The sequence below is a fragment of the Saccopteryx bilineata genome, chromosome 2, assembly GCF_036850765.1.
Source record: "Saccopteryx bilineata isolate mSacBil1 chromosome 2, mSacBil1_pri_phased_curated, whole genome shotgun sequence".
Taxonomy (NCBI): domain Eukaryota; kingdom Metazoa; phylum Chordata; class Mammalia; order Chiroptera; family Emballonuridae; genus Saccopteryx; species Saccopteryx bilineata.
Window position 1 is genome coordinate 6,683,583 of NC_089491.1, and position 243,793 is coordinate 6,927,375.

The 243,793-nt window shown below is 53.7% G+C and overlaps 2 protein-coding genes, 1 long non-coding RNA gene and 1 pseudogene across 3 annotated transcripts; 2 read left to right on the forward strand and 2 right to left on the reverse strand.

Moving 5' to 3' along the window:
* Window positions 1–35,839: 35,839 nt before the first annotated feature.
* LOC136322138 (heterogeneous nuclear ribonucleoprotein D-like pseudogene) lies at window positions 35,840–36,420 on the forward strand (annotated as a pseudogene).
* Window positions 36,421–122,076: 85,656 nt separating this feature from the next.
* LOC136323937 (uncharacterized) lies at window positions 122,077–138,849 on the reverse strand. Its single transcript, XR_010729029.1, has 3 exons — window positions 138,822–138,849; window positions 130,291–130,420; window positions 122,077–126,987 (listed from the first exon to the last, which is right to left on the reverse strand). It is a non-coding gene; the product is annotated as an uncharacterized lncRNA (long non-coding RNA).
* A 1,862-nt stretch (window positions 138,850–140,711) lies between these two features.
* Window positions 140,712–240,921, reverse strand: LOC136322139 (uncharacterized). Its single transcript, XM_066254294.1, has 8 exons — window positions 240,785–240,921; window positions 226,863–227,035; window positions 225,847–225,995; window positions 175,025–175,058; window positions 165,726–165,781; window positions 165,155–165,328; window positions 163,446–163,536; window positions 140,712–140,830 (listed from the first exon to the last, which is right to left on the reverse strand). The coding sequence occupies exons 1-8, from the start codon at window positions 240,919–240,921 to the stop codon at window positions 140,712–140,714; spliced, it is 933 nt and encodes a 310-aa protein (XP_066110391.1).
* Window positions 240,922–241,208: 287 nt separating this feature from the next.
* IER5L (immediate early response 5 like) lies at window positions 241,209–243,470 on the forward strand. Its single transcript, XM_066255980.1, has one exon. It carries the CDS (start codon window positions 241,399–241,401, stop codon window positions 242,611–242,613), a length of 1,215 nt encoding a protein of 404 aa, XP_066112077.1. The 5' UTR covers window positions 241,209–241,398; the 3' UTR covers window positions 242,614–243,470.
* The last annotated feature ends 323 nt before the right edge of the window (window positions 243,471–243,793 follow it).

The window sequence follows — 243,793 nt, forward strand, 5'->3', positions numbered from 1 at the left end:
TGCATCGATGGCCTGGATGAGGACTGAAGGTGAGCATCTGCCTCCCATCTCCAGCTGGGCCCTGAGGGTTCGAGGCAGCCCCTGGCCAGGAGCAGGAGCAGAATCAGAATGGCTCTGCAGAGGGAGGAGTGTCCGGAGACAGGACAAATCTGCAGGGGTGGAAAAGCCACTTGGCAGTGGCCTCCTTCTGGGAAGGCCTCCTCCTAGCCTCCCTGCCTCCAGGTTTCCCATCTTATCCATCCTGCAAAGGCTCCAGATTACTTTCCCTAATTAATCCTCCTACCTGAGTGTCCCAACTTCGTGGTTCCCTGTACCTTGCTTCTGAAGGCGATTCAGTCCCTGGCACTCTTCTTCCCCCGGGAGACCCTGGCTGCCCTCACCTCCGAGCCTCTGTCCCCACTGGTTCCCATGTCTGGCACTGAAGACAAATGTGTAGGCCAGCTCCCAACATCAAGGGGGCAAGCTTGCTTGCTTTCTTTTCCTTCCTTCCTTCCTTCCTTCCTTCCTTCCTTCCTTCCTTCCTTCCTTCCTTCCTTCCTTCCTCTCTCTCTTTCTTCTTTTGTGAGAGAGACTGATAGGGACAGACAGACAGGAAGGGAGAGAAATGAGTTGCTTCACTTTAGTTGTTCATTGACCACCTCTCATATGTACCTTGACCAGGGGTGGTGGGGAGGGGGCTCAAACCAGGAACCCTGGGCTTCAAGCTGGGGTCATGTCTTTGATCCCATGTTCAAGCTGGCGACTCTGCACTCAAGCTGGTGAGCTCGTGCTCAAGCCGGCGACCTCTGGGTTTCGAACCTTGGTCCTCAGTGTCCTAGGCAGACACTCTATCCATTGTGCCACCATCTGGTCAGGCGAGGCAATCTTTCTAGAACTGCTCAGGGCCTCTCGGATCCACGCAGCTTGCCCGTGCCACATCCTCCTGGTCTTCCCGGCCCTGCTTGTCTGATGCCTGTAGCAGTGTCCTAACTGGCCTCCCTGCTGTGGGAGAAGTCCCAGCTCCCAGCTGACCTGGCCATCCAGGCTCTTCCTGATCAGCAAGGCTGCAGCCTCTCTGTTCCCCTAACTCCCTCCGTTACCCCTCAGCTGTTCAGCCTGACAAAGCTGCTTAGGGTTCTGTGGTCCTCTGAGATTACCCTCTCACTTGAGGACCTTCTTACATGTGGTTCCCTCAGCCCAGAACACCCTTCCCTCTCCTCTTGGCTTGGCTGACTCTCACTCATCATCCAGGACACAGTGTTGACTGGACCTCCTACAGAAAGACTTCTTGGACTTAGGGCCCCTCCCCTTGACTCCCAGAGGCCCTGGGGCCCTGGCCTCACCATAGTTCCCCCTCCAGATTGAAACTGGCTGGCATGCCAGTCCTCTCTAGGCTATGGTCTCGCGAGAACAGAACCCCACGCTGGCCTCTCTCTCTCCTGGACTGGTGGGGCCTGTGTGCCCAGGAGGTCTTCAAGAAAGCCCAGAGGGGGAATAGGTATGGCAAAGGTATGGCAACATTTACTGAGCTTCTACTCCACGCCAAGCCCTTTGACACCATTAGGTCACCATCTGGCCACACCCACCAGCCCTGGGCTATCTTTTTAAAATCTGTATAATGGATATAATCTTCAATCCTACCTAACAGTGTTGTGAGGATAAAGGAAACAGTTCGTGCACATGCTCATCTCAGCCCTAGGTATTCAGTAAGCATTTAATTGTTGTATTATTGGTAATTATTGGGGTTCTAGAGCCAGCCTCTGTGGCTTCAAATCTAGGCTCCTCTTTGGGCAAATTACTTTACCTCTCTGGGCCTCAGTTTCCTCATCTGTCAAATGGGACAAATTATAGGCTTTCTCTCTCCCTCCCTCTGTCCCTCCTAGGAATGCTGGGACGATTAAATAAATGAATATGCAGATAATTTGCACAGTGGTTGGAGCTGGAAAAGGGTTGAGCGAACACTGGATGTTATCATTATTGTCTCAGGATCAGCCCAAGGGCCTCAATTCTGACACCGGTGGGGAGACCCCAGCTTCGGGGGAACCTCGCAGAGTTGGTTATTCAAGTTGGGGTAGGAACGGCTCTTGGAACTTGGGAAAAGTGACCTTCTACCTCTGTATCTCCTGAAAGCCCCCCATCTGTGCCTGATAGTCACAGTCAGCAGGAAGTTCTTCCTTGTACCTGTCCTAAGTCCCTTCTAGGCTGATTTCTCGGGGTTCCCATCCAGGCCCAGACGGAGAGAAGCACAGAGCTGCCAGGCTCAGCCAGGATCCAGTAAGGTGACCAGTCTCCGGCTCCAGGGGTGGAGGGGCTGCTGGAGTCAGTCTCTGAGCCAGAGCCATATGCACAAACACCTCTGTCCCCTGCACTTCAGGCTCCGGGGATGGACTAGGCTGAGTGTGCGTCTAAGGGTGGGAGGGGGAGCAGGAGGGAGAGATGTGAGGGTCTGAGCAGGAGGGAGGCAGAACCAGGGACAGGCAGCCAGGGGAAAGGGTTGTGGGTAAGGGGGGGCGTGGGGCAGGGCCACGGGGCTGGGAAAGAGCCTGGGGAGGCCGGTGAGCACCGGAGAAAGGGGCCTCATACCAGACACTGTCTAGACGCAGCAATTATTGTCAGCTCAGAACACCCAGGCTCTGCCGGCTCAGCTGAAAGGGAGCTTAACAAAGAGCTGAGAGAGGAAGAAAGCGGGCAGCACAGTGCCCCGAGCCGGCTCGCCGCTTGTGGGGCTCTTTCTCTGCCCGGCGACCCCCCTTTGTGCTCCACAGAGATGCCCCATCGGGCCAGGGTCATGTGTGGGTTTGGGGCAAAGAGTAGGGTGTCCTGTGGGGGGCGTGCGTTTTGCATTTTGCACTTGTGGTTCATGATGTAGTGGCAGAGGAAACCGAGGCGAGAGCCGACTTGAGAACTGGCACCTGGGCCCCCTCCACCCCCTCCTGCTGTGTAGCGCTAGCCAGTTATCAACAGCGCTGAGCCTTGGTTTTCTCAGCTGCAAAATAGGCACAATAGCATCGCCCAACCCAGAGTGAGACTGCAAGTCTACCGCTCCTCAGCCCTGGAGGGCTGCAGCCCACGACACTCATACTGCTGGGGAAACTCCTGCTGGGGAACTTTGGGGTCCCAGGCCCCTGACACATGCGGTCATACACATCGCCCCTCTAGCCTTGGGGTGCAGGCACTGGTGCTGAGCCTCAGCTCCACCTGGCCCCAGCCACCTGTTTGCTGAGCACCTCACTGTGTCCAGCGCTGGGAAGTACCCTCCTGTTCCCACTCTGGCAGCTCAGCATTGATTACAGGCTGCATTCTGACCCCTTCGCCTGGAGTACGGCCCAGCATGACCAGACTCAGCCCCTTTCCAGAAGATTCCCTGGTGCCACGGTGGTGGTGGTTCCCTTTGCGCTTCTCCTCTCTTGCTTAATAAGCTGTTCTCTCTGCCTGCCCTGCCTACTCCCTCCCATGCCCCAATACAAATTCCTGACCTGCCAACCTGCTTCAGGGAACAGCACCAGCCTCCCTCGTAGCACAAGCCAGAGCCTGGAACCTCCCTGGTACCTCCTGAGCCTCCTTCACCCCTCCACGCCACGACCCACAAACTCCTGTCCTCTGTACCCCTCAAATCGTGCCCAAGGCCAGCCTCCCCCCCCCCCCCCCCCCCGTCTCAGAGGCTACAGCCCTGGGCCAGGCTGTCTTCAGTCTCCCAGGACCTCAGTACCGCTTCCCTGCATCCACTCTTGTTCCCTACAGTCCCAGTGAGCTCTGCAGAGCCGAGCTCCCTCTCTGCTCTATAAACTCCTCCAAAGCTTCCAGCTGCCTCCAGGACAAGGGCCAGTCTTGGGTACACTGGTCCTCTCAGGTCTGTGCCTCGGGACCCTGTCCACACTGTCCCTGCCCCTTCAACAGTCACTTTACCTAGACAGCCATCCTGGTCTTCAGGCACCCCTCCCCAGCGAGCCCCCCTATAACCCCTGCAGAGGTCAGGTCCCTGGGGCCAGCCTTCCCAGCCCCCGCAATGTCCCCTCCCAGCCTGACGCCCACTCATCATTATTTCATGCATTATTCATAGTGTTTTGTGCAGCCGCTGCTTCCCCTGCAGGACTGAGAGCCCCATGTGGGCCCAGCTGTGTCTGTCTTGTCATTGGGTCCCCAGTACCCTCTCTTGGGCCCCCTCTCAGGTTTGCTTTTCCAGCCTGGCTCCACCCTAAGGCAGGAGAAAGGGAGCCCTAGGTCACTTCTGCCCTCCCATCCAGGAACCCACCCCCACAGAGGTCATGAGGTTTCCAGGATAGTCTGCCTTGCCCCTTCCCCAGGGGTTGCCACGTGGGCAAGGACATGTCTGTGTGCTGCCCGTTAGCTGGACAGCACCCAGAGTGCAGGGCTGTGGCAGCCTCGTGCCCTCCGCCCCCCACTGCCCTCACCCTCCAAGCCCCAGTGTCCTGCAGAGCCTTGGGTTGGAGGTGTCCAGCAGGGCACAGTTCTTAGCCCCAGTACAAGAAGGCCCAGTGGGCAGGCTGGGGTGGGTCCAGCAGGAGATCCAAGAAGGGGTGCAGAGAGGAGCTGAGGAGGGTGGCAGTGGCCCCTCCACAGCCAGTCCCCTCCCAGAGACCCCTGCCAGCTGCCTTCCCCCACTCCAACTGGCCTTGCCTTTCCCTTCCCTCCCCTCCCCTCCATTGTGCCTGAGTGCCTCTCTCCTCTCCTCCCCTCGCCCTCCCCCCTCCAGTCTCCTCTGCTCTCCTTCCCTTTCCCTCCCCTCTCTGCACTCCCCTCCCCCTCTTCTCCTCTCCTCCATTCTCTCCCCCCCTTCTCTGCTCTCCTTTCCTCCCTTCTCTCCTCTCCTCTTTTCTCTGAGTCCTTCTCCCTCGCCTCCTTCCTTTCTTCTTCCTGGGTTAAAAATAATCAACTTTCTGGGAAGCAGCAGCTCCTGCTGAGCCGCCCTCCCCACACTCGGGAGCCCCTGAGAATAGCTTTCTGCGGTTCTCAACTCGAGCCCCTCCTCTCCCCTCCGCCTCCTCCCCGCGAGCTGACTAATAAGCCGGCCGCGGCTGCAGAGCTAGCTCGGCTGGAAAGGCATTAAACCGCTTCGTGAACAGACTGCGGGACCGGCGCGCAGCTCCTTGTAGGTCAGCCCGGAGCGGGCCGGGGCCCGGGCAGCCCTGGACGCTTCCAGGCCCGAAGCTTGAGCCTTTCGTGTCAGACGCTCAATCTGTATTGATGGTTGGATGAACTCTGCCCAGATGCTTATGCAGCTAACTTGGGGCTTGGTGGCAGCGAAAGGACATCTGGGGGAGCAATCAGGCGCTCACACGCAAGGCAGAGGGAGAGGCTGATGGGTCGCGGCCTGGTGGAGGGTGTGACCGGGCCAGAAAGCCTCCCTCCGCAGGGTCCTGAGGACACCTTGCCCACTTCACCTCACCCCTAGGAGCGTTGGGCACCGCCGTAACTCGTAGGTCAAAGGCAGGGAGGGACCTAAAGCTGTCCCAGGACCCAAGGACGTCCACCGCCGGGCTAGCATTTAGTGAACATCACCTCCCGTCTTGCAAAAAGGAAACTGACGCCCAAGAGGCGGCAGGACTTCTCCGGGTTCCTGCCGCAAACCTTAAGAAGGGACCCAGGGCTGCTCGAAACCTTCACATCCCGCACGGGGGTGGCTCTACAGGTGTAAGGGGACGTAAAGGTCAAAGGTGAAGAGTTGGTTGAGCGAAAAGAAACGCGAGGGCGGCAGGGGTCCGCGGGCTCCGCCCACTCCGCGCGTTCCCGGCATTACCTCATCGCGACGCACGCCCATTGGTTGGTTCCTTCGGAGACCGGCCCAGTGCGGCGGAGCTGTTAACCCTTTCGGCCCCGCGAGTTCGGCCCCAGTGGTGCCACCTGTCTCGGCGCCCCACGTGGCCCAAAGGCTACGGAGACCCGGGAAACGAAGCGTGGGGGTAGGCCCGCGACCGGAGATCCCAGTGGTCTGGGAACTAGATCAGACAGCCTGGCTTGAGCCTCGCACACGCTACAGGCTGTGTGACCTTGGGCAACCTGCTTCACCTCGCTGAGCCTTCTTCCCTTGTTCTCTTAGCTGTAAAATGAAGTGAATGATATAATTCCTGCCCTCCCCGATTCCTTCCCCGAGCATTTGCCAAGTCCCCGCACACGTGGGCTCCCGTTCCACATTGCCTGTTCACTGAAAGAGGAACAGTTACGATTATGGGTTTTCAGAAGAGGAGACCAGCTCAGAGCAGCGAAGTCACCTCCCAAGGTCACACAGCAAGAAAGTCACAGAGGTGGCATTTAACCCCAAGTCTGCATCCCAGCCAGGACTCTTACTCAGTGCAAGATACTCCTTCTGCTGGGAGCTGCTGCTTCTAGGAGCTCCTGGTCCTTCCCAGGGGACAGGACTCACATCCCCTGTCAGTCAGACCACCAGTGCACCACTGTGACCAAATAACACCTGGGACAGGCTGGACAGCCACAGCCTCCAGGGAAGGAAGGCTTCTTGGAGGAGGAGGGGCTGCAGTTGAACATTCAAAGAGGGAGGCAGGAGGACCCTGAGACAAAGACAGAGGGACGGACACAGTGAGGGCGCATGAGTGGGGTCCGGAAGCTCTGAAGAAAGCCTGCAGGATCCCCTGGGGTCAACCTGCTGGTCAAGGGTCAGCCACTGAAGCCAGTCCGGGCTCTGGAAGGCTGCTCCTCCGGGTAGCACTGGGGGCAGAAGCACAAGTGGGGCCCACACACCTCACGTCTCAGTATTTACAAGTTATAAATCAAACTAAAAAACTGTTAAATAAAATATGTTCTGTCCTCTGTCCTTGACAAATAGAGCTTCCTAAGGACAAATACACCTGGAAGGCTGGCTGGGTTTGTGTTTAGAAGTCTGGGTTCTGTACTGGAAGTGGCAGCACGGGCAGAGGTGACCCTGCCCGGTGGCTCTGACACGGCACTCCTCTCTTTCTGCCCAGCTTTCATCCTTTTCCATGAGGGTTTTGTGTGCTCTGATGAGGACACTCCAGCCTGTGTGCATAAACTCTGTCCATACCCACTGCAAACAGCCACCTCTTGGCCACCCCTAGGGCTTAGGTGTGCCCAAACGGGCAGCTCAGACCACCCTCAGGAGGAAGGACCCAGGAAATAGATGGGGGCCATTGGCAGGGAATTCAATTCCAGGGTCCCCTGTGTGCAGATCATGGCTCTAGCTGGGCATGTCTCCTTAGTCGCAAGGATTCCTGGCCCCATAAAAAAGGACACTGAGGGAAGGGCCAGAGCTTGCCCTCTAAAGCCTGGGACTCGGGTCCAAAGGTGTTGCCGCAACTGGAGTGGCTCAAGATGAATGTAAGACACCCCCCTTCTTCCTCCTGGTCATCACTTCCAGCCCTGTATTCGAACCCCGGTCGAATCTTAGGTGCCATCCCGAACTCCTCCCCTCCAACCCAAGCCTAATACTCATCGAGACTCTGCTCACTGCCCTTGCCACTCTCCAGACCGGACTTTCAAATCCCACTCTCTGCCCACCTTCCTGTCCAATTTGCCCTCCATGTTGGCCAGACAGATCTTTCCAAAATACAGGCAAAACTGCTTCCTTTCCTCTCTACCATGTCTGGCTCTCTGGGCTCTCGATGGAGCTAGCATTCCCAAGCTCCAGATGTCTGGCTCCACTCAGCCTCTCCTCCCCTCCCATCACGTCTGGTTCTGAGCTCCAGCCCTGTGCACCTCTCCTCAAACCCGGACATCTGCATGTCCTCTCTGCTCCAGTGTTTGTATGCATGTTCTTCCCTCTGCCTAGAACAGTGCTTTCTGCTCTTCATTTTGCCAGTTTCAGCTGAAGTGTCTCCTCCCCAGGGGACCCTCGCTGAACCCCTGGACCAGCAGAAACCACATGGTGATGAGCTATTAGCCCTGGAGTTACCTGTTTCAGCTGTGTTTCCCACCTGGACTGTGAGTGCCTGGGGGGCAGTCTCACTCAGTCTTGTTTGCTGCTCCATCTTCAGTGTTGGCAGAGTGCCCCGCCAAAAGCAGGTGACACTAAAGGTCCAATGGACAGATGGGTCTGCGCTGGACCAGAAATCAGGAGACAGAATGATGGCTAATATCTATTGCGTGCTTTCTGTGGACAGGGCCCTCTTTCTAAGCGTAGCATGTGTAGTCATTCACTGATTTCTCACAAACACCTTTGAAATAGGACCTATTATCTTCTCCTCTCTACAAGATGGGGACACTGAGGCACAGAAGGGTTCAGAGACAGAGGCTCACAGCTGCAACCAACATAAAAGATTTAAACCCCAGGCAGTTCCAAACACCATGATGGAGGCAAGAAGCAAGATTAGAGGCTGTGATCCCAGAGGAGGGGCACTAATGCAACCTTGGTGTGTGCTGTGTGGTCTCTGGGTGAATGTGTGTGTGTGTGTGTGTGTGTGTGTGTGCATACTGTGTGGTCAGGTATATAAAATGTTTGTATTTGTATTTTATATTGAAGGGTCAGTGTGATATATGTGGGTATGTGTGCCTGCAGTCTATGGCATGTGGAGTACATGAGTGTGCACATGTGTGTGCAGGTGCCTTTGTGTTGGCGAAGTGTGTAATCGGGTGTGTTTCTGCCTATGTGTGTTGTGATCTATGTGATGTAGGGAAGTGAATGCTGGTGTGTGTGTGTGTGTGTGTGTGTTGTGGGGTAGTGGTAACTGGGACACCCCCCAGGGGAAGAGCTAAGGAGAGATGGAGGTGTGTTAGCCGGGAAAATGGGAGAGGAGAGAGAGTGCTGTGGTCAGAGGGGAGGGAACAGCCCTTGCAAAGGCCTGGAGGCAAGAAGATGCAGCCTGGAGCACTAAAGGACTTGAAAGAATTCCAGGAAGACTGGAGGACAGGGAGGGAGAGGCAGGGATGTAGGGGTGCAGCACAGGCCTTTCTCTGTTAGCTGAAAGATGTGTGTGTTGGGTGAGGGGCACAGAGGAGCTGAACTGCACTAACCAGGGTGGCAGGGGCAGTCCCTGACCTAGGGGACTAGGACTCCAGACCTGAGCCTAGACCTTGCTCGGCCCCTGAGAACAGTAGCTGAAAGGTTCTTAGTTTCACATGTATGAACTGGGTCCTGAGCTACGTGCCGAAGGCCCAAGAAAGAGGCTAAGAATTATCGATGTTTTTGGTGCCTTTTCTCTGGGATGCTCTGGCGAAGGCCTGGACAAGCATTCGCTAACAAGTTCTTCTAGCACCCCAAAAGGCCAGAGGCTCTGAATATGGCAGGCCCTGGGACAGTGCTCAGCTGGGGACAGGCCTGGGGACACAGAAGGGGTAAGGGGGCGGGGAGCAGGAGGCAAGATGTGAGACCAGGTGATGGAACTTCAATGTGAAAACATTTGCAGCATAGCCTGACCAGGAGGTGGCGCAGTGGATAGAGCGTTGGACTGGGATGCGGAAGGACCCAGGTTCGAGACCCGAGGTTGCCAGCTTGAGCGCGGGCTCATCTGGCTTGAGCAAAGAGCTCACCAGCTTGGACCCAAGGTCGCTGGCTCCAGCAGGGGGTTACTCGGTCTGCTGAAGGTCCGCGGTCAAGGCACATGTGAGAAAGCAATCAATGAACAACTAAGAAGTCGCAACGCGCAACGAGAAACTGATGATTGATGCTTCTCATCTCTCTCCGTTCCTGTCTGTCTGTCCCTGTCTATCTCTGCCTCTGTAAAAAAAAAAAAAAAAAAAAAAAAATAATAATAATAATAATAAATAAATAAATAAAACATTTGCAGCATAGTCTTCACACTGCAACGTGTCTTCTCTCATTTGGTCCTCTATCCTCAGTAACACATGGTTGTTACACTGGATTGTCTTCTGCTTTAGAGAGGGGAACACAGCCAGGGTACCTATGGCCTGGCCACAACTCAAACCCAGGAGGTCCTGCTTGGTAATACTCCACCCCCTTGTACGACCTGGTGCGGTGAAGTGCCCTACAGGTGTCCTGGCACAGGGGTAAGTGTGTGGCACCCAGAAGGAGCTTGGAACTGGAGGCCCAGCTCTGCTGCCCACTTGCTGTGTGACCTTGGGCTAGTCCCTTCCCATCGCTGGGCCTTGGTTTACCCAGCCGCACAGTGAATTCACTTAGGGAGTCTGAAATGCTTTTTTCTGCTATGCGGCAGATAAGGAAGCTGAAATTCAGAGTTTAAAGGATTTTACTAAGGTCAAGTAATCCGCATCAGGTGACTTGGGATTTCAACTCGGAACCTCAGGGTGTGCCCTGCACCGCGACCTACTCCCCAGCCCCCAGGAGCGACGTCCTGTCTCCAGCGGCCCGCAGCGCCGGGCAGACGCGCCCCACGCGGTTCCTGGCCCCGCCAGCTTGACGTCAGGCCGGGCCAGCGGGGCCTAGCTCTGCACAAACAGACGGCGCGGGCCGGGCCGGGCCGGGGGCGGCGATGACTCAGGGCCCCGAGACGGGCCGGGAAGCGGAAAGTTTTGTGCAGATGACATCAGCGGGCCGCGAGGGCGGGAGGGGGCCGGCTCCGGGAAACGGCGGCCTGGCGGGCGGCCCGGCCTCGGGCAGGGCGCAGAGGGGGCGGCCACGGGCAGGGTCTGGAACGCCGGCAGGCCACGCTCGACCGCGCCAGAAAATGCCCCCGCCCAGCCCCCAGCCCCGCGTCGGGGCCCGGGAGCCGGATCCGCGTTCGCGGGGAGGAGTGGGCTCTACCCGCCCGCGAAGACGCCCAGCTCCCCAGCGCTCCGGAGGCGCCGCATCCATCCTGCTGCGTCCCTGCATTTTAATTACCGCCACATTAATATTCATGACTGGGACTCGAGGGGACCGCGTGCTGTCATTTCCCTCGCCCGCGCCCCCCCCAGCACCCCTCTTCCTGGGCTGAGTGGTGGATTTTCCCTCCTCTTGCTCTCAGCCCCTCCCGTGCTAACAGTTGGTGCACAGCAGATCTGGGGTGCATGAGTGTGAGCATGCGTATGAGCAGGTGTGGGTGCGTGGGTAGGGGTGACGGTGCCAGTAGAGGGACCAGGACACAGGATTAGGGGCTGAGTGTGAGTGTGGGGTGTGCCTGTGGGTCTGTGTGTAAACAAGCGTGCATGGTGGGTGTCTGTGTGCCTGTATCTGTGACTATTTGCCTGTATCTGTTTGTGTGAATGTGTATGCCTGTGTAGCATGTGCCTGTGTGCACACATCTGTCCCTGTGTGAGTGGGGTCTGTGTGCACCCTGTATGTGTGTGTACGTATGTACGCATATGTGTGCCAGTGTGTCTCTAGGCCAGCGGTTCTCAACCTGTGGGTTGCGACCCCGGCAGGGGTCGAACGACCAAAACACAGGGGTCGCCTAAAGCCATCGGAAAATACATATTTATTATACAATACATTTCCGATGGCTTTAGGCGACCCCTGTGTTTGGGTCGTTCAACCCCCGCTGGGGTCGCGACCCACAGGTTGAGAACCGTTGCTCTAGGCAACCAATCCCAGGAACTGGGTGCAGGTCTGGCGGAGGCGGGTCTGGTGGATGGCACAGTGGTACCCAAGCTCAGGGCCTGGCTGGTCACCTCTCCCCCCCTCCCTGTCTCCTATGCTGTTGTTTATAACAATGGCAGACGGAACATGCTGAGTTGGCACCTGGCGTGTGACCTTCCCAGCAAACCTGTGCAGCACGTGGTGCTACCAATCTCTTTTGTAGACGGGGAAACTGAGGCAACTGGTCCTGTTAGTGAGGGGTGGAACTGGAGTCCAGAAGTGTCTGAGTCCAAAACCCTGGCTTTAACAACTGCACCATGCTTCCCCCTGTGGAACTGTAGGTGTGTGTGGGGGCAGGCAATGCCCATGCCCAGGCATCAGAGGGGTGTTTCACCAGGAACATGGCTCCCAGTCTCTTTCCCTCCCAGTGGAGTCACTTTGCTGTGGCTCTTGCCTCCTCCACACCCAAAGCCTGTCCTCAGCCACCCTGCACACCGGGGGTACAAGGGAGGCCAGAGGTCTTGCTTCACAAAAGGCGCGGGCGGACTGACTTAAGGCTCCTGGTCTTCCTCCCTGGGCTGGGGTCAGGCAACCCCTCATTCATTCCTCTGTTCATCCAGCACATGCTTAAGTGCCTACTATGTGCTGGCACTGGGGAGTCTCTGAGTTTACAAGGCGCTCACACCACCTATTCCCAATTGAGGTCATCTCCACCCAGGGTTCTAAAAGGGTCCTTTTGTCTTTTTAATCTCTGTGTGTGCGTACTCACTAGGGGTAGGTGTCGAGGGGCACCTGTGCACAAAGACGGCTTGCCCCCCACAGCCTTGCCACAGAGGTCCAGGGCAGGTAGGCGCTGCGGGTGGGGCAGGGCAGAAAACAGCTGTGTCTTCGAACTGGTGAAGAACAAGCCAGGTAGTGCTAAGCAGCTTGGATCTTTGCTTTTCTCTCCTTCTGGAATTTGTCTTCCTCCAGCCAACTAATCCCAGGGGCTGGTTGAGCCAAGGCCATGTCCCTCTCAGGTCCGTCCTGCCCCAGGCCTGCCCAGAACAAACTAAGTGTTCCCTCCTTTCAGCCCACACCGGGACTGGGCTGGAACTCACGTCCCAGCCACGGCCCCTCCCCCAGCCCTTTCTCCTCCCGCTCCCAGGGGAGCTCCGCAGGCATTCTGCTAAAGGACAGGAGGTGCAGTCCAGGGCGCTCTGGAGAGGAAGTAATAGTGCCACTGGGTTTCACAGATCAAGTAGGAGTTTGCCATGTGGATAGCGGGAGAAGGGAGGAGAGGCATCCAGGCGGAGGGAGGAGACTGCGGTCCCTCTTCCAGAAAACGAAGGTGTGAGATCAGGGACACTGGCAGACTGATATTGTGCAGAACCTGAGGCAGTACAGACCTGCGGTAAAGTCTCTCAGGTGCCCCAACCCTGCGCATAAATCCCACTGCCCTCTCAGGGTGAGAGCTTGGGCAGGCCACTAAACCCCCATTCCCCACCTGTCAAATGCAGAAGGCAATGCTTTTTTTTTTTTTGCTAGATTATGTTCAGATTAAAAGACACTGTCCATAAAGCACCTAGTACAGTGCCTGGTACTCCTATATGGAACAACAGTCTGTCCCCAAGGGCATAAGGAGGCCTCTGGGATAACTACCCCCAATTTTATTGGTCCAGAATGGGATTTAAAGATCTGTGTCCCACAATCTAGCCAGTGGGGAGGTTAGTGAGGAAAGACTTCTGAGAGGACAGGCTAAAACCATCACCTGTCAGAGAGAGCTAAGGCTCTAGGTAAGAAGAGGGTCTCAAAGACCCCCTAACCCCACTGGCTGCAGGATCACTGGTCACTCAAACAGCAGGAGAGCCAGCAGGCAGAGAGGAACTGGCCCACCAATCCTGCTCATTCTCACCACAGCTTCCCCCAGCTCTCTGCCTCCTGAGCCCCCACTTTCTTTTGAAAATTTCTTTTTTTTATGTACAAAGCAAAGAAAAAATTGTTTTAAAAGGAAGCACTATAAAAGTTCACGCAATGCCTCCTGACTCTCTCCTTTCAGTGTGTGTGTGTGTTTACAAGACAATTCTCTGCTTATATAACTTTCTAAACCTCCCATAGGATAATGTCCACCTCTGCTCAAAGACCTTCGATGGCTCCCTCTTTCTAGAGCAAAGGTAGCTTTCTAAGGCCTTGATGGTCCAGCCTAGCCTCAGCAACCCCACTCCTGCCTCTCTCCCCATCACCATCCACACCCCACACATGTTACATCTTCTCCTGCTGCCATGGCTCTTCCCAGGCTGTGCCAACCTCCAGGAGTAGCCCTGTGTCCTCCACTAAAATTCCTTTTCATTGCTAAGACCCTCCTGCCCTGTTCCCTGGTCTGTGTGCCCCCTGCCCCAGCTCCAGCCCACCCTATCCACCACACTGAACCCCAACCCCTCTCCTGGTGCCCCCATGTCATTGCTAATGTTTTACAATAGTATTTTTAACGTATTTCTTCCTTTAAAAAAAAATGACTGATTTTTAGAGAGAGACAGGCAGGCAGACAGAAACATCAGTCTGGGGGACTGACCGTCAACCTTTGCATATCAGGATAACGCTCTAACCAACTGAGCTATCCAGCCAGGGCACATCTAACTTTCATGAGGGTCTCACTGAAGTCCAGTGTTCTTGCCTGGCCATGTGTTCCTATTTGTGGCAATCTACCTTGATGTCTTACACATAGTAGGTGCTTGAAGTGTTTTATTTTTTAAAACATTGAACTTGCTTTTTCTTTAGGGATTCATGCTCTAAGCCAGCAATCAGAGTTTGAATCCTGACTCTCATTTCCTAGTTACGTGTCCTTAAGAAAGTGAACTGACCTCTCTGGGCATCAGTTACTTCACCTGGAAAATCAAGTTAATAATAAAACCTCCCTCCAAGAGTAACAGTGAGATAAGTGTATGTCAAACAGCCAGCAGCAGTCTGCAGGGGAGCTGAAGATGGTCTACTCACACATTAGTGTTACTGTTTGTGTTCTTCGTCTCAGATTTGTCCAAGGTCTCCTGTCCAGTTAGAAGCAGTGCTGGGACTTGACCCCCATCCCTTCCCCCTCCAGTGCTCCTTCCTTCTCCCTGCTGAGTGAGCGTCACAGACCAGACGTGCAGATAAGGCACAGGCCCAGAGTTGTTCACCCAGAGTCCCACAGCCCCGAGATGGAAGCAAGGGTCAGCCTGTCTGCCAGTCTCCAGGCGGGTTCTCCAGGCGGCTCAGGACAGCAACCCCACCATCCAGCCCCAGTGAAACCTACCATCCTAACTGGGGCCTCTGCTCCTCCTGGTGGCTCAGGATTCAGCTAAGTGGGCCCCTCAGAGGCCTGGTGACCCTCACAATTGGGACAGTCACTAAAGCAAAAAGCCCCCACTTATGAAGTGTGAGAAGCTGTGCTAAGCGCTCACAGTGACCGTTATCCCATCTTTGAGGTGCTCACTCAGACTCTTGGGGTACAGGGCTTACGACAGGAGCAGAGCCAGCACCCCCCGCACCCCCCATTGATCACCAGGGACAAGGGCTGTGCTGGAACGGCTCTGGGGCTGGACCTGGAAGCCAGGTGCTCCCCAGGGATGGGGGTGCTCATGGGTTCCCCGCAACATATGGGGGTGCCTCCCCAGCCCTGGCACCACAGAGCCAGCTCAACTTCATCTCTGAGCCGCACCCAAACTCTTCCTGGCTTTGCCAGGGAGACTGGAAATTTCTGCTCAGCAGCTTTCTGGGGTGATTTCAACACGGCTCAGCGGGGGATGGGGGCGGAGCCAGGCAGCTGAACAGGCTCTGCATTCTCACGGCTCAGCATTCTGCTCAGGGGGCCCCAGGAGTCCCTCAGAAATAATAATAATAAACAACCAGCTCCAACAACAGTGACGCGCATTGAGGACTTGGTGTGCGCTAGGCCCTGTGCTAAATCAAGATTAGCACGGCCTCACGGAACCTTCCAGCACCCGGTGAGGCCGGCACTGTTACTCACCCAGCCCATAGCAGAGCGACAGGCTCAGAGTGGTGAAGGTAGCCCACCCCAGGTCACGCAGCCAGGAGTCAGGCGTGACGCTGAGAGCCCAGCAGATCCAGGTCACTAACTGGCCGAGAGCCGGCTGGGCTGGAAGAGGCTGGGGGGTGGTTGGGCTGTGGGGAGATCTGGGATACTGAGGTACCAGAAATTCTGCAGTCCAAGGGAAGGCACGTTTAGAACTGGGGTCTCCGTTCGCATCTAGAAGTGTCTTCCTGGGGTACACTGAATCCCCATGGAGACCTCAAGAGGTCTGGAAATTTCTCTCTACTACTGGTCGGGGTAAGCCAGTAATTCCAGACCCCTCCCACCCCTGCCTGGCTCCAGCCTTCTGTCTGGCTCTGCGCGGTCAGAGGGACAGGCATGTTCACTGCTCTCCCGAGGTTCCTGGCAAAGGGCCCCTGTCAAACTCAGCCAGTGGCTAAGGTGCCCCTGCCGTGTGCCTGGCTCTGAGCTCCCAGGGCTGTCACCAGGCCCAAAGGAACAACTGGGGGAGGGAGTGTGCATGGGGAGCATCAGGCAAAAGAGTGGAGAGGGAATCAGACACCCTGGGCAGGAAGCTGAGCTACCAGTAGCCGTGGCGACCCTCACTGGGCTCAGGACTCCCACCTGTTAAATGGACATAGCGATCCCTTCACTCCAGAGAAGTTGAAGTTTCTGTGAGCACCTGGAAACAGCGCAGAGGGGCAAGGGGACCACCTCAGGCCTTGCTTCCCGCTCCCCAAGGTCTCTCCACCCCCAGCCGGGCGCCGTTCTCCCACCCTGGATCCGGCCCGCCGCCCGCCGAGGGCGATGCGTGCAGGGCGCGGCAGCGGCGCGGGCCCAGGCGCCCAGTTCAGCGGAAAGGAATGTCTTGCTCGACGGGGGAGGCCGCAGCCCCCGAAGCGGTGTAAAGCCCGCCGCCCTCCCCGGGCCTCATTTATTGCGGATCTAAAGCCGGCTCATTCCGCCAGCCCAGCCGCTCGCCGGGTCCGGGGCCTGACTCACCCCGCCGCCTCCCGCCCTCCGCTCCCCACCGGAGGCCAGACCCTCTCCAGTGTTCGCCCAAAGTTGGGGAGCGTCTCCAAGAGGGGGTACACCGCCCCCCCGCGGATCCCCTAGCCCCAGCCCCACGCGGTGGCGGAGCGCCCTCCCCTCCCGTCCTCTCCCTCCGCGCACCGCCCGCCCGCTCGCTCCCGCCCCTCCCCCCTCCATAACTCAAAAGCTTGTCAAGCTGGTTCCAGACTCCTGGCGCCGGGCTCCGCTCCAGGAAAGAAAAAAAGGAAAAAGAAAAAGGGAAAAAGCCGGCGCGAGGGAACGGGAGGGCGAGAGAAAGGCCCACGGAGCGAAACTGTGCGCCACTTGCGCGCAAAGCACAGCCGTCCTCGTCCCCCCATCCTCGCTCCCTAACCTTAATGGGGAACCCCTGCACCTTAGGGGGCAGAGGGCGCGCGCAAAACAGATCCATTATTTATAGTCGAGTCAATTATTCAGCTGCCCGGAGAAGAGGCGGGGGCGGGGAAGGCCGGGGAGGGGAAGGCGACTGCGGAGACCTCCCCGCCCGAGGTCGCCGCTCTCCTGCAGCGCCTCGGGGGTCGTGAGGCGTCCCCACGCCGGGGTCCTGTTGTGAGAAAGCTGCCTCGAGGTGGGCTCTGGGAGGAGCGCGGGGGAACCTACGGAAGCGGGAGAGACGGCTCAGAAACCTCCAATTAGACAGGGGAGGGGATGCGGAGGGCGGGCGGCCGGGTTGGAAGAGAGCTGCCCGGGGGTGGCGGAGGGCGTGGGAAGAGCCTGGCCCGTGAATTCTTTCCTTCCTTACTTCATTCATTCCCGTGTTTATTATGAGCCCACTACGCGCCACTGTGCCCACAGCAGATGGGCGGTAGCGGGAGAGAGTTAAGAGCAGGAATGTGGAATTAGAGCTGGGTCCAAATTCCGGTTTGTTTTGCTTTCTCCCCTGCTGTGTGCACGGACTTGCCTTCTCTGAGCTTCCACTTCCTTCTCTGCAGGATGGAGATGAGCTGAGAGGACTTTATGGAGGTGGATGTGAGGATTCCAAGAAATGGGCAAGGCCTGGCATAGAGTGGGGGGTGGCAGGTGGGTCCTCTCCTCACGTTGAAGAGAACATGTCCTGGCCCCAGTATCCACGCCACCCTCTTAAACTGCGGGTCCTGGATTACTTGTATCCTTCCTGGATTTAGATATTTGAAGGTCATTATCAAAGCAAGTCAACCCCAATACCATACTTCTGCCCAGGGCCCTCACTTCTGGCTGGCTTCTCACCAGCCTGGCCCTTCACTTTATATATATATATATATATTTTTATTTTTTTTTTCTTTTTTAAAAGATTTTATTGATTTTAGAGGGGGGGGGGGCAGGAAACATCAACTCATAGTAGTTGCTTCTTATGTGTATCTTGACCGGGCAAGCCCGGGATTTTGAACCAGTGCAGTGACCTCGGCGTTCCAGGTCAACGCTTTATCCACTGCGCCACCACAGGTCAGGCCCATCTAATCCTCTTGCTTCCCACCTTTCCTCCCTCCACTCCAGCCTGTTCCCTACCCCATGCCCTCCATTCTCCTTTTTCCAGGCTCCTCCTTGCTTCCTGTCTGGGCTAGAGATTAGGAGCCCTGAGGCCATGGGGACTGGAGCTGTCAGAATAGGAGGGGGGGGCAGCCCTCAGGAGATCCTGGCCCTCCCCAGATAAACTTCTCCACTGCCCAGGGTGCCCGTATGTTCTTCCAAGGCTCCGAAGCTGAGGAGGTCTCTGTTTTCAGACACAGGTGTGCCCCGGGGTTCAGTCTTCTCACCAGATCTTTGCACCAGCTGCATTAGGTGGGCCTGGGCCGACCCAGGTTGGGGGGCGCTGAAGTTCTCACAGTCTGGAGAACCCTCTTTAAGAAAAATCACACGAAGTTATGAAAGCACAGTTAATCCCAGGGCCTTGCCAAGAGTGCCTGGGAGTACAGCTGCATTAGTTTTTTGGTAGATCACCTCTGTAGGTGGGTGACAAAATTGTCCTCCCTTTGCAGAGGTGGAAGCAAAGCGTAGGAAAGGGATGTCACCGGCCCAAGGTTACACAGCTAGAAAGGACACAGCTCAGATGGTGGCTAGGTCTCACTCTCTAGGCAGCACCCTGAACTTCCTCAGTGCCCATATCCCCAACTTCCTCATCTATTCCATATCTCATCTCACCTGCCCCCACCCTGGCTCCAGTCCAGCCTGTACCCCCCCCCCCCAACCAGGCCTTCACGCCCCAAGGTTCGAGCCTAGGAGATGGTCTGTCTTGTGGAAGGTGTCTTCTGACCTTTTAATCCCACAGCTGTACCTGCTCAGTCCGAATCTCTAGCCCCTCAGCTGACCCTGAGGGGTTGCCCCTGTTAGATGTGCACTCCCTGGGGGCGGGGCAGCTCCAGCTACTTTGGCAGAGCACCCGAGCCCTCAGCACGTGCAGGCAGCGCAGGCACGGGCAGTCAGTGCCAAAGCATTAACATCCACTCTCAGCTTGGCGGGTGGCAGTGGTGGCCGTGGCCAGGAGAGAGATGGTTAAACTGCAGACCCTTGGGCCTCTCTAAGCCCACCAAGTCAGGCTCTCCGAGCAGAGGGCCTTTCTGACTGCGTTTTGTAACTCCCCTGGGTGCGTATCAAGCTCAATCCTCTTGAGATTTACTGACCCAGCAGCCCAAAAGGGCCAGAACTATGTCTAGACCAAGCCCCTCTCACAAATGGAAAGCATCTCCTCCCAGTTCTGGCAGATATTACCAATGCCCCAAGCTCATTTTCCAGCTGAGAGCTAACTGTTTCTAGCACTTATTAAAGACCTACTGTGTGCCTTGAACGCAGAGAGGCTTCAGATTGTTGACCTTAGTGAACACTCACAAAAACCCTGAGAAGCAGAGCTGATTATTGTCCCCATTTTACAGACAGAGAACTGAGGCCTAGGGAAGCAAAGTGACTTGCAGAGGGCTGAGGCACGGGGAATGAGGAGGCTGGAAGAGGAAGGCGCTCTGCAGCTCCACTGACAGGAGTGTGGCTTGACCTCAGGGCTGTAACTTACAAGGGTCTCTTGAGAACATCCAGAGATGAGAGTTTATACATCAGCTTGCGCATGGCTTGGAAAAATCGAACACATTACAGTCACTGCGGAGACCTCAAGCTAAGATGTGCAACAAAATCAGGCAACGGACTCCCCCAAAATCTAATCAAGTAGGCCTCTCCTCCCTGGTATCTTTGGAGTCAGGAACAAATGATGTGTTTTGTAGAAGGATTTGATATATTTGCTCCGGGCGAATCTTTGCCTTTTCTCTGCCTGTAGTTCTGGTACAAGATGGAAGGGGCCAGGCTACCGAGAGGAGAGAGACAGGTCTGGCGGCAGGCAGGCACTGCAGGCCAGGGCGGCTCCCCGGCTTACGGCAGGGCTGTGTCACTGTGCTTTTCCTGAGCCAGTGCTCTGTGCAAACACAGCCTACCTCCTTCCTCTCCCAGGAGCGTGATCAGGGCACCGGGGAGAGTTGAGGTGGGAGGCACTCATTTAGTGGCCACTGCTTTCCGTGCCTAAGGGGCTCGCTGAGGCAGAGGGTGTGGACTTGTTCTGGGAGGACCCAGAAGGCAGACCCAGGGGAGGCCACCCAGAGAGATTCAGTTTGGTCTCACAAGATAAACTGTCTTATAGCCAGGGTGGCCTAGTAGGTAGCAAGTGCCCCGTGGGGAGGTATTCAAGGACAGGCAGTGTGAGTGTGAGTGTCTGTGTGTGCATGCAAATGTGTGTACAGAGCCATGACTAAGGAGAAGGATTGCCGAGGCAACGTTGAGAGCCTTTTCAAAGTTGAAACTTGAGAATTTCTCTTCCAAACTTAACTGGCCAGCCCAATGAGGACCAATAGGAAAAATTAACAGAGAGGGAAGGTGGCAGGTGAAGGTGCCCAGACTGAGAGCCCACTGACCCTGGAGAGGCACCCAGGGGCACTGAACCAAGCCCCCAGCCCTTGGCCTTTCAATAGAACTGCCATTTCTTGACATTCAAATCTGTTTCTTTCTCTTGTAGTCATCTGTAAATACCCATTACCCCTTCATTATTATGATTAATAATGATATGACTGGTAACTGACAATCAATAACCATAATTCCCAGAGCATGGACTAAGCACTTACAGAGACAGGCTCTATTCTAAGCACTTTATATGTATAAACGTATGTAATTAACACAACAGTCCTATGAGCGCTGTTCTTAGTCTTACTACCCTTCCGTTTTACAGATGAGGCCACTGAGGCTCAGAGAGCTGCCATGCAAAGCACCAGGACGCCCGACCCGGCTCAGGAAGGAGCTGGCAAATATGGGCAGAGGCCCCAGGAGAACCTGCCCCTCATCACGAGGCAGGTTTTGGCCTCAACAGTTGGACCCTGGGCACTCCCAGCTCTAGGTGTACAGGGCAGCAGAGCCCAGAATAGGAGTGGGAATAGGGAGAGGGGACCATTTTCTCTGACTCCCTTGTGTTATCCCAGGGAAATGGGTGTCAGAGAGGGGAGAAGCGGTCTCAGGGTCATCAGCCAGTCCAGTGGCACCGGGTCTCCTGAGTCCTCCAAGGGCTTCTCCTGCTGCACTCCCACATCTCACTCCCCTTTAAAAATAATACTTTAAAAATTATTAGCAGTAGCCCTGACCTGTGGTGGCACAGGGGATAGAGTGTCGACCTGGAAATGCTGAGGTTGCCAGTTTGAAACCCACAGCTTGCCCAGTCAAGGCACATATGAGAAGCAATCAATGAACAACTACAGTGAAGCAACTATGATCTCTTTCTCTCTCTGTCTCTCTCTCTTTTTCTCCCTTCTCTCTCTCCCTCTCTAAAATCAATAAATGAAATATTTTAAAAATTATTAGTGGTAGCCTATTACTATGAAAACATTATTAAAGGAGCAAGGGGACTGGTCAAGTGTTGAGCAGTTATCGAGTGCCAGGTAATGTGTGAAGAGATTGTTTCCTCGCCTGTAAAATGGGGACGATAATGATGCCTGCCCTTGCTGAACGCACAGGAAGTGGCCAAGGTTAAGGTGATAGTAGATATGAAGTGACCCTTTACAAACTGGAAGACATCGTCAATGCAGTCATCTCTGAGTGGTAGGCATAGGAACTAGAAGTTAGTGCTGCGGTTCCTACAGGTTAAAACAAGTGCCTGCAGGGCCCAGAAGCCATCAGTTCTTTCAGAGGTAGGTCTTCCCTAGGAGACACCAGGCTACTATTCACTTATTCATCCATCCGCCCCCAAACCATATCCTGAGCATCTGCTGAGTACATGCAGCGGCGTGTTCAGCCCAGCAGCTCTGAGCGCCGGCCCTGGATCAACTGCTCCCAGACCTGAGTTGAAGTCTTGGCTGCACCACCTCCCAGCTAACCATAGACTTCCTTCTCGGGGCCTCAATGTCTCTATAGGAGACAGCCTAGCTACTCTAGCAGCACTCAAGGAACAGCAGTTGGAGGAGAGAGGAGCTGGACTCTTCTTTGGGAGCCAGTCCAGGGCCTGGGCTCCTTGTGTCTTTCCCAGCCCATGGGGGAGTGCTTCCATTCACAAGACCTAAGATGGACACCACCACTCCTCACCCATTCTTTCCCATGTGTTTTGGGGAACCAGAAAGGTGGAAACCACCCCTTCCTTTTCAGGGCAAACTAGAAAATGCATAGATTACCTCTCTTGTGTCCCATTGGTCAGAACCGATCCCATGACCACACCTAGCCGCAAGGGAGACTGGGAAATGTAGTATTTTTTTGCCTAGCAGTGGTGTGGCTTATTAAAACTCAGGCACGGGATAGGGTATTCTATTACTAAAGGGGAAATGGCAGAACGCATACTGGACAATAGCCAACAGCCTGTGCCACGAAGGATTCAGGGAGCTGCTTTGGGGAGGCCCTCGGCGCAGGACACATGGCTGGTGCTCAGGAAGTATGCGCTGTTACCGTTGTTCTCACAAGTGAGTCCTTTACACTTTCCCCAGGGATACAGGGACCTGCTGAGGCCCGAGCCCTGGGCCTACATGGCTGCTTTGTGGGGACCTCCATCCCATGCCCTGCATCCTGTGGGTGATTGGGAGAAGCAAGAGAGACAGCAACTCCCGGCCCAACCCCTCAGGGCCCACACCCCAGGCTCAGGGGAATCTTGAGAAAACAGGACAGCAGCTTTGCTTTCAGGGCCTGGGGTCCATATGGAGAAAAGAGTGTTGTTGAGGGCCTTGCAATCCCCCCCCCCCCTCCACACACACACACACACACAGCTGCCTCCATGGAACATGGCAACCTCGGCTGCCCCGGGCAGGAGGCCGGGCCCACCTTGCAGCACCTGGGTGCTCACACGCTGGGCAGGAGACAGAGAGGCATCTTTGTTCCTCCTAATGCAGCACCAGCTGATTTGAGCTCAGAAATGTCCCCTCCCTAGATATTCCTGGATCCAAAGCCCTTTTCGGCCTGATGGTGACAGAAGAAGAAGGAACATGATCTCCACTGGGCACCATGTCCCCGCGAGTCCAGCTCAGTCCCAGCCACTGAGTATGAGGGTCTCTTCTCCTGCAACACTGGGCTCAGGGTCAGGAGCTGAGACGCCCAGGTCAGAAAGATCCTGGCTCTGCCTCTTCGCAGCTGTGTGAGCTGATCTCGCCAATTATAACGGGGATGACAAAGGCATCTGTATCTCCATCTTATTTTAAAGACATATAAAATAATCCATGCAAGGTGCTTGTGGAAAGAAAGGACTCGATGAACACTGCCTGCTCAGATCAGAATTAGGACTTATTTTCTTTCATTCCTTCCGCAGTCCTTGACTGTCTGCTACCTGTCCACACCTCCCTTTCAGTGACGCCTGCCTCCCATCCTGCAGTCTGCACACTAAGCCTTTTCTGAGGTCCCCAGACTGGGCAGGTCCCCTGCATACACTAGCGGTGCTCTCCAGCTTTCTCCTTCCTAGCACTTTCCATAATGAATTAATTATTTGGGTGGAGCGCTGCCCTCCAGATGAGGAGTCCCGTGGCAGCAGGCACTGTGACGCTCTCATTCATTGCAGTTGCTCCAGCATCCAGCACAGGGTGTGACACAGTGAGGATTCTAGTAATTGTGGAGCAAAGGAGTAGGTAAATGAATGAATGGATGGATAAGTGATCAGGTATTTTGCCATCGGCCTGAGAATGTGTGTTTAAGAGCAGAGTTAACGGGCTTGGAAAGACTCTGATCTGAATCTCAGTCCTCTCATTAACTTGCTAGGTGACAAGGAGCAAGACCCTTCTTATTCTTGAGCCTCGGTTTCCTCACCTGTGAAATAAGGCTACCGACGCCTTTGTAGAGCGTGACGAGGAGTCACTCAGACACTGGGGAAATGAGGCAGAGATACTGAACACCTAGCATGAAGTAATCGCTCAGTTAAGTGCCAGTTATGATAATAGTCAGAGTTATTGTTCATATTCTCCTTGAAACAGTGAGGAAGCTTTGCTCCGCACTTTAATGCCAAAACTCCCTGGATTGACCCATTCTTCTTGACCACTGGAAAGGTCAGGACGAGCTGATGAAAGCATTCATTCACTCATTCATTCATGCACACAGTGGATCAACACACATTTTTTTTTAATTATTTTTATTTATTTATTCATTTTAGAGGGGAGAGAGAGAGAGAGAGGGAGAGAAGGGGGAGGAGCAGGAAGCCTCAACTCCCATACGTGCCTTGACCAGGCAAGCCCAGGGTTTCGAACCGGCAACCTCAGCATTTCCAGGTCGAGTGAGGCTTTATCTACTACGCCACCACAGGCCAGGCTCAACACACATTTTTGAGGTGTCCTTTGGGTGTCGGGCTCAGGGCTGTGTGCTGGAGTTGGGGGCAGAAAGGAGGGTCCTGCTCCCAGAATAAAACCATCAAGCCCACCCTCAGTGAAAGGAACTGGCTGAGACCCTCTGCCCGCATACTGTCACCCCCACCCCCCAGGGCGTGTCCATCTGTGTCCTTTTCCTGTGCCTCTTTCATCACTGCCTGGTGGGGGCTCTGGGCCCCCACCCCACCGACAGCCATTTCCTGCCCTTCTGTCATCTGCTTCCTTTTGTCAAGAGACTTTTGGAAGCCTCTGAACCGTTGGCAACCCCGGCAACCTCCTCAGCTGGGCCGGGCCTGGCCTCTGACCCTGCTGGACCTGGGTCCAAAGCGGGCTGCTCTTGGGATGCTGCTCTGGGAGGCAGATGCTTCTGTCCTCATTCATCCATTCATCCATTCATTCACTCACTCACTCACAGATTTCAGGCCCGTGCTGGGCCCACACAGTGAACAAGGCAGTCCAAGTCCTGCCCTCACGGAGCTCCCTGACTGAGAGCTGGCTCACAGCAAGGGGGTTCTCCCCAGAAACTGCACAGCAGGAGCGATCCGAGGATCCAGCTCCACATCTGATAGAAGGGGCCGTGGGAGAGGGCTGGACTCGACACTCTCAAAGGTCTTCCAAGCTTGAAGACTGTCAGAGGTCAAGGGAGCACCCCGGCCTTTCTAGAATGGCCTTTCTGACACAGGAAGAGGCCCCTGGGTGGGCAGAGACACACTTCACCTTGCAGGGCATCCACGCCTGCTCAGGGCAGGAGCTTGGCTGCTGCTTTGGGAGGCTGCCATTTACCGAGTACTTACCACGCGTGGTAAAGCATGGCAGGCTGAGCTGTTGACGCCGGGCACCAGTCTGCTGACCCCTCACTCCGGCCCTACGAGGTAGGCACAATTATTCTCCCCGTTTCACAGATGAGAACATGGAGAGATGAAGGAGTTTGCCCAGAGCACCGCAGCTTGTAGGTGGCAGAGCTGGATTTTGAACTCTGTTTGCCTGACTTTAGCCCCAACACTGTTCTGTCCCTAGGTCAATAAACAGGAGGAGGGCTCTGGCCTCAGGACCTTGTGCTCCCCTCTGCTGCCCTTGCTGTGTTCTGGCCTCAGTGGGTCCAGCTGGGTGGTGGCATGACTCACCTTCCTCCCCGGGAGGGTGGAAACCGGCCAGGAAAGGAGAGAGCGGAGGCCCACCTTCCAGGAGACAGCCTTCAGAGGACAGCAGCAGGATTCTGGGCTCTGCCCGCTCTGTGCCCCGCCCAGTGTCCGAGGGCCCCTGGGGCCCTTTCCTTCCCGAGCACAGAGGCAGCCAACCGTCCATCCATGCACTGGTTCAGTCACTCAGCCACTCGCTCACTGACCCAGGCACAATGTGGGCCACAGAACACACAGGTGAGCAGAGGAGGCCCAGCGCCTGCCCTCAGGCGCTTCCGGAAGGGGAGCCTGAGACAGAGTGAGCCCGTGGGCAGGGCCGTTCAGGGTTAGTGAACACTTGGAAGACTGTGGGGAATAGGGCGTGGGCTGGGGGCCTCCCAGAGGAACTGACATCTGAGCTGAGACCCCCAAGGGTCAAGAAAAAGAGCCCCAGGAGGGCTGGGGAAAGGCATTTTCTTTATTTTTTTAAAGATGTATTTTTAATAAATCACTCGTTCATGATGTGTTGTTTTTTTTTCTGACAGAGACAGAGAGAGAGTCAGAGAGAGGGACAGATAGGGACAGACAGGCAGGAAGGGAGAGAGATGAGAAGCATCAATTCTTTGTTGCAGAACCTTAGTTGTTCATTGATTGCTTTCTCATAATGTACCTTGACAGAGGGAGGGGGGACTACAACAGATCAAGGGACCCCTTGCTCAAGCCAGTGACCTTGGGCTCAAGCCAGTGATCTTGGGCTTCAAGCCAGCGACCTTTGGACTCAAGCCAGCAACTATGGGGTCATGTCTAGGATCCCAGACTCAAGCCAGCAACCCTGCGCTCAAGCTGGTGAGCCCGCGCTGAAGCCAGCAACCTCAAGGTTTCAAACCTGGGTCCTCCGAGTCCCAGTCTTACGTTCTATCCATTGAGCCACCTCCTAGTCAGGTAGGAAAGGCATTTTAAAATGTCAGGAACAGCAAATGCAAAGGTCTGGAGGAGGGAACAGGTTAGCCTGGAGGAGGTTGAGGGGGTTGAGGAGGAGGGGGTTGAGGGGGCGGGTAAGAGGAGGGAGTGACTGGAGGTGACTTGGCAGGGGCTGAAGGTGTAGTGAGGGTCCAGTGCCCTTCCGGGTGCAACGGGAAGCCCTGGGGCAGCACGGAGGAGGAGGAGGAGGCGGCAGTGGGTGTGTAGCTAGAGATGGTGAGGCTGGGGGGAACGGCGGCTGCAGGAGAGTGTTCCTTCCTTTTTTGGAATAGTTTAAGAAGGATTGGTATTAATTCTTCTTTAAATGTTTGGTAGTACGTAAACCATAAGTCTGGTCTTAGTCTTTCATTTGTTGGGAGTTTAGATTACTGCTTCAATTTCATTGCCAGTAATTGGTCTGTCTAGTTTTCTATTCCTTCCTGGTTCAGTCTTGGGAGGTTGTACGCTTCTAGAAGTTTTAAGGGCAGGGCGGGAGGATTGCTGGGTAAGAGGGCTGAACCTGGCCCTGCTTAGGCCTCCTGGCTGTGTGTGCAGGAGAGGACAGAGGGGGCTCCGGGAGCGACTGCCGCAGCAAATGTAACCCTCCCGTCTACAGGGCTCCACCACAGGCCTGAGAATAACCTTGACCCATGGCCACAGCAGAGAGGTCACACTGCCCATGGACTGCAGTGATAATAGTGGCAATGCCCGAGCTCTGTGCTGAGAGCCACACTTCCTAGAGCTCATGCTGTACCCTTATCATCCCCATCTCACAGATGAGGAAACTGAGGCTCTGTGGGGTGGAGTGACCCACAGGAAGCTTGCATTGACTCTCAGCAGGGCCTGCAGGATATCACATGATGGGGCGTGACTGTGCCCCTCTTGCTGACTCCATTTCAGCCACAGAGACCCTTCCTGTGGATTCTGGGAGATACCATGCTCCCACCAGCCTCAGGGCCTTTGCACATGCACATACATACCTGTCTTCTTCATGTTACAGTTGTCAGGATATGTACCTATTGCCCCAGAGGAGGGAGTTACCCATGAGGATGGAATTAGAGCTTGTTTTTCTCTTGGTTACCCAGGTAGTGGGAGGTGTGGCGTGGAACAGGGCTGCTTCCCTTCTCAATGGGAAGGCATGAGTGAGTGAAAGACAACCTAAAACAGGGCACATCGTACAGTCCAGCAAGGGGTGGGCGGCCCCAGTGGGCGGGTCCCACAGTCTCGTTTCTCTCTGCCCTTGATGGGACGCTGTGGTTTGCTCAGGATGGAGCTGAATGATAACTAATGTTTTTGGATCCTCGTAAACATCCTGCGAGAGCGCCACTACGATCCCTCCGTGTTCCTAAGGGGGGCTTGGAGAAGTGTGGTGGCGCACCCCAGGTTACTCAGCCAGGAAGTGGCAGAGCAGCAATCTTTTTCAAATTATTGAGGTATAACGGACATACAGTAACTGCACCTATTTAAATGGCACAATATGGTTAGTTTTGGCATAGGTCTACACCCATAAACCATCACTACCATCAAGACAGTGAATACAGCCACAATCCTCCAAAAGTTTCCTGTACCCCCTTTGTGGGATCTCATGGCCCCCAATATCCCAACAACCACTGAGCTGCTTTCCGTCACTAGAGGTTAGTTTGCACTTCCTAGAATGTTCTAGAAATGGAACCACACAGTATGCATTCTTTGTTGCCTCGTTCCTCTCACTCAGCACCATGCATGACCTGTGATTCCGCCAATGTTGTTGAATCAGTAGCTCATCTCTTCTTCTTCATTCTTGAGGTTTTTGTTGGGTTTTTTTGTTTTTTATTTATTGATTTTAGAGAGAGGAAGGGAGACGGAGACAGGAACATTGAGCTGTTCCAGCAACCTCTGCGCTTCGGAGGATGCTCTAACCAAACCAGCGATCCAGATCCAGCCGGGTGCTCGCTTCTTCTTATTGCGGCGCGGAGTTCCCGTGGTGGGATGCACCACAACCTGCCTGTTACAAATAACGCTGCTCTGAACACCCCAGTGAAAGTCTGCAAGAGGCTGGGTTTTCATTTCTCTGGCATAAAGGCCTAGGAGGGGAACTGCCCGGTCCTACCCTAAGGGTATGTTTCACTTTTCTAAAAAGCTGCCCAATGTTTTTCAAAATGGCTGAAGCACTTGACATCTCCACCGGCAGTGGAGGAGGGTCCCACGGGAGAGTGGGGACTTGAATCCAGGTCCCCCAGATCCAGAGCCGGTGTCCCTCACTGCCAGACCTCAAGCCCTCACTCCTGGCGCTGTCTCCCAGCTGGATGCCGCCAGGTCCGCAGGCAGGAGCCACAGATCGCAGGGGGCTGGGTGGCAACCACCCCCTCCATCCCACCCACCTGGAGCGGCGCCTCCCCCGCCCGCACGCATTAGCCGCGCCCGCCCCTCCAGGTCTGGGCTTCCTCTCTGAGCAGAGTGCTGCCTTCCCAAGGGGCCCAGCAGCTCGGGAGGACAGGGTTGGCACACAGTGGGCGCCAGGCCAATGACAGTGTGCCCAGGGACCAGCCGGTCGACCCTCTGTGGACCCTGGTCTCTGGCTGGGGTCTCCCAGGCCAACGACAAAGGCTTGTGGAGGGCGCTGAGGGTTTTACTGGGCTCCTTACCAAGCTGGTGCGAGAGGTGAGCGAGCGAGCGAGCGAGTGAGTGTGTGTCCCTTGGAGCTCAGAGAGAAGAAAGAAGCCATCAGAACCCTGGCAAAGAGAGAGACAGGGACGGAGACCCAGGGAGAGGGAGAGAGAGAGAGAGAGAGAGAGAGAGAGAGAGAGAGAGAGAGAAGCAGCCCAGCCGTGGGGGGCGAGGCTCCCCTTGGAGACCCCAGGGAGGTGGGCAGGAGGCGGGGCGGGGTGCGAGAGGGGAGCAGAAATTCTTCATTAAAAATGAAGCCCCGGAGCCGGGCCCGCGGCGGCCGAGGAGCCGGGCGTTCGCAGCCGCCCGCTCGCGGGAGCGCAGAAGCCCGCGCCGGCTCCAGCCGCCTGCGGCCGACCTCACGCGTCCTCAAAGCCAGCCTGTCCCACTTCCCCCGCCGGTTGCTACAGCAACTGAGCTCGGAGTAATCAGCTGCACGGTGACCTTTCTTCCCCCGGAGAGAGGGAGGAAGGGAGAGAGAGGGAGGGCGGGGGGAGGTGAGAGGATGGAAGGGGGAGGAGGAGAGAAGATGGAGGGAGGGAGGGCGGGGAGAGAAGAGAGGAGGGGAGAGGAGAAGATGGAGAGGGGGAGAAAGAGGGAGAGAGATGCAGAGAGGGGGAGAGATGGAGGAGAGAGAGGATGGAGAGAAGGGGAAAGATGGAGGTGGGGAGGGAGAGAGGCTGAGCGGCCAGTCAGAGCGGTAAAAACCCCGCAGCTGCGGTCTGGGGGCTTTGCGGGGCGGAGCTGGCATTCAGGAGGCTGAGAGGAGGGGCAGCGGGCAGCACTGTGCGGAAGGAGAAGGTTCAGATCAGGGGCGGGGGCAGGGGAGGGGCGCGGTGAATGTGGAGGGTACTGACCAGGACAGATCCCTGCCCACATATCCCCCTTACCTACCCCCCACTCCGCGGGTGCTGACCCTCCCAAGCCTTCAGGGATTAAGAGAGAGTGACCATTCCTTTGCCAGGAGCTCTGAGCAGTTTTTGACTCCCCCATTCCCCAGATTGGAAAAGTGAGGCTGGAAAGCTTGTTTAGTTTCCAGACTCAGGCCGGGGACCTCTGTGACAGCCTTCCCGTGCTCCCTTCCCCCACCGGCTTTGGACAGGGAGGAGAGTGAATCCAGGACCAGGTCCAGGGGAGTCCTGGTCCTTTCCCTGCTCTCTCACAGCCCTGCTGTCTGGTCCCAGTTTCCTTGGTGGTAAAGCAAGGATGTTCCAGGTCAGGTGTGCGCTGCTGGGGGCAGCCCTCCTTCAGGAGGTCCACGGAGCCCCTCACAGCCGGGTATAGATTTGGAATTCTCAAAGCATGGCAGAGCAAGGGTGGGAGGATGGGAGAAATTGGGTTGCTGGAGGAGCTTGGGGGAGCAGGGAGTGGGGTGGGTGCAAACGGGGCCACAGAGGGGGCCTGGGGAGTAGGGCCTCCACCGGGGGAGGGCATGGAGCCCTCCTGGTGCCTGCTGGTCTGCACCCCCAGCCGTGGGCTCCTCCCCAGTTCTGGTAGTCCAGAGCTGGCACCAGCCTCATCACCCACGTGGCCTCGGGAACCCCCCAGCCTCCTGTTCACCAGGCGAGCCAACCGGAGTCACAGCCTCACCCACCCCACCGAGTCAGGGAGGGAGTCAGGGAGGGATGGCAGATGGTGGAGGTGCGGTTCAACCGGAGTCTGCTACAGTGCTGGAAGGAAAGGAGGGAACCCAGGGCTGGAAGGGACCTTGCATTGTGCTGAGTCCCTATTCCTCTTCCAAGCCCAGGCCACTCAGGTCTGAGAGGGCACGGACCCAACAACCCAGGCCCTTGGGCAGCCTGACCCCACCAACCCATGGACTCTGTGGGTGCCCTTGGGGTCTGCAAGGGGTCCCCTAGGGTGGGACAACAAGAACAGTCTCTCAGGGTTCCACTGCAAGGGGAGCCCCGTGATGCCCCAGCTCATAGCCAGGATTCCACCGATGGCCAGGAAGCGCCAGGGGCTGGTGGAGTGGGGGAGTACAGGAAGGCCGGGGCGGACGGAGGGCCGCAGAGCTGCCCTTCAGCTCCAGGCTTCCGCTGGAGTGCTCCCAGCAGGCTGGGAGCCAGATTCGGGAGGGTTTGCATTTTCATCCTGGCTCCTCACACAGTCACCTCCAGAACCTGCCTGGACCCCGAGTGGTGAAGGGTGTTGGCCCACCTGTCTTGCTGAGAAGCAAAGCACACAGCTAACTCTGAGGCCCCAAGACTCAGGGGGAGCCAGCTTGTCCATGGTCACCCAGCTGGCAACAGAAGCGCTGCCACGCCAGGGTTGTCCTGGACAAGATCCACATGAAGCCACAAAGCAGCCACACAGAGTTGCCGTCAGAGCTGGCTGCCCAGGCTGGGAGCCAGTGTACCCCTGGTTCTTGGCTCTCTGGAACTTCCTCATCCCAGAGTCCTGTGTGCACCAAGGCCTTCACACAGGGGCGGTGGCTCTACAACCAGCTCTGTGTGCAGTCATTTGGTTCATGACAGCGGTTCCTCCCTGGGCCCAGCCCTGTGCCCACGCTGGGCCAAGCACCCACGTGTTTCGTTAAGGAGCCTCCTGGATGCCTGGAAGGTGGGTGTTGCTGTCATCCCAGTTCTCAGATTAGAAAGTGAAGCTCAGAGAGACCTGGTGACTGGCCTCAGGCCCAGAGCTGGGATCAGAATCCACTTCCTGATCTCAGAGATGGCCTCTTGTCCCCAGCCTGTATCAGCCAGGCTTGACCAGACTCGGGGGTATGGGTGTCACTCATGATGGGCTGAGCTGTGAACTGAATTCCCTTGGCCTCTATCACAAAATGTTGATAGAAACTGCACAGAAGGGCCCTGTGAGCACAGGAAAGAGGAAGTTTGTCACAAGATCGTCACATGGGCAGGGTGAGATTGCTTAGTAGGGTGGAAGAGGCCACGGTAGCAGGGGGCACTCACAGCCCAGGGATCTTTTTGATCACTGGGGAGCGGGAGGCAAGGACTATTGCGCCCTGTTAGACAAAGAAGCTGAGGTTCAAGAAGGCCAGCTGACTTGAGTCCCAGAGGGCAGTAGTGTTAGAATCGGCGAAGACAAGATTCTCTGACCCCCCACCAGTGCTCTTTGTTGTATGCCCCTGCTTCCTACCCGCTCACCCCCCCATCCTCCTGTCCTCCCAGCCATCCATGTGCCCATGCACATACACACCCACTGATCCAGCCTCCCAGCCACCATCCACACATCCCTTCACCACCTACCCATCCGTGTATCCATCCACCTACTTACTCATCCATCCTCCTTCCATTCATCTACCTGTCTACTCACTCACCCACCTGTGAACCCATTCACCTATCCAACTTCCCATCCACATATCTATCTCCTCATCCACTTACTCACGCACTCATCTATCATCCATCCATCCATCCATCCATTCAACATCCATTCATCTACTTACTTACTCACTCATTCAGTCATCTAGCCATCACCCATCCAAACACCACCCGCCCACCTGTGTACCCATCTATCCACCTACCTCTCACCCACCATCCATTCATTTTATTTTCATTCTGTAACCATTCTGAGCCTTGTTCCTTATACTTTGTAGTTCTGCAACATGCTTATGTGAGCTGGGTGCTGATTCTGTCCTCTCTGTGGAAGTGTGCCCACTCCGCAGTCCTCAGCTCCAGCTGGTCCCCGTCCGGACCGGACCGCAAGGCTAGTGTGAGAGGATTAGGCTGCCCCTCCGCCCCGCTCGCCTCCCCTCAGGTGGCAGCTGGGCTCTCGGGCTCCCCTTTTTCTCTTCTGAGTCACTTCACCTCCCCATTTGGGCATTTTAGTCACAGAAAGAGGCCTCAAAAATGTGGGAAAAGACCAAGCCACAAGTATGAAGGTCACTTTCAGAACCTGACCATTCTGCAAAGGACACTAATCAGCAGAGGCCTGGGACAGCGCCATGGGCACCAGAAACTGCCGTGGTATCGGATAAGACACACCAGCCCGGGGACTGAGGACCAGTAGGACAGACTGGACCAGGAAATGAGCAGCTGCTGAGCCTGCTTCCACCCGCTGTGTGACCCGGGGCCACGGGGCCACTGAGCACTGGCCGGGGGACTGGAGGGAAACGGAGGCGTTAGAAAAGACCGCAGCACCTCCCTAACTCGGTGGAGAGTTCTCTGACAGGGTTTGCGGGGCTCAGACTTTGAGGCAGACATTCTCTTATTGCTCAAACCTTCCAGAAATGTCCTCTGATTCTGCTCATACCAGCTAACCATTCACTCATTCATTCGTTCTGCACTATCTGTGTACTAGGACCTGTATAAGACTCCAGGGATCTAGAAATCGATAAAGATATTTTCTGCCCTCAACAAATATGCTGACACTAGGTTTGGAACAGAAATCACAGTCACCTTGCATGGGTGCTGGTTCCGGCGCAAACTCAGTCCTGGGGGATCTGAGGAATGTCAACTGTGTCTGGCTGGGTAGGCGAGGAGGGGTCCCAGAAGAGGGGTCCCAGAGGAGGGGCACACTCAGGATCTGAAGGGAGGAGGCGGAGGGTGTGGAGAAGGGCGTTCAGGGCAGAAGGACCGGACAGGTGAGTGCAAAGCCTGGGGGTGGGGGCGGGGGAGATCGAAAAGGGAGAGAGAGGTCGGGGACTGACTCCCTGGAGTACCTCCTATGTGTCAGGCACTGTACCCCGTGTTTGTTTCCATCTCATTATCCCGTGAATCTGCCCAACAGCTCGACATGGCCAGCATTCTCTTCCCTTGTACATTCCCCCGATGATGAAGCCGAGGCTCAGAAAGGACCGGCAACTTTCCCAAAGTCACACAGCTGCTACATGCTAGATCTGGGACACCGGCCCAAGCCAGCCAGTCTGACTCCGAAGTCTGGAGCCTTTCTTCATCGCCCTCACTCTGAGCATCACCCCTCGAGGTGAGGGTGAGGGAGAACGCATCCCCATCAGCATTTGCTTCTTCTAGGCAACTTAGAAGGCTCCTGCATTATCAAATATTCAACTACCCCTTCTCTGGGTCAGGCCCAGTGCTGGGCTTTGGGTGGGTGGGGGGTATAGCAGTGACAAGAGAGGCCTCTCCCTGCCAGCTTGGGGCTCCCTATTAGGGGGAGGCTATGGGGATACATATCAACTCCGGGCAAAGCCCTGTTTCACCCAGGCTTAAATATAAACCCAGGTGCTGTCCAGGCCCAAATATGTGGGGGCCACAGGCTCCCAGAGCCTCGTCTGGGGAGGCAGCAGGCCAAGCTGTCAGCTCTGAGCAAGCTCTTCTCATCAGCATGGGGCCCCAGCCTTCCTGCTTAAAGATCGCCTCGGGCGTTCTCTTAAAGATGCTAACGTTGCAGCTGACATTTGGGAGATACTGGCAGGCGATCAAACCCGAGCTGAAAATCGGAGCTGCTGGGCGGGGGCGGGCACCAGGCAGCAAGGACCAGGCTGGCTGGGGCCGAGGGCATCGGGGCTTGGGCAGCCTTCCCTGGCTAAGGCTGCACTTTCAGCCCTGCCCTGCTCTCTGCCGGGAGGACGTGGGGGAGGAGAAGGAGGCAGAGGGAAGGAAGGAAGGAAGTGGGAAGAGAATGGATACGGAGAGACCTGAATCTCTTAGTTCATCCCCAAACTCCAGGCCATTGTCAATAATCAGACCAATTGCCAAAAAGAAAAGAAAATAATCATAGAGTGAAGAATTATGGAAAAGAGGTAAGATGGAAGAGGGTTGCTGGTGCCCGTGCCCTCTCTGGCCATAGTCCCCAAAGCTGGGTCCCTCGCAATGGAGGGAGGAGAGTGCTCTGAAGACACTGAGGGGTCGGGGTGGGGGCATCTAGGAGAGAAAGATTCCCACACCACCTCTCACTTGGACACTCTTGGCCTTCCACAAACTTTGACCCGCCTGAGCCCACCTTGTCTCCTTTCCCTTCCTTTATATCCAGTCTCCTTCCCACCTACCCACCCACCCACCACTATCCGTCCATCTCCACCCGCTTACCCACCTACCTATTCATCTATCCTATCTTCTACCTAACCAGTTCACTCTCTGCTCACCACTCATCTAGTTAACCAGTCATCCCCTTCATCCATCCATCCATTCATTCATCTACTCAGCCATCCGCCCCCACATCCATTCCCCACGCCCCGTACCTTCCCCCACACCCACCTCATACACCCCTTCCGTTCATCCATTCACCCACCCATCCACACGCCCATCAGTTGCCCCTGCATCCATCCAAGGAATAGTCAGTGCGGGCAAGGCACACCGGCTCACTTTTACAGGGGCAGAGAAAGGCTTCCAGGAGGGAGGCCATCTAAGCAGAGACACAAAGAGTGGGTCAGAGAGATCCAGGGATCCACCAAAATGTGGAAGGGAGAGTGTTCCCCAAAGAGACAGGAGGCAGGAGACAAGGACCTCTTAGCGAACCGCAGGTCACGTTCTGGTTGTAGCTCAGGAGAGAGTAGCTTACCGAGGGCCAGGGAGCGACCAGCTCAGGCTGGAGCAGGCAGCAGGGCCAGGGCACAGAGCTGGGACAACTTGCCCAGCATAGAGCCAGCAATACGGGGTCACGGGAAGAGAAGTGGAAGATACAGAAGGCCAAGTCTTGGTCCCGCAGCTGTTTACGGCCGACCCTTCCAAATAAGCCACTCTGTTCCTGCAGCCCTCTCACCTCTCACCTCCTCGCCATCCTCTACCTCCCAAGGTGCTGCTCATGGTTAGATCCCTACAGCCCCACCCTTCTAGGCTTTTCCTTGAGATGCTTGAATTCTAGCTTCTCTGGGTCAGGACTGTGCCTCCTCCTTCTTGGTGTCCTCCTGTCCATGGTACTTGGCCAAAGCTCAAAAAAATATTCAAGCAACAAAAAATATGTATCCTTGGCCGCTGCTGGCCGCGACTTGGACTGTGCACCAGCACCCCCGGCTGACAACCCCGCCACCATGGGGGACATGATCAAGTACAGCAACATAGAGGAATTCGCAGAGGGATCCAAGATCAACGCCAGCAAGAATCAGCAGGATGACAGTAAAATGTTTATTGGAGGCTTGAGCTGGGATACAGGCAAGAAAGATCTGACTGAATATTCGTCTCGATTTGGAGAAGTTGTAGACTGCACAATTAAAATAGATCCGGTCAGCAGGAGATCAAGAGGATTTGGATTTGTGCTTTCAAAGATGCCGCTAGTGTTGGATTTTGGAGCGGAAGGAACACAATCTGGATGGCAAACTGATAAGACTCCAAAAGGGCTAAAGCTTTAAAAGGGAAGGAACTGCCCAAAAAGGCTTTCGTGGGAGGATTGAGCCCAGATACTTCTAAAGAACAAATTAAAGACGGTTTTGGAGCCTTTGGAGAGATTGAAAATACTGAGCTTCCCATGGATACAAAAACAAATGAAAGAAGAGGTTTTCGTTTGATCACATATACAGATGAGGAGCCAGCAAAGAAATTGTTAGAAAGCAGATATCATCAAATTGGTTCTGGAAAGGGTGAAATCAAATTTGCCCGACCCAAAGAGGTATAGAGGCAGGAAGAGCAACAACAAAAAGCAGGAAGGCCCTGGCCCTTTAGCTCAGTTGGTTAGAGCGTTGTCTTGATATGCCAAGGTTGTGGGTTCAATCTCCGGGCTGGGCACACACAAGAATCAATCAATGAATGCATAAATAAAGTGGAACAAAATTGATGTCTCTCTCTCTCTCAATTTTTTAAAAAGAATCTTAAATAAATATGTATCTTCTCCCCAAATCCTTTCCTTCTTCCTCTTGGGGACCCCTTCCATACACCCCATCACCCTGCTCTGAAACCAGGAGTCATCTTCATCCTCTTCCTGTCTCGCTGGTGCCCCGGCCATGTTCAATCACACACCCGGACCGGTCACTTCCACTTCTGACAGCCCTTGAATCTGTCACGTTTTTCCACCTGCTCAGCCGCCAACCAGGGTCAGAGTAGCAGCCTCCATGTTTTCTTCCAGGCCATGTGCACGGTACAGACAGATTATTTTTTTAATTTCATTTTATTGATTGATTTGAGAGAGAGAGAGATCAATTTGTTGTTCCACTTATTTGTGCATTCATTAGTTGATTCTTGTATATGTGCTCTGACCGGGGATCGAACCCACAACCTTGGTGTATCTGGACAATGCTCTAACCAACAAAGCTACCTTGCCAGGGTTTGAGAGATCTTTTTAAAATATAAGCTTGACTACTCTATTCTCTTGCTTACACTTTTCAGGGTTCCCCACTGCCTTTAAGATTGTGTCCTAAATCCCTCTAATTGTCTGTAAGACCTTCCCAAGTTGGCTAACACTGGTTTCTCTGAGCCCCGTTCATCCCTCTAACATAGAAGATCCATCGAAGTACATTGCTGTCCATCCTGGATCTCCAAGGCCACGATCCTGGCTCCAGCCACCGGACTGGCCAAATGCCAAGAAAAGTCCTGAGCCTTCAACACCGGGTATCCCTACATTTGACTCCACTTAGACCCCACCTTCTGTCCCAATGAGCCAGGGAGCGATCCCATGTTCTCAACACCACAGCCAATGCCTGGCTGGCCATCTGGTAAAAGAAAATATTGCTAAGAGCTACAAGAATATCTGACTTTACCCCAGACCCTCCCATCCCAGATCTGACCATTTCCAGTTGTTATTTGTGCCTTAACCCAAAGCCATTGCTTGGCCTCTGCCCCGCCTACAAAACATTTCTACTGATTTTTATGCCTACAAAAATGGTCTCCCTGTCTTCACACTCACAGGAAAGAGAGAGCCCTGGCTCTAACTCAGAATTGGATTCTAGCTGGAGGCGTCCTCTGTGTGGCAGGCTCCAGGGAAAGGGTTTATCTGTTTGTTCCTTGACCTTGAGCAGGAGCTGAGGCAGCCAGAAAGAGGAGAGGCGATCTGGGAGGAGAAGGAGAGGAGACGCTGGAGCTGTGGCCCCTGGACCAGTGCTCTGCCCTGGGGGACCAGCCAGGTGACGGGAAATAAGGGGGGAGGAGGAGACTGGCCACCCGCCGGCACAGCTCGTCCACGTCCATGGACGCCCCAATGAACTTGGTCCTCCGAGGTCTCCAGGCGGCACGGTCTGCCTGTCCCCAGCCCTGGTTCCCCTGGAAACCGAACAGACCAGGTATTCGGAGAGCTGGAAGGAGATGTCAACTATCAGATAGAAACCGAGTTGTCATCCACATGGGGGCCAACCGTGGCTGTTACAGACCCACGCCAGATGGACGCAGTCCGGGCACCTGCCCTTGCCCACGGGGAGCCTGTGGACAAGGACGGTGGCACCTACAGGGTAAGCGATGAAGAAATGAAGAAAAGGAGCCTTCCTCAGGGGGGCCAACTTCTTCCTTTTCCCTCTTTGTGTGTGACTGAAATTTAACCCAATATTTATTGGGCACCTTTAATTTGCCAGTGTCCTGTCCCTCTGTGAGCCAACCATCTTTTCTCTAATTGAACTGGAGGCAAACATAACGTAGGGTCTGTTTATTTCTTCCCAAATAACCTCATTCTTTTTTATTGTATTTATTATTATCTTTTTTTGGGGGGGGAGGGAGAGAGAAAATAGCATCAACTCATTGCTCCACTTAGCTGTGTCTTGATTGCTGCTCGTACGTGCCTTGACTGGAGGTAAGCCTGGCAACCTCCCGTTCGTGCCGGCGACCTCGGGTTTCAAACCGGCAACCTTGGGTTTGGAGCCAGCGACCTCGCGTGTTCTGGGTTGATGCTGTATCCTTGGCATCATCACCAATCAGGCTCATTCTTAATACAGAATTAAAATATGCTTATTGTACATATTATGAAATATACAGAGAAGTTCAATGAAGAAAATATAGCCACTTCTCATTCCGTTACGGAAAGGCGGCCACTTTGGACATTTGGATCAATCCCCTCCTGGGCTGCCAAATGCAACATTTCCCCTGAGCCTTGCATGCAATGAGCATATATGAATGACTTGGTGTCTGACCATTTCCTTGTTGACTTGTTATTCATTAATTCTAAAAGTATCCCTGACACCTCAGTAAGTAATCACTTGGTGGTGTTTTAAATTCTTTCGGGGTACAGAAACTTAAGCAAAGCAGGTGTAACCCAAATAAAAGCCAAGAGTCCGCATTGCACATGGCTCGCTCTATCCTGAGTGACGTGATAGCCAGCACTCACAAGTAACTAGATGAGGCCCTGGCCGGTTAGCTCAGCTGATTAGAACATCGTCCTGAAATACCAAGGTTTGATCCCCCATTGGGGCACATACAGGAAGCGGCCAATGAATGCACAACTAAGTGGAACAACAAATGAATGCTGCTTTCTCAATCTCTCTCTCTCTCTCTCTCTCTTTAAAAATCAAGCAATTAAAAGAAAAAAGTAGCTTAGATGAGTTTTCTGAATTTAATTAGTCTCCCAAAGAACCTCAGAAAAGTCTAATTCACACCCACAGCAAAAGCCCGCACCAGGCTTTTCCTGTCTCCCAGTTATCTCAATAGAAGCTCTGGGTTTTTGCACGTGCCCAGTCCTGAACCATTTGACCCCCATCTATGGGGCTTTTCTGTCGCTCTCCCTTACTTCCCAGATGCTTACCCTGAACTACACTCAGTGGCCAAACCCTTCTCTGCACCTCCTCCCGGGAGAATGAGTGGTCAAATAGCCCAGTCTCTGAGCCCAAAGCCTCGCGCCATCACTCACCAGCTCTGTGGCCTGTGGCCAGTCACTTGACCCCTGCTGCCCAAAGTGTGGTCCCCAAGCTGGTGCTGGTCTGCGCACTGTTTGTTGACATGACGAGAGAAGCAGAGAAACCGAGAATAATTAGAAGTGTTCGTCTCACTTTGGCACTTCCGACATCCAACTGTGACTGTGTATGTGACAAAAGCATCATTCCTGACAGATTGAAAGTTGCTTATTTTTTTTCTCCTCAAAGTTCCTTCAGCACAAATAGTTTGAGAAGCAGAGACTTAACCTATTCTGTGCCTCAGTTTTCCCATCAGTAAAACGGGAATAATGATGGCCCCTAACCCAACCCGGTTCTTGGGAAGAATAAACAAGTTTATTTATAAAACGCTCAGAACAGGCCTGACCTGTGGTGGCGCAGTGGATAAAGCGTCAACCTGGAAACGCTGAGGTTGCTGGTTTAAAACACTGGGCTTGCCTGGTCAAGACACATATGGGGAGTTGATGCTTCCTGCTCCTCCTCCCTTCTCTCTCTCTCTCTCTCTCTCTCTAATGAATAAATAAAAAAATCTTTTTAAAAAAACTACTCAGAACAGTGGCTGAGCATTGGAGTCTCTCATTAAGTGTCACTGTCACTGATTTTTGTCCATTATCCCGATTCTATATTAAAAACACCAAGTTCTCTGAGGGCAAGAGAGGAGGAGCTGGGAAGGGAGGTAGGTGGGCCCAGGCCAATGCATCCCATTCCACCTTCAATCCTTGAGACTGAGACAGCCCCGTGACTGCATTGCCGTGCGCTCCAAAATGCATATGGTGAGGTCCTAACCTCAAGTACCCCAGAATGCAAACATATTTGGGGAGAAGGTCTTGCAAGAAGTAATTAAGTGAAAATGAGACCATTAGATGGGCCCTAATCGGGTTTCAGGTTTCCAAAGGAACCATTGGGAAGTGTTTGTTCGTTCCCTTCACAAATGTCTATAGACCACTTACAGCATGCAAGGCAGGAGATCCCAGCAGGTAAGAACTCAAGAGTGAGACAGCCCTAGGTTCAAATCCCGACTCTGCCATTTACCAGCTGGATGACCTTGGGCCAGTCACCTAACCTCGCCGAGCCACAGTGTTCTCATGGGAGAGCCAGGAGGGGTCTTAAGGTCAGGACTCCGTGGAACCTGGGCCCTGGCAGGTGATCCCCACACACCTGCTGAGAGCATGGCCCCAGGGCATTCCCTGCAGCTGCGCTCCACAGGAGACTGAGGTCACCACTCTCCGTGTATTCCTGTGGACAAAAGAAGAAGAGGGGGCAATGGAGATGCCAAAGTTGCCAGGTATTCCTTCCAGGAAAACAAATGAATTAAGGACTTGGAATATTTGAGAATGGAAGGATGTCATAAAAATATAAAGATCTCGGCCCTGGTCGGTTGGCTCAGCGGTAGAGCGTCGGCCTAGCGTGCGGAGGACCCGGGTTCGATTCCCGGCCAGGGCACACAGGAGAAGCGCCCATTTGCTTCTCCACCCCTCCGCCGCGCTTTCCTCTCTGTCTCTCTCTTCCCCTCCCGCAGCCAAGGCTCCATTGGAGCAGAGATGGCCCGGGCGCTGGGCATGGCTCTGTGGCCTCTGCCTCAGGCGCTAGAGTGGCTCTGGTCGCAATATGGCGACGCCCAGGATGGGCAGAGCATCGCCCCCTGGGGGGCAGAGCACCGCCCCTGGTGGGCGGGCGGGGTGGATCCCGGTCGGGTGCATGCGGGAGTCTGTCTGACTGTCTCTCCCTGTTTCCAGCTTCAGAAAAATGAAAATAAATAAATAAATAAATAAAGATCTCAAGACAAGCAGAAGTCCTAGCCATTGGGCTGTGCTGTACGGAGCAGGGGACCTTGTGTAAGGCCCCTCTCACGAGCATGCTGCTCTTGGCGGAGGGAAGAGCCCAGGCACCTGGCTCAGCGATGGCTCAGCCTGCTGTCACATCTCCCGAGTCACGGGGGCCAACCCTGGCACGGGTGGGTGGAGACGTGCACCCGCCACACGTTCCATGGTGACGGCGCCGCCGTGGATAATCCTCTTACTGGGAGGACAGTGGATAACTGCGGACAATGAGCCATCTACTATCTTGTCTACAAAGACTCACTTCGCTGTCTTGCACCAGTGTGGGGATTAAAGATGGCTGCAGACTCTCTGTCATCCTCTCATTAAGACATAGGTGTCTGTCCCTCCCTCCTGAATGTGGACTGACCCCAGGGCTGCCATCAACAACAGAATGCTGAGTAACCTCCTTTCACTCAATCACCTCTTTACAGACCCCATCCTAAATACAGTCACACTCTGGAGGTTAGGGCTTCAACATATGAATTGGCGGGGGGCATGATTCAGCCCCAAACATTCTGAGATGTACATGTATTTAGAGATAAGGTCTTACAAGAGGTATTTTAAGCCTGACCTGCGGTGGCTCAGTGGGTAAAAGCATCAACTTGGAACACTGAGGATGCCGGTTCAAAACCCTGGGCTTCCCTGGTCAAGGCACATATGGGAGTTGATGCTTTCTGCTCCTCCCTCCCTTCTCTCTCTCTCTCTCTCTCTCTCTCTCTCTCCTCTCTTTAAAATTAATAAAATCTAAAAATAAAAAAAAATAAAAAAAGAGGTATTTTAAGTCCCAATGAGACCATTAAGATGGGCCCTAACCCAGTACAACTGATTCCTTATAAGAAGAAGGACACATAGAAACGTGTGTGTGCGCACACAGAGAAGGGACCATGTGAGGATTCAGCAAGAAGGCAGCCATCTGCAAGCCAAGGAGAAAAGCCTCAGGAGAAACCAACCCTGTCAACACCTTGATCTTGGACTTCCAGCCTCTAGAACTGTGAGACAATAGATCTCTATTGTTTAAGCCACTAGGCCGGCTGTATTTTGTAATGGGGGCCTTGGCTCCCACAGTCAGTGGTGAAACAGAAATAGATGACCCACACAGTCCTTTAGAAAGGGGAGGAATGGAGGCAAGTTGCGGGCACCAGGCATAGCAATTCTGAGTCCCCCCAGGTGGACACTGTGAATGCCACCTAATCCCCAGGCCAAGGAAAGTCTCTTCCGTTAGGTCCCATTGTGCTCCCTGGGCACTGCTCTGAGCCCCCTGTTCTCGGCGGCCCTTCGGTTGTTCTCTGGAAAGACTTCCCTTTCCATGGCCTCCTTGGCCACATCAATGAAGACCCAAGGGCCCTCTCTGGGGGCTAAGCAGCTTTCCCTGTCTGCTTTCTCCCCTTTGGGACTCAGTTGTGGTTTTAAGTCATGAATGGCCACAGCCTCTTCTAATCCAGCCTGGCACCTCTTTTGACAGTGCAATCCTCTTCAGAACTTTGTTAACTTTTTATTCAGCTCTCTTTTTAAAATTGACTTTAGAGAGAAGGAAAGGAGAGCGAGAGAAACATTGATTTATTTGTTCCTCTTATTCGTTCATTCGTTGGTTGACCCCTGCATGTGCCCCCACAAGGGATCGGGACAATGTTCCAACCAACTGAGCTACCTATCCCATCAGGGCAGAACTTTGCTAACTTTTCTATCTGCTTGTTTTCACTTAGCTCTTTATACTACAGATTCCACTACTGTTTTTGCAGACATAACTCTCTAGGCCCCATGGCAGGCACTCTGAGCTCCCAGAGGTTTTAACAAAGGGTGTAATGGCCACACCCTAATATGATCTTTAACCATATAGCATTCTTAGCTGTATTGTTTTTTTTGTTTTTTCTTACAGCTAGAATATTCCTTATTGACTATGTGTGAATCACCCATTTTGAAGAGTCTCTACAGAAAGTTTAAAATTCACTATTAGATTTCTCAATCATGCATTTCTGGGGACACAGGCATAGTTAAATTTAAAATTTCTATCTGCTCCAAGATCAGATCATGTATTCCAAACACCAATATGTCAGAAGTGTTACTAAAATGTCACTCGTCACTCGAATTCTGCGGAATCCACCGACTGCCAGAGGGCCGAGACTGTATCTGTTTTGCCCACTTGTCATGTAAAGAGCAGGCTGTTCCAAAAATGGCCCGGGCTGTCCCTCTAGGTTGTCTGGAAGACAAACCGCCGGGGTGGAGTGGGGTGGGGCCATCACAGCTTGTTACAGTTGGCCCGGGGTGTCCGGGCCTGAGCCTGTCTTCCCTCAGGCGGGCCAGGCGGCCCCTTCTCCGCCTCGCCCGTGGGCTTCTAGCCTTCGGGCGCTGGGCTCTGGAGTCTCACTCCGTTTCCCTTTCATTGGATAGAGATGAGGAATATTTGCATTTTTCAGCCCAGCAAATCCAAAAACGTCTGGATTTACTCTTTTCCTTTCATCCCTCTTGCAGGCAGGCTAATTCCCTTCGGCACGCATCTGTTTGCGGTAGTGTCTTGTGAAATGCAGTGTTTGCTAGGGTTGTTGTAGCAAAGTACAACAAAAATTTATTGTTTTTCAGAGTTCTGAAGCTAGAAGTTTGAAATCCAGGTGTCCGCCAGTTGGTCCCTGCTGAAGAAAGACTCTCCCAGGCTTGTAGATGGCTGTATTCTTAGCACCTCCCTTCGGTTCCTGTTTGTGTGGAAATGTCCTCTTCTGATAAAGACACACGGCCACCCTGATAACCTTGTTTTACCTTAATTACCTCTTCAAGAACTCCATTTCCAAAGACAGTCCCACTCTGAGGTCCTGAAGGTTAGGGATGCAACATATGAATTGTGGAGCGGGGAGCATGACTCAGCCTAAAACATGCAGTGAATATCAACCAAGACACGCTAGACATTTCTACCTCCCAAGCTCTTCAGCAGAAGCCAGGAGCGCAGTGTCGGGTCAGCTTTGCAAATTATTGGGTCACCATCTTTACGGCCTTTAAGAAGGGTTTCTTTGTCACCTGGTCCCTGCTTCTAGAGCTCATGCTACATATTTGTTGTTGTAGCTACTACTGGTAGGTATTAATTTCTGTATTGGTCAGATCTTGCTCAGTTATGCTGCATAACAAACATTCCTTAGATATCAAGAGATTACAGTGGTCCAGATTTATTTTCACTCAGGTTTCACATTTGCTGGCCACTCTGCTTCACGTGTCATCTTCATTTTGGGGTCAAAGCTGAAGGGGCAGCCTCTAGCAAGAATGTGGCAACCAGAGAGAAAAGAGCCAGAAAGCTGGATAGCTTTTAACGCTTCTGCTGAGCACTGGTATGTGGTCACTTTTCCTTTGTCAAATGGTTGATTGAGCAAGCCACATGGCCGAGCTGACGTCAAGGGACATGGGAGTATGCTCTGCCCATCAGGCAGTACTGTGAGTCACTGACCACAGGGCAGAGAATTGCTGGAAACAATGGCACAGTCTGTCGTAATTGTTAATACCGGTTAAGATTTACTATGTGTGGGGCTTGGTGCCAGCAACTACACATCCTTTATTTCTTGTTTCCTCTGCCCAGCCCCATTTGATAGATAAGAAAACTGAGGCTCTGAAAGGGGAAGAGACTTGTCTAGTATTATAAACAAGATCTATGAACACACGTTGAAACACCCTAAGGGTCTATACACATATCAGGTCTTGCTTCTGGTACATCTCTTCTCAGCAGCAGGGGTAAGAAAATACTTGGTGAGGAAAACCTGGCCCAGGGACACGGCGTCAGGGGCCCAGTGCTCTCAGAGGGGTGGGGAGTCACAAGCCAGCTGCACACCCTGCCAGGGTTTTGGAAGAGCATGTTCCTTGGGGAGCCCACACGCCACCTTTCAGCTTGGCTCTGCCTCTGTCCCTCCCGCTCTCCCCAACCCCTGCCCTGTGAATCTAGGAATTCTGCCAGAGCTGTGCAGGCCTGAAGGAGGGCAGGGGGCTTATGTAAATAAATACAATTCCCTCTGGAGGAAAGGGAGAGACAGAGCCCTCTGCATCCCAGAAGCCCACGCAGTATGTCTGTGCTGATCACCCACTAGCTCCAGTGGTCGGAAACCTTTTTGGCTGAGAGAGCCATGAACGCCACATATTTTAAAATGTAATTCCTTGAGAGCCATACAATGACCCATGTACCTTACGCATTATCCAATAAAAATTTGGTGTTGTCCCGGAGGACAGCTGTGATTGGCTCCAGCCACCTGCAACCATGAACGTGAGCGGTAGGAAATGAATGGATTGTAATACATGAGAATGTTTTATATTTTTAAGGTTATTATTATTTTTTTAATTAAAGATTTGTCTGTGAGCCAGATGCAGCCATCAAAAGAGCCACATTTGGCTCGTGAACCATAGGTTCCTGACCCCTGCACTAGCTGGACAGAAATTCCTCCTGCCCTAAGAGGCTGGGGCCAGGGGTGGGGGGGAACTGAGCACCTTCTGGTTTGTTTGTTTGTTTGTTTGAAGGAGAGAAGCGGGAACTTGAAAAATCGAATGATTTTGTTATTATTACCCTTGTTTTACATATGGGGAAACTGAAGCCCACAGAGGCTAAAGCGACTTCCCACAGCCAGCAGTGATGGAGCCAGGGCCCAAACCCAGCCAGGACACGAGGCCCACGCGGACCTGCAGCCAAACTGGCTGTGGGGCCAATGCGGAGGTGGTTAGAGAGCGGGGACTCCTCCATTCCCCAGGGTGGTCCTTGGGCCTGTCCTTCAGTGCCAGGGAAGACGTAGGTGTGACGGTGGTGCTCGGGGCCAGGGGCCCGGAGTAGTGAAAGAGCATCTGACAGGGGTCCCAGGGGTGCGCAGAGGGGTCCCAGAGGTGCGCAGAGGGGTCCCAGGGGTGCGCAGAGGGGTCCCAGGGGTGCGCAGAGGGGTCCCAGGGGTGCGCAGAGGGGTCACAGGGGTGCGCAGAGGGGTCACAGGGGTGCACAGAGGGGTCCCAGGGGTACGCAGAGGGGTCCCAGGGGTGCGCAGGTATGCACGAAGGATGGTGTGAGGACACCCAGACACACACCGGACACACACACCACACACGACATTCACACACACATCACACATATACACCACCAGACTTTTTCTTGGTTTTGACACTCAACTCAGAGAGGGCCTTTTTAAATTTCAGATTGAGGTCTTTTTTAATTTCAAATATTTAAAAACATCATTACGAGGAGTAATAATAACAATAATACCAAGGACCGTGAGCCTTCACGGAGACCTGGCTGTGTCAGGAAACTCTGCTAAAGGCTTTGCGTGAACCCCCTGGCCGAGTCCTCACAACCACGCTGTGAAGCAGGTGTTCTTGTCACTCCCATTTTAATGATTGGGAAACTGAGGCTCTGAGGATTCGGAACCTGGAGCCGATGGCGCCGTCACTGCACACAGGTCAGCCTGATGCTACAAGCCAAGCCCTGCTGCGGAAGTTCCCTTTGATGCACAACCAACAAACTGGAGAACAAAAGTCTCACTTTGCTGCAGACAGAGCTAGGGGCTTCCCACCCACCCCCTCCCCACCCCCACCCCACTGACTGAGGCTCTATCTTTGGACATGAGGCTTCCCTTCCGGGCCACGGAGGCAGGGAACTGGGGGCCACAGAGGGTGCAGATGGGCGAGACAACGCAGCTTGCTACCGACACGCCTTCACTCTGGAACACGATCACTCCCGCCTGCTCAGGGCAGGGAGGACGGGACTGGGCAGCCCCCACTGGGTCCTGTCCCGGAGGACCCAACGTCCCTAGGCGCTCAGGTGGCCAGGTGAGGGGCTTCCCCCGTGGGGCCTAGAGCTGGGACCCCATTTCCCAAACCAGCCACAGCCCTACTGGGCCCCCGCCAGCCTCTCCCTAGGGAAGGGGGGGCGCTTTGCTCCCCGTGCAGGGGCCGCTCTCATGCCGATCATGGGGCTTCTCAGTTCCTGAGTCCTGAGTCCTGAGAAGGCAGGACGGGACACAGCCTGTAGGCCCCCGCAGTGGGGGTCAGATAACCACACGCAGGACTAAGACGGAGCCATGAGAAAGAACAAAAGAAGAAAGTCTAACGTACGGACTTAGGAAAGAGATCATAATGTATAAAAGAAAAAATGACCACACAGCATGGATAGCATTGCCCAATTTTTACAAAAGGAAGTATTTAGACATGCTTGTATTGACAGAAAAACCAGGAAAACTTCATATTAAACTCTTGACACTGATTATCCGGGAATTGTGAGGTGCTGGGAGGGAGGTAATTTTTCTAATTTTCTTTGTACCTTCTGTACTGTAACAACGAAGACGTCTAATTTTTGTAATTAAAAAGATAAGCAAATGGTGGTAGTGGGGGTAGGAAGGAGGCCTCTTGAGTGTCTACAAAAGATAGCAGAACTTACTTCCCAGCCTCACTACAGGTCAAAGCAGTCAGCTCAGTCCAAGGGCCAGGATTCCTTTTCCTTCCTGGCATCTGTCTTCCCCAGCAGGGGCTGCTCCAGGGGGCGCAGGGGCTGCCCCAGGGGGCGCAGGGGCAGCATCACTCCCCGAGGTCGGAGTGGCATCTGAGATGAATGGCCGAGTCCAGGCCACAGAAGCCTGGACTCTGTGGGACAGGTGGGCCCATAAACACAATGGTAAAAGTAATACAACCACGGAATACTCAGTTCCCAACGAGGAAAGCGAGTTTTAGTGCGGGGACCCGGGGAACAGACCAGGCCTCCTCACCTTGGGGGTCCAAGTCCCAGCCACAGAATCTCTTCTGGGACCGAACTGTCCAGCCACCCAACCCAAGTCATCCTCAAGAAGCCATAAGCACACCAGGCCAGAACAGTGGGTGCAGTGGGCATAGCACAGATGCCGGCGACAGAGTTGCCCCCACATGCCTGGCACAGGGCACATGTTGATTTGGTCTTCACAGGAAGAAACACAGGCTCCATCTGAACATCAAAAAAAAAAAAAAAAAAAAAAAGACAGTGGCTGAGGTCACCGTGCTGTAAAACCTCACGGCTGGCTAGTATTTGACCCCAGGTCCATCTGATTGCAAAGACCTCCTTGCTCGGCACTGGGCCCTGGGTCTGTCCTTGGTGCCTGCAGAGAGCTTGGCATCAAGCATGTGCTTGGTATGTATATAGCCAACTTTCCTGTCCTGCTCCTGGCAGGGTGTGACCTTGGCCATGGCATCTCCGTTTCCAGGCCTCCTCTCCCTATCTGTGCAGAAAAGGGGCTGTCCTGGAGGTGTCCTGGCTCCCTAGGCAGGTCCAACATCCAGTGCAGAAGCCAGGAAGGGCTGATGGGGATCCCCAGAGCTGGGGCAAACTGGGGGCCAGGGCTCCTTTTGGGGAGACCGAGGAGACTCCCGCAGATGGCCCCAGAACCCCTGATCCAGTAGCCCTGGCCAAGTATAGCTCCCACCTCCATCCCTCAGGCACCCACACCCTCGGCAATCACGGGGACACCCTTGCCTCAAGCTGGAGCAGCCCCCGCCCCAGCCGGTGTCCAAAGCGCCTCGAAAATTCTCTCTCTGGTGCTCCTTCTCCAACTCCCTGCGAGGAGAGCGGAGAGGAGAACGAGGGGGAGAGAAGGGAGCGTAGAGAGCCGGCAGGCGTGAGAGGGAGAGAAATGCAAATGGTTTTTATCCTCCTTTCTTTTAAATGCTGAAACCAGCCTTGACAGCCTCTGAAAATAAATGGCACTGACTCGCTGGGATTTCAAATTCCGTGATTAAGGGCTGAAGCAAATACTTTTCCCTTTCCTCCCTCTCTCCCTCCCTCCCTCCGCCCCCACCCTCCCTCCGTGGGCTGATAGAGCGGCGCGCGGGGCCGGGGACAGCTTTTTGCGAGCCTGCCAGGAGCTCTGATACGCAGCCTCCCGCCGCCCGCAGCGCTTCTGCTCCGGTTCCTGGGCTGTTTATCAGGAGCGCTCACGCTGCCGCAGCGGAGAAAGCAGCTTTAAATCCTGTCCCGAGTCTCAGCGGGGCCCGCTCCGCGCGCCTGCACACCACACGCGCGCACACACGTGGACACAAAACACACACGCACACATGCATAAAGGCACACGTGTACACACAGGCATAATACACATACGCACACGTGTGCGTATACACCCGAACACACATGCACACAAATCGCACATGCACATATTCATACAGGCACATACACATGCACTCGTGCACTCGTGCACACGGCACAATGCACACAATGCACACGTGCACACACACATCCACCTAGCCCAGCTGGATCTCTGTCTGTTTTCCAGCCAAAGTTGAGAGGCTGAGAGGAAGAGGGGAAAAAAGGAGGAAATGCACACAGGAGGGGGGCGGGGCCCGGAGGAAGGAGGCCTCCTGTGGGCTCACAGTTTGCAGGAGCTGCCTCCTGTAGCCAGTGTGCCCACGCCTTAACCGCTAGCTGCTCCCCACCCCCACCCCAGGGGAGGCGGTCTCAGGGTCCTTCCTGCTCCGATTCTGCTGACGCGGCTGCTGCTCCCCTGTTGCAGGCCTAGAACCTGGGGCTCAGCAGGCCTCGCAGCTGGAAAGAGGGACCGACAGGGTTCACAGTCTGGCAGTTCTGGCAGTTCTGGGAGGGGGGACAGAGAACACTCCCCTGATTCTGCAAGGGTCACCTCTGCTCAGTGACTCTCCAGCTGCCTGGCTGTTGGGCGCACCCTGTAGTCTAGACCCTGCTGATGGATGGTGACAGGTGCGCTCAAGGTGCTGGCTAGAGGGGGCTCCACCCCGCAGGTGGGCATTCCTAGAGAGCTGGGGACTGGCATGAGGTGTGAAGCAAGACCTCCCCTAGAGGGCCTGCTGGCTGTGTCACCAGCTCCCAGCAACAGGAAAGGTGGGGACAGCCTTCCTGGGCAGCCTCTGGTGGGGCACCCACAGAGGGCCCCCGCACTATCTATACATGGATGCGTGGCAATGCCCGGCAGCTCGGGAGACAAGAAGGCTGCCGGGCTCCAGGTCAGCTTGCGCAGGTGGACACCTTCCATCCTCACTCCCCTTCACACACCCCCGAAGCCTGTGCCTCCCAGGGGAAGCCTCCACCAGGACATCAGCAGGGTACGCAGGGGGGTTACAAAGAGTGGTAGGGACATGAGGACACTATTCTGCTTATGGAGCCCAGTGCCATACACTCCACAAACATGCCTCGTGGAATCCTGACTGCGAACATACCCATTTTACAGATGGGGACAAGCTGAGGCTCAGAAGGGGAAAGTGACTTGCCCAAGGTCTCCTAGGTGGGAAGAAGCAGAATCAAGATTCAAACCCTCATTCTGCCTCTCAAGGCAGAGATGTCACAGAATCCCATTTGTTCTTTATGTGCAAAATGATTAGGCTTAACTGTACGAAAGCACCAATATTCACCCATTTTGACCTACAGAATCCTCAATTTTGTGCAGTTTAACTTGAGAGCAGGACCAGCTCATCATTTCACCTCCTGGTGAATGGCTCCGAAGCAAAGCAATGCCAAGCACCACTGGACCATCTTGCTCCTCCCTCAGGGGTAGACGCTCCATGGCTCTCTTGTGTGCCCACGATGATTTGGTCCAGCTGGGGGTGGGAGCTTCAAGGACAGCTGACCTCCATCCAGAGATAGGGATTCTGGAACCCAGAGAGGACATGTTCCCAAAAAGCCACAGAGCAGAGTGGTTTTAGACCTTCCCTGGAGTCTCCTCCCTATAGAGGCTGAGACTCCGGGGGGTGGGCAGCCAGATTTAACAAATAAAAACGCAGGACATCCAATTAAATTTGCATTTTGAACAAACAAGGAATGACATTTTAGTTTAAGAATGTCCCATGCAATTGCTTAGAGTAAAAAATTATGTACTGTTTGTCTGAAATTCATTCACATTTATCTTGCAACTTTATCTGGGGTTCTTCTTCTGAAAACAGCCTTTTGAAATCGGGTGTTCTTTGATCAAGAAACACCAGGCAAGAACAATCTCAGACCGATATGGATGGATGAGGGAGAGTGAGACTGAAGCGGAACTGGGCTCCCCAGCAGACAGCTGCTTGAGGAACAGGGCACTGGGGACCGCAGTCAGTCACAAGAGCCCAGGGCTCCACACAGACTGGAGGGTGGGATGCAATGAAATGAAAGCTGAGACTTTCCAGACAACTACCGAGTGCACCCTCCCAAACACCCTTTCCTCTGGCCTTCCTCTATCACAACGTCCAGGAAATGAAAGCACTCAGTTTCTCAGCTTCCCTTGCAGCTATGGGTGGGCATGGGAGCCATTTCTGGCCAATGAGATGAAGGCAGGAGATCCTGGGGAAGGATTCCCTTCCTGAATTAAAAAGCAAAGATTTCAGGGAAGTCCTGGCCAGGTAGCTCAGTTGGTTAGTGTTATCCCAGTACATCAAGGTTGCAGGTTTGATCCCTGGTCAGGGCACATACAAGAAGCAACCAATGAGTGCACAACTAAGTGGAATAATAGATTGATGTTTCTCTCTCTCCCTCCCTCTCACTTTGCAAAATAAAATCAATCTTAAAAAAGCATTAAGATTGCAAGAAAAATATACTTCAACCTACTCCTCTTCTTCCTGCCTGGAATGTGGATGTGATAGCCAGAGGTGTGGCAGCCATCATATAACCATGAGATGTTCCCAAGTGCCCCACGGGAGACCAGTGCCAGGTGCTCGGTGCTGGTCTTACAGCGTAAGAGACAGTGTGAAGTCTTCAAATACTCCTCATGGGGGATGATGTTTCTTCATTCGAAGATCATGTCCTTCATACCATTTGTGTTTTAAAATCTAACTTATTTCACAAAATGAAGTGATAACAATGGGATTTTTAGTGTGTATTTTTGTTGGGTTTGTTCTCATTAACAAAATTTTCAAATTGGCGTCACCCTATCGGTCCTCCAAGTTTTCTTTGGAAGTTGTATTGGGTTCTTAAACCCAAGAGCTTAGGGAACGTGCCCAGGAGTCCTTCAGCTCACGCATACACCCAGGTCCAGCCAGGAGAAGAAACGCAGAGAGGAGGGGCGGCCCCTGGCTGGCCATGGCTGGCCAGGAGCTGCTGTTCCAGGTGCCTGTACTTCAGGCCCCAAGGGCCTCGCACTGGGAGCACATACCCGGCCTGCTGCCCCCTCCCCACCCCATGGAGGAGTCCCTAGAGGAGCAGGAACAGTTTGTCCCAGCAGCTCCCCAGGAAGGTGTGCCCAAGCATGCTGTGTTCTAGAGGCCAGCAAGGGCATGTTCTCAGCTCGGGCCAGTGGACTGCGTGAACGCGCTTGTGTGTGTGTGTGTGTGTGTGTGTGCGCGTGCGCGCGCGCGCACGCGCTCCTGCGCCAAATGTGTGTGTGTCCGCACACCTGCTCCAAGCCTGAGTGGCTTGGCAGGTCCCAGCCAGGAACAGCCACACTCAGCCCATCAAACCTCCAAGGTGGCCAGGGAGAGCAGGAACTCCTGGGAGAGTCCCACCCCCAGGGGCCCTGGAAAAGGCAAAGGAGACCCTGCTACCCTGCCGACCTACCCACTGGGAGAAAGAGAGGACCCAGGAGAGAGAGATGGCAGAAGCAGGGGGCTGGGAGACTGCTCAGCCAGGAAGATAAAAGGCGAACACTGTGCTACACTCACAGCATTTTAAACCTTGCAGCTCCCACAACTCTACCCTAATGAGAAGCAGGAAGAACTGCGGCAGGCAGGGAAGGGCGGTAGGGAGGATGGCAGAAGGTTTAGCCCAGTCTCTGCGCCCTGCCGCCTGGGGGACCATGGTGCCCCACGCAGACCCCCCAGAGAGCGTTCCCAACCAGAACTCCTAGGCTGTATTCCGGGCACACTAATGGAGCAGACTGGAATGCACGTAAGGATTAGACCACGCACAGGAAATGCACAGGGACAACTGTGGGTCGTGCCCACAGTGCTATGCATCACGCCCCAAAAGGTGCCCAGGCTATTCCAGCAAGCCCACTCACCCAGTCCAGCCCCCCGGATATGAAAACATGCAGCTGGGCAGCAGCACCTGATTCCCTTCTTAGGATGAGGCTTCATCAACTGCAAACCGTCCGGGGCCGGTGCCACATCTGCCACCTCAAATGCATCTGCATCTTCTAGCCGCATCCTGCCCCCAGCCCCAGCCCCAGGCCCAGCCAGCTTTTGCCAAAGCAGTGAGGAGTGTCAGCTAAAGGTCTGGCTGGCATCAGACAATGCTGAGTTCAAATCCTAGCTCTGGTTTGCCAGCTAGAGAAATGGCCTAATTCCTTTCAGGGGTTTCCAGTGCTCCCATGCCCGCAGGGCTCTCGGGAGACACCGCCAGTTCTCACCAGTCAGGGAAGCCTGGGTTCCTCTTGCAGGAGAGAGGATTTATCTTCTTTTTTAAAAAGTTGAGGCCACTTGGCAATCAGAGCCTAAGAAGGGATATTAATCAAGGTGCCTAAGAACATGCAAATCAGGAGAAAGCTCAAGTGGTTAGGGAGTGATGGAGCCTGAGTCCAGCCTTCCTGCCTGTCGGGGAAGAGGGAGCCAGAGGCCTGGCTGGGGGCAGCAGCCAGGGGGCCTCCGTGAGGGCTGGGAGGGTCACTCCGGAGAGACAGCCGCACCAAGGTGGCCAGAGGACAGATGGGGCGCCCCTCTGGCTTCCTGCCTCTCCCTCATTCAGCTGCAGAGCTCGGGGCTGCTTTGGCAGGACCCTTGGACTGGTCCCGCTTCCTAATGACCAGAGAATGGCACTCCGGGAGAGGCAGGCCCGGCACAGGGAGGATGGTGTGGCAATCTGGCCGTGCCTACGATGTGATAGGTGTCCCCATGCCACACGGACCCAGGAGATCCAATCTGACCTAAGGACACAGGCCAGTGTGTGCACAAGGGTGCCATCTTGGGGATGTGCACTTCAATGAAGAACTGGAACCAAACAGTGTCCAACAAGGGATGGTTCGAGCTGGGAGTAGGAGGACATGTTTATGACGGATGTCCCCGTTCCCCTGAAAAGCGACGACTCACATGCGGGCACCACCAGTGATGGGAGAAAAGCAGGTTGCAAAGCACACTGGGTAGTGAAGCCCATCTTTTCGTTTTTGTTTAAAGGTTTTACTTATTTATTTTAGAGAGAGGAGGAGAGAGAGAAAGGCAGGTTGAGGGGAGCGAGGAAGCATCGGCTTATAGTTGCTTCTCCTATGTGCCCTGAACAGGCAGACCGGGGCTGTGAACCGGTGATCTCAGTATTCCGGGTCAATGCTTTATCCGCTGCGTCACCGCAGGTCAGGTGTGAAGTCCATCTTTGGAAAAGAAATAAAAGATACATTTAGAAATATCTAGGCCTGACCTGTGGTGGTGCAGTGTTGACCTGGAATGCTAAAGTCTCCGGTTCGAGACCCCGGGCCATGCCCAGTCAAAGCACCTATGGGAATTGATGCTTCCTGCTCCTCCCCCACCTTCTCCCTCTTTCTCCACTAAAATTAAAATTAAAATTATAATCATAATAAAATTGCAAAAAAAAAAAAAGAAAAGAAAAGAAAATACCTGGAAGGAAGGGTAGTCACAGAAACTTTGCCCACAATAATTGCTATGGGGGGAGGGGTTGATTTCAGGTTGTTTTATCTTCTTTTGTATTAATTTTATCATGATGAGCATACATTACATTATACTTATAATCAATAAAGCTATTTTCATTCTCTTTTTTTTTTTTTTTTTGTATTTTTCTGAAGCTGGAAACGGGGAGAGACAGTCAGACAGACTCCTGCATGCGCCCGACCGGGATCCACCCGGCACGCCCGCCAGGGGGCGATGCTCTGCCCCTCTGGGGTGTCGCTCTGCCGCGACCAGAGCCACTCTAGCACCTGGGGCAGAGGCCGAGGAGCCATCCCCAGCGCCCGGGCCATCTTTGCTCCAATGGAGCCTTGGCTGCGGGAGGGGAAGAGAGAGACAGAGAGGAAGGGGGGGGGGTGGAGAAGCAAATGGGCGCTTCTCCTATGTGCCCTGGCCGGGAATCGAACCTGGGTCCCCCGCACGCCAGGATGACGCTCTACCGCTGAGCCAACCGGCCAGGGCTTCATTCTTTTTTTAAGAAAACTGCATTGTTGCTTGACCTCCCATCTTCCCCCAATCCATTTAATAAGAAATAAAAAATCTGAGTGGACGAGAGCGACATCCACCAGCCTCCTCCGGGGTCAGATCATTGAGCCCCTTTTCTAGCAGGCCAGGAACAGGCAGGCCAGGGACTAAGGTCACTGTGAGACCTTATCCTGCCACCCACCGTCTTTGAAGGATGCAGAAAAAATGGGGTGTGAGACAATTTCCCTGTACAGGGTGTAGACACAGGTCCTATGTCATTCCAAATCGCTTCTCCTTAAGCCCTGGGCCAAAGGCACTCGGGTCTCAGAGTTGTTCCTTTAATATGGGGTTACAGTATATATTATAGGTAATACCCAGCAAGGCCTGGAGCCCACAGTCACACACGCTCATATCTCGGCAGTGAAATGTACACATGTCCACCTCGAGGGGGATAAATAAAGCTATAAATAGCTTACCATCATCTGAGGTCAGGTTTCGCTTCCAAATGAATCTGCCACCATCTTACAAAAGAACTTTGGGTTTCAGAACTCTTATTCTTTCCAGAATTCCAGTTAAGGGATAGGGGTCAGATCAGGACCGGAGCCTGGGCTTGTTGTTTTGGCTCTTCCCGCCCGGCGCCCCCAGCAGCAGGGCTGGCTTTGTGGACCAGCAGCCTATGCGGTCTATCTATCGGGCCTGGCTTGGTTTGATGTTCTGTTTCACTATCTTGAAATTCATTTTAGACTAGGGGACACTGTTTTCCTTTTGCACAGGAGCCTGTAAGTGTGGCCAGCCCTGCCAGCATCCAGAACGAAGCCTGGTACACGGCAGTCACTCGGTGTGTGCTGTTTGAGTGAGTGAATGAATGAATGAATGGATGGATGAATGAAATGTCACCCCTCTCCCAGCCTGCATGAGGAACCAACAGCTCAGCAGCGTCCCGAATGGCCCATGCCCGATGTCCATGGAGATTCTTGGGGCATCCAGACTCTCATTCAAAATATGATGATGTGGTAGGCCTTTGAGTTTCTTTTTTTTTAAATTTACTGATTGATTTTAAAGAGACAGAGAGAGGAGGGAGGGAGAGACAGAGAGAGAGAAAAGTATTCATTTGTTGTTCCACGCAGTGTGATTTCATTGATCACTTCCCTTATGCGCCCCTGACTGGGGATCAAACCCACAACCTTGGTGTTACAGTATGGTACTCTAACTGGCTAGGGCATATTTGAGTTTCTAACTTGCACCCTGAGCAATACAGACATCTGAGACATTGAGAACCAGTCGTATGTTTGTTTTGAGGGCAACCCTGATCTTTGTCCCTCTTTTTCTGACTGTGTGACTTTAAGCAGGTTGTCATACCTCTCTGAACTTCCTATAGTGGGTATAATATATAGGGCAGGGTCAACTCCCGCCCTAAAGCCCTACCAGGTCAACTGTCTGGGAATAAGCCCCTTCCTGCCAGTCATCCGTGGGATAGGCAGTCTTTTCTGCTGAGCCTTGTCTTGTCCCCACCAGAATCCCTGGTACCAGCTTGGGGGGCCCAGGATGTGAGGAAGCCAAGGAGGACTTCCTGGTGTGTGGATGGGAAAGGAGGATGCTTCCCTGACCTCCAAGGGCTGCGTGAGGGCGAACAGGGCAGGCAGACGGCTTTCTCAGCATAGGCTGGGCACACAGTTGGTGCCACGTAAATGGAGCTGTCATTATTTGTCCCACACCCTCCTCCTGGGGCTGTGGCAGCAGATGAGCCCTGCTGGGGCCTGGAGGCTTGCAGGCTGGAGGCTGCAGCAGGAGGGGAGGAAGGCAGGGGCCAAGAGGATGGAGTCCAGGCACGTCCGGATACCAATTAAGGCAGCTCTGCGCAGGGGGGCCTCGGCCGGCATTTATCAGCCTGCCGGGGAGGGGCTGGCAAGCTGTCCTCCGGCTGACGGATTAGACAGCGGACAATTAGGTTTCAGGCAGGCTCTCTCTCTTTCCCCTCTCTCTCTCTCTCCCTTCCTCTCTCTCTCTCTCTCTCTCTCTCTCACACACACACACACACACACGCACACACACGCACACACACGCACATCCCCTTCTCCATCACTTTGCAAGGCCCATCGACAGAACCCAGCTGAGTCCCTGGTGCCTGCCCAGCTTCCAGTGATAGCAACAAAACAGACCCAGAGTTCCCACCCCCTCAAAGAGAATAACCAGGGACCCCTCACCCAGCCCTGCACTCACAAGGACCACGGCTCACAATCTCCACAGACTGTGCCCCAAATGTCACTTCCAACTGGGTCAGGACTGGGGCCGTTCTTGAGAGCCCAGTGTGTAGGAGGCAACAGCAATGATGGTGCTTTTTAAAGCTGAGTAGGGGGCCAGCCCGAGTCCCCCAGGGCCACCCCTCCTTCCCATGAAATAGCCTCTTCTTTGATCCAGGGGTCCCAGTGGAAGGAACGTGTGAGCAAGGACAAGAACGTCAAAGGACTTCATAAACTCAGAGGGAAAGTCCTCAAGCTCCTAGAATGCTCTATGCTGCAGACACTCTGGGACCAGTCAGGAGGGAAGGCTGACCTGGATCCTTCTTTGGGAGAGGCGAATGGGGCAGGACCCTGGGGCAGCTCCACCCACAGCTGCAGGTCACATCCCGGTCCTGATCAAATGGCATCCCCCGAACTCTCCCCTGGGCCTTGGATGCTGTGGCCATGGGTGGCAGAACCTTCCCACCGAGAGTGTCTCAGCCACCTGACACTCATCAAGCTCCAAGCTGAGCTCACCAATGTCCCTGGACTCTCCATACTGGCAAAGGGCACCTTCACCACCCCTAGGCCCAGTCCAAAAATCTGGGTTTGGCCTCATCTCCCAGCCTGACTTAACCTCCACGGCCGTGATCATCAAAGCAGTTCCCGTCATTCCTAGCCAGCTCTCAGATCCACCTCTCCTTAGTCCGTGGCACGTCCCTGACCCAAGCCACCATCTCCCATGTGGCGACCCCCCTGGCCCCAGTCCTGGGCCTTCCGCCTCCATTTTGCCCCAGCCACAGAGAAGCCACTGGTGTCGGCTTGCAAGCCAGATGTGGCTTTTTGATGGCTGCATCTGGCTCACAGACAAATCTTTAATAAAAAAAATAATAATAATAACCTTAAAAATATAAAACATTCTCGTGTATTACAATCCATTCATTTCCTACCGCTCATGTTCATGGTTGCGGGTGGCTGGAGCCAATCACAGCTGTCCTCCGGGACAACACCAAATTTTTATTGGATAATGCTTAATGTACAGGGGTCGTTGTATGGCTCTGATGGAATTACATTTTAAAATATGTGGCGTTCATGGCTCTCTCAGCCAAAAAGGTTCCCGACCCCTGGTCTAGAAGGTCCCTCGGTCACGCAGCTCCCCACTTCAGGAAGCCTCCGCTTCCCGCACCACCCTCTGGAGGCCTCAGCCTGGTCTCCCCAGCTCCTGGCCTCACCAGTTCATTCTCTCCACATTCTCTGCCATGTAGGGCGCAAGGGGGCGTGTGCTGGGGCGGGGTAGGGGTCGTGGCTTCACTTTCCCCAGCCAGTGGCTTAGGCAGACTCTTGGGGAGCCCTGGGATAGCCCAGTGGCCTCACCAGACCCGAGGACAGTGGGCAGCCCCCTGTCCTGGTCCTTGCAGGCTGAGCTGCACAGAGGCTGCCCACCCCACCTGGGTCCCAGCGGGGAGAGGGAGGAGTGCCTGTCCCTTCACCACGATGGGCGCGTTGTGCACAGGCTCCTGGGGAGAGCAGGTAAGGCAGCCCCCTGAGGGTGGGTTAGACGGGCAGGGTGAAGGTGAGTCCACCATCGGGACTGACCACAACGGAAGAATAAAATCATGAAGACACCCCGAGGTGTGTGGGGAGGGAGTTCTTGACAGGGTGTCACAGGGCTGGCTGTTTTTCAGTTCTTTTTTTTAATGGAAAGTTTTGTTTTGTTTTATTGATTGGTTTTAAAGAGACAGAGGGAGGAAGGGAGAGAGAGAGAAGGAAACATTCATTTGTTGTTCCACTTAGTTGTGCATTCATTGGTCGCTTCTGGCATGTGCCCTGACCAGGGATAAAACCTGCAACCTTGATATTTTGGGACAACACGGACTGAGCTAACTGGCCAGGGCCCATTTTTCAGTTCTGACTCCATCACTCATTCATTCATTTATTCATTCATTTGTTCACTCACTCACTCACTCTACAAACACATAATGGGCATCTGCCAAGCACCAGGCCTGCCCTGGTTCTGGGATATAAAGCTGAACACAGAGACTCATGCCTGCGGTCAGGGGACTGTCAGAGGACACACCAAACAGGTTCATTGTCACTGTCAGAAGGACACTGAAGGAGAAGGACAGGGTGCCGCAGAGACGGACCCGGGCTCCTGTGCTCCTTGCGAGGTCAGGGCGGCCATACTGAACCCGCCCTGAAGGATGGTGGGGGCTGTCTGGGAGGCTTCGGCCAACGCTGCACTACCCAAGCCTCCGCGGGCACATCTGTAAAGTGGTAACTCATCACAGCTGGCGCACACACAGACTCTGTGAATCTGTCAGATCAAAGCAAAGGAACTTGGTCTTTTAAGAAATGGTACTGATTTTACTGTTAATTCCTCAAAAGGGGAGGAGCATCGTTAATGCCAGAAGGCAAGTCACAACCTGAGGTTCCCTGAGCTCTATCCAGGGCCGCTCCACACCCAAGTCAGAGGCAGAATCTGAGACTGCTGGACTCCCCTAGAGGCTTGTGGCCCAGCCACCTGGCCCTCGGTGGGTCCCCTGGCCCAGGGCCCTCTCTTCCCACTGCCTCCTGACTTTGCTGACAGGTGAGCTGGTCCCTCACCTCTGTCCCTCCCACCAACCTGGCCCTCAGTACAGTTCCTGTCACTCTCCGAAGGGAGACCAGAATTCTGCGGTGCCTGAAAGTCCCCTCATGGGCTGGAGGTGTCATTCTTGTTTGATCATACCTCCCCACAAACACACACACACACACCACCAAACCCCAAATACAGAGTCTCCACAAAACCTTGTATTGAGAAATTGGTCAATCTCCTGCTAATTAAATTCTATGCCACATTAAAGACCAATTAATTTTCAGAGCTGCCAGGGAAACATGGCCTGGAAAATGTGCACCCCGCCCCCCACCCCCCTAGAAAAGGGCAGCGGTGCAGCCTCAGCTCAGCAGCAGCAGTGGGAGGGGCGTGTGAAGCGCGCAGGGCAGCAGTGGGAGGGGCTTCTGCAGCACGCAGCTTCCAGCCTGGTGGGGAGGCAAGGTGAGCCAGTAGCGACCTGGCTGGCGGAGGGGCTCTGGTTCCTGAAGGGACCCTGCTCACTCAGCCCAGGCGCTCCGGACCCCATCTCTCCCCAGGACCAAGACCAGGTCTCCCAGGCCATCCCCACAACCAAAGGCAAGCCCTGTCTAACAAAAAGAATAAATAGCCTTAGTTTGCGAAAATGATGGGGTTCTGAAAGGCTTGTGCCTACCAGGCCCTGTAGTCCTCGGTGATCTCACTGAGCCCCAGGGCAGCCCCCGGAGTGAGGTGCCACTGTCCTCATTTTGCAAATGAGCAAGTTGAGCCACCCAGTCCCTCTCCTGAGGTCACAGCTTCTAGGGGCAAAGCAGGAGGTCCTCCTGTCCCCCTGACTTTACCCAGCCAAGCCTGCAGCGGTTCATTTTACAACACTGAGGATTTTTTCATGACAAAAAAAGGGCAGGGAATTGCTGTGTCTGCATAAAAGCAAATTTCATCGGTTGTATTTGTTCAAGGTGAGGCCTGCCTGCTCCCTAATCAGAGAAAGCTCCTGCTTGCGGAGAGTGTGTGTGCCAGGAGTCCAGCTACACTCCTAGATAGTTGTCCTCTCCCTGAATCCTCATCAGCACATGAGGCTCAGAGAGGTTAGGTAACATGCTCAAGGTCACACAGCCTGCCACATCTTAACCATGGCAATCTCCTGTCTTTAAGGTCCAAGTTTTTTCATTTCCTCAAGGTCAAAGCCAAGGTCTTTGGGTCTTCTCTTATCCTGTAGAAAAGCGAGCTACAGAAAAGAACAGTGGGTTCACTTTGTGACCTTGGACACATCCTTTTCCCTCTCTGGGCCTCAGTTTTCTCATCTGCACAATGGGAAGGCTGAAGCCAATACTCCCCTGGACCTGTCCAACGTGAGCACCCTGCAGGGGCCCTGGGTTTGGGCCAGGTGACTGGCAGCAGAGCATCTAGCCAGATGGCAGCAGCAGCCAGTCCCCTGCCAGGGCAGCGAGACCTGGGGGCCTTGAAGTGAAGAGGAGGAAGTGGCCTTGTGGCCAGACAGGGATACAGGGAGAGCAGCGGGGACAAGGGCCCAGCCAAGCCGGCCACAGAGCACCCCACTGGCTGCCCCGGCACTGTAGACAGCTCACAGGACAGTGAGTGACCCCAGTGCTCCTGAAGGACCTGGGGACCTGTCGCCCGCCCATCCTCTACTCTCCATTCCTCCCCCAAACCCTGAGATCAGAGATTAGCCATTCTGCCCAGGCCAGGAGTCCAAGGCCGTGGAGGTGTGCAAGGGCGGGGCTGGGAGCATGGGCTGGGGCCCCCTCATGCCTCCCTTCCCACGGAGCTCTACTGTGAAGGACCACGCAGCTCACAGACGCTCTCCGGTGGCAACCATCAGGGAAGTGCCCAGGTGTCCTGTTTCTCCGGGTGCAGGAGTGGGGACTGGTCGGCTGTCCTCTGCTGGGCGCGCTCACTCAGGGATAGATGGCTCCACTCACAGCCCACACTGAGGAGCGCCCACCGTGTGACAGGCACAGCAAGAGAGCGAATCTGCCACGGCACTCACTCATGCCTAAGCCACACTGATGTAGGAGAATCAGACGGGAGGTAAACACGAACGCCACCCGGGGACAGCTGCTACTTGTCCGTGTGCACACAGAGCTCTGGATACCTGAGGATGCTGAGCAGCCGGCCCAAGGTCACCCAGAGAGCTTAGCTGAGGTGGGTCTGCAGAGCCCAGGCGCTGGCCTTTCAAGATGCCCGCTCTTCCCCTGGCCTCCTGCGCACACAGAGCTGTTTAGGTTGAGTCCTTTTTAGAATGCGAGACCCTTGGAGGGAGAAATTCTCAGCACTTAACATAAGGTTTAACTCAAGATGGGTGCTCAATAAACACTGGATGAATGGATGGATGAGAGGGAGGGAAGGAAGGAAGGAGGAAGGGAGGGGGAAGGGAGAGGGAAGGAAGGAGGGAGGGAGGGAGAAGAGAGGGAGGGAAGAAGGAAGGAAGGGAGGGAGGGAGGGAGGGAGGAATGTTGGTTGGACAGATGAATGGATGGCTGAAAGGAGGACAGAATGAGTGGACAGAGTGGTGATGGGTGGCTGTCCCCTACACCAGGAGGCATCCCATGACGCAGGCATGGAGGGTGAGAGGACTGACTCTGACACATGAGCAGGCGGGGTCCACCTCCTGGCCCCTTCCCTCTCCTTGCCCACCCCCCAGCCTCCAGTATTTCATTAGGAGGCAGCTGCTGCACCTGGGCCCTGGACCCCTGCCCCGGGAAGATACAGACGCCTCCGCCGGCTTATTAAGGACCTGGTAACCCAGAGTCTGTCAGGCCTGAGTTACAGAAGCAGCTCCAGGCAGGGCTAAGAGCCCCAGAGGGGCTCCACTGAGGAGGACCCGGAACCTAGGGTGACAGGGAGGGCTTTAGAGTCACTCAGACCTGCCTTAATCTCAGTTCCTCTGCTAATTGGCTGTGGGGCCTTGGGCAACTCACTCCCCTATTCTGAGTATCAGCTTCCTCACCTGTAAATAATAGAGCAATAATGGGCTTGTTCTGGGATTCTTCCAGCTAACACATTGCACCACCCAGCACAGAGAGAGTACTGGCTGTAACCAGCAACATCTGAGGACCCTCTGGGAACCAGGCAGGGCGGGGGTCTCACGCACATCAGCCACCTTGTGGGACAGGCAGGTGCTAGGACCGTCCGGAGTTCATGGATGAGGAAACAGAGGACACAAGGAAACTACGTGCTCGGCCAAAGCCATAGGGCCAGGAAGTGACGGGCCATGATTCAAATGTTGGCAGTGGACACCACAACTAGGCCATTTCTGCCTGGCTACTGAGTGGAAACAAAGCCCGGGTGGGTGGGCGGAGCTGGTGGGGATCTTTCCCACCAGCGCCTGGAGGGGATGGCACAGCAGAGCAGAGGGGAGCTGGGACAATAACAGAGATTTACAGCTTCCAGCACGACTGACTGCACCATCTGGATGCCACGCGTCCACCTGGGTGGATCAGGGACCCCAACCCTTCCACATGAACAGCAGGGAGTGACAAGGGGGATGGGAGAACCCTCAGGAGCTGCTGGGTTGACCCACAGACTGTGTGGGGCTTACTTGTTTCTTCTTGCCCTCAACATACTCCCTGAGGATGTCTCCCACCGTGAGAGTTAGCCCCCCTCAGTCTCAGAAGAGTCCGGAATGGTTGAACCCCTGGGGGCACAGGAAGAGGGAAAGGCTGTGGTCAGAGTCATAACAAAGATCAGGGGATGTGCAGGAAGGGTGGGGGTAATAGTAATACAAATAACACGATGGTTGCTCTCAGGAGGCATGACACTCCAGCATCTGACCACCTTTGCATCTGAACCACATCGTAGCCCTGTAACCCTAGCAAGGGACTTCATCTCTCTGAGGCTCTTTCCCATGAGATTGGGTTCGTCCTGGTATTTACCTCTTAGGGTTGTTTTGAAGGATAAATTAGACAAGGAAACACACTGACCTCAGTGTAGTGACTGGCCGAGTCAGTTCATCATCAGTGGTGGTTGTCATTATTGCTCCCAGTTGACAGACGGGAAGACTGAGGCCCAAAGAAGGTAAGTGACTTGCCTCAGGTTGTACAGTGGGTTGGTGGCAGAGTCATTGCCAAAGACGGTGAGAGTCTCAGGGCCTCAAGGCGGCAATCCCGGGTCACACCAGGAAGAGTGGTAAACCCCCTCTGGCTCCAATAATGGTCACGATATTCTGAGCACCTGCCCTGTGCCAGGTGCCATGCTGAGAGCTTTTATGCATCACTTCATGGAACCTTCACAATTTGGGAGGTGGGCATTGCACAGTCCTTATTGTCCAGATGTGCAAGCTTCGGTGGGCTGAGCACGGTTCGCCACCGGGGCTGTCTGCCTCTGAAGCCCTGGTTCTCAGCACAGCTACTGCCCTCTGGACAGAGGAGGGGCTTGTGTTTCTGGTAACAACTGTTCCCAGCTCCCTTCTCCCCGTGAAGGAGAAGGAGAGGGATGCATAAGATGTTAAGTCAGCCATGGTAGACCTGAAGTCTTCGAGACATCAGACAAGCTTCCCCTTGAGAGCTAGGGCCTCTTCCACATGTCACAAGTGGAGGGAGGAGGGAGGAAGGAATATTGCCCAAGCCCCGCCCTCGCTCCTCGGCTCTGTGGAGGCTGAGTGGCCAGAACACTTCAGGCTGCACAAGGCCACACTGGGGGACAAGGCTGGCTGGGGGTTAGTTTTGAAGCAGCAGCCCCGCTTCCTCGCGCACATGGTCCCTACATTCCCATCTGGTCAGTCTGGGCTGAAAGTCTAAGTCTGCCGTACAAAAAAACAGAAGCAGTTCTTTTCCATTCTAGAAAACCCCAGAGACTGGGCGGCTCTGCTTGCGTTCTCTCCTGGCCACTGCAGTTAAGGCAGGAACTGAGGGAAATGGCAGCGTCCTGCCCAGGGGAAAGAGGTCCCCAAGTCACTGGCCTGAGCCTTTTTCAGGGCCCACACACCAGAGAGCGGCATGGTGAGCCTAGTGTCCACAGACACCCCCTGCCTGCCCCCAGCCTGCCAGGGGCAGTGCCAGATGGGGAGGCTCTGGCTCTTGGCCTCCGCCCTAGCCCTCCAAGCTCCAGTGACCTGTCCTCCTGAGACTTCCTGGCCTATCCATCTGAGGTGACGACCCGTCCTGTTTCCACACAGAAGCCCAGATCTCTGACCCTTATTAAAAATAAACGGAGCAGAATCTGGAGTAACAAATTCTCTACAGCTTCAGAGATGATGGTGTCCTACAACACACACACACACACACACACACACACACACACCCTCACACCCCTCAGACACGCAAGGCTGCAGCCAGGCTTCCACAGAAACAAGTTGTTGAAGGGTGACTTTTGTTTATGAAACATTTAGGCTTCCCTCAACTTTTTATTTAGGGGGAGTGGGGGTTGGTAGACTGCTTCCTAGTTTTCTGGTGAACAGGAAGTGAAGAGGGAGCCGGGGGGTTGGCAGGATTTCATTTCTCTGTGCTCTGTGCAGATCTGAATCTGGGGACAGGGATCTGAGCCTAAAGGGACCAGGAAACACAGGACGGGGGAGCCCTGGGCATCACCTGGGACCAGTGCCTTGAACCCCCTGGGGAGGTCAGGCTCAGAGGGGCTGCAGGAAGCCATGGTCAGCCCCGGCGCCTGCTTAGACCATCCCAGGCTGGGTATTCCAGAAGGCAGGGTCGGTCGCCTCGTCCCCGACTCAGAAGCTAACTTTGGGACCTCTGGCTGATGTGTCCCTGCCCCCTTGGCTCCCGCCTTCTGCGCCTGGAAACCAGCGAATCCGCCAGGGACAAAGGCGGGGCTGCATTCCAAAGACAAACAACCAACAGCTTTGATTCTTTTTTTTTTTTCCATCCAAGCGGGCGGTCGGGCAAGTTGGGGGTCCGCGCGGCGCCGGGATTGCGGCGGGTGCCCCCGAGACGCACTCGCGGGGCAGAACCGGGGCGCATGCGCAGGCCGGGACGCGGGAGGCCACGGCCGCCCGCGCAGCCTCGCTCGGGCCGGTTTCCGTGGCAACGGGCTCGCGGGGGGAGGGGCCGGGAGGCGCGGGCCACGGCGGCTGCTATTTCTGCTGCTTCCTGTTCCTCGCGGCCACGTCGCCATGACAACCGTGTTACTCACCGCGGCCGCTTCCCGGCTCCGCTAGCGCGCGTGACCCCGGCCGCCCGCGCCCCCTTGTCTCTCACTTGCAGTGATCCCGCCGACCCTCGGGTCCCCCTCCTCAGGCACCCCGGCCCCACCCAGCGCGCCCCCGGTCCCCGCTCTTCCTGCTCCCCGCCCGCGCTGCCGGTGCCCGCGGCTTGGGAGGGAGGGAGATTGATGGGGGACGCTTATTAAAAAACATTGTAACCGTTTCCGTTTTTATTACGTTGACAAGGGAGCGTTATTTACTGTTATTGTTTGCTGGGCGGGCCGCGCCAAAGCGCCGGTGGCCTCTGGGCGGCTCACCTTTTGGGCAATCCCGGGGAAGTCGCGGGTGGGAGCAGGAAGCAGGGGCTCCACAAGGACCCGGCCGGAGCAGCGAAGGGTCGCCCGCATTCCTGGCACCCTGGGGTCCTGCTCCTCGCCCCTTCCCGCAGCCTGCCCGGCCGACCCCCTCGAGGAGAGACTGCAGAAGTCGGTGACTCGTGTTGAAGGAGAAAGGCAACAAAAAATAAAAAGGGAACAACAGATGACTTCATTCTCGGGAAGGCTCTGTCCTACGTGGACCAATTTCCTGGGGACTGTGGTGGAACAACAGCCCTGCTGCCGTTGGAAGCACTTAAAACTAAACCAGATTAAAAACCAGAACACTTTCAGCCTTGCCTGAACCAAACAAGGACAGGCTGGCAGCGCTGGAGCCCTGGGTGCGCGGCGAAGGAGTCCGATTCCTCCCTCCCCGCCGAGGCTTGGCTCACCGCGAACCTGCCCACGTAGACGCCTGTACCTGGAGAGGGTGGGCAACTACCCCAAGGTCACACAGCCAGTTTTCATCCTGCTCTAACACCTGCAGGGACAAAACCAGCAGAGGCTGGTAAACAAGAGCCAGTGTGGCTGGGCTAGAAGCCTTGGAAGAGGGTGAGGCTCAGCTGGAGGTCTGTTCAGGGGAGATTAACTGGGCAGATAGATCTAAGCCCTGGCTGGCCTGGGTCCTGCTTACCCCACCAGAGCCCTCAGCTGCAGGGGCGGAGGGGGTTGTGGGAGGTGTGTCCAGGGGATGAGATGCGCCTAAAGGATGCCCCCTCCCGAGCCCCTACTGGGATGCTTAATCTCACGATGCTAATTAAAGTTTGGAATGCTGTCCCTAACTCAGCTTCCCTTGAACATTATTAGCTGAAATGCAAACAATTTCTGCTTGGAACACAGAAGCCAGAGGACAAACACTTCTGGAGTTCGCACTCTTTCTTAGGCCTGACCAGTGATGGCACAGTGGATAGAGTGTCTACCTGAGAAGCTGAGATCCCAGACTTAAAATCCTGATGTGGGGCTCATCTGGCCTGAGCACCAGTGAGCATGGGATCATCAACAGGATCCCATGGTCGCTGGATTGAGCCCAAAGGTTGCTGGCTTGAAGCCCAAGGTTACTGGCTTGAGCCCAAGGTCGCTTGGCTTGGCTGGAGCCCCTTGGTCAAGATACATATGAGAAGCAATCGATGAACAACTAAAGTGCCACAACTTCGAGCTGATATTTCTTATCTCTCTTTCTTCCTGTCTCTCTCTCAAACAAAACAAAATAAAACACTTTTAAACAAATACTCCTAATTGACAGACCAGGTTTTGGAGACTGAACTTTCAGAGCCTGTTATCCTGTTTTGTTTTTCCCGTTCTAAGGGGGACTTGGTCACCATGGCCTCGCCCAATCTTGAGTTTAGATGATCAACAAGGATTTCCCAGCCCCAGAATTGTCTCTCCAGACTTTCTGGAGTCTAGTGAATGGGCCAGTTATTAGCTAAAAGGCTTTTGGGTCTGGGGCATTAGAGCAAGATAAAATTATCTTCTACTCTGTTCCCAGCGCCCACCAGCTCTCAGCTGCTGCTGCAGAGCCCTCCCTGAATGCATAAACCAAAAGTCTTGGGCTCCAAAATAAATAAATAAATAAATAAAAAATAGAGTACCCCTACCCCACCATACACACACCTAGTCGTCCCCAGCCCTTTGCAGCCAGCTTTGTGATATGGAAGGCACAGGAAAAGTAGGGAACAAGCAGCACTCTCCACTCCTCTGTCGCCAGCACTCACTCCATCCGCTGGCCTTCTAAGCACAGCTCCTCTCTGGCAGCAGGTTAAGTTTAATTGATGTGAGAGTTGTGCCCATGGGCAGTGTTTGAAGAGGACTGAGATGACAGGTGACACCTAGCATCACAGAACTGCAGAGGTGGGAGACCCACCACATCCACTTCCCCATTTTACAGGTGGACAAACCGAGGTCCAGAGAGGGGAAGAGACCTGACTGATATCTGCTTACTGGTTAGCGGCAGAACCTAGACCAGGACCCAGCCTCCTTGCCTCCCATTCAGGGGCTCATTGCCCACTCTGACTCTTCTGGGGAGTTATCTCCATGAGTAGAAGTTTAGGAACTGGGGTGGGGACAACTATGGGGAGGCAGGAGGCACTGAAGTCAGACTGTCTGGGTTCAAATCCTTACTTCTAATGAGAACTTGGACAAGTGATTTCTTCTCTCTGAGCATCAGCTGTCTTCTGTGTTAAGTGGGGATAATAATAGTACCTGCCCTAATTTTGTCTTAAGGAATAAAGAAGATGGTGTAGGAAAGGCAACTGGACTAATGCCTGGTGCATACTAATATCTAACTAATGCTGGCAACGATGTTGATGCTGGTGGTGATGGTGGTAATGCTGGTGATGCTGGTGATGTTGATGCTGGTGGTGATGGTGGTAATGCTGGTGATGCTGGTGATGTTGATGCTGGTGGTAATGCTGGCAATGCTGGTGATGCTGGTGATGTTGATGCTGGTGGTGATGGTGGCAATGCTGGTGATGCTGGTGATGTTGATGCTGGTGGTAATGCTGGTGATGCTGGTGATGTTGATACTGGTGGTAATGCTGGTAATGCTGGTGATGCTGGTGATGCTGGTGATGTTGATGCTGGTGCTGATGCTGGTGGTGATGCTGGTAATGCTGGTGATGGTGATGCTGGTGATTGTGGGTTGAGCAGCATTGCTTTCCCCCAAAAGAAGATTTGTTCATGCCCTAATCCTTGGAACCTATGCATGTGACCTTATTTGGAAAAGGGTCTCTGTAGATGTGATAGTTAAGGATAGTGACAGGAGATCATCCCTGATTGCCCAGGCTGAGACTCAGCGCCATCACAAGTGTCCTTATAGGAGACAGAAGAGAAGGCAGGAACACAAGAGAAGGCCCTGTGCAGACTTGGCACAGATGGAAGGAAACATGGCCTTGCTAATGCCTTCACTGTGGCCGTCTGGCCTCCAGAACTTCTGCAAGAATAGCCGTGGTTTAAGCCACCAGGCTAGTGGCCATTTGTTATGCAGCCATAAGAAACTAAGGCAGTGGCTGACTGGTTTGACTGCTGGGATGAGGCTAATGATGGTGGTGATGGGTGGGGAGGTGCTGGTGACAATGGTCATGATAACGGTGGTGATGGTGAAGCCCACGGTGTTTACATGCATTTCCTGGGGCTGCCTAACAAAGTACGGCAAACTGAGTGGCTCAAAACAAAAGAAACGTACTGTCCAGTTGTTCTGGAGGCCAGAAACCCAAAATAAAGTGTCAACAGGGCCAGGTTCCCACTGAAGGCACAAGTGAATGAAGCGAGTCAGGCCCCTGTCCTGGTCCCTGCCAGCCCAGGCGTCCCCTTGTCCTGTAGGTACATCACTCAGCCCTCCCTCTTCACGTCATCTTCCGTGTGCGCGTCTGTCTCTGTGTCTACATTTCCCCTCTGGTAAGGACACCAGTCGTATTGGATTAGGCCCCACCCTGATGGCCTCCTCTTGACCTGATGACCTCTGTAAAGACCCTGTTTCCAAAAAAGGTCCCATTCTCAGGCACTGGGGATTAGGAATTCAATGTCTTTTTTAGGGGGGGGACACTATTCACCCCTAACAATGGTGATGACGGACATGATGGAGATGATGGGAATGACAGAGACTGCAGGAGAGCCTTAGGGAGCTGTGGTCAGTTCACAGGGCTTTCTGAAGACCCAGAGCCTGTTCCCAGCAGTGTAGAGCTGGCCAGCGTATCCGGCTGCAGGAACAGAGGAATGGAAAAGATGATCCCAAGACATCATTGCCAGCTTAGTGTCACGGGAAGAGCCAGACACCCTTCTAGAAGCTCTGCCATTTGCCAGCTGTGAGGCCTCAAGCAAACCCTTTAACCTCTTGGCTTCAAGTTAGACCTGGTGCCAAGGACCTGCTCTGCTCCAGTGTGCTGGGAGCTTGGGGTTCCCCTGGCGCTGGAGCAGGAGCTGGCCAGCCTCAGGCCGGGGACGAGTGGCAGGGTGAGTGGGCAGAGGAAGGAGGGGACAGGTAGCCGCGACAGAGCTCCTCCTCCTCGTGTGCGAACACGAGCTATTTTTGTACACGGCCTAGCCGGTGCTTGTCTCCTGGCCCTTCCCCACTGCCAGAGGCCTCCCTGAGGGCAGGGACCATGGCGTGCTCATCGGGGAGGCCCCCCAGAGTCTGGCCCGGCCCTCCACACGTGCGGATTGAGTGTGGATTGTTTCAAAGAATAGCAAGTTCCTCCCTTCTCTTTCCATCTGGGCACAATGGAGATGAGATAAGGCAGAGATGGCCACCTGTTTCTGAACGGGATCTTTCTCCACCAGACCCCTGGGCTCCTCAAGGAAGGCGTGCAACACGCTGGATAGAAGAGCAGAGTCAGCCTGGCCTCGCCTCTCTTCTGGAGCCCGAAGTTCAGGCAGACCGAGCCCTGTCCCCAGAAAGCCCACTGGTCCCTGGCAGGAGACAGGCAGGGTCAGGCCACTGGATTTCTTCTTATTAGACACAGTTACATGAACTCCCTCCGTAACCTAGCTTTTTCCAGCTCTCACAGACCGAGTCTGGTAATAATAATAGCACTCATTCGTTCATTGGTCTAGGCATGGCAATCAGTGGGCACATGCTCTGCCAGGCGCTGTCCCGTATGTGCCAGGAGACAGAGGAAGGCAAGACGACCAAGTTCCTGCATTTGTGCAGTTCATATTCAAGGGAAGAAAGAGACAAAGAACAAAGAAACAGTGGATACCAGGATCCAGGGAGCGAGACAAATTATAGAGGAAATGAAAGCAGGGTGAGGGTCTGCGTTGGAGAACAAAAGGGTTGGAGTTTGGAAAGGGAGGTCACTGCGGCGAGGAGCTGACAGTGGACGCAGACTTGGGTGACATGAGGGAGTGAGCCCTGTGGAGAGCTGGGAGGAGGGGTTCAGGGCAGTGGGAGCAGCAAGTGCAAATGCCCTGAGGTGCCCTGAGGGAGGGGGCAGTGCTGCAGTTCTTGTCCGAAGTCTCTGATTTCTTCTAGGTCTGCCTGAAGCCAATAGAGTGGGGAGGGCCAGAGCCTGCCAAGGGCCAGTTTGTGTGTTCAGAGGACCTCTGGCTTGTGAGTAGAGCACAGACTCAAGAGGCCAGAGGGAAGCTGGAAGAACAGAAGAGCTGATGGAGGCCAGGCAAGAGAGAGTGGTAGCCTGACTGGGGACACCAGCAGTGGGGCTGGATGTAGGGTGTGTTGTAAGTAGAGGTATCAGCTTTGCCAAGGGATCAGATGCAGGAGTGGAAGAAAGAAACATCAAGGACGGCTGCAGTATCCTGGGTGGTGAGGGACATTGCTCGAGATGAAGATGACTATAGGACAAATGGCAGGGCAGGGGATCAAGAGCTGGCATTTGGACGCGTTCTGTCTAAAACACCCATTCGATACTCATACCTCACGTACTCGGAGCTCTCAGATCCTGTCATTAAGTCCACCCTGTGGTGGTTACCCACCTCTGTCAATATAACCTATGTGGTAGATCCTACTATTATCCCCATTTTACAGAAGAGGAAACCAAGGCACAGGGAGGCACGGGCAGGAGCTGGTGAAGATGCACACCCAGGCAGTTTGTTCATCCAAACGCTCATCCTCTTGTTTGTTCAATCACTCATTCATCTGCTCATTCATTCATTCATCCATTCACTGTCATGTGCGTGCTATTCCAAGCCTTGCTCTGAGCGCTGGTAAGCACAGAGTCTATCATGCTCTGCCCTGGGCAGGCGCTGGGCACGCAGGCAGTGCCAGCCAGCCAGCCAGCCCAGGCCCCGCCGGGCACGCAGCCGACTTCCTAAGGGGGAGACACACAGGTGAGTGAGGAGCAGGGGGAAACAGCAGGACAAGATGCTCACAGACCGTGCTAAGTGCAGGAGGAGGAGAGACACGCTGATTCAAGGAAGTGAGGGGTACAGGCTGTGGAGTGCTGGGGCTGCCTCGGAGGGGGGGACACTTTGCAGGGGCAGCGAGCCCAGAGCAAGAGGAGCAGCATCCCCAGCGGAGGGAACAGGAAGTGCGGAGGGCCCCTGGAAGGGCAGTGGAGAGAGGAGAAGGCACCAGGGCATGGCCAGGGGGCCAAGCACCCACAGAAACCAGCCACAGAGAAGAGGAGGCAGGCAGGGTCAGAGGCAAGTGAATCGGGGAGTTATCCACAGCAGGGGGGAGGGGCCCTCACCCCACAAGGCAGGAGGCACTGGGGCTCCGAGAAGGATCTGACTGTCAAGCCTGGAACATGGGAGTGCGGGCTCTGACCCCAGTGGAGACCAGGAAGGGGATGAACCAGGCCCAGAGCAAGTGAGAACCCCCTTTCCCCAAGCACAGCAAGTCAGCACTTGAACCCAGGGCTGGCTCCACAGCGAGGCCCCAAAGCACCAGGCTGTTGGGCCCCAGGCTGGGCTGCCTATGACCTTCGAGGAGATCCAGGGCACAGCAACCTCTGCCCTCTGGCACCAAGGTCTGCCCGTTGTCTAGAAAGGCCCCGACGGAGCCCCAGCACCCACGACTCATCCCTTCGCTCACTCATTCAGCGACTATGAGTCCACCCTCAATGCGCCCTACTCCGGAGCAGGGAGCAAAACCAAGTCCCTTCCCTCACGGAACTGAAGACTACAAACACAAGGAAAGTCAGGCAGAGAGAGGTCCTGGTGCAGCGGGAAGGACGTGTGGCCAGCCAGAGGAAGGTGGGTTTCACAGTCAGAGCTGGAAGGGGAACTCCAACTTTGTTGGACCAACTCCTGTTAGATGCTCCTTTAGTCTTGGGGTCTTCCCGTCTCCCCTCCCCCCAGAGACAAGAGGGCCCCACAGCCACGGGCAGGCTGCCTCCAGAACCTTTGGCCCCGCCCCTCCCCGCGCTGGCCCGCCCTCTGAGGCCCCGCCCCTCCTTTCCCCGGTCAGCTGCGAGGAGATCTGGGGCAAAGCCAGGCCTCCAAGCACAGCAACCTCCCAATGCCCAGGGGCCTGTGTCAGAGCTGGGGAGGGACTCGCAGCACAGCCCCAGCCAGGGCTCAGCCCCTGCAAGTCCCATCCACCTCTCCCTCACGCCCCCTCCCATCTTCTGACCGGGCACACAAAGGGTTGACAGGGACAGGACCCCTGAGCCCCAGGCTTCGTGTGGGCTGGATAGCAAAAGGGTAGGGATGAGTATTTTTTAAAAAACATGTCCAGCAGATAAAACAGCTACCATTTAAACCCTCAGCGCAGCCTCACACCCACGAGGTTTGGACTGTCATTAGCCCCATTTTATGGAGGAGGAAACAGAGGCTCCATGCGTCCGATGACTTGCGCAGGCGGTAGGGCCAGGACTCGAGCTCCGGGCTGCTGTTGGCAGGATGGCAGAGAAACCAGGAGTCAGGTGAACGGCTGTAGTACCAGCAGCTCCAGCAGGTGCCCAGGCCCGGGGTAGGCAAAGGACCTCACAGGGAGGGCCCCAGGGAGAAGCTCGGTCACCCCCAAAGGTGCCAGGTAGTGAGAAGAGGCGACATTTGAACCCAGGACCGTCGGACTCCAGGGCCCAGGCTCCCGTGGACCTAGAACAGGAGGGAAGAGTTGGAGAATAAGGACCTGAGAACTCCGGTGTGGCAGGCCCTCGGGGCGGGCCCCGTGTCCACATGGCACTGTATAGACCAGGGCACGGAGGGTCAGCACCTCCAGGACCTCCTCAGCAGGCACCCAGGCAGGCTGATGGTCAACCCGACTACTCTCTGCTCGCATCACTTCATGGTCACCATCTCTGCTGCCCCAGCCTGGGCGCAACCTCTCTGCCCTCAGGGCTGCGCTCCGCCGCTGGGTCCCTGCCGTGTGGTGACCGCTGGACAGGCGCTCTGGGGGTCCTGGCCTTCCAGAGGCTTTGCCCTGGTCAAGGGTGTCCCTTGCCCCACAGCCTCAGAAAATGCAGCTTCTTAGCCACTGGAGTCTACCCAGCCCAGGGCCCCGCACACACCCCCCGGGGCTGTCACTTAGGGTCAGCCAGGAGGTGCCTCCCGGGCAGGGGCCCAGGGAAGAGCCGTGGGTGCCCCTCCCACTGCCTTCTCCTGGGGCCAGCCCTCACCCATTCACCCTGCAGAGCGCCCATGGGCAGGGGTGGTGTGCCTGGGCACATCTGTCTGTGCTTGTCTCCGCGTGTCTGCCTGTGTGTGTGTGTGTGTGTGTGTGTGTGTACGTGTGTCGGGGTGGGCAGAAGCAGCGGGATGGGAGAGGAAGGGCATGCGCAAGGGGGTTACAGACAGCAGAGAGCTGGGGTGACAGAAACAGAGACAGCCTGGGAAATACACAGAGAGGATACGGCTTGAAATACAGCTGGGGAGGAGCTCAGAGCCAGGGGACCGCAGATGGAAAGAGGGACCCAGCGAGGGGCTGCCCGCAGCAGAATCATGAAAGCAGAGCCCTGAAGAGCTGGATGTGGAGAGAAAAGAGGAAGGAGAGGGAGGGAGGAGGAGGGAGCAGAGCCCAGAGTACAGCTGGGGGCCCTGAGAGTGGGAGGTGGGGGATGGGGACTGAGGCTGGGGGGGTCTTTGATGGGCTAGGTGGACAAAGCCAGTGCCTTCTCCACATAACATCAGAGACATCCCGAGTCAGCTGGAGACAAAAGGGGGCTCCCCCAGCCCCTGCCTCACGCCCCAGTTGATCCCCGGTGGGGGGAGGACTGGAGTGAGATTATCAGCCAAGAAGGGTGCATGGGGACCCCCCCCCCCAGACCCCTCTTCTCCCTGTACCAGCCTGGGCTGTGTGACCTCGGGCAGGTACTTCGTCTCTCTGGACCTCCGGCCCTGAAAGGAGCTGAGCTTGGTGTGGGTGCGGTGCTGGGGGTGGGGGCGCCGCTGGGGTTGGCGGCTGCCTGAGCCCCAGGTACTCGTGCCTCTGAGCCCAGAGCCTTGCTGTGGTGACAGAGACTAAGGTCTGCAGCACATGGTGGCTGTGTCAGAGAAACATGTAAACAGTGACGGGCTGGGAAGAGTGGGTTGCTTATGTTCATGGTCGTTCACAAAGGTACGGTCAGGCTTGTGCCAAGTTGAAGGGGTAGGGAGGGGCACTAAGAAGACCCCTCTGGGGGACACAGACCATCTGAGTGGGGAGACCTCTACCACCTAGAGCCACGGGCATCCCAGAGGAGCAGGGTTGTCCTGGGGCTCCTGCCTGTGCAGCAGGGGTCCCACAGGGGCCAGGCTGGGCACCAGGGAGCCCTGGAAGAGCATGGGCATCCAGTGGGTCCCCTGACGGCTAACCCTGGAGACAGGGGTTCCCGGAACCCCCAAGCCCAGGATCCCTTCACCATCTTCCCATCCTGTGATATGTGTGTGTGTGTGTGTGTGTGTGTGTGTGAGAGAGAGAGAGAGAGAGAGAGAGAGAGAGAGAGAGAGAGAGAGGTGTGTGTGTGTGTGGGGTGATCAGGGAAGGAGTCCAGGGCCATTCTAACAGGGATTCTATCCATTCCCTAAAGGCAAAGACTAGGTGGGGGGGAGAGGAGAGAAGAGGGGGGTGTGGAAAAAGGAGGCAGGAAAGAGAGAGATCAGCACAGGGAGGCACACAAGCAGAGGAAGAAACCTTGTGAGAAGCAGCCCAAGGAAACGAGTCAGTGAGGGAGACGGGAGGCAAAGCTGCGTTCGAGAGGCTGCAGGAGCCCCGTGCAGCGGGCAGGTGCAGCCTGTCTCTGTGTCTTCCCGAGACAAAGGCCCCAAGGAGGAGGCCGGGAGCAGGGGGAGCGGAGGGGAGCTGGAAAGGGGAGGTGGCAGGGAGGCGGAGGGAGAGGGAAGCATGCCGCCTGGGCTCCAAACCGGCGGAGACCCTGCCCCCATCCAGCTGAGGCTCTGACCCGCGGGAGAGGGAGCAAGCTCCAAACTTAAGAGGGAAAAAGTCTGCCAGCTGCCCTTGGGGCTGTCACAACAGATAAAACCTCATCCAGGCTTCACCAGGAGCGCCCCTGCACACTAATGCACAGCAGTGAGCTAAAAATACTGGCTCCAGCGGGCGGGCAGCCGGGAGGAGCGTGGATGGAGGGAGGAGGCTGGGAGGGAGGAAGAGGACAGGGAGCAGGGCTGCAGGGCTGCAGGGCGGGGCGCAGGCAGGCCCGGTTTTCCAGGGCGTCCTAATGACCCAGATGTGCCCTGCAGAGAGATGACTGCTTTGGGAACTGCAAATCACTGGCCCTCGGAGGCCCCTCCCCTGGGCAGGGTGAGGCAGGAGGAGAGGATTGGAGAGAGAGAGGAAAGGAGGGAGAGAGAGAGAGAGAGCTGAGAGAGGGAGATCTGGGAGGGAGGGGTGGGGAGGGGAGGGGAGGGAGGGGTGGGGAGGGGAGGGGAGGGAGGACTGAAGAGAGGGAGGAGGGGGATGCAGGAAGAGGGAGGGTGGTGGGCAGGAGGTGGAGCAATGTCTCTGGGGCTCTAAGGCACAGACCTCCAAGGGACCAAACCCCAGAGCCAGATCTGTGCCCTGGCCCTGGCCCTGGCCCTGGGTAGCCGGGAGTTTGGCCAGGGTGTCTGGTGAGCGGGTGGGCCTGTTCTGGAGAGCATCCCCCTCTTCAGTCAGGTCAGTGGACAGATGGGCTCAGGCTGGGCTCTGGCTCCTCGGAGAAGACCTTCTGGTGATGTAACCAGGGCCCCAGCCCAGCCCAGCCTAGCCTTGCTGCCCTCGTGAGCTTCATACTCAGAAAGTCCTGGAGAGGGAGGGACTGTGTTCCCTTTGGAGGGATTCACCCACTCCTTCGACAACTTCTATCAGCACCTTCTCTGGGCTGGCCTATGCCAGGGAAACAGGGCGGAAGAGTGCCTGCCTCACGGGGGCAAAGCCACCCTTAGACCCAGGAGAGAGAGGGAGAGGGGGAGCCAGCAGGGTGACGGTGGGGGACAGGTGCTCATGAAGACCTGTCCCAGGAGATAACCTAGCACATAAAAGCTGAGTGGTAGGAATCCAGAGGCTTGTCCCCGAGAGGGAAACTGAGGCTGTGAGACAGTGAAACCACTAGTCCAGGAGTGGTATGGAGAACAGCAGGGTTCAAACCCAGGCCCAAAGGAACCCCCAGCCAGGCAGGTAGCCAGCCAGATTTCCCCTGTGGCTCCTGAGCCAGTGTTAGCCAGGGCTGGGTGGCCCACAGCGGAGCCTGGGAGGCCGAGGGACCCAAGGCCCGGGACTTGTGGGAACAAGAGTGACAGCTCCTTCGTCCCTTAGCAGCCTGTGGGGCCTCCTAGTCCCAACACACCACAACCTGCAGGGCTGTCCCTGTGGCAAGGAGCAGATGTGTTAGTGTCTGGGACAGACGCCTCCAGACTTGGCAGGGCCGGTAACGTTGGGTAAACCACCTAAGCTCTGTGAAGAAGGGCCTGTTTTCTTTCTCATTCACCCATCTTTTCCATTCTGAGCTAGGAAGTGTCCGTGGCCTGGTGGGGGCAGGACTGGAAGGTGGGCTGGGCAGCAGGGCACACGGAGGTCTGAGCCCTGAGCTATTCTCCTTGGCCGTGAGAACTCAGGCCTGTCCCTTAACCTCTGTGTGCCTCAGCCGCCTAATCTCTAACCCGGGGCTCCAGGGAGGCCTCGGTGAGGTGCCTACCTAGGAAGCCCCGCACCGGCCCAGGGCACACACAGTCAGATGGCCCAGCTCAGAGGCCCCTGCCCAGAGAGGCCTACCACGCCCGAACTTCCCTGTCACTCTCCCTGCCTCCTTTCTTCACAGCAGCTACAATCCAGGGTCCCGCAGTGGTTTCCCCTCCAGCTGCGCAGTTTTCTAGCTGAGAGCTTTGGGCAGTGATTTAACTGTCCGTGCCTTAGTTTCTCCACGCTCACAGCAGGATGGTGGCGACGGGACCAGCCCCATGGGGGCTGTCATAAGGCGAGTAACATGGCCAGCCATCGCACAAGGGTCTGGCTCATTGGCCCTTGCGCCCTCCGCAGTGAGCTTGTCCCCTGTGGGTCTTCCCCGCTGGGCCACCCCTGGGTCACCTAGGCAGGGCCTGTCTGTCCCTGTACTGCATCCCGGGGCATAGCCCCTGTCAGCTCGTCTCCATGTGGTCATGGTGGAGGCTGCTGAGTTTTCTTCTACATCCTCTTTGCTGGCAAAGCACACAGTTCAAACCCCACTCTGGGATGAAACAAGAGGGCCCGATCCTGCTGCCTGCTCCCGCCTGCCCAGCGCGTCCCCCCCCATCTTCCTGTCCCTTTCCCTTCCGGCTCTGCCCCTTCCCAGCCCCCCTCTGCCATGGGCGGCCCTTCCTGGGCTTTGCCTCCCGCCTCGGACCACCCTGGGCCCCCAGTGGGACAGTGACCCCTTGAGGCTGGGATGGGGTGCCCTCACACACAGAGCAGGGTGGACCCCGGAAAGAAGGGAGGTTGGAGAGAGAGACCCGGAAATGAATAGCAGGGGAGTTGGAACCTGAACTTAAGTTATATTTCGACTTGGGGGGGGCGGGTGAACACACAATACAGTATACAGAGATGTGTTGTGGAATTGGGCACCTGAAACCTGTATGTTGACCAGTGTTGCCCCAATAAATGCTACTTAGAGAGGTATATTTATATTATACATAATATATATATATATGTATATATACACACACACTTATGGCCTTTCCTTAGATTTCCTTATATTCTTATGCCACTGTCTCACTAACCATTAAATATAGCCCCTGCATCCGCCGCTGTGTGTGTCCTGTGTTGTGTGTGTGTGTGTGTGTGTGTGTGTGTGTGTGTGTGTGTTTGGGGAGTGCTCCCTTTCCTCTGGGGGCTGAGAGGGAAGGAGGCATTTTCGCCACAGCTGAACAGAGCTGGACAAGCCCCTGGTCCCCAGCACCCAGGGCCCGGCGAGATTGAGCCTAGGCCTAGGAATTGGAGGTGGGGGTGGGGGTGGCTGCCGGCAGGGCCCTGTGGCTGTTTGTTTGATTTCCCCCTACTTCCAAACTAGTTGAAATTACACACCAAGCATCGATTTAATTAAGTTTTCCGGTGTGTGGCATAATTAGTAAGACACACGACTGGAACAGGGTGGGCGGTCCCATCCCTGCTCTTGCCTGTAAGAATTCTCAGCCCTCAGGCCACAAAATATGGCAAGTTGTAAATGGGGGATGGAGAGGACAGGGCCAGCCATCGGAGCTGCCACCTCCCCGGCTCCACAGGCCTCTGTCTCCCTGCGAGGGGAGCCAGACAGGCGTCCTGACTCACAAGAAAACGACCGCATTCCTGGTGCCAGGAACCGAGCCCAGATGGAGCTCAGGGAGTCTGTTACCATCGCCAGGACCTCGGGATCGGGCAGTGAGGATCAGAGGAGGCCCTCGTCCTCGCTGCCGGACAGGCGATGTGTCTGCAGGTACGTGTTCCCGGGACACGGTCCCCTGGGGCGCATTGGCACAGGGTCCGCCAGCCTCTTGGCCACAGTCTAGTCACACACAGATGGACAGCCCTGCGGATACAGAGCCCTGTCGGAGGCAGCAGGACGTTCTCCTGTGGAACCCCAACGTTTCATTTCTCTCCCACTCGAGGGCCGGGCCGAGGGAGGACAGGCCTGTGGTCTGGCTGGTCCTTCTTTATCCAGACCAGGAAGGCGCGCTGTATAGCTGGCTCCCGTCCACTTGGCTGAGGCTCGGACTGATGGAATCCCAAATCTGGAAGCACCTTTAGGAATCTTCCAGCCTGTGGTACACCTGGGGAATCAGGTGCAGGGACGTGGCGGGCCAGGTCCTGGCTGGTGACTGAGCGAGGGAGAGGCTGGTGGAGTGGCCGCCGGTCTACAAGCACCCTCTCTCCAACGTCGTAACCCTCACCCTGCCCCGGCTTTCCTCCTCCACCTTCGGTGGCTATCAGGGCCAGGCACGGCCTCTTCCCTTGCACCCGAACGATCCATGACCCAGTCATGAGTCCCCAGTGACACGGGTCTCAGGCCCCAGTGCTGACTCACCACCTTCCTCTGCTCTTCCCTCCTGTCCTTCCCAACTCAGGCCGCGGTGGGGCCCCTTCTCTGTCCGTGCCAAGAGGCCCTGGGTCAGGACTCATGGCCGCGCCCAGTGAACTCGGCACCCCTGAAAGCAGCCCCAGCATTTCTTTGCTCACCCCGAGATCAAGGTCACACCTGGGATGAAATAACAGAGTGGACGTTTATTAAGCACGCACTGTGTGTCAGGCCCGTCCTAGGCGGTTTCCACGTATGAGCCCAGCTTCTGCTCCTTCCCCAGACCCTCCGTCACCCCTCCCCCCGCCGGAGAAAACTGAGGCTCAGAGAGACTTCAAAACCTGTGCAGGGCCCTGGCCGGTTGGCTCAGTGATAGAGCGTCGGCCTGGTGTGCAGAGGTCCCGGGTTCGATTCCCGGCCAGAGCACACAGGAGAAGCGCCCATTTGCTTCTCCACCCTTCCCCTCTCCTTCTTCTCTGTCTCCCTCTTCCCCTCCCGCAGCCAAGGCTCCATTGGAGCAAAGATGGCCCAGGCGCTGGGGATGGCTCTGTGGCCTCTGCTTCAGGCGCTAGAGTGGCTCTGGTCATGGCAGAGCGACGCCCCGGATGGGCAGAGCATTGCCCCCTGGTGGGCAGAGTGTCGCCCCTGGTGGGCGTGCCGGGTGGATCCCGGTCGGGTACATGCGGGAGTCTGTCTGACTGTCTCTCCCGTTTCCAGCTTCAGAAAAATACAAAAACAAACAAACAAACAAAAAAACTTGTGCAGGTGACACACTATTAGATGGAACTCCTGAGATCCGAGTCCCAGCACCTGTCACCACAGCACATGGGCCTGACCACTGTGGGAAACAGCCTCCGGGCATTCTTGGTCCCACGTCTCCATCTTCCAAATACCTCCCCCTCCTGCCTCCGGTCCACCTCCTATCAACCTCCTGCCAGCTGCCCGCCATGTCTTATCCAGTCCCCTGTCCACCCATGCAGTCCCATCGTCTCCCAGCTTCCCGCGCCCTGAGCCTTTGCTCTGGCTCTGTCATGCCCCCCCACCCCCAGCCTGGATCTGGGCTGTCCTCTCTGCCAGACAGGCCCTTCCCCTCATCCCTGGTCACTTACATCCACATGAGGCTTTCCCTGACCCACGCCACACCCTCTCCCTCTGCCCTGGACCGTCCCTGCCCTTCCCATTCCGCTGCTCTGGAGGGCTCCGCAGTGTCCTCAGGGCCCCCACTGTTCCTGCCCCAGACCATGAGGCCCCCATCACACCGGGTGGGCTATTGACAGTAGAGGGAGCTGGGCCACCTTGGGGGCATACACGGTGGGATGTGCCTTAGGGGACACAACTAATTTTAACAACAGCCTTAGGACAAAGACAAACTGGTCCCTTTTTCCCCCTTGGGGGGGATTGTGTACACCTACACGTGAGTACAGGCACACGTGACTTAGAGTATCAAGTGTCAGAAAGTCCTGGTGGGCATCACCTCTCCACATCTGCAGCAGCCTCTCGTGCTGATCCTGGCACCAGGGCCCTATGTTTGCTCAGACACCCAAACGCTTGGCTATGCCCTCCCCTGCCAACCCCAGGGCCCAGGAAGGTCTCAGCAAACTGTGACCCACCCTGGGAGACAGCTGAGCAGGGAAAGGAGACCAGGAGCCTGACCTCTGGCTAACCGGACGCCCTTGAGCCAGTTAATGACCCTTGTGGCCTACAGCCACCTTCCCTGTCAACTGGGGCGGCAGACAGGCTGGCAAGAGGAGGAGACCAGGCCAAGCAGTGACAGCAGGGGCACCCTGCAAGGGCTCAGGGCCTGTGTGTCCACTCCTCTCCAGAGACAGACTGACTCACTCAGCCCAGACCAGCTGACAGGCCGGAAAAATACAAATACGGGCGTGTGAGCCGGTTCACTCTCCACGGGCCCACCTTGACGTCTGGGGAGCCCTTTCAGGGGTGTGAAGCTTTCGGGAACTCTTCCCTGTCCCCCACCATCCTCTTCCCTTCCAAGCCAGGATCTGGCCTCTTGAAATTCTGCACACTAATAAAATTGTAACTAATTTACATCGGAGATGGGGAGTGAGTGGCAGCGGTTGTCATGGAGACCATCTCCAGGGCCCTGGCTGCCTCCGCCTCTCTGTGCAGCTGAGAGATCAAGAGATTCTCACTCCAGCTCTGCAGCTGGGACCAGTCCTCGTGCCTCCCGGGCACCCTGCCCTCCTCCCGCAGGGCAGCCCCCTAAAAGATGGGGTGGGAGCAGGCACCCGTGGACACACACTGGAGCGTGCAGACTGTTCTGCACTGGGGCTGAGCACCGGCCCCACCCTGCCCCTCTCACCCTGTGGGCCCCACTGGCTTTCCTCACTTCACATGGAGGCCGCAGAGGGACACGAGGCCCTTCCCCGAAGCACAGTCCACAACAGCACTCAGAGTGGGGACTGTTTCCAGGGACAGGGATGAGCGGCGGAGCCTCGAGCTACCCACACGTCGGTCCTCCTGAGGTCCACCCTGGGAGAAGTCCTATCCGGGACCCCCAAGTGTCCAAAGATGATGAGATGCACCCCCTAGTCTCATAGAGCTTGCTTGCCAAAAGGAAAGACGTCAAAGTCACAGCCGTGCTCCGTGCCACACACCGTGCGAAGCCTTCACACGTGCACGATGCCATTTAAACAGCAAGGCCACCCGGTGCAGAGGGTGATTTTTTAATCCCCATGTTATCAGTAATGGGAAGGTCTCAGAAAGGTGGGGGAACAACACACTCAAGGTAAGGGTACGGGCCGGAGGCAAAGCCAAGCCTCCTGATTCTAAAACCCTTATAGTGAAGATGATATACCGCCCCCGGGAGAGGAACCAAACAACATAGTTATCACAAAGAAGGGAACCCGCAACCAGAGAAAGGGACCTCGGGAATCATGGAATTTAAATTGGGTCTTGACGGATGAATAGGAGTTCCCCACGGGGACAGGGAGAAAAGCAGGTTCGAGGCAGAAGGAACATGTGCACAGGCACAGAGGTGAGAACCCGCCTGGTGTCTCCAAGCATGTTGAGCTGGATGCTGGAGGGTAACGTGGAGAAGGGCCGGGGCCAGTGGGAGCCCGACAGGGAGCCGGCCTGAGGGTCTCTGCTCACTGAATTAGACCCCTGGAGCCGGTCCTGAAGATGAGCTGAGGTCCAAGCAAGCCTGCCTCCGGGATAAGTGTGCAAGCGGAAGTCCACGTCCCACACCTGGAGACATCTACAAGTTAGTGATCTGGTTAGAAAACAGCTCACTGCAAACCAGTTCTAGCAGCCTTCCTTGACAAACACACCTTTGCGGCACGCTGGAAGGCCAGGTTCACATTTATGTCCTTGTGTCCTCAGAGTTCTGGGCCAGAATGTGAAAATGCAAGTAGAACTGGGCCCTGGGCCTCCGACCCCAGCCTTGAAAGGGGACTTGTGAAATGCCGGTTTCTGGGCCCTACTCTGGACCCAGGAAATCATCCTTTTGATATGGCTACATTTTAACAAGGTCCTCCAGGGGTAATTGTGTACAGAAAACTGGAGAAGTCCCTGCCCAAGGTAGCAGAGTCTCTGAGGGAAGGGAACACAGTCAGATCTGTGTTCTAGAAAGATGTCTCTAGCTATTGGGCAAGAGGGGAGAAGGCGGGAGGAGCAGGGAGGGCCGACAGGTGCAGCATCCAGGTGGGAGACATCGGAGGCTGGGACCAGGGCAGGGACAGGGACAGGGACAGCTGCCAGCAGAAGCCGTGTTTGAGATCCAGAGCCTGGAATGGACAGGGCCTGTCTGAGGCGATTTGGAGGGGAGCAAGAATCCAGGGTGGCTCCTTGGGGATCAGAAAATCCAATCAGGCTGCAGGAGGCCTGGACAGACTTCATTAGGCGAGAGCCTGCTCCCCTCTGCCTGACCCCAGCCTCCCTGGGGCCCTTCACTGTCACACTGAAGGTCAACTCGAGGCTATGAGTGGGGGAAAGAATGAAAAGCTGGCCCCTGTGTCCTCCCCACCCCATCCCCCAAGGAGCTTTAGCCCTGCACTGGAGGAGGCTAGAGTGAGCTACAAGTAAGCCACCGGCAGGCCACGGTGGGCATGGCCCAGGTGCGGTTAAGGGGTGGGGGTGAGGGGGAAAGGCGGGAGGCTCCCCGCTACCTAGGACTCCGCTTCCGTTCAAGAGCAGTGGGTCTTCTCACTTTCCATACCTGGTTACAGCGCTCAGAAAACATCTTGGGAATAAAAATAATAGCCACAGAGACAACGGCAGCAACTCTTCCCATTGATTGAGTAGTTATGGCAGGCCAGGCACCGCGTCTCACAGCAAGAAAGCTGCGGAGGCAGGACTGCTGGATCCAGTCTTCTCCGGGCCAAGCAGGAAGGCCTGTAAGACCCAGCCCCTGCCCTCAGAGTGCTCAGAATTTCTTCAGGGCTGAGACTGCTCTAGATGCATCTGTGGGGACTTCTAGAAGGCTCTAGAAGGTCCATGCAGCTCTAGAAAGCTATGTTGCCAAACAGCAGCTTTTCAGACCATATGGAATTAGACTGTGTTCACCAGCCACAGGAGGAGGCAGAGCTCGTAGGAGCTGCTGGGGAAGGCGTAACTCGAGCTGAATGCTGAACAGCAGCCACGTGAACATGTGAGAAGTGGAGAGGGCATGCTACATGGGGGCTACCCTCTGGGTAAAGGGGTGGGCACATACCCTCACACTTATGCGCTATCAGGAGGATACGATAATGCAACATGGAAGCACCCACCATCATGGGCCTGGGATGGCGCCCCATTGTTGGGCACAGGTCTGATGAGTTTCCAAGGACAGAAGACAACTATGAGGAGGTGTCAGTATGAGGGGGACCGAGCTGAGGCTCTCAGGAGAATCCTGGGAGAAAAACTCCCATGCCCCACACCTGCCCCAACCAAGGGCACGTAACCAGGTAGCAACAGTGTAGATCCAGCCATTGGCTTGGCCCCACTGTCCCTTGCCGGCCTCTAGCAGGGGTGGCACCCCTGGGCTTAAACCTTCCTCCCCACTTACTGTATGACTTTAAGCAAGTTTCTTAATCTCTCTGAGCTCAATTTCCTTACCCATGGAATGGGCATAAAAACACCAACCTGTAAAAGTTTATTGATTTTAGGATTAAACGAGACGATGCAAAGAAAGCATTTAGTGGAGCATGCGGTGCAGAGTTCACATCTGATAAGTGCTGGTTCTTTCACCTTCCTCAAACCCCGACTGGTCAGGTGTGGCCGTGGAAGGTTCTCACGCGATTTACACATTGAGTTTGTATAACTCTCACCACTTCTATGGCATCCGCAGTGGAGTCAGGCTGAATATCTCTTAGGACACAGATGTGGCTGCTGGTGGCTCTTATATTTTACATTTAAATCTATGATCCATTCTGAGTTAACATTTATATAAAACATGAGGTGTTTTTTTTTAACAAAATGAATATCTAATTTTTCTAACATAATTTGTTGAAAAATATATCTTGTATTCATTAAATAGTACACAATCTTGACTTCCCCCATTTTCCTAGACTTATTTGATCCTTTGTGCCTTCCATTAATTCATTTAATAAATACTGAGTGACAATTGGACATCCACATGCGAGCGAGAGAGAGAGAGAGAGAGAGAGAGAGAGAGAGAATCTTGACCCTTACCTCACACCATATACCAAAAAAACTCACAATAGATCATAGACCTAAATGTAAGATCTCTGACATAAAACTTTTAGAAAACAGGAGAAAATCTTTGGGATTTGGTATTAGGCAGAGTTCTTAGACATGACAATTAAGCTCAGTTCATAAAAAAAAGAAGATTAATTTTACTTGGCAAAATTTTAAATTTTGTTCTGTGAACAAAACTGTTAAGGAAGTGAAAAGACCAGCCATACACTGCAAGAAAACTTTTGCAAATCTGACAAATGACTTGTATCTAGAACAGGGGTTGGGAACCTATGGCTCACGAGCCAGATGTCGCTCTTTTGATGGCTGCAACTGGCTCGCAGACAAATCTTTTTTTTTTTTTTTCATTTTTCCAAAGATGGAAAAGAGGAGGCAGTCAGACAGACTCCCGCATGCGCCCGACTGGGATCCACCCAGCATGCCACCAGGGGGCGATGCTCTGCCCATCTGGGACTTTGCTCTGTTGCATTCCGAGCCATTCTAGCGCCTGAGGCAGAGGCCATAGAGCCATCCCCAGAGCCCAGGCCATCTTTGCTCCAATGGAGCCTCGGCTGCGGGAGGGGAAGAGAGAGAGAGGGAGGAGAGGGGGAGGAGTGGAGAAGCAGATGGGCGCTTCTCCTGTGTGCCCTGGCCAGGAATCGAACCCGGACTCCTGCACGCCAGGCCAATGTTCTACTGCTGAGCCAACCAGCCAGGGCCTCGCAGACAAATCTTTAATTAAAAAATAATAATGTTAAAAATATAAAACATTCTCATGTATTACAATCCATTCATTTCCTACCGCTCATGTTCACGGTTGCGGGTGGCTGGAGTCAATCACAGCTGTCCTCCGGGACAACACCAAATTTTTATTGGACAATGCATAATGTACACGGGTCGTTGTATGGCTCTCACGGAATTACATTTTAAAATATGTGGCGTTCATGGCTCTCAGCCAAAAAGGTTCCTGACCCCTGCTCTAAAATATATAGCAAAATATCAAAACTCAACAGTTAAAGAAATCCAATTTAAAAGTGGTCAAAAGAAGTGTATAGACACGTCACCAGAGAAGACAGATGAATGACAAAAAAGAGCATGAAAAGAGGCTCAACATTATTAGCCACCAAAGACATGAAAATCAAAACTGTAATGAGCTACCACTCCCCACCCACAAGGATGGCTAAAATAAAAATACTGACAACACCAAGTGCTGACAGCTATGCAGAGCAACTGGTTCTCGTCACTGCAGATAAGAAAGTGAAAGGGTACAGCTACTCTGGAAGACCATTTTGACAGGTTCTTAAAAAGTTCATTCCATCCTTACCATATGGTGCAGCCATTCTACTCCTGGGCATTTATCACAGAAAAATGAAAACTTAGGTTTCCATGCAAAGTCGTGTGTGTTCATAGATACAGAGGCATGAAGGTTCACAATAATGTTATTTGTAATAGCCCCAAACTGGAATCATCCCCAATGGCCTTCAGAGGGTAAGTGGATAAACAAACTGGTCTGTCCATACTGTGGACTATTATTCAGCAATAAAAAGGAACAAACTGTAGATACACACACAGCTTGGATGGATCCCAAGGCCATCATGCTGAGTGGAAAAGGCCGTTCTCCATGGTCATTCATATCCTGTATGGTTCTAGTTTCTGAAAGACAGAACTAGAGTCATGGGGAGCAGATCAGTGACTGTTAGGTTAGGAGTGAGGGGAGGTGACTACAGAGGAATAAGACAAGGGCTTTTTTTTTGGGGGGGGGGCAATAGATTGTTTTGTATCCTGCTTGTGGCAGTGGTTACACAAACTTTACCTATGATAAAATTCACAGAACTGGACTCCAAAGAGAAATCAATAAAATGCAATTTAACAAAAAGACTATGTAGGGCCTCACGTTCACAGATAGCCTCTTCCTGCAGCCCACACAGGCCTAAGCTGTTTCCGTTACCCCCTTTGAGGATCAGAAAAGGGCACCACCTCCCGCGAGATGCATTCTGGGCCAGCACCCTCAGCCTGGCAAGCGGAGGGCTGGCTGAACCGCAGCTCCGCTTGGCTCCTGAACGGCACCGTTGTGCAGTGAACACCCTACACGTATGTCCAAGTGGGCCCTAGAACCCTCCTCTCAGCCTCGGGTCTCCCCCCAAGGACGAGCTTTGACAAGCAGCCCGAGGGAGGGGGTGAGGGGTGAGCTGTGCATTAGCCCCCACGGGCCAGGCTGGGACCTCTGCTAATGGCTGCGAATGCACTTAATGCTGAGGCTGCAGGCTGGTGCTTTGGGGGCTTGGTGCTTAATGACTCGCCTGCCAGAGAGAAAGAAGGATGGCTGGTTAGCAGGACACATAGCCAGGCTGCGATGAGAGGAGGGGGTGGAGGACCCGTCCCAGGCTGGGACCTCCCTCGCTCAGATGTGTGTGGTGGGGGGTGCGCAGGTGCAGACAGAAGGACCAGCCTGGCTGAGCCTGGTCCCAGGCGGGGCCTGTCCCACACCCCACCTTCTTTGCTCGTTGACTGTGGAGGTGTCACTCCTCTGGGTGAGTGGGTTTCAGGTGGGCCCAGCCACAGGGGCTCAGGATCCCGCCCACTGCTTCCCCACACCTATGGAGGCCTGACATTGTGCTAAGGGGTCTATCAAAGTGGCAATAATAGCAAAGGCACCGATAACAATCATATGAATAACAAGTCATGCTTACTGAGAGCGTGTGATAGCTGGGCCTTAACCCTTCTAATAACCCTGTAGGCTGGTCTGTTGTTGCCTTCATTTCACGGGAAGTAAATTGTTTGCAAAATGGGAGTTTCAATAGAGGCAAAAGGGCACTTCACTTTCTCATATATTTTTTTAACATTTTTTTTAGATTCTATTAATTCATTTTAGAGAGGGGAGAGAGAGAGAAAGAGAGAGAGAGAGAGAGAGAGAGAGAGAGAGAAGGGGGAGGAGCAGGAAGCATCAACTCCCACATGTGCCCTGACTAGGCAAGTCCAGGCCTCAACAAGTGACCTCAGTGTTCCAGGTTGACGGCCCATCCACTGCGCCACCACAGGCCAGGCCCCCATAATAATTTTTAAAAAGCCTCAACTCGCCCTGGCTGGTTGGCTCAGCGGTAGAGCGTCGGCCTAGCATGCGGAGGACCCGGGTTCGATTCCCGGCCAGGGCACACAGGAGAAGCGCCCATTTGCTTCTCCACCCCTCCACCGCGCTTTCCTCTCTGTCTCTCTCTTCCCCTCCCGCAGCCAAGGCTCCATTGGAGCAAAGATGGCCCGGGCGCTGGGGATGGCTCTGTGGCCTCTGCCCCAGGCGCTGGAGTGGCTCTGGTCGCAACATGGCGACACCCAGGATAGGCAGAGCATCGCCCCCTGGTGGGCAGAGCGTCGCCCCCGGTGGGCGTGCCGGGTGGATCCCGGTCGGGCGCATGCGGGAGTCTGTCTGACTGTCTCTCCCTGTTTCCAGCTTCAGAAAAATGAAAAAAAAAAAAAAAAAAAATTAAAAGCCTCAACTCTTCTTAAAAATCTTTCCTCAAGACTGATTCAGGCCCCACTTCCTCCAGGAAGTCTTCACTGACCCCCTCCAGACTAGGTCAGAACACCTCTGAGAAACAAGTTCCTTAGTTGTTGCTCAAGTGGGAATCCTCTCCCTCTTTCAAGGATGAGTTTGCCTTCCCTGATAGTGCTGTGTGCAAATAACATCTGCAATCCCAGCAGCCATTGCTACTAGCCTAACTGGACCCAGGTGACACCATAAGGAGGGCAGAGGGGAAAAAACTGCAGAGCAGTCAAGCCAGAGAGACCCAACAACATCAGGAACCTCTGGATCAAACCATGCCTGAAACTCACAACCACTTCTGCATTGTTCTATTACATGGGTCCACAACTCCTCTATGACTGGATTTTCTGCCTATTGTAACTGAAAGCATTCAAACAAATAGAGGAATTCACTGAAAGTAGACAGTAACTATTTCTGGGGGACAAATAATGAGGGACCTTTCATTCTCGACGTATGTGTGTCATATTGTTTGCAGTTTTGCAATGAGCATGCAACAATCGGTGCTGTTTCCATCTTGAGCAGACCAGTTGGCTATGAGCTTATGGTTTGAAGAACTGGGTGGGTGGCCGTCAATAATAAAGGAGTAGGGATTTGGGGGGAAAGATGGCAATTTTGACCCGGAGCATGGGCGATCTCTGTGGAGCTCCCACGTGGGGATGTGCAGGGGCTGGTGCTCAGGAGGGAGAAACTGCTGGGAAGGCGAGTCAAGGTGGGAGGTAGGTGGCAGGGCTGAGGAAGGTCACGCGCTACAGCCCGCAGTCAAGGCCTTACTCATCAGCAAAATACAGGATGCTTCCTCCTCCAATATCCTCCCTCTGGGAGCTGTCACAGTGCCTCCACTATTCCACTGTTGGAACTGATGACTAAGGCCGGTTGTGAGTGGCAGAACCCATCAGGCCACACATTTCTTGGAAGTGGCCTTCCAGCCAACTCCCATTAGCACAGGTAGCAGGGACCCCTCAGATCCAGATGACAGATTGATTCCTCAAGCCAGAGTCCATCTCCCAGGAAGGGTGTAAGTTACAGTGGCAACATGCTTTCATCTGAGGCTCCTCACTGCTTAGAATGACATCCCACCCACAATCGGATTCTTCCTCTCAGGGCCCCACGATGTAGGCCAACAGCCTCTGCCTCCAGTTCACAGAGGAAGTTTAGGCACAGAGAGGTCAAGCAACTTGCTCACAGTCACACAGTGAGGCAGAATTTGCAGGAAGGTGAGTCAATGAGGCCTTGAGAAGACCCCCGTAGGAACTGGAGGTTTGGGATAAAGAGGCTCCTTGAATGAGGAGAGGGACCCCAGACAAGGGAAGCTTCTGCCCAATCTCCACAACTGCCCTGAGCCTGCCACATGTCCTGCCCTTTGCCCTAAGTGCCCAGTCCTGTGCTCTGTGTTGGTCATCACCTTGGAAACCTCAAAACCCTACTATGAGCCCATTTTACAGGCAAGGAAATGAAGGTTCAGAGAGGTTAGGTAATTTGTCTAAGTTCACACAGCTAATGAGAAATGGAGATCTCTAGCCCATTGGAGCTCAAAGTCAATGCCAAGGCCCTAAGGCTGAGGGGACACAGAGTACATTAGAAGCACTGTACCACCCTGGTCGGGCAGCTGAGTTGGTTAGAGTGTCATCTGGACATGCTGAATCTGGTGGGCTCAATCCCTGGTCAGGGCGCATACAGGAGGAGACAGCCAGTGATGGTATGAGTAAGTAAAATAACAAGTCCAACAAGTCCATGTTTCCCTCTCTCTCTAAAAAGCAATAAATAAAATTTATTTTTTTAAAAAAGAACTGTGCCTGACCTGTGGTGGCACAGTGGATAAAGCATCGACCTGGAACGCTGAGGTCTCCAGTTTGAAACCCTGGGCTTGCCTGGTCAAGGCACATATGGGAGTTGATGCTTCCTGCTCCTCCCCCATTTCTTTCTTTCTTTCTCTTTCTCTCTCTCTCTCTCTCTCTCTCTCTCTTGCTGTCTCTCCTTTCTAAAATGAATGAATGAATGAATGAATAAAACTGTACCGAGGCCAGCAGGCTGGGGCCAGAGAGCACGCAGAAGAGGTCGTTCTCAGCCCCAGCCAAATTCTACTTTCTCAAGCAAAAGCCTCTGGCCTCCACCGGATGTGGCTTCCTGCTCAGTGGAGCGAGGCTCCATCCATCCTGGCCTCGGTTTCCTGTTTGGACGGGAGGGGGCCTCTGGAATCTGGAGAAGTAGCAGGGGAGAGTGTTTGAAGACCCAGAAAGGGAGAGAAGGCGGTAGAGGCAGAAGGAATGAGGGTGCCTGTTCCCGGACGCAGCAAGGAGAACCAGCCTTTTCTCCCGACTGTTCCACCGGGACCCGCCTCTCCCAACAACGCAGGCTGGGGTGGGGCTGGGGTCGAAGGAGCCCTGGCGCTGGGCGTGCCTGCGTTGAGCGCGAGCGTGCTTCTCACGCTCCTTCCGCTCCCTCGGGCGCAGGACTCCTGGGCCCCGACGCTCCTGCCACCAGGCAGCCAGGCGACGAGCCCCAGCGCCCTCCCTGCGCCGGCCGGGCGCGATCACGGGCTGAATGCGGGCAAACACGCGCACACACACGCACGCGCGCGCCTACGGAGCCGGCAGAAGAGCCGAAAGGAACCAAGAAGTGAAAGTGAGCAACCTCTAGTGAAAGAGACATGCACAGACAGCTCGGGAATTACGCCGGTGGAGGCGAGCTGGGCACGCTCGGGAGCGCACACGCTGCGTGGTACCGGCAGCGGGGTTCGTGCTTGACCCCGTTCCCCGCGGAGGAAACGCCACCCAGGGCCACCACTGGTCTCAAGTGCCGTCCGAGGCCCTGCGGCGACAAGGCTTCCCCCTTCCCCTGTTCCTGCCCGCCTTTGCCTCTCCATGCAGGGCAGGCACGGTGCAGGACCCTCAGCAGGCGCTCAGGACGCACACCCGACTGAATCCCAGGCCCCTGGCGCCCATCCAGGTCCTGCTGCTAGGCCTGGGCTCTAAGCTAGCTCTCTAAGGCCTTTAGCATTTGAGAGCTTCTTCCGCCCTCTCCTCCCCACCCATCTGCACAAACTACCACTTCCCAGAGGCTCCCGGGAACGCCAGTCTTTCAGTGGTCGTTGCTTAGGTAGCCTTAGCAAGAACGCATCTCCCAGAGAAGGACTCTCCCAGTGACACCCAACGGGAGACCAGTGGCCACTGGGCAGCTGAGAACAGCTCCGAGGCAGCAGGCAGCTGCTGGGGGCCTCAGAAGCCCCCACTACCCAGCCTCTCTTTTCCAGAACCAGCTTTTCCAGCTCAGCAGCTTAGTCAGGTTTCTGGCGGTGTAGATTGTTTTCAGCCCCTGGGGCTGGGGATGGAAGGGTGGAGACAGGGAAGCCAGTTGCCCACACAATGTTCTGCCATTCCACAGCCCCTCCTCCAGAGGTGCCCCAGGGACCCTCCTGGCTGAAATAAACACAGAAAGCAGGCCTTGCCATAACAAAAAAGCACGGCTGTGGGCGCGCTCATCCAGGCGAGCCTTTGGAGGGATATCAGGTTGAAGCCACGCAAGGGTTCCTGGTGCTCTGGGTGGGCGGTGAACAACACCCCTGTCTGAAGAGACAGAAAAGGGTGTGGCTTCTTCCCAGTGGGGAGCAAAGTGGTGGGGGAGTTGGAAGACCCATCCCAGACCTTGTCTCAGCTGGGTGAGGTCCCTCACTAAGCCAGGATGCAGAAACACCTTGTCACGTCCCTCTCACAGCTCCCTACCTAATGGGAGACTGAGAAGCGAACAATGGAAATATGGCGGGACAGAGCAGGGGAAGTGGTGGAGCAAGCCAGGCAGCCCAGGGAAGGCGCTTCCTGCCAAGGCAGGGATGTGGGAGAGCAGGGGGAGCTCAAGAGATGGCAGACCCCAGAGGTCCCATATATCCAGACTCAGTAGAAAGTCAGAGATGCCATTAAAATATACGTGTAGATCTCTCAGAGACTTGGGTCGCCCTTCACTCTAAAGATGGAGAAATTGGGGATCTGAGAGGTGGACTGAGCTGCCCAAGGTCACCCAGCAGGCTGGGGTCTGGGTCGGGCCTGGAAGGCACACAGTAAGGACTGGAGTTCACGGTCACGGACAGCTCCATGTCCACTGCCCCTCTCTCCCTGCCTTCCTGCAAATCTTTACTGAGTACCTTCCACCTGGCGATTAAGACAAGAGCCCAGTAGAAAAAAGTGTCAGACTAATTTTAGCTGTTGTTAAGTGGTGTGATTGTAACTGAGGTTACTGAGAGCACAATTATCAAGGGCTTCTCTGAGAAAGGGGCCTCTGAGCTGAAGGACAAGCAGGGGCCGGCTATAGATGATTTGGGGACAGAGTAGCCGGGCAGAGGGACAGAATAGCCTATGCAAAGGTCCTGAAGCAGGAACATAGCTGGTGTGTGAGAAGAACAGAAAGACAGCTCAGGAGGCTGGAGCTGCTCTGTGTGTGTGTGCGTGTGTGTGCGTGTGTGTGCGTGTGTGTGTGTGTGTGTGTGTGTGTGTGTAGGGGGTAGTGTAGCGTGCAGACCATGAGAGGAGTTTGGTTTGATTTTAAGTGCCTACCTCATGCATGATGGGTGTGGAGAGGGCAGGGGCTGCTATGGGAGAGCCCGTGCCCCAGAGAAGCAGCTCCAGGATGCGCACGCACTCAGCCGCAGCCTTTTCTAGGAGCCTCTGGCCAGGAGGGAGGGGTAGCCATCCAGCGCCCTGGGCAGGGTGCTGCTGGCTGGCCTTCCAGCGACTCCTGAATGTCTTGGTGTACCCTCTGATCACCCTGGTTGGCTGCCGCCAGAAGAGCATCTTCACCATCCTCTCAATGGGAAGCATCATGGTAGGTCACGTTTTTGCGCCCTCACTATGTGCCCAGGGCAGGCCCCGCCCTGTATGTGTGACTGGAAGCTGGGTGCCCGTTTCACAGAGGAGAAGGCCAAGCGGCGCAAAGGCATCCAGCCAAGACTGCATGCTCGATGTGCCCTCCAGCCAGAGTCCAGCTGCCGGAAATGCCCCGCTGGCCGGAGTGACAGAGCTGAGCTCAGATGGAACTGAAGTCTTTGCTGGGGGCAGGCAGGAGGGGACCAGGATTGGAGGGTGTCAAAAGCAAAAAGCTTTCAAGAAGAGAAAGCAAATGCAAGAGAAAGATATGTCGAGTTCTGTAAGAAATAGTGTGCCAGTTGGCACAGGTATGCACACACATGCGTGTACACAGGTAAGCACACTGGCAAGTAGAAATGCAGCACACAGGTCATGTACATGCTTGCATGATACACACATGCAAGCACTGTATGCATTTTGCACACATGCACAAGACCATGTACACACATGCCTGCATGCATGTGCATGAGGGTAGCACACCAACATGTGTGTGCACTTGCATGCACACATAAGCACACCTCAGTGTACATGCACACGGACATAAATGCAATATATGCTCACAGAACCTCAAAGCAGACCATCTGCACATTTCTCTCCTTGGCAGTTATCATGGTTCATTCATTCATGTAACAAACATATGTTGAACCATTTTTGGTGCTTGGCCGGGGGTGGGCACTGCACACCCAGCCAAGAAGACCCACGGTCCCAGCCTGAGACCTCTCTGGGAGGTCAGTCTAAACTGACAAAAGACAGTAAATAGTGGACTGAAGTCTGTAAGGACATTGTCCCCAAGGCCCTGAAGGAGAAGCACAGGGAGCCGTGGGGGATCCGGAGAGCCACCCCTGCACCTTCCCAGAGGAAGTGTGTTTCCAGAAGTGAGGGGACCAGGGTTTGAGCAAATGACAGTCAGGCCAGGAAAGAGGAAGCGAATGGGATGGGTGGGAGATGCCCAGACAGGCCTGAAGGGCATGGCGTGGGGGCTCTGCTGACCCATGCAGCCTAGTCTCAGGCTCAGGGGTACCACACTGACTCCCCTTTCCCATTGTGAGCTCCCCAGGGTGGGGTCTCCTCTCTGCGCCCCCCACTCCCAGTGCCCAGCACCAGTGAATGTCTAGTTCCTGACACGATTCCAGTCTGCAGTGGGAGAGGAAGAGCCTGGGCGTGGCCACAGCAACGTCCTATGTCTCCCCTTCCTCTCTCCCCCTTTCTCTCTGCCCTCTGCTCTCCTCCCCTCCCCCACCCTCTTATTCCCTCCTTCCCTTGTCCCTTTTCCCTGTTCCCCTCTTCCCCTTTCCTTCTCACTCCCTCAGCCCTCTCTTTTGCTTACTCACCCTCCTCAGTTACCCTATCTGGGCAATGGGTAGGCACCAGCCCCTTCCTCAGAGCTGAGAGGTAGAGGTGACCTGCTTCACGGAGGGAGGCAGAGACTGGGGGGGGGGTGATGAGCCTTGTGCCCAGCATGTGGCAAAACACCCCCACCCCCTGCACCCTCTTGTGCCCCATATCACAGACCAAACACAGCCACCGTGGGCAGTCCAGCTAGTCTCCCCCTCCCCCTCAGGCGCTGGGTGGGGCAGTGACACGCAGAGCACCCCATGGACTCCCTCTGACCCTGGCTGCAGGGCTGTGTTCATTGATCCAAAGATGCTCTTTCCTCTTCCTCAGGCGCTTCTCTAAAGGATGGAAAAATCGATGCGCGCAGCCTAGCGGGTGCAGGGAAGGTAGGGCAGCGCTGGGGGAAGACCAAGGGCAGGGGCGTCAGGCCGAGGCTAGCACCCCCATCTCCCAGGGCAACTCAGAGATGGAGGGGCATGGTCAGCACAGGGAAGCGTGCGGTTTTGTTTATTCATGTTTTGTACTGATTCAAATGCTGTGTATGTTCGTTGTAGAAAATGAAAATCACTGAATCCACCCCCAGAGGTAACCCCACTGTTAACTTGCATAGTCAATCCTTCCAGCCCCTTATCTTTGCACATTGAATGCACTTTTTATTTTTGCAAATTTAGGACGTGCTCAATGGCCTTATTCATTGAACACTCTGCCACCATCCTCTGTCCTTACCTGGAACGGCGTCGTCGAACCCGAGTTGGGCGGTGGACATGTGCACAGTAGAGGGCTTGGGGGTCAGACTCTCAGCCCCTTGGCTGTGTGGCCTTGGGCAGGTGGCCCACACCGCCTGACCTCCCTGTCCTCTGCACCAGACAGCTGATGCCTGCCTGACAGCCTGGTGGTGAGAATTACAGAGAGAAGAGGCAGAGAGCACTCATTCCAACAGAACACATTGAAAGCATTCCATCAACTGTGGGCATTATTATTTTTTTTATCTCCATTGTTATACAGTTAGGCCAACCCTCGATTATTGAACATCGAGGTTGCTTCTTCAGTTTCCCTTAAAGAAGAGGGTTTCAATGAATACCCGTGCCAATAACTCTTTGACAAGTCCTCAACTATTAATTCTGAGTAATTTCCAGGAGGTAATTTAGGCACGTTGGGAAGTGTGCGTGTTTTCTAGATATTGTCAAACGCCCTCCAAAAATGTTCTGATGACACTCTGTGTGAGTTTCCTAAGGCTGTTATAACACATTACTACAAACTTAGTGGCTTAAAATAACATAAATTTATTCTTTTACAGTTCTGGAAGCTAGAAATCCAAAACCAAGGTGTCGCAGAGCCACACTCCCCCTGAAGACTCCAGGGAGGATCCTTCCCACGTTTCCCAGCTTCTGTTGGCTCCGCCCACATTCCTTGACCTGTAGCCCCGCCTACATTCCTTGATCTGTAGCCCCCTCATTTCAGTCTCTGCCTCTGTGGCCACGTTGCCTCCTCCTCTGCCTTCTCCCTTGCGTGTCTCTTACAAGGACACTGTCATATAACCCAGGATGACCTCCTCATCTCAAGACCTTTACTTTAGTTATATTGGCAAAGACCTTTTTTCCAAATAAGGTCACATTCATAAGTTTTGGAGAGTAGGATACGGTCACATCTTTTGGCGGATGCCATTTGGCCCACTACACACTCCTACCAAGGAAGGAGGGTTGTGTGGAATTCCTTTCTCCCTTACCATCCAGGATATCCTCATCTTTTCCACAGTTAGGCCAACTGGACTGGGTAAAAGGGGTACCTTGTTTTAATGTACATTTCTTTTGCTGTCAGTGGAGAGGAACCTATTTTCATGTGCTTGTTGATCACTTGAGTTTCTTTTTCTATAACTTCTTATTTCACATGTGTCAGTCATTTGTATTTCTTATTTTCTTACGGATTCGTGTCTTCTTCCCAATTCCCTATCTGGTATTGTCTTCCCGATGTGCGAAAGCTCTTTGTAGATTAAGGATGTTGAGCCTTTATAGTATCTTGTAAATATCTTCTTAATTAGTAACTTGCTTTTTAGTTGTTGTTTTTTTATTTCTCCAACATGCATAACTTTTAAACTTTTTTGTAGTCAGAGCCTCTGGAGGATTTTACAATCAGTTGAATAATTGAACAGGCTTTCCCCCACGCACATTATTTCCACCCAGCACTTTAATGGTCTCCCTTTTATATTGAAGCTTTTGTTCTGGCTTCTGTCTATTTTAGTTATGGTGTATGTTACGGCTAATTGCCTCCTTCCCAATTATTGAACAGTTGTCTTAATGTCATGGAATAAATAGTCCATATTTTCCCAGACAATTTTAAATGATTCCTTTATAATATATTTAATTTGACTCCAGTAACTAGCAGACGGAGCTAATGGTGACACTCCTCCCACTCCTCCAGCTTAAAAATATCAACAAAACTTAAGAACAACAGAAATAATTATTCTTAAAAGAAAGAATGGGAAATTTACAGGTGCTGAGGGGAGGAAACCAGAACCAGAAGCCCTTCCATAACAGACGACTCAACAAGAAGGTGAGGTCCTCAGTGAAGAAGCATTCACAGCTAAAAATGGAAACCACAGGATGAAATGATCTACCACAAGGAGATTCGATCACCAAGAAACTGAGCTAATAGCATGGCCCAGAGGAACTATATAACAAATGTGCTTTAAATTATTAAAAGAAATAAAAGGAAACCATAATAAAATAAAAAATCATCATGAAAAAGAAAAAGGTAGATTTATAGGAAAATGGAGATCTTCTAAAAATGAAAAATTACAGTCATTGAAATTAGAAGTTCAATGGGTGGCACTGAATAACAGATTAGACACAGCTGAAGAAGTGTACATGAATTGAAAGATAGAACTGAGGAAATTACCCAGAATGTAGCCTACAAAGATAAAGAGATAAAAAGAATGGAAATAGAAAACAAAATAGAGTGAGAAGGTTCAACATATGTCTTAGAGAAGACCCTGGGCAGACCAGCAGAAGAACCGCCCAGGTGAGCCCAGCCGAGCCCAGCCTAAATAGCAGAACTGTATGCAATAGCTAACTGAGCACAAAATTACACAATGATTAATGGCAGGACCAGGACTTGGTCCCAATCAGCCTGGAACTCCAGAACATAACTTTAACCATGATGGCACAACAAAATATTAACAACAGTAACAATAAAGGCCAGAAGACAATGCAATCATAATATCTTCAAGATGATGAAAGAAAATACTTGTCAACCTAAGCTATCTTTCCGCTAAACTGTCTTTCAAGAGGACAGCAAAATAAAGACATTTGAAACAAAGACTAAGAAGCTATACCACTCAAAGAGCTTTGCTGCAAGAACTAACAAAGGATTGTCTAAGGAAGAGGAAAATTAAACCCTACATCAAGAATGTGATGAGCACCTGACCAGGTGGTGGCACAGTGGATACAGCGTCGGACTGGGATGCGGAAGACCCAGGTTCGAGACCACGAGGTCACCAGCTTGAGCGCAGGCTCATCTGGTTTGAGCAAAGCTCACCAGCTTGGACCCAAGGTCGCTGGCTTGAGCAAGGGGTTACTCGATCTGCTGAAGGCCCACAGTCAAGGCACATATGATAAAACAATCAATGAACAACTAAGGTGTCGCAACAAAAAACTGATGATTAATGCTTCTCATCTCTCTCCGTTCCTGTCTGTCTGTCCCTATCTATCCCTCTCTCTGACTCTCTGTCTCTGTAAAAATAAAAATAAAAATTTAAAAAAGAAGAATGTGATGAGCAATGAGCAAAGATATTAAAACATGGGTAAAATCTAAGTGAGAGTTGGCTGTAAAAATCAGTAATAATGACAAAGTTAGGCTCAAAACAAGAATCAACTAAGATACTAGCAGTCACTCATGGTCATTGGAAGGTATGATTGAAGTTAAATCACTCTAAGATACTGTCTAGGACAGTGTTTTTCAACCCTATGATTATAGACTCTATAATCTACATACAACATCAGAGTGGTTAACTCTTTCAGACCAGCATGAAACTTCTGATGGACTGGCACCGTGCCATGGACCAGCAGTTGAAAACCACTGGTCTAAGAGTAAGGTGGAGAATATTGACTTAGATTGTGTTAAGTCAATTGTGCATGACAAAAATTTAAGGATAACCTCTTAGCAGGCAGAAATGGAATATGTAACTTTCAAAACAATAGAAGGAAAAAGGAAACAAAGAACCCACAATCAGTCCAATAATAAGCAAAAAAGAAGAGGTAGGGAAGGAAGCTATTGACTTTTTGTCATAACTGACCACTTTTGTAGAACTCTCCTATTATTCAATAGTTTTTCCTTTGCTTCCCTTGGGGTTTAAGGAGCCAAGTATATTATCCACATAAAAGAATAATTTTGTCTCCTTTTTAGTGGTTGTCTGTTAATGTATGTTTCTTGTCTTATTGCATTACCTAGAACTCTCAGAACCATGTAAAATTATAGAGGCATTATTACACATCCTTGCCTTATTCTGAACATTGCTGAGAATGCTTCCAGTAGGTTACCATTAAATATAATGTTGGTTCTTGGCTTAAGATATTCTTTTGTCATTGAATTAGTCAAGATAAGCTAGATTATGCTGCAGTAACAAAATAAGTCACAATCTCATGGTCGGAGAGACTCTAGCAACCCTTCTCAATTACAGTCATGGTTGGTCCAGCAATGCACTTTTAACACCACCAAATGTTTCCACCATGCTGGCCGAGACAAGGTAGATAGAATGGACAAGTCCCACACCTGCAATTAAGTGCTTCTACCTAGCAGTGACATACATTATGTCATATGACCCTGCCTAGCTCCCCTGGAAAGTGCAATCCCAGCCTGGAAGGAGGTCTGGGAACAGGGGCAAGCATTGCAGGTGTCACCATCACCACGTTAAGAAGGCATCCTTCCACTGCTCATTTTAGACTCGGGACCCTAAAAGTCAACTTGGAAAGTCATTGGGCCTTGGCTGTCTGATGAATTGCAGAGAAGACTAGTATATAAAAGCGAAGTCACGCCTTCTTAGGCACCGAGGACTTCTGTCTCCACCGCAGCCTGGCTGCGCATTTCCCCCTTGAGTTCCATGAAGCCTCTGAGTCCTCGGAAGGCACTCCCCCTGTCCTGGGCTCATGTGAGCAGATCTCTGTTTCTTGTGACCCAGAGAGTCTCAATCAGGCTCATTTACTGGTGCTTTATTGAGGAGTTTTATCATATTCCTAAGCAAGACTGGCATGCAGTTTTGTGCTATCTGCCATAAGAATGTAGGGTTATGCTATATTCTTAAGATAGCTGGAGAAGTTTTCCATCTTTCCTGTGTCCTGGACAGAATATCTGAAATATTTGAATATTTGCCAATGAAAGTGTCAGGACCCCACACTTATCTAGCAAATAGCTCTCTCCCTACCTTTTCAGTTTACTCTATAGTACTGTATAAGGGTTTTTTTGTTTTCTCCTACTTGTTGAATTGGTTTTAGTTATATGTGTTTGCCTATAAAATATCTGCTTGTTTATATTTTCAAATTTATTATCCTAAGGCTTTGCTTATTATAAGTTAATTTTTTTTAAAAAAATTTATTCTTATTCTTGTGCATTTATTTTGTTCTGCTTATTATCTTTGGATCTGTAGAAGTTTACCTAATTTATTAGACTTTCCAAAAAACCACATCATATATTTATCTTTTATTTCTATTGTTTTCTCCTCTCTAATTTATTAAGTTCTGTTTTTTATCTTTATTGACTTCCAACCTTTCTTATTTAAGAAATTCACAACATTGAGCTATGAATTTTCCTCCTTGCCACATTTTAACCACCTTCCCTTAAGTTTAGATGTGTGGTATTTGCAGTGTTCTTTTTTTTTTTTTTTAAATAATTTGTCATGTAAGTTTTATTTAGGTTTATTTACCAAAGTGGTTTTTAATTTTCAAATGGTTGGCTTTTTCACTTAAACTTTTGTTCATAATTTCCTAGCTTAATTGCACTGTGGTTGGAGAAGGAGGCTCTCACTGTATCTGCTTTGGGACAGTAGATTGAAGTTTTCTTTATGGCCTAATATATGATCAATTTTCATAAATGTTTGATGGACTCTGGCACAAAATGAGTACCTTTTATTTGTAGGGTACAAAGTTCAATTATTAAATCAACCTTATTAATTATATCATTCTGATCCTACACAAACATGGGAGGGGGTTACTATTTAAATATGTCAAAGACAGAAGTATGTTAAATCTCTTTTGGTGGCTTTTCTTGTCTGTCCTCCTATGCATGTCTAAGTTAGCTCTCCCCCAGAGCAGGCCCAATACTGTGCAGGACATATGAAAATCAGATTGTCATTCTGACTCATAGTCTTTATCACTACAAAATCACTTCTGTCCCACCTCATGATTTTTGCCTGTGATTCTTTATCTGTCATAAATATTATTAACTTTCCTTTCACTTGATTTGCCCTGGCCTCATAACTTTATTCAACCTTTTGTTTGTTTGTTTGTTTTAGCAAGAGGGAGGGACAGATAGGGACAGACAGACAGGAAGGGAGAGAGAAGAGAAGCATCAATTCTTCGTTGTAGCTCCTTAGTTGTTCATTGATTGCTTTCTCATATGTGCCTTGACTGGGGGGCTCCAGGTGAGCCAGTGACTCCTTGCTTAAGCCAGTGACCTTTGAGCTCAAGCCAACAACCATGAGGTCATGTCTGTGATCCCATGCTCAAGCTGGCGACCCTGCGCTCAAGGCAGCGACCTTGGAGTTTCAAACCTGGGTTCTCAGCGTCCCAACACTCTATCCACTGCATTACTACCTGGTCAGGCTCCACCTTTTATTTTTCAATTTTTCATATCCCTTGGTTTTATTTCTTGTAAGTACCATATACACTGCTCACAAAAATTAGGGGATCAGGGAACGTACAGGTACTCCAGTACTTTCAGCCTCCTGTCTAGTGCATTTTCACCAATAAAATTAAAGTTGGTTTTGCATCTCATTTGCATAATTGAACAACTTTCTTTGACTTGTCTTTTGCTTTTCTGATGTTCTTGTTTAATAAAAAAAAATCAAATGCTTCTTTTTTTATCGCTTCATATTCATTTTGAAATATTCCCTAATTTTTGTGAGCAGGATAGTTGGATTTCTGTCTTAGTTTTTGTTTTATACAATTTGAACATCTGTGGTATTCTATTAGGAAAACATCATGCACTTACATTCGTTATTAACATGGACCCTTCGGAGCTTACTTTGGTGAGAAGGCTGGGCCCAGTCTTTTCAGGTTTATCCTTACGGCTGCCTCCTTTGGTTTTAAGGACTCTGAAGTTCTGCTTTAATTTTCTCCAGACTTTGGTTAGTAGAGGTTTCATTCCTAATTGCACCGGAAGTTATCTTTACACTGAAAAGATCTTATATGTAGCTGCCTGGGCATCTGAATAGAATTGAATTTAGGGCCTCCTGAGCCCCTCTTGCCTTTCAAGTCCTGCTCACCTTTTGACCTTGTTGAGGTGACTTAAAGATGATTGCTTAGATCATTACTTTTTCATTCTGAATTCCATTTAGTTTGAAAACAATATAATAATTTTTTAGATTTGCTGTTTTTTAACTGGTTTCATTGCTAATGCCCAGACTATTTGTTTGTTTGCTTTTATTTAGGTGAGAGGAGGGAAGATAGTGAGGCAGACTCCGCATGTGCCAGGACAGGATCCACCCTGGGACCTCATTGGTTCCAAGCTACTTTTAGCACCTGGGACTGATGCACTCCAATGGAGCTATCCTTAGCACCAGGGCCATGCTCAAACCCATCAAACCACTGGCTGCAGGAGGGGAAAAGAAAGAGTAGGGGGGAGCGGGAGGGAGAGAAGCAGATTGTTGCTTACACTCTATCCATGGAACCACTGGCCGGACCCACAATTCCCAGACTGTTTAAGCCACAGGGTTCTCATTCTTGGACTCTCAGCTGATGGGAGCATACCTTTCAGTAATAAATGTCTCAGTATTTTCCCTAAACTTTGCAAACATGTGTCCCTTATCACTTAGCACCCAGTGTGACATAATCAAATCCAGCCTGGGTTTGTTCTTACACAAGTAAGTCACTTTTCTTTCTGGAGGCCCCTACAACATTGTCATTATTTGCATAATTCACATTGTTTTCCAGAATCTGTCTCGGTGGAAGGCTCTGCTTATTTCCCCGAAATGCAGCAAACCTTTCCGATCTGTATTTTCGGATCTTTTTGTTTCGCCTTAAGGCACAGGTGGGTTTCATTCATTGTATTCGAAGTTGCCTCTCATTCTGACCCTTTCTTCAAGAATCCCACTAGCAGTTTGGTGCCTCCTCATCCCCATCACTTTCCTGTGCTTTGTTTTCTTGCTTTCTGTCACACTTTTTAGAAAATGTTTCAGGCTTTGGCCACTCCATCACTGACTTTATTTTCTGCGTTACAGTTTCTGCTTTTTGCTGCCTCTGATGGATGCTTGTGTGTGTGTGTGTGTGTGTGTGTGTGTGTGTGTGTTTGAGATAGAGACAGAGGCCAGATAGGGACGACAGACAGAAAAAGAGAAAGATGAGAAGCACCAATTTGTTGTGGCTCCTTAGTTGTTCATTGATTGCTTCTCATATGTGTCTTGACCAGGGGTAGGAGCTACAGCAGAGCGAGTGATCCCTTGCTCAAGCCAGTGACCTTTGGGCTCAAGCTAGCGACCATGGAGTCATGTCTATGATCCCCCACTCAAGCTGGTGAGCCCATGCTCAATCCAGATAAGCCTGCACTCAAGCCAGTGACCATGGGGTTTCGAACCTGGGTCCTCTGCAGCCCAGTCCAATGCTCTATCCACTGTGCCGCCACCAGGCCAGGCTCTGGATGAATGCTCATTCTTGCCATCCTTCCTCACCCCCTCGGTATCTCCCAGGGTTGTTGTACACAATTACTACAACTGGGCGGCTTAAAAACAACAAAAATGTATTCTTTGGCTGTTCCAGAGGCCAAAAGTCTGAAATCCAGGTGTCGGCAGGGTCGGTCCTTCCAGGGGCTCTGAACGTCAATCTGCTCCCTGCCCCCTCCTGGCTTCTGGCAGCTTGGGCAACCTTTCTTGGCTGGTAGCCCCATGTCTCCGCCTCTGTCATCACTCCACCTCCTGGTCCCTCTTGTGTGTGCCTTTGCTTCTTCTTATATGACACTTACCATTGGACTTACCCCCCCCCCGCGTTAGTACAAGATGATCTCACCTTGAGATTCTCAACTTAATATATCTGCCAAGACTCTTTTCCCAAACAAGGTCACACTTACAGGAATCGACGGTGAGAACTTGGGACTTCTGTTTTCAGAGACCACAACTCAACCCACTGCACCGTCCTCGTCCCTTTTCATATTCTTGGGTTGCCTCCTCCCAGCTGCTGGGCTGCCCGTGCTCTTCTGCAGCTGCTTTGCCATCACAGCCGACACTCAGTTTCCTGCCGTCTCCCCCCGGCTCCTTCCGGAAGTTGCTGTCGGCGGCCGGCTCTCCAGTGTTTCAGATTGCCGATTTCTTCCCCGTGTTCTGCGGTGTTTTTCTCACAGCCTTTGCTGTTGATGCCCTTGCCTCCGTGTGGTCCCGCACACACAGAAATGTCAGCCCACAGCCCACGGTTGTAAGTAGACGGCCTGTGGGGCTTGCCGTGGGTCCCGTTCTCGTATTACTTGTTTGATGGCTACATCCTCGTCTCAGCGTTCGTCCGGGCAACAGAACCAAGGGGGCTTTGCTCAGTCCGTTTCCCAGTTTCCAGCAGACGTCTGCCAACTGCAGCTCGGCTGCGTGGAGGCCGCATCTGCGTCTAGCCCACAGGCTGGTTCTTGGACATTCCGAACTGAAGATACGAGCAGAAGTCCCAGCACGCACCGCTACCAGGGAGTTCTCCGCTGCTCTCCCCTCCTAGCCGCCCCCACACTCTCCGCATGCGCCCCCAGATAAGCCTGCACTCAAGCCAGTGACCATGGGGTTTCGAACCTGGGTCCTCTGCAGCCCTGCCCACTTTCTCTGAATGGCCAGGGCACGTCACTCCCGTCACCTCCCGTCACCTCGCTGACTAGCCCCTGGGGGCAAGGGGACACTGTTCAGTTGGCAGAGATCCCAGGTCTCTGAGCAGGGTCGAATGATGCAGGACGTCCTGAGCACCTTCCTACCTCTGTCCCTGGTCTCTGCGTCCTGAGGATTTCTCTCCAGCACTGCCCCGCCATGTCATCAGCGTGGCTCCTCCCAGATTCTGGCATGAGGTTGGCAGCTGTTTCCCACCAGAGTGAGGTTCTGTCCTCCTCTCTGCCTGCCTGGGCATTTCGTGGGAAAATAAGAACGGCTGCATCGGGGGCTTCTAGTTAGATGTCATTTTACAGAGAAATCCATGGTAGTAAGTGGGTTGTTTTTTAAAGCCTAGACTCACTCATTTATTCGCATGTATTTATTTAAAAAAAAGTATTGCCTTTGCTGCCTGGCTTCAGAATGGATACCGAGCTGATCAGCTAAAAAGCCAGGAGAACTTGCATGGTTGGGGAAGCAGGGGAAAGGCCCAGGCTCGGCTCTGCAAAGCTGAGTCCCCAGGGGTCTCTCCGTCTCAGAGACTTCATTCTTGTTCCCCCAGATTAGCAGTCTATGAAATCAGACACATTTATTGAACACCTACTTTGCTCCAGGCGCCAGGTAGTCCCAGGGGAGGAGTTCGATCATCGTGACCTCCTCCCTCGTGCAGTCTCTACCTCCCTGCTTTAGAGCACAGCGCCCGTTTGTCCTCACGGTTATTTGATTAATAATTCCACTAAACTCCTGTCAGCAGGGCAGAGACAGTGTCTGTATTCCTGGTTGTTAACACAGCTGAGACTGGGCAGGGTTGGCTGAAAGAGAGGCAGCTCTGAGCTAGGCTTTGATGGGTGGATAGGAGTTCGGTGAAGATAAGGTGGGTAAGAGTAAGAAAGAGGGTGAAGTCTCTCTCTTTGGGGTCTCCTGAGCCCCAACCCAACACTCTCTTGGCCCTATTCTCACTGTGGTTGCTGCTGCTACCCGGAGAAAGTTCCTCCCTGGATCTCTTCAGAGGCTGAGCAGCCCAGGCCTGGGTGGTGCTCAGAGGAGGGTAAGGTCTGCAGTGCCTATCCCAGTGGAAGGCCGTGTCCCAAAAGAAAGGACACCGAGGTCATCTAGGCCTAAAAGCTAAGTCCAAGAGAGAGGCCCCGGGTTTGCCACCGCTGGGTTCCCTTTGGCGGCTTGCTCCCTCTTCTTTATCTTTTTAAAAGCAGACCTAAGTGGTGCCTGTCCCACCGCGGCTGCCTCCGCCTTGTCATTACTTTTCCAACAAGCACGCTCATGGCTTGGTCTCCTGGACGTGAACCAAAAGCCATTTGCATCGGAGGCAAGATTTGAGTCAGGCCCAGCTGGGTTTTCCCATCCTTTATTTGCCCGATCCTATTAATAATTAACGGTACAGTAATGAGAACTGCTTTTAATAGAATCTGCTGCCATCACCGCATTCTGCTTTCCGCCAAGGGTTTCCCCCAAAAGGATTCACGCTCACATGGCTATGTTTACTGCCACAGGCACTGGGCACCAGGAAGTTGGAAGGTCTCCTGCTGATGTCCTTCCCGACCACCCCTCTCTTCTGGGCCCGAGTCCCACTGTCCCTGATCTGGAAGCCCCTCTCACCCCTCTATCATTTCCTACCCCGTCCCTGAAGCCTGGCGGGGCAAGGCTGTCCCATCCAGCCCAGACAAGCATGGCACGAGCATGCCTGGTCTGTTACCAGGGCAAATGGGCCCCCCGGGTAGGGACAGCACAGGCTGGAAGCTGCCTCGCACCCAGCCTTGCCCAGGCATGAGACCTACGTCATGCATCCAGAAGCTGGCATTCTGGACAAGAGATCAAAGGCCAGGAGGACAGGTGTGCAGGAAAGGGCCTGGTGAAGCCGGCTTGAGTCCCCACTTGGCGACCGTTTGTGAGAGAGTGGAGAGCATGGGCACCCTGCCCCCACCCTCAGGTTATTCATCTGCAGAACGGGATTGAAGATGGTTCCTACTTTTCCAGAAGGTCCTGGAGAAGAGGAGCAAATGTGTGGAAACAGAATTAAGAGAAGCTCCTTCATACAGTGTGTCCGTAAAGTCATGGTGCACTATTGACCGGTCACAGGAAAGCAACAAAAGACGATAGAAATGTGAAATCTGCACCAAATAAAAGGAAAACTCTCCCAGTTTCACACCTATTCAGTGCAGTTCGATGCGGGCTCACACACAGATTTTTTAGGGCTCCTTAGGTAGCTATCCCGTATAGCCTCTACAGACTTGTCACTGACTGATGGCCTACCAGAACGGGGTTTCTCCACCAAACTGCCGGTTTCCTTCAACTGCTTATCCCACCGAGTAATGTTATTCCTATGTGGTGGCGCTTCGTTATAAATGCGCCAATATTCACATTGCACTTTGGTCACGGATTTGAATTTAGTGAGCCACAGAACACACTGAACTTTCCTCTGTACCGTCCACATCTCGACTGGCATGGCCGTGGGCTGCTCCGCTGTATACACGCTGTTACGTCATCATCTGCACATGCGCACATGCTGCCACATCATCCTACAGAAACTGGGAGGGTTTTCCTTTTCTTTGGTGCAGATTTCACATTTCTATCGTCTTTTGTTGCTTTCCTGTGACCGGTCCAAAGTGCACCATGACTTTATGGACACACTGTACTTCCTCCAGGAACATATACACGCCGTGCCCAGGGGTTCAGCTATTCCGGATGCTATTTGTTGTAGCATTATTTATGGCATCACACTCGGAAACCACCTCGGTGTTCAATGTTCGAGGACTGGGTCAATAAGGGTGAGAGTATCCACTCCGTGGGGCTTGGCTCTGGGCCTGTTTCCCAAAGGCACTGTGCCTCGGAACCCCCAGGAATCCTGGGGCCATGCAGGTTCTGGGGACCCGGCGCTGAGACCCTGCCCTTCCCACAGCTGTTGGCTGGGGAGCACACCAGGAGTAGGGAGCGGGGTTGGCTGCGGTTCTGCCGTGAGTGGAAGAATCAGGTGGCAAAACAGAGTGTGCTCTGGGACCCCCTTCCGGGCTCCAGGCAGAGCTGGGACTCCACGTTCATTACACAGTGGAGGCTGGAAGCTCAGTTGCTCAAAGTGCTTAGAGACGGGTGACGAATTACAGATAATTTAAAATTTTCTCTTTGGTTTATCTTAATTTCAAAATTATCCACGATTAACATGTATTACTTTTGTAAACAGAGAAAAATGTTATTTTTTTTTAAAAAAAGAACAAATGTTCTCTTTATTTTCCTACAACACAATCAGAGTAATATTCAGCCTAGAGAGACGGGAAATCGGAGAGACAAGGAGCAGTATGGATTCTGGCCTCGCTCCAGGGCCTGCGTGGAGGGCTGTGGGCCAGACTGAGTGGGCCATGAGGCTCCCGCGTTCAGCACGGGCCCCGATGCCAACATAAGCCCCACCATGTCGTCCCCCCGACCCCCACAACCTCTGGGAGGGGACCCGCACCATAGGGACTGCTACTCGCGCCTCTTCTCAGCTGAGAGGTGAGTCAATTCCCTGCCCAGGGTCACCTAGCTCCCTGGGGGGAGATGTGAGGAGTGAGGAGCCCCCTGGGAGGAAGCCCCTTTCTCCTTGAAAGCCTCTGGCCTCTAGTCAGGGCAGCCTCACCAGAAAATACAGAAAGACAGGCAAAAAGGGGTTTCAAAAATTAGCTGGAGGCCCTAGTGGGGTTCCTCAGTGGACAGAGCATTGTGCTGGCACATAGGAGAAACAACCAGTGGGTGCACAACTACATGGAACAGCTATGTGGAACGAGTGGGTGCTTCTCTCTCTCTCTCTCTCTTTCTCTCAAATCAATGGAAAGTGTTTGTTTGTTTTTTAAATTAGCTGCAGTTTTCATGTCCTGGGGGAAGGCGGTGGGAGTCACTGAGTGTTCTAAGCAAAGAAGAAATGATTCAAGTTGTGGGCAACTTGGAGCAGAGAGCTGCCTTGACAGGAAGCCCAGACTTGCACTAGCAAGTGATTATAAGAGGTCCAGAGGGAGGGAAGGAGAGAGTGGGGGATGGGTGACCTGGCCCAGCCTGCCAGCAGGAGGTGGCCCTGGCCAGCACACCTGGCAGAGCCCCAGGGAAGGTGGGAGCAACCGGGACAGATCCCATTTCATCCTGAGCCTCCCTGCATTGTGCTCTAACGGATGTGGGGGCTCTAAAGCAGTGTGCCCAGAGTGGGGCATGTGGAAGGAGCCACAGTCTCCCACTCTCCCAGGCTGTGTAGCCCCTCCCAAGATGGAATCCCCATGGCAGTCAAGCAGAAATTGGTTCCCAAAAAATTGGCTGGGAAATTCTCCAAGTTTCTTCCCTATGTTGGAAACCAGCTGTCTCCAACAGCACATACAGGCTCTAAGAAGTTCTGCAGGAAGGAACCCTCCTCAAGTTTGCTTAATCAAGTCTTTCCCACAGTTTATTTAATCATGAACTCCACTTTTTCCATGAACTATTTACTAACATCTGTGGCAGGTTTAACATGGTTACAAAATTCATTGGCACTCTGATCATTGAGAGGTGAGGGTGAGGGCTAGCCTCCCCATATGACTGCTTGGAACAGTAGAGGATGGCAGAAATGACCCTGGGACTGTCCTAGGGGTGGTCCTCCACTGGTCTGGCGGCCACAGCCCTTGCCCTGCTGAGTCCGGAGCTGCAATGTAAGAAATCCAGTCTCGGGCATACGGAACCTCAGGATGAGGCCAGTGCGGGCGCCAGCCCAGTGGAGCCTTCTGATGGCCCCGGCCCCCGCTGCTTGCTACCTGACTGCCACCGTATGAGAACCCCAAGCAAGAACCACCCATCTGAGCACAGTCAAACCCCGGCCGTGCAAGAGAGGTGAATAAACTAGTGTGTGAAGCCACTGCGTTTGGGTGGCTTGTCACACAGCAGTAGGTAACTGGAAGCATGTCCTGTAGACCCTCTGGGTGCTGACGGGAGGTCTCTACCCATTCTCCCCATCCACTCCCCCAGCCCTGACCCCACATTCAGGCACTCCTGTGCCTCACTGTGGCTTCGCTCAGGATGTGCCCTCTGCCTGGAGTATCCTTGTGCCTCCTTTCCACTTGGGAGATCGTTCTAGATGCACTTTGAACACTTGTCTAACAACCACCAAGGCAGTGACAGAGTCCCAAGGCTGGACCTGCCTGGGCTCACACTTTGCCAGCTGTATGAATTCTGTCAGGTACTTGCTTCAGTGCTGGTAACTACTGTCTGACCAGCTGGTGGCACAGTGGATAGAGCGTCAACCTGGGATGCTGAGGTCCCAGGTCCAAAACCCTAAGGTCACCAGCTTGAGAGTAGGCTCATCCGGCTTGAACGCGGGGTCACCGGCTTGAGTGTGGGTTCATAGACATGACACTATGGTCACTGGCTTGAGCCCAAATGTCGCTGTCTTGAAGCCCAAGGTCACTGGCTTGAGCAAGAGGTCACTGGCTCGGCTGGAAGCCCCCTCCCCCAGTTAAGGCACATATGAGAAAGCAATCAATAAACAACTAAGGTGCCTCAACTATGAATTGATGCTTCTCATCTCTCTCCCTTCTTGTCTATCTGTCTCTCTCTCTCTTTCTCTCTCTCTCTCTCTCTCTCTCTCTCTCTCACACACACACACACACACACACACACACAATAATATTAATGGTAACTACTGCATGAGGCTGTTGTGCGTGTTAAGCAAGACAACAGGGATAAAGCATATAGTAGGTGCTGAATAGATGGTGACCCTATTAGCTGCTCGGCACCTGCAGTGGCATATGACCTAGTGCTGGGGTGTGTCACTTGCACTGTGGCTTCCCTAAGACCCAGCACTCATGCCCCGGAGCTCACTGCCCCCACACCCAAGCATTGCCTTTGTGAAATTGTGTTCAAGAGAGATTAGGAGAGTTCAGAGAACCCTCGTCTGTTCCCCCTGGAAGAATCCTTGGAGATGAGGAAACAGAGCTGCTTCATTTTCCCTGAGGCCCAGAGATAGAGGGCCTTGCCCAAGGTCACACAGCTAGGTCTGGGACAGGATCCCAAGCCTCAGCTGCCCCTCCTGCACCCTGTCTGACACCGAGGCCTCTGAGTCTCAAGGACTGGTCCTCTCTGACCTCTCTACTCTCTCTTGTGTCCTCCCTGTCCCTGAGAGCCTCCTGAGATGCCACGGCCTGATTTCTGGCTCCACTGTGAGACCAGCTCCCTGTGGAGAGCACAGCCCATGGAGGGTCCTCCCCGCCTGTCCCTGTTCCCTGTTCTCTCCCCTAGATACCCCGGCCAGGGAGTGTGAACTCCAGGGAGTGTGTGACACCCACAGCCTGATTTCTGGCTCCACTGTGAGACCAGCTCCCTGTGGAGAGCACAGCCCACGGAGGGTCCTCCCCGCCTGTCCCTCTTCCCTGTTCTCTCCCCTAGATACCCTGGCCAGGGAGTGTGAACTCCAGGGAGTGTGTGACACCCACAGCCTGCAGGCGGGCACGCAGGAGTGTCTAGGGCCCCAGAGACTATGGCTTCAGCCCCAGCACCTCTCTCACTGGCTGGGGGTCCTGGTGGATTATTGCTTCCAGCCTCACCTCCCCCGTCTGCAGAAGGCGGGGAGGAACACTTCCCCAGGCAGCAGCAGAGGCACTCGACCCACGCCCCTACCTCAAGACCTGACAAGGCCTCCCCCCCACATCGCAATCCCTGCTTCCCATCAGTGCCTTGGGAGGGGGGTCTGGGATCTAAACACAGTTGGGGAATCGTGAGGCTCTGAGGGTATGGGCATAGAGTCCAGAACCCTTGGGGCTTAGAGTCTAGAACCACAGGGTTCTGGAAAAGTCCCCATGAGGAGAAGTGGCCCCGGGTGAGCAAGCCAGGCCTCAGCCCAGGGGCCCACAGGCCTCACACACAGTGCCAGTCCGCGTGGGAGAGCGCTGGGCGTGAGAAGGACGAGTGTGTGTTTGCTGCACAGAGAGGTGGGTGTATGTGATGGATTTGCCTGGTGGGGGGAGGGGGGGCGCCGCTGAGAACAGGGAGGGGATGGCCCTGCAGCTGTCCCCCTCCTTTGGAGAGCCCTGCAGGCCAGACCTGTCCTTGCCACGGACCGACCCCAGCACTCTGATTTGGGAGGTCGCTGCCCGCAGATTAGAGAGCTTCACACAACTGGCCTGGCAACGGGCCTGCAGCCAGGCCCACCGGCTGACGGAATTATAAATAACCACCGTCTGGGTGACTCTCCGGTCCTTCCTGGGGGGGGTGGGGGGGTCCGCCAGCTCTTCACCATCCTCCAGTCCAGCCACCAGCCAGCTTCAGGGAGGAGCTGGTGCCTATCAGAAGGGTTGTGTTCAGACAAACAAGAGTCCGCCTGTTAAACGACACACACGGTTCTGTGTGGCAGGGACCAGGAACGCATGCCGCGAGGCCCTTCCAACGGCTGACCCTGACAGAGCTGCCGGAGGCGTCCTCCACCAGCAGCACGCTTCCCTGTCCCAAGCTTCCTTGAGTTCGTGTGTCAGGCTCAGAAATAGCTTCAGGCGAGGGGCTGGCATCCAACTCCCAGGTCTAGGCAACCATGGCATCCTTCTCGCTCCTCTGAGACTCAGTTTCCCCAGCCCTGGAGGAGAGGAGACCAGAGCCCAGGGCCCATTCTGGGTCAGGCGCCGAGCCAGGTGCTGTCAAGGGTGGTGTGGCCTCTGGGAGCTCAGGGCCCAGCTCATGAGGAAGTCAGTGTTGTTAAGCTTGTTAAATGGCTGGTGACCCTCCCAGTTCCCTTCTGTGCCCACCAGGCACTTCTCCTGAGGCCTCCCCTTCCCCGCTGTGAATTAAAGGACGGACAAGGGCATGGGCAGTCAGCTTTGCAGGCAGGTGTTGCTGTAGCCCACTGCACCCACGGGACACCCGAGGCTGGCGAGCTGCGCAGGGACGGGCTGGCTCAGGGCCAACCTGCCAGGAAGATGCCGAAGAGGGGTTAGAACTCAGTTCTGTCTCGTTCCACACCCGGAGCTTTTAACCTCCCCTGCTCTGTGGGCCTGCCACCGATTGCCCAACCGACCCATGAACTGATTGATTACCTACTAGGGCCCCACTTCCAGCTGCCACGCCTCCGAAATCCCAGCCAGGTGCACCCCACCCCGCAGCAGGAGAGTGGGTGGGGCCAGGCCCGGGTTCCCCAGGCTCCTGGACCCGCTTAGGAACCGCTGGTTAATCCGCAGCCCCCGCGGCTCTGCCATTCGCCTGCCGGTTGCCAGGGAAACGACCTCTCCCTTCGGGCCTTTAAAGGGGTCCCCCCTCCGGGTGTCTGCCCTATGGGGCCCCACGACCTCCTGCCCCGCGATTGGTGGGCAGGAGCTGGGGTTCCCAGATAGAAGAGAGTGAGGGGACAGAGACACGGAGGGACACTCTCAGATGGAGAGAGAGAGAGAGACTGAGAGGGACACAGGTAGCGAGAGAACGCATGTGAAGAGGCAGAGACATGAAAACAGCCCGCCCCCTCCACAGCAGGAGAAACAGAGGGCGAGACTGGAGAAGAGAGACAGAAGGAGATGGGGGAGACGGAGAGGGGCTCCCCAAAGGAAACAGACAAGGGCCAACAGGGGGGAAAGAGGCGGGAGGGGCGGACTTATGAAAATAAATATTTATAAATTGAGAGTTTCTAAATTCTTTTTTTGCATTTTCATAGTAAATTATTCATCTGTGTATCTCCCTCTCTCCTATCTGCTTAGGGAACTGCGGGGGGGGGTCCTTTTTGTGCGCCCCCTCCGTCTTCCTCCTCTCCCTCTTTCCCCTCCCTCCCCCACCTCCCTATTCCTCCCCTCCTCCGCCTCGCCCTCCCTAATCCTCTACTTCCTGCCCCTCTCTTTACTCCTACTCCCTCTGCACCCCTCGTCTTCTATTCCCACTAACCCCTTCCCCCTCTTCTTACCCAGCCCCCTCCTTCTCTCTTCCATTTCCTCCCCTCCACCCTCCCCCTCCGTATCCTTCTCCTCCCCTTTCCCTCTCTCATTCCCACTTTCCTACTCCTCGCCCCTCCCCCTCCCTTTCCCGCACAGGTTGGAGCTGGGCACAGAGGCAGGTCCGGAGGTGACCGGCTGCCATGTGCTCAAATTTCTTCCCCGCCTTCAATAAGAATAACCGTCCAAGCCATCAGGGCTGGGAGTAAAAAAACCCTAGTCGCTGGCAGTCTGGCACCCCCAACCGGGACCACAGAAATCTTCCTCTAGAGGGCTGGGGCACTGGAGCTGGGGAAGGAGGGGGGCTGTGTGCAAAGGGGACCGAAGTCCCAGGAGAGCCCCCAGCAGGAGCCAGAGGCCACACTACTTCCCATGGGACCCTGGCAAGCCCCTCCTGTTTGCTGAGCATCGTTTTCCCTCTCTGTAGGACGGGGCTAGGGACTAACTTCCTGTTCTCCAGGGCCAAACCCTCTCTTGTGTGTGTTGGGGGGTGTGGAAGATTTCAAGGGCCCTCTGGCCAATCTCCACTGCTTATCAGGCACAAGCAAGGAACAGTCAGAAAGATATGATGTGAGATCCTAAAACCAGGCAAGCACCCAGCCCCCTTGGTGGGGTGGCCACATCGCTGTTGGTCTGCGGCCTTGAGCAGAGGCCCTGCCTCAGTTTTCACATCTGTCCCACCCCTTGACTAAGGACTGGGGTTCTCCCCCTGGGAAATTCGCCAGACTGCACACATGTAGTGTCTAAGTGGCATTTGTTCCCTGCTCAGTGTCACCAGTGCCCTACCACCCCCTGCCCGCAACCCCCATGTAGCTTCAGATCACCCAGACCTAACAGCTGCAGGAGAGGAGGCAGGACTGGTTTCTCTCGGGGCGGGGCGGGCAGGGGTCAGCACCAGGGAGACCAGGGAGGTGCTGGATCGCAGCCCCGTGCCACTGAGACCAGCCTGGAAGTCAAGAGCTCATTTGGGGGGTTCTTTAGGGGTCTGTACCCTTCCTCCCCATGTGATGCTGCATATGAGGGGCAGCCTCCACTCAACGGGCCTTCTGCTTAAGGCTGGGTGTCGAAAAGGCCCGGTGTCGCGTCCTGGGTTTGAGTCCTGACCCTGCTGTTTGACCTTAGCCCAGTCCCTTTACCTTCTAGGGTGGGAGTTCCAAGGTTCCTTTTAGCCCTCGCCTGCTTAGGATCCTTATTTTTACTATTAACAACCACAGGTGCTACTGGCCTGTGGCTATGTGCCCGAATCAGTGCTCCGGAGTCACACAGCTCCGTTCACCCTCCCCAGCCCATCCCACACCCCCAGGCCCAGCAACTACACCCCGGTTTACAGATGAGGGAGCTGATTTGCCAGAGGTCAGGCTCTGGACAGAGGCTGATGGGGGTTCTGCCTGGGTCTGGCTTTGGCCAAGCAGAACAGTTGTCCTCACTCAGCTCCGTGCGCTTCCCACAGAGACAGACGTCCCAGGCCAAGCTGCCCAGAATGAAAGTGGCTTTTGGAGTCAGAGTTGCCCAGTCTGCCCCAGCTTGGTGACCCCAAACCCTATAGAACCTTTAGACACGCCTGTCTATGAACACTTCCCTTCTTCTGTCTTTCTCCATAAGCACCATGAGACATGTGTCAGGAGGAAGGCCCCTCTGGTGTCTGTGTGTCCCCGTACTTCCTGCAGCCAGTGTCACCCTTGCTGGCCTTTCATAGACCCTAGGGGGCTTTGCGGGCAAGGCAGAGAGGGCCAGGTGGGTGGGCTCTCAGCCTTCACCTCTGCTTTCTTTGGTATTGATCACCTGAGTAAGAATTATTTTAAAAAAGAATAAGGCAGGGGGTTGAGATGCAAAGATAGATGTAAAGAAAAACAACAGTTTGAAACCCACAGTTGTGAAAAAACTAGGAGCCATTGAGGACAGTGAACTGTAGCCTCCCAAAGCCCCCCACTTATGTAGCTCAGTCTCCCCAGCTGCCACCCCAGGGGTGAGTAGATTAACACAAAACTGCGAGTGAAGTCCTGCCTGAGGGCCCTCGGCCCATAGTGCTTTACAGGTCATTGCATTCGGTCATTAAAACAAGCCCACCAAATGGGCGCTGGTGTACCCGCAGTGTGGATGAGGAAATTGGGCTCAGAGACCGTAGGTCATCTGCCCAAGGTCACACAGCTCACAGGAGGCTCAACCAGGGCTGTCCGCCTCCCACAGCCACGCCCAGTACCTGCCCTGGAGGAGCAGCAGTCACCTGTGGGTGCCGCCATTGGCTCTATTCCGTCCTGCTCACAGCCAATGTCAAGCCTTCCCTGAGCCTTTCTCCAGGTGCCAGAGAGGATTCACAGATTCCAGAACGGGTCTGGGGCAGCCATGGTCCCCACAAACCACCCGGAAACCAAGGGTCTCTGCCGCCCCTGTGCGGGTGACAGCCATGTCTGCCACTCTCAGAAGATTATTGTCCCCAAAGCGTCAGAGCCCTTGTGCCTACAAAAGGCCACAAAGAAGGGCTGCTAGGTCCCCATGCTCACCTTTCCCTCAGAGCCCTCTCTCTCCCTTGCGTCGGTCGTGGACTGGGTTCTAGGAACGCCACCACCATGCTGGCCCCAGTCATGCCTCCTCTGGGAGAAATAAGGCTGGGTCAGTCCTAAGCTGCGTCCCCCTCTTCCTCAGAGGTGGAGGTCCTCTCACCGGAGACACAGGTCTCTAGGACCACCTCCGACCCCTGCTCCGTGCTTAGGAAAAAATGTGATGGATGGTGGGTGAGTGGCGGGAGACAGGACGACCAGCAGAGAGAGGCCAGCCTGGCTCGGGCTGGGTCTCAGCCTCTTGGGGTGTGGAGTAGAAGGATCTCTCTTTGGAGGTGGGGAATTCATTAGCACCTGCTGAGTTGGTACCACGCCCTGCCGAATCTGCTCCCTGGAGCAGAGTAGGGGAAGCCCGAATCAGGCTGAGTGTGAAGGACAGGGAACTCGAAGAGCGGTGAACTGATGGCGATTTTCAGACCCACCCTGGCAGCTCATACACTCTTCCCATGGTGAGAAAGGTCAAGATTTTCAGGGTTGTTTAGAAATGTTTAGAATTAAGCATTAACCATTGTCATCTCTGGAGGCAGGGAGGAAGTGGTGGTCATTTTTTACTTTCTTGCTTATAGTTTTCAGTGCAGTGTTGTTTGAACTTATTTATTTTACAATAAGAGTCGGTTCCCACCCCCTCAGAAACAATAGCGCTGTTACCTCAAAAGAAAATTTAAAATCAACAAGACTAAACTCTGTGACTACCGAGGTGCTCTTGCAAAGAGATGAAGGAGAGGCGAGGACGGCAAAGGCGAAAAAGAACCGGCTGATCGGTCTGCACTCAGACAAGCCCAAGGACGAGACCTGGTGAGTTCCGAGGAAGCGAAGGTGATTTCTGAAACTTGTCTGAAGAAAGCTCTTGGAAGAAGATGAGTGCCTTTAAGAGAAGCCAATAAAAGCCTGACCTGGTGGTGGTGCAGTGGATAGAGCGTCGGACTGGGATGCAGAGGACCCAGGTTCGAAACCCCGAGGTCTCTGGCTTGAGCACGGGCTCACCAGGGGTGGCTGGCTTGAGCATGGGATCATAGATGTAACCCTATGGTCGCTAGCTTGAGCCCAAGGACCGCTGGTTTGAAGCTCCATTAGCAACAGTTCTTAAAAGCTCCTCCTGACCCTGGAGACAGCACCTGCCACCAGAGGACTGTCCGACTGTTCAGTGCACCTGCCCTTTGACCAAGAAACACTCACACGGGTGAAAAGGGAAAAGGCACCGGAAATTCAGTGCACCACTGTTTATAACAGCAGGACTTTGGAAACCACCTAGACACCTATTGGAGGACTGATTATATAAATACAAAGGCACTGCCCAAAAGCAGAACAAGGGGCTGTGACCAACACCTGCCTGCTTCTTTACGGAGGAAAACAGAACAAGAGACCCTCGCTGCATTTCAAGTGGGGCACCTCCATAGACACCCCACCGTACCCCTGAGCAATAGCCCCGATAACTGGCTGCCAGGAAGGGAGCTGGTGGTGGGGGTAGGATGGAGACCAAGTCTAGCTTTAAACTCCTTTCTCTTTGAGTCAGTTCACTGTGAGCATTTATCCCCTGGAAATAGCCATCGCTGGCTGTCACCTCAAGAGGACAGTGAGTAGAAGAAACTTCCAGGCTCTCTCATAGGCGGTTCTCTCCTTTATTCCCAGGACCCGCCACCCTGCGACCAGGGCTGGTCAAGGGCTTGTGGGAGGAAGTGGTACTGTCTGCTCTGCCTCAGTGACCTGGAGATGGAGGCACCGTTGGACGGAGGCAGCCTGGATCCCTGAGTTCTCACATGGAGGACAACTGCCCTGGAGAATTACCTGGACTCACATAGACTATGTTGAATGCAAAACAAGCTTCTGCTGTGTCGAGACATTTCAATGTCAGGCTCATTTGTTACTGCAGCAGAACCTAGCCTTGCTAACAAATGCAGATTTGGAAAACCTCCTTCTGGCTCAAGGAATACCCAGAGACCTTGCCCAAGTGCCCTGACCCTTCCAGGCCTCAATTTTCCCACATGTATGGTGGGGCTAGGGCCTGTGCTGCTCACGTCCCCACACTCCACAGCTCTGAGGATTACCTGCCAGCGCTCAGGGCTGCAGCGCACTGAGCGCTCGCCCTGGCCACCGGCCACCGGCAGAGCACGTAAGGGGCATCATGAATGCTCACCGTTTCCCACAGTGGCTCCCCCACAGGGAGTCACCATCGTTACCTTATGGCCCCATGAGGAAACTGAGGCCCAGAGAGTTGAAGTCACTTACCCGGGAGCACCAGCATCTGTGATTCTGACCTGCCCTAATTACGCCTGTCAAATGGTATTTTAATTTCTTTCTTATATATAAATGCAGTCTTTTGAAAAAAAGCCCAAACTGTTAACAACGTACGAGAACTCAGAACAAAAAAATTTTTTTTAATTTAGCATCTTAACCATTTTTAAATGTACAGTTCTATGGCATTATGTTTGTCACATGGGCAACCATCACCACCATCCATCACCAGAAGTCTGTACCCATCCGGTGACAACTCCCCATCTCCTTCCCTCCCCCTCCCCCAGGCCAGGGCAAACATTGTTCTACATCCCCATGAATGTGCCCCTTCCAGGGACCTCATGTGAGCAGTCATACATATCTGTCCCTCTGTGACCGGCTCGTTTCCCTCAGCATGGTGACCCCAGGGTTCACCCACGGTGTCGCGGGAGTCAGGGCTTCCTTCCTTTTTTTTTTTTTTTTTTTTTAAAGTTTTTTTTTTTTTTTTTAATTTTTTTTATCTTTTTTATTTTTTTATTTATTCATTTTTTTAATTCTTTATTTATTTATTCATTTTAGAGAGGAGAGAGAGACAGAGAGAGACAGAGAGGAGAGAGAGATAGGGGGGAGGAGCTGGAAGCATCAACTCCCATATGTGCCTTGACCAGGCAAGCCCAGGGTTTCGAACCGGCGACCTCAGCATTTCCAGGTCGACGCTTTATCCACTGCGCCACCACAGGTCAGGCGCTTCCTTCCTTTTTAAGGCACAGTGATATTGCATCACACGGATAAACCACATTTTGTTTATCCGTTTGTGTGTTGATGGACACTTGGGCTATTGCGAATAATGCCACAAGGGTGGGTGCACATCGATCTGAGACCCTGTTTCCGATCCTTGCAGGTTTATACCCAGAAGCAGAACTGCTGGCTCATATGGTAATTCTATTTAAAAATTTTGAGGAACTGCCACACTGTTGTCCGCAGCATCTGCACCGTGTCACATTCCCACCAACAGTGCCCAGGGCTCTCCTTTCTCCACATCCCTGCCAACACTCGTTCTTTTCTGCTTTTTGGTGGGAGCCATCCTCATGGGCGAGCTTGGTCTACACTTCCTGGGTGGCCACTCAGGAAAGGAGGATCTTTAAAAGCTGGTGAATCCATAGCGATGAGTCCCCCCACGAGAGGGAGCAGGGAACTGGGGTGCTACCCCACTCCTGGGGGTCGTGTAGCCACAGCTCAAAGTCCTTAACCCCCAAATAAGTGAGTGGGCTGCTCCCGTGTCTGGGGAGCAGTGTGACCTGTGTCCCAGTGAACAGCTGGGGTCCCTGCTTCTCCAGAACACCAGCCTCCGATGTTGCAACCCTTACTTCCCCTGCGAGGTCTGGCAGGGGCTGAGCTGGGTCTTCCCAGTGCTGGCTGACCCTGTGGCCCAGAGTCCCCACCCAGGTCTGGGACACAGAGCAGAGAAGGGGCAGTGCCACAGCAAGACAGCAGGGGGTCATCTGCCTGTGCCTCAGCTCTCCATGTCCAGACCACCAGGGCAGCTCTGTGCGGGGGGAGCAGTGGCTTTGGAGCCAGACAGGCTTGGTCCAAGTTCCATCTCTGCCATTCGCCGGCTCTGTGACCTGGATAAGTCACTATCCTCACAGCTCTCACTTTTTTCATATGTAAAATAGCTAACATGGTACCTGACATGTAGTAAGCACGCGCTAACTACTTCTTAAATTACCAATATTACCATCATCTCCATTATCATCAACATTCAGATGTATGTACTCAGGTCATGCCTGTGTCAAACAGCCCATGGCTCTATCGCTGGCAGGAGAAAGTCCACCGCGCTCTTATGGATGAGCGGGCACTACCTGCACTGGCTCTTGCCAGCATCTCCAGACGTCTTTTCCCCTCATTCATCACATTCTCATCACCTGGTTGCCCTCCTATATCCAGCATGCCTTTGTGCCACAGGCCCTTTGCATATGCCCTTTCTCCTGCCTGAAATGTGCTTCCTCCACCCTACTCCACTCCCATCCCTTCAATAGTGAACCCCTAAAAGGCTCTGCTCACCTCAGACATTACCTCTTCAGAGAAGCCCGCCTGCTGGCCTCCTGCCCCCTGTCCACACGGGAGCCCCTGGCCCTCGTGGCCCTGGACACCCCTCAGAGCACTTCTCACGGGTGTCACAGTACTAAACTCTGAAATTATGTCAGGAATATCAGCCTCCACATGTGAGCTCCGTGAGGCCAGGATCACACCCGTTTTGCTCCCAATTACAATGCAAACACCAAAGTCACTGTTGACCCAGTTGCCCCCGAATATCAGTTACACTGAATCATTCATTTCCAGAATCTCCCTGGTTTCGGAAACTCAGATTCTTTTCCACAAAGACAACCCATTACCTATATAACTAAACACACTTTAGCTTCCATGCCTTTGTAAAATTTTTCCACTCATTAAACGAACAAATCTGGGAAAACCCTCAGCTACATCCCGTGTCCTAATTTTTCAGCTCAGAAAAACATGGTCACTGCACCCAGAGCAGCTGCTCCCGATCCCGGCGGTGCCTCCTCGCAGCCCAGCCTCCGGCCACCCCTTCCTCAGAACACACACGGGGCTTGGGGCTGCCCCGCCAGTCACCCTTGGCTTGGGGATAAACACCAACCATGAGTAATGGCGGGTCACGTAGGCAAGTTGCGTTTTCAGCCCTGTCAGCAAAATCAGAGAGGGCCATGGTGGCCCCTTGCCCGGGGTTAGGGCCGCGCTCAGCGGGTCCACACACAGCAGCTTCCAACCGGCTGAGGAATGAGTGTACAGACCCAAAGGGGACCATGGGGCAGGAGGGCCCAGAGAGGCTTTGCCAAGATGCATTCATTGATTCCTCCACCCTCTCAATTGTCTATTGCAGCAGAGACTTGCTGAGTGACTACCATGTACCCCACCGGGGTGAGAGAGAACCAGGGAAGGCCAGGTCCTGCCCTCCTGTAGCCACGGCACAAACACAGTACCGCCCTCTGCGGGGAAACCCAGGGCTCCACCCCTTTCCCAGGCTCCCACCCTTGGTCCTCTGGGCTTCACGCCTGTGGGTGGCGGGGCTGGCTTTCAGAATGCTTCAGAGGGAACCTTCGAGAGGGGCAGTGCTGACGTCCATTCAAAATGATTCTCAATGAAGAAACCTTTCTTGATGCAGTGCGGCAAACAGGCTGCAGGCAATGATCACTATCAGCACCATTGGTGTGGTGACTGTGGTTGGGACTGGCCCAAAGAAGGTGGCCATCTGAGGAGGACTGGAAGAAGGGTGGACTGACTGTCCGACATAGGTGAGTTGAGGGAGGACTCAGGACTTGAGGTCACTGTCTGGTTGAGCCAGGGTGAATGAGCCCCACCGCAGTGCGGACCGGCCCCTGAGGGCAGGTGCTTGGCCTGAGCGTGGGGCCCCAGATGCTCACAAACAGCAGAAATTTACTGAGTGCCCCTCACTTGCTAGGTTCCTGTGGGGCTGGCGGGATAGAGGAGAGGGGACAGACGAAACAAACGAGCTGCAGGATGGGGTGGCAGAGGTGGCAAGGCAAGGGGGCTGTGGGCAGGGACGGGGGAAGGGGTGCGTGGGCAGGGAGGACTCCTGGAGGTGAGGGTGGGCAGTGAGCATGTCTGGGTGGCTCCAGGAGAGCTGACTCATGGGACTCCAGGGCTGGTGAACTTGAGAGAGAAAGGAGAGTGGGAATGGGAGAGGGCAGAGGGGCAAGGGCCAAGTCACAGGGGACCTGAGGGCCAGTGGACCACAGGGGACCGTCCAGGCCTCAGAGGGACCTGGGCTCTGCAAGTTGCTGGTTTCAAAAGCCAACCTGGCTGCTGGCGGGTGGGTTTCCCAGCTAGAGCAGCAGAATTTGTGGAGCCATGGGATTTGCAAAGAGATGTGTGAGGGTGTCAAGGACAAGGACATTGATGCAAGGAGGTGGGGGTCCCTACTGCCATCTCGTGAGTGGGGAGAGAGGAGACACAGAGTCCCAGAGTTTTCGCCCAAGCCTGATTCTTTGTGAAGGTAACAGAGATGCGTGTGACAGAGCCTCATTCTTCATGTCCCTGCCCACCGGCCTGGCACACACCACTCACGCACTCAGGTGTGCGCCCGGCAGTCACACAGGCACACACACCCTCAGTCTCACACACTCTCATGCACACACACACCCTCCCCTCCCCCCGGGCTCTGGAATGCCCAGGTTGGTCTTCATGAGGCTGATGACCGCCACTGGCATGGGGTTCCCCCTGACCAGGGTCAGCAGGGCCATTCCAGGGACAGCGGCCCCTGAAGCCCAGTCTGCCCCCGAGGAGCTTAAGTCCGATTGAAAGGACCTCCCCTTCTCCCCAAAGACATTTATTTGGGTGACGAAAACCACTTCCCAAACAGGTAGACAGCATTTTAAGAGAATTCCCATGAGAAAATCTGGACTGTTGCTTTCACACACGCGCGCGCACGCACACACACACACACACACCCCGTGAGCCTCCTGAGAAAGCTGTGTGTGCCCGTCTCCTGCCCGGGAACCCAGCCGGACCCATCAGGCAGCAGGCTACACACACACCCCGATCACCCAGTTCTCATCTGTGCAGGGTTCCGGGGTGCCTCAGCCTTTGGGGGTCCTCACTGCCGCCCCTCCTCACAGTGGCCTGATGGGGAAGCTGAAACAACAGAGGCTTTTGCTGGAAAGGGGAGCAGATCTCGGCTAGGGGGACAGGGAGGCGACAGGCAGTCCCTGGGAAGGGAAACCTAACCCTCAGGGAGATAGAAACGGGTGGGGAGTCCGACTCCAGCAGCTTGCCAGCCAAGGACAAGGGCTCTCACATGCTGTCACCCTGCCACACACATGTGCATACTGAACATGTGTGCAGACACACAATCCCACCCTCACACTGCCACACGAGACACCAACACACACACACACACACACACACACACACACACACACGGAACACTGGGTCTCCACTTGCTCTGAGCTGTCTGCTCCAGCATGGCCCTCCCTTTCAGCTGGAGCCAGCTCTGTGAAATGTCCCCTCTCCACATGACCCTCCAGGATGCCCCCCCCCCAGCTGCCACGTTGCCTAAGATCCTGAGAAATGAGGGAAAATTCCTTTAGAACTCACACCTCGAATTTCAGGCTTATACAATATTTTGAAAAATTGGGACTCAGTCCTCAGGCTCAGTCTGATGTCCTCAGGCTCAATCTGATGTGGACTCACTCGTGTCATCAGGCAGGTGGGGGCAGGTGGCAGTGGGGGGGGGGGGTGGAGAGTACAGGTCGTGATGGGGGTCCACACCTACCCCACCCTGACAGCTGAGAGCAAACTCCACAGAGCAAGAGAGGATGGCACAGGGCTGTGCGGGGGTCAAGATCAGGGCGCGGGAGTCCCAACCACCCCAACGCACCCCCTGCAATGCTCCTAAGGAATTTTCCTCCTGGGAGCCTCAGTTTCCTCATCTGTACAGTGGGTGTGGTGCATCTCATAGGGTTCTGGTGACAGTTAAATGACAACATACCGATACAGTTACAAGCCCGGGAAGCCCAAGAAAAGACAGTGGGGTGGGGTGGGGCAAACACGCAGACAGCTGCCTCCCCAGCAAACCCAGCGGAAAACCCGCAGCCTTCTCCTTTTCTCGCCGGCCGCGGAAGCCGGGCTTCCCCCAGGACCGCGCCTGCCTATCAGGAGCAGGGCCGCTCTCTCCGCCTGAAGGTGACTGTGGGGGCTCAGCTCCCCCTCCAGCTCCGCCTGGCTCCCACGGAGGAAAACGCCGAAGGAGTCCTCTCCTCCTGGTTCAAGCTTCCCCACTCCCTCCAAACCCACAAACAATTTTGCATATATTTAAATCTCCTCTGCTGTTTCCAGTCTTGAGCCCCCCTCCGCTCCCCCACCAAAAAGAGAAAGAAATTACAAAAGCCCGTCATTTGTCTCCGTCCCCGCACCCCATCTATCAGGCCGCCGAGCCCGTCGCCTCGAATGAGGCGCGCGCCCGGACGGCCGCTTTAATGGGGCGCCGCGTGCGACTGTGCGGCTGGCGAGGCGGGCGCAGCCGGCCGGCATTTGCATACATATTAAACGGAGCAGTAAAAAATGCAGACATGCAAACCATTTGGACGGGCTCCTCGGCGTAGAGCCGGCCAGGAAATCAATCTTCTGGTTTCTTAAAGGAAACCTGCTCGGGAGAGGTGGTGGCAAAGCCGAGCAACCGCAGGCCCTGGGAGGGGGAAGCCATCATCTATTTGTCCATCTGTCCGGCGAAGCCGAGCCAGTTGTGGGGGTCCTTCCCCCACCACAGCCCCACTGGAGCCACAGACAGGAAGCCATCATCTTGGGTGTGGGTCCTAGCTCAGCCTGCTGTGTGCCCTAGAGAAAGGGCTGGGCCCCTCTGAGCTCCAGGCACCTAGTGGTGCTAGTGGTAAGTTAGCATAGTGCCTCCCCCACTCCCAGCGGGTGCTGGAGATTTTCGCTTCACTTTGCGGCTCTGGGGCTTAAACCACTAACCCAAGGTGACCCAGCCACATTCTATACAGAGCCTGTATTCCAAGCAACCTGCGGAGGGGGTTGGCCAAGAGCACAGGCTCTGGTGGCAAGTGGCCTGAGTTCAGTCAGACTCTGTTCTGTATAAGCTGTGTGACCTTGGGCAAGTGCATCAACCTCTCTGTGTCCTGGGTGGGGGAGGGAAGAGAGGATGGATGCCTCTCTCTTAGGCATGTGGGATTAAAGTAGGTCAGTCAGTGCCTGGCACACAGTAAGTTCTCAACAAAAGGTGGCAGAGTGTGGAAGGAAAAACTCACAGTTTCTGGTGTGGTTTTTCTGGGTTAAAATCCCTCTCTTAGGTCAAGCCACTCCTCCCACAGGCTCTTTGCCTGTGAATGGGATGCTGATTCTCACAGGACCATCTAGCTTCCAGGGATGGCAGGGGGGCAGCACCACCACTACTGACTCCAGCCACATGTGGCCAACACGGCACCTCTGACGCCACTGCCACTGAGCCTGGCGTCCTCTGGCGGGTAAGGCCAAGCTCAGGGCCTAGGTTGGGCAACACCGTGACAGGCCCCAAACGTCTGTGGTACCAGGAAAGGCAAATATCCCTGAGTCTCAGCAGAGCAGGACCGGGGCTACTCGCTCCACCTGCGCTCTCCCTGAATCCCACTTTCCAGATGAGGAAACCGAGGCCCAGAAAGAGGTGCCATGGCTGCCAAGCTTGAAGGTGATAGAGCAGGGATCCGAATCTGGTCTGAATGACAGCAGAGGCCGCCTCCCGGGGGTCACTTGTAAATGCTGCCAGCGGACAGAGCTCGTTCTGCAGTGTTAGGGGACGCACTCCCCCAAACGGATGCAGAAAGAAACCCGTTCTGTGCCTGAGCTCCATCGACTATTCAGCACCCATGAAGGTCCTTCCTTGAAGAAAACTGGGAGAAGAAAGGAAACTGGGCTGTTGAGAAGCAGTGGCCTTCGTCCACGCATTCTATGCTCCTGGAGGCAAGGAGTGGCGGTGACAAGTGTGCCCAGGACGGGCTGAGCAGTGGGCAGTGCAGGGGAGGGGGTGGGGAGGGTGTGCACCCAGCCGGATGAGAGCAGCCATTCTCTCTGAGACACCCGGGCTTGAATGAAGAGCCAGGCTACAGCCAGGGTGGGGGTTGCCTTCAGTTGGGAGAGGGTCTTCTATGATTCAGAGCTTCCCACCTGAATGGCAACATAACCACCACCAGCACCCCCACCCCAATGTTGACTTGCAGCCTGGTGCCATGAAACTAAAAATGTTGAATCTTGGGTGTGGCCCAGTTCCATGGCGCCTTGCTGTGTGACCTTGGGCAAAGGCCCTGCCCTCTCTGGGCCAAGGTGGCTGAGCTGACTGCTCCCTCCACCCCCACCCCACCCCCACCTCCAGTCTCTCCTTGAGAGCCCCTCCCTTTCACCGCTAGCCTCCAGGCTCTCTAGGCCTCTCTGTCCCTCAGTTCTGTCTGCAGGCCCCAGAAGACAGGCCGCCCCCACTGCCTGGCAGGCAGAGGGTGGAGGAAGCTAGCAGGGTGGGAAAAGGCAGGAGGGGCAGGAGTTACAGGAACCGGCAGGGCCTGGGCGATTGCTCAACTGGGGAGCCGGCAGGCCAGCCTCCACAGGCCCTGCTTCCCCCAGCCCGCCCTCCCTCCTAGCTCTGCATTGCAAACATTCCTGGCCGACCTCGGTTGCTGCAGCCCCGGAAGGGGGAACTGCAGCAGACACAGCACGAGGCCGCCAGAAACACTTAACCCTTTCCCTCCTTCCTGGCAGAGCCTTCAGGTGGGAGGATGGGGCTGGGTGGCAGTGCCCGGGTTCCCAGGCTCTGAGTGCCCAGCTCAACTGCTGGCAGCCCTGGCTAGCCCCAGGTTACCAACCTGGATCAACAGGCTGACTGTCAGGCTCACAGTCTCCAGCCATGCAGTCACTCAGCAGACATTCCCAGAGCTCCCTGGCTTCTGGGCCCTACGCCTGCCAGCAGGCATGAAAATCTGACGGGGAGGCCCTCACAAAGCCCATGTTGGAATCATGATGAACAGGTGGCTTCAGATCATGCAATGAGGAGTGCTACAAGGCAGAAGTATAGGGTGAGCCTCACAGTGAACTAACGTGGTTCATTTAGGCAGGGAGGGCTTCCTGGAGGAAGTGACATTTAGTGAATCATAAGGCAAGAGGTAGAACGTTCCAGGTAGAGGATGCAGCAAGTTTGAGGCTCTAGACAGAAAAGAGAGGTTGGTACATTGCAATCTGAGTGCCTGGAAGAGAGGGTAAGGGGTGAAAAGTTGCCAGGTGGGAGAGCTTAGGGCCACTCTTGAGCTTGGACTGTCTTCTGAGGGCAGTGAGGAGACATGGGAGGGTTTTCCCTGGGAAATAACGTGGTCAAGTTCTGCTCTAGGCACTGAGATTTCCTTGAGTGAAAAACAGAATCTTAACAAAGGGAAATAGCACCTTTTCACATACAAACCAATATACTTGAAGTCCTGGACACCTGAACCACGTCAAAGTGCCACCAACAGGAGACATTTTGAATAGCAGCCTGGTAGCTGGGGCTGGCACGGAGTTCTCCTGGGGTGGTGGTAGGGGGGGTTCTGAGCTCTGCCATCCACAGGCCAGCTAGAGGCAGCAGGCTCAGGGTGGCTCCTCCTCCCAGGATGGGGTCTGCCCCTCCCACACCCCAGACACCACTCTGCAGACAGCTGGAGCTCAATGAATGCAGCAATCAGAATGTTGAAGTTGGGAGGGACTGAGACATCATCCAAGCCTCCAGCTTCCTCCTCGCTTTGGCAGCTGAAACAGGGACCCAGAGGCCGCAGTACTGGCCCGGGCTTCCACTGAGGGCAGGGGTGGCCGCACTGGGTCGGCCACAGTGCAGGATCCAGGCACTGAAAAGCCCACAACACATGTCCAGAGAGGAGGCCAGCATGCCTGTGATCTTGGCACCTACAGAGGATACCCCAAAATCTCTGAGGACCCTGCCACAACCAAAGCCGCCTTCCTCTCCCTCCTCCCATGAGGACTCAGGTCTCCTCAGGAGAGAGAGGCCCAAAAAACCAGACTCAAGTCCAGAAAACCAAGAACCATCGGGAAATGGACACTAAACCCAGCTAGCGGAGGGTGTCCACGCCGCTACTCCCTGAGCGCTAAAGCAGAGAGCCAGGGACAAAGGAGGTTAGTGGGAAACTTTCTAGACTGTACGTAGTCTTTTTTGCAGGGGACGAGTTTCCTTTTCTTCCGATTTTTTTAAATGAAGTATTACTCAGGACACCAACATACCAGAGAGATGAAAACAAAGCTGCCCGAACTGAAGAGGAAGGGATGCTCTTGCACACCTATGTGGGCTCTGTGTCCACCTGGCCAGCCTCCGGCTTCTCAGCGGGTCAGCAGGCAAGCCCAGAGGGCTGCGGACACCGAGGCCCAGGGAAGTGGAGGCCCTTGCTCACAGTCACACAGGGGTGGAGGCGGCGCGCCACGCCCAGCCTGACCCGAAGGCCGCCTCCATCTACCCAGACCCAGGCTGCGGGATGGGGAACCCACCCCTGTCTTCTGTTTTCTGAGTCTTTATACCTGGTCTGTTTGTTGTGACAGCACATTTAGCCTGAGCTCCCCAAGTCCTGCTCTGCAGGTTGAGACTTCCAAGGGGAAAACCCTCCCAGGAGGCTCTCTCTGTTGAAATCGTGCCCCAACAGGACAGGAAGGGGCTGGGCCAGCTCCATGCCTGCATAGGCCCCTTCCTTCCAGGAAGGAGGGGCCGAGCTCCTTCCAGACTCCTGAGGTCACCCTGCGGGAGGCCTGAGCAGCAGCTAAACTCTCTTTTGTGGCCCTGGGTCCACTCTTGGTCACAGAGCAAGGCTCCTTCCAGGCAAGAGATTTGCTATAAGCCTTCTTTGAACCTGGGAGCCACCACCGCCGGGACCAGGCATCAGCTTGGCCAGGATCCTTCGACCGGACCTGGGATTGCTCCTCCGAACCCTCGTCCCAACTAGAGGAGTTCGCCACCATCACTGCATCTTACAGACGGGATACTGAGGACCGCGAAGTCGCCTGCCTGGGCAGGCCTGGGGTGCGGTGTCTCGGCGCCCAGCCGCACGCCCTCCCCGCGAGCGCTCCCTGCCTCTCTGCCCAGCGTCCATGCGGCTCCAGCAGAGTGGAGATCCCCCCCGCCCAGCTTGCCCGCTCCTCATTTTGTTAATGTACAGGAAATAAATATTTGATCTCACCTATTTATTATTTGTATATCTTCAGCATTTATCCATCCTGTTTACTCTCCACTCCAGTCTTCTCCACATGGGTTCACCCGAGTCACCAATTTTGTCTCTGAACTTCCAGAAGGCAGAGCAGCTTGTGTTGCTACAGCCGTCATCACACACACAGGGAAAAAAAAATCTCATTTTATGTGTTTCATAGACTCGAGTGGTCTAACTTGAAAATACTGGAGGAGCCTACAGCTCGGGGACCGGGATAGCACAGTGCCATGATGCCCGCAAGGCACTGGCACAGGTGCGCGTGCAACAAATGGGGCTGGTTTATTATTCTTGCTGCTCACCGGAGCTTGGCGTACCTGGTCACCTCCTGGCCTCCCCCTCCGCCCTTCACCTCACAGGTTAGGAGGTTCACGTGTCACAATCCCTAACTGCCACTAAGTGGTAAGAAACCAACTGTGTGAATGAGCAAGTTATCTGGCCTTGTACTGAAGTGATGGTTGCCATGGTAGTCAGCCTGCAAGATGGTCTCCAACCGCTTCCTGCTTCCTGGTATTCACATCTCTGTAGGCACCTCCCACCATGAACAGAGCTGCCCTGTGTGACCACTAGGACATGGCAGATATGAGCAAATGTGCCACCCAGGCTAGGTCATAAAAGACACGACAGCGTCAGCCTTGTTCTCCCGCATCTCTCCCTCTGGGGGAAGCCGGCCACCACACAGTGAAGAAACTCAAGCAGCTCTACAGAGAAGTCCGTGTGGCATGGACCCCAGGCCTCCTGCCAACAGCCAGTACACCTTGCCAGCCCCGGAAAAGCACCTTCTTAGAAGTCCATCCTCCAGCCTGAGTCAAGCCGGCAGGTGGCTGCAGTCTAGCTAACATTTTGACTGTCACCTCAAAGGAGACCACAAGCTGGAACCATCCAGTCATGCCACTTCTGAATTACCTTCCCACAGAAACTGAGACAGAATAAATGCTTATTGTTTCAAGCCACTACCTTTGAGGTACTTTGTTATGCAGGAAACTGATTATTAATTAGGTAATTAATATAGGAACGGAGTGACCTTTTGGTTATGAAGGCCTTTCACTGACTGGGTTCCCAAAGTGTGATCCAAGAATATGCTCAGAAAAGCAATGGTTGGCCCGGTGGCTCAGTGGATAGAGAGTCAGCCTGGTATATAGACATCCCAGGTTTAATTCCTGGTCAGGGCACACAGAAGTGACCATCTGCTTCTCTCCCTCTTTTCCTCCCACAGCCAGTGACTCAATTGGTTTGAGTATGGCCCCAGGCACTGAGGATAGCTCAGCTGGTCCAAGCACATCAGCCTCAGGCACTAAAAATAGCTCGGTACTTGAGTATCAGCCCCAGGTGGGATTGCCTGGTAGTCCCTGGTCAGGCACATGTGGGGAGTCTGCCTCACTATCTCTCCTCCTCTCAGTTAAAAAAAAAAAAAAGAAAGAAACAAAGAAAAGCAATGGTCCATCAAGTGTGGATGGACTGTGGACTTCTATCTCTTATTTGAGATTCCCAGTGCTCCCTGGTATGTCCAAACAGACCCACATGGGCCAGGAAGCCCAGCACTCTCCTAACCTAGCACTTCTCAGCAGTCTTTGTGACACTCTTTGGGAAACAAAGGCAAACCGTCACAGCAGCAGGACCCTGGAGCATAGATTATGCTCCATATAAAAACAAAACCACTCCTAGCCTGATATTCAGGGTTTGGTCTGTAGCATTTTATACAAGACGAAGTGGCTGGCTGACCACAACAAACCACCTCTCTGCTTTCCTTTTCCATTGGAGGGGCTGGGTTCATCCTGAGTCCCCGCGGGTCCCACCAGTCAGTGGTATTGGTCAGGGGTCTGGGCCAGCATCTGGCTGTGAACCTCGGCCTATCTGGGGAGCATTTAGGATTCAGGTTTTCATTCCCAGATTCTGTGGCTCCAGTTCCCATCAGCTCCGTAGCCCATGACACATGGGCCGTGCTGTGCCCTTGAACTCTCCACCCTCGTCCTCAATGCCAGTGCCTCAGAGCTGATTATTTCTTGGTGGGAATACAACCGTGATCTTAAAACGCAAGCACTGGAAAACAGCATTTGATATAGAAAAATTCATTTCACAAGCAACTTTTTCAGAGCGAATCCACCCCCAGCAAGGGAAGGTTGTGCTCAGAAAACCACATTCCTTTGGGCCCCTGGGGCTGTGTGGGGGGAGGACAGAGTTCTTTCCACACACTAGGAGGCAGAGGTCTTTCCTTTTGTAGAAAACATAATTTTACCCTCATGTTACTTCATCTTTTCCAGCATGAACATTCTGGAGCTCTCAGGCCAGTCTGGAGCCGTCATTTCCAGACACCGAGTGGCCTGCCCTCCTCCCTTGGCTGTGGGCACCTCACCAGGCAGGGTGTGGCCCCCACGGGCCCAGCATCTGCCTCAGCTGGAAGCCCCCGCCTGGGCCTCTGCATCAGAATCCGTATTGGAACATTAGCCCCAGGGGAGTCAGGGCACAAAGTGGGATTGCTCGGATGCCCCCTGAAACTGCCCTCAGCCTGCCCACAATGGGCTGCCATGCCTGCTCTCCTCTCTCCCTGCCCCAGCTCTCTGATTCCAGAGAGCTTCTCAGAGGGGTTCCGTGTGCACCCTACACCTCCACACCCCCCAATCCAGTGAGATGGTCAGGGCCCGACAGGGTGGACGTCAGGAGACCTGAACAAGAGGGCATAACAACGGTATAGACACCATGCCCTCACAGAGCACTCACAACCCAGGAGGGAGGCACTGGGACCCAGAGGGTCAGAGAGGGGAAGCCACCGACCATGGTCACACAGCCAGAAAATGGCACGGCCTGGCTGACCCCACAGCCACTGAGATCTCCCCAGACACCCTGCTGCTGCCTGAGGACTTCCTTGATGGGGCTAGGGGCTGTCAAAGAGCTGCATTCCCACCCCAACTGGCTTAACCAAGAGGTTCCCAATCAGGGGTGCTTTGGGGGACCCTCAAAGGCTCTCTGGGGGCGCTCCATGCCATTTACAGCCTCTTGAAATGCCCCACGGTCACTGCAAAGGTGCAGAGACGGAGGGCCAGGCCCCCTGGGCCTACATTCATCACTCTCCTTTGCTTCGGACGGGATGATACCAGCCGCTGGGCCCACTCAGACTCTCCGGGCTGAGCTGACCAGGCACCATGGTTGCCCTTGATCAACCCCAAATGGGAAAGATTATATTACTCAACAGATACAGTTTGCTTCTTGGGCAAACACGGTCCTTGGGGCCAATCACAGCTGGAGTGACTTTTCTGGTGGGAAAGTAGAGAGGAATTCGCTTAGAAACCTGCGTTACCAAAGGGAGGGGCGTCTCAGTTATCTTCCAGCAGCAGCCTCTGCTTTCTCGTATTTTCTTCCAGAGGCCAGCGTGTCCCTAACCCAACCCAGCCCCGTGGGTGCTGGGGTGCAGAGGCAGCCCCCTGGGAGGCGAGGACGCGAGGGGTCCGCGGAGCCCACGTCCCAGGTCTTCACCAGATGCTCCTCACGTCACGTTCTCCACGAGAGCTGACCTTGACGTGCAGGCTCTTGTCCGCAGCTTTCCAGGGGAGGCGGGAGGAACCCAGCCCCAGACAGGCTGCAACGGCTTGTACAGACCTGCCGCTGGACGGGCGCGGGCCTCCCTGCGCGGACGGACCTGCCGCTGGACGGGCGCGGGCCTCTCTGCGCGGACGGACCTGCCTCTGGACGGGCGCGGGCCTCCCTGCGCGGACGGACCTGCCGCTGGACGGGCGCGGGCCTCCCTGCGCGGACGGACCTGCGGCTGGACGGGCGCGGGCCTCCCTGCGCGGACGGACCTGCGGCTGGACGGGCGCGGGCCTCTCTGCGCGGACGGACCTGCCGCTGGACGGGCGCGGGCCTCTCTGCGCGGACGGACCTGCCGCTGGACGGGCGCGGGTCTCTCTGCGCGGACGGACCTGCCGCTGGACGGGCGCGGGCCTCTCTGCGCGGACGGACCTGCCGCTGGACGGGCGCGGGCCTCCCTGCGCGGACGGACCTGCGGCTGGACGGGCGCGGGCCTCCCTGCGCGGACGGACCTGCCGCTGGACGGGCGCGGGCCTCTCTGCGCGGACGGACCTGCCTCTGGACGGGCGCGGGCCTCCCTGCGCGGACGGACCTGCGGCTGGACGGGCGCGGGTCTCTCTGCGCGGACGGACCTGCGGCTGGACGGGCGCGGGTCTCTCTGCGCGGACGGACCTGCCGCTGGACGGGCGCGGGTCTCTCTGCGCGGACGGACCTGCCGCTGGACGGGCGCGGGCCTCCCTGCGCGGACGGACCTGCGGATGGACCTGCCGCTGGACGGGCGCGGGTCTCTCTGCGCGGCTGCCCCTCGGCTCTGCCTTGGCACCTTTCTGCCCACCTTGGGCGTGTCCGAGCGTGCATGTAGGGGCAAGTGGGGGCTCTCTGGCTCCTTCTAGGTGGAGCCCTCCTGTCCACCCGTTCAACCTGCACCTCACACCCTCAGGAGGTTTGAGGCCTGGGAGGTTACGGTCAGAACTCAGAGGTCAATGGCCAGGGCTCTGAAGTCCAATGGATGCAGGGGGCCCAACATCAACTGACGAACTCACCTCACAACCCCTCGTCTGGACATGCTTCCTCTACCTAGCGACATCTTGCTGGTTGTGGGGACCCCAGAGCTCATGGCTACTGAAAGCTGTCCTTCTATCCAGGACCTGAAGTCACCTTTGGGCACAGGGTTTATGGAAGAAGGGCACAGTTGCTTCTTAAAAATGGTTCTCACGGGTCTGAGGAGCAGGAGCTGGAGATCCTGGACGAGAGGCCCCTTGACCACGGACTAGAACATCACACAGAAGGACAAGCCAACAAATACAACCCAAGAGGACTCCATTTTCAGGTACAAAAAATGCACCATCCATCCATCAGCCACAGTGAAGAGCCTAGAACTCTGACAGGGATGCAAAAAAACCAGGGGATTCTTTTAGAGCAAGGTCCTGTGGGGATCTTTCCAGCAATTCTTTATGGGATGGTCGGTGACTCAGCCTCAGGTGCTCTGCGATGCCCTGTGCTTTCCCTGGTCTGTTAGTGTGTTCCCATCTCCTAGGAGACAGAGCCCCTCCAGGGCAGGGACCACCTCTGGTTCGTCTCTGTGCCCTGACAGCTCGCCCAGTCCTCTGCGGTCAGCACTCAAAGTCCCGAGGTTGTGTTGCCCACATCAAGCTGAGCCCCTGCTAGAAGCCGGGTTCCTGTCCATTCCTCAGCTGAACAGAGCACCCAGGTCTAAAGTCAGGCTCATCAGCTTCTCATGGGGAACCCCCTCCCGGCCTCATTTTCCTTGCCTGGAAAATGGCCATCTCTGCCACCCCCCACGTGCACCTCGGAGTTGCTGGGAGGACAACTGAAACAGGACACGCCCATAAGCATGGTCTCAAGATCCTGCCTTCCAAGGGCCAGACGCAGTGCTGGGCACAAGGCAGGCACTCGGTTCTGTTTGGGGCTCAGATTTTTTTTTTAAAAAAACAACATTTCTTAAAGTACAGGGATAAGAATCGTAATATGGCCTGCAGCCATACCACCCTGAACATACCCAATCCCGTCTGACCTCAGAAGCCAAGCAGGGTCAGGCCTGGTTAGCACCTGGATGGGGGAATCATATATCATCTGTGGAAAGTGAGTTTTTTTCAAAGAAGATGCTTGACCTCTTTCTCCCCACCTACCGCCAGGCATCAAGATGGATATTTCCCCTGAATGTCCCCATTTTACAGAGGAGGAAGAGGTCAAATGAAGTCCCCAAAGTTACCACCATGTGGACTAGTCAAGCTCCTAACCATCAGCATCTCAGGTATACTACCCGGCCTCTCTTAAGACATTTGCTTAAACCCGCAGAACCAGGGGCTCCATCACAGAGATGAGAAACAGTGATCAACTGTCCATATGAATTAATCAAGCCAGAATTCACATAGTAAAGTCATAGCCACTTCAAAGATGTCTCCAAATAAGGTCACACAAAAACCAGGTACTTCTGAAAGAGTACAACTTCCCCAAGACTGAGCCAAGTCTGGCCAACTTTCATCCAATTCCCTAGTAAGCCAGGAAAAGGTGGGGAGGGTCAGATCCAGTTCAGAAGCCTCCTGGGTTTTTAGTACAAGGCCTGAGAACTGGGGTGGGGTGGGGGCTGGGGGAGGTAGTGGAGGAATTCATGCTCTGTGGCTTTCTTGAGGGTGGTCTCAGAGAGGGTCTCTTAAGCAGCTGTGTGAGATGGTGATTAGAATCCAGGTGGGCTCTGGAGCCACAGAAACCTGGGGTTCCCTCCTGGCAAGCTGTGTGACTTCTGTGACCCTCAGTCTCTTCATCTTAAATGTGTCTAGCAAAGCTCTATTGTCCAGCTGCTGTTTGTAGAGCTGGTGCTGGGTGCCAGGTACTCAGCAATGAATAGGAGAGACCAGACTGGGACCTTCACCAAGCTCACTGCCTAACAGGGGAGACAGCAAATGTGGAGACTAACAGATTCCAATTCCAGCTAAAAGGATGAGAAGCACCTCTATCTCAGGCTGGTGCTGAGGGCTCAGAGTGTGCCTCCAAGTCAAGGCAGAGCCCAGCATTGAGCACGTGGTCAACACTCAGTCTCTGAAAACTTGCTTTTGTTGCCACCGCTGCTATTATTATTTCTGTAACCTGAATAAAACTGGGCTGCCTTGGGGCCCAGTCTCATCACCATGTCACGTTCAAAAGAAACACCAGTCTGACATCCCAACATCAGTGAAGAGCAGTTTAAATCTTCCTGATCTCTCAGAAACACCAAAGGGGAACTCCTTTGCACACCACACACAAAGCATTCTCAAGACTCTCTGTGCCAATTTATCTGCCTGGAAGGTCTCACGGGAGCTGCTCCAGAAACATCTCCCTTCCTTGCACCTCCTTTTTATTCTTCTCAGAGGCAGGGGCTGCTAGGCCTGGCCTCAGAAGATAGGGGACTAGGTGGGTCCAGGCTCTGCCATGTTGCTTAAATGCTCCGTGCCTCAGTTTCCTCATCTGCAAAATGTGAATGGCAGCAGACCTGCCTTCAATGAGTGATCGTGGAGTCAGTGAGTCCCAACAACTCTCCAGGTCCAACCACCCAGGGGCAGCCCCACCTGCCACCCCTCCGGCCCTGAAACTTCCTGAGGAGGGAGCAGCAAAGGCCAGGACCATGGCATTAAGGTGACATTCTCCGTCCTCCACAGGAGGCACACAAGGGGTAGCTACCCTTGAGTGCCATCTCAAACTGTCAGTGCTCAGAAGGCGGGGCTAGGTGTTCCCCAGGCACTCGAGGCACTGGGAAGATACCCCGCCAATCGAGGGCGCTGCTTGCCCGAAGCCTGGGCAGCATGCTTCCACCTCCTTCCAGCTGCCAGGGCCCCACACTAGGGATCTGGATGCCTCGCTTCCTGAGGCGCTCTGAGCCGGGCATGTGGTTCCTGCCCTCACAGGGCTCACAGTCCTGTGTGCCAGGCAGATGATCTGCGTCTGATCATGAGATGAGACACCCAAGGGCAGCAGGAGAGGACCAGCTGGGGCATCAAGGAGGGCTTCCCGGAGGAAGAGGCACTGAGGGGAAGGGCTGTAGTGAGAGAAAGGTAAGGAGTTCCAGGCCACAGCCTGGGTAAAGGCCTGAAAGAGAGAAAGTCATGGGCTCAAGGAGCTGGAAGAAGCTATCCCCACCTCCCCCAGGAGGTAGTTTATCAGGTACCATCACCTACACCTGCTCACTTAATGCTGACCAGGCCCCCCACCCCAGAGGGGAGTCAGAGGGCAGGAACTCTCCCAATTCAAAGATGGGGAGACCAGCTCTAAGAGAGAAAATGGTGATTCCTGGCTGGGACCAGAGCCCCATCTCCTGACTCCTGGATCAGATGAGAGAATCAAGATGCCAAGACTGGGCCCAGATGCAACCCTGGCATCTGCCCAGTGGTCAGTCAGCTCATTATCGTCACCCCATTTTACAGATGAAGAAACTGAGGCTTAGTGAGACCACAACATCCCTCAAGGCCTGCTTTTTCCCCTCTGTCTCTGGGGACCCAGGACAAACCAGAGGTACCAAGATGTCCTCCCCAGGTGGGGCAGAGAACAGCCAGGATGAGGGTGACTCTGGGTAAAGAAGAAGGGGAGGGATGGGTTGGAAAACGGACACCAGGCAGGGAAAGGCGGAGGAATGTGGGTGGGGACAGGGATGGGCCTTGCCAGGAGGCCAGTCAGGGAGGGGCCTAGAACCCTAAGCAGCCCCCTCACTCACTCCTGGGTGAGACCCCGACTTCCCAGAAGACACCCCCCTCCAGCTGGGCGGGGAAAAGGACCACCGCCTCCTGGCCGCCCAATCAGACACACTCCCAGTCTGATGGGGGAGGCAGCTCGGGCCGAGGGCTCCCGGGGCCTTCCCGGAGGAGCCCCCACCCCGCCGACCAGCCCCGGACTCTGCGGCCCACCGCCCACCGCCCCCAGCCTCATTAGCACCGACGCCCGTCGTCCTCCCCTCGGCTTCCGGTGGCTCCAGAATTTAAAGGTTAAATCCTAACCTCGTCTCAGCAGTTTCTCCCGGCTTTGCCTACCCAGCGCCAGTTGCTGGTAATTATATGCATCTCCGAGCAGCCAATCAGCTGTCAGACTGACAGATACTGATCTTTTCGTTTTATTTTTAGCTCTGTGCTTCCCCCTCTAGTTGCAAAAAAAAATTCTGTTTGTTCTGTGTGCTGCTGCTTGGCTCTCATCTCCGCTAGCCAGGCGGGAGCAGGCAGCCGGAGGCTGGAGCCTCCTGTCCCTCCAGAAAGGGGAGAACCAAGCTGCCCCCCATCTGCGGCCCCCCAGGGCTGCGATGGGGATGGGAAGAGGCTGGGTGCCACCTGCAGAGGCACCCGGGAGGCTAAGGGAGTGGGAGAGGAGCTGTTCTTGGCCTTGCAGCCGCTTGTGAAGAAAGCAAGTCCTTACCTGCAGGCTGCAGGCTAGGAGAGACCGAGACAGCAGAGAAAGGGAGAAGAGCAGAGGCAGAGAGGAAGCCAGGCTGAGAACAAGAAAAAGAAAGGAGTGGAAGGGAAAAAGGATAAGCTCTAGCCGCCTAGAATTATTCTTCCCCCAGAACCTAACAGAAAGAAGCAGGAATGGCTGCCAGCCAAGCGAGCACTGGAATCGGAGTCCAGAGGGGGCTTTCCATCCAGGCCCGCAGAGCTCAAAGGGACCTGGGCTACTCTTCCCAGGCTTGGTTGGCCTATCTACCCTGTGAAGGGCAAGTGAAGTGCTCTTCAGACTCCTTTTGTGGGTCATTCCAGAAAGTTCTGTGGACCTCGCTGGAGGCCCCAGGAGGCTGGCAGGTGTGGGGGCCTGGCATGTGGGAGGCCCCTGTTCACACAGGGTCTCTGGGAGGAGTGGAGGGAGGAATCTGAGGCCCAGGCAAGCTCTTAGGTCCCAGAGTCTCCAGACAATTGAAGGATGGAAATGATTGCGAAGTTTTCTTCCATCATCACAACACTCTACAGTTTGCAAAGCACTTCCCTCTTTTCAAGAGACTCTGTTCCTGCCCCATAGTTAGCCTCAGGATGAAGTAATAGCGATTAGTCCTCAGGGGAAAGGAAGGCGCTGTTGCCCAGTCATTTAGGCTCTGTAGCACAACTGACGTGGGTTCAAGCCCCAGGGCTGCTGTTTACCAGCTCTCTGAGCCTGAGCAAAAGATCTCAGCTCTCTGGGTCCCAGCACCCCCACTGGAAGGTAAGCCCCAAAGCCACCCATGTCACAGGATTGCTCTAGGGAGTGAAGTCACACCATATAGGTGCTCCCCATGGCCCCAGCATCTACAGGGCCCAGCACACTCACGAGCAGGTATTATCAGCGTCTCCCTTTTGCAGATGGGGAAACTGAGGTTCATGTGACTCGTAATTGGCAGAGCTGGGACTAGAACCCCCCCCCCTTTTCTTGGCTTCCTTTTCTCTGACACCACAGATGGCGCGCTGAGAATAAAGGGAAAGGAGAGCGGGGAGAAGGGAATTAGGAGACAGAGCGAGATGGAGGGAGGCAGCAGCACCGTGATCAATTACTTGGGCTATAAATTTCTGCTGTTTTGCAACGTGAACACACAACCTCAGAGAAGCATCACTGGCTGGGTCTGTTGGAAAAATCAAACAGCCAAGCTTCCAATGGTGGGAAGGAGAGGAGGAGAGGGGATGAGCTCCAGTGTAGGGTCCAAGTGGCTGCTGGTGTGGACAGAGGTCAAGGACCCATGGGAAGGAGTGAAGGAGGGGAGAGATCCAAGTGGGGGTGGGCTTGGGAGCTGCCTGGAGCCCCCTGGGGAGGGAGTGGCCCTCCTCCTCCTCTTCCCTCAGTAGCCTTTCTCCCACTGCTGCGAGAGGTAAAAGCAGTTAGTTCCTGGGCAGTCCTGTCTACCACACAGCCACCTGGCCAGACGCCGGCCTCTGCCTTCACAGGTGGTCCCGGGGGCTGCTGGGCAGGGGCTTGCGGAACGTTAACTCCCTCATCTGTACAATGGGGATGATGAAGGCATTCATCTCCAAGAGATGGTGTCGGGGATCAAAAAGATCTAGGATGTAAACGGTTTAGCCTGGCGCCCGACACACACAAAAATAGAGTTAATGTTGCTATTATTATATGAAGATAACCAAGGCTAAAGGGTTTGTAAAGGGCTAAAGGTAGTTTGGAGACTGACTGAATTATTTAAAAGATGGGCGGGGCTTCCTCCCTCTGAGGGACAGTAGTGGAAAGGGTTGCCCACAGTGGGGATATAACAGACTTGACCTGTCTCTTCTCCCAGCACGTGGGGGCCTGGAGCAAGGACCAGGGTACGATCTTCTGTGGTCGGGAAGCAGGGCCAGAGTGAGACAGCCCCGGCTCCTAGCCCCCACCTTCTGGGGCCTTGCCTTAGCCCATTGAGGGAGAGCGCCATAGGAGCAGAGGCCAGCTTGTCCCTCTGGAATCCAAACGCTCCAGAGAGGGATTCCGGAACAACCCTCTCAGGGCCTTCCACCCCATGGAATTACAAAGCCCACCGCATTTCAGAAGCAACCCCCGAGGCGTGCGAACCAGCCCCAGACCATGGCTTTAAGGAGCTGTTGATCAGAAAAGTACAGTTACCACTGACCCTGAACACTGGTGTCTGAACCCCAGACAATGGCCAAAGTCATTGGGGGTGGGGGTGGGGGGTCAGGATGGAACAGGGAAGCCAGAGACTGCAGACATAATGAAATGAGGAAAGCTGGGGTAGAGGGGCCTGAGGGTGAGGGGTGAAGCTGATAATCGGGGTCCTGGAGGAGATGCCTTGGGTTTAGTGGGTACCAGGCATAGGGCCAGAAGGGCACACTCCTCGGCTGGGGGATGGCAGGCCGAAAGCCGTGGGGAGCTTGCTGTTTTGAAGGAAACCAAAGATGGATTCCCTTAAAACAAAAAGAAGCTTCCCTGGATGCGAATAATAAAAATGTTATTTTAGTTAGGATGGGCTAATGGCTATAACAAACAGCTTCCAAATAAAAGCTTATTTCTTGCTCATGGTAGTCTACTTTTGGCTAGTGGGGTAAAGGACCAGGGCCCTGCTCCACACGGTCACTCAGGGGCCCAGGCTCTTTTGTTTTGTGGCTCTGTCATCTTCTAGGGCCTTATCCTCCTCTGCAATAATCTTGTGGATGGGAAAGGAGAGAGAGTGTGGATGGCATGGAAGGAATTAATGGACCAGGTTAGAAGGAGAGGAGGCACTTCAGCTCACATTCCATTGGCCAGAGCACAGTCATGTGGCCATGCCTAACTGCAAGGGAGACTGGGAAATGTAGTCCAGCTGCAGGCCCAAGGGGAAAAGAATGAACCAGGGTTTGCTGAAAATATAGCAGTCTCTACCACAAATGCTATCCTCTTTGAGTGGATGGGCTGATGCTCACAAAGCATCCAGTGTAGAGTCTGGCCACTGATGTGTGTGCCAAAGTTTGTTATCTGTCCTGTATACCCAGATGGACCACTGCCCATTAAAGCAACAGCTTAGCTGCGCAAAGTCACCTTAGCAAGGCCTTGGTGCAGAGTAACCTTGATCCTTCTGGCCTCACTACCCACAGCAGGAGGTAGAACTAAGGATTCCCCAGCCACCGTCTCCCCTCCCCCATCAAACATCCCCCAGAGTCCTAGGAGGGGCTGAGAAGGCCCCAGCTGACCCACACAGTCCAGTCAGCTGCACTGAATAAAGCAGCGTAAGGTCCTGGAGTGTCAGAATGGGAGGCCAGCACAGGCGTGCAGGAGGAGAAACTGAGGCCCAGAGAGGGGCCACCTTGCCCAGGGTCACACTGCGGATCTGGGCAGACCCAGGATCTACATTCAAATCTAATCACTCAAGTCTGAGCCACAGAAATGGACTGTTCAGCTTGAGCAGAAAGGGTTTCACCCCTAGACTGAGGAGGAGCGTAGGCAGGCCCCAGCAGGGACACAGCCAGGGCGTCTTGGAGAGCAGGGGACACTCTACCCTCAGGGACTGGCCACCGGGAGGAGAAAGGAGTATCTGTCCTCAGGGGAGGAGGGCTGCTGACCCAGCCAGGGCCACCGGCCCATCCCTAGGCAAGGAAGGACTGTGGCATCTGACAGCCCACTCCCCAGCTGCACACAGGGGGGGAATTCCCCAGGAGACAATTGGGGGGCTTTTGCTGGGAATGGGAGTTGGGGGCGGTGCTGGGCCAGCCAGCACAGCAGATGTCTGCTCTGGCCGCCTTCACCAGGGTTGTGCAATCGAAACAAAACAACCACGGGGCTGGTTTCCTGTAGCCCGGAGCTGCTGCCTGACCAGGGAACCCAGCCCAGAGCACAGCCGCGAGGCCAGGAAAACAGAGGCCTCAGCAAACCTGAGATCCGAGCTCTGCCAGTTCGCCCAGGCGGGCAGCAAGCAGCCTGATGGGCACCGGGCTGGGCTCATGTGGGGCTTGCCAGGATGGTCAATGGAGATTTCATAAGCAAGGGACACATGAGCTGAGCCGGGGTCTGGGGGAGAATTCATCGCGGGAGAGCTAGGAGGGCTGCCCACCTCACCCTACCCCCAGCGGAGGCCACCGGCTGAGAGTGGGCGCTCGAGCTGGAAGGAGCTAGAAGCCACAGACAGAGGAGGGCTGGTGTGATGGTCCGTGTCACCTTGGCGAGGCTACAGTCCCCGTTCTTCAATCAAACACTACCCTTGATGCCGCTGTGAAGGCCCCTTGTAGATGTGATTAGAGCCCCTAGTCGGTGGGCTTGAAGCAAGGAGGACTGTCATCGGTGTTCTGGGCCTGACTCTGTCACTTGAAAGGCCTTAGGAGCAGAGCCGAGGCTTCCCTGATGGGAAGCCTGCGGACAGCGGACAATGGCGTCGACCCCTCCAGCCGCCGGCCCTTCAAAGTCCGGACTTGTCTAACCAGCTCCCCCCCCCCCCCCAATCGCCTCACCAATCCCTTTCGACAGATTTCTTAACATAGATCTACTGGTTCTCTTTCTCAAGTTGAAGCCTGACTGAGGCAGAGGGATGCAGGGCTGAGCCAGGAGGCTCCCGGGCCAGTCTCAGAGCAGGGACATTCACACCCTCACAGACAAACACTAACCGGTGGTGTCCCTTATCGCTGCCGCTGCCGCTGCAGTTGGGGACCAGGACAGGGCCCCCTGTAGGGGCGCACAGCCCCTGGGTGTCGGTGTTCCACAAGGTGGCTCGGAGCTCTGGGGCTGGTGTGGCAGTCCTGTCCCTCGTCCCTCGTCCCCTTGTGTATGTATAGCAGGCGCATTACTGAGCTCTGGGCTACAAAGACATGGTACTAATTTCTCGGCTTTTGGAGCTGGGGACAGGGAGGTAGTAGCTCTGTCCCCTTGGGCAAGTGAGGAGACTGAAGCTTGGACTCACTCACTTTTCTGGGGGCTGAGATGGGCCCTCGGCTCTTCTACCCCCACCTCTTTCAGTGTGACCCCCTCCCAGCCCACCGCACTGATGCCACAGGTGTGGGCAGGGACTAAGGCGCCCATGGGACAGGCAGCCCCTCACAGGGGTCTGAGTTAAACGGGTTGAAGGGTTGCCGCCAAGGGGCGTGCAGACCTGCGCAGGCAGGACCTGTTGGGGAAGAGGCCCCGTCACTGTCAGCCTCTCTCCGAGGCCAGGGATCTCTGAGGACCGCAGGCCCCTAAAGTCTCTCCCCACTTCGTTAGTGAGAGACAACAGACGGAGGCTGAGAAAGCCCCCACTCACCTCACCTTCCTCCTAAGGGCCTCTGGTCATCACCAGCCATGAACGCAGTGGGACCTACCCTCTCTGCTCAGCAACCCTGCCCAGGGACAAAGGGGTGGCGGCTGGGGAGAGGACAGAGAAAGGGGAGACACCTGACTTGAACCACAGGCCTGCTCCCACAAGTGGCGGGGCCTGCAGGCATTTGGGGGCTTGCCTGTGGGTGGGCGGGACGTTTATTATTGACCAAGTAGGAATAGGGAGCCCACCATGCCAGGCTCTGCTCCCAGCACAGTGGTTGTTCACCGCTTTTATCCGCATGACCACTCTGTGAGAGGTGGGGGGGGGGCAATCCTCTCCATCACCCCCATCTTACAGAGGGGGAGACTGAGGCACAGGCAAGTTCAATTCTTAGCCAAGGCCCCACAGCCAGCAAACGGCAGGGGTGCCCTCTGGTCCTGGCCCATTGCCATGGGGTATTATTGTCTTCCTCCTTCTTTTGGCCTCGGAACAAACCCCCCCAGGAAGCTTCCCCTCCTGCAGGCATCATCTACAAACCCTCTCTGTCTTCTGTTATACACAGGCCCGAGCCCTGTCCCACCCCTTCTCCACTCTCTCTCTAGGCTGTTTGGTCTTTTGGGCTATGCCCCACCCCCTACCCCCCATTATCAAAGCAATAAACACTCCTGATGAAAAGTTTGGAAAGCACAGAGACCTCATGCTGTGGTGTGATTGATCTGTTCCCAGACCCAGTGGTCCCCTTCAGATGCCAGGCCCACAGTCACACTTGGGGGCTGCTTCTGGGGGGTGAGGCCCGGCCCAGAACAGGAGCAGGGAGTGTCTCCGCCACCCACCACGGCTTCACAAATCTTGGGTGGCTTGTTAACACAGGGCCGGGTGACATCCATTACAGCTGTCATCCGGGGGGCATCTGCTGTGTGCCGTGCCAGGCCAAGTGCCTACTGCCCCTCACCCTCCCTGCCGGCTGAGACATGCTGTCATCACCATCCCCACTTTCCAGATAAAGAAACTGAGGCTCAGGGCTGCTGGCGGTTTGTGCAACGTATTAAGTCTGCCCGGGCTCAGCACCAGGGCTCGTCAGCAGCCCTGCTTCTCATGGTGAGGGGGGGGGGGGGGGGACGACTGCCAGGCCCTTGCTTACTTATCTACCCACAGCTCCCTAGTGCTGCCCTGAGCCGCCCCCCTCACTACAGAACCAATGATGGCCAGTGTCACCGCCGGCAAAGGCACGGACAGACCCTGAGGCTAGCCCGTATTTTCACCTTAAATGTGATCCCAGAGGTTCCCATAAACCCGGTTTGCTTAAAGCAAGGGAAGTGGGATTAGCTGAGTCTGGGCAGTTTCCATGGAGCCCAGATTGTGAAAACAACACTAGCCTCTCCCAGGGGTGCAGAGACCACAGTGTGGTGAGGGAACCCCCAGTCACCCCGCGAAGGCACCTGGGAGATCACACAAGAAGCAGGGAGGCCACCTCACCGCTAACCACCAGCATCAATAAGACAGCTGGGTCCATGGACAACCCCAGCAGGTGACACAGGGGCCCCTGGGTCCTGTCTGCATTTTCTGAGCACTGCCCCGGCCAGGAGGACATGCTCTTCGTCAGTGCACTGGCCCTGCCCTCCCCGGGCCAGGCCGCAGCAGCACTGCCCAGCACTCCGGTCTCCAAGCCTTCCAAGTCCAGGAGATGCCGAGGAGAGAGAATTTCACCAGCAAGCAAGAATTTTCTCAAAGTGTCCGATGCAGTCATTCATTCACCTACCCATCCATCATTTGTCCATTCCATGTATTCATCACAAAGCCTCTGTTAGATTCTTTCTCATCAGTGCCTAAAGCATTGGGAGCAGCCATCCCCTCTTCTCCAAATCCACCAAACCATCACTGACCCCCCAAACCCCGATTCACTGGGGCTGGGTTGATAGCATGCAATGAATCATATGTCAACACAACACCTTCTTTGGGCATCAGAGTTGATCAGACGATATCTTCAGTAATAACATTCATATCTGGCACAGAGCTCTTACCACGGGCTCAGTATGTTGTATGTTACCCTATTTACAATGGCCCTAAGTGATCAGTGCTATTATTATGAGATATTTAGTGTATTTACTCAGTAATTCTTCCAAGTAATTCTTACTGAGCTCAGACTTCAGCCTCTACTCCATACTGTGCAGGGCCCAGAGGAAACCCAAGGTGAATAAGGCAGGGCTCGTTCTCAAAGAGCTAAAGAGTATGGTGGCCAGCTTCTAAGATGGGGATGTCCCTGCCCACCCAACGAAAGAGCACACTTCCCAGCTTCTCTTGTAACTAAGGGCGCCAGTGTGACCAGGTGCTGGTCAGTGGCAGGTGAATGGAAGTGATGAGTACAACAGCCTGTCCTGCCCTAAAAAGGAAGAAGGGCCCTCCTTCTCACCTCTCCTTCCTGCCGGCTGGAATGAAGATGCAATAGCAGGAGCAACCATTTCACACCGCGAGGCAGAAACTGTGTGTCAAGGATGACAGAACAGCAAGCTAGTAGGAGTCAGGGTCCCTGACACTGCGGAGCCACCACATCAACCCTGGGTTGTGTCTGTTGGGGACTGGTTATCATGTTGAGGTCACTGCTGTTTGGGGTTATGTTATAGCAGTTGAACCTGTGTCACAACATACAGTCATTACAGGGCAGCGAACTTGATCCCAGTTTGGCATTCAAGGGACAATTTCCAGTCATCCACACACCCAGCCCACCACACACACACTTGGCCTTGCAGAGTGGGGGGCAGGCTTGATGTTCTCGGAGAGAGTCCAATATAGGTAAGGAGACACAAGAGGTACGCAGCCATGCCAGAGAGCCTGTGATGTTTCCAGGGGACGCTGAGAGCGAGCGGGGTTTCGGATGGGTTAGCTAAACAAGGAAAGGGCGTTCCCGAGAGTGGACACAGCCAGGACAACAGCCAGGAGGCTGAGAGGCATCATACGCCATGGAGGTAGCAGGGCGAGGCTCTCAAGGACGAACCCTCCTTCCAGCCAGGACAGCCTGACACAGCTCACGCAGGCCAGGTCGTTTCTCCGGGGGAAGGTGAGTGAGCAGGCACGGTGCCTTTGTATGGTGTGCAAGAAAGAAACCCTGATTTTCACATGGAGGGGAAACCGAGGCCCAAACTGCCAGTGCATGGGAGGCAATGTGCCACCACCTCACCATGAAGCCCTGGGTCAGGTTATTGTCCCCTCTCGTGCCTCAGTCTCTCCATCTGATAAATGGGAGTTTTCTATATATGATCATTTACCCATTTAATGCAATGAAACCCTGTCTGCATACAAAGTAGTTTACTAGAAATTACACTTTTGCCATCTGGATTTTACTTTTGCCTCACAATACGATGGGGTTTTATTACTGTGGCTAGGCCCTCTCCTATCAATAAACAAAAGGCTCCTTCTTTAGAGAAGCCAAAAGAATTGTCAAGCACTGGTTGCCCGGTTACTACCTGTACAAACAGACATTTGTCCCAAGTGCCACCTCAAAGAAGGACCCAGAATTATTGGCCGCTCATCTTCTAACCCATCACGGATAATCTACGTACATGCTGGGTTTGCTGTTTAAGTCGGTGTATTGGTTTCCTGTTGCTGCTGTAACAAATTAGCACAAACTTGGTGACTTAAAACAACACCAAACTATTCTCTTATAATTCTGGGAGGCCAAGATCTGAAGTGGGTCTCGCTGGGCTAACATCAATGCGTCGGTAGGGCTGCTGTTCCTCTGGAAGCTCTCGGGAGAATTCGTTTCCTTGCCTTCCCAGCTTCTAGAGGCCACCTACGTTGCTGGGCTCCTGGCCGCCTTCCACCAAATGCATCGTTCCAGCCTCGACTTCCATTGTCACACTGCTTTCTCTAATTCTGACTTTCCTGCCTCTCCCTTATATGGACCCTTGTGATGACATTGGGCCCACCCAGATACATCTAGGACAATCTCTTAACTTTATCACATCTGCAAAATCCCTTTAGCCACCAAAGAGGACATATTAAGAGGTTCTGGAAATTAGGACGTGGATGTCTTCGGGGGTCATTATTCTGCCAGCACAAACAGTGTCATTCCAGTAGAATGTAAGTCCGGCCATCAAGGGACTTCCCCTGTTCTGCTCACTCGTGTATCCCAAGAGTCTAAAGCAGGGCCTGGCACACGGTAGGGGCTAGACGACTACTGGGTGATTCATGAATACATGAATGAAAGTGCTCCGAATTTCACAGGGAAGTCTTGACACACTGTGATTGGAACCAAGGAGCCCAATTCTCAGGCCAGTGCTGATGGCGGGGGAGCAAGTCATTGGCTTCTCGCCTAGAGGCATAATTCTTGTCTTTGGTGTCTGCCGCCAGGAGGGCAGTCTCTCAGAGACGACATGAACTGAGCAGGCTGTGCCCGTGACGTGCCCAGCTACGGAGAGGCAGAGAAATGCCAGGGCAGTGCCAAGGGATGTCTCCCGTCTGGGAAATGTGGGAGCGCTTTGCCTTGTGACTCTTTAAGCAACTACAGTCGGGGCCGCGAGAGCTCCGCCCGAACCACACTTGAGGGTGGCCACGCCGAGACGGAACTCCGGGATCTGTGTGAATAGTGGCTGTGTGTTCTGAACCTTTCTTTGTTCATTTCTGTTCAGGTATTTTTAGATCATCTTTACACATACCGAAATGCACAAATCTCACATGCATTTAAGATATTGACAGCCTGACCAGGCGGTGGCACAGTGGATAGAGTGTAGGACTGGGATGTGGAGGACCCAGGTCGAGACCCCAAGGTCGCCAGCTTGAGCGCGGGCTCATCTGGTTTGAGCAGAGCTCACCAGCTTGAGCCCAAGGTCGCTGGCTCGAGCAAGGGGTCACTCGGTCTGCTGTAGCCCCCCTGGTCAAGGCACATATGAGAAATCAATCAATGAACAACTAAGGAACCGCAACGAAGAATTGATGTTTCTCATCTCTCTCCCTTCCTGTCTGTCCCTCTCTCTGACTCTCTCTGTCTCTGCCACACACAAAAAGTGTTGACAAATTCATACACCCATGGAACCCACAAACTTATCAAGATATAGAACTTTTCCATTACCCCAATCAATACACAGTACCTTTGTGTATTCTGGACAACCCTGCACCCCCAAAGGCAACCAATATGCTGATCTTTTTTCCATCATTAAATAGTTCACCTGTTCCAGAACTTCATGGAACCATAAAATGTGTGCTTTTTGTGTCTGGCTTTTATTCATTCAACATAGTGTCTGTGCGATTCACCTGTGTTGTGTGTATTGGTGGCTCCTCTCATTTGGTTGGTGAGCAGTATTCCATAGCAGCATAGACACAGCACAGCTTGTATTTCCATTCTTCTGTTACTGGACACTTGGGCTGTTCCCAGTTGGGGAAACATTATAAATAAAGCTGCCATGAACATTCACGTACAGATCTTTCTGTGCACAGGTGCACGTCTTTCTTTCGAGAGATCATCTAAGAGTGGCATTACTGGGTTACAGGGCAGGTGTATGCTTGACTTTATAGGAAGCCAGTGGAAATCCTCCAAAGTATTTGTAACGTCTGTGTTCCCATCAGGAATTTAGGAATATTCCAGGTGTTCCACATCCTTATCAAGATTTGATGGTATCTTGTATAATTCAATGCCAGGAAGATAAAAAATCCAATCAAAAAATGGGCAAAAGAAATGAATAGACACTTCTCCAAAGAGGACATACAGATGGCCAATAGGCAGATGAAAAAATGCTCAACATCACTAATCGTTAGAGAAATGCAAATTAAAACCACAATGAGATATCACCTCACACCGGTCAGAATGGTGCTCATCAACAAAACAACACAGAATAAGTGCTGGTGAGGGTGTGGAGAAAAGGGAACCCTCCTGCACTGCTGGTGGGAATGCAGACTGGTGCAGCCACTGTGGAAAACAGAGATGTTGAGGGGGATACAGGGGACGGGGGATGTATTTGGGGCAACACGAGAATCTATGTAAACACAATAAATTAAAATCAATTAAAAAAAGATTTGATGTTATCGATCTTTTAAAACTTTAATCATAAAATATCTTAATTGGGGAAGGAATTAAAAAAAATAAAACAAAATATCTTAATTATGAGATACCGTAGTAGTACCTCATGGACTTGAACTTGCCTTTCCCAGATAACTAGTGACATTGAGCACCTTGAAACGCGTTCACTGGCCTCCGCATACGTTCTTTTGTGAAGTGTCTGTTCCGATCTTTCCACCATTTTAAACTATTGGCTTATCTATGCAATCTAGCTACCAGTCTTTCAGGTTTTATCGTATTTTCTCCAAGGCTGCGGTTTCCCTCTTCATGTTCTTAACAGTAAGCAGAAGTTTCCAGCTGTAACGAAGCCAATGTGTTGATTTCCTTACGGCTATTGCTGTCTGTGTCCCAGCTAAGAAGTGTTGGCCTGTTCACGGGTCATGATGGCTTTTTCCGATGTTTTCGTAGTTTTCGTTTTTACATTTAGCTCTCTGATCCCTCTTGAATTCAGTGTGTATACTGTGGAAGGTTATTCAGTGATACAATGAAAGAAGCTATCAAACCATAAAAAGACATGGAAGAACTTAGGTTCATATTACCATGTGAAAGAAGCCAGTCTCAAAAGGCTGCGCACTGTACGATCGAAACTATATAATAATGTTCTGGGAAAGGCACAACTGTGAAGACCGTAAAGAGGTCAGTGGTTGCCAGGGGTTAGGTGGGTGGTGGAGCGAGGGAGGAATAGATGGAGCACAGAGCATTTTAGGGCAGTGAAAATACGATACTGTCATGGTAGATCCCTGTCATTATATATCTGTCCAAACCCATAGAATATACAACACCAAGAGTGGACTCTAATGTAAGGCGTGGACTTGGGGTGATAAAGATGTGTCAACGCAGCTTCATCAATGGTAATAAATGTACCACTGTGGTGGGGGGTGTTGATAATGGGGTATGCTGTGCCTGCGTGGGAACAGGGGCTATGTGGAAAAATCTCAGTAAATGAAAAGAATTGAAACCAAACAGTGTGTTCTCTGGCCACAAGAGAATCAATGTAGAAACCAATAACAGAAAAATCTCCAAACATTTGAAAACTAAACAACATGCTCTTAAATTACCTATAGATCAAAGAAGGAGTCTCAAAAAAAATTGAAAAAAATATATATCTAAATGGAAAAAAACCCCCACAATATCTCAAAATTCATGGAATGCATCTAAGGCAGTTTAGTGAGGGAAGTTCATAGCACCAAATACTGATGTTAGAAAGAAAGTCTCAGATCATTCAGCTGATCTTCAACTATTTAAAACCTAGATTTTAGAAACAATTTTATGTGAAGGAAATATCCCCTCTAAAAAGTATAAACTTTAAATCAGTTTTGATCTAATAATATACTGGTGAAAAAAATGTTAATGAAACTAGAAAAAAAAAAAGAGCAAAACAAACTCAAAACAGCCTGACCAGGCAGTGGCGCAGTGGATAGAGCATCAGACTGGGACACAGAGGACCCAGGTTCCAAACCCCGAGGTCACCGGCTTGAGCACAGGCTCATCTGACTTGAGCGTGGGCTCACCAGATTGAGCGTGGGGTCACTGGCTTCAGTGTGGGATCATAGACATGACCCCATGATCGCTGGCTTGAGCCCAAAGGTCGGTGGCTTGAAGCCCAAGGTCGTTGGCTTGACCCCAGGGTCGTTGGCTTGAGCAAGGAGTCACTGGCTCTGCTGTAGCCCCCCAGTCAAGGCACATATGAGAAAGCAATCACTGAACAACTAAGGTGCCACAATGAAAATTGACGCTACTCATCTCTCTCCTTCCTGTCTGTCCCTCTCTCTGTCTCTCTCTCTCTCTCTTTCTCTCTCTCTCTCTCGTTAAAATAATAAAAAAGGGAAAAAATAAATACAAAAGCAAAATTAATAAAATTAAAATAAAAAACAATAGAGAAAAACATAGAAATAAGAATTTGATTCTTTGAAATGACCAATAAAATAGAAAAACCTTTAGCATGATTGGTAAAGAAAAAAGAGAGAGAAAACAAAAGTCACCAATATCAGGAATAGAAGAAGGGATACTCTGTAGACCCTAAGGACATCAAAAGGATAATAAGGGAATATTGTGGCCAGCTATACACATATATATTTAACAACTTAGATGAAATGGATCAGTTCCTTGGAAAGTGTGAACTATCACAACTCTCCCAATCTGAAACAAGTCATTTGAATAACACTATAACTATTTTAAAATTGAGTTCATCAAAAGAGCAGGGAACACTTCCAAGTCATTGTTTGAGAGCAGTATTATCCTGATACCAAAACCAAATAAAGATAGTACAAAAAATATATATATTAACCAGTATCCCTAAATGAGTGCAGATGCCAAAATCCTTAGCAAAATATTAGCAAACAAAATTTGGCAATATATAGTAAAAATTATACATCATGATCAAGTGGGGCTTTTTCTAGGGATGGAAAACTGGTTCAATATTTGAAATTCATCAATATAATTCACTATATAACAGTATAAAGAAGAAAAATCACATGATCATGTTAATCAGTGCAGAAAAACCATCTGACACAATTCAACACCTAGTCATGAAAAACCTTTAAGAAAACTAGAGTAGAGGGGGACTTTCTCCACTTGATAAAGAAGATCTACAAAAAAATCTATAAACAACATAATGGTGAAAGACTGCATGTTTCCACCTAAGACTGGGAACAAGGTGAGGGTGCCCACTCCTGACAATCTATGTCTGGTGCTGGAAGTTCTAGGCAAAGTAATAAAGTAAGAAAAGGAAATAAAAGACATACAGATCAAAAAGGAAGAAATAAAAATTCCTCTATTTGCTGTCGCCTGACCTGTGGTGGCGCAGTGGATAAAACGTCGACCTGGAAATGCTGAGGTCGCCGGTTCGAAACCCTGGGCTTGCCTGGTCAAGGCACATATGGGGAGTTGATGCTTCCAGCTCCTCCCCACCTTCTCTCTCTGTCTCTCTCTCCTCTCTCTCTGTCTCTCTCTTCTCTTTCTCCCTCTCTGTCTCTCTCTCCCTTTCTCTCTCTTCTCTAAAATGAATTAAAAAAAAATTAAAAAAAAAATTCCTCTATTTGCTGATCACATGATTGTCTATGTAGAAAATCCTAAGAAAGCTACAAAATAATTTCCCAGAACTAATAAATGAGTTTATCTGGGTTAAAAATACAAAAACCAATTGTATATTTATATATTAGCCACGAACACATAGAAACAAGTGTAAAGTAGAATACCAATTATAATTGTTCAAAAAATAAAATACTTAGGTGTAAATAACAATACATGTACAAGACGTGTGTTGAAAACTATAAAACACTGATAAAATAAATTTTAAAAATCTAAATAAAATAAATGGAGAGAGAATCCATGTTCATGGATTGAAAAAATCAGCTTAGTACAAATGCCAGCCCCCCCCCACACACACACACACTGATATTTAAGTTTAAGGCAATTTCTAAAAAATACATGGAAAATCTAAAGAATTAGACTAAAACAATTTTGAAAAAGAAAAATAAAGTGGGAAGAACCACTCTACCCAACTTCAAAATATTAAACAGCTATAGTAATCAATACTGCATATTATTGGCAGATAAACATATAGATCAATGGAACAGACTAGAGAATCAGAAAAATATACAAATATTTGTAAGTGATGTTTCACAAAGGTGCAAAGTGATTCGGTGGAAGAAGACTAGCCTTTTCAGTAAACGGCGCTGGAACAACTGGACATCTTTAGACAAAAGAAAGTTAATCTCAAACTAAACTTGGACATCTTTAGACAAAAAAGAATTAATCTCAAACTAAACTTCACACCTTATACAATAATCAATGCAGAACAAATTGTAGACTTAAATGTAACATTATAAAACTTTTAGGAAAAAAATCATAGGAGAAAATCTTCAGTATCTAGGGCTTCATAAGTGTTCTCAGACTTAACATAAAAGGTATAATATATAATAGAAAAAAATTGATAAACTGGATTTCATTACAACCTAAAACTTTTGCTCTGCCAAAGATTCTGTTAAAAGAATGAAAAGATAAGCTACCGACTTGGAGCAAATATTTGCATATCACCTACCTAATAAAACAATTTTTTTCTTTTAAAAAAAATTTTTTTTTAGTACATAATATTTTTAATTTATTTAAAATTATGGTTAACATGTATTTTTATTTTCCCTATCTCTCTCTTTTTTTTATAAATAAATTTTTTATTTTAATGGGGTGACATCAATAAATCAGGGTACATATGTTCAAAAAAAACATTTCCAGGTTATCTTGTCATTTAGTTCTGTTGCATACCCATTACCCAAAGAGAGATCGTCCTCCATCACCCTCTATCCAGTTCTCTCTGTACCCCTCCTCCCTCCTCCTCCCCCTCTCCTTAAAAATTTTTAAAGACTTTATTTATTTCAGGAGAGAGAGGGAAAGAGAGAAGCAGGGGAGGAGCAGGAAGCGTCAGCTCCCTATGTGCCTTGACCAGGTAAGCCCAGGGCTTTGAACCGGCGACCTCAGCATTCCAGGTCAACGCTTTATCCACTGCACCAATACGGGTCAGGCCCAAAAAACTTGTATTTATTTTATGACAAAGACTTCTTAAAACTGAACAGTAAAAAACACAAACAATACAATTGGAAAATGAGCAAAACACATGAAGAGAGATTTCACTAAAGAAGATATATGGGTGGCAAACAGGCACATAAAAAGGTGGTCAACATCACTAGCCTTTAGGGATTTGTAAATATAGAGCATGATGAGACACCAGTACACACCTATTAGAACAGCTAAAATTTATTTACAATATAATGACAACATTAAGTGCTGACAAGGATGCAGAGAGACGGGGTCACTCATGCATTTCTCTTGGGAATGGAAAATAGTGTGACCACTCTGCAAAACAGTTTGATAGTTTCTCAAAAAAGTCAAACATACCCTTACCACATGACCCAGTCATTAAGCTTCTTGGTATTTGTTCCAGAGAAATGAAAACTTATATATCCACACTAAAACCTGTACATAAATGTTCATAGCAGCTTTATTTGTAATAGCCAAAGACTGGAAAGAAAAAAATACCTATCAGTAGGCGAATGATTAACCAAACCATGGGACAGTACTCAGCAATAGAAGGGATGGACTGTGACAGATACAACTTGAATAGACCTCCAGGGCATCCCATTACATGAAAAAGCCATTCTGAAAAGATCACGTGCCATATGATTTCAGTAAAACATTGTTTAAATGACACAGGTATAGAGACAGAGAACAGGTGAGTGGTTGTGATAGGATGAGAGGTAGAAGCAGGGGTTGGGTGTGATTATGAAGAGGCGATATGAGGGAGCTCTTTGTGGTGATGGAATGTTCTGTGTCTTGATTTATGTGGTAGCTGCAGACATCTACACCTGTGATAAAATAGCATAGAACTATACACACACATCATGCCAATGTTGATCTCCTGGTGTTGCTATTTGTACTACTCTACCAGATGCAACCACTGGGGGAAACTGGCTGAGGGTACCCAGATTTCTACAGAATACTTTTGGAACTGCCTGTGAATCTGTAATTATTTCAAAATAAAAAGTGGGGTTTTTTTCTTTTAAAGAGGAAGAAAAAAGCCTGACCTATAGTGGCACAGTGGATAAGGCATCGACCTGGAGTGCTGAGGTTGCTGGTTCAAAGCCTTGGAGGGTTGTCTGGTCAAGGCACATATGAGAAGCGAGTTGATGCTTTCTGCTCCTCCCCTCCCCCTGCCTTTCTCTCTCTCTAAAATCCATAAATAACATCTTTAAAATAAGTAAATAAACAAAGAGGGAAAAAAATATTTTGACCCAAGAATTTTATACCCAGCCAAGATATCCTTTAAGAAAAAAGGTAAAATAGTCATTTTTGGGTTTCACTAATCTTTTTTAAATGAAGAAACCTTTTTACCCAACAACCTATAGTGCTAAAAAGGGAAAGGTACATGATGGAAATTCAAATTCTCAAGAAGAGCATAAGAAATGATAACTGTCTGGGTAAACAAAAAAGATCTTTTTTACCTCTTAATTTCTGTAAAATATATATGAATATCTAAAGCAAAAATTATATCCATATGCATATGACAACTATAGTATAAAGGTGTCAGGGTGTAAGCCATTGGACCTACGCAGTCACAGGGTTCTACATTTTAGATGAAGTGGTTCAATATTAACTCTAACTGAACTGAAAAGTTAGAGGTGTAAGGATGTCTATTTTAATCCCTTAAGCAGCAAGAACGTTACTAATAACAACACAGAGAAGACAAGGAAGGGGTTACAAAGGGATAAAATACAGAGAGGTGTGTTATAGACACAGATGAAAAGTGAGTGGATAGACAAAGATGCACATGCAGACGAAGAGGCCGGGGAGCTCTGCCCCAGACATTCTCGAGACCCGCTCCCTAACTTCACTCCCAGTTCTGTCCCATGACCCCTCCCTGGGGGTTCTGCTGTGACACCACAGTACGGTGGGAGGAACAGGGTGCTGGGCACTGGAGCTGGGGCTGTGTGAACCTGGCTCTGCCCTCGGCCAGGCTGGGTCTTCCTGTCATACCTTCCTACCCACTGGGGACCCCTGGCCTTGGTTTGGCACCTACACAGCTCAGCGAGATTGGCAGATTTTATGGGCTCCTGGGTGGTTTTGGGTCCCCAAGGCTGTAACCGCCTTGGTGTGCAGGCTCCTGGCCAGAGGCAGGGGTAAATCTCAGGCAGGGGTAAATCTCACGTCCTGCGTGCCAAACCTGCACCAGGCCCTGGGGAGACATCAGTGAACAAAACAGACCCAGACTCTCACCTGGAGGAGCTTACATTCTGAGGTGCATTGAGGAAGGGAGAGATAATAAACGTCATAAAAAATAAATGATAAAGTTTGCTAGAAGGAGACGAGTGCTATGGGGAAGGCCAGTAGGGTGTGCAGGGCTGGGGTGTGCAGAGCTGGGGAGTGCAGGGCTGGGGAGTGCAGAGCTGGGGAATGCAGGGCTGGGGAGTGCAGAGCTGGGGAGTGCAGAGCTGGGGAGTGCAGAGCTGGGGAGTGCAGAGCTGGGGAGTGCAGGGCTGGGGAGTGCAGAGCTGGGGAGTGCAGGGCTGGGGAGTGCAGGGCTGGGGTGTGCAGAGCTGGGGAGTGCAGAGCTGGGGAGTGCAGAGCTGGGGTGTGCAGGGCTGGGGAGTGCAGAGCTGGGGAGTGCAGAGCTGGGGAGTGCAGGGCTGGGCAGTGCAGAGCTGGGGAGTGCAGGGCTGGGGAGTGCAGAGCTGGGGAGTGCAGGGCTGGGCAGTGCAGAGCTGGGGAGTGCAGGGCTGGGGAGTGCAGAGCTGGGGAGTGCAGAGCTGGGGAGTGCAGAGCTGGGGAGTGCAGAGCTGGGGTGTGCAGGGCTGGGGAGTGCAGAGCTGGGGAGTGCAGGGCTGGGGAGTGCAGGGCTGGGGAGTGCAGAGCTGGGGAGTGCAGAGCTGGGGAGTGCAGGGCTGGGGAGTGCAGAGCTGGGGTGTGCAGGGCTGGGGAGTGCAGAGCTGGGGAGTGCAGAGCTGGGGAGTGCAGGGCTGGGCAGTGCAGAGCTGGGGAGTGCAGGGCTGGGGAGTGCAGGGCTGGGCAGTGCAGAGCTGGGGAGTGCAGAGCTGGGGAGTGCAGGGCTGGGCAGTGCAGAGCTGGGGAGTGCAGGGCTGGGGTGTGCAGCGCTGGGTAGTGCACGGCTGGGAAGTGCAGGGCTGGGGAGTGCAGGGCTGGGGAGTGCAGAGCTGGGGCATGCCAGGCAGGGCTGGGGTGTGCAGAGCTGGGGAGTGCAGAGCTGGGGAGTGCAGAGCTGGGGAGTGCAGGGCTGGGGAGTGCAGAGCTGGGGAGTGCAGAGCTGGGGAGTGCAGGGCTGGGGAGTGCAGGGCTGGGGAGTGCAGAGCTGGGGAGTGCAGGGCTGGGCAGTGCAGAGCTGGGGAGTGCAGAGCTGGGGAGTGCAGGGCTGGGCAGTGCAGAGCTGGGGAGTGCAGGGCTGGGGAGTGCAGGGCTGGGGAGTGCAGGGCTGGGGAGTGCAGAGCTGGGAAGTGCAGGGCTGGGGAGTGCAGGGCTGGGGAGTGCAGAGCTGGGGAGTGCAGAGCTGGGGAGTGCAGGGCTGGGGAGTGCAGAGCTGGGGAGTGCAGGGCTGGGGAGTGCAGAGCTGGGGAGTGCAGGGCTGGGGAGTGCAGGGCTGGGGAGTGCAGAGCTGGGGAGTGCAGGGCTGGGGTGTGCAGAGCTGGGGAGTGCAGAGCTGGGGTGTGCAGGGCTGGGGAGTGCAGAGCTGGGGAGTGCAGGGCTGGGCAGTGCAGAGCTGGGGAGTGCAGGGCTGGGGAGTGCAGAGCTGGGGAGTGCAGAGCTGGGGAGTGCAGAGCTGGGGAGTGCAGAGCTGGGGAGTGCAGAGCTGGGGTGTGCAGGGCTGGGGAGTGCAGAGCTGGGGAGTGCAGGGCTGGGCAGTGCAGAGCTGGGGAGTGCAGGGCTGGGGTGTGCAGCTCTGGGAAGTGCAGGGCTGGGGAGTGCAGGGCTGGGGAGTGCAGGGCTGGGGAGTGCAGAGCTGGGGAGTGCAGGGCTGGGGAGTGCAGGGCTGGGGAGTGCAGAGCTGGGGAGTGCAGAGCTGGGGAGTGCAGGGCTGGGGAGTGCAGAGCTGGGGCATGCCAGGCAGGGCTGGGGTGTGCAGGGCTGGGGAGTGCAGGGCTGGGGAGTGCAGAGCTGGGGCATGCCAGGCAGGGCTGGGGTGTGCAGGGCTGGGGAGTGCAGAGCTGGGGAGTGCAGGGCTGGGGAGTGCAGAGCTGGGGTGTGCAGGGCTGGGGAGTGCAGGGCTGGGGAGTGCAGAGCTGGGGAGTGCAGGGCTGGGGAGTGCAGGGCTGGGGAGTGCAGGGCTGGGGAGTGCAGAGCTGGGGAGTGCAGGGCTGGGGAGTGCAGAGCTGGGGCATGCCAGGCAGGGCTGGGGTGTGCAGAGCTGGGGAGTGCAGGGCTGGGGAGTGCAGAGCTGGGGAGTGCAGAGCTGGGGCATGCCAGGCAGGGCTGGGGTGTGCAGAGCTGGGGAGTGCAGGGCTGGGGAGTGCAGGGCTGGGGAGTGCAGAGCTGGGGAGTGCAGGGCTGGGGAGTGCAGGGCTGGGGAGTGCAGAGCTGGGGAGTGCAGGGCTGGGGAGTGCAGGGCTGGAGTGTGCAGAGCTGGGGAGTGCACGGCTGGGGAGTGCAGGGCTGGGGAGTGCAGGGCTGGAGTGTGCAGAGCTGGGGAGTGCAGGGCTGGGGAGTGCAGGGCTGGGGAGTGCAGGGCTGGAGTGTGCAGAGCTGGGGAGTGCAGAGCTGGGGAGTGCAGGGCTGGGGAGTGCAGGGCTGGGGAGTGCAGGGATGGAGAGTGTAGAGCTGGGGCATGCCAGGCAAGGCTGGGGTGTGCAGAGCTGGGGCATGCCAGGCAGGGCTAGGGTGTGCAGGGCTGGGGAGTGCAGAGCTGGGGAGTGCAGGGCTGGGGTGTGCAGAGCTGGGGCATGCAGGGCTGGGGTATGCAGGGCTGGGGTGTGCAGAGTTGGGGAGTGCAGGGCTGGGGTGTGCAGAGTTGGGGAGTGCAAGGCTGGAGTGTGCAGAGCTGGGGAGTGCAGGGCTGGGGTGTGCAGGGCTGGGGAGTGCAGGGCTGGGGAGTGCAGGGCTGGGGAGTGCAGGGCTGGGGTGTGCAGGGCTGGGGTGTGCAGAGCTGGGGAGTGCAGGGCTGGGGTGTGCAGAGCTGGGGAGTGCAGGGCTGGGGAGTGCAGGGTTGGGGAGTACAGGGCTGGGGAGTGCAGGGCTGGGGTGTGCAGAGCTGGGGAGTGCAGGGCTGGGGAGTGCAGAGCTGGGGAGTGCAGGGCTGGGGAGTGCAGGGCTGGGGAGTGCAGGGCTGGGGTGTGCAGGGCTGGGGCATGCCAGGCAGGGCTGGGGTGTGCAGAGCTGGGGAGTGCAGGGCTGGGGTGTGCAGGGCTGGGGCATGCCAGGCAGGGCTGGGATGTGCAGAGCTGGGGAGTGCAGGGCTGGGGTGTGCAGGGCTGGGGAGTACAGGGCTGGGGTGTGCAGGGCTGGGGCATGCCAGGCAGGGCTGGGGTGTGCAGAGCTGGGGAGTGCAGGGCTGGGACATGCCAGGCAGGGCTGGACGGGTTGCTCTGGGTAGACTTCATGAACAGTTCAAGTTTGAGCCAAGACACAAAGGAGGGGAAGGAGGGAAGTGCCTGATATCTGGGGAAGAATCCAATCAGAAGGAACAAAGGGAGGCCTGGGGGGTGCGGGAACAGGAACCATGTGGGGTTGAGGGGACATCTTCAGGCCACTTGGTCTCAGGGGAGGGTGAGCATTATGGGCTGAGACATGCCTGCCACTCGAGCACCCAAAGGCCAGGCCAGGGCTCTGGCCCTTGACTTGCGGATGCAGGCGACCCAGCAGGTGACGGGAGGGAGGCTGATGTCCCACTGTGACAGGACTTGTTGGGGGAAACGGCCTTCCTGCTACCTGCGGCCCAGGCGGTCCAGGCTGCCTCTGTCCTGCTGTTGGAACCCAGCCCCAGCCCAGCCCCAGACCCAGGACCCTTTGGCCTTGCCCACCATCTGGAACAACCTCCCCCCAAGGGCACCCCCAATGCATTTAGAAAGTGTTTACTCCAGTTCTCATCCTTGGACACACTTGTTCCCAAACCCTTTTGGGCCTCTCGTGAACCCGGAGGCTTTTCCGGGCCTCCAATCATCCATCCTTCCATGAGACTCGCCCCCCCCCACCCCAGCCTGCCCGCCTGGCTACTTCCTCCTTCCTCACTTGCAATGGGCCGTGCCCCTCCAGAGGACCCCTCCCACCGCACCTCCCTCGCCTGCCTTATCCCCCATCCCTCCTGGCTGGTATTAGCCGGGCCCATTAAGGAGCATTCCACATAATACAGGTATTTGATATTCCAAATAAAATTTTGGCCCATGAACCATCTTAACTGTCGAAATGCCCACAGGACTTGGGATTAGAAGCTCTACAGCACATGCGAAACGAGGGCATTTTATTTAGTGTTTAGGATTGGTACGTGTATATGTGGTGGTGGTGGGGGGTGCCCAAATACGTATTTAAATCAAGTAACTTAATCCACAGAGTTCAAGGCTAAAACCACCCTAGGAAAAGCATATTTGCATATATTAATCTCTTAAAGTCACAAGGGAGGGTGTGTGGGAGAAAGCAGAGCGACCTGGAATTAGATAGAGGGTCTCAGGCAAATCACCAGGTGGTGTTTCCTGTCTGTTCTGACCTGTCCCCCCGCCCCGTACCCCTCCACCTGCCTGGACAGACTGACAAGGGACCAGCGTCTGCACTGAATTTCCCAGTGCCTAATGCTTTTTGCTAAAGTAACAGATGAACAACTGACCATGTGCACCGTAAGAACGATGCTTTAAACAAAAATGCGGGTGTAACGACACAACCCACTACTCTCCTTTTGCAACAAATACTGTTGGGCGGGACAAGAGGTAAGGAGGTGGCCTCGAGGAGGTTCTGTTCTGGTTGAGGAGAAACAAACAGGGGCTGAGAGAGCGCCCAGGGTCCTGGGTGGGCGTCAGGATGCCTCTCGGGAGACTGGAAGCAGAGGGATGCAGCCGGAGAGAGGAGGGCTCGGGGCAAGGGAGCGTGACCGGGGAGCTGGGGCCGAGGAGGAGTGGGCGCCATGACAGGAAGCCATGACAGGAGCCAGCTCTCAGCCTCAGGAGTCACAGGGAGTTTGCATTCTTTTCTGAGCACATGCAAGGGACAGTGGTGACAATTTGGAAAACAGAGCCACCTTTCTGGGGCAAGGACAGCCGCTCTTCTCCAACCAGGTGATGCACTGAAAGTATGAGGCCCCCCACAGACTGCAGCCCATGCAACCTAATATTTCTCTCTCTCTCTCTCTCTCTCTCTCTCTCTCTCACACACACACACACACACACACACTCACACACACACACACACTCACACACACACACACACACACACACACTCTCACGGGCCTGTGTCCCTACCCCAGTAGCCTGGAAGGCAGGAGGGAGCCTCCAGCCTCAGCAAGAAGGCAGGTCGGTGGCAGGCCCAGCCTTTGCTGACCCTGTCCATGGTGCCCAGGGCCAGGGGGAGAGGCGGTTTCCCTTCTCAGCAGCTCCAGGGAAGGAGCAGAGGCCAAGACGCAGCTGCAGAGCACAGGGATCCTCAGGGCATAAGGCTCCTGGGCATCCCCCGCCCCTGACAGGTCCCCCAGGGAAAAGGTGACCATGCTCTGCCTTCATCACCCTCAGTAGCAGTGACATCATCAGGTGGCACCTTGTGGTGGCCCAGCTCATTTAACTCCCTCTTTAGAGGTGGCACAACCTAGGAAGTGACTTGCCCCAAGTCACAGAGCCGGTAAGTGGTGGGGGCTGGATTTGAACCCCCAAGCCATCTGAGTGCCGGGCAGTGCCCCTTTACCAGCCAGGGGACCACCTCCCTGCCGCAGGGGGAAATGAAGCTCAGCAGAGTCTCATTCACACAAAGCCTCCTCCATTCCAAATTCCTGAGAGGGGGCATTCTCCTTTGCCCGGAATGTGGAGGGAAGCAGGGTTTACTGAGCAACGAGCCGCCTAAGTAAGACTGGTGGACGCGCGGTGGACCCAACCTGACCCGACCCAGAGGACAGGCTGCTGGGAGCCCCGGAGTGCGCCACTCACAACCGGTCTTCACGAGAGCAGCCAGAGCCTCGTGGCCCCAGTTCCCGGTGGTTGGGAGGCGCTGGGTGGCCCTATTGGGCCCGGCTGCGTAAAGACCTGCGCTGGCTCCCGGCTATGTGACCAGGGTGGGGGTAGGGGGTGGGGGGTGGAAGGTACACCCCTCTCTGAAAGTGTAAGTAATAATGTAATAATGGCTTCCCCGCAGAGCTGTTCTGAGAGGTGACAGTATGAAACCACTGTAAGGCTTGGCGTGTGCAGTAGATATGGAGGAAGTCACAGCTGCTTTACAATAATAAAAACGTACCTCTTGAATCAAACAGGCTGCATCTCAGTCTTCTCACTGATTTGCGCTGGTCTTCCAGGAACTCGACAAGTTCCATACGCAGTTCTTCCACCTGGCGTGGGGTGGGTGCCCCTGGACCGGTCCCCTCAGTGGGTATTTATTTATCCGCACCTGCGTCAGGTCCGGTTCCCTGCCAAGGGTGGGCACACAGCTGGAGCCTAGACAGACAGGATTCCTGCCTGCAGGACTCACGGCCTACCTACTGAGTGCCCAGCAAAGGGGCAAAGACGGGTCAGAGGTAGCCAGATTAAAGGCCAGATGCCAAGTTAAATCTGAATTTGAAATAAACAACAAGTGGTTTAGTATAAGAACAGCCCATTCAGTATTTGGGATATACTGATACTCAAGTCATTTCTTGCTTATCTGAAATTTGTATCCGAGTGTGTTATATTTTTATTTTATTTTTATTGCTAAATCTGGCAACCCTACAAAGCAGGCTCGTCGGTTTGTAGCAGTACCGCACACCTTCCACAGAACTCCCTCTCCAGAACAACCCGAGCTTCGGGACAAGGAGAAACAGAGCGACCTGCCCACGAGAGAAGCACACAGGGTGGTCCGAGGGCCCCTTGACAAGGTGATTTTTTGAGACTTGGAGCATGGAAAGGAAGAGAAAGATAATACATTCTAGGAGAAGGGGGAGGGGGAGGGGATCTGTGAAGCAAGGCAGAGAGGCATGGGCTTTGGAGGAGAGACACAGGCCAGGCGGGAAGAGCAGGGCAGGCTTCACGGAGGAGGCAGAATCGAGTCCTGAGGCACAAGCACAAGGTCGCTGGACCCCAGTCTGGGAAGGGGAGAGCCTCCCCTCCCTGGTAACCCAGGTGGCAGGCCCCTACAGTATCGTCTCCCACCCCAGCCTCTGCCTCTCATAAGGACCTTTGGCACACAGGAGACGCGCACATAGAATTTTGAGTGAAAAGTACAAGACAGAAAACAGATGGCAAAGACGGTGTTGCAGGCAACAAACCGACCATTTGAGCGCATATAGACGGCGCTCAGTAAATGTGGGAGTGTCCCATTTGATGCCACGTGTGCCCAAAGGAGATGCCCCTGCAGAATGGAGTGGGGTGAGGGACATCAGGCCCAGGGAAGGTGGGGTCCCTGGGTCCCAGGCCCACCCAGTGACCTTGAGTGGCTGCTCCTTCCAGCACCTACACATACTACCCAGACTTCGGGTGCCCCGCTGTCCCCCAGCCCCTCCCCGCCACCACACACTCTCATCTCTCCACATCCTTCCCCTCCCAAATGACTAGGACCAAGTAACCAGAACTGATACCGCAGCCTCTGGACCCCTCAGTGGGTGAGGTGAAATCAGGCCTGTTTCCTGACTCACTGGCTGTGCAACCTTGGGCAGGTCACTTGCCTTCTCTGAGCCTCAGTTTCCTCACTTATAAATAAAGTTCACATCAGCCCCGCACCTGAAGGGGCCATGCAGGGGTGGGGGTGCACATTCTGGAAGATGCACACAGCAATGACCCGGCACCAAGTGCCCACACTTAGATTCAGAGCCACCTTGTGCCAGACAGCCCTCTGGGCACTGTGGGAGACCGTTGGATACTTTCATATTATGACCATTTTGTTATGTCGTGCTTCCTTCCTCTAAGGGCTGAGGTGGCCCCCAAGGATGAGGAAGACATGGTTCCTGCCCCCCGTCCCAGCCTGGACCACCGCACTGGCTGTGCACTCAGCGATTCTCGAAGTGTGGTCCTATGGCCAGCAGCGTCAGTACCGCCCAGGACGTGCCCAGACCAGAGCCTCTCAGGTGCACCCCACAGTCTGTCGTAACAAGCCCCCAGGTGGCTGATGCGCAGGCAGCCTCGAGAAGCACTGACGGTGACGGTGAGATCCTGGAGGGCGAACAGGGCTCCTCCCCTCACCCCCACAGGCCCTGGCACAGTGTCTGGCTGTCCCGCCGGAGTCCCACCAGCTCTGTGCTAAACACTGGCCTGCAGTCCCTAAGTGCAGCCTCTGTCAGCTAACTGACAGTCTGGGGGCCGAGGGTCCCCGAAGTGCGGACCCCAGATCACCCGCACCAGAACCACGGAGCCCACCCCACACCTACTGAGTGACTCCCTAAGAGTGGCCCGGGAGTGTGCATTGACCTCCTCCCTCCCTGCTCCTAAGGCAGCCAGCGGTCCAACAGGGGCAGGCGATGGGGTGCACCCCGGGCCCGTGGCTGGTGGACGGGAGGGGAAATCGGACTTCAGCAGCGAATGAAGGCTCCTGGATGCTTCGGAGACTCACTGCAGGCAGCGGCTCCTGGCAGGAGGGGTCTGGGAGCCCCAGCCTTGGCAGTTCACCTGCAGGTGGACACCATTGGAGGGGCCAAAAATGACAGCAAGAATAAAATATTGTGAAAAATAATAGGAATATTCCCTGCTCTGTGGAACCCTAGAAAAGAAGGGACTGGGGCCAAGGGCAGTTGCCGTCAAGGACCCTGAAGCTGTGTGACCTCAAGCCTAGGTCACCCTCTCTCCACCCTCGTGTAATTCCAAATGCCTTTCCTCTTATGAGGGACAGGTTAGGGGGCTTCAGAGACCCCAAGCCTCGAGACTTCCAGGAGAAAACAGGAGCAGGTGGTGGCAGTGCCCACAGCCCCTTTGGGTGGAGGGTGGGGTGGGCCCTGTTGGAGAGGTGAACGACAGCCCGCCATGTCCTGGGTCCACAGCAAGAGGGACAGTACCCCTCACAGTCCTCATCCCACCCCACCCTGCGCCTAGGCCCTCCCAGTTGGGACAGACAGGGGAGAGGCCACCAAAACCCCAGCCCAATCCCACGTCCTATGGAGGAGGCTGTCCAAGGCCCCCGAGAGGACCATGGGCTGGGAGCTCAGGGGAACAGGGCCGGCAGGGGTGCGTGCTGCAGAGGGGGCCAGCCCGCAGAGGAAAGGTCTAGAATAACGTGGCCCTGCAGGCGGCCGTCCCGGCAGGAGGCGGAACTTTGGGGGAAAGCTACCTCAAAAGGTAACACATCGTTGAGACTTCTACCTCCACCTTGGGTTCCATGAGAGATGGGGGCGGGGCTCACAGGGCAGCCAGCCATGGGCAGGTTTGAGAGGCTGAGGAGCGGACCCAAGTAAGCGATGACGGAGCCCAAACCTGTCCTACGAATGTGGCCCCTTTTCCGTTGGGGGGCACCTAACAGAAGGAATATGGACTGTGTCTCCTGATGAGTGAATTGCAAAGGGCCCACTGGGCCGTCCGTCCCTGGCCTTGACCCAGCCCTTCCGGTACCACCTTCAAAATGTTTTGCTCTGTCTGTATCTTGCCCATTCTATTATTTGCTTAATATGTGTCTTGAAAAGGATTCACTATTTTTACTTAATACATGTATCTATCAGTGAACTTTACAGGACTCCTGCAAGTGGAAGATGAAGACCCCTGCCATAAATAGAAGAAAAGTAAAAATAAATTGCCACTCTCTGATTCTCTCTGGCTATTGTTGCCTGCCAACGGCTCCTCGTTGGGGAGTGTGAGCTTCTCCTCCGGAAAAACAGAGGGCTGGGAAGGATGGAGAACAGAATCACCTCTGTGTGCTGGGGGTCCGTGTGGCTCCTGAAAGCGCCCCTCTCCTCTGTCACCAGGGCTGCCAGCTCACAGCTGGGAAACCCCCATCATGGGGGGGATACCCTCAGGCCACTGAACCAGCGGATGAGGCCCCCTGCAAGGTTGGGACCCGATCTCACTTAATGCTGACCAGTACCGCTATTACCTCCTGACAAGCACCACTATGACGCCATTTCAGAGGAGGACAGGGACGCAGGCCCAGCCCATGGCCTCCTCTGGGAGTAGTCAGACCATAGCTCTCAGCCCTCTGCTCCCAGCACGGCCAGTCTGTTCTCTACAAACGCTCCCCATTTTGTCTGGGGCTCCCTCCAGGAAGATGCCCTCTCCACCTGGCCCTTCCCGTCCGCCTTGCCCACCGAGAGGCCCCTCCTCCAGCCTGCAGCGGCTCTCTTGGGCAGGTTACCGTCCTCCTGAGGATCACAGTGTCTGCAGGGATGCTCTGCCATTTGGAACCCAGGACCCCCTGCGAGCAGGACCCTGATGATCGTCACACCCTCTCCACTATAGCCCAGAGCCTTGGACCAGAGACGGAGGGGAGGGAGGGCCACACCCCAAATCCTCACAAGCCGCCCGCTCCGAGTGAAGCGAGTGAGCTGGATCACGGTCCTCGCATACACTGACAATCTTCTTTACAGGAACGCAGTTACAGTCTCAGAGAGAAACGGGAATTAACAGAGGCAGTGGGGAAGAAGGGGAGAAGAAGCTCATGACGGTGCCAGGACGGTCCCCAAACAGTCCTCTGGCAGGAGGCCAGCAAGGAGAATGATGACGTTTCATCCACACAGGGAACGGCAGCTGTGTGGCACATCCCCTCAAAACCAGAAACAGGCCACGCTCTGCCATGGCTGGCCGAGTCGGGGGCCAGACACACAAACCGATGGCATACGTCACAGGCAGCAAATCTGTCGCTTGGCCCCAGTTGGGGCTGTGTGGCCTGTCCACCAGGCTATACTCAGCCATGACCCACTTCCGAAGCCCCTAACACCCCTTCATCTGACCTCAGAACTTCCCTGGCTCCCTCCTGTCAGGAAGGAGAGCAGTCTGGCCCTTCACCAGTCCCCAGATGCTGGAGAACCCCACACGCCCCCCCATCCCAGATGCCGGAGAACCCCACACGCCCCCCCATCCCAGATGCCGGAGAACCCCACACGCCCCCCCATCCCAGATGCCGGAGAACCCCACACGCCTCCCCCCCCATGACCGGAAGTGCAGGCCTGGCCAGGACTGTGGGCGGTGCCCTCGGGCAGTGCCCTCACCACATACACCGTGCTCCTGACAGTCTCGACCCCAGAGTCCCACCCCTGGGTCCTCAGGCCATCCTGCTCTGGTCAGGCAGCAGGAAAAGCAGGAGAGCCTCTGGTTGGCAGGGGCAGCCCCCAGGCATCCCACCCCTCAGGTCACCCTGAGGAATGGCCACGTTGACTCCTCTCAGTCACATCCAGGCAAGTGAAGCAGGAACCCCTCTCACAAGAACTCCCTAGGGCAGAACGCCTGAAAGGCAAGGCGAACACCACAGAATACAGATGGAAACGGGAAAGCCTTCTCCAAAAACATCTCAGGGCTGTGGAGCCAGAGGAAAAGGAGAGGGGAGGGGGTGGGCGGGGCTTCAGGGCTGTCCAGACCTGGGATCGAATCCCAGCTCCACTGTGCACCAGCTGTGTGACTTTGGGCAAGTGACTTCCTCTCTCTGAGCCTCAATCTCCTCCTCGGCAAAAGAGACGTGACCATAGCACCAACCCAATCCAGGTTTTCTGTACATTTCCATACATTTGTGTGGAAAGCCCGTGATGCCTGGGATATGCAGATCAAGTTTGTATAGGTGACAGCAATTACCGTTACTGAATGTCACATACAAATACTGGCAGGTGTTAAACATGTAAGATGATCTTAAGAAACTTAAAACTGCACATTTCCGTGCATTAATTCAACCTAGTCTGCAGCTTGGAGCAGCTCCCTGCAGCTCTATTTCTGTTTGGCTCCTGGTGCAATGAATGTCGTGTTGGAAGTGAGAAGCAAGGCTGTGACCACGGTGGGTAGCACTGAGTCTGATGCGCACTGAGTCCGCACTGGATCGAAGCTTGAATCACTTGACTCTCAGGCCCGGACAAGTGACCTCCCCTTCCTCAAAGCAGATGTGAAGAGCCCGAGGGACCGAATCCAGGTACCAGTCCTCCCTGCAGATCTCTGGCTTTCCGGCAAGATTGGCTGGAAAGGGGGCGTGGCCACAATGGGCGTGGTCTCTGCTCACTCGGGTCACTCCTACTGGTTGGGGAAGGTAAAGGGGGAGACAGGAGAAGGTGTCCAGGATAGTGCGAGGGTTCGTGTGGCCCTGACGGTACCACAAAACCTTGGTTCCTAGAGCACCTCTTTGCTGAGGGGAGTTGGTCACAAGAAGGAACAGCTCTGGAGGCTGCACACCTGGTCAGGGGGGCGAGGCAGTGGCCAGGCGCAGGTCAGAGCCCGCCGGGACAGGAGGAGGCTGGGCTGGCTCCAGCGCCAGGCAGGGCCTCCCAGGGAAGGTGCAGCCACCGGTCCCTCACTTATTCATCAAGTTGTACCACACGTGACCTATGTTCAGGTCATCTCCATGACCAATTCCACAGCCCTGCCCCCAGGGGGCTCAGAAGGGGTCAGCAAAGGAACAGAGATGTGGGGTCAGGTTGGGCCAGCAAGGACTTGGATCTTCCTCTCCCTGTGGTGAAAGCCACTGGGGGATTCTAAGCCAGCAAGAGACAATTTGACTCGCATTTTAAAAGGATGGTTTGGCCTTCCGTGTGGAGAACGGACTGAAGCAGAAAGACAGTTCATACAAGACCAGGGGTGATGGCTGGCTCAAGGGGTCCCAGGAGACCTGGAAAGGGGCCAGGTATGATTTTGAATTAGATGCTGGTCTGAACGTGGATGAGAGAGAGACAGGAGTCAAGGATGACTCCAAGAGTTTTGACCTGAGAGAAAGCATGGAGCTTCCATTTACTGTGGGCTGAACAGGTTTGTGCTTAGCAGGTAGGGAGACACCATCTGAAACTGGTTAAGTGTGAGGGGACATGAGCTGTTCCTTGGGAGGTGTCTGGGGGGCCCAGGGTTGTGCCAGCGATATGGTGTTTGAAGAGAAGCAGAGAGAGAGAGATGGACCCAAGTGAGAAGGGAAGGAGGGGGGAGAGGAAAGAGAAAGAAAGGGGAGTCAAAGATTGCAGGGGGCAAAGAATTATGGGAGTCAAGGTCCCAGGAGGCAGAAATGCAGGAGTCGTTAAATGGGAGGCTAGAGGTGGAAGTCATCTGTGGGCAAGGGCAGTTGGTACAGGCAAAGCCCAGGTGCCGGGGTGGCCATGGAAATGGCAGAGGCAGGAGCGGAAATATCTTTGGAGGAGGGCATTTCAGAAGACTGCAAGGCAAGGGCTGGTGAGGGGAGGACGCACAGAGAGAACCCACAGCAGCTCCGCTCATCACAGGGGCTTCGGCCTCTTCTGTGTGGGGAGGTGGGGGAGGGGTGCTGGGGGGAGGGGCGCTGGGGGGAGGGTTGGGAATGTCCCTGGGGCTTGGCTCCTGCGGCAGAAGAGAGGCCTCAACGTGGACCATCCTCCGTCCCACTAAACAAGGACATCCCTCGATGGTGGCTTCAGGCCAAGGCAATCTTCAAAGTTCTTTTTTTTTTTTAATTGTAAAACACACATAGCACAAAATGTACCATCTTCATCATTTTTAAGTGCACAATTCACGAGTGTTGAGAGTATTCACATTGTTGTGCAACCACACCATCCATCTCCAGAGCTCTTTCCATCTTCCCCACTGTCTCCACGGAGCAACTGCCTCCCGGTCTCCCTCCCTCCCAGCCCCTGACAATCCCCATTCTCATTTCTAGCTCTATAAATCTGACTGTTCTAGGTACTTCATATAAGTGAAACCATACAGTATTTACATGGGTGTAAATGATCTCTCCCAGCCCTCCCTTTCAAATCTTCACTTCCCAGTCTAAGCATCTCTCATGGGGCTGCCCAACCTCTCTCTTCCCCTCCAGCCCCATCTACGCTCATCCAAGGACTGGTCTGTGCTGTTGTCCTGCTCCTCTCACTTTCTACCCAGAGCCCTCCCTGCAGGAGCTCCTTGAATCCTCGCCTCTTGAGTGACACCCAGGCTCCGCCCAGAGCCTCCAAGGCTTTCCAGCCCTGGTCTCACCAGCCACATTTCCAGCCATGTCTCTGATTACCGTCGGGCACCTTAGCCAAACTTGTCACCTGCTGTTTCTTGCTCTTCTCAGGATGTCCTCCCCCCCTCCCACCCCGTGCCTGCACCTCACCAAGTGAGACAATCAGTCATCGTCCAAACAGACATAGAATGACACGTGTTGGCAGGGATGTGGAGGAACCGGAACCCTCGTGCATGGTGGATGGGGCCTACAACCCTGCGGCTGCCTTGGGAGCCAGGACGGGGACGCCTCCGCCAGCTGCGCGCAGAATGACCACACGACCCAGCAATTCCACCGCTGGGTATGTATCCAAAACACTGCAGAGAAGTCACCATAATTAAACTCATGATTTCTGGGTGCTTAAATTATGGGTATTTAGTTTTTTTCATATTTATGTCACTTTGAATTTTTAAATGTTCTGAAATAAGTATCTAGTACTTTTGTAGAGACCCAAAAATGTAATTTAATCATTGATGAAACATTCTCAAAGCTTCCTTTGGGATTTGGCCGGGCGTGCGTAGTAGTCAGGCTTTAGGGTCGGACTTACAGGTTATATGAGCTGAGGAAAGTTACATCACCTTGGTAAGCCTAAAGTCTCCAATCTGTAAATGGAAAATAAAAATACACCAGTGGCTTAACACAAAAGAAACTTATTCTCTCACAGTTCAGGAGACTGAAAGTCTGAAGTCCAGGTGTCAGTGGGCCCGTGCTTCCCCTGAGTCTCAGAGAACCCTCCCTGGCCTCTTCCTAGTTTCTGGTGGTGGCTGGCACGCCTTGGCTTGGAGCCGCCTCACTCTGTCATCACTTGGCATTCCCCTGTGTGTCTCTGTCTTCTTCTTATAAGGACACCAGTCCTCTCGGATAAAGGCCCACCCTACTCATGTGGGACTTCTTAACTAACCACATCGGCAGCCACCCTGTTTCCAAATTAGGTCGGGTTCTGCAGTACTGGAGGTAGGACTTCAACATAGCTGTAAAAATTTGTTTATTAAAAAAAGTTAGTGACTATAGTTAATAATACTGTATTGCATATTTGAAAGTTGCTAAGAGTAGATCTTAAAAGTTATCACAAAAAGACAAAATTCTGTAACTATGTATGGTAACAGCTGTTATCTTTACTTATTGTGATGATCATTTCACGATATATAAAGTATCAAATCATTATGCTGTACACCTGAAACTAATATAATGCTGTATATTAATTACACCTAAAAAAACGAACGCTCAAACTATCACCTTTATTTATCCTTCATGCCACTCAAAGTGAACAAAAAACACAGCCAAAAGTTTTTTAGATTATTCTTTTTATTTTTGTATTGTGGAAAAGTACACAAGACATAAAATTTATCTTAATCATTTTTAAGTGTTCAGTTCTGTGACATTAAGGACAGTCACATTGTTATGTAACCATCCCCACCATCCAGCCACTGAACTCTGTTCATTTTGCATAACTGTCCAAGCTAAACTCTACCTCCCTGTGCCCCCCCCCCCCCCCCCCCCCCGTGAATCTGACTACTCTAGGGTCCTCAGGTAATCATACCATAACTATCCTTTCGTGACTGGCTTGGTTCATTCATCATGATGTCTTCAAGGCTCGTTCATGTTGTAACATGTATCAGACTTTCCTTCCCTTTTATCACTGAATAATATTCCTCAACATATCTTTTTTGCGGGGACACGATTCAACCCCACTGTCAGGGCCAGAGAACTGAGGTTTGGTCATTCCAGTGTTAAGAGACTGCAGACGTGAGGAGGAACCAGCTGAAGAGCGATGAGAAGGTGGGAGGCAGATGAGGAGAAGGGACCGTTGGTATCAAGGAGGGAGTGAGGGTCGGTGCCCGGGCTGCTGCGGGTCCGGCGTGAGGAGGACAGAGACCGACCATTGGGGTGGCAAGGGGAGGTCACCGGGGACTTCGACGGGAGCAAGGTCAGTAGGGCAGAAGGAATGCAGCCTCTTTGGAGTAGGCTCTGGGACACTGGATGAGAAGAAGCAGGCATGGCAGGCAGATGAACTCTTTGACATGATTTGTAATAAAGGGAGAAGAGAAACAGGGTGCTGGCCGGAGAGAGACGTGCAGTCAGAGGTCCTGTAAAGACAAGGGCAGCTGTGGCACGTCTATGTCCGGATGAGAATTATCCGGCAGGGAGGGGACCTCTGGTGAGGCAGGACAGAGAGGGGGTGGCCAGGGCACGTTTCTGAGGGCAGGAGATGGGATCTGGTGCCCGAGGCAAAGCCGGGCCCCTCTCAAACAGGAGCCAGCAGGGGGAATGGGCCAGGTGTCAGAGGGGAGTCGATAGTGCCCTAACTGTTTTTGTCCCTCGGAAATGGAAAGGGTCACCAAGTGAGAGAGTTGGGGAGACATGGTGCTGACAGTCTGGGGAGCAAGGAGAGGACACAGCATGGTAACCTTGCAGAGGGGCAATTGAATGGACCAGGGAAGGAAGTGTGAGTGTCCTTTGCTGTGGACACTTGGTGCCAGGTGCCACGCAAATGATGTCCCATTTCTCACTTCATTCTCCCAACAATTCTATGTGACGTAGAGTCATCCCCCTCATTCGCAGGGACCCCCAGTGGATGCCTGAAGCCACAAACAATACCAAACCCTATATTCACTATGTTTTTTCCTATATGTACCTTTTCACTTAACGCACTTTACGGCTTCTGTTTGGCGTATCTGAATCTCCAGCATCACTACTCCTGCACGTATAAAGCAGAATAAGGGTGCCTTGAACACAAGCACTGCCATACGGTGACAGTCGGTCTGATACTGAGCCGGCTACGGACTAGCAGGCGGCGAGCGTGTGCAGCATGAAGAAACCGTGCTCGGGTCTGGTTCACGCCCTGGGTGAGAAGGACGTGATCCCAGATTTCATCATATTACTCAGAATGGTGCGCGATTTCAAACCCATGAATTGTTTCCTTCTGGAATTTTCCATTTGCTATTTTCAGACTGCAGCTGACCACAAGTAACTGAAACCGTGGAAAGGGAAACTGCGGATAAGGGGGAACTGCTGTGCTTTGTCACTGCAGCTCAGGGACCTCACCAGGCCCCTTCTCTCTCGCTTCCTAGCTGGTCTCATCCAGTCTGGTGCCTTTTGCTACCCAACTCTAACTGGGGGTCCCACATTCACGTCTCCACCCAGCCCTCCTCCCTACTGAACCCAGACTTGGCTTGCCTGTAGCTACCTGCTTGTCTAATCAGCACCTCACATGTAACCTGCCTGAAATAAAACTTGTCGTCGTCCCCTACCCCACCCGCCACCCTGCTGAGCAACTGCTTCTCCATCTCAGTTCATGGCTAGGGCCCCAAACTCTAGTCATCCTTGACTCTGCCTTCGCACCAAAACCCCCATCCGAAGCGCCAGCCAGTGCCGGCAGCTGTGCTTCCAAAACAGATCCCACACCCGAGTCCTCCCTACGGCTCCCACCTGGTGCAGGTGGGTCTTCTTCCCCCAACGAAACGCTCCCCACGCCCTTCCCTTTACGTCTGAAAATGAACCTCCCACTCACACGACCTGGCTGGACAGGTGGGGGGAGGGGAGAAGGTGACCATAGGCTGTCAGCACAACAAGGAAAAGGAAACAGGAAGTGAGAGGGAAGAAGAGGCTACAGAGAAGTGCGTCCGGGAAGCCCCAACCTGAGTCCCAGCCAGTTCCAGCCCCTCTGCTCTAGGAAGGGTCACCTCTCCATTGAACGAGAGACAGCCACTATTCCACCCCCTCCCACCACCCCTCCAAACAGGGGCCAGACCACCAACACACCTTCCTCAAGCAGGCTCTCTTCGAAAGCCCACCTGTGGTTAACTGCACATGCCTCAGGGTCCTCGTCTATAAAACAGAAGGGCAGATAACGAGGCTGTTAAGAGAACCGGTTGATAATGTATGTCAGCACTCCGCAGACACCTGGCCTGGCCACCATTATTGTTGCTGTGATATTATTACCCCACCCAGCAGCCAGAAGCGTAGCAAAGGTCCTCACGCACAATGAGGAAAATGGCTTTCCACCCAACATTATCCTTAGCTTCTCAGAATAGCCCCGCTGGTCTTCTTACCAACCCCAGAACAAGCCGCTGAGCAATCCCGTGTTGGGCAGTGTGGTCAAAGAGGTGAGCGAGACGCAGTGCCCACCCTGGAAGGTTCTCAGGGACACGAGGAGGCAGGCAGGAGTAGGGATCTCTTTGAACCACAGTGGTCAGTGAGAAGCACATGTGGGTTCTCGGGAAGAACCATGAAGGGGCCCTTAACTCAACCTAGGGGTCAGGGAAGGCTTCTCAGGAGACATCAATAAAAACCCAAGGCATGCCTGACCTGTGGTGACACAGTGGGTAAGGCATTGACCTGCAATGCTGAGGTTGCTGGTTCGAGACCACAGGTGTGCCGGGTCAAGGCACAGCCTGACAGGCGGTGGCGCAGTGGATAGAGCAGCGGACTGGGACACAAAGGGCCCAAGTTCGAAACCCCGAGGTTCACTGGCTTGAGCGTGGGCTCATCCGGCTTGAACGTGGGCTCACCAGCTTGAGCACGGGGTCGCTGGCTTGAACGTGGGGTCATAGACATGACCTCATAGTCACTGGCTTGAGCCCAAAGGTTGCTGGCTTGAAGCCCAAGATTTCTGGCTTGAACCCAAGGTCACTGGCTTGAGCAAGGGGTCACATACTCTGCTGTAGCCCCCCCAGTCAAGGCACATATGAGAAAGCAATCAGTGAACAACTAAGGAGCCGCAACGAAGAATTGATGCTTCCCATCTCTCTCCCTTCCTGTCAGTCTATCCCTATCTGTCTCTCTCTCTGTCTCTGTAACACACACACCGCACACACACACACACAACAAAAGAAGCACCTGCAAGCTGGTGCATCCTGTCCCTCCCTCTCCCCTGCCTTTCTAAAGTCAATAAATAAAGTCTTAAAAAATAATAAATCCAAGGACAGTCCAAGAGCTGGAACCACACAGCAAAGGCCAGGCAGTGTCAAATGCCCTGGGGAATAAGAGAACTGGAGGTGATCTGGGATTAGGAGCAGAGGGTGTGAGGTACAGAGAGGGAGGCAGAGGTCTGGAGGAGCCAGCAGGCAGGTCAAGGGCCTGTGTGCCCAAGCACAGAGTTTGGACTCTATCCTGCAGGTAACTGGGACTGTGGACAGAGGGGGATGAGAGAGATAAGAACAATGGATAGATGGCTCCTGTGAATATTTGGGAGGGTTGTGGGTACCCAGAAAGAGAGGAGAGAGGAGGTGGACTGCAGGGAAACTTTGGAGTTAAAACTCTTAGAACTGGTGCAGTGGGCAGAATAATGTCCCCAAAGATGCCACGTCCTAATCCCCAAATATGTGACTGTTACATTACATGGCAGGAAAGAATTAAGGTTGCAAATGGAATTAAAGTTGCTGACCGGCTGTCTTTGAGATGGGGAAATTATTCTGGCTCATCTGGGTGGGCCACTGTAATAAGGGCTCTTAAATGTGGAAGAGGGAAGAAGAGTCAATGTCACGGTGAAGTAAACCTCAACTGGCCACTCCTGGCTTCGAAGATGAAAAGGGGTCACCAGCCAAGGGATGTGTGCACCTCTCTATACCTGGAAAAGGCAAGGAAACGAGTCTCTCCTCAGGGCCTCCAGAAGGAGGGCAGGTCCCCACTAAGACCTGTGTCAGAATTCTCACCTCTAGAATTGTACGAGTATACATTCGGGGTGTTTTAAGCCACTAAATTTGTGGTGAGTTGTTACAGCAGCAACAGGAAACTGACAGAACTGGTGGTAGGAACCAGGGCTAGGGGAAGGGGCCGTTGAGAACATCTGACTTGGGAACTGGAGGGATGGCAATGCCCCAACCGTGAGAGGCCACAGGAGGATAAATATGTGGGCTAGGCAAAATCTGTCTACTGTCCTGAACAGCCCAGCCCAGGTCCTCGCTGGACACAGAGCCAGAGGCCCCAGTAGAGAATTCCATCACCACATATGGGGGCGTCGTAGCTGCTGTAAGGATGGAAGAATAGCGAGATCCCCCACAATTCCTCTGGTCTCATTTTTCAAGCATCAGAACAACCACACTTAAGCGCTTGCTTTCTGAACAAGCCAGAGAAAGAGAATTTAAACCTGAAAGACCGAGGTCAAGGCTAGGTCAGAAGCCGAGGGCATAAACAAGGACACTGCGGGCTTTCAGGTGGGAATACATGGCCGTGTACCAGGCTTTTCCTGGAGGAGGGAGAGCCGGTGGGACCCGCTGCAAACCTCTCCCACCTCGCTTTCCACTGCAATTCTTTATTGTTGTTTTTCTTTCCTTCAAAATACAAAAGACAGGCGTGGGGGGTTCGTCCCCGCCCGGGTCGCGCTGGCCTCTCCGCGGGCTTCGTCCCCCGCCTCCCCCGGCCCTTTGTCTGGCTCCCGCGCTGCCGCGCACATGGTCCCTGTCAAATTCTGGGCGGCTCTGGAGGACACGTGTCGCGAAGCTGGCAGCTCCGTCAGCCCCCTGTAACCATGGAAACGACAGCCAATGGGAGGCCCGTGCTGCCCGTGGGGCGGAGCTGAGCGCTTCGGGAAGTGAAGGACTAGGCGGGGCGGGGCCCCGGCTTCGGAAAAGTGGAGGTGGGGCCGGGCCACACTCACCGGACCCTGGTCAGTCCGCAGGGCCCAGGATGCTCTCTCCCCATTATCTATCTGTGCCGCGCAATTTGGTAACATCTTGACGACGTGTCCTTGTCACTCCTGGGATTTTCTTTGCCTTTAAGTATAACGTTAAGATTCTAAAGCCCAGCAGATCTGGGTTCCGATCCTACCAGAAACACTTAGTTGTACACCTTGTCCAAGTAACTGAACCTTTCTGTGCCTTAGTTTCTTCATCTGGTAAATTGAGTGACTGAAAAGCTCCAGCAAGATAATAAGCAATTCGCCCAAGCCTGCTGAACAGGTGCTCAGTAAACAGCAGTGACCCTATCTAGGACGAAGGCCTTTTCCCTGACCTTGCAGTAGGGTGTGAAGAATCAACCCTCTCATTTGGAGACTCCCAGGATATTGACCTCTGATTTGTCCAAGGTGGGTTTCAACACAGGCCTGAACGTGCCTGTCAACAGAATGGGAATATGGGCCTGCAGTCTGTCAGGATCCCAAGTTCCTGGAGGCAGACGCAGAGCTGAGCTTCTCCAGGAGCAGGGGCAGAAGAAAGGAAGGTTCGGTGAGAAGAACAGAGGTCCGAGAAACTGGGTCTGGGCACTGTTGCCAACCAGCGGAGTGGCCACATAGTGTTTCTACCTCTCTGGGCCAAAGCATCCTGTAAAACAGTGAGGATGGTACCTGCTGACCCTCCCACTCAGGATGGTGGAGATTATGAAATGAGGAAATGAATTCTCAAAAAACTCGTTTGTTTTCCAGGTAAGCGAGAAGAGGTCAATGGAAGCAGAAACAGACAGCAAACTGTGCTGGGAGAGACCCAGCTCCTCCTGGCTTCCCCAGGGTTCCGCACAGGGCCTAGGAGGAACAGCCCCTGGCCAGAAGCATCAGTTAGCTGGAGTGGTTCTTCCATTTGTATGAAGAAGTGGAAAGTGCACTCATTCATTCATCCATTCAACAAAGTTTTCTGTGGGTCTGCGGTGTGCCAGGCATTGTGCTAGATACTAGGGCTACCTCAGTGAACAAAACACAGTCCCTGCCCTGAAAGAGGTCACCATCTGGCTGGAGAGACAGACATTAAAGAAATAAACATGCAAACAAACACGCGACCACAAATATCCACGAATGCCCTGAGAGGAAAACGCAGGAGCCATGAAAATGAAGGCAATAAAAAATGGGTCTGAGGGAGAGAGCATGCAGGGCAGGCCTCCCTGAGGAAGTGACATTTCAGAGGGGGCTGAGGATGGAGCAGGACTCAGCCTAGTGAGGAGGGGAGGAAAGGTTTCCAGGCAAAGGAATGGCATGCGGGTGCCTGGAGGCTTTGGGCATTCTTGGAAGAAGAGTGTCTGCCTGGCCCAGAGGCCAGAGAGGTGAGGAGGCGCTGGCTGTGGATCTTGATTTTAGAAAATGACCGCAAAATGGGCGCATGAGGATTTACAGTGAAACAAACACCCCTGTTTTTCCAAGGCATCCCCTTGGTTCGGCTCCCACTCAACCTGGTCTCGCCTGCCTTCTACATTTTCCGGTCTGAAGGCACTGGATGATCGGGAATCAGTTCATTATTGCTCAGGGTACTCCACCAACTATGGCAGAAAAGGAGGCACACACTTACTGAAATATTTTTATTTATTTATTTTTAATTTTTACTTTAGTGAGAGGCGGGGAGGCAGAGACAGACTCCCGCATGCACCCCTACTGGTATCCACCCAGCAAGCCCACTAGGAGGTGATGCTCTGCCTATCTGGGACCATTGCTCTATTGCAACCAGAGCCATTTTTTAGCACCTGAGGCAGGCCATGGAGCCATCCTCAGCACTCAGGGCCAACTTGCTCTAATAAAGCCATGGTTGCAGGAGGAGAGGAAGAAAGAGAGAGAGAGAGAGAGAAATGAAAGGGAGAGGGGTAGAGAAGCGGATGGGCACTTCTCCTGTGTGCCCTGACTGGGAATCAAACCCAGGACATCCACATGCCAGGCCAATGAGCCAACCAGCCAGGGCCTTGAAATATTTTTGACACAAAGGTTAGAATTAGGGTTGGGTTTGGGTTTTGGGTTAGGGTTGGGTTTGGGACCATAGTTGAGCTCTGGACTAGATGCTGAGTTTCATCTAGGGCTGGATTCGGGCTATGGTTGTGTCTGGGGTTAGATGTTGAGTTTGCAGTTAGTGTTGGGTTTTGGCTGGGGTTAGAGTGGTATTGGGTTTGGGCTAGGATAGGGTTGAGGTCAGATTAGGGTTAGTGTTACGTTCAAGATTAGGGTTGGCATTAGGGTTGGTGTTGGGTAAAGTTTGGGTTGTAGCCTGGAGCTCCATTAAATATACGCTAGCAGCCAACAGACAATCTGGGACATAGTAGATGCCCAGGCAGTGGTTTTAATTAATTAATTTAGGTTTATTGTGAACCCGAAAGACAAAGTAGCCAGGCAGCCTCATGTCCCTGGACATTCTGGTTATTTGTCTGTATTTTGCTAAGTGTGAACAGCCTGGTAAAACTCACTGGGCACTAATTTTATATTCTTCTCTCTAAGGCTGCACTAAACGATTCCAGTGTGGGAAACAGGAAGGAAACAGCCTGTGCACGTTCGAGCTGATGACCAAGGGAGGGGAACAGAGCCTGGAGACCAAATACTTGGAAATGGCTGAGGTGTAGGAGCGGAGTTGGGTTTTGGCAGAAGTCGCTGTAAGGCTAGGGGGAGGTCAAAGGAAGATTGGGTTGGGTTGGAAGGTGAGGTTTAGGTGAGGGAAGAAAACGGTGAAGATAAAATAAAGATTAAGAGTTGGGCAGACCACAGATCACAAAAGGCCTTGTCACAGTACAAAAGCCCATATAAATGCAACCCGAGTAACTCCTGGGGTCCATGTGGCCCTGTCCCTTTAGAGTTTCATTTTAAAAGCTTGGGGCAGCAACCACAAATTACTTATGAGAATTCTCAACATTTTTTTGTCTTGCAAAGAATTTGAAGGAGAGTTCAATTTCTGTCTCTCAGCAACACTTAGCGCCCTGACCTCTCCCTCCAGAGCTCCAGTATCATGTCCACTACAGAACCCCTCACTTGCTGTGCCTCCCACCCCCATGTGGCTTTCCTGCCCTCTCTCTGCTCACTGTTCTTCACTGTATACAGCTCAAGTCAGTCCTTGGGGACTCCAGTTCTCGGTTTCCTTTCTGTTCCCCCCACAGGGATAGGCCCCCAGGAGAAAGGCCTGGAACTGACCCAGCAAGGGCCATCCCTGCCCCTTTGGCAGGACCCTGCAGTCCTGCCACACTCTGGAACCAGACTGGGAAGACAGAGCTGTCTGCAGAGGGAAGGAGGAAGAGGTGAACAGGCAAGGTCAAGATTCTCTTTTGGGAGGTATAGGTGAGTGGGGAATGTTCCACGACTTGTCCACTTGTCTCTGTCACAATATAAAGATTTCACATCTCCGGTGAACAGCATGGAGCCGGGGGAGGGTATGAGCTGGAGGGTGAAGAGTCAGATCTTTGAGCTCCTTGGAAGCAGGGTTCAGTGTGTTTTGTGGGTGATCCCCTGCCCACTCCTAGGAGATCCTGGGTCAATGTGTGATGAGTAAAGGTCAGTGATGAGTGGGTGGATGGATGGATGGGTGGATGGATGGGCAGATGGATGGACGGATGGACAGATGGTAGATGGATGGACAGGTGGATGGATGGATGGATGGATGGATGGGTAGATGGATGGACAGGTGGGCGGGTGGACAGATGGATGGATGGACGGATGGATGGATGGATGGATGAATAAATGGATGATGGATGGATGGATAGATGGACAGGTAGATGGATAGATGGATGGGCAGGTGGGTGGATGGATGGATGAATGGATGGACAGGTGGTTGGGTGGATGGATGAGTGGACGGATGGATGGATGGATGGACGCGTGGATGGATGGACGGATGAACGGGTGGATGGATGGTCGTGTGAATGGATGGGTGGACGGATGGATAGATGGATGGATGGACAGCAGTATTACTGAACTTCATGAGCATTCTGGATTTTCACACAGGCCTCAAGGACCCCAGAACAATTATCCTTTCACTGGAGCCTCTCCAAGTCCTTGTTCCTCACTTTGAGCCTGCCGGTCACAGACCTGTCAGCAGTGACCTCCAGGCTCACAGGGAGCAGGGGCAGGGGGCCAGGCTTCTCACGCACTCCGTGGAGCATCTGGACAGCTTCCCACAGTGTGCTGGGACCGGCCCGTGCTCCCCTGGCAAGACCCGCGGCGCACGGGAACCTCCCAGTGCTTTTGGCTCCAACAGTAATTCTGGTTTCCAGCAACACATAAAAATAGCTCCAAGGACATCCTGGGAGCAGGAGGGGGAGACCTGGTCCCCAGCTTCCAGAAGAACCAGATATACACAACTCCCATCTCTCCCTTTCCAAGGCCCCCTGCTAACCTTATGACTCTGGATTTGAACCTGGGTCTGTACCTGTCTATGAGATAAGGCTTAAACCCAGAGAGCTCCTTAGTCAGTGGCCCCTATCACCCCGCTCTGGGCAAAGAGAGGCAGATGTGGAAGTCCTGTGGGAGAACGGCTGAAATCCGCCTACTGCCAGCCCTGAGCATGACTCCTGCAGGGCCGGTGCATGATGGGAGGACAGAAAGGCTGCCCTCCAGACTGCAGCCTGGGGAGCCGCGGGGCAGGGGACGGCTGGACAGGGCTCTCCAGTGCAGCGGGCGGGCAAGCCTCGCCAGGGGCTGTCCAGTACAGCGGGCGAGCAAGCCTCGCCAGGGGCTGTCCAGTACAGCGGGCGTGCAAGCCTCGACAGGGGCTGTCCAGTACAGCGGGCGTGCAAGCCTCGCCAGGGGCTGTCCAGTACAGCGGGCGGGCAAGCCTCGACAGGGGCTGTCCAGTACAGCGGGCGTGCAAGCCTCGCCAGGGGCTGTCCAGTACAGCGGGTGTGCAAGCCTCGACAGGGGCTGTCCAGTACAGCGGGCGGGCAAGCCTCGCCAGGTCTCCGGTGCTTTGATCCCTCCAAACAGTGGTGATACAAATGTGTACCCCAAACCAAGCCCTGCAAAGCCCAGTGGCAGGAACCCCCCAGGCAGGGGTGGGGGTTGACGGGAAACAGTTGAAGCACTTTAGTAACTGGCACATTATGAGTAGAGACTGTTCAAGGCTCCATGCACACATCCGAAATCCTTACATCCCGATGAGGGACATACCACCATTTGTCCCCATCATACAGATGAGCAAAGCGAGGCTCACAGATGGAAATGGCCCCCACACAGCAGGCAGGGCACACAGCTGGCAGGGGCAGAGCCAGGATTTGAACTCAGGGGCACCCAGGGGCCTGTGTTCCTGGCCTCTACACTAATGAAATGGAGTGAAGGTGGAAGCTAAGGGCCAGGGTCAGTTCTCTTCCCTGCCTCCCCAAAGCCCCAAAATAGACCTGCTTTCCTCATGAAGATCCCCTCCCCTCAGCTCAGCAAATACCCGCATTCCCAGGCCAAACCCAGGGCGGGGCCCTCAGGAGCCTGGTGCCCAGCAGGGCCTATTTCTGGCTGCAGCCTGGGCCGGCCACAAGCGGCCTTCTGTGGTGGCCTCAGCCACAGCCCACAGCCGAGGCCGAGGCATTGGCCCAGCCTCCAAAGGGCCCATTGTCCGACTGCCTGGACCCGCCGAGCCTGGCTCCTGGACATCCGGAGTCAGGGGCAGAGGGTGACCTAGGGCAGGGTGGACTGAGGGGCCCGTGTGAGAGCCGGGCCAGCTCAGAGGCTGTCCCAGAGTCCTGAGCCTGCTGAGAAGGAAAACAGACTCCACCTCGGGTCGGGCCTCAGGCTGGGCTCACACAGGCCCCAAGGTGACACACACACACGCACACACACACACACACACACACACTCTAGAGGTGACAAATGCTGAGGACAGCCACCACGGGGAAGCAAGGAGGTGAGAGCCAGGATTTAGAGCCAGCTAGGTTGCAATTCTAATACTGAAGACTTCAGTGCTGGCTGTAAGACCTAGACAGTGAATGCCATCTCTCTGAGCCTCAGTCTCCCCATCTGCAAAATGGAACAGATACCACCGCTGTTTCACGCAGGGACAAACCCCACTTCAGAGAAGTGGCTCACTTGAGGCCACATAGGCAAGGTATTTTTTTTTTAACATTAAGAAGGTTTCGATTAGGAATATTTTCAAACATATACAAAAGTAAATAGATTATAATAAATTCCCATATCCCATCATTCAAATCAATAATCGCTGAGATTTTGCCGTACCTGCTTCATCCGTCCCTTTGGATTATTTTACATATTGCTGTCGCTATTGAAGCAACCTTAACGCCAGTCCTGGACATGTCATTTCCTCTCCCACTCTTCAGTATCCCTCTGAGTGCACGGACACGTTCTCTCTGTAACCACAATGCCATCGTCCCACCAGCGAAATGAACAGCAAGCCTGTGCCACCCCCTAAGTACCTAGGCAGAACCACATTTCCCTGCTGTTCTCATCAATGCCGTTTCCAGGTGATTTGTTTGATTCAGGATCAATGTAAGGTCTACACATGGCATTTTGGTTGTATGTCCCATTACTTTGTAAGGTATATTTTATTTATTTTTATTAATTTTAGAGAGAAAGAAAAGGGGAGGGAGAGAGAGAGAGAGAGAGAGAGAGAGAGAAACTGAGTTGTTGTTCCACTTCTTTATGCATTCATTGGTTGATTCTTGTGTGTGCCCTGACCAGGGATCAAATCTACAAACCCAGCCAGAATGATGTGCTAACCAACTGAGCTAACCGGCCAGGGACACGTTTTAAATTTTTTTTATTTTTGCCCTGTCTGTGTGGCTCAGTGGATAAAGCATTGTCCTAGTGCTCCAAGGTTACGGGTTCGATCCTCAGTCAGGGCACATATGAGAAATCATCACTGAGTGCACAACTGAATAGAACTAAGTGGAATGAGGAATGAGTTGATGCTTCTCTCTCTCATTTTCTCTCTCTCTTTTCCCCTTCCTCCCCCCTTTTCCCCTCTCTCCTTCTCTCCTAAATTAATGGGGGGAAATTTTTTAAACTTTCTTTTGATGCCATTGGCTTATTGAAGAAGCTGAGTCAGTTGTCCTGTTGAATGTCTCATCCTGGATATATCTGTTGCTTCCTCGTGGTGTCATTTAACTTGTCTCTCTATCCCTATAGTTTCTGTGAATTAGCCCCTTCCTTTTAAAGTAGCTGTTTTATTGAGATATAATTCACCTACCATAAAATTCACCCTTTCAAAATGTGCAATCCAATGGTTTTTCGTGTGTTCACAGAGTTATGCGCCTGTCACCACTGTCCAACTTCAGAACGTTTTCATCACCCCAAGAAGAAGTCAGGTGACCATTAGCAGTCACCCCCACCCTCCTCTCCCTTCCCCTCAGCCCCAGTAACAGAATCCACTTTCTGTCCCTATGGATTTGCCTATTCTGGATATTTCATAGAAATTAAATCATACAATAGTGGCTTTGTGTGACTGGCTGCTTTTACTTAGCACAATATTATCAGCACTTCATTCCTTTGGATTGCCACATCATGTGCCCTTGTATGAACGTACCATGTTTTGTTTACCCGTTCATCAGTTAATGGACATTGAGACTGTTTCCACTTTTTGGCTTTTATGAATAATGCTACTCTGAACATTGGTGTCCAAGTGCTTGTGTGAATATATGTTTTCAGTTCTCTTGGGTTGATACTACTGAGGAGTGGAATTGCTGAGTCACGTGTAACTCTATGTTTAACATTTTGAGGAAGCACCAAACTGTTTTCCAAAGTAACTGTACCATTTTACAATCCCGCCAGCAGTGTAGGAGGGTTCCAGTTTCTCTACCTCCTCACCAATACTGTCTATCGCTCTTTTTTTTATGTTATTTTAGCTAACCTGGTGGGAATGAAGTGAAATCTCGTGGGTTTGATTTACATTTCCCCAATGGCTATTGGTGTTCAGCATCTTTTCACACGCTTGCTGCAATTTGTATGTCTTCTTTGGAAGAATGCCTTTTCAAATTCTTTGCTCACTTCTCAATTGGATTATTTGTCTTTTATCATCGGATTATAAGAGTTCTCTATATATTCTGGACACAAACCCCTTATCAGCTATATGATCTACAAAAGTTGTCCCCCGTTCTGTGGGTTGTCTTTTATTTTTCTTGCTGTCCTTTGAAGCACCAAGTTTTACATTTTGAAGAAGCCCCATTTATCTACTTAGTCTTCTGTCCCTGTGCTTTCAGGATCATATGCCTAATCCAAGGTGATAAAATTTTACTCCTGCTTCACCAGGCGGTGGCGCAGTGGGTAGAGCGTCGAACTGGGATGTGGAGGACTCAGGTTCTAGACCCCGAGGTCGCCAGCTTGAGCGCGGGCTCATCTGGTTTGAGCAAGGCTCACCAGCTTGGACCCAAGGTCGCTGGCTTGAGCAAGGGGTTACTCGGTCTGCTATAGCCCCACAGTCATGGCACATATGAGAAAGCAATCAATGAACAACTAAGGTGTCGCAACCAAAAACAATTGATGCTTCTCATCTCTCTGCCTTCCTGTCTGTCTGTCCTTATCTATCTCTCTCTCTGACTCTTGCTCTGTCTCTGTAAAAAAAAACCCAAAAAAACTTTACTCTTATGTTTTAGTCTAAGAGGTGTGTAGTTTTAATTCTTACATTTAAGTCTATGATTCATTTTTAATTAACCTTTTTTTATCTTTATTTTATTGATTTTAGAGAGAGAGACAGGAACAACAATCTGTTCCTGTGTGTGCCTGGACCAGGGTAGAACCAGCAATGTCTCTTCTGGATGATGCTCCAACCAACCAGCTATGTGGTCAGGGCTAAAGTAACTTTGTATCTTGTGTGAGGTAAGGATCTGGCTTCATTCTTTTGATGTGTATATTCAATTTCCCATACCATTTGGTGAAAAGACTATTCTTTCTCCATTGAATGGTTTTGGCACCCTTGTCAAAAATCAATTTAAAATAAATGTATGGGTTTATTTCTAGATTCCCAAGTTTATTTCTTTGATATTGTTTGTCCTTATGTCAATGCCCCACAGTCTTAATTCCTGTAGCTGTGTAGTAAGTTTTGAAATTGGAACATATGAGTTCTCTAATTTTCTTCTTCCTTTTCAAGATCGTTTGGCTATTCAGAGTCTCTCACATTTCTGTATAAATTTTAGGATCAGCTTGTCAATTTCTGCAAAAAACACCAACTGGAATTTTGACAGGGATGGCATTAAATCTATAGATCACTGTGATCGGTATTGCCATTGTAACAATATTAAGTCTTTTAATTCATGAACATGGGTTAGAAATGTTTATCCATTTGTTTAGGTCCTCTTATAATTTCTTTCAACAATATTTTGGAGTTTCCAGTGTACAAACCTTGCAGTTATTTTGTTACATTTATCCCTAAGTATTTTATTATTTTGGATACAAATGTAAATGCATCCAAAACTATTTCCTTAATTTTATTTTCAGAGTGCTCACTGCTAGTGTATAGAAATACAACCGATTTCTATATATTGATCTTGTAACTTTGCTCATTTACTCATTCTGTTTTTTAGTGGATTCTTTATAGGTTTTATATACAAGGTCATATCATCTGTAAATAGAGATAGTTTTACTTTTTTCTTCTTAAATGTCTTTTCTTTCTTTCTTTTTTTTTTTTTTTTTTTTTTTTTTTTTTTTGCCTAACTGCCCTTTCTGGAACATCCAGTACAATATTGAACAGGAGTGGTGAGAGGAGGCATCCCTGTCTTGTTTGTGATCTTAGAGGGGAAGCTTCCCACCACTAAGAATGATGTTAGCTGTGGGCTTGCCACAGAGACAACCAGCAGAATTTTAAGCCCGATGGAGAAACTCCAAAGCCGTGACTTTCTTGCTAGCGTAGGAGACAGGAGTGGCCTGGTCAGGGAGGCCTGCAAGGAGGTGATTCAAAGAGCTGTCAGTACTCGAGATGAGCTTGGGAAGTCTGGATGATTTGGGATGAGTTGGTTCCATCAGGGAACACCAAGCCTCACTGCTAGTAAGCTCAGGCCCCGTGGCCCCTGCAGCCATAGACAGCCCTCAACCAGGCAGAGCAAGTGTGAGAGACTGAGTGTCATAGCTCCCCTCAAAGTCCCATCACTGCTCAGGTCCCTCATCACACACCCTCTTGCCTTTCATCCTGTTCTGAGGCAGAATGCCTTTGGGAAAAGAAAGTGGAGACAGTTAATGTCAGCACAGGGAGGAGGGAGAAGATGGGCAAAACGGAGTCAGTCAGGTGGAGAGTTCAAGAGCACAGAGCTGGATGCCTGGCCTGTGGTGGCACAGTGAATACAGCATCAGCCTGGAATGCTGAGGTCACTGGTTCGAGACCCTGTGTTTGTCTGGTCAAGGCACATACTACAAGCAATCAATGAACAACTGAAGTGAAGCAACTATGAGTTGATGCTATTTGCTCCCTCCACCTTCTCTCTCCTCTTTCTGTGAAATCAGTATATAAAATCTTTAATTTAAAAAAAAGAAGCAGAGTTGAGAGCTGGACTTCTGGGTTCAAGCCTGCTCTTCCTCTATTCTGTGTACCAACAGGGTGACCTCGGACAAGTCATTTCAGCTCCCGGAGTGTGAGTTTTTCTGGCCGCAAAATAGGGACAAAATCCACCACCTAGCGCCACTGTGAGGATGACATGTGACCACTCTTACAAGTTGTTCAACATGGCATGAAGAGTATTCTTGGGGCCCTGGCCGGTGGCTCAGTGGATAGACTGTCAGCACAGCGTATGGACATGTGGGTTCGATCCCCAGTCAGGCACATAGGAGAAGCGACCATCTGCTTCTCTCCCCTCTGTTTCCCCCTTCTCTCTCTCTTCCCCTCCTGCAGCCAGTAGCTCCATTGGTTTGAGCATGACCCCTGGCACTAAAGATAGCTCCATCAGAGCATGATGGCCTTGGGTGCTAAAAATAGCTCTGTATCCAAGCATTTGCCCCAGATAGGGTTGCTGGGTAGATCCCGGTCTGGGTGCATGTAGGAGTCTGCCTCACTATCTCCCCTTCTCTCACCTAAAAAAAATAAAAAAATAAAAAGTCTTGGCACTCCATAAATTCTGGTTATTATTGTCTTCATTATTGTCATTGTTGCTCTTACAGCCATTTCTACTGCTGCTGTTGGCCTGGTGGTGGCTCTTCCAGCATCCCTACAGGAGAAATGAGCTTCTGAATGTTTAGCCTTTGTTTGGTGACCACAGTGGCCCAGAGGCCCTGAGGTCCTGTCAATGCTGCAACACCTGTGGGCCCAGCTTGAGAGGGGAAGCCTCCACTGCTTTCTCCTCCAGAGTCAGAGCCCTGTCGGCTCACAGGGCACCCAGCAGCGGGGCCCATGCGAGACATTGCAGAGATTCTGCCTCATGAAATGCGCACCACGTTAGGAAGGGGTGATCATTTTTGTCCCCATTGTACAGAAAAGCAAGACTCACAGAAGCTCAATAATCATCTAAGGTCTTATAGTTTATAAGAGATGGAGACGGGTTTTGAACCTGGGTCACTGCTTTTACCTACTGGGCTGCATCCCCCTCCCCAGTCACCAGCCAAGTTGGAACCTTCAAAAAATCACCCTGGGACAAGGAGGAGGGGCCCAGGTAGACATCCAAAAGTGTTCCCGCAAGGGTCCAGGCTGGCAAACAGGGCCGCATTGCGGCAGGAATACTGTATTGGGCCTTGAGGATCTAAGTTCTGATACCGAGACCCACAAAGACCCTGCCCTGGTGGCACAGGAGCTGGCGGGTCACCTGGCACCTGTGGGGTCCATACGAGAGACCGTAGCTAACTCAAGACCCCCGGAGCTCCCGGACAACATGCCCTTAGGTCCTGTCTACCCCCACCTTCAACTGACTTTTAGAGACAAAACACAGAAGATAACACTCCTTGTGTTAAACTCCCTTTTTAAGTTGTGAACACCAAGAAAATCTTTGTGAATCTTAATTCTGTCCGACCAGGGAGGAGCGCCTCCCCCAGCCTGGGCCCTGCAGAGCTGACAACCGCCCCCCACTCAAACCCCTCTCCCCATCTGCTGTGGGGAAGGCTGTGTTCTCTGGGCCAGTCATTCAGGGCTTGTTTTTCACCCACAAAGTCACTCACCTCTGAGGATGGGGGTGGTGGTTCCTAGGCAACAAAAACAATGGCTGAGCACAATGACTCTAACCCTATTCCACTGTCTTGTAAATCTCACATCCAAGCATTCGGCAGATTGACTGCCTAGCTGTGCCAGGCATGGAAGGGACGTGGGACTCGGGGCCCTGCACCCAGAAGCTCCCAGTCCCAGGTGGGTGACACAAGCCACCACCTTAAGCCCCTACCATGTGGCAGAAGCTGTGTGCCTACGGCTTTCAGGGAATGTCACTCTGAAAGCTGACAAACCCCATAAAGTCATTGTATCACTACTTCGTGGACAAATGTGTTTCTTTATCCAAAAAATATGCATTGAGAAGTTGCCACAGGCCTGGCCCATGCAAGGGGGCAGAGGAGCAAGGACAAAGGATCGCCAGGTCCCTGTCTCTGTGGAAGAGCAGAAAGGCAAGGAAGGGAGGAAAGGGGGTCAGAGAATGCAGTCGATGCTGTGGGGACAATGCAGAAGAGAAAGCAGCAGGCGGGACCTACTTTAAGTACAGTGAGCGAGGATGGGGTCTGTGAGGAGGCCTCAAAGCTGAGGAGCCAGCATGCGGTGCGCAGGGAAAAGCATGTCAGGGGGTGGAACCACCAGCACACAGCCCTGAGGTGGAGGCCGGACAGGGCTGGCATGGCTGGGGTGCTGTGATCAGGGGTGTGGGCTGGGGACAATGAGACCATGAGGGTCAGGGCAGATCGTGCAGGTCGGGGAGCACAGCTGAAAGCAGGAAGGGGATAGAAGCCATGCAGGTGTAAGCAAGGGCACAACATCCTCTGTTGTCCATTTAAGACAATCACTCCGGCCGCTGGATGGGGGGAAGGGGTGACAGTAATGACTCTCCTAGACGGTGGCCATGGATGGAGAGAGATGTGAATCACGTGGACAGAACCAATAGGCTGTGGGTTCAATGCTGCAGGGAAAGGAAAAGAGAGGAAGCAGAGATGGCCCCCAGGTCTCTGCTGGGGTGACAGCTGAATCTTAGAACAAACTTCTCAGCTCCAATGTTCTCGCTTTCTCCTTCCAGAGATGCTTCTGGAGCTTCAGACCATGTCCACCCCCGACAAAGACACCGAGCCAGCTGGAGAGGCAGGCAAAGCCTTCCCGCGGTCCCTCTTCCCTGCTGCTCCATTCCGGGGCGAGGTGGGCAGGAAACGTGGCTTCTGGTCCACCAACTAGCTGCATGGCCTTGAACAGTCCCAGCCCCTCTCTGGACCAGGGTCAGTAAAATGACTCCCCCAACCCTGTCCTCTGTAATACAGAGAGACCAGCTGTGAGAACATACAGGAAGCATTGACTCTATTTCAAAGCACTTTACAGTGTGCAAGGAAGTTACCATCCTCCTGCAAGATCCCAGTAGGAAACCGGATCTCCCTCACACGCACACCCAGGCTTCCAGGAGCCCTCGGGATCCTCCCAGTGCATGACAGGCCGCATCGCGTTCTCACCTTGCTGAAGGGGAACTGAGGCACAGTGGCAACATGGTCAGTCGGAAGTCTCACCAAAAGTGGACGGGAATAAACCCCCAAATACACTCCCAGTCGGCACCATTGAGCTCTTGCTGCATCCAGGCCGTGCCCAGCATCCTACATGGATTGTGGCATTTTATCCCCACAAGAGTCCTGCCCTGAAGGCTTAAGAGCCATTGGCACTGTTTTAGGGGAAAGTGGGCCATTGGCAGCTGCCCACGGCCCTCAGGTCAGATACAGAAAAAAGCAGATGGTCCACCTTGGGTTTAAGACAAAAGGGAAGTCATTCATTCATTCAACTCCCACAGAGCCTGGCCTGCCCCAGGCCTGTTCTCGGCTCTGATGAAGACATGAACTCCTGCCCTCAAGGGACTCATGTCCTAGTGGGGAGGTGGTCACAAATGAGGAAAACGTTCAACACCAAGGAGTACAAGCTCACAGACCCTTCTGCTCCCAGCACCACGCCATGGGGACAGGCACAGTCAATGTTTCACGGCAATTGCTACTAAAAGATCAAGGTCATGCATCTGCTGCTCCATCCTCCCTCTTGTCGTGATCGTCTGGATTCCCAAGACAGGCAGAGACACCGAGGCAGGCAGGAACGTTAAGGGACTTGATCCAAAACAAACGTGCTGCCAGGAGGGGCCTCCGAGGCGCAGGTGGGCCTCGCAGCTTTCCCACAAGCCCGGGGCGGTGCCTCCCTCCTCCGGAGTAAGCATGTGATTAAGTAATTTTATTATGAAAGTCCCACATGATCAGACACCCGGGCTACACTTTGAATGAAATTAATTCCAAGGTTCAACCAAGTCCCTGGGTGTTTTCTTTCCAGGGAAGCAGTTGGGAAGGAAATGAGGTCTGTGTGTTCCTGAAACCCCAAGGACCAAGCCCCAAGTCCCAGTGTCGCTGGAGGCCAGGGGCTGGGGGTGGGAGGAGGGGGTTAAACCAGTCACTGCTTGCCCCTAAATCCCAGCCACCTCAGTGGACACTGGATGTCCCCACTTGGATGCCCCAAATGTAACTTAACCAGAACCAGATTTCTCATTGTCCTGCCTCTTGCGCCCCCAGTCAGACAGGTTCCTTCTCCAGGGCCCCACCCTCTGCAAACGACTCCATCATCCTCTCAGCTGTCCACTCGGAGCCTCACGGCCCAGCCTCCTCACAGTGCCCCCATGTCCAATTTGTTACTAGGTCCACAGGGCATCTAGATGCCTCTCAGATGTCTCCCCTCACCTGCATGTCTACAGTCTCCCCCTCACCCCAGCCTCATTAGACGCTGCCCTTCCCTGGCTGCAGACTTCCTGGGCTCCTCCAACACTTGAAATGATCCCCTTCCCACCCTGCATGCCAGGTCCCAAGCTGGGCACTGAGACCACATCTCTGGCCCTCAGAAGGGCTGCCCCTGCTCCGCAGCCTCAGCGGCAGTAATTCCCAGCAGGGAAAGGGCATGTCCATCCAGGGGCTCGGTGGGGCGGTGCTCAGTGGGGCGGTGCTCAGTGGGGCTGGGTTCTGAGGGGCGGTGCTCAGTGGGGCTGGGTTCTGAGGGGCGGTGCTCAGTGGGGCGGTGCTCAGTGGGGCGGTGCTCAGTGGGGCTGGGTTCTGTGGGGCGGTGCTCAGTGGAGCGATGCTCAGTGGGGCGGTGCTCAGTGGGGCTGGGTTCTGAGGGGCGGTGTTCAGTGGGGCTGGGTTCTGTGGGGCGGTGCTCAGTGGAGCGATGCTCAGTGGGGCGGTGCTCAGTGGGGCTGGGTTCTGTGGGGCGGTGCTCAGTGGAGCGATGCTCAGTGGGGCGGTGCTCAGTGGGCCTGGGTTCTGTGGGGCGGTGTTCAGTGGGGCTGGGTTCTGTGGAGCGATGCTCAGTGGGGCGATGCTCAGTGGGGCTGGGTTCTGAGGGGCTGTGCTCAGTGGGGCGGTGCTCAGTGGGGCTGGGTTCTGTGGGGCGATGCTCAGTGGGGCTGGGTTCTGTGGGGCGATGCTCAGTGGGGCGGGGTTCTGTGGGGCGGTGCTCAGTGGGGCGGGGTTCTGTGGGGCGGTGCTCAGTGGGGCGGTGCTCAGTGGGGCTGGGTTCTGTGGGGCGGTGCTCAGTGGAGCGATGCTCAGTGGGGCGATGCTCAGTGGGGCTGGGTTCTGAGGGGCTGTGCTCAGTGGGGCGGTGCTCAGTGGGGCTGGGTTCTGTGGGGCGATGCTCAGTGGGGCTGGGTTCTGTGGGGCGGTGCTCAGTGGGGCTGGGTTCTGTGGGGCGGTGCTCAGTGGGGCGGTGCTCAGTGGGGCTGGGTTCTGTGGGGCGGTGCTCAGTGGGGCGGTGTTCAGTGGGGCAGGGTTCTGTGGAGCAGGGCTCTGTGGGGCGGGGCTCTCAGGCTATGAAGCTTCAGTCAAGTGAAGTCACGTAGTTGTGTGACCTGGGCAGTCTCGGTCCCTCTCTGGTCTCAGGTCTCCTTGTCTATAAAATGATCAGTCCGCCCTGCCGTCCATAACTAAGACCAGCTATGAGAATAAAAGAGAAGTCCTTTCCTATACATTGTAAAGCACTTTACAATATTTGGGAATGTCACTATCATCCTTACAAACCCCAGTAGGAAAACATGTTCTGCCACACACCCCGCCTGAGCCCCACCACCGAGAGACGGCTAGGTATCAGGGAGATGGGAACCGCCAAGAAGCCAGACATGCAACTTTTATAAGAGCCCTTGTTTTGCCAATGAGCCTGGGACGCACCCCAGGAACAAAAAGAACCGGGGGGGGGGGGGGTGGCGCCTTCCACTCCCACTCACTGCTTTATCCTCGGCACAGGGCCCTGCACACAGGGGGTGTTCAGTCAACGCTCCAAATGAATGGCGATGCCCCGCCCCGCCAGCTGTTCCCTGAATCAAATCACTGAGGATGGTGGCAGCACAGGCCTGCACAGAGGGCAGTCAGCACGCTCTCCAAGGAGGTGGAGCCTGGTCCTGCAGGACAGGATGGAGGTGAGGAGTCAGTGGAAGGGAAAGGACATTCTGGAAAAGGGCCCGGTGTTTGCAAAGACAGAAGGGCAGGAAAGGACTTGGAGGGTGGGGCAGGGCATATGGAAAGACAGTAGAGAGACTCTAGTGAGAATGCCCCATCTGCCCAGCCTCCATCCATGCTCTCAGATAAATAATACAGTTTCTCCTGTTCTATAGATGGGTAGACTGAGGCAATAAATGGTTCAACTGTCCCCTGAAGGTCCCACAGTCAGGAATTCTAACCCAAGTCAAAGCCCCAGGGCCACCGGTGTCATGGCTGATGGATGCCACCCCACCCAGTTTTGTCTCAACAGAAGGTTTTGGAATTTGTATGCACAGAAATGAACTTTCCATGATATAGGGTTTTCTGTAGTTTGAATGAAAACTGCCCCTTTTGGTATATTCTTCTATTCCTGGGACATACAGCCCCAGTTCTTGAATTAGGGCTAAGGAGAAGGCCACGAGCCTCGGAAAGATGTTCTAGAAGGAGCCTGGAGCCGCTCTGTGCAATGGGATGGCCAGAGGTGGAGAGATTAGGAAGGGGCACCCCTTCTGGCCTGGCACTGCCAGCTCAGTTGTGGGGGAGAGGATGGGTTCCCAAAGAGCCAGAACAAGTTACCATGTCAGTGCAGACGTGCGAAGAGCCATCCATCCATCCCTCGTCCATCCATCCATCCATCCCTCGTCCATCCATCCATCCATCCATCCATCCATCCATCTATCCCTCATCCATCCATCCATCCATCCATCCATCCCTCATCCATCCATCCATCCATCCATTCATCCATCCATCTATCCCTCATCCATCCATCCATCCATCCATCCCTCATCCATCCATCCATCCATCCATCCCTCGTCCATCCATCCATCCATCCATCCATCTATCCCTCATCCATCCATCCATCCATCCATCCCTCATCCATCCATCCATCCATCCATCCCTCGTCCATCCATCCATCCATCCATCCATCCATCTATCCAGTCATCATTCTACCACTCCTTCAACAAATATTGACTGAGCCCATAGTCTAATAAAGTTACAGCCAGGGAAACAAGTAACTACAGTTCAGTGTGGCCACTGTTGTGACAGGAGATGTACAGGGCACTGTGGGAGCCCAGAGGAAGCACCTGACCTAGCAAGACACTGGGGTGGGGCAGTCAGGCAAAGCTTCCTGGAAAAGCTGGTATCTAACCTGAGACTTAGAGAGCAGGCAGGACCTCGCCAGGCCACGAGGTGGGGAAAAGCATCTCAGCCTGAAGGAACCAAACAGCATCTGCCTATATCAGGGTGAGTGACCTCCAGGGACAAGACCAGCTCAGTGTGGCTGAAGCAGGAAGCATTGGAGGGTAGGAGGGGTACATTTACAGAGGAGAGTGACTTGGGCCAGACCCTGAAAGACACAGTTGAGAGTGGGGTCTTTCCTGGAGGGCAGTGGGAGCCCGTCAAGACTTCTAAATGGAGGAGAGCTGTGGTGTCCTGATTAGAAAGAGAACTTGGACTCTTGGTAAGGGTGAGCTGGGTTATTCTGACCAGGCTTCCAGTCGAAGATAACTTAAAAAGTTGAAATATCGGCCCTGGCCGGTTGGCTCAGCGGTAGAGCGTCGGCCTGGCGTGCGGGGGACCCGGGTTCAATTCCTGGCCAGGGCACATAGGAGAAGCGCCCATTTGCTTCTCCACCCCCCTCCCCTCCTTCCTCTCTGTCTCTCTCTTCCCCTCCCGCAGCCAAGGCTCCTTTGGAGCAAAGATGGCCCGGGCGCTGGGGATGGCTCCTTGGCCTCTGCCCCAGGCGCTAGAGTGGCTCTGGTCGCAGCAGAGCGACACCCCAGAGGGGCAGAGCATCATCCCCTGGTGGGCAGAGCGTCACCCCCGGTGGGCGTGCCGGGTGGATCCCGGTCGGGCGCATGCGGGAGTCTGTCTGTCTCTCCCCGTTTCCAGCTTCAAAAAGAATTAAAAACGAAAACATAAAAAAAATTTTTAAAAAGTTGAAATATCTATATCCAATATATATATATATATATATATATATATATATATAGAGAGAGAGAGAGAGAGAGAGAGAGAGAGAGAGAGGGAGATTTGCAAAAGCATTAAAAGTGTACAAGAGATTAAGAAATTTCCAAAGCAAACCTGAAGGGAAAAGATGACCTTGGAGAAGGGACTGCAGACAGGCAGAGGTCTTGCTGCCTGAGGGGGCCTTCCCCTGGCCAGCTGTGAAGAACAAAGGGGCAGAAACAAAAGCTCAGGGCCTCTAACAGGAGAGCCCTCCCACTTTCGCTGAGCTACATCCTCAGGGAGAGGATGAGCAGAAGTGGTCCAGCCCTTCTGAGGAAACACCGCTGGGACCGAATGGCTTAGGCCACCCAGGGAGCCTTGAGCTTGGGCGAAGGTGGACCTAGACAGGCACTGCCTCCAACTGTGGGGTCAAAGCCAACCACACTGCTTTCCGGGGGACAGAGACATCACCTATGCCTTAAATTATTCCCGCACTTATGTTCCCAGTACTATGACCAACACAGAAGAAAACTAGGTCTACAAGGAAATAAGACACCATGAGAAAAAACAAATAAGAAAACACTAGAAACATACAGTACTTGCAAAGTATATTTCGGACATTGGAATTAGCATAAAACAACTATGTTTACTGTGCTTAAAAAATAAAGACAAGCATGAAACATCACCAGAGAATAAACCATGACATAGCAAGTTGACAAAAGAACCAAACAGAAGCTCTAGAAATGAACATTATGATGGGTGAAGTTAAAATTCAGAAACTCGCCTGACCTGTGGTGGCGCAGTGGATGGAGCGTTGACCTGGAAATGCTGGGGTTGCCGGTTCGAAACCCTGGGCTTGCCTGGTCAAGGCACATATGGGAGTTGATGCTTCCAGCTCCTCCACCCTTCTCTCTTTCTGTCTCTCTCTCCTCTCTCTCCTTCTTTGTCTGTCTCTCTCTCTCTTCTCTCGAAAAATGAATAAATAAAATAAAAATTAAATTAAAAAAAAAAAATTCAGAAACTCTATTTCTTGCCCTGTCGGTGATGGTCCCATACGTGTTTGGTTTTTAATCATTCATTAAACTGCGCATTCGTTTCCCACTATTCTGCAAAGCTGTGTGAATATAATCGATGCATTTCGTGCATGTGTGTTATATACCGCTCACAAAAATTAAGGGATATTTCAAAATGAATATGAAGCTATAAAATATCCCCTAATTTTTGTGAGAAGTATATTTGAAAACATAAAGTGTAAAAAACACTCAGCGGATGGGTCTAACAATGGATTAAATGCAGCCAAAGAAAAAATTAGGTCAGAAGAAAACAGCCACAATGCATTGCAGAGAGACACAAAGATGGGAGAAAGTAAGAGATGGAGAGGGTAAGAGACAGAAGATAGAAAAGAGTTTAATCAAAATCCCAGGAGAGAGAAATGGGCAGAGGCAATGTGGAAGAGATGGAAATCAATAATTCTCCAGAACTGGTAAAAGACACCAAACCATAGATTCAAGACACTCAGAGTCCCCCCAGAAATAAAAATCCACACCTCAATCCATCACAGTGAAGCTGCAGAAAACCAAAGGTAAGCAGAGGACACACCTCATAGCAGTTAGATAAAAAGAGCTAGCATCACTTTCAAGGGAACCCGAGTAAGATCGACAGCTGACTTCTCCACAGCAACACTGGGAGCCGGGGGGCAGTGGGAAGCGCTGCCCATCTGGAGCGCAGTGTGGACTGCTGTGTGGAGAATGAAGCACAGGGGCCGGACCTGAGGCCACGGAACCGGCCCGAAGCTGAGATGATGGCAGCCTGGACCAGATCAACAGCAATGGGGAAGGAGAGGAGTGGGCAGCGCGACAGAGGTGGAGGGGGCAGACCCCGGGATGGTTTGGTGGTCGACTGCTTAGGACCGATGAGGGCAGGGGGAAGACCCGGTCTGGATCAAGGGGCTGCTTGGCCCGAGGGTCCCGCTGAGATGAGACGGAAGAGGAAAAGCAGATTGGGGAGGAAGGGTGGGCCTCATTGTTAATGTGGTAATCAATAAAATTAAAGCCATTGGTACCCCAAGGAAGGAGAATTTCCTGGGCGGAAGGCAGGACGGATTCCAGGGGGCAGGGAACAGGATCAACCACCCAGGGTAGGTGGTGGGAAGGGGGACGCCTACGAGATGGCAGGCCTGCTGAGCACAGCACCCCCAGCTCCAGAATGCAGTAAGGGTGGCAGGAGGCCACAGGAGAGGGCAGGGAGGCCGGCTGGGCAGGCTGTTCCCTCCCGGGCCCGGGAACCAGCATAGCTTGGCTCATAACGCGTGCTCAGCCAACACTTGCTGAACAAATAAAGCAAGGCTGGCCCTGGAGTCCGTGACCGTGGCTAGTGGTGACGTGAGGCCAGTGCTTTGCCCAGGGGGACCCTCGGCCACCCCAGTGCAGAGAGCCACACCTGCTTCTCTTCCCCTGTGACTCCCAAACCATAATTACGCATCCTGCAGGCATAGTACCAAGTTGGGAAACTGAGGCAGTCAGAAGCAAAGATTGGTGGGTGGAGAAACCAAGCACCCAGCCTGACTCCCTGACTCCCTGCCACCCCAAGCCCCACCCCACAAGGCCGTCCGTGGAAATTGCACATACTGTCTATTCACATCCCTCCTGTCACAAACCGGAAAGCCATCCACGCAGCCTTGCTGGCGTCCCCGGGGGTCCCACCTCCAGAGCTAAAGGCACAGCCGTTTCAGGACAGGAGCTCAGCTCCAAGAGCGGGAGTGGAGAACCTCCAGGGGTCCCCAAAGCCTGCGGAGTGGGGGGAACTGAAGCTCCCTGAAGCCCTCTTGCTCCCGCCTGCCTCGAGGCTGCTCATTTTTACAGAATCCGTGGGCTGAGGCTCGGGCGTGTGACTCACATCCCTCCCTCCCTTCCTCTCTGAGTAAATGTCAAGTAACGTTAGTTATCTCGTCTCCCTCAGCTGCCCCCACCCCGTTTTTGGCGGTGCTGTTTACCTCGGCTGGATCAATCCGCGTTCGGGGAGAAAACAGAAACCCTTTCAGGTCCAATTAATGAACACTGGGCAGCAGGAATGTGCCTGCTTAACATTTCACTACCCGGGCAGGAAAAGGACCCTACAGGCAGGGAGGTGGGCTAGGAGCCCCATTATCAAGCCCTGGGCCCCTCTACATTCAGAAGAGAAACTCCAGTTTCTTAGGGGGAAGAGCTTAGAAAGCTCCCCCAAACTGGGTCCTGGTCAAACACTGCCTGTGTGGGTGCCGAGCGACAAGCAGCCGGGTTGCTGGTTCCCAGCAGGGCGAGCACAGAGAGGATGGAGGTGGGCTCAGGGTTCCACAGCAGGTTGGACCCAGGAAAGCAGGATGAAGGCTGCCGGGAGACCCGGGGTCCAGCGGTTGCTCAAGCAGCTCGCACACAGGCTTGGCTTTGGGCGGAGCCCTGACCCCAGACAGGTACCGGTTCACTCGCAATCCACTATGTTCTGGGCACCGTGCCGTGCCGAGCGCTGGGGCCTCCACCACGGACTCATGGTCCAGTCTGCCCTGTGACAGTCAAGGGCAGACAGACCTGCCGGTCATCCTGGCTCAGCCACGATGACCTTGCTCCACCTTGGGCAAGCTGCGGAGCGTTCTGAGCTTTACACTTCTCATCTGTAAAGTGGAACAGTAATATGCATGCTTCATAGGGGGACTGGAAGGATGAAATAAGAGAAAGTGTGAAAAGACCTTAGCATCGGGCCTGCCCTCCCTCAGCCTGCGTACTCACCCCAGCACCCTCCCCTCCCCCACATCGGGCCTCAAGACTGTCCAGCCTCCCGGAAAAGCGCAACCACACACATCTCTCAGCAAAAACCCACGGGCGCCTGGGAGTTTCCTTGTGGAATTTGCGTCATTTGGTTCATGTGACGCCTCCACTCCAAGACCTCCCTGATAGGGGAAGACTGTGGTCCCCATTTTAGAAACGGATCAGAAAGATCGGGCCAAGATTCCACACGGTGCTGCCCAACCTCGAGCAGGGGCCACTTGAGTTTCGAAGACCACGAGCACCCAACAATCCCACCACAGGACCCGAGGCCACTGGGCCAGAGGACAGCACTTCTCTGGGCCTCCGTCTGTTTGTCAAGTGGGAACTGAATTGGGTGCCTCTTGGGCCCATGTCACGTCCCTCCAGCCTCATCTCTTGCTGCAGGGGAGCCGCAGGTGGGGACAGAGGCAGGCAGACTTACACTGGCACCACCTTCGTTACCTTTCTGTGACCGCCAGTGGGACCCTCCCAAAGCCATGCCTAGTGGGGGTAGGGCACTCAAGCGGAAGGTGCTGGAGGGGCGGGGGGAGGCCCTGCTGCCTCCACATGTCTATGATCAGCTCCATCACTCCCCCGACCCAGGCTTCTCCTCTGTCTCATTCGCTCACCCCTCACAGCCACCGGGAGCCCTTCCCAACAAGCCACCTGCACCCGGGTCCTCTTAGCTTCTGCTTTCGGGGCAACCCAGGCTCAGACAAGGACAAAGAGTAACAGCGGCCTTCTAAGCGTCTGTGATCACACAGCTGATTGGCCAAGTGGAGTCCGAACACAGCGGGTATGTGACAGGCCCAGCATGTAGCAGGTGCTCAATTAACAGGGCAGCATGGGAGCCCATTCATCCACTTCATGCACGCTTGAGAGCACATCCATCTCCTGCCAGCCAGACCCCAGGAATGGCACAGTCCCTACCCTCGAGGGCCAGTCTCCTCAGGCAGAGGGACAAGTCCACCAAGGGGTGTAAAGCCAAGGGACAGTGGGCCTGTGAGAGTGGTAGAAGTGAGTGGGAGAAGAGGGGGGATGTCCCCTGCGCCCCCTGCATGAGGGCTGGGGAAGGCGTCCAGATGTGGCGAAGGTAGACAAGGCAGGAGAAGTCCCAAGATGGAGATGGCATCAGGTGGAGGGAGCTGGAGGGGACAGGCAGGGGTGAGGGAGGGGAGACCCAGAGCCATGAGCTCCCAGCAGACCAGGTCCCTGCCGGCCAGGCCCTCGCTGGCCTATGGGCGATGCCTGGCTTCTGGAACCGACAGAAGCACCGGGGCTCATGTGGCACGGATGCCCTTCCACGTGCCAGCAGCAGCTGGGCTTTGGAGGAAGTGCCTGGCTCCAGAGGGGTGCCCACAGGAGGGACCCCAGCTGTGCCCAGGTTCTATGTGGCTGTCAGGTCCAGCAAGGCCCGGCAGAGAAGGGAGACTGCCCAGTGCCAGGTTTGAGCTGAAGTCCCTGCCAACATCCTGGCGTGGGACAAGAGGCCACATCTGCAAAGGCTGGAGTTTCCTGTACAGGTGGCAGCTCAGCCTCACTCGGGCAGTTCTAGGAGGCGATGGCTGAGCACTCCCCCAGCCTTCCCTTTCCCCACGGGCAGGGATGGGCAGCAACGTTCACCATCCTCTGACACCCAGTGGGTAGGGGCCCTGGGGGTGGGAGGGTGAGTGTTTCTCAGGCCAGGCTAGACTCTGCTGCAGGAACAGAGAGCCCCAGATCTCAGCACTCCCACAACAGACGTTCCTCTCTCACTGATGCTGCACGGCCGCTGCTCTGCTCCACACAGTCATTCAGGGACCCAGGCCAGGAGGGACTCCCCTAGCCTGAGGCTCCCCATCTGGAACAAGTGCCTTCTGAGGCACCAAGAAATAGGAAAGGAGACAACAGGGACATCAGTGCTTCAGCCCAGAGGGACACAATGTCACTTTGTTTCTTGGCCCATTAGCCATGATTAGATTTAGCAAACATAAATATAGGATGTCTAGGTACATCCGAATTTCTGATGAGCCACAAATAAAATGTTAGTGCAAGCATGTCCTACGGGACAAACTTACACTAAAAAAAATTGTTCCCTGTTTATCTGAAACGTATGTGGCAACCTTAATTCCATTATATCCTACACCATGTACTACTCCCTTAAGGTCTACTCGTGGCCCTCCAGTGGCCTAGGCCAAAGCCCAGCCTGCTGAACATGGACGCAGAGGCCTGTGCGGTGTGGCTCCCGCCCCTGCTCAGGGCTCGGCGGGAGAAGGCAGCGGAGCCCTGCTGACGTGACAGACAACAGAGCCAGGGTCCCTCCGTCCATTTCCCAGTGACCCTGGGGGCAGGGACCCTCCCACTGTGGAACCTCATCTCCATTTCTTTTTGTTTTCAGCCCCTGTCTCCCCTCCACTTCTTTCCCTTTGTGGGTGGGAAACCCCGGGTCTCAGATCAAAAGGACCCAGAACTTCACATGGCATGTCAAGTGGAACCCACAGCCTCCAGAGAGTTCCCGAGAACACCGGCCAGAGCTGCCCTTCACCTCTCGGCAGAGGGAGGGTGTAGGAGACACGCTCACTTCCCCAAACCCAGGACCACACACAGGCCTCTCTGCCTTCCGGCTGACAACAGATCAGCTCCGGGCTAACAGGGTGGAGGTGCGGGTGTCCTGCAGGGGTGAAGCCCCAAAAGAAGGGCCTAGGGCCAGCAGCAACAAGCACTGAGGGGGTGCTCTGTGCTCAGCGCTCATCACACCTTTCAGACTGGCTCCAGGCAGACCTTCCCTCACCTCCAGCCCAGAGCAAGCCAGGTCCCAGTCCCCTGAACACCCTCTGCTTCCCCGCCCGGGGCAGGGCCCAGTCCCCTGAACACCCTCTGCTTCCCGGCCCGGGGCAGGTCCCAGGCCCGTTTAGCTGTCTGAGGGATGATGTGTTCAAGGTCTGTCTCCCCGCCTTCCATTGCCGGGGGAGGGGTACATGGCTTCTCCCTCTTGCTCGGCCATGGCACCCCTCCTCCAGGGGCACCCCAGAGCGCCTGTCCACTTCCGGGGGGGGGGCTCAGGCCCGGCCCCCAGTAAACGCCCCCCATCACCCATCCCGAAGGCCGCCCGCCCACGCAGAGATGGAGGGGTCAGGGGCGGAGGCAGAGCTCGGCAGATTCTCTCCCAGCTTCCCTACGGCCTCCAGAGAGGTGGTTATATAAGGTTTCTGGGGTGTGTTTTTTTTAAAGCCTGGAAAGGAAAATTTTGCAAATATTAATAAGTGCCACACAGGGCAAATAAGGGGTGAACTCCCCTACCCGTGGACAGGACAAGTCCTGGGCCGAGGAGGCTGGCTCCCCGCGTGCGTGTGCAGGGGCTGGGCCCTTCCTCACGGCTGTGTGCCCAGGCCAAGCCCGGAGTCCGGCAGGGGGAGGCACTTTGTAAATATTTGCAGATTTAGCGAAAGAAACCAAGGAGAAGAGCTAAAAGGAGGGGGAGTGGGCCAGGACTGGGGGTGACAGGAGGGAGCCTGGGCCAGTCGATGGGAGGGGGCTCTGGCTGGGGAGGGGGCTTGAGCCGGAGGAGCCGGCTCTGAAATCTGGAAAACTGCTGAGTAAAAACTGTCTTTGAAAAGGCCCCAGATTATTCATCTAAGTCCTCTTCTTGCTAAATTTCAGTTCAAGCGGCTGCAAATATTTAAAATGAGTAATTTCTCCTGATGAAGAGGGTCTGATTTTGATTCTGCCTAATTTATGTCGCGATTTAGGAGAGCACCCAGAGGAGGGGTTGAGTCTGCGGCAAGCGGCTCCCGACCACCTCCCGAGCGGCCTCTGGTCCTGCCCACCCTGCCCCGGGCTGGGATGCTAGGGAGAGGAGGACTGGCCTGGACCACCCATGAGCACCTGGGCCCAGGCAGCACAGGGGCCTCCGTCGGGGGACAGAATCAGAGCCAGGGGGCCCCAAGCCTATATTAGCTCCTGGCCCTCCTCTGGCCTCTGGTCCCCTCTGTCTCACCTGCCATCCCTGGACCCCTGACCCACAGCATTCCTAAACAAATCTTTGAGCCTCAGTTTACCTCCCAGCCCTCTCTCCTCCAGGGCCTCCTCTCTCCTCTATACACCATGGCTAACAAACACGTCCCCAGACCCTGGCACTTTTTTGTCACCCTGTCAGACATAGGCACCAGGCAGTCAGTCCCCTGTTCCTCCTACAAGGCTTGAGCCCAATGTCATCTCCTCTGTGAAGTCATCCCTGGCCCCACCAGAAGTGGGAAGCATCTGGGGCCCCCCACCCTGCAGAGACCTGTCCCCTGAGCAGCCGCCGTCTGGAGACCTCCCTGCTGCCCTGGCCGGAGCACGGGCCAGGGTGGGCTCTGCACTCTGGGCGTTCTCAGCCTAGCACACAGTGCTCTGGACAAACATTTGGGGCAAGAATTAATCATAGCCTGACCCGGCAGTGGCGAAGTGGATAGAGCGTTGGACTGGAACACAGAGGACCCAAGTTGGAAATCCCAAGGTCACCGGCTTGAGCGCAGGCTCATCTGGTTTGAGCAGGGCTCAGCAGCTTGAGCCCAAGGTCGCTGGCTTGAGCAGGGGGTCACTCGGTCTGCTGTAGCCCCCCGGTTAAGGTACATATGAGAAAGCAATCAATGAACAACTAAAGTGCCACAAAGAAGAATTGATGCTTCTCATCTCTCTCCCTTCCTGTCTGTCTGTGCCTATCTGTCCCTCTCTCTGTCTCTGTCACACACAAAAAATCATAAATGCACAAGTGAGGAAGTGGTAAGTGTTCAGATACATACATGAGGGGAACCAATAGCTCAATGCGGAGCCCACCCTGCACAAAGAGAGGCGGCCCTGGCACGCTGTCTGGGCCCCAGCAGGAGTCAGTCCTGAGGCCCTCTCAGGAGTCTGCCCACCCAAATGTGGAACAAAAGGCTGGCCTGCCTGCCTTTGGCCCGGGGACACAGACAACACAGATGGTAGGGTGTGACTGGCTCAGAGCCATCAGTCCCCGCCGGGAAAAGGCCACTGAAATGGCATAAGACAGACACTCAATAAACACTTGTTGAATGAATGAATGAACGAACAAACGAACGAGGAAGCTCCTGACGCAAGCTCTGTAGGAAGAAACTTGGGCTCTGGGTCAGCAGACCTGGCTTCCAATGACAGACGTACCATTCCCGACCTCGAGACCACGTCAGGCCACCCCGCCTGGAGCGTGGGGCTCCCAGGGTGTCTGAGGCGCCTTCTCTCCCTGACAACCAGAATAACAACTCTCACCATTTACTGCACGCTCACCCAGCACCTGGTCTACACCAAGGCCTTTTCCACACCACGTGACCCATAAGACCCATAAGTGACATCACACTTGTTACTCTGTCTCACAGAGGAGAAAACCGAGGCACAAAGAGCTAGAGCGACGGGTCCCAGTTTAGAGAGGGAAACACACACCCAAATATTTATCGCAGGTGCCAGAGGAGGGCCGGACCCGAGGCCGAGGCCGAGCCGGGGCTGAGCCAGCCCCGCAGTGAGGACACCCATGGCCTTTCAGTGTACCTGGTTCCAGTCCCCATCGGTGAGTCCACTGTCCCACCCTCCACACCCAGCAGAGGCTGGGGGAGGGAGCAGGGTCGGACGGAGCAAGCTTGGCTGGAAGACACGAGTGAGCTCCTAGCCCTGGAGACAGGAGGAGAGGGACAGGGGCAAAGGCGCGTGCCCAGCATTGAGGTGGGTGAGCCCAGGGAGTGTCAGCGGGCAGCGGCGCTAGAGCTGAGACAGGTAAACAGGCTGAGTGAGAGCCTGGGTGACCCTGAGCGAGGGGCCCTCATTTGCATTTTTTTCCTGTAAAGGAAAAGCAGTGTAAAGGTGGGAGGCAGAGGGCGTGTCAAAGTCAACAGGGCTGCTCCTGACAGGTTTTTAACATGCGCCCAAGAGCCTGAATGTGCTTCAAGGGATGCCACTGCGAGTTGGGTTCCTTTCAGATGAGGCTGACCGGGCCCTGCAATGTGCCAGGCCCAGTGTGGGGAGTGGGGTTCAGAGCTGAGTGAGGGTGGGGGCCTGGCTCCCCTGAGGACTCACGGCGGGAGAGGCGAGCCAAGAAGAAGCACCGGTCCAGTCCGGTAGACGCATAGGGGCTGTGCTCCAGGCGATGGGCTGGTGGCTCAGGGAGGAGGGAGCCTGCCACCCAGAGCCTGCTCCGGGACTAAGGGTCAATGCCAGCAGAGATCAGCATGAGCCTGCACCCCAACCTCCCAGGGAGGTCTGGGCTGAGTTTAGATCCCAGAGGGGAAAGGTACAAACTGGCTGAGTGGGAGGGGGGTGTCCAGGGTGCCTATAAGGGCACGGGTCGGGTGAGGAGGTAAGTCCTGGTTTAAAACGTCAGTTCCGCCTGACCTGTGGTGGCGCAGTGGATAAAGCGTTGACCTGGAATGCTGAGGTTGTCGGTTCAAAACCCTGGGCTTGCCGGTCAAGGCACATATGGGAGTTGAAGCTTCCTGCTCCTCCCCCCTTCTCTCTCTCTCTCTCTCTCTCCTCTAAAACGAAAAAATAAATAAAAAAAATAAAACATCAGTTCCCAGGTCCTGCCCCCAGAGGCTATGATTCTATCGATCTGGGCCTGGGCCCAGGAATCTGCATTTAACCAGCAGCCCAGGAGACTGCGGTGCATCAGATCCGTCAGGTGGTCACTGCCCTACGAACAGCTCCAGCTCTGGAGCCTGGCAGACGTGAGGACGAGTCCCCCCTCCACCCTCTCCCTGCTGGTGCCCTGTGTCACCATTAGAAGAGGCCCATGGGTACAGGGTTTAAAAGCTCAGGCTCTCCGGTCAGATGACCTGCACTTGCAGCTCGCCACTGTGGCTCACTGCTGTGTGACCTTCTGCGGGCTAATTAACCTCTCTCTGCCAAAGTTCCTTCCCGCTCACGGGGAGGTAATAACAGCACCTGCCTCCCCGGGATGTTAATGGAAAACACAAGTGCGCTGGCACCCACTAAACACTCCATGAGCTGGAGCTCCTGCACCTGCCCTCACCCCCACAGCAGCCACGGGGGTCCTGTGAAAACCTGTGTCCCACCGGGTCACGCCCCAGGAGACACCCAGCAGCAGCCCTCTGTCCCCGCGGCCCTGCCCCCAGCTCTGTCTGCCACCCCGCCATGGCCACGGGCCCACCGCTCCGAGGTGGCTCCTCCTTCAGGTCTCAGTCCGAATGTCGGTACCTACTGGATGCTGACAAGTTCGTGTGCATAGAATATTTCTATTTGCTTAGAGCTGCCTGCATCAACTCTGAGAGTCTTCAAAAACGAACAACAGGGACGATGGCAACAGGGAACCAGGTAGACAGAAACGGAGGTGAGACGGGCTTCCTCTTAGCGCTTCTCCTCTATCCTGAACCAGGCGAAGGCTTTATATAGTCACCAAAAGTATATATATAAATAAATGGATGGATGCTTTTTTTTTTAAATGTCCACCTTCTTGGAGCGGCTCCACCTGGGCATCCGTCTCTTCCTCCACCCACCCCCGCTGCTCTGTTTCCATCCGTAGTCTGATCACTAACTACCGTGGTTCTCAGGGTGGATTTGACTGATTACTGCGTGTCCCTCCCATCCGAATGTCACCTTGTGAGCACAGGGCCCTATCCTGTCCCAGCACTGTGTCAGAGGTGCTTAATAGATCCCTGGGGAAGAATGAAAATGGTCACAGAGCTACTCCCACCTGCCCACCTGCCCAGCTGTATGCGCCTCCACACGCTACCCAGGGCTTAGAGAGGCTGCAGCTAGGACTAAACTGTATGCCATAGGCGCTCAATAATGTTTGTTGAATGAATAAAGCAATGGATGCCTAAAAAACTTTTAATAGATGAACATATACCTTTCAGAGGAACAAGCAAAGCTTTTTAAGATGAAAAGCCAGAATAGTTCCCGGCATAGAGTAGACATTCAATACATAGTAGCTACTCTAATTATGACTAAAGTGTAAATGACTTACCCAACCTCCTCCTTCTGTAAGCAGGAGGAAGAAGTGAGGTCAGGAAAACCCAGAGAAGAGAGGAGGAAACAGTCCCAGAGACACAAAAGTCTCCATTGGAGTGTTTTTCCAATAATTGCATTTCCCTTTTCTTTCCAAAAAGTCTCTGTCCCTGGGGAGTCAATGCTTGCCTGCCCTCCCTGGGATAAGTTGCCCCAGACAGTGAGGGCCTGGAGCCCCCCACCAGAGAGGCTACAAGTCTAGACTAGTGGTCAGAAAGCCCACAGTTCCCAAGGTCCAATGGGGTCACACCTTGGTCTGGGGGGGGGCGGGAGAGCAGGGAGTGACAGCCTCTCACCCCCCCACCCCCACCCCAGCAGCTCTGAGAGGCCACAAACACATGATGGAAAGAACTCAGCTTCTAGAATTCTGACAGCCCTGGATCCTGTCCCAGCTCCTGACCTTCCAGCACATTCTGTGCCCCGCCCCCCTGTCACCTTGGCACCCTTGCTCTTAGGATCATCCTCACAGCTTTGAGACGCAGTTGTTACTGCCCCATTGCGCATCTGGGGAGGTTGAGGCTGGCTAATCGCTTGCTCAAGATACCACTGCAAGAGCGTCTGCAGCCAGGAGTCACACCCAGCATGCCTTGCTCCATCCCCCCAGCCTACTGCCTTAGGTCAGGGGCATCAGCCTGTGGGCCTTAGTTTCCCTGTCTGTAAAGAGGGAGAACTGAGGCTCCTATTCAAGTTTATCATGAGCATTTATTCCCTTAAGAAACGTCTCATGGGTTTGCACCAGGAAAGCCTCGTCAAATGTTCTTCGCTCCCTGGGGGAGCCCTGGGTCCTCCCTCCAGTTCGGTGAGTGTGATGAGGGTGAGTGGGAGGGCCTCGGGTCTGGGGGGAGGGGCCAGGAAGACCTGCAGGGCACCAGCCAGGCGCAGGGCAGGGCTGGGGGCTGGAGGGCCGCACAGACTGCCCATTTGCTGGCAGGCCGTACCCCTCACCACAGAGACGCAGCTCCTGCCGCCATCACTCCCGCAGCCCGCACGGAACAGCGGCCCCTCCCATCTTTTGTTTCTTCCTTGCAGTGTTGGATTTTGTAATATTTTGTTTTTTGTTTTTTTTTCAAATCCAGCCACCCTGTGGTCCCATCCGGGGCCTCCTGCCTCCTCCCACCCCCTCACTGGTGGCTGTCACACGACAGACATTTTTAGTGGTGACAGCTGGCCTTGTGGAACTCGGCTCGAGTACGGGAATGGGTTTTTAAAAACAGTGAGCCCAACCACCGCCACTTTAAATAGCAATGCAGCGTGAGGAGAGGCACGAGCGTGGGCACGCAGGGCGCCGTGTGGCTGGGCTCCCGCTCGCCACCGATGCAGAAAGGGCCAAGCCACGGGGACCTCAGAGCGCACTGGTCCCAGCTCCGCGTTTGGCTGAAGGAGAACTGAAGTCCAAAGAGGGCAGATGTCACACCCAAGATCCCATGCTTGTGAGTGGCAGGGTTGGGACTCCAACCCAGGTGGGTGCGACTCCAGCACCAGGCTCCTCACTGTGACAGGGTCCTGCCTCCCAATGCCACCTGCCCTTTTCTGACCTGAGAGAGAGCCCACTGTGGTGGGCATGACTGATGGCCACTTCTGAGACAGCAGTTCCAGGCAGGAGCCCCTCGGAACAAGCCATGTAGGACTCCAAGGGGTCCTCCAGCATCCCTGGGACCCTCAGGTCCAGATCAACACCAAGTCTTGTCGCCTTTGTCCCCACAACACTTCCTTTGGTACTTTGAAACTGACCATCATGTGAGTCCTGACAGCTGCCGCTTCTCCGCACACGTGTCTCCTCTGGACCGATGCCCTTTGCTTCTGTCATCCCTCTGGGGCGCCTGACCCTCTGCACAGCACCCTACACCCCTGAGCAGGGAAAGAGGGGGAGGACGCCCCTTCCTTGTTCCGAGACTGCCTGCCTGAGGATGACTCCCCAAGGCTGCCAGCCCACCCCGTGCTGTGACACCCCTTCATGCTTACTTTTCTCCATGACACCTCCAATGCCATGTTGGTTGGTTTAATGTCCGTCTCCCCCCTCTCCCTGGACTGTGGGCTCCGTGAGGGGCGGAGAGTTTGCTTCGACACTGAGTGTCTAGACCTGTGCATGTCACATCACATGCGCTTGATGAACAACCACTGAGGCACCATCAACTTCTCCGTGCCACGTTCCCGGGGCCACCTGCGAACCGGCGGGTGCTGCGGAAAGTCAGAGAAGGGAAACACAGAGCAGAAGAGGAGCTGAGAGGCACAGGCAGAGGGATATTTTGCATCCTGGAAACCTTAGTTTAAACACAGACCTCTACATGCCCTCCTCTGCTGGGGACCTGCTGGCATTTCTCATTTGAGCCTCACAACACCCTGGGAGGGGGATCTTTGACCATCTCCCCTACCTCACTTTACAAAGTACACTGAGGCTCAGAGAGGTGAATATATTTGCCCAAGGCCACACAGCACTCAGAGTGAGATCCAGAATTCAAACCCAGGTCTGACCCCAGAGCCTGTACTCTTGCTATAATAATCAATTCATAATCTCCAGCCCCATCCAAGAAAGTCATCCTGCATCCGGGCAAAGAGAGAGAATTCTCTTTACCTGTGAGGAAAATTCAAAAATTAAACAGGTTAGTGTTTGAAGCAGGGAGCTCCCCGTGACTAGAAACATTCAGGCAGAGACTGCACAACCCCCAGAGATGGACGGAATGGCGGGGCCCCTGCTCTGGGCAGGGATGGGACTTCATTAGAGTGACCGTAGGATCTCGTCACTGAGACAGTCCATTTCTGTGATCCATTCCCCAGGCTGTGCACTGGGAGTCAGGGTTTCTGGCAACATTACTACTCTGTGTGTCAAGGCTTATAAAAGAAAAAATAACTCTAAGGAGTTAAATAAATGTATCAGCACGTCATGTGATACATTGAGAAACACTTATTTTTTACAGGAGAAAAGCTTAGGTTAATAATAATATCTACTATTTCATAGAGTTACTACATGTCAGACTCTAACATAAATATTTTCATATATGAAATATATATATATTTTAAATATATTATCTCAATTCGCATAGCAATTCTGTGTAACGGGTACTATTATTACATATGTGGATTAGTCTGTTTTGCTACAGGACTGCTGGTAACAAACAACCCCACCCACCCACTGACTTGCCACATTTCTCTTCCTCTCTTGTAGGTCTGCGGGTCACCTGGGGTGATTCCACTGCCTTCCGTGGGTCACTCTGATTTAGCTTCAAGCCACAGTTAAGATTCAGGTTAGTTCCACCAGTGTCCCTTCTAGAACGGTCAGCTACCTGGATGTTTTTGCTCTACAGTACATGGCAGAATCTGGAGCAACCAAATTTCAAACCAATTCTTTTATCAAATCCACTAATAGCAAACTGGCCAAAGCAGGTCACGTGGCCACGTCCCAACGTCAGTGGGCAGGGGAAATGCACTCTCCCTCCCCTGGAGAGGGGCTGCAAAGTCACGTGGCGAGGAGCCTGGATGCATATATAGTTCTATTTCAGGAGGGAATGAAAACTTGAGAATAATAACCAATCTACCCCCTAGAGGTTCCACAGATGAGAATGGAGTCTCACAGGGGGACACAAGTGGCTCAAGGTCACATGCTGGTTAATGTGATTCCAGCTGGGATTCTGACCCAGGTAGTCTGATATCCAAACTGCTCTGCCCCCACAGGTTGTCAGGCAAGTCCCTGATACATAACAGGTGCTCAATTAATTATCAGCTCATTGTTAAAGTGTACACTTCAAATAAGTGCACTGTGTCAATTAGATCCAATGAAACTATTCCATTGTTTTTAAAAAGAAAAGAAAAAAAATGAATGAAATGTTAGTACCTGCGCAAGACTTGATCTTGAAGAACAACAGCAAAGCGTTGGAGCTGGGCATTCATGGTGAGAACCAGGGAGGCGCCAGCACCCTCCCCGGGACTGGTCGTGGACAGGGGGAGTCAGGTCCATGGTGAGGCTGCAGAGAGGCCAAGGGGAGGCCCAGTTCTTCCCAAGAACCGAAGGCTGAGAGCCAGCAAGTATGGACACCCTGCGTGGCCAGAGGGAAGAAGAGAGGCAGGTCCACTGCTCACTGGAGCCTTTGCCTACTGTCCACACACTGAGACCAAGGGCAACACGCCCCGCAGTGATCACAGGCAGGTTGCGATGGGCCAAGGTCAGTGCCAACATGACGGCTGTCCCTTCATCTGTTGGGCTGCAGATGTGCCCAGTGGAGCCCTTCGGACCTCCTGCTTTGGGGCCCAGAATTGGGGTGGCATGTTGCCCTGGATCTTCAGCTTCTTCCCTGGTCAAGACAAAGGTGAGCGGAAAGGCGGTGAATAAAGGGGAAGGATGGAGCACTCTCCTCCCTGCCCCAGACCCTGCGTCCCCTGGTTCCGCCCCCTGGTACCCCGGCACAGAGGAGGAGCATCTCAGCTGACAGACTGGGCTGTCTGCACAGCACAGCCTTCGTGAATGAACACGTCCAGAAACCCCGGGCCGCTGGCTGCTGACCTCCCAAACAGGAGAACAGTGGAGGGGAAACACAACACAGCCGTGAAGTCATCTTCACGGGGACCTACCTGCATCTGGACAAGCCTCACTCAGGTGGACACTGGTTTACAGGAAACCCTGGGAGCAGAGAAACAGGCTAGAAACCCGCAAGGACGCAGCAGGACAGACGCAGAACACGTCAAAAGGGAAGCAACTCCGGCTGGGGTGGGGGGCTCCTGAAGAAGCGATTCTCAGCACTTCCCCGTTTCCGTGTGTGGCCCTTACTTAGTTAGACCCTGGTTCGAATGGAAATAATTACATGGGAGTGTGTGTTGTATATCTTATAGGAATCATATTAAATACACAAAACTAATTAGATATTAAATATCTGGCATATGAATACACTAAGTATTATATTAAGTAGAACTATAATAGAGCTATAGATTATATTTGCATTACTAGAGCCATAGATTATATTTATATTAACAGAGCTATATATTCTTATTCTCTACTTCTAAACTTATAAATATAAATTGAGGCCATTGGAAATTAGACGGCATTACGTATGTTTCCCATATATAATTATGTATGAAAGACATATATGTGCATGTTTGCACTTATGAGAAATGGATGATACAGATTTGGTTTTTGTGTGGATACTATAGCTTTGTGTTACACTTCGAAAGGCCCGTATTTTTCAGAGCTTAAGACTGAAGCATTTCCAGATGAAACAATGCAATGTCTGGGATTTGCTTCAAAGTAAATGGGGGGGGGTGAGAACGGACGTGAAACGAGACTGATTGTGAGCGCTCGCCGGTACAGTGGGTGACGGGCACATGGGGCTTACTACACTCTTCTCTCCCTTTTTGTAAATGTTTGAACACTTCCATCAGGAGAAGTTAAAACTAAATAATTCCCATAAAAAAAAACTGGAAGATTTTTTCCCTTTTTTTTTTAATTTTGTAAAATACACATAACATAAAAATCTACCATCTTAGCCGTTTCTAAGTGGACAGTTCCGTGGCGGTAAGTACATTCACATTGCTGTGCAACCGTCCCCAGAACTCTTCATCTTGCAAAACTGAAACTCTGTCCCCATGAAACATGAACTCCCTGTTTCCCCTTCCCCCCCAGCCCCCGGCTCCCAGCCCTCTCCTTCCGCCTCTATGAAGGGGATTGCTCTCGGGACCTTCCATGAGTGCAGTCATACAGCATTTGTCCTTCTGTGTCTAGTTTATATTCCTTAGTGTGATGTCCACAAGGTCCATGCATGTTATAACAGGTGTCAGAACTTTCTTTTTAATGCTTGAATAATGTTCCACTGAATGGCCACAATTTGCTCCTCCATCATCCGTTGATGGACACCTAGGTCGCATCCACATTTGGACTATTGTGAATAATGCTGCCATGACCATGGATGTATACAGATCTGGGTATGTTTGTTTTTTGTTTTTTGTTTTTTTTTGTTGTTGTTGTTGTTTTGGTATTTTTCTGAAGCTGGAAACGGGGAGAGACAGTCAGACAGACTCCCGCATGCACCCAACCAGGATCCACCCGGCACGCCCACCAGGGGCGAAGCTCTGCCCATCAGGGGGCGATGTTCTGCCCCTCCGGGGCATCGCTCTGTTGCGACCAGAGCCACTCCAGCGCCTGGGGCAGAGGCCAAGGAGCCATCCCCAGCGCCCGGGCCATCTTTGCTCCAGTGGAGCCTCGGCTGCGGGAGGGGAAGAGAGAGACAGAGAGGAAGGAGAGGGGGAGGGGTGGAGAAGCAGATGGGCACCTCTCCTGTGTGCCCTGGCCGGGAATCGAACCCGGGACTTCTGCACGCCAGGCCGACGCTCTACCACTGAGCCAACTGGCCAGGGCCTGGGTATGTTTGTTTTTTAATTCCTTTAAGAAGATAACTAGGGTGGCCCAGAATCAGAAGTGGAAATTGACAGCCTAACATTCCAGCAACATTCAAATAGACAGAGCACCTGCTAAATGCCAGAGGTCCTGCAAGACACTGTGGGTGCCAAGGAGAGCACCACAGACAGACCCTGGGCTAGCGGGCGGCCTGACAGGTCAGAGGGCCTTCGGGGGAGCGGGACAGGGCATTGGGACAGGCCTGTGCTCTCAGGAGCTCTGGCAGGGTGGCCGGCTGAAAAGGGACAGTGTGTGTCGAGGGGAAGAAGTTCACCAGCCACGCAAAAGACAACAGAAGAGCCAGTCCACGCATCCCCGCCCATGTCACTGTCCTGCACCCATGTAGGAAGTGACCCTCTTGTCCCCTTCCTGCAGCCCTCCTTTGAGCACCGGAATCAGGCAGACTCCTGTGTCAGTTCCGCCAGCCCGGCGAGATTCAGGGGTCACATTTGTCTTAACGAGAAAGTAACCTGCAGGCAAATTTTGGGGATGAGCTGCGATGTGGTGCCCCTTTCTCTTCGTTTTTCTAATCAGTGCCCAGGAAACGAGGGTAGTTCTTGAAGTGCTGGTGGTTTCTCTCCAGAACCTGAGACAGCTGGGACAGCGAATTCTAGCCACCCACCAGGAGAGCCGTGTGCCAAGGCCCAAGCTGGCCACAGGGCAGACCAGGTGACCACGTCCTGATTTCTGCTCCCGGAGAGTTCACAGTCTATCTGTAGAGCCAGACACACACCCGAGAACAGTGCGGGAGGGAACGCATTGCGGTGAAGGGGGTGCAGGCCCAGAAAGGACCCTAAACCCCACTGAAGGGGGAGACCTGGGCTGGCTGGTGCAGGGCTGAAGGGTGGTGTGACTTCAGGGACTCAGAGGGGTAGGCATGGCCACAGCTCAGTATAAGGCCCGGCTCCCGAACAGAGGTTGAGAGGTGGGCAGAGCTACAGAACAGAATGAAAGGCAAACGAGACTGGTCTGGCGTTTACTCCAGGGCACTAGGGAGCCATTGAAGACTTCAGCAACAGAGAGACCTGAGCAGATATACCCTAGAGGGTGGGGCAGGCTGAAGGAGAGCAGAGGGGTTGGAGGGTCCTGTGGCAATCACAGTGAGTGTCTCGGTCCCCACCTTGGAACCTGCCTGCAGGGCAAGCCCCTCCCATCTACCCCCAGCATGGGTAACTTCAGAAATCTCTAGGGCTTCTTCTTGGCCTCCACCCCCACCCACCTCCTGCCAAGGCGCTCAAGAAGACATGGCTACAATCCCAGACCTGCCGCACAGCCCATTGGGCCTGAGCAGTTACGAACTTGGGATGAAAGTCAGGGAGCCCAGCTGGGCCACTTGGTGCTTGCAGAGCCTCTCTGAGCCTCAGTTTGCCCTTGCAACCTGAAGTGAATGCACATAATTCCCCTAAAGGGAGGCAGGGAGAACTGATGAGAAAATAAACACCAAGTACTAACTCATGCTTGCTCAACAAGCGCTGGTCATAGGTACTCAGTGGTGGTACAATTACTACTGCACTTACCCGAATAGTCCAGAAAATCCCAAGCCCTCCACCCCAGGCAGCAGGGCTCAAGTACGCCTGGTCTTGTCCACCTGCCTTCTGGTGATGACTTCTGCTCTGAAAGATCCCCTCCCCGGTTTTCAAACCAGTGAAGCCCTGCTTGTGCCTCAAAGCCCAGCCCAGATGACACATCCTCCACAAAGCCTTTCAGATTGCCCTCCCCACAATAGAAACTCTCCTACCCACAGCCCCCAGGGCTCACCTCTGTGGCAGCTCCTAGATTCCCATGGGCTCAAATCTTGTGTCACCTTGTCACCTCCCACTTTGCACTGTGAGGGCTGAGGTCCCAGCACAGGGCCTTCTGTGGAGCAGGAGGTCCACAAATGTGGGATAAATGAGTGGACAGATGGACAAACCACTGGGTGAAACGAGCTTTCTGCATTAGTCAGGACTAGTTGCGAATACAGACACCCAACTCAACCAGCCATAAGCCAGCGCGGGTGAACTGGCTCGGGCATGGCTAGAACCAGGTGTCTAAACAATCCCTCTCTCTCTCCCTCCGTCTCCAAGAGCTGCTCCCTACTGTGCCGGCTTCATCCTCGTCCAGGCTGTCGACATGGTTGACCCTGGCAGCTCTGGCCTAACATCCTACCAGCCTAGCCTGTGGCCACAAACAGCTTCATTTCCCCCTTACGTGAGCTCGTGTCCCAGGACTGCCTCTGGTTGACCTGTCCTGGGTCACACAATGACACCCATCCAGCCATGGCAAGGCCAGGATCACAGGCTCGACCCCAACAGAGAGCAGGGAACCACTGGAACCAGGAAACTGAGGGCGAGGGTGGGGAAAGTAGAGACCACAGCCACACCCAGGCTCTCAGTCTCACCCCGAGGGGTAGATCTGCAGGCCGGTTTGAGGGAGAGCAACCCGCTGTCGGTGGCTGGAGAGTGAAGTATAGACAGAGGGCCCCCCTCAGAGAACTTGGCCCCAAAGAGAAAACCAACCAGGATGAGTAATTGCATCATCAGGGGCCGGGTTTGCGGTCAGATGGCCCGCAGAAGGTGTCCGTGTTGGAAGCCGGCTCCTCACCTGGGGAGTGGGCATGGGGGCTGTTCCAAGGAGATGCCAATAGGGTTTGCAGGGCCATTAGGGGATAACCTGTCCCACCACCCCCACCAGGCAGGTGTTTCCGGCCACCCCCAGACTCCCTGTGACCCTGGACCCTCCCGCTGACTGCCCGGATTCTGCAGGGTAGTTTCCCTCCACACACTGGGGAGGACACCACGTCCCATGATGTGCACTGGACGGGAACTGGAGTCACTACATGGTGATGAATTCAAAAGCAGTCATCTCTTCTTCCCTCCCAATAACAATAACAATAACAATAATAGCCGCCTTGGTCTGACTGGTGGTGGCGCAGTGGACAGAGTGTCAACCTGGGAGCCTGAAATCCCAGGTTCAAAACCCCGAGGTCGCCAGATTGAGCGCGGGCTGCCAGCTGGAGAGAGACAGTGATCAACATGATCCCATGGTTGCTGGCTTGAGCCCAAAAGTCGCTGGCTTGAAGCCCAAGGTCGCTGGCTTGAGCCCAAGGTCGCTGGCTTGCGTAAGGGGTCACTGACTCAGTTGGAGCCCCACAGTCAAGGCACATGTGAGAAGCAACCAATGAACAACTAAAGTGATGCAACTATGAGTTGATGATTCTCATCTCTCTCTTTTCCTGCCTCTACTGTCTGCAAAAAACAAACAAACAAACAACAAAACTGCCTCGTATTGAACATTATGCATACACTGTGCAACCCAGGGAGGTAGCTGGCATTATATAAGTACTTTACAGACAGGACCTGGGGATCACAGAAGAGATGTCTCTGGCCCAGTGTCACACAGCCCAGTCTGGGTGATCCTGACGTGTCCTCAACACTTTGGTGTTCCCTTTTGCTCCAGGGCAGTGGTCTCCACACTCCAGTGCCTCACACCACTGCCTCAAAAGGTGCTTAAAAATCCACACTCCTGGGCTCCTCCCCTGACTCTCTGCAGCAGGATCTCAGGGCAGAGGGGCCAGGAATCCACACTTAACCAGCCTCCGAAGAGATTCCAATATAGCCAGACCAGCTGGCATGGGGGGAAACCAGTTGGTTTCCGTAATATCCATGCAGAAATCCCACCAAAGGGGTAAGGATTCAGGTGCATACAATTCCACTCCTCAGAAGCCTGAGAATCCCAATGGGGAAGGGACCTCTGAAAGTGAATGCCCCACCCCATCCTGGTCCTTCTCCACCCCTCCCCAAGGTTCCACATAGCATGAATTTTTACCTTAGTCAGAGTCCCCTCAATGTTTAAGCACCAATGTGCAGTTCCTACCAGGATTTGTGAGGGAGCGGGTCTCAGACTAACACTTTGTGTGTTCCAGTCTCTTCTTGAAGAAGAGGCCCCCAAGCCCTGAGAGATATTTTTCCTACCGTCAGAATTGCACTTTTGAAGGGGTAATTGATTTGCTTCCCCATTTTTTATTAATCAAAGACGATCCACAGCCAGCCAGGCCTCTGATCTGGGGGACGCGGCTGCACGAGATGCCATCCTCACCCAGAACACAGGCACTCGATATTTCTGATGGGGTACAGGGGCTGCATTCCAGACGGGTTTTCTCAAGTGTCCACAACACTCCCCAGATGTCCAGGAGCCCGAGGTGCCCAGCATGGAGCCTGGGTTCCGGGCAGAGGGGATGGAAAATAGGCCGAGAACAATTTGTCAAGGTTCCCGTAGAAACAAAGCCCAGGTACTGTCATTGAGGCCCAGGCCTCCTGCCTCTCTCTTTAGATGTGACCAGAGCCTGAGAGCATGAACCTGGGGACTCGGCCATCAGTGCCAGAGCAGGGAACGCCAGAGCAGCGGCCCGTCAGGGCTCATTTTCAATAGCAGAGTGCCAAACACAGCCACTCCCGTACCCAGGCTACTTGCTGGGCCTGTGGACCCCAACATCTGGCCTGAATCCCTCCCACTTCTGCCACATCTGGAGTGGGGGAGGGTGTAAAAATGACCCTCCCCTATTTCCCAGGGCTGCTTCCTGACAGTTGAAGAGCCTGAGAAGGGAAAGCCCTTTCTTGGATCTCACACAGAAGTTCATTCAGCCGAAATTCTCCAAGAGTCTCAGTTTCCCTCCAATTAGCCAGGGTGCTGCACCTTCCCCCAGCCCCACTCCTGCCTGGCTCCTGAGACAGCCCCTGCCCCTCAGGACAAGCCAAGACCTGGAACCAGGGCTCCTGGGCTCAGTCCAGGCTCTGCCACTGACCCCTAGTCATGCTTGGGCCAGCTATCTTGCCTGAGAAACAGCCACCCATTCATTTGAGATCGTGTGGACGCTGATCACCATGGTTCTAGGTCCCCAAATGCTGGGACTGGACTCACCACCTCTCTCACCGGCCCCCTTCCCATTGCTCTTTCCCCCCTGTACCCCCTCTTCTGCTTCTTCAAAAACCACACGTCCCCTCTGGCCCCAGAGCCCGCCCTCATGCTGTTCCAACGGGAACAGCTTTCCTTGCTCCCGACCTAGCCAACCCAAACCCTGGCTGAATGTCATGGTCCCCACGACTCAGGCGGGGTCACCTGATGTGTTATTGATGGTTGAATGTCTCCTTCCCTCCCTGACCATAAGCGCTGTGCCCCAAAAGGGCCAAACACACAGTTGACAGTCGATGCTTGGCCAACAGAGGAAGAAAGGTTTCAGTGATATCACGGGTTGTAAACCGCGGGATCCGATGCCCCCAGGGGCTGACGTTTGTGAGGAGGGTGGGAGAGTCAAGGATGGGGGAGGCTCCCGGTCCCGCCCTTTAAAGTGTTCCCCGGAGAACCTTACGGGGCTGTCCAGGGATCACCAGCGCCATGTGGTGATGGGCTTTCCATGGGGGGCGGGGGACTCCACAGGGGAGACAGGCCTGCGCTCCACCCCACAAACCGCAAGCCCCGCGGTAACCCCAGCTCCTCTGCGCTCAAGTTCGCTCCAACAGCAGCACACCGGAGGACTCGGGGCTAAACTACAACTCCCATGATGCTGCACTTTGTTGCGGGCCAGGCGGAGCGAGCTTTAGGGGCACCGCCCCTCACGGCCTTCTGGGAACTGTAGTCCTCTCCAGAGGGGGACGGCATGAAGACTGGGGAGTCTGGGCGAGCCTCCTGGGCCAGCTAGTATGGTGGGACTGACAAACAGTGGCTGCTTGCTGCCCTGCTGGGGCTCCTTTCCCTCAAGCAGCTGTCTCTCCAAGTCTAATTCTTCATCATCATCATAATCATCATTACAACAGTTACTCTATTTATTGAGCACTTACTATGTGCCAGGCCCTAAACTAATAATCTCTTGAAGGTCATAGACAAAGACAGACACGGTCCCGGTCTCTGCTGGCATACAGTCCAGGCAGGTAGACAGGCACCGGACCTTTCATCATAGATATACAGTGTGTCCGTAAAGTCATGGTGCACTTTTGACCAGTCACAGGAAAGCAACAAAAGATGATAGAAATGTGAAATCTGCACCAAATAAAAGGAAAACTCTCCCAGTTTCATACCTATTCAGTGCAGTTCGATGTGGGCTCACGCACAGATTTTTTAGGGCTCCTTAGGTAGCTATCCCGTATAGCCTCTACAGACTTGTCACTGACTGATGGCCTACCAGAACGGGGTTTCTCCACCAAACTGCCGGTTTCCTTCAACTGCTTATCCCACCGAGTAATGTTATTCCTATGTGGTGGTGCTTCATTATAAATGCGCCGATATTCACATTGCACTTTGGTCACGGATTCGAATTTAGTGAGCCACAGAACACACTGAACTTTCCTCTGTACCGTCCACATCTCGACTGGCATGGCCGTGGGCTGCTCCGCTGTATACAGTGTTACATCATCATCTGCGCATGCGCACATGCTGCCACATCATCCTACAGAAACTGGGAGGGTTTTCCTTTTCTTTGGTGCAGATTTCACACTTCTATCGTCTTTTGTTTCTTTCCTGTGACCAGTCAAAAGTGCACCATGACTTTACGGACATACTGTACTTCATTACTTGTGCTGGGTCCAAAACAGAGCTGTATGCAGCTATAATAGCAGGGGCAGCAGCGAAGGTGATGGTGATGGTTTTCTGAGCCAAAGGCAGACACAAACAGAGAGCAGAGAATGGACTGGACTCTTTGAAATCCAAAGGGGTGAATTTGATGGGTGGAGTGGGAAAACTCAGAACCATCTCTGCCAACCCCTCATTATCTCCAAGAAATTAGCCCAGAGACCATAGGAGCCTTGCCCAAAGTCACACAGCAAGTCAGAAGAAATTCATCCAAGGAGGCAGCCCCACATGTTAAACTTGCCAAGGACAGGGCCTGGGCCTTATGTGTCCTCTGACACATCTAGAGGATGTCTGACTTAGAGGATGTCTAAATATATCTAGAGAATGCATAAGGCCCCTTCCAACACACGCACGTGCACACACAGACACGCATACTCATTGCACCCAGCCTTGCACACAGTGAGTGCGGGGAAGAGCTCTGGGGGCAGACTCCCATGCCTGCTGTCTGCCCTCAGTGTGGCAGAGATCCAGCCCTTACCCAGGGTCTCATCTCCCTGCGCCTGTTTCCCCGTCAATGAAAGGAGGACACCGTATACTCACTACCTGGGTAGTTTTAGCAGGAAAAACCAAAGACAGTAGGTATGAAACCAGTGCTTCACGAGCAGGAGAGTGCCAGTGTAATTGCTTTCCGTCCTGGGCCTCAGTGCGATGCTGCGGGACAGCCGGGGGCCATCCATGGCCCACCGCTGAGTGCCAATGGTGGGGCAGCTGCCCGGAAGGCACGGAGAGAGGCTCTGGGGGCTGGAGGCCCTCCTCTGAGGAGTTAGCATTTAATCTGAGCCCGGGGGGTTCCCCAGTCTAGTCTCCAAGGATAGCGCGGAATGTGGAAACACATTCACAGGTGCTCACTTTAAATAGCAGAACTTCAGCACAGAGCTGACCGTGTCACTCCTCCCGAAAAGCCACCCATGGCTCCCTGATGAGGTCCACACTCCTCAACCTCATCCCTGCCCTCTCCTTGACCTAAGAATTCACCAAACCCTCCCCTCTGAGGGGCCTTGGCAGGCCTTCAGCCAAAGCTATGGATTGGCAATGCAAAGGGCATTCCAATCCTTTCTGCCTTCTCTTCCCTCCTACAAAGACAAGCAGTTTTAAAGCTTGACTTTCCCAGCCTCTCTTGCAGTTCAAGGTGGCCATGGAACCCAGTTCTAGCCAATAAGATGGAAGAAATCCCTGAGTAACAATTCCCTTTCTGAATAAAGAGATGGAACCTGTCAGGAAAAGGCCTTTCACCCTTTGCTCTTTGGCATTTCACTCTTTCCCTTTCTTCCTGCCTGGAACACAAACATGAGGCCTGGTGGTTCAGCAGCCAAATTGTGGCCATGAGGCAACAATGTGAGTTCAAGATCTCCATGCTGAGGATGGTGAAAACGAAGATAGAGCCAGGGGTGCATGATGTCATTTATAAGCCACTGCATGGACCTGTGACTACTCACCCAGGCTTACTGTTGTCGAAGTCAAAATCCCCTGTCTGTCTAAGCCACTGCAGTGAGTACTTTATTTGCAATGAACACTGTGCTGATGATACATGACCCTACACGAGTGGCCAAGGCCGAGTTCACATCTGACTGCTGTCCTTGGGGCTCACTGCACTCCAGCCGCCATACTGGCCTCTTCTGGTTCTCTGGCCATGCCGAACTCATTCCTGCCTCATAGGGCCTTTGCACTGCCCACATCTACTCAGGGCTGGCTCCTCCTACTCTTCCGGTCTCAGCTTAAATGCCACCTCCTCCAAAAGGCCCTCTCTGTCCACAGCACAATCTGAGGGAGCCTCCCCGGAACCTCTACCAAGTGACCCTATTTATTTACTCCTTGTTGCTTTCTGACACTTTGTATTTATTTCATTTGCTTATTATACAGAATGTGAGTTTCGTGGGAGAGGGTTGGGATTTCCCCTTGCATTACTTGCCTCTGTATTTCCAGTGCATGATACATAGTAGACACTCACTAAAGGTTTGTTGGATTCATAAATGAATGTGTTCTAATTAATGCCTGGGAACTGGAAATTCCCACTCTTTCCTTCCAGCCACCCCCTCCTCAGAAAGTCTTCCTGGTACTACGGGACATGGGCTGGGACAGGCCTCGTTCCGGAAACCGTGACCTTCGGTGTCTCTCCCCTCTGCCCTTTCACACTCTTAATTGCAGGGTAGTAGACATCTTTATCCGGTAGATGTCATTTCCCCCTCCAGGACAGAAACTCCAAGAGGACAGGAACTGTCTTCTTTGTTCCCTGTTCCTGGCCAGTACCTGGCCCAGGTAGACATGTTTATTGAATGAATGAATGAATGAATGAATGAATGAATGAATGAATGAATGAAGCTACTTATTGGATGTGTGCCAAGCACTGAGGAAGGGGCTACGTTGATGTCTTAGTTCACTATCCCGGCCTAGGAGATCTCACCCATGTCCCATCCCCCCCACCCCCTGCTACAAGAAAAACAAAACCAAAGCTGCACATTGGGTTCAGATCTGCCTTGCTGGGAACAAAGGGGCAGCTGGTGCTTCTGCCCAGACAGGCGCCCGCACCAGCAACGCCGAGCACAGCCGGCCTGGCTGCACAGCCCGTGGGGCTGCGGGGCGGATTCTCAGCCCGGTTCTGCCCCTTCCCTCCACCCCAGCCTCCTCCTTCCTCACCCTCTCCCCCGAACAACAGCGCACACCCTCAGCCCTCGCGTGGAATTTTTTGTCTTCAAAGCACTTTATAAACATTGGCTCGTTAGCAGAGCAGCCCCTTGACACCAGGAGGCTGCTCCCTGGGTGTCTTCTGAGTCATAGAGCCAGAGTTTACTGAGAAAAACAAGTTTTTCCCATAGAGCGATTGCAGCACCACAGCCAAGATCACTGCGTCTCAAAAAAAAAAAAAAAAAGGAATAAGGAAGCAGAGAAACGCTGCCTCTGGCGAGCACCAGCCAAGCCAGGCCCAGCCTCAGCTACAGGAACCAGGAGAGCCACGGGGTGCCAGGTTCCGGGAGGTGCCACCAGGAGCGTCTGTGCCCTGCCCAGGGCCTGAGCCCTCCACGGGGACCCAGTTGTTGGAGCGCAGCCTCCAGTAGCCTGGCTCCTCTCTCCTGGCATCTCCCTGCAGACCCCTGCCTTTCCCCCACCAGGAAGTCCCCCACTCTCCCTCCCACCCCTACACCCACCAGCCACAGCCCAGGGATCCTGTGACCACTCCCTCCTGAGAAGGGAGAGGTGGTGTCAGCCGCCTGGCACAGTGGGACTGGATGACCTGATTCAAATCCCAGACCTACCACTTACAAGCTCGAGGACCTTGGGAAAGAGCCTGAGACTCTGTTTCCTGTCTGTACAATGGGACCATCATGGCATCGCCTCTCTTAGGGCAGGTTGTAAGCGCTTGGTGGGATGATGCGTTTCTCAGCAAAAGGGACGGTCTCGACCTGTCTAGCTTCTGATGCAAAGGGAGGGCCAAGGTCTCAATGTAGGGAACTAAGTCCTGTGCATCCCTAGCCCCCACACACACAAAAGGAGAGGGGGTGGTCTTCTTCCCGAGGGCGGGCCGGGCCTCACCATCCTGCCTCTGCACCGCACCCCACCGCGTCTATAGAAGAGACATTAATAAGGCCTGAACTAAAAGCCCAGAGACCGCAGAAAACACTGCAAAAGCTAGCCTGGCTCACGGCAAAAACCCAGAAACACTGCTCTTAGAAACCCCTCCCCTTTGTCCCAACAAAGATCGACTGAGCCTCCCCTGTGTGCCAGGCACTGCGCTGGGCACAGGACACTGCCCCCGTGGGTGCTGAATGAGAGCGGGGGTCTCTCAGGGCACACGCCAGTGCTTCCTACTTCACACTACAGTGAAAACGTCCAAGTCTATGTGGCCCCCAAATAGGGGCTTCTTCAGGACAGAGGCCCTATTCAGTGGGTAAGAACGCTGTTGGCCAACTGGGTGCCCATTCCACCTAACGGAGCCCTGGTTTTGCTCAAAGGGGCCAATGTGCTCAGATAAAAATGTGCACCTTCCACACTCCTTCGCAGTTAGGTGGGCCACTTGACCGATTTTGGCCAATGAGATGGAATTAGGAGTCTCCTGCTAGAAATGTCTAGGAAATCAGTTGTTTTCCCGGATAAAAAGAAGAAATCGCCCTTCACTTTTTCCCTATCTTCACATCAATTTTCCTTCCTGGAATGCTGTCATGACACCTGGAGGTAAAGCAGCTATTTTGTGCCATAAGGATGAAAGTCACATGCTAGGGAGAGTGGAGCAGAAAGCCAGAAGGACATCTGAAGAGGCTGCTGCAGCCCTGCCACCAGGGCCAGGGTCATATCTCTGTGACTTACAGAAATCCTGACTCATCAACAGGCCACCTCAGCGTCCATCATGGTACCCAGAACAGAGCAGCTACTTAATAAACATGAGCGAAGGATAGAATGAACAGATCAATGAGGCCAAGCAGACCTCTGGGGTGTCCTATAGCCCTGAGACCTCAGGGCCTGAAACACAAACTTGACTTCAAAAGAAAAATGTTAAGACAATTCCATCAGAGTTAGGAGACCTAGATTCCTGGCCCAGCCCTCCCTGAGCCGTACTGTGTGACCCTGAGCAAGTTCCTTTCCCTCTCTGGGCTTCTTTTCCTATCTGAAAAATTAGTCTGTGGGGTTTGGTGGTCTCTGGGTGGATCTGCACGGGGAGCAGCCAGATTCATAGACAGCAGCCCCCATGGCTCTCCTTTCTCTTCTTTCTGGTGGGGGGGAAGGGGCTCCTCTCACCTCCAAACCCAAACTCCACAGTGGGAACAGCGGAGGAAGAAGCCTCTGGGTTGGCTGGGCGGGGCTGACCAGTTCACCTCCTGGGCCAAGTGCTGCGTGACATCTCTCTGAATCTTTGCACTCCCCGCTATGGCTTGTTCTTGTCATCCCTATTGAACAAACGAGGAAACTCAGGTTAAGGGTTCCAGAGCTCGGCCTAATTTACAGGCGAGCACGCGCAGAGAGGACCGGACTTGAGAGCCGAGCCGAAGGAATGAAGCCGGGCAAACCTCGGGTATGAGGGTCCCACAAGAGGCGCGGTCGTTTTGCCCAAGGTCCCAGGGGAAAATATGACAGGCCAGATGCCCAGTCTTTCTGCCTCCACAGCAGGTGCCCCTGAGCACTGCATCCCCCTCCCCGAAGGAGCTGCAGCCACTGATGGGGGAGAACAGGACAGACAGACACCCATGAGAATCCAACCCATGGAATGTGTGCTAAGCAGAGAGGCTCAGAGACACAGGGACAAAGAGGAGTGAACGGTCCTGGTGAGGCACATCAAGAAAGGCCTCCTAGCCTGACCAGGCGGTGGCACAGTGGATAGTGTCGGCCTGGGACGCAGAGGACCCAGGTTCGAAACCCCGAGGTCACCGGCTTGAGCGCAGGCTCACCAGCTTGAGCCCAGGGTCGCTGGCTTGAGCGTGGGATCATAGACATGACCCCATGGTCGCTGGCTTGGGCTCAAAGGTCACTGGCTTGAAGCCCAAGGTCGCTGGCTTGAGCAAGGGGTCATTCACTCTGCTGCAGCCCCCCAGTCAAGGCACATATGAGAAAGCAATCAATGAACAACTGAGAAGCTGCAGTGAAGAGTTGATGCTTCTCATCTCTCCTCCTTCCTGTCTGTCTATCCCTCCCTCAGTCTGTCACAAAAAAGAAGGAAAGGGAGGGAGGGAGGGAGGAAGGAAGGAAGGTTTCCTAGAGGAAGCAGCATTGGAAGCGGACATGTTGAAGTGTCTGTAGTCCAAGCCCAGAGAACCCACAGGAAGGCTGGCGCTCGCTCCACTGTGTTCTCCGGGTGTGGGCGGAGGCTGGCTGTGGAGGCGGCCTGACCATGACTCTGCTTCCCCATCCGATTAGGTGCTCCTCCAGAGTCCTCCTCAGGACTTGGCGCAGACTGGGGCTCTGAGGAGAGGCGGAGGCTGGAGGCTGGTCACTGTGGATGGAACAGAGGAGGAGGGCACTCTGGAGGCTGGATGAGGCTCAGCTGGGTCCCAGGGCACCTCGGGGTGAGCAGGGCATGAAGGCAAGTGTCCCAGCATGGCATCCTCACCTGTTCCTGCCTCTTACTGTCTGAACCCACCTTTCTGCTGGCCCAGGGAGTCCTCAGTTGCCCCTGGAAGGCAGGGAGGCAGAGGAGAGGCTGGGGCTGGGGGGGGGGGGTGACTCGCATTAGAGTCAGTATGACCTCACTCTTCCTCCCAAGATTTTACATGATTAACAAGCCCCCAGGTGGTTCTGAGGTGCAGCCAGGTTTGAGAACCTCTGGCTGAACTTGTGCTGGCCTCAGTTTTCCTATCTGGAAAATGGAGGAGTAAAAGTCACAGAGCATGGCTGTGATGATGGTGAGTGTTTAACATGGGGGAAGAGGCCTGTGAATAAATGATGTGACCATCATGCCACACCAGTAACCAGCCACAGCAAGGAGGCGAGGCGGTGGCCCCGACCTCTATGTAGGAAACGGCTCAGGGACTGTGCAAGAAGCTAGAGGAAACGGCTCAGTTGACTGTGCAACTTTTCACTTGTTTGTGAAAAGTTCATCATAACCAAGTTGTCATTCAGGATCTCCCAGATCACTTTTATAAAATGCAAATTTTATCAACAAATTGGACAGCCTAACGTAGGATTAGCAGAGGGGAAACCAGAAAAATGAATCAAACAAAAACCAGCCTCCTCCCGCCCCAAATACACTCAGCAGGAGTGAAATATTAATTAACCGTTCCTTCTACTGGGGCCTGCTGTTTGCAGGATTCACCCATGTTTGCTGTATAACAAGTGCTGCAGGAGCCAACCAACAAAACCCGTCTCTTCAGAGGAACCAAAGTTGCCAACAGAGCAGACACCTGGCTAGGCTGGACCTTGGAGAGCTTTCTCTTACAAGCACTCTACTTTTCGGTTATTTGTGTATGAGACCAAGGAGCAGAGGTGGGATTAATTTTACCTAGATTGCTAGTATCTGGGACTGTCAAAAGTTTGCACTCTTGCAAATAATAATCCCACAGAACATTTAAATAATGACCATGATATTCAAGCACAAAGAAAATTTCAACAAATTTCAAACTAAAACACCATCTCAATTCAGTGAAATAAAATTTTTAAATGTATAGCTAGAGGGTTTTTAACAAATCTAACTTGATCGAAATTTTAAAAACTTCCAAATAACTCAAGATGAAGAGGAAATTCAAAAGAAATTACAGTCTGACCAGGCATTGGCGCAGTGGATAGAGCATCGGACTGGGATGCGGAGGACCCAGGTTTGAGACCCCGAGGTCACCAGCTTGAGCGTGGGCTCATTTGGTTTGAGCAAAGCTCACCAGCTTGGACCCAAGGTCACTGGCTTGAGCAAGGGGTTACTTGGTCTGCTGAAGGTCCATGGTCAAGGCACATATGAGAAAGCAATCAATGAACAACGAAAGTGTCACAATGAAAAACTAATGATTAATGCTTCTCATCTCTCTGTTGCTGTCTGCCTATCCCTCTCTCTGACTTTGTCTCTGTAAAAAATTAAATTAAATTAAAAAATTACATACTGTTTAGACATTAAATAAAATGAGAGCATTAGTACTAAAACTAAAACTAGAGGATGCATCCAAAGCAATACTCAAAGGAAAATTCATATCCATAAATATACCTAAAAGGTATTAAGTTCCTAAGAAAAAGATGCTTTTAACAAAAAATTGTCTTACCTATCAAACAGCCTTCAATAAGGGGAAAAACCTGTGTCTCATTGTTTTTGTCAAGTTTCATTAAAGCTCATACAACAGAAAGATTGCTAATGCATGGTTTTCTTTCCAAAACTTCTCCATTTCCAAACTTAAGATGTATGGAGTAGCAGGAATGTATTGATATACACTAGGCTTACTATCTCCATTAGACGGATAAAGAAAATAAGCTAAAGAAAATCTACAATGCCTACAAAGAACCTTTACTACCTTTTCTGTTCTCATTACTGGTTGCCTTTACCTGAAGCCTTCAGAGAAGCACTAGATAGGGAGTATAATGAAGCCAAAATTCTTTACCACTGCTCTTCCACTTATTAGCTTTGTGGCCTCAGTCATGTCATTTAACATTTCTGTAGTAGTCAGCATTTGTCATAATAATGCTACGTAACAAACAGCCCCAAACTCTCAGAGGCTTCCTATGAAAATATTTCTTCTCACACTCATTGTTCTGTAGGTGACTGCAATTGCTTGGCCTAGGCTAGATTCAGCTACGTAGTTCTGCTTCTGGTTGTGGGTCAGTTGGACTTTGCTCCTGGCTGTGGGTTGGGTTCAATCTGCCCCATGTGTCTCCACATTTCTTTTGGATTAGAAGCTAAATGGGATATGTTCTGTCATGACAGATCACAAATATGCAAGACATAGAGAAGAAACATGTGAGGTCTCTTAAGAGCCATGCTGTCTCTTCTACCCACAGTCCATTGGCCAAAGCAAGTCATGTGGCCAAGGCCAAAGCAGTGGGACACAAAAATCTATTCTGCCCCAAGGAGAAGGGGAGTTAATACTTACTGAACAATCCAATCTGTACTACATTCTTAGCCTCAGTTTTCTTGTCTGTAAAATGGGGTTGATGAAAAGTCCTACCTCATAGGAACAAAAGTCTTAAGCTTTGCTCTAACCTAACTGTACCTGAACCCGGTGCTGATTGGCTTTGGACCTGAGTTAGGTCCCACTCCTGCTCAGTGAGAGAATGGAGTTGCTGGGATTAAAAGCTGGGGGAGGAGCCAATGCCACCCAACCCACAGCTCTGTACCTCAATGGAGAAGAGTTGGAACCTCTGTCAATAACTTCACCACAAAGCCCACTCCCAGTATTAAATGCACTCTTGTTAGCCATCAAATATAGTTCCTAAACTCCCATTACCCGGCCTCTCCAGTGCTGTAAGCAAGGCTGGCATCGGCATCACTAATTTTACCAGCTGCCTTTTCAATTTCATCAGTTTCATGGGTTCCTGTGGCCCAAGATTAGCCTGGTGGGTGTACTCATCCAGAACCCTGGAGATTGAGGGGTTCAGACAGATTCATTTCAAGGGTCGGCCTCAGGAAGATTCCCCATTTTCAAAACCACAGGGAAGCCAAAGGAGCCTGCCCTGTGGTGGCGCAGTGGAGAAGGCGTCTACCTGGACGCTGGGGTCGCCCATCTAAAACCCCGGGCTTGCCTGGTCAAGGCACATATGGGAGTTGCTCCTTCCTGTTCCTCTCCCCCTTCTCTCTCTCTTTCTCTCTCTCCCCTCCCTAAAATGAATAAATATCAGAATCTTAAAAGGAAGCCAAAGGCAGGAGAGTAGAGTCATGAAGAATTTGGGTTTTGAAGAAAAGGCTCAAGTTCAAACTCCAGCTCTGCTACTTTCTGATGCGGGTAAGCTCCGTGCACCTCAACTCCCTCATCTGGGAAACCTCACAGGTGAGCGCCTGCACGGGGAGGCAGAGGGACACTCAGAACGGTGCTCTGGAGTAAGGCAGAACCAAGTGGGAACCCCGGTGCTTCCCGTGAGCTATTCTAGAAAGGCTTTGGTCTCTGTCTGTAAATTGGGAGTTACGCCACAAGCTGCCTGATGGGGTGTATAAACACCCGTGCTGTGAACCTCTAAGTGCAGAATGTTTCCCTCCTCTTCTCTGCGACCCTAAACATACCAAAGAGATTGCCTTAATCAACACAGGGACAGAACTAGTCACTAACGTGAGATGATGGAATGTGTTGTATGTATAACTGTTAATAGTCCAATGAGTGAATACCAGGCTTTGTCAAATCTAAGATGTTACCAACGGCAAGACCCAGCCCCATTTCAGAGATGTTAGAGATGGGGGGGTGCCTTAGAATAGTTTAAACTCAGTGTGCGGTATCATGGGTGAGGAATTAAGATGTGGTTTCACAGAATTAAATGATATCTAATTTCACTACCCTGGGGTAGCCTTGCCTCCCTGAGTATGTCTCATGCCATTGGAAAGTGGACTGTCCTTTCCCTTTCTCTAATGTCCTGTGAAGGGTTTAGCACATAGTGGACACTCAGTGATATCTGTTGGAAGAATGACTCAGTCTACCCCTCTACTCATCCAAGAATCAATGAATGACTCAACAATGAATGGCACTTGCTGATTTAAAAACTGTGTTCACCACTAGGGAAGGGCAAGGCTGGTTAAAACTGTTTTTCTTTTCAAGAGGAATTTCGATGCTAGACTGATGTTAAGATATATTTCTGTATGTATCTGATACGTGCAAAGCTAATACAGCTGTTCATCAGGATCCTTTCACACAATATTTGTTCTCTAAACACACAGTAGTTAGACACCTATTCTCTGCTAGGGACAAATAAGCTGCCAAGCAGAGAGACTTGCCACCCTGCCCGCAGCGAGTTTAGTCTAATGGGGGAGACAGACATGTAAAAAAAATAAACAAACATTTTCTTGGTAGTCATGAGGTGAGAAGCCCTCCCCACCCCATCCCCAGCCAAGAGCATTTCAGTCGACTTTTGTGACCCGAAAATGGGTCAAAGCTCCCCTTTTGCTTTCTTCAAGGCCTCTGTGTCAGTGGCAAAGCTGTGTATTCACTGAACCTAGCCATTTGCCTCCTGAGCACATTTGAGGACTACATTTCCCAGCCTCCCTTGCAGCTAGGTGATGCCATGTGACTCCAGTTGGCCAGTGGAAGGGAGGAATGCAGACTTAGGCTTCACCATAAAACGTCCTGTGGCATCCTCCACATACTTGCTCCACCTTCCACATCTGCCAGGCTGAAGCAAACAATGGGAGGAGCCTGGAGGTAAGCTGTCTAACCCACACTGCACTGCAGCATGAGAAAAAAGAAACTTTTATTGGGTTAAGTCTCTAAGATTTCAGGAGTTGTTACTGCAACCGAGCATGTTGCGTTTGTTACATGCAACAGAGTTATTTGTTACTACAACATGTAAGCATGTTACTTACAGCCATTTATAAAAATCACTCCCTTCGGCCTGACCTGTGGTGACGCAGTGGATAAAGCGTCGACCTAGAAATGCTGAGGTCGCCGGTTCGAAACCCTGGGCTTGCCTGGTCAAGGCACATATGGGAGTTGATGCTTCCAGCTCCTCCCCCCTTCTCTCTTCTCTCCTCTCTCTCTCTCTCTCTCTCTCTCTGTCTCTCCCTCTCCTCTCTAAAAAATGAATAAATAAATTTTTTAAAAAAATTTAAAAATCACTCCCATTTTCTTATGAATGAGACTAAAAATGTTCTCGCTGCCAAGGAGGAAACCCAGGCACTGAGAAGAGACCCTGCCAGGAGGAAGGATGAAGGCAGCACAAAGGGGACATGAGAATCCAGGCTGGGGCCACGGCTATGGGCCAAACCATCCTCCCAACCCCGAGTGCTAAAAAAAGTGAGGTCAGGCAGAAAAGGTAACCCAGACCGCATCAAAAGTTCTCGGGTTCACAGGGGTGGAAGTTCACAAGCCTCAGCTCTCAGAGTCCTGGAGACCACTCTTTCCTCTTTCCATCTGCTTCCCCACGTGCTGGGGTTAAAAGAGTGGCTCTGGAGGCAAAGCAGGCTTGAGTACATCCCTTCACCTCTCTAAGCCTCAGCCTTCTCACTGTAAAATGGGCGTGACCATAACAGCACCTCAGTCATAGTTCTATCATGAGAATTCAACAAGGTGATTCATGTAAAGAACTTAGTGGCTAGTCCATAGTAGGTGCTCAATAAACAGGCTAAGAGGAGAGAGCACTGGGAGCTACCTCCAAGGGCACAAGGCAGAGACCCACTTTGCTACCAGCCAAATTAGTGCCAGCCTTTTGAGGTCACAGGCTGGGTTCCTTCTCTCATTTCCATCCCTCCTGAGGCCAGAGCTACAACTTTGGACAACTCAAGCCTGTGTGTGTATGTGTGTGTTTGTGTCTGTATCTCTGTCTGCCTATCTGTTTGCAATGGGGCAGGGGGTGTATAGCAGTGGAAAGAGCTTGGATTAAAGTCCTAAGTGTGCCCTGGCCAGCTGGGTCAGTGATAGAGCATCGGCCTGGTGTGTGGATGTCCCAGGTTTGATTCCTGGTCAGGGCACACAGGAAAAGTGCCCATCTGCTTCTCCACCCCTACCCCTCTCACTTCTCTCTCTCTCTCTCTCTCTCTCTCTCTCTCTCTCTCTCCCCCCCCCCCTCCTGCAGCCATGGCTTGATTGAAGCAGGTTGGCCCCAGGCGCTGAAGATGGCTCCATGGCCTTAGCCTCAGGCACTAAGAAGAACTCAGTTGCTGAACAATGGAGCAACACCCCAGATGGGCAGAGCATTGCCCCCTAGTGGGCTTACCAGGTGGATCCTGGTCGGGTGCATGCAGGAGTCTGTCTCTCTGCCTCCCCTCCTCTCACTGAATTTTTTTTTTAAAGTCCTAAGTGTGAATCCTGCTGCCCACTCCACCACCATTAATGGGAGGCCCCTGCACAGAAGCATCTTCTTGTTTCTGTGCTTCAGTTTCTCCATCTGTATGACAAAGGTAATACCGCCTGGGTCCCCAGTGGCCTAGGTCGGTTCACTGAGGACATGGATGTCGAGGGAACTGCCAAGTACCCTTTCACCAGGACAAGGTCCAGAACTGAAATCCTATTTGGTCCCAATTTTTTAAAAAAATTAAATGGAACTCAGAAGCTAAATTGAGGACAGTCGGTACTCGCTGGGCTCTCTCTAGCTCACTCTTCACACATACACTTGAGAAACAATGTGTGGGGTTTTTTTTTTAGAAATGCTCTCAAAGCAAGAACAAAAACTCTGCTTTGTTCATCGTAAGCAGCATCAACAATTCACCAGTTTCGGGGAGCAAGAGGGACAGGAGTGTAGCCCAAGCTCAGAACAGATTCTGAGAGCGTGGGTCCGCTAAGCGGGGTGGTCACTCTCCTCCCCCCTAACCCCCTGTCTACCTCCTTTATCACCCACACTGCAATCTTGTTTATTTACCTGCCTCCTTATTTCTGTTGGTTCCCCGTCTGGTCTGGAATGTCATGTCCATGACAGCAGAACGCCATGGCTCCCAAAGCCGAAGCAGAGCCAGGCACACAGTAGGCACTTAATCCTCATGAAAGAACGCAAGGTTGAAAGAATAAATGAACAATTAAATCCACAGACAAAAGAGTAAGGGCAAAGCCCAGCTGGTCAAGAACGGCTCTCTCCCTCAATCGGACCAGAGACTGGTCCCCGCGCAGCGGCCAGGAGATGTGTGGCCCAGACCTTCTCTTCTCTGGGCCCCAGTTTCCTGAACTATAACACAGGGCTGACATTACTATCCACCAGTTAGACTGTTTGGAGCATTAATAGAAAAATCCTTGTTAAACATAATTCTGTGTCTGGCACAACGGTCTGTAGTTTTAGTCACTAAATGGGAAGGGGGGTTGGCAGGCGGCACACGCACCCTCTACTACCACTCCAATGGAAAAAAAAATTCTGGCCCTGGCCGGTTGGCTCAGCGGTAGAGCGTCGGCCTAGCGTGCGGAGGACCCGGGTTCGATCCCGGCCAGGGCACATAGGAGAAGCGCCCATTTGCTTCTCCACCCCTCCGCCGCGCTTTCCTCTCTGTCTCTCTCTTCCCCTCCCGCAGCCGAGGCTCCATTGGAGCAAAGATGGCCCGGGCGCTGGGCATGGCTCTGTGGCCTCTGCCTCAGGCGCTAGAGTGGCTCTGGTCGCAATATGGCGACGCCCAGGATGGGCAGAGCATCGCCCCCTGGGGGGCAGAGCACCGCCCCTGGTGGGCGTGCCGGGTGGATCCCGGTCGGGCGCATGCGGGAGTCTGTCTGGCTGTCTCTCCCTGTTTCCAGCTTCAGAAAAATGAAAAAAAAAAAAAAAAAAAAAAAGAAAAAAAAATTCTAAGGTTCAATTCCTAAGACGCAGGAGCTTCTCCTTAGAAACTCCCAGCTGAGCCCAGTGTGGGGACAAAGGTCGGGACTAAGTGAGTTATAAAAACAATTCCCACTCAGGACCGGCTGAGCTGCTCCCCCAACCCACCCACACACCCCCAACCAGGGCCAGCCCAGCATCCACTCTGGCCTGCCCAGCAGCACCACAGGCTTCCGGCAGGATTTTGAGAAAGGAGAAAAAAGGGAGGGGGGAGTTTCCCATTTCATTTCCATCCTAATCCTCCCCACTCCTCAAATCACTTTCAAGTCATATGATGCCTACAGTGCCTCCTGGAGGAAGGTGTCAAATGAGAAAACTGAGGCACAAAAGAGGTGATCAATATTACCCAGGGATAATAGGCCAATCGGGCTAGAACCCATTTCTCCTGACACCCCCCCCCCACTCTGTCTGCTAGACCACCCCAGCTGTCCAAAGCGCTGAACAGACATTCCATCCTCATCCCAGAGGCAGCTACCCAGCAGGTTTGCCATAAAGGCTCCCAGCTGAGCCCTTGGCAGACATCACTAATCAATTGGGGCCCGTGCCAAATCCCTTCCAGCCCTGGGCTCCAGACAGACACTACCAATCAATCAGAATTGGCCTGGGAGATTCAAAGGATCCTCAGCCCTGCCCTGGGCAGTGGGAGCTGCCTGGTGTTCTCCCCAGGGCTCAGCATAGCTCTTACATATTGGCCAGCATTCAGCCATGGCGACCCAGTGAGTGTATGAATGAATAAATGGACACCCAGCCTGTGCCAGGTGCTTGGGCAGAGCACCCAATGGAGAGATCACACCTGCCCTCTAGGCACATTCCAACCATAAGTACATAATTTAAAAGGAGCTGGGTGGGGTTGGGGGGTCTCCATCTTTTCCCTCCTGCTCATGAATGTTCCAACTTCCCCAGAGCCCTGGGACTGGAGTCACTTCTGCTTCTTGCCATATCACCCAGGCAAGTCATCGAAGCTCTCTGTGCCTAGGTGGCTTCGCCCCTAAAATGGGAATTACCACTGGACATGCCTTAAGGTTGGTGCGGGACTCAGGGAGACCACCATGGGAGGCATCTGGCCCAGCGTCTGGCACAGAGCAGGAGCTCCGAAAAGCCAAGCGGCTCTCCATCTTTCTCATTACACTTAAGGACCTTGAAGCCACGGGCCATGATGCCTTTCCTGGCACTGAGCCGGATGCCCAGGACCATGCTGTGCTAGCACAGACGTTGGCGAGTCATTAACCTCCACCCGGGATGGCGACAGGGTGCAGGTTCTGCTGGGCAGGAGACGGGGGGGGGGCTGAGCTGAGCCCCCCAGAGCTCACCAGCTACAGAACAGCCCTACTGGGGTGCAGCACAGGGCTGTCGAATATCCAAGCACTCAACAGTGACCTCTGCGGTCAGCCACACCCCACTGTGTTCTTTTGCACCCCATCACCTTCTCTGCCACAGCCCACAGTCCCAGGCCTCAGTCTCCACGGAGCAACCCCAACACCAAGCCACAGAGACAGAGAGCTGGGGCAGCCAGGGGCTGACCTGGGAAGTGGGACATCCGGGTTCCAGCACATCCCTTCTCCTACCTGGACCTCAGTTTACCCATCTGGAAATTAGGGATGCGGGCCACCTGATCTCTAGGGCCCTTCCGATTCTAACGATGCCTTTTGCATACTTACATTACATTGATTGATTTATTCTACAAGTATTGAGTGCCTACTGTGGACCAGGCCCCGTGATGGCACCTTGCTGTTCTCTCGGCTGGAAGGCCGCCTCCGCTTCGCTGGCCTCCAGTCTCAGCCTCCCACAGGAAGCTTCCCAGGCCAGCTTTGGGCCCTCCCCTTCCTCCCCTCCCCACCCCCACCGTTCTTCCTGTCACAGACTAACACCCTGTACCATCTGGTCTCTCTGTCTGCTTCCCTCGAGTGTGGCCTCCTGAGGGCAGGATCACGTCTCACTCCTTATCCCGTCTGCAGGGATTCCAGAGCAAGATTCTGGAAACAAATCTTGGGCAAATGGACAAATAGGTGAATCCACGAATTTCAAATCTCTCCTCCTCCTCCTAACACAACACAACACAACACCCTCAGTTCAGCTTTCTGCCCCTGCAGTCTCTTCCCCAAACCTATCCCTGGGAGCCCACAGGGGCACATCCCTCTGCTGATGAGGTACTTCCCTAGCCATGACCCCTCCTCCAAGGTAAGTGACCAAAAGGTGCCCACAAGGCATATGTGACATTTTCAAGGTATTAACGGCTCTGCTGACACCACTGGGGTTTGTCCCAACAGACACTCCTCAATATTTAGGCATGAATTAACTTCTTCAGGGAGCACTCAGTCCAGATACAATCTCCAGCTCCAGGGAAAAGGTGAGCACCCCAACCTTTCTCAGGTGCCCAAATAAGGCCAGCCCTTCACCCCAAGAAGCTTTGTCTCATGCAGACCTACTCCCACGGCACAGAGTGCAGGTCTGAGGGCCCCTCCATGTCCCACATGTGCACACAGACTCCTCCACACACATGCACGCTAACTGCCCTGGACAGTCTACGGCACCCTACTCTGAGCCACTGTGCATTCAGAGGCTTGTATGGGACCCACCCATTCTGCAAACACTTGTGAATTCCTACTGTGTGCCCCCCAAGCTTCACCGCTCCCAGGGGCACCAGAAAGTTCAGCTGTTCCACTGCCCCCTTCAGCAAGTGAGTCTCACAACAGCTGCAGCAACTCCCCCTCCCAGGCCACCCTCAGAAGAGATCAACAGTTTTTCCTAAGCTAAACAACTGCTTAGCCCTCCCCACTGGTCCACCTCTTGATTCTTGAGAAGGAGGGGAGACCAGGTCAGCATAAGCCCCAGAAAGAGGGCCCAGAGAATGGGGCCTTGCCCACGGGGCTGACCGTTTGTCAGCTGAACCCTGGGCGGGGGTTGGAACGAGCCTCAGCAGAGCTCCAACTCCCCTTGGGGCAGAAGTGAAGCAGGTGGCCTGGGAAGCACTGAAAGGAGAGGACCGACTCAGGGGGTCAGGGCTCCCAGCACTTCCATTCCTGGCCCGATCCCCCATCTGGGCCTCCAGAGGCATGGGGTGCAGTCCGGAGAATGGCTGTGAGGGAGGAGCCGAGGCTAGGACAGAGAGTGGCTTCTTTTTTCTTTTTTAAATTTTTTTTGTATTTTTCTGAAGCTGGAAATGGGGAGAGACAGTCAGACAGACTCCCGCATGCGCCCGACCGGGATCCACCCGGCACGCCCACCAGGGGGCGATGCTCTGCCCCTCCGGGGTGTCCCTCTGCTGCCACCAGAGCCACTCTAGCGCCTGGGGCAGAGGCCAAGGAGCCATCCCCAGCGCCTGGGCCATCTTTGCTCCAATGGAGCCTCGGCTGCGGGAGGGGAAGAGAGAGACAGAGAGGAAGGAGAGGGGGAGGGGTGGAGAAGCAGATGGGCGCTTCTCCTGTGTGCCCTGGCCGGGAATTGAACCCGGGACTTCTGCACACCAGGCTGATGCTCTACCACTGAGCCAAACAGCCAGGGCCAAGAGTGGCTTCTTTATGGACTCCTACAGGCCCTGGTCTCAGAGATGTTGCCAGGAGAGTGGTGGTGGGCGTCAATCTAATCAAAATCACCCTACCTGTGAACTGAGCCCTGAGAACTGAAATCAAATTCATGGATGGCTGAAGTAAGTGGCTGATTTTGAAGAATCTAGAGGGGGTTCTGGTCCTGGAAACCGACCTGGGTCCAAATCCTGTCTCTACCCCTTCTTGTCTGTGTAAACTTGAACAAGACACATAAACACTATGACTGAGTTTCCCCCAATAGGTTCTGGGCAAGGAGAGACTGAAAGCCAAAATCAGTGCTAATAATATATTCCTCGCCCTGGCTGGTTGGCTCAGTGGTAGAACATCAGCCGAGCATGTGGATTTCCCAGGTTTGATTCCTGGTAGAACACTCAACCACGCACTTCTCTCCCCCTCCCCCTCCTTCTCTCTCTCTCTCTCTCTCTCTCTCTCTCTCTTACCCTCCTGCAGCCATGGCTCAGTTGGTTTGAGCACATCAGCCCCAAGCGCTGAGGATGGCTCCATGGAGCCTCTGCCTCAGGAGCTAAAAATAACTTAGTTGTGAGCATGGCCCCAGATGGGCAGAGCATCAGCCCCAGATGGGGGCTGCTGGGTGGATCCCAGTTGGGGCATGTGCAGGAGTCTGTCTCTCTGTCTCCTTTCCTCACTTGGAAAAGATGAAAAAAAAAACCCATTCTTGGACTCTTGCAATGAGCCAGACATCATGGACCCCAGACTAAACTGTTGGATACAGAGTCCTCACAGTTGTAAAGCCAGATAGGACCTCTGGCTTCCCTCTACATGCCAGTGTTGTCTCAAAAGTGAACTTCAAAATAAAGCCTTCATGTATCTTTAAGACAGGCTGTAGGGAAGTAAGGAGCAGTATGTTTTTGTTCCTACAGGTATTATCACATGGATGAGTTCCACACCTGTGTGTTCCTATCATCAGATCACCAATAGAATGGAATTAAAATGCCCTTTTTCTGTAGTCCCCATTAAATGGCAATCCTGGCTTCTCTGGGTGGAGGTGGGGAGAGGTGCTGCGGGCCACAGGGGCCTGGACTAGTGTGAGATTGCACATAGACAGCGTGGGAAAGAGAGCACCAGACCTAGTGCTACGGAACCTGGGGCAACTCCCTTCCCGTCTCAGTGCCTGTTTTCTCAGCTGAAAAATGGAGTCCATACTCCCTAACTTTGTTTAAACCCTTGATGCCTGGAACTGAGTAGATGCTGCAAAACTGTTTGAGGAAATAAATCTGGGGAATTCTTGAGACTGAAGGGAAACCCAGAAACTGCAGGATGGGCTGGTTGGGTCTCTTTACTCCTACCAAGGGCCAGAGTTGGTGCAGAGGACAACAGGCCCAAGGAAAGAAGAGCTTCCAAAGAAACCCAAGGAGAGGGTTAAAACAGCAGAAAGTTTGCTCCTGGGCCTCCCCAACCTCAGCTGCCACAGGGCCCATGGAGCCCTCAGTCTCTGTGAAGCCCTTGCATCCTTCTAGGGCCAACTCAAGAAACCCCTCCCTCAAGCAAACCTCCTGACAAGGAGACCCCGGCCCAGGCACCTTGGACCCCCCCCCCCGCAGAGCACCCTTCAGCCCCTTACAGGTCCCCCATTCTAGAGAGCCTGGGTTCTCTGTTCTCCAACTGTCTCAGTCTCCATCTGGGAGGAGGTGGCCCATGAATGCCTCAGGACAAGAAGGAAAACTGTCAACAAAAGTTAGGTTGGCAAGTTCCGCAGCCCTGGGCACTGGCCTCCCATCTGAGCTCACCATCCTGGCACAAATCCTGCTCTGCCCCTCAGAGCTGTGTCAATTCCCAAATCACTCCCCTCCCCCCGCCCAGACCCAGGTCCTGCTCTGCAAGCAGTCACAGTGAGGGATTCATACTAGGAACATTATAATAGTCACTACTGTCATTCCTAGTAGTTAGGAAGGAAAGGTTAGGGAACCAGAGATTAGTACAGTCAGTGTCGCTCTCACTGCGACTTTGGATCTCAGCAGGTTTCAAGGCCCATGCACTCAGTGCGACAAGCCTCAGAATCTCTTCCATCAGAGGAAACCAAATTCACAAAGTTTTGGTTTTGCCATCAGCTAAATAGGGAGGACGTCCCTTCCCAGGTTCCTGCGGAGCCTCAGCCAAAAACTCAAGGAGTCAGGCCCAATACAGCAGTTGAGGGTACCTCCAAACCTTTCTCTCGTGAGGGTCAAGCAGGCTGCCGCCCTACTCTCCCACAAAGGCCTTGGGTCCCGCGGGCCATCCGGGGCCGACAGCGTAAGAAAGGAAGCGCCGTTAGGCCAGGAGCTGGGAGCCGTGCGCACCTGCCGCAGGTGAGGCCCAGCCGTACGGAGGGGGGAGGAGCCGTCGCCGCAGCACGCAGGTGAGCTGACCCCCGGCTCCTAAGATCTAGGCCGAGGGCGGCCGCGGATTCCAACGTGCCCACCGAGAGGCGACCCATGTTGCAGACTGCGGCCCCAGCGCCTCCCAGTCCCGCGCAGCGCGGCAGCCCCAGGAGAACATTCGAGGCAGCGGCAGCGTTAGAAGCCCGGGGTCCGTTCGGTATTTGAATAGCACAAAGGAACCGCCTTGGTCTGATTGGCCAGCTGCGTGGCCCCGGGGCGGGCAACGCTTGTCACTCGGGAGGCTCTGAGTACTTCTATTGGCTAATAAGGTGTGGGGCGGAGCCCGGACACCCAGCTAAATAGCTGGGGCCGGGGCTGGCCGAGGCTCATTGCCTTGGCGCCGTCTGGGGAGCACGGTCTTGCGGGTGGCGCGCAGCGCATGGTGGCGGCTCCTCTCGGAGCGCAGCCGACCCGCTGATCCGGGCTCCGTTTCCCCTACCCAGCGGGCCCCTGCGGCGGCTGGAGGTCGAACAGCAGCACATTAGCAGCAGTAGCGGCCGCGACTGCTCCGCCGCCGCCGTCTTTGCGGGAGCATGGAGTGCGCCCTGGACGCCCAAAGCCTGATCAGCATCTCCCTGCGTAAGATACACAGCTCCCGGACCCAGCGCGGCGGCATCAAGCTGCACAAGAACCTCCTGGTTTCCTACGTGCTCCGCAACGCGCGCCAGCTCTACCTGAGCGAGCGCTACGCCGAGCTCTACCGGCGCCAGCAACAGCAGCAACAGCAGCAGCCGCCCCACCACCAGCACCAGCACCTCGCGTACGCGGCACCGGGCATGTCGGCCAGTGCGGCCGACTTCGGCCCGCTCCAACTTGGTGGCGGCGGGGACGCGGAGGCGCGGGAGCCGGCCGCCCGGCACCAGCTGCACCAGCTCCACCAGCTCCACCAGCTGCACCTTCAGCAGCAGCTGCACCAGCACCAGCACCCGGCGCCCAGGGGCTGCGCGGCAGCGGCAGCAGCCGGGGCGCCCGCGGGCGGCGCGGGGGCGCTCTCGGAGCTGCCCGGGTGCGCCGGGCTCCAGCCGCCGCACGGCGCGCCCCACCGCGGGCAGCCCTTGGAGCCGCTGCAGCCGGGTCCCGCGCCGCTGCCGCCGCCCGCGCCTGCCGCGCTCTGCCCACGGGACCCTCGCGCCTCGGCAGCCTGCTCCGCGCCCTCCGCGCCCCCAGGGGCCGCCCCTCAGGCCGCTGCTGCCGGTTCCTCACCAGCCTCCCCGACCCCTGCCTCCTCCCCCGGCTTCTACCGTGGCGCGTACCCGGCCCCCTCGGACTTCGGTATGCACTGCAGCAGCCAGACCACCGTGCTGGACCTGGACACTCACGTGGTGACCACGGTGGAGAACGGCTACTTGCACCAGGACTGCTGCGCCTCCGCCCACTGCCCCTGCTGTGGCCAGGGCGCCCCGGGACCCGGCCTGGCGTCCGCCGCCGGCTGCAAGCGCAAGTATTACCCTGGCCAGGGGGAGGAGGACGACGACGACGAGGACGCGGGCGACCTGGGAGCTGAGCCCCCCGGGGGCGCGCCGTTCGCCCCTTGCAAGCGCGCTCGCTTCGAGGACTTCTGCCCGGACTCGTCCCCGGACGCGTCCAACATCTCAAACTTGATCTCCATCTTTGGCTCAGGCTTCTCTGGGCTGGTGAGCCGACAGCCGGACTCCTCGGAGCAGCCGCCGCCGCTAAACGGGCAGCTGTGCGCCAAGCAGGCGCTCGCCAGTCTCGGCGCCTGGACTCGAGCCATTGTCGCCTTCTAGGGACCCCCGAGGGCACGGGGCCCCGGGGCCCCGCGGGGCAGGGGCCAGACAAAGACTCAGCCAAGGGGCGAGAAGAGGGGAAAGAACGGGCGCCCGGCTACTCGGGGACGAGCTGGGGGCGAGCAAGGGAAGGCGGCTAATGTTTTATAAATTGTAAAATAAAAAAAAAGAAATCTAAGATCTTGGACTTTATTTTTACAGAGAGAAAAAGCGCCTATTTAAGTATGCTTTGTGTTTCTCCTACTCTTTTTTTTTTTTTTTTCCTTTTTATTGTAGTGATTGCAGTGGTGTTTAGCGAGGAGCCAGCCACGTGAGGGAGGGCTGTTGCCCAAAAGAGGTGCAGGCCCGCCGGGGGCAAGACAGGGCGCTCGGCCTCGCCGGGGGCGCAGCGCTGGAGGGCGCGGGCCCGGGACGCCGATCCCAATCAGTTGTCAGACCCAGGAAGCCCGGCGTTTGGTTCTCCCAAGTCCTTCCAAGGGTTGAGGAATGGGTCTTGTGAAATCCTGAGCAAAAACAAAGACAAACTATCTCCGAAAGGGACGTTTGGGTCACATTTCCTCTCTGGGGGCGGCCTCCAAAGTTCGCAAAATGAGAAGGCAGAAATGAAAACACTTCAACTTTTTTTTTCTTTTCTTCCCGGCGGGTGTCTTGAAGCCCTTCTCTCCCCGCCCCTCTGGCTGCGTTCTCTTCCCCTCCTCCACCCGTCTCCCGGACTCAGGGGTGGCGCCCGACACCCCGACACTCTCGGACACTGTTTGGGGAAGGGGTGGGGGCGGGCACCGGGGACTACATTTCCCATCATGCCCAGCACTGCGGTCCTCACTAAACAAAAAAGGAAGTCGATTCCTTCACCTGGATCCCGGGCGGCCCTGAGGGAGGGAGGGAGGGAGGGAGGGGCCGGGCCCGCCGACTGCGTCGGAGACTTTTCACTAAGTTCCTGGTCAGATGTGGTGTTTGTATGTGTGCTTCTAAGTTGCACTGTCTTGGTTCACCCTTCGGTTGCATTTCATGAAACCAGCATTGTTTGAGCCTGTGAGAACCCCGTCCTGTGTCTTCAGCTTGATAGATTTTAATTTAGAGCCTTTTGTTGTAAAAAGGTGGGGTTCTGCAGCCCCTCTGGTTCTCTGCCATCAACACCATGTGGACTCCAAAACAAGTTGCCAACCCTTCCTTTCTTGGC

Coding starts and splice junctions, on each gene's coding strand:
- LOC136322139 (XM_066254294.1), bottom strand. CDS start 240,921: ATGGGTCGCCTCTCGGTGGGCACGTTGGAATCCGCGGCCGCCCTCGGC. Junction 227,036..240,784: donor CTGGGCCTCACCTGCGGCAG/GTGCGCACGGCT, acceptor TTCCATCCACAG/TGACCAGCCTCCAGCCTCCG. Junction 175,059..225,846: donor TGTGGAGTTTGGGTTTGGAG/GTGAGAGGAGCC, acceptor TCTGTTTTATAG/ACGAGGACCCTGAGGCATGT.
- IER5L (XM_066255980.1), top strand. CDS start 241,399: ATGGAGTGCGCCCTGGACGCCCAAAGCCTGATCAGCATCTCCCTGCGT.